The sequence below is a fragment of the Eurosta solidaginis genome, chromosome 3 (assembly GCF_040869045.1).
Source record: "Eurosta solidaginis isolate ZX-2024a chromosome 3, ASM4086904v1, whole genome shotgun sequence".
Lineage (NCBI taxonomy): Eukaryota > Metazoa > Arthropoda > Insecta > Diptera > Tephritidae > Eurosta > Eurosta solidaginis.
In genome coordinates, this window is record NC_090321.1 from 261,217,252 (window position 1) to 261,462,707 (window position 245,456).

General features: G+C 37.2%; 1 protein-coding gene across 7 annotated transcripts; it reads right to left on the reverse strand.

Moving 5' to 3' along the window:
• Window positions 1-26,889: 26,889 nt before the first annotated feature.
• LOC137245466 (uro-adherence factor A) lies at window positions 26,890-216,347 on the reverse strand. Of its 7 annotated transcripts, none has more exons than XM_067776176.1 (9): window positions 215,768-216,347; window positions 211,107-211,629; window positions 139,856-140,015; window positions 110,496-110,564; window positions 48,248-48,300; window positions 32,820-32,889; window positions 31,957-32,517; window positions 30,974-31,897; window positions 26,890-30,910 (listed from the first exon to the last, which is right to left on the reverse strand). In XM_067776176.1, exons 2-9 carry the CDS (start codon window positions 211,139-211,141, stop codon window positions 30,662-30,664), a joined length of 2,121 nt encoding a protein of 706 aa, XP_067632277.1. In that variant the 5' UTR covers window positions 211,142-211,629; window positions 215,768-216,347; the 3' UTR covers window positions 26,890-30,661. The 7 variants fall into 7 exon arrangements, with proteins under 7 accessions (XP_067632277.1, XP_067632276.1, XP_067632275.1 ...); XM_067776175.1 differs by having other exon boundaries at window positions 211,107-211,577; window positions 215,631-216,347; XM_067776174.1 differs by having other exon boundaries at window positions 211,107-211,612; window positions 215,631-216,347.
• Window positions 216,348-245,456: the final 29,109 nt, after the last annotated feature.

Sequence of the window (245,456 nt, forward strand, 5' to 3'; positions counted from 1 at the left end):
AAATTTGAAATGGGTAATTCCAGCCTATAGTATCTTCATGCGCCGAATTATTAATTTCAAAACATTTTTTAGTTATACACTATGAAAGTCTCACAATTTTATTACATTCGAAAAACTTGTAAATTTCACGAATGACAACTATCAGTTATGACAACTATCAGTTAGTTTAATTAAATGTCAACATACTTCCCTAAGCGCCATCTGTTGGTAAGTAGTTAAATTATTAGATGTCGTTTTCAAATTGAACATATGCCTGTAGTGTTCAACGGTAGAAAATTACCTTGGTAATCTGTGAGAAATTTCAATTATTCATTTCATATTTGCCAAAAATATGCATTTAAATATATTTTGCTAGAATTTGCCACGGTGCCTTGATATTGCATTTCAATTTTATTAGCGTGTATGAAATTTAGAAAATTAAGTCGAATCATGTGTTAGATTTTTTTACGAAGATTTTTAACTTTAATGCTCTCCTTTAAAGCTTTAATAGAGTATGAGTAAGTAGAGTACTATTTCGTCTAACTACCACAACCCTAAATGGTAACCCTACTCAAAATATCCCTATTGTAACGCGGAGCGAAATACCTTTCGTTTGATACCCATATCGGCATATGAAATTTTTTTTAATTTCGTATAGGTGGCAACCCTAAATGGCAACCCTACTCAAAAATGATCCCATTGTAATGCCTTTCGTTTGATACCCATATCGGCATATCTCATGCAATTTTTTTTATTTCGAATAGGTGGCAACCCTAAATGGCAACCCCACTAAAAAATGTCCCTATTGTAATGCGGAGTGAAATACATTTCGGTTGATACCCATATCGGCATAACATGCAATTTTTTTTAATTTCCAGTAGGTGGCAACCCTAAATGGCAACCCTACTCAAAAATGTCCCTATTGTAATGCGGAGTGAAATACCTTTCGTTTGATACCCATATCGGCATATCTCATGAAATTTTTTTTAATTTCGAATAGGTGGCAACCCTAAATGGCAGCCCTACTCAAAAATGATCCTATTGTAATGCCTTTCGTTTGATACCCATATCGGCATATCTCATGCAATTTTTTTTTATTTCGAATAGGTGGCAACCCTAAATGGCAACCCCACTCAAAAATGTGCCTATTGTAATGCGGAGTGAAATACCTTTCGTTTGATACCCATATCGGCATATCATGCAATTTTTTTTTAATTTCCAGTAGGTGGCAACCCTAAATGGCAACCCTACTCAAAAATGATCCCATTGTAATGCCTTTCGTTTGATACCCATATCGGCATATCTCATGCAATTTTTTTTAATTTCGAATAGGTCGCAACCCTGCTCAAAAATGTCCCTATTGTAATGCGGAGTGAAATACCTTTCGTTTGATACCAATATCGGTATCTCTCATGAAATTTTTTTTAATTTCGAATAGGTGGCAACCCTAAATGGCAACCCTACTCAAAAATGTCCCTATTGTAATGCGGAGTGAAATACCTTTAGTTTGATACCCATATCGGCATATCTCATGCAATTTTTTTTTAATTTCGAATAGGTGGTTATCTTGTGAAACATTCTGAGTAGAAACACCTAGGTAGAAAGTCTTAGAAAGTGATACAATATACCTGTGCCAAATTTCATTTAAACCGGTTGAGCCGTTCCCGAGATCGTTCGGCTATACAAACAAACAAGAATTGCTCGTTTAAAGTTATATTCAGATTCAACTACATTACCCCCTGCCTATCTCTCTTCTTCTTCTCTGATATTTTTTGACCCACCATTCGCAAACCATGTTAGGCGAATGAAAGATGATGCTCCGGCAAGAAGGTATTCTTATCCAAGAATATATAATAGAGTTCCGTCTCCTTCAAAATTTTATCGAAGTTCGTTAATCCTTTACTCATCGACAAAGGTGGCACAAGTTAAACATATCCAAAAGAGGGCGTATAAAAACTAGTTCAGCAAAAATGAGAAAACCCATATGAAAGTTATATGGTGTCTCGTTTTTACTGACATTTTTTTACATGCGCTTTTAGGGATATTTTTTTTGTTCACTCTTAGTTTAAATCCCTCTCACTATAGCGCCCGACTATGAGGGGCTGAGTGGTTTAGGGCGTCCTGCATCTGCGCCCTATCGCTGCGCAGGAGGACGGTGGGATGTCTGTGACCAAGAACTGCCAATCTCCTAATATTTGGTGTTATATGACTAACGTGAACTCAAAAATTTCAAAACAAAGTAAGAATGAGAAGGAAAAGGCCATGGCGTCCCAAATCGGAGAAGAGGATATCGCTATCAGCGATGATTCGGACGCGAGTAGCGATGATGGTGTGCAGTCAGTGCGCTCGATAAATGAGCGGTCCAAGATCAGGAGCTTAAGAGGACCTTCTGACAGGGTCCAATCAATGACGAGAGCGATCGCTTGGAATAAGCCCGAGAAACAGTGGAAGAGTTTCGAAGACAGTTCACTGACAAAGACTTTGCAAGGAGCTGAAACTAGTTTCCGAAAATTCTCAACACAAATTTTATGGAAGCACATATCTTCTTAAAAACTATCGCTAATAGAAATCTTACGTAGTAAGCTATTGAAAAGTTAAGGGCCGCTTTCTCATGTGAACTTTAAGGTTTATCCGTTCGGTAAAAACAATTTAGGAGAGCAAAACTTGTGTTTATAAAACATATAAATTTTAAAGCAAATATAAGAAAACGGCCCTACGTTGTCTCTCGACGACCCAAAATATACCCACTTTAGGTCCTTAAACATACCTGTCTTGATACGTGGAACAGAAGCATGGACGTGGTAAGTTAAGATGACTCTTAAAGAAAAAACTTGAGTCCAAGGAGTCATGAACCTGTCACCTCTGCATTGCCTGAGCATTAGTGGAAAATCAACGGCTGCAGGTATTGTAGACTGGGTCCGTCCATATATGAGAAAAAAAGTTGTAAGAGTCCACCGAATGTTATCCATGCCTTAAAATGGTAAGGGTGGCCCAACCCTTAATTGTTTTTTTAAGAAACATTTTTTTTTGTTTTTATTATTTTATGGAATGGCATTCAAAAACACACACAACCCTCTGGGACCGAGACTGGGAATAAGGGATGGAGAAAAATAAAAATAGATGGAGAGAAGAAAAACGAGGGAAGGAGAAACATACTAGGACAGAGATAGAGTAAGACGAAGATAGAGAAATGAAGAGAAAAAATAAGTGACTGAAAAGAAGGAGAGGGAGAAAGAGACACAGAGAGAGGAGTGAATAAGGGAATAAAGAAAAGGCGGAGAGAGAGTAAGAGGTAAAAACATTTTAAAAGTTATGCAACAATACAAAAGTTAGGGTGCAACAACGTCTGCCGGCTCTACTACACCTTTTTCAGTTTTAGTTCAGAAAGTTACAATTGAGTTTCAGAATTTTCAATTTAAGTTCAAAAAATTACAGTTGAAGTTCAGAATTTCTATTTGCAGTGCAGAAAATTACAATTGAAGCTCAGACAATTATAATAGAAGCTCAACTGAAAACTCTAAACTTCAATTGTAGTTTTCTGAAATTCCATTGTAATTTTCTGAACTTCAATTACAACTTTCTGAACCTAAACTGAAGAAGGTGTAGTACATATGTACAAAAATTTAATATATGGTACGATATGAAAATTTTAAATCAAGAGTAATTCCGCTATCTATAATTTTGAATAAAATCGCTCGATTTTCATTTCCAATTTCATTTAAGTCCAATTCTGAAAATTGATAATTTTCGTTTCACTATTTGGAAGTTTTCAGTATCAAAGCCTGTAGATCTCAGACCAAAAAGTACTTACATTTGAAAAAAGCTTCATTTGATTAAAGAAAAGTTTCATTCCATCTAAAAATATTTCATTTATTTGGAAAAAAGAGTTTCATTCGATTTGAAAAAAATTGACTCGAAGATAAATTTTCATTTGATTTGAAAAAAGTTTCCTTTGATTAAAAAAAGATTCATTTGACTAGCAGAAAACTTTCATTCGATTTAAAAAAGTTTCCTTTGATTTGAAAAAATGTTCATTTCGATTTAAAAAAAGTTTCATTTGATTTGAAAAAAGTTTCATTTGATTTAACAGCAAGTTTAATTTGATTGGAAAAAAGTTTCTTTTGATTTTAAAAAAGTTTCACTTGATTAAAAAAATTGATTGATTCGAAAAATTGATTTAAAACAAAGTTTAATTTGATTTGAAAGTTTTATCTGGATTGAAAAAAGTTTAATTTGAATCAATGAATTAAAAAAGCTCTTTTGGTTTGAAAAACGTTTCACTTGATTTAAAAAAGTTTCATTTGTTTTAAAAAATTTTCATTTGATTAAAGAAAAGTTTATTTCGATCTGAAAAATTTCATTTGACTCGCACAAAAACCTTCATTAGATTTGAAAAAAGTTTCCTTTGATTTGAAAAGAGTTTCATTTGATTTAAAAAAGGTTCGTTTGATTCGAAAAAAATGGAATATGACTTCAAAAATTTTTGACTTGACTTGAAAATGTTATATACATATACATATAAAGCCTTTCAAAACCAAAAAAAAATCTTTTTTTAGATCGGATGTGAAATAACCAAGTTAAAGTATAACAAGTAAGGAAGTTAAGTTCGGGTGTAACCGAACATTACATACTCAGTTGAGAGCTATGGTCACAACATAAGGGAAAATAACCATTTAGGAAAATGAACCTAGGGTAACCCTGGAATGTGTTTGTATGACATGTGTATCAAATGAAAAAAGGTATTAAAGAATATTTTATGAGGGAGTGGGACGCCATTTAGGATATCACCATAAAGGTGGACTAGGCCTGACTCTAGAATTTGGACCAGGGTGACCCAGAACATCATCTGTTGGATACCGCTTATTTATTTATATATGTAATACCACGAACAGTATTCCTGTCAAGATTTCAAGGGTTTTTTATTTCGCCCTGCAGAACTTTTTCATTTTCTTCTACTTAATATGGTAGGTGTCACACCCATTTTACAAAGTTTTTTTCTAAAGTTATATTTTGGGTCAATAAACCAATCCAATTACCATGTTTCATCCCTTTTTTCGTATTTGGTATAGAATTATGGCATTTTTCTTATTTTTCGTAATTTTCGATATCAAAAAAATGGGCGTGGTCATAGTTGGATTTCGGCAATTTTTATACCAATACAAAGTGAGTTCAGATAAGTACGTAAACTGAGTTTAGTAAAGATATATCGATTTTTGCTCAAGTTATCGTGTTAACGGCCGAGCGGAAGGACAGACGGTCGACTGTGTATAAAAACTGGGCGTGGCCTCAACCGATTTCGCCCTTTTTCACAGAAATAAGTTATCGTCCTAGAATCTAAGCCCCTACCAAATTTCACAAGGATTGGTAAATTTTTGTTCGACATGGCATTAAAAGTATTCTAGATAAATTAAATGAAAAAGGGTGGAGCCACGCCCATTTTGAAATTTTCTTTTATTTTTGTATTTTGTTGCACCATATCATTACTGGAGTTGAATGTTGACATAATTTACTTATATACTGTAAAGATATTACATTTTTTGTTAAAATTTGACTTTAAAAAAATTTTTTTTTAAAGTGGGCGTGGTCGTTCTCCGATTTTGCTAATTTTTATTAAGCATACATATAGTAATAGGAGTAACGTTCCTGCCAAATTTCATCATGATATTTCAACGACTGCCAAATTACAGCTTGCAAATCTTCTAAATTACCTTCTTTTAAAAGTGGGCGGTGCCACGCCCATTGTCCAAAATTTTACTAGTTTTCTATTCTGCGTCATAAGTTCAACTCACCTACCAAGTTTCATCGCTTAATCCGTATTTTGTAATGAATTATCGCACTTTTTCAATTTTTCGAAATTTTCGATATCGAAAAAGTGGGCGTGGTTATTGTCCGATATCGTTCATTTTAAACAGCGATCTGAGATGAGTGCCCAGGAACCTACATACCAAATTTCATCAAGATACCTCAAAATTTACTCAAGTTATCGTGTTAACGGACGGACGGACCGACATGGCTCAATCCAATTTTTTTTCGATCCTGATGATTTTGATATATGGAAGCCTATATCTATCTCGATCCTTTATACCTGTACAACAAACCGTTATCCAATCAAATTTAATATACTCTGTGAGCTCTGCTCAACTGAGTATAAAAACACTATCGACGATCGACCATAGAATAACAAAAATATGGGTTGTATCGGGACCATCTACATGAAAATGAGTGTTAAGCTCTTATTAATTTTTCACAATGTAGTCAATTCAATGGAAGCTAAATATAAAGTAAACACATTTCTCTTTTTCGGTATTATATATTTTATATTTCATCTCTCTTTTTTTCCTGTATATGTATTTTGCTTTTATTCCTGAACAAATGCTTATATAATAATTTTATATGTATATAAATAAATATTTTGTTTGTTCTTTATTAGAAAAAATATTTAAAGAGTCATGAAAAAATAGTTATGACAATTAGAAAACGAGTGTTTAAGGTATGTAGTTTTAGTAACTAGTTACACTGAAAAAAAACACGCACAAAACTTATAAGTTTAAATATGAAACATTTTATTAGTAGAATATGTACTAAATCTATGATCTTTAATGTCTTCACTACACTAAAGTATATATACTGATTAATTCTAATTTAATTATACTTAATTGATAGTAGTTACAGATCGATAGAAATTCTAGGCTGGTAGTGTATTCTGTATTTAATCTTATTCAAATACACATAAGTGGTAATTATAATATTAGTGATTTTGTTTAACATTTTGTACTGACTAAATACGTTACTGAGAAACAAGGAAGAAAATTTGAGAAAGTTATGTTACATACAAAAAGGGAACTAAGTGAGGTAAAATTAATTAAATGAACTAAATTAAATTAATTTTTATAGCCCTACAATTTATGTTCTCATTACTGTGATATTCTAAGGGCGGTCCTTATAAATCAAATAAACAAATTTTCCAGTTTCTACCCTTCAAACGTTAAGATCAATCATTATATTATCCATAATATTATAGTTAAGTCGTGTTGCAAAGATATTCAAGTTCAGATTGCTCTATAAAGACTTAATATTCTACACTGAGCTTTAACCACTATACAACACCCCTTAAACGTCTCCAACCTAAACCAAATTTTATATGTGATATTTTTGACATTTGTATATATCGCTGAAAAAGTTGAGACTGATAAAAAATCATATATACTTTTTTTTGTTTTATTGAGAATAAAATTTGATTTTATTTACAATAAAAGAACAACCCTAATGGATATACTTGTCAAATAAGTTTTCTTCAGCAGTTCAGTATTTTGTGCAAATGGCCTAGCATCATTGTATGGCAAACTTGATTGAAGTATTTTTGCAATACACGCATGCTATGCGTTTGCACGCCATTGCAATTTTGCAATATATCATAGCAAATCTGTAACTGTCAATACAAAACAAAATATGAAAAGACAAACTTTAAAATCAAGCTTATCGTAGCTTATATTTGCTATGGAATAAATTTCCTACATACACAAATTCCCAAAACTCTGAACTCCCTTAATAAAGTGGTTAATATATTTTGTGTATTATAAATGTGTTAAACAATATATAGTACTTGTGTTGTTATTGTAATAGGATAATATTGTAATTGGTTCATAAGTAGGAAACTTTTCTTTAATATTTTTTTTTTATTGTAAATGTACAAAAACGCAACGATTTTTAGTTTATGGCAGTTTTGAGTAGAAGAGTCCAGTTCCTTTTTAATGTAGTTTATCAAAAAAATAAGATCCATTTATCAAGAGAGAGTTCAGGGGTAACTAGTAGACAGGATCTATCCCCGTAGGAACAAAATTGTAAAAGACGACTTATGTTGAGATGACTTGGGTAAAATTTTTTGATCCTTCCAAGAATCGGTGAAACTGGTTTTCTTTTATTAAAATTTGCCTGGCAAGCGACCGAGATAATTCAATTGGGTTGCATAGTTTTTCCGTTCGCGCAGCTAATGCCACATGGGAATGGACCCACATGAGAGCTGAGCTCCAAATTTATCTAACGCCGCTTCTTTTGTTCATTGATTGGGATATTAATGGGCCAACGCATAGGGATCGCAACGAATATTTTTTGTCGGAAATGCAGGGGCCAGCAGAAGATACGAATTGTTGAAATCTTCATATCTAATTTCCTGCTATGTACAGGATACGTATGGAGTGTCTGGACATGCATTATGTCGTCTATATAGCGGGTTCTGTCTTTTCATAAACAAGGATGTTCTGCATTACATCAGGCGGAAAAATCGGTAAATCTTTTTGCATTTATAAATAAGGAGAATTTCAGATCATTAATTAGTATCACAACAGGTCAGGGAGTAGAATCCTGGGCATCCCAAGAGATATTTGATTGAAAAGTATCCGCCTCCCAGCTACTTAAGAAGTCATCTCCGTAAGCACTATGAAGAAATGCGGCTCTCAAGAAGTCAGCCGTATGAAGCAAATGATCTCAAAGAGGCACTGAGAAGCAATCATAAAAAGTCGTCGAATGTTTTTGCCACCGATTGCTCGGCGCACCACGATCTCAAAGACGAATACCCCGAGCTCGCAGTTGAGAAGAGCAATCTCCCCAGGAAGACGCGCATAACTCTAGCTCAAATTGATCGGCAATATGTCAAACTCCTACTAATCCAGAATCAACCTTGACGTACTCAATATATGTCTTGCTTGTGACGTGTCCGCAAGTGACACCAAATATCTTTTCAATTGCAATGTGGAAAAAATAACTCTAACTCACTTATATCTTTGGCACAACCTTACTGGAACAGCAAGTTTCCTCGTACTTCCGTTGAGAGGGAGGACAGTTTGTGAGTTATCGCACTTATTGGATGGGAGGCGAAGTACTGCTACAAGAACAACAAACGGGATTGGCATTAATGCTGAAAAATCTTAACAAATGACCAGACAATTGAAAACTGTGAACTCGACTGGTGGCGACTCACCCAAGTGTTGCTTTTTTGTGCACAAATAACTGTGCTCGTTTACTACTTAAATTATTGTTATTTTCTTTTTTCTTTCGTTTTATTATCATTCTGTACGTAAAAGTTTTGTGAAGGTGTACCGCTAACAATTATTCTGGAATATAGTTATGTATGTATATTTGCTACTGCTAGAAACCGTTAGAACTACTCATATGCGAAAATATTTTTTTCAACTTCGTATTATCTTTTATTTTTATACATTTCTCGTTATTATAAAAATTATAAAAAAATTTTTATTTTGGAAATTTTTATATCATTTTTATTTTACAACAATTTTGTGAGTGAATATATTATTTGTTATATAGAAGGCGTATAGAAAGATTTCGGCATTCGGTTCGAAAAATCGTGGAATGCGATTTGTATAATAATAAATTTTTAAATCGCAATAATTCTGAAATAATGAATCGAATTAGGAAAATATGTGTTATAGTGGATAGCAGGGGCCGTATCGTATGGTACGATAACGTATCGAAAACCATTTTTACTCCATAAAAATGAAACTGTCAAACTATTTATACAAATTTTATTTTTAATTTTTATTTATTTATAAAAGCTTTTACAATGTTAATTAATATATGTACGACCTAAAACATGCAGCGGTAGCATCAGAGTTTATAAAAATTATCATGGCTCAACTATGTATATGATTGGCTCATCCCATCAGCTGATTTTATATTTTTCATTTCACTGTAGTAGGGATTGTCAAAAGGAGATGGCAAACTCAAAATAAAACCAAAACATTGACAACAGTAACATTTCAATGAGGCGTGAACCAGATACGTATAGAAATTTAACATGCAAATGCAACAACAACGTTATGATCCTGATATTTATCTGGTTCAATTTCAGATCCGTATAGCAGTTCTGTTCGTTTCGTTTTCTGTGGTAGATTTTTGAACAGCTAACCACTTTTAAGTTGGTAGCACTCATTGCTCAACTATATGGTTGGCTCATCTCTACCGCAACAGCATACCTTTGTTCAGATTGTCAAAATCAGCGTTTTGATGTTAGGCGAATGTAATGCAATGAAAACGTAAAACTTGGCTGCTTTTGTGTGTAGTAAAAAAATGTTGCCAATGTGTTGGTTTCATTTTGAGTTTGCCATCTTTTTCTGATGTAATGCGCGATAACCTCCGAAGAGATTTTAGGCCGAGCTTCTCTTCCAGTTGACGTCGTGCTCCTCTTGATTTTTCCTACAAATTGGCCGGACGGGACCTACATGTTTTATGCCGACTCCGAACGGCATCTGCAAAGCAGATGAGTTTGCGCTGAGAGCTTTTCATGCAGAAATACACTCGGAGCGCTTGCCAAACACTGCCGAGAGGCGACCCGCTTAGAAAAATTTTCTTCTAATTGAAAAACCGAATTCTAAAATTTTGATGTTGCTTTGCCCGGGGTGTGAACCCAGGGCATTCGGTGTGGCAGGCGGAGCACGCTACCATCACACCACGGTGGCCGCCGCATGAATACATAACATACTATAATTTTTACGAATGACAGATTCCTCTTTTGAGTGAAATTGCTCTTCGACGCGTGATCGTATAACACGATACGGCCCCAGAATTTGTTTGAAAAATGGCTCAACTGAGTTTTTTTTTAATTAGGCCGTCTCAGATTTTGTTTGAAGAGCACACTTTCTAAAATTTGGGATCAAGAATGTTTTAGTTCACAAAATAAAGGTTAAAAAACATTATTACCATTATGAATTCATACAAGTGGCGAAAGTCTGAAAAATCGTCAATCACCTGTTAAATCGCTGTTCGATTACTCATTTGCTCAATAGTTTTGCTTTAAACGACTAGTATATATTTATACATTTTAAAATGCTTGCTTGACTGGCTACTCATATTTACTCTACTAACTAGATTTTATAAATGAATATGCGGTCTGATTTTCTAAAGATATATTTAGAAGAAAAGTTAGTTTGTGAAACATATGGACAATTCATGGCAATGCAATTTATTTATCATGAGCAAACAAACAAACCTTTCTTCCATTCTCTGGCCATCCGTGACAGCCATTCTCCCTGTTAGCCTTATTTGACAGGTAAGTGTGGCAATGAAGGAATAGAAAGATTCTTCACTTATAGTAATTCATAATGCTCAAAATTAATTTCCAAAAAAAAACTTTATAAATAAAAACATTATTTTGTGTTGAGGGAAAATTTTTGAAATAAATTCCAATACAGGCGATTAAAACAATATAAAAAAACTTAGTTTCATAGTCAGGACGCTTTCGAACTGTCAGCCGAGGTTGCGTCATTCTTTACACCATCGTAACTATATATTTTGTTTTTCGATTATTTTTTTTATTACTTTGTGCGGAAGACTACATAACTTTAATAGTTTACAGCACCGAGAAGCAAAATAGCAGTGGCAATTTTTATAAAATTTCCTCAAATAATTTTCTTTCTTTTCTTTTCGGTATTTTAATAAAACACTTTTATTAAATTTGTAACTCAAATTATGCAAACCAATCTCAAAACCGTTTTCGAAAAAATTCGAAAATTTGGGTAAATTTTACAATAACTACGAACATTTAATTAAGAGCTTTTTGAATGTTTTTTGAGCATCCAGTTTTGTATTCCAATTAATTTTAGTCTAAGTATAAACTTTTAGAGCGCTATAAAAACTCGCATTAATTTTTGACCTTATTTAATCTACCTTATAAAAAAAGATTCTTATACTTTGAATGGAGGAAAATACCTCATCAGAAAAATATTTCAAATATCAGTGGGAGTTTCGAGCGACCTAAAACTTGTACTTTGTTAGTTTAAAAGCTACAAAACTGCGTACTCAAACAAGTTCAGAGAGCTCCAATTAGAATGTTCGAAATTACTGCAAAATTTTCGAATATTTTCAAAAACATTTTTGAGATGTGTTTTGCATAGTTATATTTCCAAAATAAATAAACGTTTTCTCCTTAAAATATCGCAAAAATAAACAAACATTTATTGATGAAAAAAATCCACTGCTATTTTTCTGCTCGCTGCTGTATCTTACGATACTTTATATTTTTATTATTCGTTCAGCTACATTCTTACAATTTCATATAGTTAATTTTTGAGTAACTTTATACCTATTTTATTAATATTTTTTTTAACAGATTAACAACACTCTTTTGCCTCATGCACCTGACTTTACGTTTTAATATTTTACACATTTTATAATAGTTTTTCATAAAGATTTTTTCTTTCATATTGTATATGAGAAACAAAAAACGATTGAAGAGCTTTAACAAAAATAAATAAACATTTATACCCAAATTATCCATAGCTGTTCAAACTTGTTTCTTTAATAATAAATAAAGTTTATATAATTATTTTGATGCAATGTAATATTTCGAAATCCCTAAAAAAGTCAGATTATAGCTTATAGTTTTATATTAACTTATAGCTTACAAACATTTAAGTTTAAAGTATTTAAACTGTTTTTTGTTATAATAAGGATCGAATACGTATATCGAGTGTTATCTTGGGTGTTTCCAAGCATACCCATACTCACGGCTGACTTTACTTCAAAGATTTCGCTTGCCTTGGAATCAGCAACGATTTTTTTCTTTTCAGTTCTTTGAAAAATTTTTTTTAATGATTTTGTTTTGTAATAACTTAATAAAAATTATCCGACTTTTCTCTGGAAAAAAAAAACTATGCAAATAATTAGGGAAGTTCAGGGATTTGTATAGTATATTTATAATACACTAACAAAATATGCAAATACTCAACATCAAAAAGTGTAGAAAATTATTTTTCGATATTGAATAGACAATTAGCATCTGCCAAAAGAAAACGAAATGTGCAAATCATGATTCAATTACTAGAGGTTTGTTCTCCAATGATGACAGATCTTTGACACTCCCAAATTGAAAAATCTGGACGGGTTGCTTTTACGAAGTAAGGAAACGGGGAATAATTCAATCCCCTTCAGTGAAAATTGTAGTAGAAAGGTATCTTTGGTAGTATATTAGTAGTGATAATAAATTTGTAAATGCCAAAAGTTTTTGGGGAAATAATTCATTTTCTGCTAAATATTTCGTGAATTGACAAATTTGTTGGTTTGGTCATTCTCTCAGAAATTGTTTTAAGAATGCCGTACGTTACGATTTTACTCAAAAATGCACTATCTCAAAATGTGTTTCAAAAACTCTATATGAGCATAAGTTTAATGCATTTTGACATAAGAGGGAGTTAATGAAAAGCATTCTGAGATGAAGCGTTCTTTAATCTAACTCTAATATAGGACGGTTTTGTGACAAATCCAGAATTGGGAAATTTTTGAAAAATATTTTGAGATAGCACGATTTTGAACAGGCAGCCGATATGTGGTGGTACTCTACTCAGCAGCCGCAATGAACTGACAAAAATAAAAATAAAAGAAAATGGCTTATTCTCTTGGAACTTTATATTCCTACCTTGACTTTGACAGAAGAGTTAAGCTTTTGGGCGGCTCTGCTACACAGGTCGTATTCACCTTTTTATTCTGAAATTTCGGAAAGCTCTTTTCCGTTAAGTATTAAGTGGAAGCGTTTCGGAGAAACCGTTAATTTAGAATATTCGGAATACGTTCATTTGATACTACCTCGAGAGGTCCGAATATTCGAAATAAGTATATACATGATATTCCAAATGTAAAACGATTCCACAAATTCTTAAATAGAGACGTATGTTCCGAACATACGGAATGAATAAGTTAACGTGCTCAATTACTAATGACATTTTTACGCGAATCGGTTTACTAGTCGAGTTTTTGACGTTGAACGATGAATTATGATTTGGTTTAGGTTTCGTATGTTCATAGGTTTACGAAAGTGCACGATTCCTTGGTGTCCGTAATTTTCATAAAACCTATGTTCACCCACACTAATAGATCACGGCATAGTTAATAAATTCATAAGAAAATTTATAAATGTTTAAAAGAATTATGCAGTTCAGTACTTATCGGGTATATGTAACCTGATTGCTTCCTATTTCTACTACTAATATTTTTCGAAAATTCGCAAAGAAACAACACAGTTAACGAATGTAAATTCGATTTGGGAGCAAAATGGCTGAAATTGTCAAAAAATATGTCTGTCGAGCAAACCTCTTGTGATTGAATCATGTGTGCAAATAAAAAAATGAAAATGGAAAAGTTCACGAGCCATAGTTTATATTTGCAATAGCATAGTCTCCAACGTCAAATGCCCAAAACTCTGAGCTCCCTTAGTATAGATATTTCAAGGTTAAAGAAACTCAAAACGTGGATTTTGTAATATTTATTCGCCTTGATTTTCTATTAATGTTATGAAAAATAGTAATAACATGGGTTCGGGTGATTCAATTAGGTCGAGCAAACTTCTGGTGAGGCAGCTATTCAGTAAAATTGATCGCCATATGGTTAATTCAACGGTGCCCCCCATAAATTCAGGAAACAGAAATTCAGAAACACACTTTTTCAGAAAACTTTAGTCAGAACCCTTTTTTCAGAAAGACAAAATTCTGAAGTTAAAACTCAGAAGTCAAATTTCAGAAATCAATATTCAGAAGTGAAGTTTCAGAAGTCAAAATTAAGAAGTCAAATTTCAGAAGACAAATTTCAGAAGCCAAATTTCAGAAGTCAAAATTCGGAAGTCAAAATTCAGAAAGTAATCAGAATACAGAAAAAACATTAAATTTTTCTCTAAATTCAGAAAAGTTTATATATTTGGAAGGTATTAATTATTATGTAAATGAATTTACAATACTAAACAAACGCTGATCGAAGTCTTTGTATTTTTTCTTGCGTTTTCGATATGGCTCACCTCCAACTGAAAATTGCTGTAGTTTTGTGTCTGTTATTGCCTGTTCGTTTTTTATTTAATTTATGAAATTAAATATTTTAGGGTGTTTCCCAAATGCATTTCGAATGGCATTGTGCAACCCTTCGATAGAATTATTTGTTTGGGCTTCACCCAAACGACTTCTTCCGACGTTGCTGTGTTCCAGGAAGTGGCAATCCAACATAAGTTACCCCGAAATAATTTAATAAGTTTTGTATTTCGGAATTGTATTCCTTTTCTTCGTTATCCACATAAAATTCCAGTTCAGATATTAATCCGAATGCATCGATCACCATTTCCTCTGGAAACAAATGCAAGTGCTAATAAATATTTGAAATTATTCGTGAAAATTGAAACATTTTTACAACTATTTTGCAGCCCAAATGATTGGATATGTCTCCAAATGTTTTTGGAAAAGTGGAAAAAACTTCTATGAATTAATGCTTCGGGAAACGAGTTTTTTACTGAATTAATTTCCGCCTTCTCGAAATCCAACATCACATATTTAGGTTAAAATGAGTTTCTTTGTTCTAATAAAGTCTTCATTATGATATTATATGTTTCTTGTTTTTTGTTACATACTAGTACATATACCAAGGGAACTATTAAACCATTTACACCTCCTGCAAATAAAAGAATTTCAATAGAATCGAGAACTGTATACAAATATATACATATAAAGGAAACACTTGCCATGCAATGTATATAATTGGGGAAAAAGTGGAGAAACAACAGAAAATATGCCGTCCGTATGAATCGAGGAGCAACTTGCTAAAAATTTAAAATTTTCTTCTGTGGAAAAAATGATTAGCCTTTGATAATTTGGCCCACTATCATATAGCAAAAATTGTTTTCCATCTATTGTTTTGATAAACTCATTACGATTTTTCGGAACGAAATTTAAAGCACGTGTTCGCCTGACGGTGCGCATCATTTGATCGACTAAAGGGAGAATCGGTCTAACAGCTATATTTGCATTTGATATAATCTGTCCTACAATATCTCTCGAGGTACGACGCTCTTCAGTAGCCTTTTGTTTTTAGTCTTTTGCCAATCGATAACATTCCACTTTTCTTGCATCTGGTGCATGTAATTGTATGCCTGTTATCTTCATGCTGTCATTATGTTCACCTGGTTCCACGTTGTTATATCGAATTAATCTGGCACCACAATTCCATTCACTTTTTTTACTAAAACATATTCACGAAAGTGAAATTAGGTTCTTACTTTCTACAGAAAAAATAATCTGTTTCATCATACGACCTATCGATTGTATATTCAAATCCATCTAAGAAAATTTACAATAACATGAAAAAGTGATGATAAAATATAAAGTCAGTGATTATACATTAAAAATGGATTAGTAGTTTATACTTTAAATATATCAAAATTGAAAAACAAACATTTAAGTGATCAGAAATTAAAATTTGGAAAATAACCAGATGGCTGCAAAAAAATTCAGAAGTCAAATTTCAGAAGTCAAAATTCAGAAAGTAATCAGACAGCAAAAAAACATAAAATTTTGCGCAAAATTTTATGTTTTTTTGCTGTCTGATTACTTTCTGAATGTTGACTTCTGAATATTGACTTCTGAATTTTGACTTCTGAAATTTGACTTCTGAAATTTGACTTCTGCAATTTGTCTTCTGAAAATTGACTTCTGCAATTTTGATTTCTGAATTTTTGTTTCTGAGTTTTGACTTCTGAATTTTTGCTTTCTGAAAAAAGACTTCTGACTAATGTTTTCTGAAAAAATGTGTTTCTGAATTTTTGTTTTCTGAATTAATGGGGGGAACCAATTCAACAGAGTTCTTTGTCGAAAGGCAAAACTACCATCAATATCATAGTATAAATATTACAAGGTAAAACCGTTGAGAGCAGAAATGACGTTTAAAAAATTTTAAAATTCTCACTGCTCTCACATTTTTAACACGCTTTTATTAGCTTGGCCTGTATGTAACGGAATCTTTGAACTTAATTTTCACCGGTTTCTAGAAGTCTGATTAATTCGAAACTTTGCATATGTATCAAGGACCGATGACAATGCATTATTGTGATGGTGTGGTGACATAAGGTCAACGGCCATAAGGTCAATTGGCCTTATTACCACTTTGAATGGCCATAAGTTTGATTGAAACTTTGCAAACGTATCACGGCTCGATGACAATGCATTATTGTGATGGTGTGGTGACATAAGGTCAACGGCTATAAGGTCAATTGGCCTTATTACCACTTTTGAATGGCCATAAGTTTGATTCAAACTTTGCACACGTATCAAGGCTCGATGACAATGCATTAATGTGATGGTGTGGTGACATAAGGTCAATGGCCATAAGGTCAATTGGCCTTATTACCACTTTGAATGGCCATAAGTTTGATTAAAACTTTGCACATGTATCAAGGCTCGATGACAATGCATTAATGTGATGGTGTAGTGACATAAGGTCAACGGCCATAAGGTCAATTGGCCTTATTACCACTACGAATAGCCATACGTTTGATTGAAACTTTGCCCACGTATCAAGGCTCGATGACAATGCAATAATGTGATGGTGGGGTCACATAAGGTTAACGGACATAAGGTCAATTGAACTTGTGACCACCCCAAATGGCCATAGATTTGAAACCTTGCACATAATGCGAAAAACGCGTTCCTTTATTAATGATAAAAGTGGATGCATGGGACATCTACGAAAGAGCATACTGGAGCCCTTTTTAACACGCTTTTATTAGCTTGGCCTGTATGTAACGGAATCTTTGAGCTTAATTTTCACCGCTTTCTAGAAGTCTGATTAATTTGAAACTTTGCATACGTATCAATGACCGATGACAATGCGTTAATGTGATGGTGTGTTGACATAAGGGCAACTGCCATAAGGTCAATTGGCCTTATTACCACTTTGAATGGCCATAAGTTTGATTGAAACTTTGCCACGTATCAAGGCTCGATGACAATGCAATAATGTGATGGTGGGGTCACATAAGGATAACGGACATAAGGTCAATTGAACTTGTGACCACCCCAAATGGCCATAGATTTGAAACCTTGCACATAATGCGAAAACGCATTCATTTATTAATGATAGAAGTGCATGCATGGCACATCTACAAAAGAGCATACTGGAGCCCTTTTTAACACGCTTTTATTAGCTTGGCCTGTATTTTTCTATGTATCTATGTATCCATATATGTATGTAACGGAATCTGGAGTGGAGCCGAGAGCCCCTGTAATGCAGAGCTCCGAACTCCGTTGCACCTTTTGAAGCATTTTAAGATAGGTACTTTTAGCTCGTGCAGGCCACCAGACCAAGGCACCATAAAGAAGAATCGGGCGCACAATTGCTGTGTAAATACAGTAGGTCACCTTAGGGGAAAATCCCCAGGAGGTGCCAATTGCCCTCTTGCAGGTGAACAGCTCTGCTGCTGCCTTCTTAGATTGCACCACTATATGGTCACTCCATAATAGCTTCCTATCCAGAATGACTCCCAATTACTTGACTTGATCGCTAAACGCTAAGAACGTACCCCCAATTCTTGGCGATGTAAGATTTGGTACTTTGTACCTCCTCGTGAAGAGAACAAGCTCGGTTTTATCCGGGTTGACTTCCAAACCTGTGGCTGGTTGTACTCCTGGAGCGGCTCCAGGATGCCAGCTGGGTCCGTTGGCGTCACTTGAACCCAGGCTCTAGCCCTTGGTCGTGAGGGGATATCACGCGCCTCCACTACCTTGAGGCGCGCACCCGGATATACCACCCCTATCAGGGTGACGGCGGCCCTATAGAAGTTGACCGACCTGGCGTCGTCACAGGCAATTAGCTTGACATTGCCCTGGAACCACCCTGCATCGGTGTAAAATGGCGGTGGACCAGGGTTGTCTTTTTAACCTTAATGGCCACCGTAGCGAGCGCGGCCTCGATCCACTTCCACTGTTATTTCGGGATCCTGCCATCTTCGCTGCTCTCATCTATAAGGCCAATGATCTGCCGACCCTTGGCAATTTCGGCGAAAGACCGCGTCCAGCCTCCCTGGGTCTTGGCCCTTTTCGGTGCCGTGGGGTTGGATTCATCCATGGACCGCTAGTGTTTCGAGGTTTCATCACTCTCGACTAAAACTATTAAAATTACTTGAACTAAAAAATTAAAAATAAATAACAGTTTAAAAAAACTAAAAAAACACGCTTTTATAGAAAACCGAACTAAAAAATAGAAAATAAATTTCAATTAAAAAGAGTTTATATAACAGTAGTAGAAGGTCAAACAATCGTTTATAGTTAATCACCTCAAAATAAAATTATAATGAAATTTAAGTCATTAACAGAATAATTTAATTCACAGTAAAAAGCGTATGCGCCTTGGCAACCACGCTACTGTTGGCAGCCATAATTTCGAAATAGTAAAAGTAAAGTCCTCTCTCGGCGAACGAAAATCATACTCTACAAGTCACTTATCGTACCCGTCCTGCTATATGGGGCAGAAGCATGGACCATGACAACAGCAGATGAAGCGGCTTTGGGAGTGTTCGAGAGAAAAGTTCTTCGAAAGATTTATGGACCTTTACGCGTTGGAGATGGCGAGTACCGAAGAAGATTTAATGATGAGCTGTACGAGCTATACGCAGACATCAACATAGTCCAGCGAATTAAAACGCAGCGGCTGCGCTGGCTAGGCCATGTTATGCGAATGAAAGATGATGCTCCGGCCAAGAAATTGTTTCTATCGGAACCCGCCTATGGAAGCAGAGGTAGAGGGCGGCCCCACTCCGTTGGAAGGACCAGGTGGAAATCGATTTAAACTCCCTTGGTGTGACCAATTGGCGCCGGTTGGCGGAGTGAAGGAGCGACTGGCGCACCTTGTTGGGCGGCCATAACCGTTTAGACGGTTAAGCTCCAATTAAGTAAGTAAGTTGCTATAAAAGCGTGTTTTTTTAGTTTTTTTAAACTATTATTTATTATTTTTTTATTTTGGTTTTGTTTTCATAGAAATATAATAAACTGTAATATATGTATTTGGTAATTCTATACGACAGCATGACACTCTTAATACACGTCCTAAAATATCAAGACGGGTATCAAATGACGCGTTTTGGATCCGAGATCGCGAATCCGAAAGCGGAGGTAAAAAATTTTGGGTCTGTCAAGAGAAATTTTGCAAAAGGAATTTTGAAAATTTTTATGTGGTTGTGTTATTTTGATGATTTTGTGGTACCCACAAAAAAAAAATTGTGAACATAAGTGTTTTGCGCGGATATAGTTTTGGTCTCCAAACCGGTGTTGGACCCATCCAAGGTAAATTTTTATAATCGTGTATTCGTTTTTCTACGAACTGGCTCACCTACATACATATTTTGTGCCGACTCAAAAATGTATCTGCTAAGGCGGACGAACTTTTGGTGCCAAGGTAATGCCGAGGGACAATCAATACCATTAATACAAAATTTCTTAAATATTTTTGAGGGATAGGCCAACACACTGGGTTTTTTCTGGCTTGGGCAAGTTATGGGAAGATCTCCACTGGGTTCGGAGAAGCAGGTAGGGGAAGACTTTGATCTCTCTTGGTGCCCGCTGTTGGCTTCAGTTATCGCGAAACAGCATTAGCTGGAGTGACTTCTTACGCAACGGCCAGCATCTCCTAAGCGGTTAAACGTCAATTAAAAAATTTATCTTCCAAGCGCGAGGAAAAGGGCCAAAACAAACCAAAGAATACCTCCAAAATCATTTTTTCCGTAGTGAAGACACTTGAGGCTGCTGATCTCTTATAAAGTGAAGTTTCAGCGTATTTAAGGGTTAAACACGTATCAACCAAATGAAGAAGGATGAATAAAAAATAAATAGGGGTTGACTCCAACATTCGCTTCTTAATTAGAAGAGGTTAAGTAGTAAGGTCTTTTCTTTTGTCCCTTTGCAAAAATAGGACGTGTTGAGGCATCCATTATATTGGTAACTAATTTTTTTGCCACATACTTACATAAAAACCGATTTCAAAACTTTTCGAAATATTTTTTCACTTATTTCATAAGCATTTTATTTTTTTGGGATTTAAAAAAAGTGAAAAATGTCAAACCAACAATTTTCTTGTGTTTACTTTAGTTTGGCATTTCCACAAAGTTAAAGGGAGTGATTTTAAAATTTTTTTAAAAATCCAAAAACCATTATGGCCGCTAAGAAGAGTAAATTGTTTTACCTGATAATGATCAAGATCAAGCAAGATCAAAATCTTTAGAAAAAAAGTTTTTAGTTTGTATTTTTTTTTTAACAGAACTGTGGTTTACATTTACTGTGAACTTTTTTTTTTTTAATTTGCCTTTTAAAACTGCCAATTCAGAATCAACAATTTGTGCAATGTTGATTCAATAGCTATTTGCCAAGGATAAAAATTTACGGAAATATCGTTTCAATTGGCTCGTAATTCGGTTGATTTTACCCGTTTTGGCAGTGTAGCGCCAAAAAACCAAAATTTTTTCAATTTTTTCAAATCTCTTTGCGTTCATCGCGTATTATCTTTACTCCAGAAATAACGGGGAAGTCCATACCTTTCACCTTTCTACATCTTATATTTCTACCAAGATAAATCTTGGTATGAGATGGGATGAGTGATAAGGGCTGAAAGATAATTTTGAGCATCGATTTTTCGAAAAAGTTGTATGAAACTAAAAAAAAAAATATTTAACATTTTATGCCTTGGCTTGTATCACCTTTACTTTATAGAAATTAACTTTCTCTCGCGAATTTGCCCAGAGTCGTATCGTCTGAAGTTTTCAGTATACTGGCTTTTAATACGTAATGTCAGCTCGGGTACTCTTTGATTGATCGCGGCATGCTCTTTGCACTCGTTCACCACTAGCTAGTTGGTGTGAGCACAACTTATGGCGGGGTTATTGCAACCAGCACGCATATGTCCTTCACAATTCTCACTAAGCCGAAGATGTTTGGTAGCTGTGAAATACTATTTTTCTTAAGGCTAGGCTTACCTTTAATTAGTTAGTTTAGTTTAAATGTCGAGAGAGGTGTTGATTTACCTTTATCTTTACGACAGAGATATTCTCAGCGAACCCTGCATACATGTCAACAGCCAAGAAATAAGTTGAGTATGTATGAACTTCCCGATAACACTATAGACTCATTCAGTCTTTGTGAGGTCCTCTCGGACTGGCCAGTTCAACCTAACCTAACCATGCATTTCCTGTCTTTAACCAACTCGTAAATGCCTTTTTAATGAAAATGAATGCTATTCTACTACTTCTGCATAATTTGGAGATCATTTGGTAGCAGTTCGAAACCATTTTGGCATCATCTCTATATTAGCTAAGACTCACCTAAAATTTATTTCATGATATCGTATCATCTGCGTACGATTTAGATATGCTGGAATTATTTGAAAGGTTATTTTAGCTTCGTATTGGAACTCTTCTAGTCCCACATAAATGTTACCCCTCGATAATCAGTAATTATGAACAAATTCTAGAGATGCGGATTTTTTTTTCATAGAAGAAGTTCCATCTCTAGAGTATAATCTCTAATTGGAAGCACAAAATAAAGGAGAAACGTAAAAATTTGCCAGAAAATAATCTCGTTCCCAGGGATGGAACATATGTAAACGCGTAGACTATCTATTGACGATTTATTGTAGATTAAGGCATGTGTAAACGTGGTCTTACATAGGATTCATTTCATACCTAGATTATTCCCGAATTATCTTAAGGCTTCGGGATAATATTGGGACTAATTTGAGACAATCTCGGGATTTCTCCGGAGCATTTAATTTTCAAAATTACTTTGAGATAATTTCAGTATTATTTTGGTCTAGATTCGGAACCAGTGCGATACCTTTTCGTTATTATTTTGGCATTATTTCGAAAGGATTTCATAATTGTGTATTATCGGAATTATTCTCACGATTATTTCGGAATTATTGGATTATTATGGAATCACTTTTATAACAGTTTATATAATAATTTCCGGAACTATTTCTAAGGTAAGCATTTTGTAAGAGATTATTTCGGAATTGGGACAGAATTTTTCAAATCAGCATAAAATATTTTTTTGTCATATATTTTGATGACTTGCATCTCTATCGTTAGCTCTACGTGAAATAAATTAGTCCCGAAAATATTTTTGCAAAATTTAAATTTTTGCGAAAGTTATTCGCAAAATAAGTTTGTAATAATTATTAAAACTTCGTTTTTTAAAAAATCGTTATAATTCAACGGTTTAGCCAAATCGAATGCAATGGATGGCATATGAAAAGCAATTGTGGATATTTTGATATACTTTTGAAAAATTTTACTAAAAGCGATTTTTTAAATTTTTTGGTGTATCCTTTTTAAGGATAATTGGTTTTTATCAATGTTCTCAGCCTAGGAAAAATTGGAAAAAAACACAGTAGGTTCACTGAAACCTTGCAAACTGAATTCCGTCGAAAAAACGATGGTGACTCTTTACGTTGAGCCATAAAAGCAAATAATTGCTGCACTCCCAACGTCACTATAATACATATTTCCACCTTTTAAAGTACTTTTATTCGATAATTGTTTTTGATTTATATTTCTTTGGGAACAGGAAGTAAGCAGACAATTTTCAGTAAGTCAGCAAGCTATTTTTATTAACACTAAATATATTATAATTGGAAATTTCCGTAATCATGCCAGCACCAAATTGCTAAGCCTTTGTTAAAAAAAGCACAACCATGTTCGGCTTGTATTAAGATTAGTGAGTGATAATTGGGGGATTCATTATAAACCGATAATCGGAAAGTATTTGTGTACTACGTGTCGGTTAGAAATAAGTAAAAGAAAAGCAGAACTTCCAAAAACAGGCGAAACGAGCGAATCCGAAGATGACGTACCTAACTTATATAGTGATGACTCAGAAGGTATGATAGATTATACCAGGGATGCACCTTAACGTTAAGCTAATCGTTTATCAAAAAATTTCCACCGTTTCCGTTGAAACACTTCGAAATATTATCGATAAAGAAATTATCAAGATAAATTGTATCTCGTTTTTAACCGAAACGAAAAGCTTTCGTTAACGTTAAAAACGTTAACAAAAACGTGATACTTTATGTTTGAATTTTGCTGGCAATGCTATAGCCATGGTGAAGCCGTAAGGTGGCGACAACGAGCGCTCATACACACACAAACTCTATGTAATTTGTTTGTGTAATTCGTTGGTGGTAATGTCAAAAATACTCTGAGAAATGTTCGTACTGTCAAAATTCATGAGAAAAGTTGCAATCAGCTTGGCTAATGCTTTCACCTTTAATGACTCCGCCATCAATCAGCTTTGCCAGCATAGTTTGAAATTAATAATCAACATAAACGATTTGATTTCGTTTTGATATGGCAGAAAACGAAACGAAATCATTTCGTTAATTTGACGATCTTAACGTTAATAAACGAAACGAAATGACTTCGTTTCGTTTATTAACGTTGATTATCGTAACGAAATGATATCGTTTCGTTGGTTAAGCATGCCTGGATTATACTATCAAACAGTTCATGGTCATTATACACACCTATTTACATACTTGTATAATTCTCATATAATAGAGGAATACTTCTTCGTATCTCGTATGGAAAGCAAGGAGTCAGGACCAGAAGACACTCTTTCAGACGGAAAAGTACCGCTGAAATGAAAGTCGCTCTGTCTAAGCTTACTAATAGGCAAGAAAAAATGCATCAACTTACATGTGCTCCGGTTGAGTGGTCAGCAGCATAATTAAGTAGTAAGCTGGGAGCAACGCGGAAGATGGCAGAGACTGCTTTAAATTAACGAAACTCAGTTGGATTTTGCTCTATTCCAAAGGCAAAACAGGGTCATTCTTTACCCAGGAGTGTGGTGGACAAAGTAACGCAGTTTTCTTTATTGGACGAGTGTAGCAGGGTAATGCCTGGTAAAAAAGACTGCATTACCATAAAACAAAATGGATTGAAGCAGCGTGTAAAAAAAAAACAACTTTTATTGGGTGATATAAAAGAACTACACACTAAATTTCTAACGAAAAACACAAGATTAAAAATAAATCTCTCGTGTTTCACTAAGCTGCGGCCCCAGTATTGCATTGTTGTGGGATGTAGTGGGAGCCATAATGTATGTGTGTGCAAAATCCACCAGATCATGAAACTTAAAATTCAAGGTTTAAACGACGCAATTAAAGTTGCAGGATGCAGTGAAAGGTTTTCTCTCGGTGATATGGTGATGAAGATAGTTTGCTCTACAGAAAGTGAACTATGTAACCTGCAAAGCTGCAGACGTTGACCAGGACTAGACGATTATATTTTAAACGGGCTAGAAAATGAACTTGAAAACACAAATATACGGTACAAACAATGGACTTGCACGGACAGGTAAGCAACATTTACAACCTCTCAGAGTTTTGAAATCAAATGTGTATATAAAAATCTTCCTTTATTCAGATGTGAACTAATTGAAAAAGAACAATCGATCACGACATTTTTAGATGACCTTAAAAAGGGTATGCGTCCATATATAAAGCATGATTTCGTTGCCAAAACACAGAGCGAGTTCTTCTCGAAGGCAAAGGAAAATTTGAAGAGTGGCGAGTTCCCTGTCACGTTAGATTTCGCGGAGAATTATAGTTTTGTAGTTCAGGATGCGGTTCAGTCATACCACTGCTTTTACGGCTCAACGTAAAGAGTCACCATCAATATATAATATCCTACTCTTGCAGAAGAAGCAAGCACACTACCAAGGGAGACATGAGTCAATCTGGTCCAACTTCGTTCTGGAAACTGTAACATGTTAAACTCGTACTTGTCCAGAATCAACCCCGGAGTACGTAATGTATGTCCTGCGTGCGATGTGTCCCCACATTACACCAGCAATCTTTTCAAGAGAGCTAGTGCCCATTGAATGGGGCGAAGCACTGTTAACATGTCAACAACAACCTAGTTATTCATACCGAATGCTTAAGTATAATATCTCAATCAGCCTTCATTCTGCTCAAGGTGGAACCATACTGGTGCCGGAAATTCATTGATTGGTATTTTTTTATTTGATTTGACATTTCAGCTTCTAGCGCACTATGACGTCGACATAAAATTATAGAATTGCAAAAACAAAATACCTGGAATGCGTATGTTTGTTTGTATGTATTTTGCCGTGCTGCCGCCTCAGTGATGTGAAGTCAGTAACTGGTGATACAAATTTCTGGTTCGAGAGTAGGCCTAAAACACTAAACATGTACTATGTAGTTGGTTAGTAGTTTCTCAAGGTTTAAAATCGACAGTTTGGTTTTTTATATTTTTATATTTAATATATATTTGAGAAATAGGCCACCAACAAAAAAACTGCGACCAGCTTTAAGGAGCTTCGACTAGGAAGGAGTACGCTATTTTTCCCAGCAACATGTAGATTTTCGGTCCCGTTCGGAGCCAACGAAATTGAATCCAGAAAAGAACTAGATCTAAGCTGTAAATTTTCACACTAGTGCGGAACTGTCTTAATAGGAAAAGCGCCAATAAAGAACTATGTAGTTCTTAAGTGGATATTTTTATCTAGTTCGGAACTAGAGAAAAGGTAATACAGCGGACACAATTTTCACCGCCTAGGGCATCGCCATGTTACATTCGCCGGTTGAAAGCATGTAAAAGAGAAAGATGGCGAACTAGTAGTGGTTCGGAATGCACTAGAAACACGCTAGTTTTGAACTAGAGATTTTCCATACAGGGCTTGCATGATTCCGCCATTCTTCTGTCCAAGCAAATGTTAACGCTGTGACACTACATAATTATAGAATTTCGGAAAGTGCGTAATTTGCTAGCTTGCTAACTTTTTAATCACACAAATCGCACTAAAATTTGTGTTATAAGATATAATAATGCCAGTAAAGAAAAGTCGGGGTCTTAGTTCTCAAAAAAAAAAAAAAAAAAAAAAAAAAGCAACTGGTTGCCTTACTTACGAATACCTTTGAATATAGCGGTAAGTGAACAATTGCCTACTGATTGGCAGAATTTTCTTTGCCTGAAAGAAGATGATCTGATTTTAAATAATCAATGCACAAAGGAGCAACGCAAAATACTCTCATTTTAAAAGATATGAACCCAGTTTAGTTTCGTTTCACAATATAAAAAACCAACACTTTCATATATAACACTCGATTGTGTATGTATTTACATTAAACCATTACAATACAAACAATTTAAAGTATCTTAATTTTAATGTTAGATCTTAATTAAGTTCTATGTAGATAGAATATAATATTGTAATTTCGAATCGAAATATACCAAACGTGTCACATCAACTCAACATAGCATCATATAACAAGCTATTTTAGTGATTTTTCGAAAGTTTTCGAAAAAGCTTGATAAGTTTGCATGACGTATGTATGTATGAGTTGAAATTATTTATTAAACCACATTGGCTTTCGCTATTCTGCAACCAAATGTGAGCACTCTCCACTTATAGATGGGAGAGTGTGGTGAAAATAGTAGAAATTACTTATGTTTTTTTTTTTTTTTTAATAACAATAAATATGTTAAGAGTTTACATAAGTTAATATACTTATTTATATGTTAATTGTAAGCTGATTTGTCAAATCAAAATCAAAAAAAAAATTTACAAGTACTTAAATATGCATTAATGCATAACTCGCTACAGACAATTAGTAGTCAGTGTAAATTTATATTTTACTCTATTTTATTAGGTATTTTTTTCAGTGTGTAAAACTAATTTTTTTCGTATCTAAATATTAATTACAAAATATGGAAAATTTTGTGGTTCGTCGTTATCTAAAGGCTACTAATTATTTTTTTTTTTTTGTATTTAGTTAAATCTCTAATTTTGTGTTCGTAGCATAGGCAGTTATTGTTCTGGTGTTACATTAGATTTTTTTTTTTTTTCTACAATTTTATGCAAAAATCCTGATTTTTTTTAAGACTATTTACTTAAGGTTTTACGTTTTAAATATTTGATTTTAATTTTTTTGTTAGGTATTTTAGGTTTTTAAGATTTGAATTTGAAGTTTAAAGCTTTCAATTTTAATTTTTACATTTAAAATTTTATGAACATATGTTGTACTAAAAATTAATATTTATTTTTTTGAATAAAGAAAAAGATTTTATATATTTGTTATTTTTAGAATTTCTAAAATGTTCTGTAATTACTACTAAAAAAGTGGTACAATTAAAAATTACCAATTCAAAATGCTGATTACCGCAAAAAAATTTATTTGAAAATTTAAAAATAAATGTTTTTATTGTTTCTTTTGTAGTTATTCGATAAGCAACAATCATATGTTCCTGAAGATGACTTCAAACTGAGGTCGAAATATCGACAACAATAAATATTGTAAATGCAAAATATAAATATGTTTTTGAAATTTTGATATATATGACCCGGCCTATGAAAAGGTGGCTTATGACTCAAAAAAAAGAAAACTACTAAGAAACCGAAGAAATGCATTGCTTATCTTTAACAGCTGTTTCTCGCAATTTCTTTTTTGAGTCATAAGCCACCTTTTCATAGGCCGGGTCACATATACATTTGTGTGCCTTAGAGCTCGAATAAAAATTTTTAATAAGTAAATTTTTTTATCTTTAATTAAAAATAAATTTTTTTATATTTCAAAAGAGATTTTGGATTTAGTTTTTTCCGAAACCAAATATTTTTTTTTGTTGATGAAAAAAATGAAATTGTTTAATTTTTTTTATTAACTAGACAAAATAATTTTCTTCGGACCTATTTTTTGGCTCATATTGTTGTACAGTAAAAAAATTATTTAACAAAATCTTTTTTTGCAATAATCAGAAGAAACAAGTATATAGGTATTAACGACACAAAATTTTTATTTAATTATTTCCGAAACCACTTTTGTTTAAAATTTTTTTTTTTTTTGGTAAACAACGAAACGCAGCTTGTTCTTAACTTTTTTCTTTGTTCAGTTAAAAGTATTTGGTGTAAAAATAATGTGCAAATTTTGTCGTGATTCTCGAATTTGTATTCTTGTGCAATTTTTTTTGTAAGCAACTCATTTTTTTTAATATTTAATTTTTTTAGTACAATAAAGCGATTTTTGTGTGAACAATTTTTTTTTTCAAATATGAAAATAATTTAAACAACAAAAACAATTGTTTTGGACTAAAACGTAACAACATACCAAAGAATTTAGTACGTGAAATGTAAATATTAACGAAAGAAAATTGTTTATGTTCTTGCAAACAAAACCAAAATTTTTTAAGAAAGCTATTTTTTTGTAAACAAATTTAATATTTTGAACATAAAATACATAAATTGCATAGAAAGAAACAAACAAAATAATAATAGTGTCAAAAAAAAAAAACATTAAAAATTTGCGCTTTTTTGACAATAAACTACTGACGAAATTTTGTTTTCTAATTTAGTTGAAAATAATTTGTTGAACAAAATTTTTGTAACCAAATAAGTGTTTTTAAATATAAAAACATATATATGCAGCACAAATAAAAGCGGTTTAAGAAAAAGAAAAATGAAATTTTAAATTTAGGTTTGTTTGCAAGCAAATATTAACGGAACGAAATTGTTTTTTTTTGTGGTTTCGATACTAGTTTTTGACATTTTTCTAATTGGATCTTTATAATTAAATAAAATTAGGTTTTTTTAATAAAATGGAATTTTTCAAATATAAAAAGAGATATATAAAAGAAACGAAATTTTTTGTTTTATTTTATCGTAATTTAGAAAACTTTTTGGTTTTTCTTATGGTAATAACCACACGGTTTTTTATATTTAATGGTTTTTTTTGTAAGTTAGCGAAACGAGATTTTATTCACTGAAATTATTGCAGAATTATAAGCTTTAAACTTCAAATTCAAATAATAAAAAGTAATAAAGATTTTAAATTTATAATTTCATTTAAATAACACTGTGTGAATGAGTAAAATATATTTAAGCTCAAGTCGTCGTTCCATTGCAACATACAAAGTCTGCATACCCAGAATTTTGAGCACGCCCATAAAATTTCCTCTTAGAGTGAAAAAGCTCATGATTCATTGGTTGAATCATATGTCGACCCCTTTAGTTATTTTTTGTGTAGGTATGCAGATTTTGTTTGCTGGATTATATCGGTAACTCGTGTGAGTCTCGCAGAAAATGTTTTACATGGACATGCGATTAATCAATTAATCGAACATGTAGAGTAAGCGAAATTCGACTAATAAATTAATCAAAATATAATCTTTTTTTGCATATGCGACTTACTAATTAACTTAAGAAAACATTGATTAATCAAAGGTGTATTAATAAATTAATCAGAAAATAATGTTTGCTAATTGTTAAAAAATTACAAATTAATCACACTTAGATTTATTAATCGAATTAATTTGATATTGAAATTTTTCGATTAGTCAAACAATGTACTTGTCGCTTTTATATTTTGTTTCGCTTCTATTGAAGCTGATTAATCAGATTGGTATTAGACAATATTACCGATTAATCAGAAAATTAATTAAAATTGATTTTTTCATGCGATTAGTCGCACATCCCTAGTTTTTCTAATTTAGTTACACAGTGCATTTGGAGTTTATTAATACCTTTTTAAACCAATTTTTAAGTTATACTTTAGTTTAAATCTTACTTTTTTAAATTTATCGTCTTAATTTTGTGTTTTTTTGTTTCATAATTTTTGCTGATTTTAATTTTATTTTGATCTTTATTTTTGTTGTTACTTTTGTTTTAGTTTTTTTTTATTTACATCTACCTGCCGTCTCTTTCATCGCTCAAATATCACATATAAGTCTTTTATTTAAATAACTTCGCTTAAATTAATTAACTTTTTCGTTTCATTTTAACCGTAACGGTATTCATCATTTTTTTTTGCATTTACACTTAAATTTTTCTCTTCTTAGTTTTGTAGTTTTTTGTTGTAGATTTTAATTTTAGCTCGCATAAGAACGTCGCACTGGAACTGGCGGAGGAATTTTTGATTTTCGTATTGGTTGTTGTTGTTGTTGATGTTGCGGTGACTGTGGTGACTGCGGTTGCACTTCACCAAATTGTATTGGCGCGCTTTGGTTTTGTTTGGGTGACGGCGGCGACTGTTGCTGCACGCTAGTTGGAATACGCGTTGGCGGCAGTTTTGGCGTCGTCACGGTGATGCCATTGCGCACAAACTCCGTTTTCACTTCCTAAAAAGAGAAGATACATCATTAAAAAAAAAATTTTTAATCGCCACAAAAGCGCGATCTCACCTTTTGCGGTGACAACGGTGTTGTAGGCGAGCTGGTTGGCGTTGTTACCCGCTTCCAACCACTGCTCTTTCTCCACGAATTCGTTGGCCGCTGCTGTAGACGTTCTTGCAATTTGTGCGCGCTTGGTGAGCCGCGACTAAAACCGTTACCGGCACTACATGCGCTGCCCCTGCTACTACCACCACTACCATTAATGACTGCATCATTAACGCTTTCGCTGCGCATGAAGCGCGGCGGTCGTTGCAACTCGTTACCGTTAAACGCACCGCTCTTCCGCACCAATCCATTCAACCCGTTCAGCTCGTTTTCGCTTTTATGCATCATCGATTTCGATTTGACCATCGCATGCGATGGTGCAGCGGAAGTGGTGTTGGTAGTGGTAGCGCTGCCAGCGGTGATGGTAGTAGGTCTGCGCAGTTCTGTACGTATGATCGCCTCAATGCATTCTTGTTCGTTCAACTTTTGCAGCACATCCGGCTCAAGTTGTATGTCCTCGATTTCAATATCACTGCTACTTTCTTGACCGCACAATTGCGTATCCATTTCTTCCTCAATGCTGTCTTGAACGGCCGCGCTGCCACTGCCACTACCACTGCCGTTCAGTTCATGTTGTGTTGTCGTACAACGTGATTGCTCATCAGATTCACTCGACGAACAGCTAGTCACTTGTGCACGGCCTGCCTCGCTTGGTGTCGGGCTAGTCGTTTTCAGTTGATTGCCATTCAACGCCGTTTTGTTGCGTAGACGCACACGTTGCCCTGACAAACTGGAAGCTCCGTCCTCGTCATCGTCATCCTCATCGTCCGTTTCACCTTCGATGTAAGAGAAAAGACTGCGCGCTGATGCGGTACGTATATCGACCAGTTTGTAGAATTCATTAGTGAATTCTGTGCGCGCTATGTCTTCATCCTCAGAATAAACGATCTGTGAATAAAAAAATGTATGAAAAACCACTAAGTTACCTACAAGGCTCCATCACTTACCTTTTGTTGTAACAATTGCGAAATCGCTTCCGATTCAGAATCCGTTTCCGCTGTTGTTGAGGTAAGAAAATCATTCGAATTCCATATCCAATCATTTTCGCCATTTGGTCTGCGCAGGTTCGTAGTCAGTCGCATGTCACCACGCAACTGTTGTTGCTCATTACTCAAGACCACAATTGGCAGCTCCTCTTGCGACATGCTCCAATCTTCCATTTCCGTAGAACACGGTTCGGCTGGCAGTAGCCATTGCTCAGGTTCTTCAGGTAAATCTTCCAAATGCCCATTTGAAGGTTGTGGTTGTCCACTACTCATTGTACAATAGCCTTCATCGCGCCCCTTGGCTGGACTGGCTGATAGCGCTGCATTTTGCGCTTCTAAATCACGCACTCGATTCTTAAGGATAGTAACTTCTTCGCGTAGTATATCTTCGGCGACAATCGCATCCACTACTTTACGCATTACATCGTCCAGGCAACGCTCGTAATGTCGTATGCTACGTTTGAGTGTATAATTCTCTTGTTGCATGGTGCGTAGGAGCGTTTCTTGATGAGTTAATCGGGTCTGAAAGAAGACGATGATATGTTATTCCTAGAGAAGCGTTAGCGGTAGAGGTTGGGCCGGAGGTGGAGGTCAAGTAGAGGTAATGATGACGGATGAGGGAGAGTACAGGTAGAGGAGGAGGTTAAAGTAGCGGGAGCGGTAGAGGTAGGGATAGAGAAAGCAGCAAGAAGGTAGGGGTAGATGTGGTGAATATAGAGATAGAAAGAGGTAGATACTGTCGTGGGAATCAGACCACCTCTGCCGGGTCCACAAGCGCTGTAAAATATTTTACTTATTAATATTTGTAGCAGGTAAAAGCGTACCTGAAGGGTTTTGTGTCCCGGACATGTTATCTTTTGCTTACGCTCTTTTGATTTGATCACACGATTCATGCTGAAAAAAAATATAAATCAACATTTAGTTTACAAAAATTTAATTATAATTATTATAATCAAGAGAATCAACCAGGACGTCTATAGAAACTTTAATGGAGGAGTATCCGAGTGCAAAGATTTATAGTTAAGGTAATGCAATGCGACCTATGCCTAAGTTTGATGACCTAAGCCTCTTTCAGTTTATTCAAATAAGTCAATCTCCTTCAAAACTCAATTAGGGTATTCGGCTTTTTTTCATATTTAACGTCTTTGAAGGAATCTTACAAGTACGGTCCTGATTTAATTCCCACTTGCTTTCCTAAAAAATGTGCTGTATACATTTATCAGCCCCTAACTGATTTATTCAACCTGTCCCTAAAACGTGGAATTTTTCCTTCTGCTTGGAAGGTATCTTTTCTCATACCCCTCCACAAAAGTGGCAGTGGGTCGTGTGTAGAAAACTACCCAGGAATTGCAAAGTTGTCGGCCGTCCCAAAGTTGTTTGAAGCTATAGTTACCAACCAGCTAACTTTTTCCATTTCTACTTTGATTGTAGAACAGCAACATGGATTCTAGGCAAATCTACCATTACTAATCTACTTGAATTCACAACTCATGTTTCAAATGGATTTAGAGAAAATCTTCACACCGATGTTATTTATACCGATATCAGTAAAGCATTTGACAAAGTATCCCACTTCTTACTTATCTACAAGCTTAATCGGCTTGGTTTCCAACCTGGTCTCACCCAGTGGATCTCGTCGTATCTCTGAGGTCGAACGCAAAAAGTTATTTTTAAAAATACTCTTTCTAATGTCATTGATGTTTCGTCTGGCGTCCCACCGGGCAGTCATCTAGGTCCAATTCTGTTCTTGCTATTTATTAATGATATTTGTACCACAATAAAATATTCCAAAATCCTAATGTATGCCGATGATGTAAAACTGTTTAGGTCGTATGCGTCTATCCAAGAACGCCCCTTGCTTCAAGCGGATTTAAACTGCCTAGTTACCTGGTGCAACGTGAACTCAATGCTGCTTAATCTCAATAAATGTAAATTCATGTCCTTCTCTCGGAGATCTTTGCCAGCAGCCTCTTATGTAATTAATAATTTTTGTCTTTTATCAGTAAACTATTTTGTGGACTTGGGAGTCACGATAGATACTAAACTTAGTTTCAACCTTCATATTAATGGTACTGTGAATAAGGCTAGAGGTGTTCTTTCATTCGTGAAACGGCGGTCAAAGGAATTTATGTAACTAAAGCACTTTTCACTACTTTAGTTGGACCAATATTAGAATACGGATCAATAGTCTGGAATCCTAAATATCGAGTTCATGCAGGTCGACTTGAATCAGTACAAAAGCAATTTTTACTTTTCTCTTTACGAAATTTTCAGTGGGACTCTGCGTATAATCTTCCCCTTTATACTAGTCGGTTGAAGCTTATCAATCTTCCAACTCTTGCAAGTCGTAGAGAAATGCTAGGCGTAATATTTATGGCTAAGCTACTGAATGGATTGATTTCTAGCCCAATTCTCTTAAACGAAGTAAACTTTAACGTCCCGTCACGAGTGTCAAGACATTACAAACCTCTTATTTTGAGGCAGTGCAGAACTAATTTCGAATAAATGAACCTTTGCGGTGTTTGTGTCATGATTTCAACACTCAATATAGTTCATTTGATATAACGGATTCACTTTTTACCATAAAGAAAACTGTCCTATCCTATCTTAACTCGTAACAAAAATAAATAAATAAAATAAAAAATTTACGTACTAAAAAGTTCACTTACTTAACAATGTAGTATATGCATAATTTCTAACTGTTATTTATAATACTCAGCTGATGATTTTTGTTCTGTAGCTGAGCAGTTTTACATCTCAACGCTTAACAAACCTCCGCCTATCAACAACTCGCCAAAAGCAAAAACAAATCCGCGCGTCATGCGGATGCGCCCCTCGCGTCGGTTGGGCGGGCTTTGGAGGGTATTAATCCGTTGGGTATTATTATTATTATTATTATTATTATGGGCTATACATATGTGCTTATTTTCATGACTCAGTACGTCGAAGATCATTTGTAGTCTTCATGTCATACCATCGCATTCGAGGATGGTTTGCTCTGTAAACCATTTGCCCAGTTAGTGCAAGTTCGCAGTCTGTAGTAACCCTGATATGACTCTCAGACAGGTTTTTATTCATGGCTTTTTAGTGCATTATATTATCCGTTTGCCTATTACAATCGTCTGGCTTGGAGCAAATGCAATTCGTTCAGGCGCATCACGGTATCGTCAGTAGTTTAAATGCGAAATGTGGTAACCAACCAACGTGAGACCTAGGCTTGCGCTAAAAAGAGAAAGGGCCTCCACTCTACTTAAACACTACGTGAATCATTTTTTTTTTTTTGAAAGCGACTAGTCTTAAGGAAGAAGTTCATCTACAGAGGAAGTCGTGCTGCAGCGTCTCGCCTCGATCCGCATAAAGGAGAATTTCTTCTATAGAGCACTAATATACATGTTCGCGCCGAAGATAAAGAGGGCTACATATATAAGGATACCTTTTAAGATGAACTAGAAAAAACCTGGTAAACAAGTGAAAAGATGAATCGTGCCTACTGGGCCAAGCTAAACACGCCAATAGCCCAGTTCGGTGCATGGAAGCTGTATAGTAAGAAGTGAAGGAAAGGTAAGAGACATACAAATTAATGATTGATCTACGGAGAGGATGTGTCTCACTTCTAATTATCAAACAGAATATCTCTTGAACGACAGTTAAACAGATATACATACTATGATCGCGTAAGAGATTTTCGTATATACGATATAAGAAAACAAACTGCTCTGAGAGATAGCACAATATTAAGCTTTAATTTTTACCATTGCAACAACAGCTGAAGTGCCTAGTTAGCAGAAACAAGCGTAGGGCCGACAGACGTGCGGGTAGAAGCTTGAGATTTTGGCTGAGAGAACTAATACCAAAAAGGTCTAAAAGCGGATAAGGGGAGATTTCAAGTTCGTGGTAAATTACTGCAGGATCGATAATGTAGACCAGGTAGCCAACCTACAGGACCGAATTCAATAGCACAGTCGCTGGCCGCGGAAAATATGTGGCACCACCTGACAATGATGATAGAGAGAGGCTCAACATTTCGTCTTAAATATATAAGATCCAGAAAATAACGGATTGGTAGCTAAGACTTTCCAGTACAAAAAAGCAAAGGATTTGTATTCCATATAAGGAATTAACTAGAGTATTGAGCAAAGAACAGGTGCGAAGTCTGAATTTGAATGCACTGCCTGGATTAAGCAGCTGGTTTCACGGATAAGAATGAACGAGCAACAGAAACAAGGGCACAAAATAGACAATAAAATTGAGACTTCTACCAGCATCACCTAACCACAAAAAAAAAAAAAATATATATATAAATATGCGTGTTGCTCCTTTAATTTTTTCTAAATTTTAATAAATGTTTTATGCCGTTTCCGAACAGCAACCTTAGATACATTTCACTTAGAAGCTTTGAACCAGCTCAGAACGAATACTGGCACTGAAGATAGCACCATGTCGAAATCAGTTTATCAAAAAAAAATTAAGGAAGGTTAAGTTCGGGTGTAAACGAACATTACATAATCAGTTGAGAGCTATGGTGACAACATAAGGGAAAATAACCATGTAGGAAAATGAACCACGGGAAACCCTGGAATGTGTTTGTATGACATGTCTATGAAATGAAAGGCACTAAAGAGTATTTTATGAGGGAGTGGGCCAGGTATTAATGAGGGTTTTAAAATGGAGTGGTGGTAGTTGTATAGGTGATCGCTTTTTCGAGATATCGCCATAAAGGTGGACCAGGGGTGACTCTAGAATGCGTTTGTACGATATGGGTATCAAATGAAAGGTGTTAATGAGTATTTTAAAAGAGCGTGGGGCTTAGTTCTATAGGTGGACGCCGTTTCGAGATATCGCCATAAAGGTGGACCAGGAGTGACCCTAGAATTTGTTTGTACGATATGGGTATCAAATTAAAGGTATTAATGAGGGTTTTAAAATGGAGTGGTGGTAGTTGTATAAGTGATCGCTTTTTCGAGATATCGCCATAAAGGTGGACCAGGGGTGCCTCTAGAATGCGTTTGTACAATATGGGTATCAAACGAAAGGTGTTAATGAGTATTTTAAAGGGGATTGGGCCTTAGTTCTATAGGGGGACGCCGTTTCGAAATATCGCCATAAAGGTGGACCAGGGGTGACTCTAGACTTTGTTTGTACGATATGGGTATCAAATGAAAGGTGTTAATGAGTATTTTTAAAAGGGAGGGGGCCTTCGTTCTATAGGTGGTCGCCTTTTCGAGATATCGCCATAAAGGTGGACCAGGGGTGACTCTAGAATATGTTTGTATGATATGGGTTTCAAATGAAAGGTGTTAATGAGTATTTTAAAAGAGCGTGGGGCTTAGTTCTATAGATGGATGCCTTTTCGAGATATCGCCATAAAGGTGGACCAGGGGTGACTCTAGAATGTGTTTGTACGATATTGGTATCAAATTAAAGGTATTAATGCGAGTTTTAAAAGGGAGTGGTGGTAGTTGTATATGTGAAGGCGTTTTCCAGATATCGACCAAAATGTGGACCAGGGTGACTCAGAACATCATCCGTTGGATACCGCTAATTTATTTATATATGTAATACCTGCCAAGATTTCAAGGGTTGTTTATTTCGCCCTGCAGAACTTTTTCATTTTCTTCTACTTAATATGGTAGGTGTCACAACCATTTTACAAAGTTTTTTCCAAAGTTATATTTCGCGTCAATAAACCAATCCAATTACCATGTTTCATCCCTTTTTTCGTATTTGGTATAGAATTATGACATTTTTTTCATTTTTCGTAATTTTCGATATCGAAAAGTGGGCGTGGCCATAGTCGGATTTCGTTCATTTTTTATACCAAGATAAAGTGCGCTCAGATAAGTACGTGAATTAAGGTCAGTAAAGATATGTCGATTTTTGCTCAAGATATCGTGTTAGCGGCCGAGCGGAAGGACAGACGGAGGACTTCACAGAAAACAGCTAACTTCATAAGATCTATGACCCTACCAAATTTCAAAAGGATTGGTAAATTTTTGTTCGACTTATGGCATTAAAAGTATCCTAGACAAATTAAATGAAAAAGGGCGGAGCCACGCCCATTTTGAAATTTTCTTTAATTTTTGTATTTTGTTGCACCATATCATTACTGGAGTTGAATGTTGACATAATTTACTTATATACTGCAAAAATATTAAATTTTTTGTTAAAATTTGACTTTAAAAAAATTTTTTTTTTAAAAGTGGGCGCGGTCCTTCTCTGATTTTGCTAATTTTTATTAAGCGTACATATAGTAATAAGAGTAACGTTCCTGCCAAATTTCATCATGATATCTTCAACGACTGCCAAATTACAGCTTGCAAAACTTCTAAATTACCTTCTTTTAAAAGTGGGCGGTGCCACGCTCATTGCCCAAAATTTTACTAGTTTTCTATTCTGCGTCATAAGTTCAACTCACCTACCAAGATTAATCGCTTTATCCGTATTTGGTAATGAATTATCGCACTTTTTCAATTTTTCGAAATTTTCGATATCGAAAAAGTGGGCGTGGTTATTGTCCGATATCGTTCATTTTAAACAGCGATCTGAGATGAGTGCCCAGGACCCTACATACCAAATTTCATCAAGATACTTCAAAATTTACTCAAGTTATCGTGTTAACGGACGCACGGACATGGCTCAATCGAATTTTTTTTCGATACTGATGATTTTGATATATGGAAGTCTATATCTATCTCGATTCCTTTATACCTGTACAACCAACCGTTATCCAATCAAACTTAATATACTCTGTGAGCTCTGCTCAACTGAGTATAATAAAATGTGGTTAGAAATTGCGGGAAATCAGCTTAACAAAATTAATAAAGAAAATACCTCTATGCGATAGTCAAAACCAACTGAAGTTTCGGACAAAAAGGCCCCCGGATTCAGGTGTTATGAAGGGCAACCCGTTCAAGGGGTTGCCCAATTGTCAACGTCACCTACCCGTGGCGAGACTCTGGCCATTCCAAGCTCCTCACGGTTGCATGACCTAGGAAGTTAAACGTGCGCATATCAAATCGCTTTCAAGATGGTCGGGCTGGCATTTTAATGATGTTATTTTCCGCAATAACACGGCAGCAATATTAGGCAAAGCACCACCAACAATTTCCAAAAATCTTCGTCAGGCTCCTTATCGCTACACGGAGAAGAAAAAGAAGAAGACAATGCTCCCTATGGCACAATTTTTTTTACTAGATGCTGGATAAGACAAAAATATAGGTTAAATGAAATTTTCCGTGTTTGTGTCATTATTTTAACTCTAATTCAAATTCATTTGATATAACGGACTTACTTTTTACTATAAGGAAGAAAACTGTCCTATCCCATCTTAACTCGTAACAAAATAAAAAAAAAAAAATCTTTATATGCTAAAAGCGTTAACTTATTTAACAATTTTCAACTGTTATGTATATAATAGTCAGCTGATGATTTTTATTCTGTAGCTGAGCAGTTTTAGACCTAAAGCTTAACAAACCTCCGCCTATCAACAACTCGGCAAAAACAAAATCCATGCGTCATGCGGATGCGCCCCTCGTGTTGGTTGGTCGGGCTTTGAAAGGTATTATTCCGTTGGGTTTATTATTATAACTCTTTACAATATGTAATTTGCCAATACATAAATTTTATTTATTAAAGTAGATAAATCGGATATGCATCATGTATCATTGTCTATAACATTACAATTCGTTGGTTTTGTACCTAAGAACGACGCAAATCAAGGTATTCGCCTCTTTAACTTCAGGGATGCGAATTTTGCATCTCTAAAATCGAGTATCTCTGAAATTGACTGGGAGTCTATTTTCATTGGAAAATATGGCTCCGAAACTCTCATTGCTGCCTGGTAAAATCCATAAACTATCTGGTACACTAAAAGCTTAAAAAAGTTTGAGTTATATGAGACAGTTCAATGTACTTGACAAGTTTCTGTATGACAAATATATTTCTCTTTTCTTGGTGGAACTAAAGGAAATCCCAAGTCTTTCTGGAACTACGACCGATCGAAAAAAGGCTCATCTAATATTCCAACCTGCATCAAATTTAATGGTATTAGTGCAAATAGTTTAGCCGAGACAGTGAATCTTTTTGCCGATTTCTTCAACTTCAATTTTGTGATTGATTTTGATATAACTGATAATAGGTATGGCTTTGACACACCCAAATCCTTAGACTTTGGGTTCTTGTCGGTAGCTGAAGCAGGTATTATTAACGGTATGTCCTCCTTACAAGCCTCTATGAAAAATGATATTGATGGATTGTCCCCCTTTGTCTTTAAAAAATGCAGTAGTTCTCTGTGCGTTATGCTCTGTCTTATTTTCGATATCTCGCTCTCTTCGGGAACTTTCATTGATCGATGGAAATTGGGCTCTATCACTCCAATATTTAAGTCGGGAAATAAAAACGAAGTCACCAACTATAGGCCAATCTCTAAATTGTCAACTTGCTCCAAACTTTTCAAGAAAGTTGCTAAGGACAAGTTAGCTTTTTCTATAAAGGTGATAATCGATCCTTCCCAGCATGGGTTTGTTACAGGTCGTTCAACTATTAAAAATCTTGCTGTTTTTTTTCGCAGTTCTGTGTTTCTGCTTTCAAGGAAGGGTATCAAGTGATTACCATATATATCGACTTTTCCAAGGCTTTTGATACAGTTTCCCACAAATTACTTCTTTTAAAACTTAAAAATATAGGTTTCCATTCAACATTTCTGTCTTGGCTGGAAATATACCTGTCAAATAGAACCTCTTTTGTTGAAATTGAAAATATGAAGTCATATGGGTTTTTAACAACATCCGGAGTGCCACAAGGTAGCATCGTCGGCACAATCCTTTTTAGAGTCTTCATCAATGACGTTGGTTTATGTCTAAAACACTCAAAATACTTACTTTATGCAAATGACTTAAAACTGTATAGAAGGATGATTTAAATTCTCTTAATTTCTGGGCTCTCCATAATAATCTGCGTCTTAATATAAGTAAATGTTGCCATATGACGTTTTCTGAATCTATAAATGCGCCTGCGGCAACATACTATATTTCAAGTATAGATCTTGTTTCGGTTAACGAATTTTGTGATTTCGGTATAATTTTTGACTCTTCTTTCACTTTTGTTAACCATTTTAACTATATCATACCGCAGGCTTATGCTAATTTAGCTTTTTTAAGGCGGTACGCGAAGGACTTTAAGGACTCATATACCAGACAAATTTTGTATAGTTCTTTAGTGCAATCTAAGTTAGAGTATGGATCTGTCATTTGGAATCCAATTTGCTCCACACGCTCGGCGAGAATCGAAAGGGTTCAACGCAAATTCATTCGGTTCACTCTTCAACCTCTCTATTTTGATAATCCGCTGCCCCCATATAATGCTAGGTGCATGCTTATCAGCATTTAGCCGCTCGAAGCCAGATGTTCTGTTCAAAATTTAATGTTTATCTTCGACATTATCGCTGTTACAATTGACTGCCCAGCTCTTCTTGGACAAACTTGTTGTAAAGTTCTCGATAGAATTCTCCATTCTTATAATATATTTTCCATTGAAGTTCTGAGATGTAATTATCTTAATTTTGCACCTCTCGTCAGAGGGCTTGAAGAGTTTAATCGGATATCTAGAAGTCTGTATCTTGACTTTACGATGTCAAGACCTTTGTTTAAGTTACTGATTGAGTCTTACTACCGAACAAATCCAACTATTCCTTGAACTCATTGTTAATTAGTTTTAAGTTAATTTATGGTAATATTGTATATCTAGTCAGTAAGGTCTTGTGCCATTGACTTAATAAAGATACGAATATGAATAAATATGCCAAAGTTGATTGAAAGGCCTAAGTGTCTATTAAATTTTGGGAAATTATAAGCTTCAAATACATCTACAAATAAGTCTAACATATATGAACGGCATAAAAAGTCCAAATTCCATAGAGCTTAAAAGATAGAGTTGATAATTTGGCTTGTAGGCATACCTTTACAATTAGGTTTTCAAATATACATGCATACGTACATATTAATGTGTTGATGTGAGTACGTGGGAACATCAATTTAACTGCAAAACCTGCTACTGTAACTACGATTTAGGCGTACCAAATATTTTAAATTACCCTGAGGAGGGTAGTTAGAGATATATGTTTGTACATAAATATACGTGTAAAGAGTGAATAGATATTTTACCACGTTTTATACACCAGAAGAGTAAGTAATAGGGCAATTTCTAAAATTTTGCGGTTGCCAAAAGTGTAGTGGGCGCACATGTTTCACTATATCTGCTACAATGGCGAGCAAAATAAATCGTGATTTTTGGAATAATACGCCAATTTCTCGCACCCCGACTATGCGGTGTGAACTTGAAACAAGGGTAGAAAAGCTTACAGAGGTGAGTCTATTGATCTAACAGTGCGACTGTAAGCGGACGTAAGTTTTGTATCAATCGGCTTCCCACCGATTATGTAGGTGGGTAGTCAGCTCCGCGAGAACATGACTCTACAGAACTAAGGATGAAAACTCTCTTCTGGTGAAGAATATAGAAAATGTTGTAAGAACTGCGAATTTAGGGCATTAACCTACAGAGTATCCGAAACCTTATAAGGTGGGCACGCGTACCATCTTCCAGGAAATGATATGGACGAGGCAGGATATGAAAACAATCGAATATACTTTAAATGTATGAAAACTACCTACGATTTGACTTTATTTCACTTGAAAAGGCAGCTTGGTCGATTAGACTATTGGTATAGCCAGTCTCCGCTGACTTCGGTACCGTTTTGTTACCTCAGCTCTTGTAGCTATCAGTCAACAATGTGGTGGGGAAACTTACGAATGTTTAAAAAATCAATAAGAGCCCCATTCCAATACATCAATCACATTGAGTTTAAATATTTGAGAAGCTATTAAGACCTAACAAGAAGTTCCATTATATTTCGAAAGTGCGCTGAAGAGTCAACAGTAGGTGCTCCTACGTTCACTTTGCCTCTGGAAGATTGCAGCTGCGGCTAGGTAAATTAGGCTCATGCCTCTTTAAGCCTCTTTGGTGCGGGATGCGCCCCTTGATGAGTCAAAAGGCAAGGACCTTCTTCGCTTGTGCAATATCGAGAGCCTATTTACATTGCTCTTAGTTATTAGTCCAAATCAAAGGAATGTACAGTCGACACATAAAGTTCATTGCCAACTCTGTCCATCTGCCCTACCAGACTTGATTCGAGAGCCCGAAGAGCTTCCTTGCTTTCGAAAAAGACCTACCCTGTCACAATATACTTTCTCTGTTCAGTGATGTTTTACCAGTATGCTGGAGGGCCAAATTCTCGGAGTGAAACACACTCGCTGAATTCGGAAGATGGTTGTAGCGAGGATAGTGTCATTCTGCAAGCAATTTAACTGAGCTCGCCATTCTTCCAATACTTGATATTAGACAAGAAGATCTCATAGTTTGTATCGCGAGGCACATACGTAGTTCATTCCAGTATATAAGCTGTTTTAAGAGAACTTACTCTTTAGGCCTAAGAAGCATCCTGGCATGCAGGCTACTTGATAAATCGGTCGGTAACACAGTGGCAGATCGTTAAACTATGCCATGTATCTTTTCAATACATTTGTTCTCGACTGCCCTCCACTACACTGCTACTACATTTGTTTTTATGTTCGGTCGAATAACCGCATTGTGATTTCTGGCCTCAGATGCAATTTTTACCTAGCGTAGGCCCGTGATACGCAATATTCTGTGTTTAGCCTCTGAGTAGGCATATATGTCAGAAGAACTCTTTCGCATTTAACATTATCAGATAAGTTTATCGCTTGACCACTTAGAAGAGGTTAGTTCAAACTTGGATCTCTCGTCCTAATGGTAAAAAGCAACAGATCTGGGCTTCGAGGGACTCAGCAAAGCCATGCTATCTCTGTCCCTCTGCCCAGTTCTTCAATGTTACTTTAATAGCCCCGCTTTCGTGAGACCGACCCGATACTGGTCCATCACCGGGCTATCAGTTTAGTAACATTGCAGAAGTATAATGTCGAGCCAGGGCACTTGCCCGCCCTACCCGAGGTGAATCCTGTTACAAATATGATTGTATTACACACGTATTTAGTAGGCGAGGCTCTGGCTACTTCAAGTTCCTCATGAAATTAGGGGATGAGAGGCGAGATGGCCTAGAAAGTTCAATATGGCCATGCTAAATTGTTTCGGAACGTACCGGATCAATACCCGGCAAAGGACCATCAACATCGGCAATACTCTCGAAAATCTTCGGCGATTGTCTTTACCACTACAACATCAAAAAGAACAAGCACTTGCAGTTTGAAGTTCACCTCCACAGATCTGCATTGACCTTACTAGATCTTAAATTAGTTCTAATCATTTTCATCTAAAAGAAGGGATAGAAGGCATCCGTATTTAATATGCAATATTAATTTTACAAACGCCACTGTAGTTGAAAGTATACGAGCAAGCACAAACCACTTATATGATGAATTTTCTCATGTAATTACGTTGTAGTTATGAGTTTGTGGAGCGCGTGTATGTATGTGCACTTGATGGCTGTAAATGGGTTACGCCAACTTACGACAACCCTAAAGGATTCTTCTCTCTTCGCAAGTGTTGAATTCACATAAAAAACTATGAGACCAAATACAGTCCTGAGGGCGTAAGCAACACTGAACTAATCCACAAGAAGAGTTGCGCAAATTATTATGGTTGTACATGGAATTTATATGTGTATGTATCTGTGAGATAGGTCAAATAGGCAATTTGAATAAACTTTTTTTTTATGCAAACACTAAAAATGAGCTCGAAAGTATGTTAGGAGAAATTTTTGATTATGGTTGGTTTTGAGGAAAAAAGTTTGACTTGATAATAGGTTTATTAAGCTTGGTAGCAAACGTTGTTGCGTAGTTAATTCGAAAAGCTTGTGAAAATTTTATGCGTTGCCAACAGTTTTGGCTAGCGAAAGAATTACGCCTTAAAGGATGATCCTTTTTAAAGGAAATGAACAATTTTACACTAAGCTATAATTTTACTCCGAAGGAAGAATGTAAATTTTAGCTAACACTATTAAGGAACAATTTTAGTTTACTTAATTCTAGGTTAGCTTTCAAATTGCGGCCTGTGTAGTGCTGACTCACTTTGCATAGAAGGCCGAGCGTGATACCATTGCTGTGAGAATCGATCACCCGAGGAAGAGAATTTCCAATAAAGTTTTGTATGAAAAATGTAAAATTTCACGAATAGATTCTTTTTTAATTAAATTCTCAGATAGATTTGTTGAAAGAATGACATACTTAGAAAACGAGTTGATCAGTAAATATTTGTTAAAGCAAACAGAAATATCTTTACCCTTGACAGAAAGATACTTATCTCCAATATATTTAAAAATATTAAAAAACAATTCTCTACTACATAAAAATAACAAAACAATTTACTATCATAGACGTTACAAAACCTATAATACCAACGCAGAAAATGTAGTTTATAGTACAGACCAATATATAATGAAGTAGCTTTAAGTTACATACTTAGGTATCTAAAAACATTTTATATACACACATATCCAGATAAAATATTAGCATATCTTCTTTTAAGCCCTTTTTGGAGGAAAATTAAAAATTCTTAAATAATTCTTGCCAAAGACAAATGTATAAAAAGAAATAACCATAATCTATAGTATATAGAAAGTAACAGAACAAATTTTAAACGCTTAGATAAATACAAATGTATGTTAGGATAACACTAAATAACTAAATTTTTAACATAAAAAAAAAAAAAAAAACATAAGTACGTAAAATATGTATGTTAATGTGATTTTTTGGGCAATAAATAAAATAAAATAAAAAAATCGATCACCCGCCATTCTCTGATGTTCCTTCCTCGCCATGGTTTGGCTGTAGCGTACTCGCCTATCCTACCACAGATCTTACATTTTAAAAACACTTCGCTTGTATAACTGCCAGGAAAAGCTCCTCAGCGAATATATGTATCTGCTTGCAAATGACGTTCGGAGTCAGAGTAAAACATAAAGGTCCCAACCCACCAACTTGGAAGACAAATTAAAAACAAGGTAGAACCACACAAGTTGGAAGAGGGACTCGGTCTAAATCTCCATGGAGGTATATGGCGTATTGTATTTATTTTATATTATTTTTATACTCAACGTGCTTTGTATACAGAGAGGATATTAACTTTGGCAATATAACGGTTGACCGTAACGGCATAAACGAATCGAGCTAAATATAGACCATATATCAAAATGCGCATGCTATGCCCATCCGTCCGTCTGTCTGTGCAAACGATAACTTGAGTAAATAGTGAGATATTTATTGGAATTTGGTATATGGGCTCCTTGACACTCATCTCCCAACGCTATTTAAAATGAGCGAAGTCGGATGATAACCACGCCCACTTTTTATATATATAACATTTTGGAAAAAAAAAAAAACAAAAAACCGGATTATTTAGTAAATAATACACCTAGAATGTTGAATTTTGATGATTGTACTGATATTGAGAATCTTGATAAATTTTTTTTTTTAAATGGACGTGGCACCGCCCACTTGTGATAAAATCAATTTTACCAATATTATTAATCATAAATCTAAAACCATTAAACCTATCATAAAAAAATTCGACAAAGAGATTTCCTTCACTCTAAAGAATGCTTCTAAGAAAAGTTAACGAAATGGGTGCAGGACCACGCCCACATTTATATCAAAGACTTTTAAAAGGGTCGTGGAAGAATAAAATAAGCTATACCTTTGCAAAAAAGAGCTTTATATCAATGGTATTTTACTTTCTAAATGAAATTATAACAAAAAGTTAGAAAATATTAAAATTTTTGAAAATGGGCGTGGCACTGCCCCTTTTGTGACTAAGCAATTTTCTATGTTTCGGAAAGCAAGACTCGAAGAAAAATCGACATATCGTAATAAAATTTCCTTATAGCAGAAAATATTTCTAGTAAAAATGTACGGAATCGGCTAAGGACCACGCCCACTTTTACATAAAACATGTTTAAAAGGGTAGTAGACCAGAAAAATAAGCTATATTTCAACGAAAAATAGTTTTGTACCAATGACATTTCACTTACCAAGACCAATCAAGACCAACTTGTAAGAGGAAATGAGTAGATTTTTTTTTTTAATTGGCGGTGTCATGTCCGACTAAAGTAAACTGTACAGTTGAAACTCACGCTGAGTATATAATGTTCGGTGACATCTGAACTTAGACACCCTTACTTGTTAGACCTGCGGATGCCCACACAGTTGCATAGGACAAACAGGACGGCAAATAAGAACGAGCTTCAGAGAACACATTAGAGATTACACAAAAAAAAACAAAAAACGCGGAATCCAAACATTATACAAGAATCTAACTTCGCATCGTATCACAAATGAATATTCCCCAGCAAACATCAATAATACAGTTAGGGTCTTTCATACACAAGCAACACAGCCCACGTCTCAACGTACTCGAAAACATGGAAATCTACAAATAGAAAACATTCGACGGTAGAATCATAAACGAACAGATGAACGCAATTTCTGACACAATATTTAAGCCTTTAAAACTTAACGTCAAACGACTAGAATCACTGACTACCTGCCTCAGTCAGCCACACAAATCGATCAGCAAAAACCTCCTTCGGTTCTAAATGAACGTACAGCAATGCACAAATCGATCAGTAAAAACCATCTTCGGTTCTGAATAAACAGACAGCAATGTACAAGCCTCAATTTTGACAATACCTGCTTATGTACATACCTACCAACTATAAATACAAGACAAATGACAACAGATCAGAATGAAAATCGACACTGATGATGGCACAACGCCGAAACAGGTTTGTCTCGAAACCAAATTTGACAAGGGATGACGGAAAATCGTTCAAATATACATTACTTGTTAGATTTGACTCTGTTACATATATTTTACTAAAGAGGTATTTGGGCTACATCTATCACATTGGATGCATATCTCCAACACGATTTTATGTATTAAAGTAACAACTAACCGATGTCTGTCTTGGACCCTAAATTGCACGAGCAAAAATTTTCACAGCCTCGAAATTGACTTCCAGAAGATCAGGATTTCCGGCCCGGAGATCTTTTTCTCATATAATTTTATATAGAATCTGAAACAAAAAATATACCCGTCCTAGGGTGGCTATGTGTCTACGTGTAGTTCAAAAAAAAAAAAAAAAAAAACTTCGAAAGAACATGCAAGAATAAATGTGTGCATTTAATAATATTTATAATTTTTCAGAGAAGCTATAAAAACTTACTTATCCAATTGCTCTCGTAGCTCCTTCTCGAACGTTGGCGATACGCAATGACTCTGTAATGAGAAAATATGAAAATTTTATGAGTTTTCTATTGTTATCTATAAGAATTTACAGTTAAATTAGAAATAATCGTAAAATGTGACAGATTGATTGTTAAGCAATAAAAATTTTAACGTTGTAAATTGTTGCGTTGTAAATATTGTAATTACTTACATATTTACGCAAGAGTAAGTTCTAAGGCGAACTTTATGGGTTATTATTTACATTAACATATCAAACTGCTAACATACTGAATATAACTATGTTGATTAATTATAATCTTATAAGTGTTATAAAAAATTGTAAAAATGAATGAAACTATTAAATTGATTGACATTTATGAGGTTCCAAAAAAATTATAGACAAAAAAATAAAAAAATTACAATAAATAAAAATGAATAATGTATGTATGTATAATGAAATTTGTGTTTAAAATAAAAATTTTACCATTTGGTTAATAGCTTCATATATATTAATAGCTAATGTCCGCCACTTTCGTATGTGAGGAATTCCAAATAAAGTCTCATCATTTTTATTTTTGCAGATAAAGTTGAGAACTAAATACTAGGGCTCGGACTATCCGCATACTCGAATATCCGGATATCCGTTGACACGGATAAAATCCGGGCGGCATGGATCTCCGGTTAATATTCGTTTGTGAAACTATCCGGATATCCGGATTTATGAAAATCCGGTTAATAATCGTATTTTTGGATATCTAGTGAAAGCAACAAATTGATGTACCATAGATGTTTATTTAACATTAATAACAATAAATTCGTGGAGCATTTAAATCAATTAACAGCGTTTTTTCACAATATAAACAAATGGCACTGTTCTTATTTTCACTTGTTTTTAAAATTGTAGCTTTTAATTTTTGACGTTAATTTAATAATCTACAAACATATTTTGTGAATAATTTTTCAATGTTTGCTTCGTTCAATTCTGATATGCAGATATTCAACTTTTATATTCCAGTATCCGGACATACGGATATCCGGATTTTCCGTTTACGTATCCGGATATCCGGATAGCCGGATTTTTTGCTTAGCTATCCGGTTATTCGAATATCCGGTTTTTCCGGATAGTTGAAACATCAGGATGCAGTTCACAGCCCTACTAAATACCAATAAAAAGATTTCGCCACTACAGACGAAAAAATTATAAAAACATAGTCTCATCGGAGCCTTAAAACTACCCCGAGAGCAGCATTGCATGCCATTCTACAATCCCGCCTGCAGACCTAACGGCCAAAAACATCGCGTTAGCAACGGCAACAAGGCTTAAGGCCTCGGGGCAGCCTGAGTGTAGGCCTTATGGCCACAGCAGTATAGCGCCATTTAATATCGGGCAAACGGAATATATGGTCCCATGCCTGAGCTTCGCAAGAGATATTGAGGCCACAATTGCGCCGGAGAGTTGGTGCCGGGGTGCAGAAATGGCAGACCATACTATACACGTGCATACAGATGGTTCCAAATTAATGGAAGTGGTTGGGTATGCTGTTTACTTTGTCGACCCAGATATAAGTAGATCAGTAGACAAGCTGCCAGATTACTGCAGCGTTTTTCAGACAGAAATTATAGCAATTAAGAAAGCAGCAGAAATTCTGGAGGAAGTGTGTTTAAGCTGTAGTTAATTTATATATTGGTAGTCAGGCTACGATTAAGGCAATAATCTCACACAGTAATTCACCAAGAAGTGTTCTGGAATGCAAAGAAGCATTGGAAAAACTTCGCTCAGTCCGGACCATACATAATTACTGGGTTCCCGGTCATAAAGGGGAAAAAGGTAACGAAAAGACCGAAGAGTTGGTAAAGGAGGGTTCAACACTCACTGAGTCGACGATAGATGCCCCAATCCGTTTGGGAGAAATCGAAAGGAGACAGGATTTGCATATGATCCATCTAGCAGGAAAGGTGTGGACAAAAGCGCAGGGCTATAAAATTTCTAAAATCATGTGTAAAGCCTACGATATTAGACTCACAAAATGGCTCATATCTCTGAAGAGAGAAGACTTAAGGCTCACGATGACCATACTGACTGGACACTGCCTTCTGGCGTCACATGCTTATAATTTAGCCCTCTTCAGTAACAGCAAGTGCGAGCTGCAGGAAGAAACGGTTGAGCACTTTCTGTGTTCATGTCCTGCGCTCGCCAGGTCAAGGCTCCAGCTATTAGGGGCCGCAGAGTTGCCAGATCTCGAGGCAGAACTTAAGCTAGGTCCTAGAAAACTGCTAGTATTTGCCAAGAGGACAGAGTTATTCTTTAACATATATCCTGGCACCTGATAGGAGTTCTTCCGTTTGGTCGTCAAACTAATTCTTGTAACACTAAGGAAACACTCAGTCTATGTGAGGTGTTTATTGAGCGACCAGCTCTACCTAACCTATAGTCGCATCATTGGGAAGGAAGAAATCTCACATAATGTAAAAAGTTTTATTAATTAGAACATTGCACTGAAAACAACACCAATGCAAAAGCATTTCCCATGACTTTCGTCTGATGCCCATATTGTGAAAATACATCCTAGGCCCACCTTTATTATTATTCATATCTTTATCTTTATTAAGTCAATGGGAAAAGACCTTATGGACTAGATTTACAATATTATTATGGCTTAACTTAAAACTAATTAACAATAAGTTCAAGGAACAGTTGTACTTGCTCGGTAATATGACGCAATCAGTGACTTAAACAAAAGTCAAGATCCAGACTTCTAGAGAACCGATTAAGCTCTTCAAGCCCTTTAACGAGAGTTGCCAAATTAAGATAATTAGATCTCCGAACTTCCATGTAAAATATATTATAAGAACGGAGAGTTCTTTATGGGACCATTGAAACAAAATTATCCAAGAAGAGCTGGGCAGTCAATTATACCAGCGCTAATATCGAAGATGAACATTAAGTTTTGAACAGAACATCTGGCTTCGAGCAGCAAAATGTTGATACGCATGCACCTAGCAATATATGGAGGCAGCGGATCATCAAAATAGAGAGGTTGAAGAGCGAATCCAATGAATTTGCGTTGAAACCTTTCAATTCTCGCCGAGCGTGTGGAGCAAATTGGATTCCAAATGACAGATCCATACTCTAAATTCGATTGCGCTAAAGAACCATACAAAATTTTCCTAGTATATGGGTACTTAAAGTCCTTCGAGTACTGCCTTAAAAAAGTTAAATTAGCACAAGCCTTCGGTATGATATTGTAATAAATTTTGGGAAATTCCTGATAATTATGCACCTTCTGCTAACGTTCGAATCGCTGAACTATCGGATAAATAACTCCAGTATTCAGTATTCCAAAATGGTCCTTATTTAGACTACTTAGGGAGTAGTACAATTATACTTCACTATCACGAACTTCACAAAAGTGTGTTTACATCAAACTGATTAGTTATTAAGCAGCTAGCGCTGCTTTTATACTCTATGTTGCCTCGTTCGCATATTTCTCCTAAGGTCTAAACTTTTCACGAACATGGAACAGTTGTATCTCATACTTGGCTATTTAGCTATATGCGTGTGTATGTGTGAGTAACAACTTCTGAGCTGATGACTACATATGTGTATGTGAGATAATCTTCGATGTACATGTGTAAATGGATAACTTTGATATGTTCATGTAGGCTGCTTGCTTTATTGTTGTTGCGCATTTATTTACTAACAGCATAGTGATGCTAACATTCGCCACAATATATTTAACATGATTAACAAAAGTGAAGGAAAAGTTCGAGAACTTCATATGGCAACATATCATATTAAAGCGCATTATTATGGCGAGCTCAGGAAGTAAGAGAATATTAGATATCATGACTTAATACCCCCGTCAATACCTTTTTTGATAACTATTTAGTGAAAATACACCCAGATCTACCCCTGACATCGAAATCAGAGTAACACTGTTTTAAGCCTTCGTAAGGAGCTTTCATTTAATATCCATATTGTGCAAACACATTCTAGGGTTATCCGGTTCAATATTTTAGGGTCTAGACCCTAGTGACTTGCCGGATTAAAATGTATCCTAAAATTTAAGTTAGAGCTCTAGTTTCAAAACGGTGAAAGTTGCATTAAATTCTATGCGTTGGTTTTGAGTGATGCCCGGTCAAACATACAGACAAACAGACAGACAGACAAAATTTTAAAAACTTTTGTTTTCGACTCTGTTGCTCTAATTGTGACCCCTAGCATGATTCTTTCTTTTATATCTTCAATGTACAAGCATCGGCCAATTACAATTTTATAATATGCTGAGATGACAATTTTGACAAGTAACCCGAATGATGAAGTCAAAGTTGACAACTGTTATAGGTATTTAAGATTTGTACAATCACAAAACTGTTTGAGATACATATAAATAAAACATATAACATTTCGAGACACCTTTTGTGAAACTTGAAACTTTAAGCAGCTCGTGAGCACAAAAAGACACAAAACAAGTACAAACTTCTAAGTGATTATTGCCAAAAGTGGCACAGCTTAATTATCACCGAAAGCGTGGGTGTCGCAAAACTGAAAACACAATGTAAAAAGGCAAAAATTTACCAATTTTCTGTGCGCTGAATTACCGACCTAATCGTATCATTCGCGGCCGCAGTGATGTGATGGTAGCGTGCTCCGCCTATCACATCGCAGATCCTGGGTTCACTTCCCGGGCAAAGCAACGTCAAAATTTAAGAAACAAGTTTTTTCAATTAGAAGAAAAATTTTCTAAGCGGGTTCGTACCTCAGCACTGTTTGGCAAGCACTCCGAGTGTATTTGTGCCATGAAAAGCTTCTCAGGGAAAATTCATCTGCATTGCAGATGCCGTTCGGAGTCGGCATAAAGACATGTAGATCCCATCCCGCCAATTTGTAGGGGAAATTAAAAAAGAAGCACGGTGCAAATTGGAAGAGAAGCTTGGCCTAAAGTCTCTTTGGAGGTTATCGCGCCTTACATTTATTTATTTATTTAATTTTAATCATATCATTCGAAATGAATCGCTTGTGTAGGACATTAACACTCCATTAATGCGATATTCCTATTACTCTTTTAAAATAAGAAATATGCCAGAGCAAAAAAAGATAAGTGACACACCTTATTTGCCTAATTCATATTTCTACCCAGAGCTTTTTACTACCTTTATGTTGGGTCTCTCTCTGCCCTGTCCGTTTCCAGTTTGGGTTTTTGAAATATTGGCGAAAACAGTTCCTGTAGATGGCGTACAGATCGAGATATTTGGAAGACAATGAGTCAAATGATGACTGATGACTAGTTGGGCACAGTGCACTAAATTATAAATTCCACTACAATTAAAATTTTAATGGTGCCCAATTACGGTTGGCATATGCCGTTACAGAGTTCGAATAAAACATGCAGATCCGCCACTAAATGTTTAGTGTTAAGTGGAACTGAAAATTTAGTGCACTGTGCCCAATTATGGTTTACCTCCACAAAACCACACAACCACTTCTAGCGTGTTATAATAATATTGCCTTTGGGACTTCTCTTTCTGAGACGCAGCTAAAAGTTGTATGTGCCTAAAGCTTCATGTACAACACACCCTCCGCCTATACATTTATTTGGAGGACAAATTGCTGACTAAACTCCTGTTTGTATGTTTTGGTTCTGGTGTTGAAGAAGGAGCCAGGAATTCTTCCATTACTCATATGGATTCCTTATCTTGGTCTTGGTTGAGGTGGTTAAGTTGGTTTTTCCCCTACATTCTAGTTAAGAAGCTCACTTTATACAGATCATCTCTACCTGTCGGTAGACATCTGCCCAAAGGATTACCACCATCAATTGGCTCCAGAGTATGCGAATATTTCGCCACGCCATACATCAGTGACACCCTAAATCGCAGAGTTACCTCATTTATGGTAGTCTCCTTTCAGCGTTTTACCCCCTTCATCTTTCCTTTCTGTTGCTGGCATTCAATACTACCTCCCATAGAATTTATAAAGTCGCCTCGTCATGTGAGAAGGCTGCCTTACTATCTCTGCTTCTTACTTTACTTAACTAGTCTCCTCTACTCGTACTCTCACGACGTTCCTTCTCCGGGCTCATTGACGTTTCGCAACTGTGAGAGATAAGCTAATACATAAATTGTAGCGTTAAGTTGAACTATGTAAACATGCCATTAGGTTGAGTTCTTGTATATGCCGATGTGGCAATGCTATAACAAATGTCAAATAAAGAAACAAAAAGAGCGCTCTCTTCCGGGTTGCAATTTATACGAAAACGAAGTTTGTCCTCTTTCATTTTAATATATCTTAATATATCACAGTGGCGACGAGCAGAAAACAATTCAAACTGATTTATAAACGCGTAGCAAGTGCTTGGTGATCAGCGGCTAATAATATTTTGGCAAAATGGCAACCAACAATTTTAATATTCCATTTTTTGACCACGAAAAAAACTCATGGTTTGTCTTTGAGAAGCAGTTGTTGCAATTCTTCATTGCTGCTAACATTGAGGAGGTAAAAAAGAAGGCAATATTGTTAACTTCGTTATCCGAAAGTGCGTATACTCTGTTGGACAACTTAGTACGTCCGGAGGCGTTGGAAGATAACAGCGTAACTTTGGAAAAGTGTCTCGATTGTCTGCGAAGCCATTATAGGCCAACAACATCTGCGTTTGTGGAGCGTTACAAATTTTACAATGCTACAAAAACAGCGTCAGAATCAATAAATGATTGGGCAGCTAGAGTGAGAGCGTTAGCTGTAAAGTGTGAGTTTGGCCAAAGTTTAAATATGGCGCTAAGGGACAAATTTGTAATGGGTCTGGAAAAGGGTCCAGCCAGGGACAAAATTTTTTTGGAAAATGTAGGCGCAACTTTCGAGAAAGTGGTAGCGATAGCAAATACAGCAGAGTACATTAAGCAACAACAAGAGGATATTATACAAGTAAAACAGGAAGAGCTAAATTTTTTGAAGAAAAATCAGAAGTCGCAAGCAGAGCAAAAGAAACAGCAAAATTGGAAAAACAAGTCAAATCAAGGCCAGCCGAAACAGCAACCATGGGAAGTGTGCGGCTACACTAACCATAGCAAAAGTGAATGTAAGTTTAAGAATTATAAATGTAATAATTGTAAAAAAAAGGGGGCACCTAAAAGAAATGTGCAAAGAGAAAAGTTTAAATTTTTTGAATAATGCAGACGAGTTAAGTTTATTCTCACTTAATAGTGCGAAAGATAAACCGATTGTTGTAACCATTTTTGTTGAAGGCAAGGCTATTGATATGCAGCTCGACACAGGGTCAGAAAACAATGTGATGTCGGAAGAGACATACAAAAGCCATTTTAGAAAAAATAAACTAAATGAGATATCAATTTTGTTGAAGACATACAACGGTGGCAGTATTGTGCCGCTTGGTGAGTTTGAGGTGGATGTACACTTTAAAGAGCAACGCAAATGCATTTCATTTTTGGTTATTAAGGCCGGCGGTCCGCCGTTGATAGGTCGAAAATTCTTAAACAGTTTTGGTATTGAATTATCTAGCTTACATTTTTCTAAACAAATCAGATGCGACGTCAATGTCTTACAAAAATTTTCCAAACTATTTGATGGGTCTTTGGGATTATTTAAGAAGAGTAAAGCCCATTTACATGTAAAGGAAGGCACCGAACCGAAATTTTTTAGGCCTCGACCATTACCTTTAGCGATTAAAGAAAAAGTTGAAAAGGAGATAGACAAGTTAGTAGAACTGAAAGTTTTGGAACCAGTGGATTATTGCGAGTGGGGGACACCGATTGTTCCAGTGCAAAAAAAGATGAGGGAATTCGCATATGCGGTGATTTTAAAGTGACCTTAAACCCACATCTGCATGTGGAAAAGTATCCCTTACCACGTATTGAAGAGATTTTTGCCAAGATGCACGGCGGGGTGAAGTTTGTAAAACTGGATTTAAGTACAGCGTACCAGCAAATCGAATTGGATGAACAATCTCGCAAATTCACAACAATTTCGACGTCAAAAGGCCTTTTTCAGTATACAAGACTAATATACGGGTTGGCATCCGCACCCGCCATTTTTCAAAAAATTATGGACACACTATTAGTAGGCATTGAGGGCGTGGTAGTATTTCTCGACGATATACTAATAACAGCAACCAACGTCAGACTTCTTACTCGAAGACTTGAAAAATTGTTAGCCCTGTTAAGTGAGGCAGGGTTAAAGTTGTCTAAATCGAAGTGTGAGTTTTTTGTTGACGAAATTAAATATTTAGGGCATATTATAAACAAAGAGGGCTTGCATATGGATCCTGATAAAGTGAAAGATATTAGAGGCGCTAAAGAGCCATCAAACGTAAAAGAGCTTCAATCTTTGTTAGGGGTGATAAATTTCTATAGAAGATTTTTACCTAATTTATCTACTTTGCTTCACCCACTTTATCAGTTGTTGCAGGCGAATACAAAATTCGAATGGTCAAAAGAATGTTCGGAAACATTTTCAAAACTTAAAGACTTATTTGCGTCAGAGAAATGCCTAGCCCATTTTTGTCCCGAAAAAAGAATTAAATTAACGGTGGATGCTAGTCCCACGGGAGTAGGTGCGGTTCTAACGCAAGTAGAGACTGGTGAAATAGAGAAACCAATAGAGTTTGCTTCAAGAACATTGTCGGATACTGAAAAAAGGTATTCGCAACTTGACCGAGAAGCATTGGCTATACTGTTTGGTGTAAAAAAGTTTCATCAGTATATTTTCGGTAGGCATTTCACCTTGGTTACTGACAATAAGCCGTTACAACACATTTTTAGTGCGAAAAAAGGAATTCCAGAAATGGCGTCAAATAGATTGCAGCGTATTGCTCTAACGCTATCAGGTTATCGTTTCGACATTGAATACGTCAAGTCTAAAAACAATATAGCAGATTATTTCTCGCGAAACCCCGACAGCAGTGCCGAGGATCAATGCGTTTTGCCTGATGATGTTTATGTAAATTATTTTCAAGAGCTTGGTGGACGAAGCGAAATGATTAACATAGAAAGCATTAAAACTGAAACTGCACAGGATAATACGCTACAACGAGTAAAGAAATTTCACCATGAGGGATGGCCAGAGAAATGTCGGGATCCAGAGTTGTTACCATATTTTAATAAAAGATTGGAATTGGGCGAAGAATCAGGTTGCTTATTTTGGGGGTTTCGGGTTGTGGTTCCAAAAGCATTGCAAAATAAAGTTGTCGAATTTTTACATGCGACACACATGGGAATTGTGAAAATGAAATGCATGGCTCGTGAGTGTTGTTGGTGGCCGAACCAGGGAAAAGATTTGGAGAAGGTAGTAAAAAGTTGCGAGCCCTGTTTACTTAATCGTCCGAACCCACCAAAGCAAGAGCTTCTCCCATGGAAGAGACCCCAGGAAGTATGGTCGAGAATCCATTTAGATTTCTTTGGACCTTTTAAAAACCGCTGGTGCTTAATCGTTGTAGACAGCACAAGTAAATGGGTGGAATGCATAGACATGGGAACGAATATAACTAGCCGAGCTCTTATAGCAGTGTTGAGAGAAATATTTGCACGTTTTGGGTTACCAAAATGCGTGGTTTCGGACAATGGTACGTCATTCACATCGAATGAGTTTACCAATTTTTTGAAACAGAATGGAATTACACATGTAACATCTCCTGTAGGTCACCCACCCACTAATGGTCAGGCGGAAAATGCGGTTAAAATAGTTAAGACCGCCTTAAAACGGAATTTACTTAATACACCGTTGTCTGACTTCAACAAAGTTCTGAGTAATTTTTTGTTAGATTATCGAAATACTGTACATGCTAGTATGGGCGTATCTCCAGCCTACATTATGTTTAATAAAAGGAAATTAAGATGTCGATTAGACTTACTCAATGGAAAGCGAAATGTTGTTAATATAACCAATACTGAAATCACAGCATTTGTTGAAAAAAAGAAAAATGAACAAAAGAGATATTTTAAAGGAAAGCAAAACAACAACTTTAACGTGTATGACGCGGTGATAATTAAAGATTATTCGGTTCCAGGGAAAGTAAAATGGACAAAAGCTGTGATTTCCAAAAGAATTGGAAAGCAAATGTATATTGTAAAAACTTACCATAATAAATCTTGGAAAAGACACGCAAATCAAATTATCTTATCGCAAAAAGAATCATCGCACTCATCACTAGATGATCCACTACAACCTTTAACAAATTTAAGTAATGAAAATCAAAACATATTAACTAATAATTGTGGTCCCGATGATACAAGTACAGACAAAAATACAAAAACAACTACACATACAAGTAATAACGTACCCAACGATATTATTTGTAATGAGAAAACGAAGTCACGGGAACCCACTACTCATTATAAATTAAGACCGAGAAAATAACAATTTCTTGTCAAACAAATTTATGTATCCTAAGCGCGAAAGTCTGTATTAAAATCATGTATATGTTACCAATTAAGAAGGGGGTATTGTGAGAGATAAGCTAATACATAAATTGTAGCGTTAAGTTGAACTATGTAAACATGCCATTAGGTTGAGTTCTTGTATATGCCGATGTGGCAATGCTATAACAAATGTCAAATAAAGAAACAAAAAAAGCGCTCTCTTCCGGGTTGCAATTTATACGAAAACGAAGTTTGTCCTCTTTCATTTTAATATATCTTAATATATCACAGCAACCTACACTTTTCACAACAAGATGGGCTCAGCGGTTTATTATTAAATGTTGTAGTAAGGCCGTTCTAACTTCCCGAGGCGAACTGATGTCGGTAGGGTGCCGATCAAATACAGCCCAGTATACCCCCTATTCAACACTATGGACTCTTTCAGTCTATATGAATTCTTCACGGACCGGTTCAACCAACCCTCTATCTACAAATCTTACAATAGGTCAGTTCTTGATCACCGACATTCCACCTGCCTCCCATGAGTCAGAACAACGTAGATACAAGTCTCTAAACTGTTTACCCTAGTGACGATATAAGCCGATAAGGATGAGACAAATATACCAAAATAAAACCTTTTTATTTGAAAGTCGAGGAGAAAAAATTTGCCGAATTCTGATGCAGTTAGCATCCCTGAAAAGAATAGCAACAAACTGTACCCTCTTTAACACACTCATACTAGCTTCTCTTGTACTTTGTGCTTATGGCAGTACGATGCAACCGACTCCTCTAACCCATTTGAAAGTCAGATTTAATTTGAGCTTTGTAGCTTGCCTTGCAGATGCTGTACGGAGTCGGCAGTGGGGGACAAACGTCAAATAATTCGATAAGTTGAAGCGCCCAGAACTTAGGACCGACGAAAATCCAATATTTTAATTGATTCATGGGTGTACCTGAAGGGTTGAAGGAAGGGAATTTCCTACTTTATATGGTAAGATATAATTTAAACATTGAAGCTGAGATAACACAATATTTTTTACGAGCCTGGCCCGTGCGCATCTTGCGCAACCAATATAAAAGTCTCTTATCAAATATCAACAGAAATCAGCTGTTCTATTAACTTACAGCTTGCGTTGCCATCTAGCATACAATAGCAACTGCCGGTAATGCAGTGGAAATATTCACAATAGGGCCATAATACAAATAGTCAAAATCGTTTATTTTTAACAAATTATTTGAATAAAATATAGCTAAACAAAAGCACTACCACCAAAATTGCCCTAAGCTCGCTAATAGCCCGAATCTCCATCTTTACAACCAAAACTTTATTTATAGATTTGGATTCCCAATAAGAGCGAAAAAGGGACCGATACATAAAAACAGCAATTAGAAATAATATATATGATGATAAGTTCATGAGCGTAGTTAGAGTATGTTATGAGGAGGAGACCTCATTTCGCAAAAATTAATTAAAATTAAGGTATACTTAAAAACGTTCGACAAAAATACAATAATGTGATGAGTTCATGGAGCGGGGATGGGAGGAGTGCGAAGGGGGTGAGGGGCCCATTCATTAAATAAAGCATTCGATCTTTCAAGCATAAAGAAGCGTAAAGGAGGCCATGATTGCTCCTCCAAATCAGCTATTTCCCTCTAAGTACGATCATAATTTATCTCACGAAATTTCAGTATTTAAATTAAATTTCCTAGTAGGAATATGATCCTATCGCTGCTGCCGTTTCGAAAACGCCTTATCTCATAAAATGTTTAATTAACGCCACATTTCAAAACTTGTTTTAAAAACGCCCGGTTGAGAAACACCTTAAATCAGAACTTTTTTCATAGCTAATGTCAAAATGTATTGAATTTGAGCTCAGATATGGCGTTTTTGAAACAAAATCTGTAATAGGGCATTTTTCAACCGAATTCTGAGATAGGGGATTTTTGAAAAAAGTTCTAAAATAGGGCGTTATTCAAACGTTTTCTGAGATATGGCGTTTTCGAAACGGCAGCCGAGATAAGGTGATATTTCACTCAGCAGTCGATATAGAGTTTAAATAGTGCACAAGCATTTCCGTTGTTGTAGCGATAAAAACACTCCCTGAAGGTTTTCGGAGTCCATTGCCGGATATAGATCCGGTACATTCTGGTATCGCTCCAGCCTCGCCTCCTTAGGAAACAGGATTCCCCACGGGTGGGTTAGGTTGACAACTCGGTTGGAGAAGCTATAAATAGCCCTGGCGACCGCTTGAATCATTTGGGTGTTTTTGGTGCTTTTTACGGCAGACATACTGCAGGCGAGTATATTTTAAGCCCCCTATTCCGATGGGGTGGACGCAGTAGTTATTTGCAGTCCTATGTAATAATGTAAATGTGTCACAGCTTGCTGTCAAGCCAACTATTGTCATTGATATCTATTTATGCACGCATGTAAGTGAGTAAATTTACTTAGTCAAGCGGAAGCAAAGTATTATATAAAATAAATTACTTTATATGCACAAACGCACACATGCACATATACCTTTTGCATAAAAATACACTTTCACACACACACACACACATACATAGCCATTGATAAGCGAAAAGTCAACACTCATCGCGTAAAAATCCATACAATCAATTGTCCATGCAGGAAAAAAATCATCAATCGCCATAAAGGAAACCAATCAAAAGTTGTTGCGAGATTCTCTGTAGACTGGCTGCCGTCGTTGAGTGTTTTAGACTTCTGAGTTCAACATTTTATTTATGCATATTAAGTATAGTTTTCACATTGTTAAATGGAAGTTTGCTTTATTTTTGCTCTGTTTTTATTGTTGGTGTTGTTGCTGTATCTACTTGTAATAGGCGCCAACGTTTAGTTAGTGGTTTGGGGCAGGGATGCACCTTAACGTTAAGCTAATCGTTTATCAAAAAATTTCCACCGTTTCCGTTGAAACACTTCGAAATATTATCGATAAAGAAATTATCAAGATAAATTGTATCTCGTTTTTAACCGAAACGAAAAGCTTTCGTTAACGCTAAAAACGTTAACGAAAACGTGATACTTTATGTTTGAATTGTGCTGGCAATGCTATAGCCATGGTGAAGCCGTAAGGTGGCAACAACGAGCGCACATACACACACAAACTCTATGTAATTTGTTTGTGTAATTCGTTGGTGGTAATGTCAAAAATACTCTGAGAAATGTTCGTACTGTCAAAATTCATGAGAAAAGTTCCAATCAGCTTGGCTAATGCTTTCACCTTTAATGACTCCGCCATCAATCAGCTTTGCCAGCATAGTTTGAAATTAATAATCAACATAAACGATTTGATTTCGTTTTGATATGGCAGAAAACGAAACGAAATCATTTCGTTAATTTGACGATCTTAACGTTAATAAACGAAACCAAATGACTTCGTTTCGTTTATTAACGTTGATTATCGTAACGAAATGATATCGTTTCGTTGGTTAAGCATGCCTGGTTTGGGGCAGCATTGGTGGCGCCACGTATTGGGTGTGGGCGGTGTAGTCACGAGATTAAATATACAAGACAGTAGCTAAGCAAATTACATTTTGTTGTTTGACATGACATGACAGCCAACTTAGAAGGCGGAAAGGCTAGAAGTTGACAGAGCTACTGTAAACTTGTAGCTAAATGTAAATGCTTGGCTTTTTGGTCGCGAACGCATGCTGCGCTGGTTATGATTACAAACTTAAAGATTCTCATATTAATTTTTATAATTTGTTCTCATATGAAATATTAACTCTAGCTACCAAAACTTGATCTGAAAAGAGGTAAATAATAAAAAGTTTCAAAATTTGTGAAGGAGAACTGTCTGTGAGTATCGAATTCAGACTAGAACAATCGTACTTACTAAGTCACGTCATACGAATGGAAGATTGTAAAACGAACGTCTAAATATTTCCATCAGAGGCTTTTGGGGCATCTGGGAAGAGTTGAGCTTGCTGCGTGTCTACCTCATATACGTATCTAGAAATCTCAAGCATTTGTTGTTCTTGTTGTTGTTTTTGTTGTAGGGATAAAGGCACTCCCCGATGATTTTGGGGGGTGTTATCGATGCTGGTGGACCTTTGCCGGATATAGATCCGGTACGTTCCAGTAACAAGCACCATCAAGTTGTAAGCCCGAATACCTCGGGATCGATTTAATATGCCCACATTGAATCTTCTAAGCCATCCATGAGGAACCTGGGGTCGCCAAAATCTCAGCTGTTACTCCATTATAATCTGATTGCTAAGTGCTCTGGCCTCCTTCCCTTGATCGAAGAGTGCTTATTTTGATTTTTCGTATTCAGTAAAGCTAAACTCGAGTGTGGGCTCACAAGTAGACAAGGAAGGGTATATGTCTATTGCCAATTGACGGATTGCGGTACATCTTTAGCCTTTTCTTGACAGAAAGTTGAATTAAAATACAGCGGCTACGTTGACTATGCTAAGTTATCCGAAAGAAAGGAGATGATACGACGATGAAGGAATTCTTGTCTATAAAAGGAAGCAAAGGAAGACGGAGACTCTCACTCTGTTCGAATTACAAGGGTGACTACGCTCCACTGGTGTTTTTAATCGGCTTCAGGTCGCACTGCAAAGTAGGGATTGGCTCGCTTTGTTGAACGGCAAAATCCGTTAAGGCATTAAATAGCCTATTAAACTCCTTTTAATGATGGTGGCTTACTAAAGTGGATGTCCTTATATGTTTTGATAAAGAATCTAAAACATTAAGGGCAGTTTGCAGCATTTAGCTGAGAATTTATTAATTTCTTATTAATGAAGTGAAAAATGAAATGAAAATGAAAATTATCGTGGTTTCTGATAAGGCCTACGAATTGACTTGACAATCAGTGCCTCAGAAGTATTGCACTTACAGTGAGATTCCACGTAAGATTATATATCACATTCCGTTGAGAAATTCATCTAGCACCATACAATCCAGCTAACTCCATATCACATGCTTAAAGTTAAGGATCCTGCTCCAAAGTGCAACAATGCCCATTCTATCTCGTCGGTATGGGGAAATTAATAAGCCTCTCTAGAGTTTTGGGAGAACAAAATTGAGGTGAATAGGGCAAAAGAACTTTGTGTTAAGGTGGTGAAACCTACTATTTCTGAAACCTGCTATTTTCAATATCGTCTTAGGGTATCCCAAAAAACATTTATTTGAAGTTTGACTCGCTATTTTTAACGAGAAATGAGATTTCGGAGTTCCACTATTGTGGCTTCGTATATCTCTTGTTTTTCAATGATTGGTTATAATGCAATCTTTCCAGTCATTTTGTTTTGCGAAACTTGGCTCTATTAACGACCTAGTCCACCATTCATGACATCGACGACATAAATGCTGGAAATATTTTTAGCGAGCATGCTGCCGAATGTGTGCCCAAAGTTTATAGTCGTAACAAAATCTTCACGTACCTCGCGGGCGGTACTAGAGACAAAGATGAAGGAACACTCATAGCTACCTATAAAGCAATTGGGCAGTCACTTGTGTGCTACGCGTCTTAGATTTAGTCGCCGAGCTTAAAATAAGCACACTGGAGGAAGCTACGGGCCTGTCAAATCAGCGCACTCAGAACTACCACCGGTTGCTGTTTTATGTCGCCAGAACAATTTCTACACAGTGAAAGGGGAAAAACTCCCCATAAAATAGAGAGTCGAAGTGCTGAATAAACAGTTTGTGCTAAATTCTGTCAAACCTGGGCATCCGAAACGATATCTGATTCAATAGGACCCGCCTCTTAGAGACGCAAGAATGGTAAGGAAATCCGGCACAAAAAAAATTCAGCCATTTGAACTGGGTTAGCATAAACAGGCCCTCAACCTCAGTCGTGATGAGTCGGAAAAGTCGTATGCGGATATAGGCCCGTCCAAAATCGTTCCGAGTGTGCAACATCCGAAACTCGCAAAAGGGGAAAGCAGACTTTCCAATAAGACGCACGTCATTCTGCTCGTCTTCGATACGGATACTGGAATAGGTTAAACTCTTACTTATACCGAATAGACTAGGCAGCAGTTGTGAGGACCAAATATAATACATTAATTTGGCCCACACAAAACCACCACCCCATAACACAGGAGCAGTACTACAGACAACACGAGACACAAACAAGTCTCTGAAACATCATAAAAACACGATTAGCAACATTGCCAACACAACACGGGACACAAACAAGTGTCAGAAACATCACTAGCGCAACAAGTTGCCGCAACACGCCACAGCAACACCGTAACCATGGCAACGCAATGAACTATGCTAGCAACATCAAGAGCATTGGCTATAAAAAGGGCAACACGAGAAGACAGGAGTCAGTCAGCACGCGGTTGTGGTTGCGACCGGAGCTACTATTGGAGCGCTCTGAAAGGCATATCGGTTTTGACCATTGCAAGCCAGTGCGTTTCATATGAGAAAGTCGTGGACTGAAGATTGTGGGTAAGCAGGTTTTGACCGCTCTACAACGCTTTAGATCACGCTTGCTCCCTCGTAAGCAAACGTCCTCCACATCATCGTGATCCCGCGCTCAGCCAAACGTCATCCGCGGCAGAAGTACGTCGGCAACCGCAGTAGGAGTGAGTCGAGGTGAAACGCAACAACGTGACTGTACCGCGGCTAACGGATCTCACCTAACGGGGCGCAAAGTTGCGACTGTCACCTGAGCAGCAATTGAAGGGCATCTGAAAGGCGTATCGGTTTTGACCATCGCAAGACAGTTCCCGCCATAGGAGAGAGCCGTGGGTTGAGGATTGTGGGTAAGCTGGTTTTGGCCGCTCTACAACGCCTTAAACTACGCTCGCTCCCCGCTAAGCGAAGGCCCACAACGTCACGAGCCCGCGCGCCATCGCCATAAGCCTCGGCGGCAGAGTCACGCATACACACGACGTTGGCCACAGCAGAGTCACGCTTACATACGACGTTGGCCGCAGCAGAGCGACGCAAATATACGACGTTGGCCACAGCAGAGTCACGCATACACACGACGCCAGCAGAGTTACGCACACACGACGTTGGCCACAGCAGAGTCACGCTTACATACGATGTTGGCCGCAGCAGAGCTACGCAAATATACTACGTTGGCCACAGCAGAGTCACGCATACACACGACGTTGGCAGCAGAGCCACCCATAAATACGACGCTAGTAGAGCCACGAATACGCACGACGTTGGCTGCAACAGAGCTACGCGTACATACGACGTTGGTCGCAGCAGAGATACGCGGGCATACGACGCTGGCCGCAGCGGGCTTAGCACTGCCACTAACCATAATAGGAACACGCCGGCGCAAGGCGTCACCGAGACACATTCACACTACCTAGACGGCGACCAGTACGGCGCCCTAACAGAACGCTCCTAACGGGACACGAGGGACCGCTAGCCCATCACGAATTATAAAGCAAGCAATGAAATTAAGTGAATTATAGATACACATTTTATACATTTTATATTATAGTTTAGGGAATTTACCAATAAAGTGAATTTATATGAAAACGATTTGCAAGGTGCCCCGAAATACAAATTCATTGTAAACGAACCTTGGACACGGCGAGTATACCCCAGCAGTTACTGAAGAAGCACCGGGGCAAGGAAAAGCTTCGTTACACAGTCTTTCGACGACGCGCTTTTTTTGCTAGATATTCAGGCTAGGTTAAGAGGGCGTGCGTGAGTATTACGCGCACTTCCACTCGGAGACATTTTCGTCCATTGTGAGTGCCCTAAGTAAGTGCAGGGTGGCGGCTAACTCGTCTAACCCTATTACCTCCTAGTGGTCCTCAACGAACCACTTGCTTTCTCTGATGAACCCAGGTTTTGGATGAAAGATTTAACGTTGTGTCGTTTAGCCTCGGTAAGTTAAAGGAGGGTACCTTTGTCTTTCTCATGAACAGGACAAGTTCGGTTTTTGTTCTGTTTACACCAGCCCATCGGGAAATGTCACAGAGTGCCATTTCCATGAGATCGCTGATCGTGGGCAAGAATTTGCCTGTGATCAGAATCACTAAGTCGTCGGCGTACACTCCTACCTTGCTTCCTTTTCTCCTGAAGATTTCTAGAATTCCTTTTGCCAATAGAACCAGTTCCTAAAGTTGCATATAGTCGATCCATACAATTATAGAGATATGGGTTCCCTATCCTGTAAGAGCTTGGCAGATGGCCTTCGTCTGCACCTTGTTGAAAACGCCCTCATAGTCGGGGAAAGCTGCTAACGTATACTCCTTGCAATTCAGTGAGTTCTCGATGACACTGACTGCCTCATGAAGGGCAATTTCAACTGACTTGCCTTTTCGGTATGCGGTATGCGTGCTGCGTTCATCCTTCAGAGATTGGCATTGCTTCTAATATGTAGAACGATAAATCACTCAAGTGTTTTAAGGATAAAGGAAAGTCCTTGGCTTCCGAGTAGTTAAGTTTTCCTGCTTTGGAAATGAAAGCCTTCAGCCTAAGTAGGCACTATTTCCTTTAAAGGTGGCCCTACTGTGCTCTCTAGTGGAAGAAATCCTGAAAATTTGAATAAGTTAGAGCAAATAAGCGGTCTTTTCTTTAATTTATTCAAAAAGCAGTCACAAGTAGCTTTGGTAAATTTTTAGGTATGTGAGGCCCTTCTGAAGTAGTAGTCACTTCATTTGAATATTTTGAATTACGAGCTTAAATGTAAAATATTTCGCAATATCATTTATCATAATGAACAAACAAACATACACTCATATGCACATTGAAGCAAATACGTAAGTACATACGCATAATTGAAATATTTTGAGGGGTAGAAATTCAAATGTGTAGCCTCCCAATCGACTCCCAACGTTGGTGTGTAAATATGCAACCAGCCACAACCTCAAGCACACTCAACGCTCTTCTTCTTCTGCTGCTATACTTTCTTTAAGTTAATCCTGTTGGTCACACGCAGGGGCATTTGTCCAAACAACAGAGATTTTGGCAAATTTTACATTGCCACTTGTTAAAATGAGCTTGAGCTGTCATGTGGATGTGGATGCTTGATGCCACAATTAGCATAAATGAATTGTACGAGTTATTTACACTTACTGCGTTGCCGTATTGAATGCCAAAATCATAAGCGGAATAATTTGTATGCATAAAAAACAAGTAAGGAAGGCTAAGTTCGGGTGTAACCGAACATTACATACTCAGTTGAGAGCTATGGTGACAACATAAGGGAAATCACCATGTTGTAAAAAGAACCTAGGGTAACCCTGGAATGTGTTTGTATGACATGTGTATCAAATGGAAGGTATTAAAGAGTATTTTAAGAGGAAGTGGGCCATAGTTCTATAGATGGACGCCATTTAGGGATATCGCCATAAAGGTGGACCAGGCCTGACTCTAGAATTTGTTTGTACGATATGGGTATCAAATGAAATGTGTTAATGATAATTTTAAAAGGGAGGGGCCTAAGTTCTATAGGTGGACGCCTTTTCGAGATATCGCCATAAAGGTGGACCAGGGGTGACTCTAGAATTTATTTTGTACGATATGGGTATCAAATGTAAGGTATTAATAAGTATTTTAAAAGGGCGTGGGCCTAAGTTCTATAGATGGACGCCTTTTCGGAATATAGTTTTAAAAGTGGACCAGGGTTGACTCTAGAATGCGTTTGTACAATATGGGTATCAAACGAAAGGTGTTAATAAGTGTTTTAAAAGGGAGTGGGCCTTAGTTCTATGGGTGGATGCCTTTTCGGGATATCGCCATAAAAGGGGACCAGGGTTGACTCTAGAATGCGTTTGTACAATATGGGTATCAAATGAAAGGTGTTAATGAGTATTTTAAAAGGGCGTGGGCCTTAGTTCTATAGGTGGACGCCTTTTCGAGATATCGCCATAAAGGTGGACCAAGGGTGACTCTAGAATTTGTTTGTACGATATGGGTATCAAATGAAAGGTGCTAATGAGTATTTTAAAAAGAAGTGAGCCTTAGTTCTATATGTGGACGCCTTTTCGAGATATCGCCATAAACGTGGACCAGGGGTGCCTCTAGAATGTGTTTGTATGATATGGGTATCAAATTAAAGGTATTAATGAGGGTTTTAAAAGGGAGTGGCCCTTAGTTGTATATGTATGTGAAGGCGTTTTCGAGATATCGACCAAAATGTGGACCAGGGTGATCTAGAACATCATCTGTCGGGTACCTTTAATTTATTTATATATGTAATACCACGAACAGTATTCCCTCCAAGATTCCAAGGGCTTTTGATTTCGCCCTGCAAAACTTTTTCATTTTCTTCTACTTAATATGGTAGGTGTCACACCCATTTTACCAAGTTTTTTTCTAAAGTTATATTTTACGTCAATAGACCAATACAATTACCATGTTTCATCCCTTTTTTCGTATTTGGTATATAATTATGGCATTTTTTTAATTTTTCGTAATTTTCGATATCGAAAAAGTGGGCGTGGTCATAGTCGGATTTCGGCCATTTATAACACCAATACAAAGTGAGTTCAGATAAGTACGTGAACTGAGTTTAGTAAAGATATATCGATTTTTGCTCAAGTTATCGTGTTAACGGCCGAGCGGAAGGACAGACGGTCGACTGTGTATAAAACTGGGCGTGGCTTCAACCGATTTCGCCATTTTTCACAGAAAACAGTTATCGTCCTAGAATCTAAGCCTCTACCAAATTTCACAAGGATTGGTAAATTTTTGTTCGACTTATGGCATTAAAAGTATCCTAGACAAATTAAATGAAAAAGGGCGGAGCCACGCCCATTTTGAAATTTTCTTTTATTTTTGTATTTTGTTGCAACATATCATAACTGGAGTTGAAAGTTAACATAATTTACTTATATACTGTAAAGATATTAACTTTTCTTTTAAAATTTGAATTAAAAAAATTTTTTTTTTAAAAAGTGGGCGTGGTCGTTCTTCGATTTTGCTAATTTTTATTAGGCAGACATATAGTAATAAGAGTAACGTTCCTGCCTAATTTCATCATGATATCTTCAATGACTGCCAAATTACAGCTTGCAAATCTTCTAAATTACCTTCTTTTAAAAGTGGGCGGTGCCACGCCCATTGTCCAAAATTTTACTAGTTTTTTATTCTGCGTCATAAGTTCAACTCACCTACCAAGTTTCATCGCTTAATCCGTATTTTGTAATGAATTATCGCACTGTTTCGATTTTTCGAAATTTTCGATATCGAAAATGTGGGCGTGGTTATTGTCCGATATCGTTCATTTGACATGGCTCAATCGAATTCTTTTTCGATACTGATGATTTTGATATATGAAAGTCTATATCTATCTCGATTCCTTTATACCTGTACAACCAACCGTTATCCAATCAAAGTTAATATACTCTGTGAGCTCTCTCAACTGAGTATAAAAAAGCAAAAAAATAGAAATACAAAGCAATAACAGTCTAACAAAAATATGCACTCACGCATAGAACAAATATTAAAATAAATTACAAGTGGCAGCTGAGCATATCTTGCGGACAGCGAAGGAGTCGGGCAGAGAGGCGTCAGTCTGTCGACGTTAAGTGGACAAAACGGATGGCCGCAGTTGACGTGAGCTCATGCATCGATAGCGTATGATGAGTGGAGCGTGCGTCTGCATAAATATCAATTTGATGACTATTCAAATCGTCGCCAATAAGCATTTTTAAAGGCGCACCGCTACTAAACCTATAGGGTGTTACAAAAAGGATTAATTTAGCAAAGATGCTCTGACTGGTCACGACTAAATAAAAATTTCATTAACTTAATTAAGTCTTGCTGGAAGAAATGTAAATAAAGAGACTGGGCAAATATAAGGCTTTTCAACGTAAGCGGGTCTACAATCGATAGAAACCTGTCCCGAATACCTACATATATTGACCACGATGTGCGTTATCAATATTTATTTGTAACTCAAGCAACGTAGATATCCATTGCATTTGTTGTAGATGGTCTACAGGTTTCCCTACAGGCGAAGATCCTTCCTTCTTCTTCTTACAGTGGTAAAGGCAATCCTCGTAGGTTTTGGCGAGTGTTATCGATGTTGATCCTGCGCCGGATATGGATCTACTACGTTCCGGTAAGTATAACCATTTGGACCATCTGGAGAACGATTTAGTATGACCACATTGAATCTTCTAGGCTATCCCACCCTCATTCTCAAGTTTTATGAACCATTTGGACTTCCCTCTCCTGCTAAATATGTGTATACCACATTCAATGTTTCATTCAAATGTAGTTGGATTCCTCTCGGGTAGGTGAGGTTGACAATTGGGTTGGGGAAGTTGAAAAGCTATACAGCTTTGTATTTCGCTTTTGCTTTTATCGCAACTGATCGATACTCGGTTGAAACCATTTGGTTCGGTCAATTGATTGCTGTTATCATTTAAGGAACATCTTGGAACTTTCTAAGGTTCCTTTTGATTGATGTAAGTAGATTATGCATGTCGACCGTTTCCCCAGCGTCCACAAAAGTCCCTATTCTTGCCAATGCTGACTAGAGTTTCCACAGCCAGACTCACGAAGTCAGCCGAATCAGTTCAGTTTAACGTATATGAAGGTCCAGAGGTAACTGGTTAAATAGCACGTTTATTTTGTCGGTTAGATACGACCTTAGTTCTTCTCTTTCCCCTTCGAAGGCTGATCGCAGTACTCTATCCACCTTTTTGATATTGTACTGCTTGTCCATGGCTGGCTACAATACTATTATTCCATAGGTTGGTGTGAGTCTAATGAGGTCTGAGTTTGGGTTTTCCAACTCATTTTCCACCGACGACTCTTTCACTTGAGTAATATGCTGTATAGATGTTTTTCACCTTCCATTAGATTGATTTAATTGGTTATATAAGAGCTGAATCTTTTAAAAAATTCAGGTGTAAAGTTGCTACAGTGGTACTTCCACCTCCGTGGTTAGCTCTGAATACCCCATTCACAGGGCGAGAGCTTTTGTCTGGGATCTGTGTCGAAGTGTTGTCTACTGTAATGTCAGAGGTTGCGCTAGAACAGTATGAATTTTCTCTTTAGCTTCAATTGTGCTATCTAATACTGCCCATTTCGTCTCGCTGTGTGAAGAGGTCATTATAAGGAGAGATCCCATAGCTGTTTTTGGTGTGGCGTCCGATCAGGTCTGAAACTCCCTCCCGTTTTTATCACTTAAATGTGCCGACCATGTGTGGCTGTCTTGTATATTGCTTGGAGATTTTGTTGCGTCATGAAAACTTATATGTTTAAAGGTCTGATTACGGTGCCCGAGCAGACCTACATCTTCTACAAGTTGATGTCTTTCAAACGTGGCGACCGTATGCGATTAAGTCCCCTCAACTCCTGCGAAAGTGCTACCAGCAAAACGATTTGAATATTTTATTGGGGTTTCTGTTCTTTCTTAGCAAGATTTTGGTAACAATTGTTAATGTATGATGTGGATGCCAAATTTATGTGTTATATGGACCATAAGGATAAGGATGATGATGGCGACTATAATGATGAAGGGTAGGCAAGGTCGAAAATCCGAGAGTGTACCTTAAGTCGCCTTACAGTCACAGTTATGGTTTCATTTTAGGGTTACGTCAGTAGCAGCTACAGTAGTTTAAGCTTAAATATGCGCTTTCAATAGAAGGTAGTTATGGGAACTGTTATTGGTTTATGGCTATGGTTATTTTTACGGTTACGGTTATAGTCGAGGTCACAGTTACGCAAACAGTTACGTTATGTATAATGGTTACAAATATTTCGACAGTTGCCGTGGCAATAAGGATTACTACTTCAGTTAAGCCTACTGTTTCAGTAACGCTTTCGGTTACGCTTTCAAAGTAAACCCAAAACATATTTGAAATAAATTCTGAAACAGAGCGTTCTTCGACCATGTCTTGAGATGGGTCTTTTTCGAAGCGGCATTTTAGGTAGGGCGATCTACAGACCAGCCAGACCAAATCGTGGTTCACAGATAGTAGTTTTACCCTCGAGTTTCCCACTACGCCGAAGAAACATCAATGGCTTTTACATCAGCTTGTTCAACGAATAAAGCAACAGGGAATGCCATGCAGTCATTTGCTGATACTATAACAGTACAATAAAAAACATGAAATAAAAAAAAAAAACTTAAAAAAGGAAAGAAATTTGAATGCCCTCGACCGAGTAAGGGTTGTTGTCAATTTCAAACAGTTGCACGAATGTACAAAACAAATCCTAGCAACATGTTGCATTGGTGCGAACATAATGTCATGTTTTGACAAACCCCAAGCCTAACGGACTCAAGCGGAAAAAATAGGCTTAGCAGAGGAGAGGTGAGTAGAAATAGCAAATCCTCCAAAGAGCCAAGTTGGCTTGACTGAATTTGGCAAACACTGGTAAGAGACATCAGGGACGGAGACGGCGCCAGCATACGCTAACGTGCGGCAGCTGCACGTGCTGCTGCAATTGCACTGAGTGTGGGGTGCGGGGTGGTTAGTTCTTTTTTGGTAGTGAATTTCATGTGAGCTGAGGTGGTTGGTTGCTTGGTTCGTTGAGCTAAATCAAAACGGAAGGGCTTAAATTTTATTATTGTTGTTATTGTATATAGTCGCCGTTCAGCTTCAGTAGATTTGCATACTCATGTGCTTATATTTATTTATGTAGATATACATATTTATGAAAAACTGAGGAAGAGATTTTCCGAAAATATGAACATGCGTAATATTTAATTAACATTAAGCATTAAAATCAGTGGGTGGTGACTGTGAATTCCACGATTACAACAGCTGATGAATGAAATGAAAAATGTTGTTTTGAAGTATCCATACAACGGGGGTGTATATGGCATTACGAACGATTGTTTGGATTTTTGAAAATGAATAATGGATATGATAAATCTTTATTGTTGTTGTCTAGCTTGTGGAGAATAGCAAGAGTTTTGGATGGACTGAGATAACTGTCAAAGCGTCGATGATGATGATTTGATTGCTTATTGTTTTAAAATGACAGATGATAGAGTACAGTTGATGAAGAGAGATTGAACACGTCATTTTGGAGATCACAGTTTTCCAAGTATTTTTAAATTTTAGCGAGAAATATTTTCTTCATATCGATTAGCTTTATGAAGTTCCGAGCGTTTCTGGGGAAAAATGAAAAATCTATACCCATAACGATAGCAAAGTGCTGACAAGAACATTGTGATTGGATTTAGGCCACGAAGTACTCAATAGGACTCTGTAAAATTCTTCCCAGCAATAAGACCGATAGAACCTTTGTGAGAGGCCTTTCCTGGCTACCTCATTGACGCTCCCTTTTTTGCAGTGCTGCGGGTAGGTGGCGCAAAGATCAAATACGGCACACCAGGAAGCTTTTCTATCATAATATACACTGCTCGCTTTATTCACACCCTTCTTTGGGCCGCTAGGAAGAAAACAAGAGTGGTTTAATTCCCAAAGTCGGGAGAACAGAGTCTTTCAAGGCCCAAAGATTTCAGGCCAATAGTTTCGTGTTATCCGTTGCAAAAACATACAAGAGATTACTAAACATGTCTTCTTTACTGGCCGCAGCAGCATTCATGAAGTGGAAATTTACAGGGGCCATGCTACGCGAGGTGGGACTTGTGGTGAATGAGGACAAGATTAAGTACTTGGTGTCAAAAAGAATCGGCGCACTCATGCCTTGGCAGTCACGTCACTATTGACGGATATAAATTGGAGATTGTGAAAGATTTCATCTATTTGGGAACCAGCATTAACAGCAAAAACAATGTCAGCTTAGAAAACAAACAGAGAACAACTCTTGCCAACAAGTGCTAGTTTGGACTGAGTAGGCAGTTGAAAATTAAAAAAGTCCTCTCTCGACGAACAGAAATTATGCTCTACGCTCATCATACCTGTCCAGATGTAAGGCTCGGAAACATGGACGGTGTAGTGATGAGATGGTTATTCGAGTAAAGCTCTGCGGAAGGTTTATAGAGAGGACCGTGATGTCGACGACGCGTATCGAATGAAATATAATGATGAGCTGTATGGGCTTTACAAGTTATGACAATAAGCAGACAGGTTACTCTAACAAAATATATATATATATATATATATATATGTAAATGTTATACTTCTTCATATAAAAAACGTTTTTCAAATAGCGATGTCCAAGAGCGTAATCACATATTCCTGCTCAGAGTACTCTATACAACGGGAAAGAACTTAAAAGAAAAATACCAAAAATTACTTCAAGGAGTGTGCACAAGCAAAGCGAGATCTTGAGAAGATAATCTATAGTTTTCTGTTCCCAGTGATATAAGGGACATATTCTTATTATTATTATTAAAACTAGAAGCACTGCGACCTTTGTGTAAATCTATTGTACATGATCTTTCAACTTAATTTTGTATGTGTAGGCTTTTAATGTATCTAAGTACCTCTTCAGGCTTTTTACTCCATATCACATAGCGATTAAGAGTCACAACACCCAGATGTGAGAGTCTCTGCCTTGCCAGAGCGACGCATTCGCAGAGAATGTGAACCGGCATTTTATACTCCAGCTCACAGAAACAACAAATTTGAGTATCGGATAGATTTAACTTACTTAGGTGATATCGTAGACCACAGTGTCCTGTATAGTACACAGTGAGAGTGCGTACGTAGGTCCTCCCTGCTTAGATTAATGATCTTGGCTGATACTTTCGTACGAGAAGAAGAAGTATATGAAAAATATGGAATATATCCTCTCAATTATTTCAGCATTGATATACTAAAAAGTCTTCGTGGAATTTGCAAATTTTACTATAGAAACATCTTGAAAGCCATAGTAACACTAGCAGCACACGGAAGTTTGAGCGATAACAATACCTCTCGGAATAAGTGCTTCAAATAATTTCAGTAAATTTGATAAATATAACCTTAAAATTAAATAAACTCACCACATTGCAACCGAATCTCGAATATTTCGATGGTTTGTGCACAAAACGTGGAACACAATACATAACAACTTGCTAAAATTTAATTGTCACTAAAGCGAACAAGTTTTATTCTAAATTTTTATTTTATTGAACGAGTTATTTATTTATTTTTCCCACTTTTGCATGCTTGCAAAACTTTTCATATAACATCCAATTTTATTTCGTTGTATGAAATATAGCGCGCACATAAATAAATCTTTGTATATATAATAACAACAATAAAATAAAAAGTCAAAAATCAACAAACAGCCATGCCGTTATAAATAAATAGTAGTTTAGCGCACTACTCGTACTTTAGAAAAAAGCTGACGGAATACTGAGAAAGAAGAAAAAATTAATCAAGCGAATCTTGCAATAGGCGACCTAAAACTACATTCATAGATGAAACAACCCTCGTTTTTGTGTGGAGGTCGCTGATGTCGTTTTGCCAACCGGCCGGCATTTCCTGACCATTCTGTTATTCAGCCGTGCTCTGACAGTCAGCGTGGCGATGAACTGTTTTTCAGCTGTTCATGACATTGAAAATTTATTGTTGTTGCATTTGGGTGGGAAGAGCGTGAATTTGGGTGTGTAGTTTCACCAAATTATTTTTATACCTTTCATGAAAATGAAATAGTATATTAACTTTGGCACGAATCTCAAAATTGTAAGTCCTTAAAGGAAAATAGATAGACCTACCATTAAGTATACCGAAATAATCAAGATGAAGTGCTGAGTTGATTTAGCCATGTCCGTCTGTCCGCCTGTCTGTATTGAAACTAGTCCCTCAATTTTTGAGGTATCTTGATAAATTTGGTTAGCGGGTGTATTTAGGTGTCTGATTAGACATTTGTCGGAACCGGCCGGTTCGGACCACTATAGCATATATCCTCCATACAACCCATTTTTCAGAAAGAGAGGATTTTTGTCATATCTTCCTCAATTTGTCAAATTTAAGCTTCAAACATCACCATATGCTTTCGTATATTGCACATATTGTTGTCTGAAAAAATGGATGAGATCGGTCTATATATCCCCCACAACCGATTGTTCAGATAAGAAACTTTTCGTAATTACTATCCCATTTTAAGAGCTAGAGGCTTCAAATTTCAACGAATGCTTACGTATATAGCATATATTGTTTTCGCGGCGGCCGCCGTGGTGTGATGGTAGCGTATTCCGCCGAGCACACCGAAGACCTTGGGTTCACGCCCCGAGAAAAAAAAAAAAAAAAAAAAAAAAGCAACATCAAAATTTTAGAAACAAGTTTTTTCATTCAGAAGAACATTTTTCGAAGCGGGGTCGCCCTCGGCATTGTCTGGCAAGCACTCCGAGGGTATTTCTGCCATGAAAAGCTCTTAGTGAAAACTCATCTGCGTGGCAGATGCTGTTCGGAGTCGGCATAAAACAAGTAGGTCCCGTCGCGCCAATTTGTAGGAAAAATTCAAAGGAGCACAACGCAAATTGGAAGAGAAGCTCGGCCTTAAATCTCTTCGGAGGTTATCGCGCCTTTCATTTATTTATTTTTTTTATATATTCTTGTCTGAAAAAATCATAGAGATCGGTGGTACATATAGTATATATCTCATACAACCGATTGTTCAGATAAGAAACTTTTCACAATATCTGCCCCATTTTAACAGCTATAAGCTTCAAGTTTCACCAGTTGCTTACGTATATAGCATGTATTGTTGTCTGAAAAAATCATAGAGGTCGGTGGTATATATATTATATACCCCATATAAACTGTCATTTTTGCCTCTTTTTTACGACGAGAGGCTTCAAATTTCATCAAGTACTTACGTTTAAGTCATATATTGTTGAAATACGTGATTCGTAGTCTTAGTTTTTACATGCAGACCTCAAAAAGCGCATCCTCACACAAAGTACCTACCTATTTTTAAACGGTTTTTTTTTAGCTTGAGTTGACAGCCTGGCTGGCACGAATTTTGTAATTGAAATTGAGGTAACTTCCCGATAAGCTACAAGCTTGAAACTTGGAATATAGTTTAGAACCCGATGACAATGCAATAATAAGAAAAAAATCGCCCCTAGGTGGCGCAAGGATCGAGATATCACAATAATCGTATTTGTGGACCGATTTGGCTAATATTTGGAAAACATAATACATACAAGAGTAGAAAGCGACATATGAAAAAAATCGCCGCTAGGTGGCGCAAGGATCGAGATATTCACAAAAATTGTATTTGTGGTCCGATTTGGGTCATATTTGGAACAAATATTACATACAGTCCGGTATAAGTGACATCAAAATATTTTGTAGTTAGAGGAGGAACAAGCATACGTGACGCAGAGTCGAGTAAAGTCTTTGAAAGGATTATGTATTGAGGACTTAGATTGCAACAAATTGTCAGAAAAGAGTCCTTGTAATAATGAGTCACTAAATGAACTAAATAGAATGAGAAATAATAGGCAATTAAATAAAGACTTAATACTTGAAAATAAAATAACTAAAAAAAAATATTTAAGTTAAACGGTTTTATTGAAAACAATACTTACATGAAGTAATAATAATACTAAAAGCTAGAAAATAATTAGGTTAGGTCCTAGGTACTAGTCACCACACTCTTCATCAATCTAGGGCGTTGATGAGACAATTAAATAAAAGCGTTGGACGCGTCATATTTCTATTGATAGTCATAAGTAAAACCAACTGAACCTTAATCAGGTGATGCTACGCCTCACATTTTTAGAAATTTCACACGCCCAACGCATTTATTTAATTGTCTGATCAACGCCCTAGATTGATGAAGAGTGTGGTGACTAGTACCTAGGACCTAACCTAATTATTTTATAGCTTTTAGTATTACTATTACTTCATGTAAGTATTGCTTTCAATAAAACCGTTTAACTAATTTTTTTTTTATTATTTTATTTATTTTATATTTATCTTAAAAATCATTTAGGTATGTACATCTGTTCACTATATATTTCTTATCTTATACAGCCGATTATTTGGAGATTACGAATGGGATAAGATTATTGCTCAGCCCCATTCATGAAAGGTATGAAGTCTTCGGCACAGCCGAAGAAAGTCCCGTCCTTACTTGTTTTTATTTGTTTCCGAATAAAAGAGGAAATGGTATGAACAGTGGGATGTATGTGGTAGGAACACCTATTGTACTAGACTGGCATGACTTTACTGAATCCAGAACTATAAATTTTTACTGATCTGGAATTTTAAAATCCCGTTGCCGAGTTGTTAAAAATTAAAAAAAAATGTTTTTATAAAACTTAATTTTGTTTCCAAAAGTCACGAACTCAGTGTACCTTCATTACGCTTCAAGGGATTTTTAAGTTTGGATGAATCCATAATACGTATGGCGTTTCGCCTATAAGTTATAAACGAAGTATGTACTAGACGGATTTATTATTGAAATCCATTTTATGAAAAAAATAACAATACTTCAAACCTCCGACTACAATTCGAACGAAATAAACACTTTCGCAGTTCAAATGCACATATTTCCAGCTAACGTGCGAATAATAGATAACCAACAGGCATTGGGAGAGTGTTGATTATCACACCTCCCCCGACCAACTCTGGTTCCAATGTGAATCTAATAGTTGACACTTTACAAGGCTGGTAATACAGAAGGCCTCCTACGGACTTCCGACTATACTCTTTACCAGTATTTTATGCGACTCATTGCGTTGTGAAGGTAGCACGAAAAGCATGTATAAAAAAGAGGCGTGAGTACTAAGATTCCATGAAGATCGATGTGTAATGAAACAAGATGTGCGTCTAGAAACTCAGTATTTTTGAATTAACTAGAGCTCGCCCAAAGGTTGAAGTTAAACAACAACAGAAGTAAATTTGTCAGAAAAAATCGGGCTTTATGAAAAAAGCTCCGACAAACGAGATAACCCTCCAACAAAAAATCGATAACTCATCATTATCACTTTTGTTATCGATATCGAATTTATAACACTTCGATTATAAATCGATAACTCGTCTATACCCCGTCGATAGCACAGCTATAACAAAACTTCTTTTCTTACATTTACTTTCCTGTTCTTTGCTTTCCCTACTGTTTTTAGCAATTGATAGATTTTTTTCTGTGGCAAAGTGATATGGGGACTTTAAGAGGTCTCGGGTAAAGATTATAGCATGTAGGAACTATTTATGACTGTCCGTTAAAACAAATACTGTCCCTATCCCCAATCTCCATGTAATAGCAGCTTATTTGAAACGACGCCAGCCTCCGCTTCCCAAGGCAGCCGGTTCTATGTAGCGGAGCGTCTCGCGATTTTTCCGACCAAGGGCTGTCACTTCAGTGTAACCCCATTTAATTTGTTGCGTCCCTCCCACAACGCACAGTCTGTTAAATCCTCACAGGGAAGCCCCATGAACTAAGCTGCTTTAAAAGCTAACTTGTTATAACCAACAGACCAACGTAAATTTCGGTCAGTTTGTCAGTTAAACTACGCTTAAACTCATTCTGCAGTTTTCAGTCTACTTTAACTGAAGTTTAAGCTGAGCTTAAGCGGCCGATCTTGCAGAGTTAAACTTTAGTTAACCTATCGGTGATTTGCGTTCGTTCGAAATGGCGTCGAATATACCCAAGAAGCATTTAGGTTCGAGTACCATTAGAGCTCTTGTTCATAACTAGGCATACTTCTAAAATTTGAAGAGTTCTTTCGGAACAGTGGTTCTACTCGAGAATCATAGCGTACTCAGCAAAAGAGGGAATTTTTTACAAAGCCAAAAATTCTATTACTAAAGTTGAAAAAATTTAATTCCCAGCTTGTGGTTCTCTAACTGGACTAACATGTACTATTCCGTACTACAGTATTTTCACGAAAAAAAAAAAAAATAAAATATACATAATTTGACTAGAGTTTAAGTTTAGCGCAACCAACTAATGAAAAACCGGGCCTTACAGTTGTAGCTAAACTTAAAAAAATATCTTATGGCCGATATCAGATTATTTTTAAAAACACATATAATTTCTTCTCTTTTATCTTAAAACTTATATGTATAAAAATAAAAAAAATTGCCGTTATTTGAACATAGTAAAAGGAGACTGAATGAAAGCCATCACAAATAGACAGTATAAAGTAATCAGAAATCTAGACGGAGGCATAGGCCGAAAACGTCACAAAAACCTATTCGCATTGTACGACTGTAAATAGAATATTATGTGATTTTATGGTATAACGTGACCAAAAGTTAAAAAAAGAAACGAAAAAGACAAATAATATATAATCTGAAAATAAATGCTTCGTAGTTTTTTTTTTTTTGTGAAATCCGATTCTCACCTTGGCTTAATTTAATGTTTTGGAACAAAATAGCAGTGTAATATGAATACTTAAAAAAACACGCTTTGCGTGTATAATATCAGTTTACGTTATTAAATTCAAACACGTACGTAAACATATGTGAACATTAGGATGGTACGAAAAAGTTCACGATATCAAAACATCTAACAAAATTTAAAGAAATAAATTGATTATTAGGAAAGTGAGCTTAAATTCTAAAGATCGAGAATCGAGAATATATCCATGGGTTTTCTTCCCAGACCATATGTGTATAATGAAGGTTCTAATGACTTTTGCATGTAATTTAACAATTAAAGAGTACATTTTTGTGTAAAGGCAACGACTTACTGGTTTTGTTGGAATCGATCAAAATCGCTTAAATGATTTGAAACAGTAGACTAAAGCTTTTAGATTTTTAAATCTAGTTTCAGTTATGCGAATGGTTCTGTTATTGGTATCACAATTATCACTGTGTACAAAACAAATGTGATATCATATCCGTTAACTGCCTAACGGGATGTTTGAGATGGTTACTTTTTAGTGTTTTTGGCAGCGGATGGAACAGGATGTTCAGCATTACGGCGCATACGGCCGCCGGCTATTTTGAGCGGGTGATAGAAGGAGACGTAGGATGAGACCACGTTACTATTTTTAAACAAGTAAGGAAGGTTAAGTTCGGGTGTAACCGAACATTGCATACTCAGTTGAGAGCTATGGTGACAACATAAGGGAAAATAACCATGTAGGAAAATGAACCGAGGGTAACCCTGGAATATGTTTTTATGACATGTGTATCAAACGAAAGGTATTAAAGAGTATTTTATGAGGGAGTGGGCCATAGTTCTGTAGGTGGACGCCATTTAGGGATATCGTCATAAAGTTGGATCAGGGTTGACTCTAGAATTTGTTTGTACGATATGGATATCAAATGAAAGGTGTTAATGAGGCTTTTAAAAGGGAGTGTATATGTGAAGGCGTTTTCCAGATATCTACCAAAATGTGGACCAGGGTGACCCAGAACATCATCTGTTGGATACCGCTAATTTATTTATATGTATAATACCACGAAAAGTATTCCTGCCAAGATTTCAAGGGTTTTTTATTTCGCCATGTAGAACTTTTTCATTTCATTCTACTTAATATGGTAGGTGTCACACCCATTTTACAAAGTTTTTTTCTAAAGTTATATTTTGCGTCAATAAACCGATCCAATTACCATGTTTCATCCCTTTTTTCGTATTTGGTATAGAATTATGGCATTTTTTTCATTTTTCGTAATTTTCGATATCGAAAAAGTGGGCGTGGTCATAGTCGGATTTTGGCCATTTTGTACACCAATACAAAGTGAGTTCAGATAAGTACGTGAACTGAGTTTAGTAAAGATATATCGATTTTTGCTTAAATTATCGTGTTAACGGCCGAGCGGAAGGACAGGCGGTCGACTGTGTATAAAAACTGGGCGCGGCTTCAACCGATTTCGCTCTTTTTCACAGAAATAAGTTATCGTCCCAGAATCTAAGCCCCTACCAAATTTCACAAGGATTGGTAAATGTTTGTACTTATGGCATTAAAAGTATCCTAGACAAATTAAATGAAAAAGGGCGGAGCCACGTCCATTTTGAAATTTTCTTTTACTTTTGCATTTTGTTGCACCATATCATTACTGGAGTTGAATGTTGACATAATTTACTTATATATTGTAAAGATATAAAATTTTTTGTTAAAATTTGACTTAAAAAATTTTTTTTTAAAAGTGGGCGTGGTCGTTCTCCGATTTTGCTAATTTTTATTAAGCATACATATAGTAATAGGGGTAACGTTCCTGCCAAATTTCAACATGATATCTTGAACGGCTGCCAAATTACAACTTGCAAAATTTTTAAATTACCTTCTTTTAAAAGTGGGCGGTGCCACGCCCATTGTCCAAAATTTTACTAATTTTCTATTCTGCATCATAAGTTCAACTCACCTACCGAGTTTCATCGCTTTATCCGTCTTTGGTAATGAATTATCGCACTTTTTCGGTTTTTCGAAATTTTCGATATCGAAAAAGTGGGCGTGGTTATAGTCCGATATTGTTTATTTTAAATAGAGATCTGAGATGAGTGCTCAGGAACCCACATACCAAATTTCATCAAGATACCTCAAAATTTACTTAAATTATCGTGTTAACGGACGGACGGACATGGCTCAATCAAATTTTTTTTCGATCCTGATGATTTTGATATACGGAAGTCTATATCTATCTCGATTCCTTTATACCTGTACAACCAACCGTTATCCAATCAATGTTAATATACTCTGTGAGCTCTGCTCAACTGAGTATAAAAAAGGGCGATCGTGTCTACTTGTTATTGCTTAAGATATCACTCTATTTTTATCCACGGTAACTATTATCATGCATTTATTGATAAAATATCTGGCATACGTGTCTTTTTTCTTTTGCTTAATTTCGATTCCAAAGCATTGAAGTTTGAATTTTCGTCGTCTGTATTTAGTTTGAGTTGCCGAATCTTAAAATCGCTCAACATTGCCAAGTCCTCGCTGTTCGTTTGTTTATGATTTATTATTAATACACGCAAATTATGTTTACAAAAGCGACCGCCGTGGTGTGATGGGCAAAGTAACATAAAAATTTTAGAAACAAGTTTTTTCAAATTTTTTATTTCATAAGACATTCAGTTTAGCTTATTAAAAAAAAAAAATCAGCAACATAATTTTTTACAAGAGAAATTGAGTACAACCATGATGAAATGAATATTCAGGTGTTCTCATCCCTTTGACGTTTTCCCTTATTCTGACAAGTTCGGCATGCATATTTTAGAGGGTTTGAGTTCTACTACGATCGGAGTAGATTTTAATGTACGTTTAGAAATATTATAACTATATAAGCCGCTACTAGAATTGTTTAGCCAAAAAGATTAACGTTACTTTGTGTTTGTGTTTGTGTGAAACTAATTTTTTGGGGAATTTTTACGAAAAATGGAGCAATCAAAATTTAATACCTTTGTAATACAAGTAAATAATGGAAAATAGAGCTACCGAAAATGTGCGGTTACATCACCTTAATTATTACATCATGGAGCACAACAAAAATTGTCTTATCACAGTATATTTTTTAATTTTTAGAAGCAGATCTTTTCAAAAAACATTCACTAACCATTCTAAGAAAAAAATCATGCACTCTAATGCAATAACTATACTTAAATTAATTTGATATCGTTGGTAAGAAGTCGGAATATATTACTTATGTAAACATACTTTTCATTCAATCCACCGACATATTACACTGGTCAACAGTGATTTTGTGCAGCTCTACTTGTAACCAAATTTGGTAGTACTCGGTACCCTGATAAAAACTGTATACTTACTTTTTTAATGCTACGTACAGTTTTCTAGATAGGGTCAAGAACCCCTTTTTAAGAGGTTAAGGCATGTATGGCCCCATAACTTTGTTTCTGTTTATTCTATCAACAAAGTTTTGATGTCGTTGAAAAGAGTACATTTCGCCGCTTGTATCAGTATATAAGTTGTTAAAATATCTTTATAAATGTCAGAGAAATTGGAATTAAAATTTTTTGTTAAATTTTTTCATTTTTAATCACGATTTTCTCGAACAATTTGATTTCCCAGAAAGTTCTTAGTACCTTCAACAAACGAATTCCACACAAGCAGTTCCAAACTGGTCATTGAATTTGAAAAATCAGTATCTTTTATCAACATTCTTATCTGTGGGCCATCAAAAATACCCACTTTTATTTTTTCTATGCTTAGCCTAGGAAATTTTCTCGTTATGTAAAGGAAACATTGTCCATTTTTATTTTGGGTTATTCCTGTCAATTTTAATAAATTTTAATATTTTGTTTTTAAGCTATTTGACCTATTGTGGGTTCCAGTAGGAAATAAAAAGATGGTGATTATTCCACTGTTGCGGCCGTACGTTTCGCTAGCCGTCCTAGCTTATTCAGGGGCGGTCTATTTTTTTTTTTTTTTTTTTGTTTGTTTTTGAAACAATAAAACATAAGAAATAATTACATTAGTTTTTGGTCACAATTTTTTTAATTATTTACATCAACAACAATAAGGTGTCACAAAACAACAATTTTAGCTAAGCTAATACTAATTGAGGTCAATTTTTATCTAACGCCTTCACAAATTGTTTCATTAGACCCAGTTTAATGTGTAAGGGTGGCAAAATAATTGAATCTCTTTTTCCAACATCTCACGTACAGGCCAGTCCCTTTCTGTCCAGTGTTGGTGCTTGGCACGACTATCCCGCAGGCAATAAAAACATGGGTATTTGGTGTATCCACTTTGTTGTCCTAACAAAAAGTTAACCATCTTTAGATCTACACAAATACTTCAATTATATTCGTCATACTTGATTTTGTCTAAAACAAGTGCAATATTTTGATATTCTTCCTTTAATTTAGTTGAATGAGCAATGGGAATTGAACCATATTGGTTGCCATTGTGTAAAAGAACACACTTAAAGCTTCGTTTAGAGCTGTCTATGAAGAGACGCCATTCATTTGGGTGGTATTCTGAAAGACCCATTTTGAGAGGGAGGCCCTGCATGAACAAAAAACTATATCATTTTCCGAATTAAAAAATGGCAGCAAGTCTTGCTCTCTTGTACGGTAGAGAGTCACTTTCGCACCTGTAGCCAACAAGTTTTTTTTCTTTTAATCTAGAAGCCAACACCTCTGCAGATTCCTTAGATAAATCAAGATCCCTTATTAGATCGTTTAATTCTACTTTGGTAAAAGTTGTTGGCTCAGTAGACGATATCGCTATCGCTAGACACTTCACTATTCGATGATTCACGGGTAGAATAAAATGTTGGAACAGGTGCTTCCTCTGAATATGGTAAATGTCTCTGAGCGGATTGAACGTTTGGATATATAATTTTTTTAAAATTAACACCACGCAAATCGACACAGCAGAAGTAACAGTCATCGAAGTGATTTGTTTGTTCTCTCCATTGCATAGGCACCCCGAAACTCATATGGCTTCTTTTACCATTGACTCACTGTCTCAAGTGTTTACAGCTCATTTTGCAAACTATTCGAGGTATCCACGGCTTATTTTGTCTACAACTTGCAATTTAAAGTACAAAAAATAAGCACTTTTTATAAAATCTGTTATACTTTTCCTAAATTTTTGGACTGTGTATTCCCCACAAATGTAGCAAAACACATTTGGGTCATTGACACAACTACCTCGTGATAAAGACATGATACTGAATTTTTTTTTATTTATTTATAGAAAGGCACTAATACTTGAAACCGCGCTCCCGAAAGTACTAATTACAGAAAATTTAAAAAATAAAGGGGAAGGAAACAGTTTTTTTAAAATAAAATTTTTTTTTTCACAGTAGAAATGTACTAAAGTAGAAAATCCCAGGAAGATCTACGCGGATATAAAAAGTTAAATGTCTTTGAAAACAGAATTAATAGGAGATTGTTTTAAAATAATTTACATATGCACTGGTTGACAAATTATTCAAGAAAACCGTGATTTTTCACATTATTTTGGCAATTTCTCTGACGTTTTTGAAGACATATTAACAGCTTGTATACTGATAGAAGCGGCGAAATGTACTCTTCTCAACGACATCAAAACTGTGTTGATGGAATAAGCAGAAACAAAGTTATGGGGCCATATATGCCTTAACCTTTTCAAAAGGGGTTCTTGACCCTATCTAGAAAACTGTACGTAGCATTTAAAAAGTAAGTATACAGTTTTTATCAGGGTACCGAGTACAACCATATTTGGTTACAAATAGAGCTGCACCACACCAAAACTCTTATTTTGTTGACCTGTGTTATTTATGCAAAAGCAAGTGCGAAAGTTCTAATTATAAAATTTACAGCTATAAATTAAAATTAGGGTGTCGGGTAACTAATTGACGTAAGGTAATACAATCCCTTCGAAGAGAAAGATCCAGATACAGAAAGACCGAGTTAATTTACACGAAGAAGATTTGTTTCTAAAATTTCCGAGCTCAATTATAACGAAATATCTTAATTAAATATATTTGGTTTTGAAGTTATGATATATGAATGGATTGATTAGCTAGCGAAATTTTATCTAAGGAAGTTTAGAATTATTTTTTATTAAATGCTCGATAAAGCATAACCGTTATTCTTTTTTAACGTGAAAGCAGAATATGAAGTAAATTTTCTAAACTTCCCCTTTACCATTCTAATTGCTACCCTAAGCACCCCTTTCGTTAAGGGGCGTAACACTCAAAATCAATAATATCTTATCTCGTATCGTAGAGTGGGTGTCATGTAGTTTGTTGTCATGCCTATCTTAAATTTACGCATTTAATTTTAACGCACATTAACAATTTTATTGGTATGGGAATAAAACCAGAAAATAAGTTAGAAGGGCACTGGCCAAAGCAACAACAACTATATTTTATATACTTGTTTTGTATAACATAAAATAATGCAACCACATTATGAAACAAGAGGGAACTCTTCAAGGGTAGTTTTTATCTTTTTTTGGTATTCAAACATTAGAGGGTTGTTACGAAAATGACAGCAGACGGTAATGCGATGAATCATAAGTGCAAATAAAACGCGAAAAAAATGCACGTAAACTATGAATTTGAAATGAATTTTATGGAACTGAAGTTGAAATTCAAATATATATGACGACAATTAACCCTTCCCCAACAAACATTTAGGTTAAAAAACGGTTAGAAGTCGAATCGAATTCTAATGTATTTCTCTAAGAGAGACGATTAGAGAATGATTTGCGAAACTGTCGCGAATTATAGCACTCTTCTTCGTTCTCGATATCGAGAAAAGGGTTAGTATTCTAATCGAATTCTAACGTCAAATTCATAGAGTTTCTAATGAGAATTTTGAAGTGATGAGCAACGAAGTTCATTTATTTAAAATCAGCGAAAATTTAATTGTTTCATTATATCAAATACTTTTATTTGACTATAAGCTTATGTATTAAGAACGAACATATTTCAAAAGCTTTTCTATTATAATAAATTAAAACCGTATTTAAATATTGAACTCAGAGTTGGTTTGAGGTACGGATGAGGAAGCGTTTTCTTCATTCCATTCAAATAGCACTTCAATAATCTGCTCGCTTTCTTTTATTAACTTGTTTTGATTAATTTTCACTTGTTAGTATTTAGTATTATAAATAAGAAAGAATTTCGCAACTTATAATATTTCCACACAAGTTTTCACTATTTTTATTTTGTTTGTATAACACTAAGGATAAGTTATCATGTCGTGCAAAAATCGATAACTGTGACAATAATCATAATATCGCATTTCAAGTGTTATTCGAATCGTTTCAAAGTCGTCGAAATGCATTAGAGAACTACATTAGAATTCTAATGTAAACTTACAATATTCCCTACGTTAGAAACTGTGTTGGCTGGGTCTGTTACGTTAAGAAAAACTTGCACACGTCACGGTAAAAAAAAAACTTTTATAATTTCTGATGCGGTTGGAAACATTTATTGGTTTAATTGATTATATATCGGTATTCTTTCTATAGGGTGGACGTGGTATATACGTAGGATGCCGGCCTACCATACCGAAGGTGCTTAGTTCAGCCAGTGGAAGCGTTAAAATCAAAACGCTTTGAAAAATGTTCTTTAAGCGGGGTCGCCTCTTGGAAGTGATCTGGCATATCTTCCGAGTGTATTCTGCAATAAAAAGCTTTCCATATTATAATACGACTCCTTAAGCAGTTATCATTTGAAATCGGCATAGAAAACATAGGTCTTCATAAATATTTAGGAAAAAAACATCCCCATATCACTAATTGAAAAAAAACTCCGCCAAAATATTCTAAAAGATCTATGGTATCCAACTATTATAATTTTTATTATTTTTTATTCGATAATTTCTTTTTATGCTCAGAACAAGAGCTCTGGTCACTGAATGAAATTATGGTGCTCTCACGTAAGTTTGTTTATTATCAGTTATTGGAATAGGCTAAATCTTGCTTTTTAGAGTTTTAGAAGGAGTTTCGCTTAATACAGTAAGTCATGAAAGGAAATTCCAACATTTTTCTCACATCAAGAGATATCAGAAAAAAAAGCACAAAAGGTCACCAACTGACCTTAACGTAACACAAGGGTTAATATGGTTCGGAAATGAACGAGGTTATTTGGACTTAAGCAGAACGCTTTGCACTTAATGGAATGATTTGTAGAGCTCACGAAAATGGTAACGGAATGGCGAATATAGCGGAGGGAAAACTTTTTATTAAATTTTTTGTTTAAGAACCTCAATATTTCACTTCCTAACTTCGATGATTTAGCAGTTGGTCACTGTAAGTACCCAAAAAAAAAAAAATTTGATAGTCACGCAAACGAAAAGTGCGCACTACAATTTCCATTACGTATGACATCACAATGTTTAAAGTGTCGATTCAAAGCACTGCAAGAGGACAGAAATAGAACTAGTTCCGCGCTACCTCGGAACAAGTGCGATTTGCATGCCATTACTACGTTGAAAACAGCGTAAAGTTGGTATACCTGTCCGTTGGGGTGGTCATCTAGGGCTAATGTTGTCATGGTGCACCAAAAATCTTTAACATCGATAACACCCCACAGGGCCTTCGGGGAGTGTCCCTATCGCTAAAATAACAACAAAAACAACAATATGAAAGTTCGAGGGGGGGGGGGGTAATGCCATACAATATATTTTTTATTACGCTACTGTCTCATTTTGTTTTTAAAGAAAATAAATAAAAAATTCAAATAAGCCAAGGGTGTCGACATGCTTAATTAGCGTCTAAAACTCCTATTATGTACGTCCGTCCCAACCTAACAACTAACGATTCTATGTGGGTTGTCAAGTAACATCCCTGCCACATTCTAATTAGCCAAGCTGTAAATTTTAATTAGAGGTAAAATCTTAAAGTACACACTCCTATGTGGCATGTGTCCTTCTATAAAGAATGATAAACCAACTCCCATTCGACTAACGACCGCCTGCTGTTATAAGCATTTAAGAGTACGAAAAGAGTCACTCAAATGTTGGCAAATGAATGCGTGAATTTTTCTGGGACATTAAACTGAACAGATACTTGAAATTGAGAGAAATAAATGGGCGGAAAGTAAAAGATTGAAAGAAATGTTAAATAAAAAGAAAACAAAAAAATTTAAAGGAGAATAAATGTCAAAAATGAAAAAAAAATTTAAAACAAAAAACAAACTTTAACAATACCGAATATCAGCTGAAAAGAAAAACAATGGAAGAGAAAAAAAAAAATAAAAAGTTAAAAAGCACCGAATGCATTCGCATCTTCGGCATTCAGACAGACTGAATGACGCTAAATTAGCTTTCGCTTTCAAGTGGCAGCGGCATGTGTTTGTTCAAATACAACTGCACGCCTGAAAAAAATAAAATAAATAAAAAAAAAAATCAGAAAAATATCTTTGAAAAAACAAAAAAAAAACAAACATTAAGTAGCTTGCTTTAAGTGGCGAGTATGAGTACTCGGTACATCAGTGAATACAATACTGCATAATGTACTCGAATATACTCAAGAGTGTATTACTTATTACGAGCGTGACGCGGAATCGAGCACAAGTTCGTCAACAAGCTTATCACCATTAAAGAACATAAACTTACAAACACATACAAAATCACAGTTTATTTTGTAGAAAAATGATTTTATACCCAGTTGTGGTAGGTGTTTTTGTTCATTTCAAATTACGCCTAAATGTATGCTATAACTGAGCACAGCAAGCATATAAACTCGAACCAATAGCAAGGGAATATCAGATCGACCTGTTTCATTGAATAAGCAAAGTAAACATTTTACTTCGCTGTCGGGTTATGTTTTTTCATTTAAAGGTGATATCAGAGCAGCCAACTCAGTAATGCCGATTGAATCGGTTTCCATTGCTTTAGCTGCTCTGTTGTTCCCGCTGCCATGTACCGAAACCAAAATTGACACCGTGAAAGTATCTCCGATAGGATCCGCTTTCCCATCCATCGTACACCGATACGATATACCACCGATCTCTTTCCATTTCCCACTCCATTGGTAAGTGCATTTTCTCAACACTGTCTGTTAAAAGTCAAATGGAATGATTGGGTACAACCTTAGCCTTGGCGCAGTTCACCTCATAGCTTTAAAATTAAGCTGCTTCGAACAACTCCAAGACAATACCCGAGATGTTGGGTCGGGCTATTATGAATCGAAGAAACGGCGAAGTATTGAGAATCAATTTTGTTGTGGGAGTTTAAAAAGAGTTAGACGACTGGTAAGTGATTCGTTTGATGAGTTGTTTTTCGGCTGTAGGAGGTTCCATCCTTTAAAAGAAGGAGAGAAAGTTGAGGTGGTATACAATTACCTGCAACGAACCATATGTGGTCCACATGTTAGAGCACGACGAATTCGCAGCATCGATAGCTGGAGGACGACGCCAGCGTCATGGCTGAGATATATTGTATGAGAGGTAGTGAACAGAAGCACTCAAACCTCGGTGATTAATCACGAAAGATAGTATCAAACCGAGGCAGCCACTTGGGTACCGACCGAACGATGGGTAAAACCTTGATAATGTTGCCAAAAGGAAATTTTGGAAGAGTAGTCCACTGACTGAACATATAACTCAAGTATGTGATTGCAGCTGAATGTCTTGTTTAGAACATGGATGAAAAGTTTAGTTTAATCTCACACTAAGAATGTTCGAAGTGACTATAGTTAATGGTCAGGTGCACCGGATGTTAAGTTTATAGAGCTATGAGTTGTCATGTTGTTCGTAAAATATAACGTGCCTTCTTCGTAACTTGTTCCCACAAAATGTGTGGCACACTATTTCTACCGAGGCGATGTGGGTCTTGTTGGGGCATATTTTGGAAACTGCATTGTTGGTTGCGCCTTCCCACGACTTTTGACAGATCACGTCACCTGCACGAGGGGAGTCCTGTTATAAATATGAATGTAGCATACACATATTTAGCAGGCGAAGCTCTGGCAACCCCAAGTTCGTCATGGAGCAAGGTGGTGGCGAGGGCGGGATGGCCCATAAGGTTTAATGTGGTTATATTAATCGTTACCTAGATGGTCGGACTAGTGCCTTAATGGTGCTATGTTAGCGGAACGTACCGGATCTATATCCGGCAATGGACCATCAGCATCGATAAGACGCCCCAAAACTTCCGGGGAGTGTCATTATCGTTAATACAATAACGACAACAAGAATATTTGGAAAACAAGAGTATCTGAGTACTATTTTTTTGCTAATAAGTCATGATCATCTTTGGGAGACAAGCGAGACTGGCGGTATATTTAACGTGAGCGGTAAATTCCCAAGTAATCGAAATATCACATGTGGGACGTATAAGATTTAGAGGCGTTTAGACGGTAAAAAAACGGTGGCGTATATTTTCAACCTCATGAGTAATAGGAGATCTTAGAATATTTTTGGAAAATGACCTTTTGGAATGGGTGATTCAGAATTTCCGTGGTGGCAGACAATGGTTGCCACAGAAGCAGTTTGTTGAATAGTACAAGATATGTGCAAATCAGCATCAACATAAACAACAAAATCTGTTTAAAAATCCAGCGAAGAATCATTCTTGCCAACCAATGATACTTGAGAATGAGTAGGAAATTGAAAAGTAAAATCCTCTCTTGCAAACGAAGTTCATGCTGAAGAAGTCACTTATCGTAACCGCCCCGATACATGGACAGTTTCAGATGAGGCGGCTTTGCGAGTGTTCGAGAGGAAAGTTCTTTAAAAGATTTAAAGGCCTCAACCCTTTGGCGACGGCGAGTATCTAAGAAGATTTAATGATGAGCTGTAGCAGCTTTATGCAGTTACCAAGCCACCAACATACTACAACGAATGGAAACGCAGCGGCTTCGTTGGCTAAGAGATGTTATGCGAATTAAAGACGATGCACTGGCCAAAATGTACCCTTATCGGAATCTGCCTATCAAAATAGTGAAAAAGGGCATCCCCCACTCCTCTGGAGGGACCATCTGGAAAACGATTTCAATTTCCTTGGTGTGACCAATCGGAGCCAATTAACCCAACGAAGAAGCGAATGACGCGCTTTGTTGAACGGCCGTAAACGCTGAAACGGTTAAGCGTCAGTAAAGTAAGTAGTTAATGTGCATATGATCGGTTCCACAGTCTGCGTCTCTTGGAGTTGCTTTATTTACTTCTTCCTTAACTTAGTAAAAATGTCTGCTTTCAGAATTTCTTTGTGTCTACGTTACAAACCAACATCTGGGTATATATTTTCTATGTTCAAAAGGCTTGCTTAATAGGCCGTCCATATTTGTGTGTCGCCGGGGTAGTGCAGTATTTTCGATGATACAGGAGGAAGCTGTTCCCCCGGGCTAATTGGTGACCTTATAACCTTTTATGAAGAGCTTTTCTAACGCTCTTACATATTCATGTTGGTTTGTATGTATGTGGTCGCACTTTTGTTGTTCGACCGCTACTCTCTCAATTTGACATGCTTACATATAATTTTCATGTTGTGCAATGCCTTAAGGACTTTATATACATACATTATTCATCATTGCTATTAACAGGCAGGTGCTGCTACAACGCATCAATTCAAAGTTCCTTCCATTTATTCATTCATTCTTTCCTACTACAACATTCTGTCTGTGTTTAATGGAGCCGTTAAGAAGTGCAGTGTAGCCACCCTTAGGTGAGTGCTTATAGCGGCTTTAGAATAATGTTATATTTTCTGCGTACAATCATATTGAATGACTATTTTATAATGGTTTCACTTCAAGTACAACTCCCCGTCCACATCTAATTCCGTTCCAACCCCAACTCTAACTCTACTCATACTTTAGCTACACCTCAAATACTCGCGCTCCAAGTTCGACTAAGTAAAATTATGACAAGTTCTAATAGCGCAGTCTAAACAACGAGCTGGCTTATTGTGTGCTTAGCTTTTGTTTGGTGGTTTTTAAGGAGTTTTTTGGGGTTGGAAAACTAAAAAACGAGTTTGAAATAATATCGTTTGTATGTCGGGTTTTATGACAGTATCCGTAGTGACATTTCATTAAATATGTCGTTTATGGGTAAATGGGTGGAAATTGTGGGTTAATGGCGGTAAAAGTGGAATACCTTGGTTTAATATTGGTAGTAGAAATAGTAGCGTTATTCTGTTACCGAGTTCCAAAAGACCACATAGTTGTTGTTGTTGTATTAACAGTGCTTTGCCACATTTAATGGGCACGACCACTCACAAATTGTCATCAAAGTCCTCTAACGAGAGTCCAAGGAAACTTGCTGTTTCCACTGGGTCGGACCATAGTGAGATATGTGTTAGAGGCGTAGGTTCCACATTAGAATTGAAAAGATGGTTGGTGTGGTATGGGGACACATCGCATGCAGGGCATACATAACATATGTCGGGGTTGATTCTGGACAAGTAAGAGTTTAAACTGCTACACTATCCACAACGAAGTTGGGCCAGGGAGATTCGTGTCTCCCTTGGTAGAATGCTTTCTTCTTCTGTAAGGGAGGGATATTGCAAATTAATAACGTGCTTCACCGGGGGCGTCCTGGCAAAGGCGTTACCGATTCTGTGGGGATTTGCCCTAGGGCCTTCTTATGCTTGTCTGGATCAAGCGGCTATGCTGGTAGGTGCCAAATCTCGGCATAGCACTTATGGATATGTTCCCTTAATCCCCGTGGAGGTGGTGCTAGATCAAGCAGTTGTTTGCTAGAATGTCCTGGTTTGTGACAATTCAGCAAAAATTGTCTGTTCAACATTTCGTTGCGCTCTTTAATATTAAGCTATTTGGACTCACTATGTAGGTGGTGTTCGGAGGTCATAATCAGACATACGGTGGTAGTTCTGATTGCGGCATTTTGACAGGCCTGTAGCCTTCCGCTTCCCTCGGCAACCGGTTCTATGTACCGGAGCGACTCGGGATTTTTTTCCGACCAAGAGCTGTCATTTCAGTGTAACCCCATTAATTTGTTGCGTCCCTCTCACAAATTGTCATCCTCGGAGCAGCTCATTGCAGCTGGACTGCTCCATACCCTCCGGGAAGTTATTGAATCTAACCCCAGCCCCAGGCTGTGGTTCTGCTGCATACGTCGCAAAAGGATTTATCTCAGACGGTCATACAATTGCCAGTGTGTTACGTGTAAAATATGGTTACATCGTTCGGGATGTTCTAAGTTGGAACCCAACGTTCGTCGCCTCCGAAATTTCTATAAAACCTTTGTGGCTCCCTGCTGTTCACGTTCAAGGACGTCCTGTGTTTCACTCTCAAGAACACTTGGTAAAATACGGCAATATTAGTAAAACAGCAACACTAACTCGCGGATCTGGGTAGATGGGGTAGAGTGAGGCGCAAAGGATATTTTGTAGGCACTAGGGACGATTTATATTGCGCTCATGTTGGAGCCCCTCAGGTAGCTATGACTGGCACTTCGAATAATTAATAAAAACACCCTGCATCACCTCTAGCTTGAGTGGTAGCTTCGATTACGAGTTTTTTATTGACAAAAAGTGATTCCCAAAATTTACAAAATACGCTCTGTACTACGAACGTTGACTTCAGGGGTACGTAGTCGAGGATGGGGATAAATAAAATGGAAGGTGCGATATACCTCAAAGGAGATTTTAGCCGAGCTTCACTTTCAACTCGCGTTGTGCTACTTTTTATTTTTTTAATAAATTGACGGGGTGTTTGACAAGCCACTACCCGGGCGCGACATCTTTTAGGTTTTTTTGCTAGTTAAAAAATGTTTGATGTTGCTTTTTACGCACATTGAACCCAGGTGTGGTAGGCGTAGTAATATACAACAATATAGTAATACAACTGGACTACAACTGCACAGTTCAGAGGAGACCATTGTCAACACGTTAGGGACTATTTTCAACGAAATGGAAAGAAATGTCCTGGTGTAGTGAGATATGTTCCCATCTCGAGGGTGTTGAAAAGTTTGCTGGGAAGTTGCTTTGGTATATGGGTGTCAGTGATTTGACACTACTTAACAACGCTGGCTTCTTACCGTATTTACATGCTCCTACAAAGAAAATAATATTCGCTATATCTTCATTTGTACCAGCTATCTCATATTAGACACAGAAGTGGGTTAGTGTGAGAGGGCATAGTAATGGGAAGAGAAATAAAAAGGGGAAAGATTGAGAGAAAAGGGACGGGGCAGAGCAAAGACGAGAGAAGAGTATAAGGGTAAGGGGAAGGGAAAAATCGAAAGATCGCATGGCGATAGAGTGTTAGAGGAAAAAGAAGAAATAAGCAGCAGAGTCAATTCTAGGAAAGGAAGATTTTTCAAAGAGCTATGAAGGTTTCGCATGTTCCATTATTTCGTCGGTCGGCAAGCCGATCTTATGTTCTCTGACTTTGAACACATTGCGGAATAATGTTCTAAGTTGGTCGTTGACGCCATAATTAAGGCTGTACAAACACTCCATGCCACCATATCGAAAAAACTGATACAATAAAGGTAAAGTATAAGATCCTTAGGTATGGTGGTATGCCTCCTCTGCTGCGTAAGGGTTTGTTCGGGCCTTAGCTGTCACAAAATGTTGATACGAACCAATATTAGGCGCTGAAAAAGTACAAAGAACGCTGGAGAAATGTCTGCTGTTTATCATGGTGTAATCGATTTGTTTACTCATTCTTGTGCTGTATCTTGGTACTACCGATTACTTTATTTTGAGTCACGACAAAAGAAAGTGAATTCTCCTGAACCATGTGAGTTAGCGGAAACTCAACCGTCAGCCTATGAGCTCTAAATCTTTTTTTTGCGTTGGACTCATCAAGCACCTTTTTGAAATCGATGCAGCGGTAGCGTAAATATTCGTTTTCTAATCTCATAGAAGAAGTACTTAAAAGCATCGCGAAACATTCCCCACATTCAGAACAGTTACCCAAACTTTCGAGATTATGAGATTACAACAACAATATCATAATCGCTGTTCTCTTCGCCTTCTAGGCGTCAATCAGTCTCCTAGCCCTGCTAACGAAATAAATTAAAGAACTAACTTCTTTAATTAACGAAGCTTTGTATTGCGATACATTAAACCCAAACTAATCGCAAATGGATTATCCTTTAAGAAATTTTGCATTTCTCTTGTATTCCTTATCATTTCGCTTAACTTTCTGCACTGAATTAATCGATTTATATAAACTTTTGTTTCGGAGGCTATTTTTCAGCGTCTGTAATTAAAAGGATTTCAGCTCAGTGATTATTAAATTGTGTCAACGGACAATGGCAGAACCAGAGAACCGACTTATGGTACATAATAGAGTAGATGCGAAAATGAACATCCGCATTGCTGATGAAAGCTTACCAGCGAAAAAACTCGGACAATTGGTTCAGTATATTACAGGAGATGAAAATAAATTAAAAATGGAACGACTTCCGTTGAACATTTGGCCAAAATGGGGAAAAGTCCCAAAAAAAATTCTAGCAATAACCGTTATTTACAGGCAGATAAAGGCCGTTACGGATTGGCAAGCGTTGAAATGAGCAACGCACACAATCAAATTACCGGCACACATATACACACACACTTACACACTTACATCACTTACCACAAACAAAACTTAACTTCAAATCCACGCGCGCGTAGTTGCATGACTGGGCAGGGTTTGGGGTTTGATCCACATGGCAAGGAGCCAAATTGATAAAACAGCAGGGAGCTCTGCCAAGTAGTGACAAGAAAAAAAGTATAGGAAATTTGTTAAAAAAGAAACAAGTAAGGATGGCTAAGTTCGGATGTAGCAGAACATTACATACTCAGCTGAGAGCTTTGGGGACAATAAGGGAAAATCACCATGTAGGAAAATGAACCTAGGGTAACCCTGGAATGTTGTTGTCTGACATGGGTATCAATTGGAAGGTATTAGAGAGTATTTTAGAAGGGAGTGGGCCATAGTTCTATAGCGCCTTTACGGGTATCAAATTAAAGGTATTCATGAGGGTTTTAAAAGGAAGTGGTGGTAGTTGTATATGTGAAGGCGTTTTCGAGATATCGACCAAAATGTGGACCATGGTGACCCAGAACATCATCTCTCGGGTATCGCTAATTTATTTATATACGTAATACCCCGAACAGTATTCCTGTCATGATTCCAAGGGCTTTTGATTTCGCCCTGCAGTACTTTTTCATTTTCTTCTATTTAATATGGTAGGTGTCACACCTAGTTTACAAAGTTATATTTTGCGTCAAAAAACCAATCCAATCACCATGTTTCATCCCTTTTTCGTATTTGGTATAGAATTATGGCATTTTTTTCATTATTCGAAATTTTCGATATCGAAAAAGTGGGCGTGGTAATAGTCGGATTTCTCCCATTTTAAATACCAAGATAAATTGAGTTCAGATAAGTACGTGAACTAAGTTTAGTAAAGATATATCGATTTTTACTCAAGTTATCGTGTTAACGGCCAAGAGAAAGGACAGACGGTCGCCTGTGTATAAAAACTGGGCATGGCTTCAACCGATTTCGCCTATTTTCACAGAACCGTTATCGTCACAGAATCTATGCCACTACAAAATTTCACAAGGATTGGTGCATTTTTATTGGACTTATGGCATTAAAAGTATTCTAGACAAATTAAATGCAAAATGGCGGAGCCACACCCATTTTGAAATTTTTTTTTATTTTTGTATTTTGTTGCACCATATCATTACTGGAGTTGAATGTTGACATAATTTACTTATATACTGTAAAAATATTGAATTTTTTGTTAAAATTTGACTTTTATAATTTTTTGATTAAAAAGTGGGCGTGTTCGTCATCCGACTTTGCTAATGTTTATTCAGAACACATATAGTAATACTCAGGGGTAACGCTCTGTCAAATTTCATCATGATATCTTCAACGACTGTCAAATTACAGCTTGCAAAACTTTTAAATTATCTTCTTTTCAAGTGGGCGGTGCCACGCCAATTGTACAAAATATTACAAGTTTTCTGTTCTGCGTCATAAGATCAATCCACCTACCAAGTTTCATCGCTTTATCCGTCTTTGGTAATGAATTATCGCGCTTTTTCGGTTTTTCGAAATTTTCGATATCGAAAAAGTGGGCGTAGTTATAGTCCGATTTCGTTCATTTTAAATAGCGCTCTGAGATGAGTGCCCAGGAATTTACGTACCAAATTTCATCAAGATACCTCAAAATTTACTCAAGTTATCGTGTTAACGGGCAGACGGACGGACGGACGGACGGACGGACATGGCTCAATCAAATTTTTTTTCGATACTGCTGATTTTGATATATGGAAGTCTATATCTATCTCTCTTCCTTTATACCTGTACAACCAACCCTTATCCAATCAAAGTTAATATACTCTGTGAGCTCTTCTCAAGTGAGTATAAAAATACAAAAGAATGAAGAAGAAAAGAAGTTGATTCACTTTGCAAAAATCGATAAGCAAAGTCCATGGCCCGTAAAATACAATAAATTTCCGCTCAAGTAGCCCCACCTTGCAACTGCCAATCTCCCGACTCAGTCACTAATACGCTCAGTCATTCACCCATACGCTTTTGGTTTGCTCTTTGCTCTTGTTGCTGAGGAATTCGCCAACTATTTAGCCTATCAGTCGTACGACCAAGCGACCACCCACTCTATGACAAATCTCATTTGGCGCCAATGACACCATAAGCGCGCGTGTCTTAGACGTCTTTTTGGCACTCCTTCGCTGCCGAAAATCATTAGAAACTTTTTACGCCGCCCTTACTAACATTGAGTGACAAAAATGTAGCAACTGGCAAGTGAAAAAATAGACTTAACTTTGTTGTTGTTGGCAATGGAGTGCAAGAAAAAGTTATCCGGTTTGTTATTGCTTAAGTTTGATACGTATACACGAGGGCTAGAAGATAAATAAGTAGGTTTTCAAGAATGAAATGTTAACAGCAAAGCTTCCTCACGTTTCTCATTTTACGGAGAGAGCTTGCTGAAAAGCAGAATGATTTTGATCGACGGAACAGCTGGATCTGATGCAATTTAATATGGGCTCTGGTGTAACAAGGGCTTTTGAGATTTATTTCATCTAACATCTCACTGAAATCTGTTTTTACTAGGGAGATTTACCGCCGAAGAAACGCGAGGTTGATAACTTGCCGTCTAACTTTAAACCGTATCTATGTTGCGGATCTCCCTGCCACGGCTAGCAGTTCATCTAAACATAAGCTTGTTATATTTTTAGCTGAAATGTGACGTTATTCGAATATAGGGCGTTTTTAAAATAGACCGTTTTACAAATAAGGGATAAAGCGAAAAAGCTGGTGTTTTTGCGAAATGGAAAAATATTAGGTGAGCTTGGCGTGGTGGGGCGATATTAATGAGTCTGTCTTAAGGCATCTTCTTCTTTGGGATTTGGAAAGTGTTATGGATGTTAATGTCTTTTGCCGGATATGTATTAGGTACATTCCCGAAACGAGAGCTGCTAAAGCCCGACCATGGCGGGACGATACCCATTGAACTTTTAGAAACCCTCCTTTCGTGAGAAACTTTGGGTCAACAGAGCCTCGTCTGTAAAATATGTGCATGTGGATACATTGGAATTTGTAACAGTATTCCCCTGGAGTAAGTGAGGTTGACATTTGGGGTGAAGTGCGTTATGTCGAACATTCAGCCAATCCAAAGTGGAGTTGAGATTCCAAACTAATGACCATGCATTGAAACAAACACACCGTTACAAAGAGCGCTTATTCTATTTGAGATGAGAGGTCGATTAGCAGCAGATTACTAAGTGACCGGTTAGAGGTAAGGCGATAAGTGGGTGGGAAATGGTGAAGCCGTTATGTAAAGTTTTTGAAAAGTGAGCCTGTGCGTGATGCCTAAAACCATCCGGAGCAACGGGGAATGTTGAAACGGTAAGCAGTTGTTTGCTGTCTAAAACGACCCAAGGCAGTCGATTCTACGCTTTCCAAGGCAGCCGGTTCTATGTACCGGAGCGACTCGGGATTTTTGCCGACCAAGGACTGTCATTTCAGTGTAACCCACCGCTACAACAACAACAACAGCAACGCTAGATGGTAAACACTTGAGTGTTGTTTGATGAATAGTGAACCGCTGACAGGTGGATAGCTAATGGCGGTAGACGGTGGAGAGTGGAACGAAGAGTAGTTCATTTGTGCTAAAGATTACCAATAGATGTAGAACGGCAGAACAGCCAAACAATGCACCAGTGGATGATTGATAATAAGCGGCATATGATCTACCGATGAATGGTGAAATGCGTGGTGGTTATCCGTGAAGGGAGATCGGTTACGGACGCCAAAGTAACTAGTTGATCGGTGAGGCGATATCAGATAAAGTGGTAAATGGATGAAAGTAGAACCAAAGCTAACTCGGTGATCTGGCCTCGGATATGCGGTGAGAGTGGACTCACTAGTGACCTGAAGACAAGGAAATTGAGAACTGTAAGGTTGTGACCACTCCAAGTCCTTCGACGCACCAAAACAGTTGAAAACCTAAAGTGCCTGATAGCTCTGTCACTATAAGATCGAGCGCTGTCAGGAATTGCTCGACTAAACTTGCAATCGCATCAAACTCATTTTTGATAAAGCTTTTTTGGATGCCAGAAACATATACCTGGCAACTTTTACGCTCATTTAATGGCAGGTGCAGGCACTTGCGAAGTGAACGCAGCTGCCAGTAGAGACTTTGGAATTTTGCTGACCACCTTGCGCTCTGCTTATGGACAAATGAGCATACAGTCAGCTTAGAAAGCGCTGCACAAATCACCTTTTGCTAGGTATCGAGGCTGTTGTTGTAACCTCAAAAGCACGTCCGGGGTATGCATCCGTTACGTACCCATATTAGCCATAAACTCGAAAGCCACAGTACAATTTTTTGATGCTTCGAACCTGTGGCTATCCAGTTGACGAGAAAATTTTGGCCAGTTCTTGACTTCATGCGTGCTGGCCTAATAACGAATAGTTCTCGAATCAAGTTACTGGAGGACTTAGATCGACTGAATACTTAAGAAATTTTTTCTTAAACGGGGTCCACTCTCGGCAAGCCCGTCGAGTGTATTTCTGCCGATTAGCCTCAGCTTTCCTAAATATTGGAGGACGGGGGTATGGAATAATTCAGTCATCAAGAAAATTTCAAAAAACCATCGACTTATCAAATAGCCCTCGTCAATATTTGTATCTACAAGTGTATTCATATTTAGCCATATTCTTTTAAGTGTTCTAACTGAATTGACGATTTGTGTGCTTTTTCACATCATAAATTTTGCTCATAATAGGATTTACGCATAAAATACGTAGCCAATTTTGGTAATTGTGGGTGGCTAAATATTTATAACGAGTACGTACTCCTACTCTTGAAAAGACAAGAGGCAAACAGTTAGTTTATTTTCGTTTTGCTTGAATGATTGCTGAGGCTTTCAACCATCGCTACTGCGCCACTTTGTTATTTTCAATTCATTTCAATTATCGAGTGGAAAGTCGCTTAACATCGATGAGATTGTGGAGTGCCATTGGAGGCTGGTTGGGTATCAGCCTGGTTAGCTGCTTGGTTAACTTGGCTTTTGTTTGTTTTCAAATATTTGGAATGTGCGAGTAATTTCGCATTTCGTTTGGTTAAAATGTATGGAATGGCTTTGAGTTGGCGTTGAACGTTTTACTAACGTGCCTCCAGGCGTTTTGAAATCCTGGCAATAAGTGGTGGTAATCGCATTTGGTTAAAGGAATTAGACAATTAAAAGGAATTTTGCATAAAACGAAGACATGTGAGCTCTTATTGAGAGCTTACCCAGTAAAATTTGCTTTGTAGTAAATTTTTTTTGAACTGTAGAATAAATAACTCAAATATTCAGTATAATAAAACGTTCTTTATTTAGACTACTTTGGGAGTAGTATTTTACAATTACAATTATCGCGTACTTCGCTACAGCGTGTTAAAATCAACCTGATTTATTATTCCAAAGGGTGTTGGATTTCAGGATGTGTTGGATGTTGATGATATAGATTTTATTGGGCTGAACAAACACGCTGTGCCTTCTCGGGGTAAGATAAAGAAGCAAAATAAGTGGTTCTTGCGGTAAACAAGGACAAGACGAAGTACCTACTGTCATGCAAGAAAGAATTGGCGCATTCGTACCTTAGCAGCCACGTCACTGTTGACGAATATGAATTTGATTAATGTGAAAGATTTCGTCTTTTCGAGAACCTTTATTAACCGCAACGAAATCAAAAGTAGAACAACTCTTGCCAACAAGTGCTACTTTGGACTGAATAAGCAATTGAAAATTAAAGTCCTTTCTCGACGAACAAAAATCACGCCTTACAAGTCGCTCATCATATTTGTCGTCATGTATGGCTCGGACTCATGAGCGATATCGGGAGAAGATAGAATGAATGGCTTTTGGATTGTTCGAGGGAAAAGTTCTCCGGATAATTTATGGTCCCATCCGTAATGCCGACGGCGAGTGTCGAAGGAGATATAATAATGAGCTGTCTGAGCTTTACGCAGATATGACGATAGCACAGCGAATAAAAACCCAAAGGCTTCGCTGGCTAGGTCACGTTATGCGAATGGACTGTGAGTGAATGGAAGTGCATACAAGAAGAAAGTATTTCAGTCGACAACGTAATTTGGAAGCAGAAGAAGGGGAGACCTCCACTGAGTTGGGGAGGCAGGTGGAGAAAGAATTGACCCCCTTGGTGCTTCCAAATAGCGTCAGTTATCGCGAAATAGGGATAGCTAAACAGCTGTTGAGGTTTGAATTAAGTTTCGTCAGTCATCGCTTCTCATCTAAGAATCCGAAATTGTGGTATCATTGCATGTGCGAATTTGCAATCACTTCGATTTCTTTTTTTGGCGACCGATGCTTTAAATGGTTAAACTACACGGTTTAACACAAGCCGACTTTCTGTTTCTTCTACGCTGAAATAAGGAGCCTTTAGAAAAGACTTCTGGCGGTATAGATCATTCATAGTGGCCGGTATGCCGAAGGCCAGTTTGACTCTTTACCCTTGCCAATTAAAACTAGTTGTTGATTTTTCCATGTGTCGGGAAATAGTCCGTTTCTTGGGGATGTTTCCATTTTTTTAAAGGGGCACGCTTGGGTGCGATCTATTGGTAATTGATTACAGCCAAATAAGGCGCATTCCTATTCTGAGCTCTACACCTTCATGTAATCATAAATCTGACAAAGGATGCCGAGAGTATCTACTGCACTGTATCTACATACGCAGGTACATATAGTTACATAAGCAGATATCTGTGTAAGCTTCAGCAAAGTTTTTCAATAAACACAATCACTTATCAAAAGATTCTTACACATTTAACATCATTAAAACTTTGTTTAAGTAACTTTTGATAGACATAAAATTACAGAGAAATATATTTGAGTATGAGTATTTGTAAGCTTAAATTGACTCGCATCTACACAAAGGCTCATATCAAGTTATATTAATTCTATTGAAGTAAGCCATAAAACCCGGAATTGAATGTTCCCAGAATATCGTATTTGTGCGATTACATTAGCGTTAGTGAGTTTTGAGGAAGCGCTTCATTATGTTCTCGATTCCGTCAGTGGTCAGACATTTAATTCCTCATGTGAGACGTTAATTCGCAACAAAACATGCGTATAAACAATTGACAAATGGCATGGAATGGTCAAAATGGACAAAGAAACGAGCACTAAACACCACTAACTAGAAATGTAGGTATTCGTACTTCCATATGAGCTCTATCTTCAGTAAATGGGCGTATTTAAACGAATAGTAAATACTTGAGTTGACAACATCAACAACAAATGCAACAAACAATGTAAATTGAAGAAGATGTTTAAGAAGAGGAAGCATCAAATGGTTTAGTAACCGAATACCAAAAGCCATTAATCGAGTAAGCAGAAATAAGCTGGGAGATTAAAACAATAAGGTACACACAAAAAGAAAACCCAATTCAAATCTCAACTCAAAGGAGTTATTAGCCCTCTTACCACTGAGGGAAAGTCCCTCGCCAACATGAGCATCCCAGATTGTTAGGTCCTGACATCCCTGCATCAATCAGATCTAAAGCTATTTCGATGACCTGACTGGGTGATGATTCGAGATCCAATTTGACGTAACTGGTGGTGGCCTATAAGGCTCTAGTATATATTATTGTTATAACAATCCCTACTGGTGTTTGAATGTCCGATTAATGGCTATTCCAACCAATTCCTTACTCGAAGCTGGTAATGCGTTGAAAATCTTTTGCATAGAAAATCATTACTTACCATATTGGAAGTCTATGTAGGACTCCACGTATATAATCAACTTAGTGACCGCAGTGCAGACAGCCGCCAGCATTATACATGAAGTGTAATCAAATAATGTGTCTACAGCCACCCATCATATCCAGGAAGCGTGATATGTTGCAAAGCCAACGATTAGCGAGGATAATACCTCCGAAGATTCGATTTTATTTAGATGTAAACATTCCTTGATTTTTCAAAAGCTGGGCACTTAGCCATATGCTATTCTCCTAAAATAGCTTCATGGCCACCCTTACATGCCAACCTAATATAAACGCACGCAAGTCATTTTCTGTCAAAAATGTCTCATGCACATACAACTTGTATGAGATCAACCCAAATTAAATTTGCTGCCTGAAAACCTAACTCGATTTCCAATTTTTGTTCTGCGTGACATTTAGATTTGACGTTTGCACACATGCTTTACATTGTCGCAACGCATGCTTATTTGGGTTAGAGTAAAAACGCCGGTTGTTTGCGTGCGCTAAAAAAACGCGGTGCGGTTTTATTAGGTTGGCATGTTAGTGCGCTGTTTTTGTTGTTGTTGTTGTCTCCGAAGGATATGAACAGTACTTTTATAGATATGAAACCGATGTGCTTCGATACTATCTCTTTCTAGTACCAGCCCGAATGCCGCGGCAACGATTTTTCACCCCTCGAACCTTCAGGCCAGTGGATTTCAGTCGCCTCTTACGACAGACATGTCTACTGCGGGAATGTCCTAACCTTTTAATCCGCTGTTATGCAGCGCCTGCCAAAGGCTTCACCGGAGCAGTAAAATGCAATGAGCCAATTAAGGGTGGTCTGAATTCAGGGATGTTATACTTTTTTGGTTGGCAACTGAAAAACAAAATCCTCTCTCAACGAAAAATTGCACTCTATCATTCGCTCATCATACCTGTGCTGATGTACGGCTTTGAATTATGAACGGTGTAGAGAGAAGATGATATGTATCATGGCTGTCGACGATCGCAGGAGTTATGAACTTTACTCAGATATGAAGATAGTACAACGAAAAGAAGACAAAAGCTTTAATTAGCTCATGTCATGCGAATGCACAAAGACGCTCCGGGCAAGAAAATATTTCAATCTACACTCGCATTTGGAAGTAGAGAAAGGTTGAGACCTCAACAGTGTTAGGAGAGGTGGGTAGAGGAAGACATGCCTTCCTTGTGAAAACCACTAACTAGGGTAAGAATTATTGCACCCCCAGAAAAAGAGAGCATACTTAGGTCAGTCGACCCATTGGCAGTCAGAGTGCAGATATCGGTGTTCTCGGTATTCTGGAAAATCATTCAGTAAGGTACCTAAAAATCTTTCCTGACAAGAATTGCCAAGGCAGAGGTCATCTCTTGAAAGCAGCTTTATTCATGATCCTGTGTAGGATGAAAACTGAACACAGGTCACCTCTATTCAGATATGGAAGTTCGCAAAGCATCTGCGAGTACATCGTCAAATGCAGTTTTAAGCAAACTTAACTAATAAACCTTTGCCCCTAATGCGTTCTTCCTAACTTACGCTTTCTAGACCTTCCCTACAGCAAAAGCTTTTGGCAAGTGGGGGAGGCAGACCAAAGTTTGGATCCTCATATTTTGTTTTTGGTATACTTATAGTGCAGACTTCTTGCCTTTGACGTTTAGGACACCGATTTCCTTGCACGAATTTCGGCAATAATTAAAAAGTTGGCACACTTTCGCTACCCCCTAATACTCTACAAATGAGTGTAAGAGTCCAATCCAACATTCAATAATAATATCTATATGAGAAGACCACAAATACATATGTATAAAAGTACATGTGCCTTTTATGTGTGGCAAAATAGAAACTACGGGATAAGAAGCCTGATGGGTACATTCGGGGGAAGGAAATTGCGTTTGTGGTATTCTATCAGGCATATTGGATACATTTCCTGCATCACAGCAAAAATTACCAACCCACAAGGCTTAGGGGGTGGCTGTCAATGGGACGGAGTTGATAACAGGGCGGGGCAATAGAAATATTGTTTAGCAAACGTAAAAGCCATAATTTACAAAATAACTCTACATACAAGTTTATTTGACGCTGATGGAAAGTCTTTGTTTTGTTTGTTACTTGAAATTGCCAAGTTTAGATGCACAAGTGCATTGTCGTTTATTGGCTACAAAATATCTAGAGCTATAGAAATCAAATCTACACTTTTAGGCTCAGCCACTATGAGAGTATGCAGTGTGAGCTTATTTATGAGTGTGTTTGTGTAGTGGAATGTCATCGAAGAGTAATGTCCGTTTCAAAAAATTAAGTTGCCACTTCAGCTTGGCGCACTTATAGTCATATAATCGTTAGATACATCTGTAATACTGCATGACGGTTCAATGATGTAACTGAATGGCTGAATGTCTGCTGGTTATTACCTAACTGTGATATCTGGCACAGAGAATCGGCTACTACGGTTTAAGGGAGATCCGGATATTTTGCGAAGGTTCACTTCTTGTTGAACTGAGATTTCGTCTTTTACTTAGTTGACGTGAGGCCTATCTGCTCGATTGCAATCATTAATTGTGCCTAATAGCTTTTTATTTCTGCTGCTATATATAGCTCGGAGCCACCGTGGCGGATATTTTTGAGGAAAAAAGCTTCGGTACTTCCGCCCGTAAAAATAAGATTGTGTATATGCTATGAACCTATTGAGTATGCTTCTTACTCAACTGGAGTGCAGTTTGTGAAGATGTAAAGAGTCAAAGCGCTGCTATGAGGCAGGAGAACAAAGCTTCACTGACATCACGGAACGCCCTATGTTGCATCATTACCATCATAAATCGGCGCTTAAGCTTCTAAACGAGTTTTGCTATGGCGAGACAAGTCAACTGGAAGCAGCAATAACCAATGCTAATTGAGAGCAGCAAGGGAGCTTAAGTCTTTCTCTTCCTGCCTCCCCCAACTCACTGGAGGTCTGCTCTTTCTCCCTCCCCTGAGCGCCTTCTCGAATACTTCAAGGCTATCCCTTCGACACCATCCATGATTCCGTGCCATACATCAGGACAGTTATGATGAGAGACTCAAAGATCTTGCGTTTTGTTTGGCGTCCGATAGATATCTGATTTCTTCTTTCCAAACACCGATTTTCAAGCGTAGGTACCACCTAAGGCTTTCCTTCCCACGATGCACACCTCAAAAATTTTATTTGAAATCGTTTGTGCGTACCGTTTAATCTTGACAGGTTCAATGTAGGTAGTTTGTGAAGAGCAAAAGCTTTGACATGCCCGAATATAACCTACGGTTACTTTATCGAGCCCACCAACATAGTTTTAAAAAATTCTACAAAATGATTTCAAACATAAAATAATCTAAGAGATTAGAGCAGCTATCGGGATCGCCAGTGTACTCCTTGGTCTTAACCATACTTGCGTTAAATTTTGTTGGCTTGGAATTTTTAGTAGTAAGTAGAGGTGAGCTTGAGCTGGCCAGTCCATAGGCTAAATGTGTCCAGCTTGTTGTATTCATATTCATAAAAAAAACATGGACGAAAATTCAATTCGTTATTGGTCCCTTAACCTGCTCTACCGAGGGTACCAGGTCAATATAATATTGAAAATAGTTCCCTGCACATCGAGTTAATTTGTTTTCGCAGGAGCGAATGCTCCACTATTGGCCCTGCTTCTGGTAGTGCGATATCCATGGGAATCTCTCCGAAGTACGCTTGCTGCTCCGTAAAAAAGAGGGAGCTATCGAAAAGTTCACTTATGTATATCTCTTTAAATATCCTATTTTGACATCAGCTTTGCGGGATATGAACATGGTATGCTCTGGTGATAGCTTGAGTATCTCCTAATTACCATAGATTCGTTGGACCCTTAGAACCGCATAGTCATTTCAGTTGAAGCAGTTAAGGCCAAATTAAACTTCCTTAACCCTAACGCCATAGTCATAACTATCCCATATGCATATCCATCTCCAATGTGATCGATTAATGGTGCCTTAACCTAAAAATCCTGAATATTTCATAAAAATTAAGAAAACGCAAAAAATTACAAACATATTCCACAAAAAATAAGTCTCTTAATCAAAACGTATCCAAAATAATAAATAAAATATACAAAAAGTTAATAAATTCACCAACTCAAATATTTATAGGTTATGGATATGGCGAAAAACCAAAAACCATTTGGTTGGCTATGGTATGGTTACGGCGTTAGCATTATGGTATGGCACCATTAATCGATTACATTGATTTCCTTAAGGTAGGTTGGATCAGCTGTTTTATCTGGTTATGGTTTTATGGTTATAAGCCACCATTAATTAGCCCTTTAAACACAAACGTTAACAACAATAAAACGTTTACAGTTTTTAGTGCCGCCTGACATGAGGGTATGTTGGAACTCTTTGGGTTTATTCTCTTATTTTAAAATATTTTAGAATCGGAAACTATCGGTCCCTTGAAGAACCCAGTAGTCTTGGTATAATTCGTTGGTTCTAAGCATCACTATTGCCTACAGTTCGCATACGTGTGTTTGTACGAGTATGTGTGATGGGCTTATGAGTTTTTATTTTCATTTTAATTCAATTCAAGATCTGTTGTATTATAAACAAGTCTCCTCACTGTCATTAAAAACATTACCCTACAAAAAATGCGATTAGTCTAGGATGAACCCGGGACGAGTCACAAAGGAGTATGCGATCAATGCCGGTGTTGATCTCTTTGTATGGGTTGAACTGTTCCCTTTGTTTGAGCATGTCCTATTAAGAGATTAATTGTACCCATTTATACCTTAAAGGTATCGATAGCACTTTTTTACCCATATGGGAACATAAGAAGACTAGTATTTTTTCGGTTCTATAAGGACTCAAATTGGGCCCAAACGCATTTTTCATGACAGAACACAATCGAAGGGTTTGCCAAGCCACAAAATCTATCTATTTGAGGGGGCGGAACTGCTTTTCTAAATGGAATAAGAAATATTATCTCAAAATTTAACCCTAACTCCAGCGTAGTCCTTAAGTCCTAGTAATTTTGGTTCGGTATAGGGCTCCGCATTTTTCTTAAATAATTCGATTCAATCCCCTGTAATCTTTTTTATTTTATTTCGTTACTATTTTTTTTTTTATCTTTCTTAAAGTGGGCTTCATAGATATCAAACTGACTAATCCCAACTGTACCCGAAAGGCACCATAGGGGATCCATTATGCCCAAATGTAGATAAAAGAGATCAATCGGAGACCAAGCTCTCTAGGGATAAATCGCACGATTTTTGGGAGGGTATTCTATGAATACATTCACACACACATATGTACATATCCAATGTACACCATCATCCGTTGTCATTCATCGCCTTTGTTCACTTGTATTGGCACTTTGACGTTGGCGGCGTTTCTAAACAAGCTCATAGCAGTTGCATGGATTCTAATGCAAAATACTCAGAGGAATTGACCGCTTGACCCTTTACATATGTACTTGCGTGTTTTTATTTTATTCATTATCAATGATTTCATGTGTGTGTTAAATAACTGTTTGCCCTACAACAATGTTTCTACTACTAACAACAAAAACTACGATACTCACATTATTAACTCTTTCCTGCAAACGGGAAAGCGCTTCTTCAAGTTCGATAATCCGATTTTCCAGTACTTCCTGCGAAGAGAGCAAGAAAAGAGAGTGCGAAAGATAGCAAAATAATAATCGGTGAATTTAAAAAGAGAAACAAAACAGCAAAATTTTGCTAAACAAATTATGATATTTAACTTTTAAGCTTTAAGTTGTTTTGTTTAACACATTGACCGCCATGTGTCATGTTGAAAATTTCTTTGTGGGAACAGAGTTTTTATGTGTTTAAGCATATATGTATGGTTATGTGTTTGAGAATTTCTTGAAGCTGCTAGTCGCCATATTTAGAAATTGAATTTTTGTTCAAAACGTTAGCTGGCAGTCAATGTGTTAATTACTCTACACTGTTTAAGCTGGTAGTAGTTATTTGCTGTGTGAAAGTGGCCAATTATAACTTATTTTTATTTAATGCGCCCAATTATTTTATTTAAGTTAAGCCGATTGAACATAAACTGTACAGTTTTTAATATGAGTGTGCGTATGTGTGCCAAAATTAGGTGGAGAATCAAGTGAAGTGTGTGATGGGATTTACTAATGTGAAGCTAAATGGCAATCATGATCTATTATGAACAAGTACAAAAAGCCGATGAAGGAATATCTATATACATAGGTGATAGCATATATGTATATACATATGTATTTGTATGCATGATTGTGTGTGTATGTTTGTGAAAATATCTAAGGACGGGTTTTTCATTCGAATTCAACTCCCAGTTAAAGCTGACTAGAATTTAGTCTTGACACTTTGTGTGGTTACATTGAAATTGTCTGCTCATCTGGGAAAAGCGACCTAAGTGGCAGGGTTAAACTCTAGGCAACTTCAACTCGAGTTTAACTTGCACTGAAACACCTAACCAAAGTAATGTATGCTGAAATTTGTTCCAGAACAAACATTTGTATAGACCAATTGGCAATAGTAGAGTTTATAGGTTTCTAGAGGGATGCTACAGTAAATGTGTACTTTTTATGAGAGGAGGGTATATAAAATATGTATATGATAGACAAAATTTACAACCTACTTCTTCGGCTAAAATACTTCTAAATTTATACTTCTATTCCTTTCAACGGAAGTCAAGTTTAAATAGTTTCCAAGCAGAGCTTATGCAGCTGTTGCATAACCAAATAACCAAGCCGAAAGAAATTAAGCTAGTAAAGTCAACGAATGAGATTTGTTCTTCTTAAATTAACAGGTATTCTTCAAAACCGCGGGCATTAAGATTGAATCAACTATGTGTTTTGTCAAGAGAACACATTTTTTTTTAGTAATTTCGACAAAATAACAAGTGCTGGTCTTAAGTTAACAATATTCTGTAAAAATTCCAGATTCTCTATTAATCTAACTGATTTTTCTGTCAAAAGATTTGATTTCATTGCTTATTTCAACAATTAACAACTTTCAATATTATCAGCTAATTTCAAAGAGAAACTTACGATCATGGCGCTCACTACTTGAGTCTTATGGTTGAGGCGCTGCATTAATATCTGTCATATTAACAGTTTCACTGTTATTTTAAAGTTGATGAAAATCTGTTATTTTGAAGATCTCTTTGGTAATAGTGAGAGCACTTACGGACATCATCTTATAATGCTTTCACACAGAAACTTAATGATCTCATTTCACCTTCTAATGAAATCGTAAATTTTTTGCTTTCACACAGAAGTGACTGCTCGATTACTATGAAGGATGAAATGTCAAGCGAATAAAATGACAATGCTATATGACAGACAATCATGGCGGAACGATACAAGGTGGCAGCATGGTGACATGCCTACTTACATAAATAAGAAATCCTTGCACTTTGTTTTTGTTAATTCGATGGACAAATGTCAAAATCGTACCGCGCCGGAAGTTGATGTCTCAAATCAAATAAAACAAGTAAGGAAGGTTAAGTTCGGGTGTAACCGAACATTACATACTCAGTTGAGAGCTATGGTGACAACATAAGGGAAAATAACCATGTAGGAAAATGAACCGAGGTAACCCTGAAATGTGTTTGTATGACATGTGTATCAAATGAAAGGCATTAAAGAGTATTTTATGAGGGAGTGGGCCATAGTTGTATAGGTGGACGCCATTTAGGCATATCGCCATAAAGGTGGATCAGGGTTGACTCTAGAATGCGTTTGTACGATATGGGTATCAAATGAAAGGCGTTAATGAGTATTTTAAAAGGGAGTAATCCTTAATTCCATAGGTGGACGCCGTTTCGAGATATCGCCATAAAGGTGGACCAGGGGTTACCCTAGAATTTGTTTGTACGATATGGGTATCAAATGAAAGGTGCTAATGAGTATTTTAAAAGGGAGTAACCCTTAGTTCCATAGCTGGACGCCGTTTCGAGATATCGCCATAAAGGTGGACCAGGGGTGACCCTAGAATTTGTTTGTACGATATGGGTATCAAATGAAAGGCGTTAATGAGTATTTTAAAAGGGAGTAATCCTTAATTCCATAGGTGGACGCCGTTTCGAGATATCGCCATAAAGGTGGACCAGGGGTGACCCTAGAATTTGTTTGTACGATATGGGTATCAAATGAAAGGTGTTAATGAGTATTTTAAAAGGGAGTAATCCTTAGTTCCATAGGTGGACGCCGTTTCGAGATATCGCCATAAAGGTGGACCAGGGGTGACCCTAGAATTTGTTTGTACGATATGGGTATCAAATGAAAGGCGTTAATGAGTATTTTAAAAGGGAGTAATCCTTAATTCCATAGGTGGACGCCGTTTCGAGATATCGCCATAAAGGTGGACCAGGGGTGACCCTAGAATTTGTTTGTACGATATGGGTATCAAATGAAAGGTGTTAATGAGTATTTTAAAAGGGAGTAATCCTTAGTGCCATAGCTGGACGCCGTTTCGAGATATCGCCATAAAGGTGGACCAGGGGTGACCCTAGAATTTGTTTGTACAATATGGGTATCAAATGAAAGGTGTTAATGAGCATTTTTAAAAGGGAGTTGGTCTTAGTATCCATAGGTGGACGCCGTTTCGAGATATCTCCATAAAGGTGGGCCAGGGGTGACTCTAGAATTCGTTTGTACAATATGGGTATCAAACGAAAGGAGTTAATGAGTATTTTAAAAGGGAGTGGGCCTTAGTTCTATAGGTGGACGCCGTTTCGAGATATCGCCATAAAGGTGGGCCAGGGGTGACCCTAGAATTTGTTTGTACAATATGGGTATCAAATGAAAGGTGTTAATGAGCATTTTTAAAAGGGAGTTGGTCTTAGTTCCATAGGTGGACGCCGTTTCGAGATATCTCCATAAAGGTGGGCCAGGGGTGACTCTAGAATTCGTTTGTACAATATGGGTATCAAACGAAAGGAGTTAATGAGTATTTTAAAAGGGAGTGGGCCTTAGTTCTATAGGTGGACGCCTTTTCGAGGTATCGCAATAAAGGTGGACCAGGGTGACTCTAGACTTTGTTTGTACGATATGGGTATCAAATGAAAGGTGTTAATGAGTATTTTTAAAAGGGAGTGGGCCTTCGTTCTATAGGTGTTCGCCTTTTCGAGACATCGCCATAAAGGTGGACTAGGGGTGACTTTAGAATATGTTTGTACGATATGGGTATCAAATGAAAGGTGTTAATGAGTATTTTAAAAGGGCGAGGGGCTTAGTTCTATAGGTGGACGCCTTTTCGAGATATCGCCATAAAGGTGGACCAGGGGTGACTCTAGAATGAGTTTGTACGATATGGGTATCAAATTAAAGGTATTAATGAGAGTTTTAAAAGGGAGAGGTGGTTGTTGTATATGTGAAAGCGTTTACCAGATATCGACCAAAATGTGGACCAGGGTGACCCAGAACATCATCTGTTGGATACCGCTAATTTATTTATATATGTAATACCTGCCAAGATTTTAAGGGTTTTTTATTTCGCCCTGCAGAAGTTTTTCATTTTCTTCTACTTAATATGGTACGTGTCACAACAATTTTATAAAGTTTTTTCTAAAGTTATATTTCGCGTCAATAAAACAATCCAAGTACCTTACCATGTTTCATCCCTTTTTTCGTATTTGGTATAGAATTATGGCATTTTTTTCATATTTCGTAATTTTCGATATGGAAAAAGTGGGCGTGGTCATAGTCGGATTTCGTTCATTTTTCATACCAAGATAAAGTGAGTTCAAGTAAGCACGTGAACTAAGTTCATTAAAGATATGTCGATTTTTGCTCAAGTTATCGTGTTAACGGCCATGCGGAAGGACAGACGGACGACTGTGTATAAAAACTGGGCGTGGAATCAACCGATTTCGCCCATTTTCACAGAAAACAGTTAACGTCATAAAATCTATGCACCTACCAAATTTTAAAAGGATTGGTTAATTTTTGTTCGACTTATGGCGTTAAAAGTATCCTAGACAAATTAAATGAAAAAGGGCGGAGCCACGCCCATTTTGAAATTTTCTTTATTTTTGTATTTTGTTGCACCATATCATTACTGGAGTTGAATGTTGGCATAATTTACTTATATACTGTAAAGATATTAAATTTTTTGTTAAAATTTTACTTTAAAAAAATTTTTTTTTTAAAAGTGGGCGTGGTCCTTCTCCGATTTTGCTAATTTTTATTAAGCGTACATTTAGTAATAGGGATAACGTTCCTGCCAAATTTCATCATGATATCTTCAACGACTGCCAAATTACAGCTTGCAAAATTTTAAATTACCTTCTTTTAAAAGTGGGCGGCGCCACGCCCATTGTCCAAAATTTTACAAATTTTCTATTCTGCGTCATAAGCTCAACTCATCTACCAAGTTTCGTCGCTGTATCTGTCTTTTGGAATGAATTATCGCATTTTTTCGGTTTTTCGAAATTTTCGATATCGAAAAAGTGGGCGTGGTTATAGTCCGATATCGTTCATTTTAAATAGCGATCTGAGATGAGTGCTCAGGAACCTACATAGCAAATTTCATCAAGATACCTCAAAATTTACTCAAGTTATCGTGTTAACGGACGGACGGACGGACGGACGGACGGACATGGCTCAATCAAATTTTTTTTCGATCCTGATTATTTTGATATATGGAAGTCTATATCTATCTCGATTCCTATATATATGTACAACCAACCGTTATCCAATCAAACTTAATATACTCTGTGAGCTCTGCTCAACTGAGTATAAAAAGGTTATAATGAGCTGTTCGATGCGGCCACCTTGTATCGTTCCGCCATGCAGACAATGACATTTACTTTGACAATTGACATTTTTAAGCATTGAACACACCAAAAACTAAGAAACTGAACGCTCCCAACAGAGTTGCATTGTGCTTTTGACTTCATTAGGCATTCGATTAGCTACTAATGAAATAATTATAGATTCGAATTTTGTAGGGAAGATTGAGCTCAATAAGCGTCTTAATGTAGAAAACTGCCTTTATTATTCAATAAGCCGTCTGTGTGAAAACAGTATTATATTTCTTGTAGCAGTGCTTCGCCCCATCCAATAGTTGCAATCACTCACAAATTTTCATGGATATTCTTTAACAGAAATCCAAGGAAACTTGCGGTTTCAATATGGTTGGACCAAAGAGATATGAGTGTTAGAGGCTTTGTTTCCACATTGCAATTGAAAATAAAACTGGTATCATGTGGCAGAATATTACGTGCCGTAGCGACGCGCGTCTCCTAGATAGTCTGCTTCCTTATACTGCGAGTTGCTATTGAACTCTGAGAATGGAAACAGCTAAATTTCAGTGTGTGGGATCTGTTCGTTTTGCTTGCGGAGATGAACCTGGGAGGCGGAGCCACAGCAACCAGTTGTCTGTTAGGATGCCCAGGTTTTGGGGAATTCAACAGAAACTATTCAGAATTTTGTTTCTCTCTCTTTCTGTGGACTATTTTTGTGCCATTGTGAATTAGATGTGCTGGCGTCATAAGACGACATCCCCTGATAATTCTGAGCGCGAAGGTTTGACAGGCCTTCAGCTACTTCCAGTATGTTTCTTTTATGCACGTCGACCAAATCAAAGATGCGCAACACACAAGGTGATAAACATTTGCTTTATAAGTAGCTTTCAGAGTTGTTTTGTCTTCGTAACATGTGCTGCCGGCGAGGGCCTTGATGATTTTGTTGCGGCTCTGAACTTTGGGCGTGCAATTGCAACTGCATGCTCATGGAAATCTAGGTCATTATTGAACATTACACCCAGTATTTTCGGACGCCGGACAGTTGGCAGCTCAGTACCATCGGTATGGATTTCTTATGGACCTTTCGCAGGTCACTGTGCTACTGCACGGAGGCTATGATGATGAGGAATAACAACAAACTTCCTCTTCAGAAGCTGTCAGGATGAGGAGGAGGCGACTTTTACTTTCTTTACTGATGTCCAGAGCTGCATATAGGACGTCTTAGACTTCCTTTGGCTCCCACTTATATTCATATGGGATAAAATGTTGTTTTTTGAAGCGTTATAAGGAAGTCTCTTATTGGAGAAACGTGCCCCCACTCGCCACATAATGATGGCATTGACAATGGACAAACATGCATACGAGTGGATGTGTGGGCAGCCTCATGCGGTCCCTCTCAACGTAAACGAACCTAGTCTTATCAGCGTTTGTTTCCCATCTTTTGGTAGACTAGAGAATAACTGTCATTCATTCGCCTTTTCCATGTATGTAATATACAACAATAATTTTATAAAACAAACTAAACTTGGTCAAAAGAAGTATTAAGATGTAAGTATTTGCACAAATCATACATATTTATCAGCTTTTGTACAATCTACCAATACAATAGTTATAGGAATAAAGTTCTTAGCTGCCTTTTTACGTGCTCACAAATCGCGCTGCGCATGCGCGCACAAGCGGTCGATCGCTCACATGCACTGGTCGCAACAAAGGCACTAATAACAACAACGAAAACCATAATAACAACATCACAGAAAAAAAAAAGAGTAAAACAGCAACAATAAGAAAATATATGGCTCACGTCACGCACTACTACATATGAGCCATACGCGTCGAGTTTTATGCGTCTAAAGTGCAATGAACTTCCATTTCCACGCAATCAAAAAGCGACGCAAAGTGCGTCATTCGCGTACTGTGTGGGGTAAAATACAAAAGTTGCATGCTACATACTAAGTCAACTCCATTCAAGTTCAATTGCAATATGTTGAATGCTTATATGTATATTTCGAGTAAAAAGAACAACAAATCGCAGTGGGCATTAAACCAATGGGAATTACAAAGTGGAGTAGTAAATGTGGTTGACTTCTTCTTTTTTGTCGTCTTCTTCTACTTCAACTACTCATTTAACGTGCAGAGAACGTGACCAAGCATTGGACGTTTGCGCCGGCGCAATGTGTAATTTTCATTGTCGCAAATTTTTGCGCGATTTTTCGCCTTTGTGTAAATAGTTTGTTGCTTTGCTTTTTCGTTTTTTGGTTAATGTAAGTGCTGGTAGCATTTAACTAAACACAATGAATTCCCTCAACTTGTTAGTGCGACTGACAAATGCGCTGCAGTGAGCTATTAGCGAAATTATAGGGATCAAAGAGTCAACAAGCGCAAGGAAAAATACATAAAGCCTGTAGGCAAATATTTAAGGCACTTAGCGCCAACAAGTAAATTAAATTAAACAGGGTGGCTGATGAAAAGTGTTGCTGAAAAAGCGAAAGTTTATTCAAGTTAGGCAGCACAATCCTTGATTTTTGAAAGGCTTATGAAATGGTTTATGGTCACAAGTTTCTTCCATTGCAAAAGAACATAAAAACATAATATTACAAGCCGATGATCCGCTCAATACCAGGAATTACCAGCACCGGGCCTAGCTCTTCAGCTTAAGGTACAGGATGATTTCATCCAAACAATTTCATTCGCATATAAGCTTCCCTAGATCTCTTGGGTCGAGCGGCGGTTTTTAAGAGGAAAACATAGTAAGAGGTTGGAGCATTACAAACTGCTGGAAAATGGAAAAGGGAACTGAAGCTGGATTGCAGTCTACAGGCAAATTAGTCGTACCGACTTCCTGTCTAATTCAGTGTGTTCCAAGTAGAGGTTTATGCTTTGAAGAGAGATCCTGACTTCTGCAGACCACTACGGTATCGGACACATATCTTTGTTAGCCTGGCTGTCAGCCTTAAAGGCATTAGAATCCAATGTGATAAAGTCAGATAAAGATGCAGAGGGTTCAGCTTCGCTGGCGTTCAGAAGACATCTCAATATTTCCCTTTGCTGGACACTTAGATACAGCGAAATTGAAGGGAATGAATTTGCAAAGATGGCTAGGAAAATTTCGGAATGGACATAAGACGTACAGCTTCGTACGACCACCTCTGAGTTAACTCCTGAGGAAAATTGAGGAATATAAGATTAAGGCAGCGGACCAACCTTGTCCAGCCTATATGGCTTAGAAGTATCAAAGTCCTTATGGCCATGTTCAGATACGAAAGAAACTAGTTACCGTCTTAAAATAAACAACTACAACGGTCTCGCATGCTTCATCTCCAGAAACTTTCAAGGTAGGGAGGAAGAGAAGTTGCTCCATAACTTCCTCTGCCTCTTGCCTCGGCGTCCAGGGTGGCAAAGAAGACTACTCATACTTTTGGACGCACAGGTTTTCGTTAGTCTAGCAGAGGAGGAAGGTGGATCTTTCGCTCCTACTTGAGTTCATCAGAGAAAGCAAGCAGCTCGTTGAGAATTACTAGTATCACGATGGCATATCTACTTACGTTTGTCAGAGTTCCGAATAATTAATTAGACGCACGCTAGTTTATTTAATGTTAAATGAAGAAAGTATTATTATTAGAAATAATGAATATACACTTTAATGTAATTTAAGTGAATTATGATTTTGTTAAATACGACGTTTCGTTCTGAAGGTTCGAGACAGACTGCTTCGTCTCGCTCATTTCATTTCTCTCCTCAAATCGTCTTTTACTTAGTTAGAGTTGCCATGTCGGCTGACAATTCGGCCTTTCCTGACTCCAAATCGACCTCGATTTGATCAGGGTCGTCGTCGTCGTCGTCGTATTCGTCGAGCTCGGGTGCACTGTGACACCAGGGCTTTATTTTGTCGGTACTAAATATTGAGCAGAATTTGCGATTTGTTATTTTTATACCACGAATATCTTCTATGAGGTATCGGTCGTTTCCCAAGCTTCGGGTAATAACGTATGGACCGCGAAACTTGGGTTCCAGCTTTCTCGATTCGCCAGTTGCTGCTGGCTCGTTCTCAATAACAACGAGGTTACCTTCAGTGTATGTTGTCGGAGTACGGTGCTTATCGTCGAACCTACGTTTCCATTTTTCTCGTTCGTGGTTAATATTTTCAAGGGCTTGTTGCCGTTTTTCGTCGATTGGTAGCGGATTCGGATTATCGGTTGTATCGTGAATAGCTGCAATTAGCTTATTTTGTACGATATCGCGGAGACGAAAATTAAAAATTAGTTCGTTCGGCGACTAACCTGACGTATCGTTGCGCTGTGAGTTGACTGACCATTGCACGTTTCGTAGATGACAATCCCACTCTTTCGGTTTATCGGTCGATGTTCGAAGATAATTTAATATGGTTTGGTTAGCTCGCTCAACCTGGCCGTTGGCGCGAGGTGTACGTACGGCGTTTTTAATATGTTGGATCGAATTTTTTTCACAAAACTGTTCGAATTGCTTCGAGGTAAAACATGTACCTCTATCGGTGATGATTTTGACAGGCAGTCCAAAGTAGCTTGTCATATCGTTTAGTGCGTTGATTACCGCGGTGGTTTTCGTATTGCGTACTGGCTTCACTACCAGGTATTTGGAAAAACTATCGGATATTGCCAGAACGTAGCAATTTCCACGATTACTTTTGACGAAAGGTCCTAAGTGATCGACGTGAAGGATCCGAAATGGCATGGGATCAGGTTCACTATAATGCAGCCTACCTTCAGCCACACCGTGACGAGATTTGTTGTAGCAACAATCTGGACATGCTGCTAAATAATCTTTAACGTATTTGCGGATTTTAGGAAACCAAAAATGTGTCGAAATTCGTTGGATCGTTTTGTCGAGTGCAAAATGTCCCATTTCGTCATGGCAAGAATGCACTACTCTCCAACGAACTGATTTTGGTACAACGAATCGTAACCCATCTTTCGTACGGCGATATAATCGATGATCCTTAATTTCGTAGTCTTGTCGAATTTGGGCGTCTTGATCTGTTTTCTTCTCTTGCTTAAGTACTGATACTATCGATGATAACGTTGGGTCTTGCAACTGCATTGTCAAGAGCCAGTCTTCGGATGAAGTATTAACTTTCATTACCAACCCAGCCGGTTCTACGTCGTTTGGTGGCTGATCTGGTGCGCGACTCAAAGCATCGACATGAGCCATACGTGTGCCTTGGCGATGAATTATATCGAAATCAAATTCTAAAAGTTTCATCCACCAACGCGCGATACGAGATTTTAATTCTTTATTAGTTTTAACTTTAGCTATGGCAGAACAGTCCGTTACTAGTCGAAAATGCTTGCCTAGTACATACATTCGAAAGCGTTCGAGGGATTCGACTACGGCGAGTACCTCGAGTTCGTACGCATGATAATTACTTTCTGCACTCGTGCAATGCCTACTAAAATAAAATACTGGTTTCCACGTTTTATTGTCGTTTGACTGAAGTAGCACACCGGCAAGGCCAACACTACATGCGTCGGTGTGTACTTCATGCTCGGCCATCCTATCGTACAACGCGAGAATTGGAGCGTTGCTTAAACGTTCGATCAAGGTTTCGAATGCTTCTTGTTGTTCACGACCCCATACAAAAGATTCGTTTGATTTCGCGAGAAGTTTCGTTATTGGTTTCGAAATTAGCGCGTATTCCGGTACGAATTTCCGGAAGAACCCAGTTAAACCCAAAAATCGTCTAGTTTCCGTTATACTAGATGGTACTTTAAAGTTTTTGATAGCGATTATTTTCTTTTCTCCCGGTTTTATACCATTTTTATTTATTACGTGGCCTAAATAATGTATTTCTTCAGCCAGAAAATTACATTTTGAAAAACGTAGTGTTAAACCATTTTCTCGTAAGATATTTAAGAATTTTGTAAGACGTGATAAACCTTCTTTAACCGTTTTACTTGGAATTATGACGTCATCCAAGTATACGAGTATTTCACCCGCTCTCATTTTCGCAATTATTTTATTCATTACTTGTTGGAATACAGAAGGCGCATTTACCAGACCAAATGGCATTCTATTGTATTCATAGTGACCATCCGTAGTCACGAAAGCAGTAAACTTTTTCGCACACTCTTCGATTTCTATTTGGTGATATCCCATCCGTAAGTCCAATGTCGTAAAATAACTATTTCCCGATAGTTGTGCGAAATGTTCGTCGATTATTGGCATGGGATATGGGTGTTTCACCGTAATTTTATTTAGCGCTCTATAGTCCACGCATAATCGCGATTCCCCATTGGCTTTTTCAACTAACACGACCGGTGACGCGTAAGGTGATTCCGAATGACGAATTATTCGATTTGTTAATAGTTCAGATACAATATCAGATACTATTTTACGTTTAGCGAACGGCACTCTATATGGCTTTAAAGTTATTGGCTTATCGTTGGTTAATTCGATATTCATTTTCGAGACTGTGCATATTCCTAGGTCGGATACAGACTCAGAAAATATATCGCGGTTTGCTTCAATAATAGCTTTCAATTCCGATCGTTCATTCGTTGAGATATTCGACACGTTCTCTAATTTCTCGAAACTACACTTGTTGTTTTCTATAACCAGCCTATTTTTGTTATTACAAAACACATCTCTTCCGAGGAGTACATCTTCATCAATGTGATCATCGTTAACCACTAATAATACGGCTTGGTTATGATTTTTGTCAATTTCAAGTACAACTGAAATGTTTGCTTTACACATATATTCGCCTCCTGCGAATCCTCTTAAGACGCGTTTACATTCTACAAGTTTGCCCACTTTTTCGGCTATAGAATGACGGATTAGCGAACACGTACTACCAGAGTCGATGATAGCTTTTGTTTCGAAATCGTTTACTTTTATTACTTTTGTCAAGTTTGTATCTTGAATTACATCATTTATTTTATTCACCGTCGTATTTGGTTTAGGTTTTGCTTTCGCTTGTTTACAGTTTATTGCTTTATGACCTGTACGTTTACAAGTCTCACATCTTTCGACACGTTGTGGTTCTGAACAATTTATTGAAATATGTCCCGTTTTTAAACAATTATAGCATTTAACCGATTTAGGTGTTTCGCGTTCACCTACTTTAGCGTTTGCTGGTATTTCACGTTCACCAACATTTTTCGTTTGGCTTTTGGACGTAGCCGTATATTCGTCGATTTTCTGTTTATAGTTCAGCGGTTCGTATTTTATGTTATTGTACACCGAATAATTTTGAATATCGCGTAGCAACTTATTGCAATTTTCGTAATCGTTCGAGATCTTTTTACGGAGATCATGGTCGTTAATGCCGTTTATTATGTACCGCGCGATAGCAAATTTAGGAATTCCTCCTTTTGTACCCATCGACAACATTTTGTAATAATAGTCTTGCGGAGATTCGTTACGTTGGCGACGCGTTCGTCCCAATTTTATGTGTATATCCGCGACGTTTTCAACGGTTGCAAAATCAATACAAAATTTCGCGACGAATTCCGACCACGATTTAAAAATATTTTGACAATCAACCCAATATTTCGCATGCCCTTTTAATTTTTGCTGTACGGCGAATAATAACACTTGGTCACTCCACTGATATGCAGTACGTAGCATTTCGATTCTTCTTATAAATTGATTTGCACTTAGTGATGTTTCATTTGACGGGTCGAATTCGGGTAGAAGTGCTATCACTTCATTCACATTACTATACGGATTTTGTCGTATATTTACATTTGAAAATGGATGATTTTGTTGCATATGAGCATGAACACTATTCGACTGCATATTGCTTCTTATATTCGGTTCATTATAAAATCGCGTTTGCGTGAAATTTTCGTCATAACACAACTGAGCATGCCCATTATAAACAGACATGGGTGGCATATAATTTAGATTGTGAATATTCTCACTATTCCAATAAGAATGCTCGTTGACTTGCATATACGGGTGCACGTCATTTGCTATTGATATATACGGTGGTTGAATATTTGTACTCATTCGCGATGAATGTGCGTGTGTATATGATACACTAGTTGGCGGCACTCACGTAAGCGGTACCGAAACAAACGAATTTATGCAACTTGTAATTTGTTCGGACTGTGGTGACGAACCAACCGACGGACGAAATTCAGATACTACTTGAGTGCTTTTGCTTTGCGTTGGCATTTCACACTCACGTTGCGTTACACTCACTTGCAAATCGGTAATTGTTTTTTCTAATTCATTTATTCTTTGCATTAGCATCGTTTCATTTGCACTCATAAATGTATCATTTGCGTTCGCGTTCGCGGTTTTGTTTACATTTTCATATTCTTCGAGTCGTTCGATTAAAGTGTGTTTGTTTCCCGTCTTTGCAATTCCGCGCTCGCGACATCTGTTGCGCAGATCATTAACTGTCATACTACGAAAGTTCATGTTTTTGTCTAATTAGAAATTGAAAATGCGAGTTCAGCTTTTACGAGTTGAGAAGTTTTGCGATGTTTTAAATGGTTGAAACGACGCTCTTGCATACAACATAAACACATATATGTTTTAGTATAGGAATATTTTCGCTATCCCTTTCGTTTTTATGATGAAACTCTAAAGTCGTAGAATTTTCAATTTAACCGACCGTTCGTTGCAAACTCGACGCGTTGCACGTTCGTATGTACATATAGACGCATGTACATTTATGTGTGTATGTATGCTACCGTTTCTTTTATTTTTTTCGTGTTTTGCAATTTCACAATTTCGACGCAATTTTTCTACTTCGTTGTACGTTTTTCGACACGGTTGGACTTTTTTCCTCGTACATATGTACATATATGACTATTTACTATGCACGCTTTCGTTTTTCAATGCATTTTATCATTAACACAACACTTCTTTTTATTGTTGCAAAGATTTTTCACATTTGTTATAATATGCTCGAATTATTATTAACGCGACAATCCTTATGTGGCATAGGTTTCGCACACTTCTGATATTATCACGATGGCATATCTACTTACGTTTGTCAGAGTTCCGAATAATTAATTAGACGCACGCTAGTTTATTTAATGTTAAATGAAGAAAGTATTATTATTAGAAATAATGAATATACACTTTAATGTAATTTAAGTGAATTATGATTTTGTTAAATACGACGTTTCGTTCTGAAGGTTCGAGACAGACTGCTTCGTCTCGCTCATTTCATTTCTCTCCTCAAATCGTCTTTTACTTAGTTAGAGTTGCCATGTCGGCTGACACTAGGAAGTAATTTGGTTGTACTAATGTGCCACCACCCGGCACTCACTGGACAATAATGTGCTCGAGTGGAAGTTGTGCATGCTTATTCTAACCTAACTTAACCTTGGGTCGATTGACGCAACTGTCCTGTCACATAAGGCTAAGAAAAACCGTATAATTAGCGATTTTGAGTTCTATTGAACCAAAAAATCAGCTGGAATGCCAATTTCAAGAGCGATCGAATATAAATTAGGTCTGCCTAGATTCTAAGAAAATTTTTGGGTACTTCTTCATAGGTTTAACTGGGCGGAGAAAGACCATAGATAGAATATACCCATAGTTTTGAACTTCTTGGTACAAAGTACAGCTAATTGAGCCCATGTTTTTCGGCCGTGGCTGTCCTAATATTTTGAAACACAAGAATAAAGGAGATAAACGGATGTCGAATCCAAATTATGATCAAACGAAATTAAAGATATGACCCCTTCTAGTCTAGCTCGTCCATACGATGCAAAATGTTGGAATTTGAAATGCACCTATACATAGTTTATAAGGCTATGAAGGCAGGCAGTTTCGCCACTACGCTACAGTACAGTCGCTACTGGTACTAGCTCCACTGTCGCGGGAACGACTGGCATTCCTATCGCGGGAGCTTTTAAAGTGCTTTAACCTACTGGGATCATGAAGACCAGACGTCACAAAGAATTGCGAAGTATAGTCGTCGGAGCGAAATTTTGGGACAGGTGGTATCTTAAGTGATCCGAACTTAAGTGTTCGGGATATATAACTGGAATTCCAAAATATATCATTTTTTATATCTTCCCAACGAGAGAAGACTCAATATTCAATTCATGAAAATATGATTTTGGGGAGGGTTGGGGCAGTAAAAAGCTATAACTATTCTTTCTCAAAATATATATGATACAGCTAGTAGGGGTATTATTCTGATTCCTCTTTTTCCTCTGTTATGCTTCTTTCCCCTCTTCCTCTTCGAAAGGCGGAATACAAAGAACGGGATATGAAGAAGAATAAGGTTGCAATCAGAGCATAAGTAAACAGTACGTTTTAGATCTGTAAAGTTTTTAAATGATAGGAAATATGTCTTTTAAGAAAAAGTATTTCAATCGATGGGAACTTTCGGTATTGAGCTCGGGCGCTGTAGGAAATAGACAGTAAGGGCATGCACTTTATTTGATTTTCGATATGGTAAAAATTTTCCGTCACCCTTTATGTTTGTGTGCACTTTTAAGCCCATTATTTGCGGCTGCTGTAACAAATGTGCCACTCTATAATTGTGCAATAGAATGCAGCATTCGACTAGGCAGAAACCACAGCTTCAATGGCTATAAATACATGTTTACATTCGGCTGGTTGACTTTGCCCCTAAATCTGTGCTTGTGCGCATGCGCGAACACCCCACTGCACACATAACTTTCGACCTATACACAAGCAATATTGGTTGACGCCCTGGCATTTGTAACATCGTCTGGACTTTACCTAATGCGGATTGACGTTGCAACGAGTGAAATCACATCGCATACTTTATTTTCTTTACAATCGCTGGCTTATTGGTAATCTGCTATGATTATATTATACACACAAAAATGGCTGGGATGCCTGACTAACTATGGCTTGTGGTTGCTGCGACCGTCATTACAATTTTCTTACCAGTCATTGCTGGCGATAAGTTTTACCATTGCTGCTGCTGGTAGCTGTATTAATAAGCTTTAAAAATATGTGCTTGTTAAGCGATATCAGAGATATGCAGAAGTACGTCACAATTCGTAAATGCAATGCATACGAAATCCTGCACCGTGTTCCAAAACAGGAATGAGGTTCTGGTTGAGCCTATCCTTTTGAATATATGGCAAAGAGTACCAGCGTTTTACGATAAGTACTAAAGACAGCGCCCGAAGTGTTTGGCGTGAAAACATCTTTAGCTATAGAATGTTAGCCTAAGTATAGCAACTAATATTGGAACAACCTAGGGATGGTATGAGCGAAAACAAACAAATCAGTTAATGGAAATTAATGGAGGCAAAGAAACAAATCAATGATATATGAAGGACAAAGTGATTCAACAAAGTAGAAGAAGTAATATAAATTAGATGAAACACCAGACGAGGTAGAGAAATAACAATGTCGATAATGATGTGGATGACAATAACGATGCTTATGGTTATCGTCACGGATGCGAAGCCAAGGCATGACAAGAAAGGGTACAGAATGTAGGGAAAAGAAGAATAGAAGGTGAGAATGAAAGAAATTTTGTGATTCAAAACCCAAGCCGATGTCATACGCCGATGGTGTGTTATCAATTTGTTATCGAAGGGACGATGGTTTGTTGTCGATGGATTATCTGTCTTTTATTGATGGGATATGTACGTGCAGTCCAATTGCTATCGAACTGTTATAAGCTTGCTAACGTTAAGAATGATCATCGATTATTTTAAAGACGGGTTGTCGATTCTTCATGGGAAAGTTCTCGATTTATCAACGAAAAGTTGCCGATTGTTCATCGAACTACTATCGGTATATTATCAAAAATTTATCGATTTGTTATGGGAGTGTTATTAATTTGTTATGAAAAAATGTAGGCATTTATGTTAACAAAAATTAATCAAAAAAGTTATTGTTATGATTAACAAGTAAAGGTGTCTAAGTTCGGATGTAACCGAACATTATATACTCAGCGTGAGCTTCAGTTGTATATTTCATTTCAGATAAATTACTTTTCTACATAACACGCGGCACCGCTCGTTTAAAAAAAAAATTTCTCCACATTTCCTCTTACAATAAAACTTGATAAGTGAAATATCGTTTATTCAAAACTATTTTTTGCTAAGTTATGGCCTATTATTCTAGCCTACGACCCTTTTAAACTTGTTTTATATATAAGTTGCCGTGGTCTTAAACCGATCATGCCTATTTTAATAGAAATATTTCCTGCTATAGGGAAAATTTGTGTACCCAATTTTATTACGATCCGTCAATTTTTCTTTGAGTTATGGCCGAAACATAGAAAAATGCTTAGTCATAAAAAGGGCGGTGCCACGCCCATTTTTTAATTTTGAAGTTTTTCCTATTTGTTGTTATAAATCCACTGGGCAAATGAAATAACATTGATATAAAGCTGTTATTTACAAAGATATAGCTTATTTTATTCGTCCACGACCCTTTTAAAAATCTTTTATATAAAAGTGGGCGTGATCCTTAACCGATTTCGTTGATTTTTCTTCAAAGCTTTTCATATGGTAAAGGCAACCTCTCTGTCGAATTTTGTTACGATAAGTTTAACGATTTTTGACTTATGATTAATAATCTTTGTAAATTTTATGTTATCACAAGTGGGCCGTGCCACGCCCATTTTAAAAATTGTTTCAAAATTTTTATTAAAAGTCTCAATATAAGTCCACACTTCGAATTTCAACATTCTAGGTGTATTATTTACTATATTATCAGGTTTTTAGTGTTTTCCAAAATTTTATATATATATAAAGTGGGCGTGGTTATCATCCGATTTCGCTCATTTTCAATGCCAGTCTGGTCTGTGTCCAGATAAGCTAGTGTACCAAATTTGGTGAAGATATCTCAATATTTACTCAAGTTATCGTGCTAACGGGAATTTTTTTTCGATACTGATGATTTTGATATATGGAAGTCTATATCTGTCTCGATTCTTTTATACCTGCACAACCAACAGTTATCCAATAAAAGTTAACATACTCTGTGTGCATAGCACGCTGAGTATAAAAAATATCGCTAGGCTGTCGAAAATTTATCGACTTGTATCGATACGTTTTGGATATATCGATTTGGTATCGAAGAGCTGCCGTTTTTTTTATCCTTGCGTCTTGTTATCGGTTTGCTATTAGTTTGTTATCGGTGACTATCAGTTCGCTCTGAAATAGAAACCGATTAAAATTCACAGTAAAATCAATAACACATCTGTAACCCGTCGAATAAGAAAACAAGATATCTTCGCGATAACAAACGGATACCGAACCGATAATTTGAGAATAACTTCAGTTTCAATAATAAGTAATAGTAAAACAATACCTAGTCGTTATCAGCTGTTACCAAAAATAAGCCGATGAAGATCTTCTCCAATGGCCTTGATTTGTTTCTAGCAAAGTTACCTCTATTGTGGTTTAACTTCAATCCCTAGACGACTTGTAATCAATTCAAGAACATTAGTTTTTTAGACGTACGACTTTATATTTACACGAGTAGATACTTGGTTCTTTATTTGATTTAAAATTTTGGTGTGCTCCCGATTTGGTATTATAAGTCAGGAATGATTTGTTATGACCACTTTGAAACTTTTAGGCGATTTTTTCTCAGAAGCCGTCTCCCAAACGATTTCCTGTATAGTTTACATATATTGGAACAATTTGTCAAATTGCCGTCTCTTGATAAATTTGGTTTTGGAGGCAAAATAGTTTCGGCGTTGGGTCATCTTCAGTGTCATTTGTTTTTCTCACACTGAAGATCAAACCAAGTTTGGTGGCCGGTTCATTCTTGCTCGGATTCCCTGTGCTTACTTAAGGACTTCACCTAGAAGTTTTCAACCTGCCCAAGGTCACACATTTTCCAAATTCGCCTAAGTTAGATTAAGTCTACAACCAAACACTACATGAGAGGAGAGATTAAATCACGCTCAGTAACTAAATTAAGCTGCTAACCTCCATATTATATTTGTTTCGTTTGTCCATTGCTATCGTGATCCATGCTCTGTCTAATATCTAAATTATGTACCCGTGCAGCCCTCTGATTAGTGGAAAGAAATCGCGTGTCTATCACAATCAGCTCATTGCCAGTTCCCTGCTTGTTAAGTCGTTACGTGCATATTTATGCGCTCTCAATTGTTTGGATAAATTCTTTTGTATGCAATTGTTGGTATGTCAGAGTTGTTAGTTGTTTGCTTCTGATTACTAAATAGGAGTAGTTAACGCGTCTCAGGTGACTTGTTTTGTAATTGCAATCGACTGCACTACATGCCAGGTTGTTAAGCGGAGTTTTGAATAGAGGCTTGCCGCATAGCATTGCACATATTTGTTGTATTTGTTTAAATAAGTTTGATGAGCATTTAAACAATTTTTGGTTATTCATAACACGATTTTTATGAAATTATATAATGTATACGATTCGATAGAAAACTGGCTTGGCAATACGCATAGTTAGCACTTGTATTTGCGAAAGGGGACTTTAAAAACTTCTCCTCCACCCGACTGTGACGAACTGAAAACGGCAATATATCGCCAAAAGAATAACAGGCACAGAGTAACGACGGACTAACAGCGGAGCTGTCCAGGCATGGAGACGAAGAGTCGGTCTATAGCATGCGAACGGAAAGCTTAAAAGCTTCTCTCGCTAGTTCATATTATACGAATGGACGAAGACGCTCCGGCCAAGAAAGTATTTCAATCGGTATCTCCATTTAGAACCAGCGGAAACCTCAAATGAGACGGAAGAAGCAGGGGAAAGAAGATTGGAATTGAACATTTTTTTAGGAATGGAGTGTTCAAAAGTTTTATGGATGTTTTAAGATAAGACCACTTTGTCAAGTTCTGGGGTCACCTCATAACCAGCAAATATTATTGAAATTATTGCAGCAGATTTTTTTCTTCTTGACTCTGAAGACGTGCTTCATGATCAGAAACCAGGTATAGCTCGAACAGGTATTCGGCAATCGTATCCAAGGAAAGAAGTTCAGTGGTAACTTCTCTTAGCTGTTGGAAGCAATAGGGAATAGGAGCAAAAAGCTTAGTTCATTATCAGTGCAAAAATTTCTGCCGGTTCTGCCGCCCTCGAAATGAATAGCGACTGGCTGATCAATTCTGGTGTTATAAGAATTAAAGTATGCTCGAATCTGTTCAAATAACCAATTTTCTTGGACTTCCGTTAGAATAATGTGGTAACAGTTCATGAAAGGTGTCGCTTATTGGATAAGGAAACGCACAGTTTATATAACAACAAGAACAATTTCCGCAACTAGTATTTTTGATAAATTTGTTAGACAGTCTATGTGAGGTCCTCATGGACCGAACAGTTCAACCTAGGATCCTTTTTGCGATAAATAATTTTTAAAGGATAAATTCTGGATTACAATCGAGAAACTTTCTGGATCTTTTTGGGATCATTTCATAACTGTTTCTAGATAAGACTGGAACCATTACAAAATCGTTTACGAGTTATTTTAGCGACAGTTTCAGGATAATTTCAAAATTTTTGCGGGATTGTTACAGAGTGATTTTGAAATCAATTCGAGGGATCTGTTTCGGAATTTTGTTCAGGGTTATTCCCGGCGTTGATCATGCTTTGTGGTATATGTTATGGGCTCTTTGACTTCGGGCACTCCAGCATTTGAACCATCTTCGGCTTTGTTCCAGACAAGAAGATTATAGCGTAGCGGTATTCAACACTGTTATTCCTGTCAAGATAATAATGGGGAGAGGGACCCAAGACCAACAATGGACTGCTTAACTAACCCGCGGATGAGTCGAAATTGGGAGAGAAGTTTGGTTCGTAGTTTTCTGCCAGTAAATTTATGTATACAGAAAATTTCAAGTTAGCCGCAGACTGTAGCTTCTTCCCAACGGAAGTCGCTTTTGTTTAAGGATGCGTTGGAAAGGATGATGTTCAGTGCTTTTCAGCCAATCTGCAACAAAAGCTCTGACCTCGAGTGTGCTTGCGGTTAATTTAATACTAGGATCACATTGATTTCGAGGCATAGCAATATCCCGAACAACTCTCACACGGATTCTCTGGCCTAGTGGGTTGTTGAAACTTTATATATGGGGAATTCCAATTTCTGCTGAACACATGCAGTATGCTATTTTACAGATGATCCTGCAATTAGCTACGTAAATGCTGAGAGCAGCGACCTTTTATAGGGTGCAGATATATTTCTAGCCCCAATTTGATGGCAGGCGGCTTCCGTAATAATTGAGTTCACTACAGCTCATTTATCCTTGGTACTTGAATTTCTTATGGGTTCGCTGAGACGTATCATCATCGTCGTTAGTTGGCGCTTAACTCCTTAAGTGATTTTGGCCCTTTCGTAAAAAGTTACGCCAGCTATTCCAGTTTCGCTATAATTTGGAGCACCAAGTGAGGCCAAGTCTTCCTTCACCTGCCTCTTCCTCTGCTTCCAAACTGCGGTATAGCCGGAACGACTTCGTCCGTTCGCATAACATGACCTCGCCAGCGAAGTCTTTGGGTTTTGCACTATTGTAATATCTGCATAAAGCTCATACAGTTCATTATTATACCTCTTCCGATACTCGCTGTCGTCATCACGGACAGGCCCCCAAATAATCCGAAGAACTTTTCTCTCGAACACTCCATCTCTTTTTATATCGACACCATTCATAAATCCGAGCCATACATCAGGACAGGTATTCTGAGCGAGTTGCACTAGCCTTATTTTTGTATGTCGAGAGAGGACTTTACTCAGTCCAACGTAGCAAATGTTGGCAAGATTTATTCTCCATTTGATTTCAAAGCTGAAGTTGTTTTTGCTTTGAATGCTGTTTCCCAAATTGACGAAATCCTTCACAGTCTCGAATTAATATACGTCAACAATGACGTGGCTGCCAAGGCGTATTGCGATTCTCTTACCGGGATACCTACCACACAGCCGAACCGCACCCTATATACATCCGACTCAAGCGGACGGAGAGCTGATGTTTCTAATTGATCTCTGCCAACCATCAAGCGATGCTCAAGTTCAAAAGTTCACATGGAAGTAAAGGAACTCAAATTTTCGAACTGCATTTAAAGCTGAAAACAAAGTCAATGTTATATTATTAAAGCACGTAAACAAGCCCCGATACTTATGACTATGATGTATTGGGCAACTTTCAAGTTATTATCGGCAAACTGACATCAAACAGCATGCGAGCGCAGTCAGAGGTCCAAACAAATAAACAACAACGTTTGCTTAAAGCTTAAGCATAGAATGAGCAAGAAGTTCACATATCAAAATCTCAATACACTGAAAGAAATGGTGCTAGTAAAATCAACAAATCGGTTCTGTTGTTCTTGACTTAACGGAGATTCGGTGAAATTGATCGAATTATGGTTAATTCGACCGAGTTCTTTGTCAAGCGAACAATTTAGTTTAGTCATTTCAACAGAAGAGAAACTGTCGCTCTTAAGTTAACAAAATTCTGTAAAATTGACAGGTTCCTAATCAATCTAACTGATTTTTTTGTTAACCCAACTGATCTCACTGGTCATTTCAACAGCGATCAACAGTCAATACATGAGCAAAATTCAAAGAGAATTTTACGTTCACTGCGCTCTCTACTTTGTACTTATGTATGCCGTGTAATATATGTATGCTCATATTTACGTATGCATATGGCGGCCGCCGTGGTGTGATGGTAGCGTGCCCTGCCACACCGAAGACCATGGGTACACACCCCGGGCAAAGCAACATACAAATTTTAGAAATAAGGTTTTTCAATTAGAAGAACATTTTCCTAAGCGGGGTCGCCCCTCGGCACTGTTCGGCAAGCACTCCGAGTGTATTTCTGCCATGAAAAGATCTCAGTGAAAACTCATCTGCTTCGCAAATGCTGCAACATAGGCACTTTCGCACGAAGCTTTCGCAACAACTTTTTTTGTTCATTTGACTACTAACACGGTTAATTACGAATCAACGATTTGTGTGCAGTTGATTCAACATCTTGTTGCGATGGATAAAAATTGACAGAAATTTCGATTGAATTGACCAATATTTCGGTTTATTTTACCAGTCTTTTTCATTCAGTGTAGAAATACCTAACGATCAAAAAAGCACTCTGATATGCATGCAACCAAAAATACTTTAAGCGTGTAGGCGTGCACTTTAATGCACACACCGACACACACATATATATGTGTACCTTAAAACACTTTTACATGTTTGCATTTGTGTGGTTATAAGCATTATTCTCAAATCAAAGTGAAACACAGGTGTTGCCTCAAGTTGCATGTCATGCCCACGAAACATAAAATTTCGCCTCGTTCTAATTACAGTTGTTGCTTATACTGCCATACGAATGTGGTGTTTGTTAACGTTGTTGTTGTTATTGTTGCTAACTATTACAGCTTCAAATGCCGGTTGCAATTGAGATAATGTTTTTCCTTTGCGGTGTTAATGTTTTATTTTTAAAAATATTTTTTTTCTTTCCAACTTAACACGCTGCTCACGCCCTCTTTTTCCGATGTAGATTATAATTACGTTTTTCAGTTTTCCTTTTCCACTGCGCATGAAATTTTTACAACAAATTGTTTTTGTGATGAATGATGTGTGTGGTTTTGTTTTTTTTTATAAAGATATGTTTTTTATTACTGTTAGAATGCAACGATAGGTAAACAAGCCTGCACTCGGTTGTTATCAAGCATTGTATACCCAGATGTGGGTATTAAAAAAGAGCAAAACTGCAAATACTAGAAAGCAAAAGCTATTATTCAAATCGGCCGGAATGAGGAATAATGAAGAAACACTGCAAGAAATGTAATAAAACAAAAACTAAAGAAAACCTGAAAATTGTGTTTTGAGTTTTTCCCACGAATAGGAATTGAATTTATTTTGCAATCTATCATTATAAATCATTGAATGACTCTTATTTACAAAAGGCCGTTATAAAAGTCATAACTGAAGTTACGTGTGTTGTTGTTTTTTGAGCAATGAAGACACTCCCCGAAGGTTTTGTGTACTGTTATTGCTGTTTATGATCTTTGGACGGACACAGATCCGATAAGCTCCGGTAACTAGCCCCATTAAGTTACAAGCCAGACCATCTCGATTTGATTTGGTCACGTTGAATCTTCCAGGCCATATCACCCACCCACCCTCTAGTTTTGTCGAACTACAGTTCTGATTTCTGATCTCGAATTCGATTCATGTTCCGCTTCAACAATTCTAGTTCCTACATCAGTACCAGTTGAGGTTTCAGCTTCAGTTTTTGTATTAGTGAGAGTTGTCATTCGTGCATCAGTTTTTTTTTTCGGTTTCATTTTTGAAGTCAGTTCCAGCTTTTGCGTTAGCTCCAGTTTTAGAAAGAGGTTCCAGTTCAGGTGTCGGCTTAAGTTTCTTTTTAAGTTAAATATTGGTTTAAGTTCCAGTTTTTGTGGCATTTGCAGTTTTTAAGTCAGTTCTGTTTCTAACTAGTTCCTGTGCTTCTATCAGTTCCTATGTCAGTTTTAGTTCTGCGTTAGTTCCAGCTTTTGCGTACGTTTTTATTCAAGTTTCTGATTTAGTTCCACATAATATGTGGCTTCCGATTTCTGTTTCAGTTCCAGTTTCTGTGCTAGTTCCAGTTTTAGTTCCATGTTCAATGGAAGTTTCAGTTTTACATCAGTTCCAGTTTCTGTGTCAGTTCCTATGGCAGTTCCAGTTTTACACCAGTTCCAGTTTCTATGGCAGTTCCAGTTTTCGTGCCGGTTTTAGTTTTTGCGTCAATTCCAGTTCTAGTTTCTGAATAAGTTTCAGTTTCTATGGCAGTTCCAGTTTCTGTGTCAGTTTCAGTTTCTATGGCAGTTCCAGTTTTGCATCAGTCCCAGTTTCTGTGTCAGTTCCAGTGTCTATGGCACTTCCAATTTTTGCGCCAATTCCGTGTTCTGTTGCAGTTCTCTTTCTTTGCCAATTCCAGTTTCCATTGCAGTCTTTGCATAAGTTACAGTTTCTTCGGAAGTTCTAGTTTCTATTGGAGTTCCAGTTTCTATGGTATTTTTAGTTTCTCTGCCAATAACAGTTTCCATGGCAGTTTTTGGTAAGTTCCAATGTCTTCATCTATTCAAATTTCCGTATTAGTTCCAGTTTCCATAGCAATTTTGGCGTAAGTTCCAGTGCCTTCTTTTATTAGTTCCAATGTTTGTGTTGGTCAAAGTTTCGATTCTTGTTTCAGTTTCTGGTTCTGTGTCAGTTAAAGTTTTGATTCCAGGTACAATTTTAAATCACTACTCTAAGGTCACTACTTTGTTTTCAGTTAAGTTTCAGTTTTGTTTGTTGCTTTTTTCTAGTTCACGCTTCGTTTTCGTGTCAGTTTATTTTTCATTTATAATTTTGTCTGGTTCCGGTTTTTTTTTTTTTTAATTTTCACTTTTGTTCCGGTTTCTTTATCAGTTCCATTTCCAGTTTTATTTTATTTTACTGTTTCAGCACCCCTTTTAATTTCTACATTTGTACCGATCTCGTTATCATTTTTATTTCTATTTTTACTTTTGTTCCGATTCCGGTTTCAGTTGCTTTTCTATTTTTAGTATTCGTTCGATTCTGCTTTCAGTTTCTTTTTGTCTCATAATTTTGTTCCAATTTAGTTTTTGTTTCCGCTGCAATTCCGGTTTTAGTTTCTCTTTTATTTATGATGATTGAGGATTTTCGAATTTCTCTTTCTTTTTCATTTCATGAGATTTCATTTTCTTTTTCTTTCATTAGTTAGTTCCAATTCCGGTTTATTTTGAATTTTGTTTCACAATTTTGTTAAGTTAGTTTCTTTTCAATTTATGGCTTTGGTCCGATTTCAGTCTTTATTCAATTTATAGCTTTGACCGTTTTTTTTCATTTATAGGTTTGGTCCGATTTCAGTTCCTCTTCCATTTCAGCTTCTTTTTGCTTTGCCCCGTTTCAATAACTATTTCGGTTATAAATTTTTTCACGTTTATAGTTTTTGTCTTATATTTCCTACCACATTGAAGATCCTGTGTCCGATTTCCGGGCAAAGCAACATAAAACATTTAAAAACAAGTTTTTATCAATTTAGAAAAAGTTTTTCTAATCGAGGTCACCCTCGGCAGTGATTTTTCAAACACTCCGGGTGTATTTCTGCCATAAAAAGCTTCTCAGTGAAAACTCATCTGCATTGCAGATGCCGTTCGGAGTCCGCGTAAAACATGTAGGTCCCGGCCGTACGATTTGTAGGAAAAGTTGAAAGGAGAGCGATGCAAATGGGAAGAGCAGTTCGGCTTAAAATCTCTTCAGAGGTTATCGCGCCTTGTATTTATTTATTATTTTAAGTTGAAGTTTAAAAAATTTTCTAGTCCAAGTTGAAATATTCTTCATACGTACGGACAGGCAGATGGATGCAGCACGGTGTCGACTTTCCTGTAAAGATCGGTTGTTTTATGTCACTTTAATCAAATACTTTGCGTCACGTACAATTGGGTATAAAAAGGTGTGCAAGCACTTTCCTATTATAAGCCTTTTGTTTATGCTTCTAGCACTTTACTATGGTAAAAATAAGTAACTTCACAACAGCAAGAAAGTCAAGTCACTCATTATATTGAGCATATATCTAATTAACCCAGTTTTGTATATGTAATCTTGAAATTACATTGAAGGTTAACAAATGAAGTGAAATGTCGAACGTGACACTCGCATTTGTTGGTTCGAGTAAAAAATAGGTTATGTAGAAGAGTTGCTTGTGAGTAGTAGAAGAAAATTGGTATGATTTAAATAGAAAACTAATTTTAAAATTTTTATAACTTTAAGCTACAATATGTTGTAAACAGGAAAAAGATAACGCTTTAGAAAGTTAATTAATAGCTCTAGAGATTTATGTGTTCAATGCATTTGATTTGTCATTTCAGCTGATTGGTTTTCATGTTTGCTGATGGAAACATACAGTTTATTATTATTCAAGAACTTATAGCTAAATACTTTTTTTTCTAAATAGCTTTATTAATAAATATGTTTATCAAAGAACCTATAGTTATGCAAGACCTCTATATATATTTGAGATATACCATTCCAGAATATGATCCAGAAACTTTCTACATTAACTGAAAACATATATTGAATTTATTTTGAGATAGGCTGTTGTGATAATCAAAGTCTGATGTTGGACTTTTATCAATGAAGTTATAAAATGGGAAATTTTTAAAAATATTTATACAGTTTCAGTTTCTTTGTCATTAACAAATTTATAGTTTTGTTTGATATCAATTTCAGAAGAAGTATTATGTCAAATTTCATTAAAATGAAAGTTATTGCAAAAATGCCTTCGGACGGATTGGCGGACGGAAGGGCGAATGAATGAAAGATGATGAATAGATTTTTTGGTTGATTTAAATCAGAGGAGGCGTTGAAAAAAATGGTTTAGAATATTGCCAAAATCGGAAGACGCTAATAAAACTAATGGTAGATTGAGTTCGATCTAGATAATCCAACAAATTTAACCATTAATTGTTCATCTTGCATTATATTCGGTTCAAAAAGTCACAAACTATCTTTTCAAATATTCAACGAAGCAAGCTGGTAGTCTAGTCCATGGATTTCTGAATCACTTCAACAGCATGCCACAAGTCATATTCTAACTCGAAAACTAATTATTTTCAAACACTTTTATTTGCAACTTAAACCGAAAAACATGAAAAAATTTTAAGACTTGTTTAAGACGAAACTCATGTTAGTAAATAATCACAACAACAAAAGCAGCAAGCAGCCACACTCATATATAAGTACACATTAAAGCAAGCAGCCACACTTACATAAAACAACCAGCAGTTCAAAGTAAAGAGATTATCTCACATACACATCATCAGCTAAGAGCAGAAGATTTTATTCACACATACACATGCATATAGCTAAATAACCAATTATGCTATACAACTGTTCCATCTTCGTGAAAAGTATAGACCCTAGGAGAAATATGCGAACGAAGTACTACTCCCAAAGTAGTCTAATAAAGACCAATTTGCAATACTGAATATTGGTGTTATTTATTCGATAGTTCAGCAATTCGGACATTAGTAGAAGGTGCAGAATTGTCAGAAAATCCCCAAAAATTCCTTTCAAATGAAGACTTTTATAAATAAAAGTACCAAAAAATTATTTTTGAAACTCAAACAAAATAAAATTTTATAAAAATAAATTCGGATGGCTTAAAAGATTGTAATTGGCTAAATAATAACGACATTTTTTTTTTTTTTTTTGTAATTTTTTTGAAACTCGAATATCAAATAATTATTATTTTGGGTGTCTGGCAAAACTTATAAAATTTGTATGATACATTGTATAATAATTTAAGCTGAACCCGTATATGGAAGCCAAATGGCAGAAAAAGACTAAATTTGTCTAAAAATCACCAAAATTGCATAATTGATACCACTTTTAAATTATAGTGAAACAGTTAGGAGATGCGAGAGAAATTAATCCATTTTCACGATTTCGAGATAAATGTCCTATGATAGAGATGACACGCTTTCCGGGACCGTAGAAAGATAATAGTTTGCGAAGTATTTAATAAACAATCTCTTTGTATAACTGAATGAATATGACGATGAAATAAATTAGTTCAAAAACTTTCTCAGCAATGTATAGAGATAAATTACGTAATGCATTTGTTAACAAATTAAAAAAAAAAATGACTTTTTCGCCCAGATAAGCGTTTTTCCAAGCGAATGAATAAATATATGTGACCCGGTCTATGAAAAGGCTTATGACTCAAAAAAAAAAAAAAAAGAAAAGCACAAACGTCCTGATGAAATACATTGTTTATCTTTAGTAGCTGTTTCTCGCAATTTCTTTTTTGAGTCATAAGCCACCTTTTCATAGACCGGGTCACATATATATAACTAAATTATGGTAATTACAAATATAAATTTATGCCGGTTTTGTACACATCTACATATAAATATAAGCAATAAATTACATATTATTAACTAAAATTGCATATTATGTTAAGTTGAATATAATTACAACAATTGCTAATTATACCATTTTAGCCCAAATCCAAAATAATTTACCGCTACTACCAAAATATTTTATTAAATCGAATTAAGCAATTTCAAGTGTGTTGGTATAATGTAGGTAAAATATTAGTATTTTTTTACTTTTTTTACTTATTGTTATTATTATCTCAAATTGTTGTTTATAAATGTATTTAAATTTTTTTACTAGAAACGGTACGGTCATTGCCCCTTCAAATCTGCCATCACCATTTATGTGTGTTTAAGTTAATCGAAAAAAAATAAAAAATTCAGTTTCATCAAACTCACCCGCTCTTTTCGACTTTTCGTATCGGAGATATCACTCTCCTGCGAACGTTGTTGGTGTACCAGTTGGATTTTTCCTTCAGATATTGTTATGTAATTTGTTGGCGGTGTAAATGCTTGTATATCATCTTTATCATCATCTTCCTCTTTTATATCGAGCGTTCTAAAAAAAAGAAGAGAAATGAAAACATTTACGTGAAATTGATCCAGTTTTGAGAAAATCCAGCATTGATATGCACAATTATGGATCTAGTATCTGTGAGTGAAATATGTATTAGCCCTAAGTAGTTGAAAATCGAAACTTTCAGAAAATGCCTTATTGAAAAGCTTTCACTACCATACTACAAAATAGCCGTTGCAAATACACAACATAAGTTATCAGTGCCTTATGATAAGGAGGGCTATCTATATGCCAAGATTCAGGCAAATCGGTACACAAATTTTTACGACCTTCTTTAAACATATATACATATAGAGTTTAAATATAGTACACAAACCATCTTCTGCAGTGAAGAGGAGTGGTACAATACGAATAACAAAAAGCACGCCTAAATTAATGTAAAGACAGAATGTCTCAAATTGTGCGAGAGCGTGAAAATGGAGTAAAACTGAAATTAGCCAAGAAAGCAAATACAACACAACAGCCCAATGTTTAGGCGATTGTGATTTCAGCAGTTTTACCGCGGTTCGATTTCCGGTGAAACCTGTTGAAATAAATAAACATTACGAAATTGCCTGACGATGATGACGTGGCGATTTTCGAAATGGTACCATCGCAATGTGCAAGTAAATGTTTCCTTCTTTTCAGTTTTTCCCAATAAAACCAAAATAAAGTTTGCTCGTACAGTTCACAGCGAACATACACACGAACTGCATTTTCAATTTAATTTTTTGTATTACAACGTGTTTATTTTGTGTTACATCTTAAAATTTCACTCTCATAATTTTTTCATAACGCCTAAAGAGTTATAACTTCAAAACATTTTGAACAAAACGGAATGACCTTGGAAAATAAGATTTTGTCCTGGGATAATGTGTTCCACTGGTTTTCTTACATTCCATGTCCATTTTTGTACACCAACGTTAGAATATGTTCCATTTTGTGGGCAGAACAATAAGATATGGGATATATAATCCCACATTAGTTATAAAAACGTGTATTTAAACTCGTAAATGGATGCCCACTTAAATAACACAGTCACATTGCAAAAAAAAAAGCTAGAAAAAAAAAAACAGTTAAAATGTAAAGGCTCAAAGGAACCTATGGAACGCTTTCTTATTCACTTGGGGCGTAAATTGCATTTTTGACAATTTTTTGAAATTCTAATGGAATTCATAATCCAAATGGTAGTGAAAGGGTTAAGCGTCGAATCCGTGATTTCTGCTGTATCTAATTTTTGAGTACTATAAATTATTTTTACTTTCATCTCTAAGTCCAGAATTTACTTTGATATATCTCCGTAAAACGATGTAAGGCATGCTATGGTGGAAACATTGCCTCCATCTTTAAAAAAAATGCATTGAGCTCATTGTTCGCTCCACTTTTGTGGAACTAAAAAAACTTAAAATGATTATCTACTTAAGCAAACAATTGCTAAGTGTATCTACTTCTTTGTATATCCCCATTCGATACTCATTAGAATGCCTACATTTACCCACATGAACATGTATGTATGTTAGACCGACCAATTTGATATAGAAAAAAAAAGTGATCATTAGTGTTGCAGCAGGCAGACTACCTAGCCTGGCAGCATCCAATGGTGCAGAGAAATTTTATGGACTCACAAGAGTACACACTAAGCAAACAATAAGTAACTGGGAAACGATGCAGTTCAAACAATACTACATTTAATGCCCTGCGCAAGGATAGGCCAAATTATTTATACTCTAAGCAACGAGAGTATCAGCCAAACTCATTAGTCTAAGCGGAGAGGACCTACGAGCTCTCACTGATTACTTTACGGGACACTGTGCTCTACGATACCACTTCTTACACTAAAAAACACTGAACATGCATCCGCAATAGTACCTAATATGCAGAGACGTCACAAAATATAAAGAGACGCTCATTACCACTTACAAAGTAATTGGCCGCCCGCTTACATGCTACGCTTCTACACTGGAAGAAAATACAGGCCTGCCAAAACACTGCTCTCTGAATCGTTACGTGCTGTCGTTTTCTGTCCCCCCAGAGCGCCGCCTACACAGTGAGGCGGGAGAGAAAGGGAGAGAAATGAAATGCTGAACAAACAGTCTCGGCTGAATACATAGAAACCTGGACATCACAACAGACATCTGATTGAAGAGGCCCGCCTGCCAGGAGCTTAAGAAGAAGACTAATAACTTGAACTCTCAGAAGAGGAGAGCAATCCTTATTGGGAGACGCGTGTCTCTGTAGCGTAACTTCAATCTTGATACTGTAATAGGTTAAACTCATACTTATCAACCTCGATATACATAGTGTATGTCTTGCTTGCAACGTGGTACAACAACAACAACATGTCATTTCGTGAGCTCGATGAGGAAACACCAGTTCATATTCTCCCCGAATGCGTCACTGTGGTAAGGTAGAGATTCTTCCACCTAGGTGACGTGATTCTTAGTTCTTTCGTGGTATGGAGTAAAAAGCTTGGGGAGGTACTTAAATACATAAAAAGCTTTTACATATAGTAATAGGCTGAAAAGTCAAGCCCTATTGGTCTAGATAACGGTCGCGTCGCATCGAGTCCTAATAATAATAATAATGGTGGTGCACCAACTTCAATTTTATGTAGGCCTAATAGACCAGGGATTTAAATTCTCAATAGTTTACCAAATGTTTTCGAGGTCGTTGAAAATGATGTTGCCATGTGGAGTTTGACCTCTATTATACAAGTCATATGTGATTAACAAAAAGCAAAGCAAAGTTTCACAAATCATACAAGTCTTGTAATACAAGGACAGTTCTTTTAAGAAGAAACATTTTTGATGAACAAATTCATTTGTATTATCAGGCTTGTATTTATGTTAAACGGGCCCAGAGTAACACAAATTTAAAATACTTGGGTCGGTCTAATGTATACATGTACTATGTTGACATTTTCTTGAATAAATGTTTAATTTGTCTAAAAGCCAAGCTAAGCTGAAATTTAAGCTGCATTGAGAACAATTGCAGCTGTTCTTGTCTGCAGGGTCGTGCGGATTAGCGCATTATCGATTGTTTCTTATTGTCGAACAGAAAATTTAACTTAAATAGATTAATTGGAATCGGTAAGTATGTACACACTTATATACATACGATGATAACAGTAACATTAACGTATTTATTTACATATATTAGATTGTTTCATTTTGAGGTGGGGTGAGGTTTCATTGTCCTATTGCTTCTATATAAATATTTTGTAGCAAATCATAGCGTACAATCCCGAAATTGAAAAAAATTTCGATTTGTCCTATAAATAAGCTATTATAATGTATTTATGTGCAGCGCAAATACAGTGCTAAAAAACGTTATAAAGTTTAATCGTTTAGTCTGACAATAAAACAAGTAAGGAAGGCTAAGTTCGGGTGTAACCGAACATTACATACTCTGCTGAGAGCTTTGGAGACAAAATAAAAGAAAATCACCATTTAGGAAAATGAACCTAGGGTAACCCTGGAATGTGTTTGTATGTCATGGGTATCAAATGGTATTAAAGAGCATTTTAAAAGGGAGTGGGCTATAGTTCTATAGGTGGACGCCCTTTCGGGATATCGCCATAAAGGTGGACCAGGGGGGACTCTAGAATGTGTTTGTACGTTATGGGTATCAAATTAAAGGTATTAATGAGGGTTCTAAAAGGGAGTGGGAGTTGTATGTGTGAAGGCGTTTTCGAGATATCGACTAAAATGTGGTTCAGGGTGACCCAGAACATCATCTGTTGGGTCCGCTAATTTATTTATATATGTAATACCACGACAGTATTCCTGCCAAGGTTCCAAGGCCTTTTGATTTCGCCCTGCAGAACTTTTTCATTTTCATCTACTTAATATGGTAGGTGTCACACCCATTTTACAAAGCTTTTTCTAAAGTTATATTTTGCGTCAATAAACCAATCCAATTACCATGTTTCATCCCTTTATTCATATTTGATATAGAATTATGGCATTTTCTTTTCATTTTTCGTAATTTTCGATATCGAAAAAGTGGGCATGGTAATAGTCCGATTTTGGCTATTTTTTGTACCAAGATAAAGTGAGTTCAGATAAGTACGTGAACTAAGTTTAGTAAAGATATATCGATTTTTGCTCAAGTTATCATGTTAAGGGCCAAGCGGAAGGACAGGGGGTCGACTGTAAATAAAAACTGGGCGTGGCTTCAACCGATTTCGACCATTTTCACAGAAAACAGTTACCGGCATAGGAGCTATGCCCTTACCAAATTTCACAAGGATTGGTAAATTTTTGTTCGACTTATGGTACTAAAAGTATTCTAGACGAATTAAATGAAAAAGGGCGGAGCCACGCCCATTTTGAAATTTTTTTCTTTTTTTTTTGCATTTTGTTGCACCATATCATTACTGGCGTCGAATGATGACATAATTTACTGTAAAGATATTAAATTTTTTGTTAAAATTTTACTTAAAATTTTGTTTCTTTTAAAAGGTGGGCGAGTTTGTCATCCGATTTTGATAATTTTTATTTAGCACACAAATAAGAATAAGAGTAACGTTTCTGCCAAATTTCATCATGAAATCTTCAACGACTCCCAAATTACAGCTTGCGAAACTTTTAATTACATCGCTTTATCCGTCTTTGGTAATGAATTACCGAACTTTTTCTGTTTTTCGAAATTTTCGATATCGAAAAAGTTTGCGTGGTTGCAGTCCGATTTCGTTCATTTTAAATAGCGGTCTGAGATGAGCGCCCAGGAACGTACATACCAAATTTCATCAAGATACCTCCAAATTTACTCAAGTTATCGTGTTTATGGATGGACGGACGGACGGACGGACATGGCTAAATGAATTTCTTTTTGCGCCCAGATCATTTTGATATATAGTAGTCTATATCTATTTCAATTAGTTTATGCCGTTACGGACTACCTTTATGCGAACAAAGTTAATATATTCTGTGAGCTCTGCTCAGCTCAGTATAAAAAGTAGAGTTAGAGTAAAAGGGAAAAGGAGATGGAAAAGAAAGCTGAAGGGAGATATAAAGGGAGATCTTGGTGCTGTTGCTGTTGCCTTGGGGAGTGTTATCGATGTTGATGTTCCTTTGCCGGATACAGATCCGGTACGTTCAGGTAACAAACACCCGTCCACCTCGGGAAGGATTTGGTATGACCACATGAAACCTTCTAGCCATACTGCCCTCCCACTCCCAGAGTTCAGGGTCGCCAGAGCCAATGTTGTTAATGAACCAGGATTCGCCAGGGGTACATGTGGGTGACAATTTGGTCGGAGAAGTTATATGTTGCGCTGGAAACCTCTTGAGAGGGCTGCGCTACACAACCCCTTGAATCAGTTTGGTGTTTTCTTACGACAGGCAATAGGCAAGTACTTAATTTGTAGAAAATGATACCCATTTTTTTATTCAGTGGGGAATAGTTTCGAAGGCATCACACACACTTACGAGAGAGCTGAGCAGAATCAACAGGGCGACAATATTTTCAGAAAAGAAAACGCCATAAAAACAATACGTACTTGTTATTGTAGTGATGTGTGTATCGGAGGAAAACAAAGTATGTTAATAATTCGTCTTTTTCGTTATATGACAAATCCCTTCAAAAAATGCGATTAGTATAGGATGATTCTGGGACGAGCCGCAGTTTTGATACCGTTGTATGAGTTGCACTGTTCCCTTTTGTTTGAGCGTGTCCTATGAAGAGACTAATTGTACCCATTTATACACCCAAGGGATCGACAGGACCAATCCCCTTTGTACCCATATGGGAACATATGAAAACTAGTCCCTTTTCGATTCAATAAGAGGATCTGTATATCTTTCTAAAATTTAAAATAAGTTTTGTATAAAAATGAAGTACGTTGCGTTAGTAGAAGTAGGGGGTGATTTTATTTTTTTTAATTAAAGGATCTTTAATAAAACAAAAATACCTGATTTTCCTCAAAGGAAAAATTAGTACAGTCTTACAATTATGTACAAATTTAGAAGAACATGAAATATATATGTACATATGTTAAACCGCAATCAGCCAAGTTGACTGTATGCACCTGTATATCATTCCAAAATAATAATAAAGTTTTTTCGCGGTATATATCAGGGGAGATTAAGCCCGCTTCTCTTCCAATATGTGTTGTGCTCTTTTTAATTTTTCCCATTGGTTGATCATCCTAAACGTTTTTGGTCGACTCCGAACGCATCTACTAAGGCAGATGACTTTTTTGTTAAGTCCTAGTAATTTAGATTCGATATAGGGCTCCAAATTTCTCCTAAATAACTCGATTCAGTCACCTGTAATCTTTTATATTTTTAATATTTCTTAGAAAAGGGTACATAGGTTTCAAACTGACTAGTCTCAGCTGAACACGAAAGGGACTGGAGGGGGTCAATTATGCCCAAATGTAGACCAAGATCAATTTTTTTTAGGGATATCACAGATTAACGTATTTGGTATGATACCAATAGATTCTACAATTTGTTTAAGCTACTTAGAAGTGTAAATATTTGTCAACTTTTTAGTTTCGACACTCATGTTTGAAATCTCCAATAGAACACTCCCAACAAAAATGGTTGTCAGTAAAGTATTTGCGAGACATGTACCGGTTACGTCAACAACAGGGACAAAATATAAAAAGTTTTCGGGAAAGACCGACCACACACCCCCCCCCCCCCCCCCCTTTGGATTCGCCCTTGATATTTTCAATGTGACTCGTTATTTAATCTTCCAGCGTACACTAATCAATTAAAGCTTATCAATCTTCCAACTCTGGACAGGCCATTTCTTTTGAACCAAGTAAACCTTAGGGTTGCCTCTCGAACTACGAGATACTACAAACCGCTTCTTTACCGCAAAAAAAAACAAAAAAACAATGTAGAACAAGTTTTGAACTTAACGAACATTTCCGGTATTTGCGCCACGATTATAACTCTCACTCAAACGAATTTGATAGGTCGGAATCTCTTTTTTCTATAAAAAAGACTGTCTAATAGTTAATGCTTTATATGTTTGTTTCTATTCTACTAAATTAGTTTTAGACCCTGTCTTCTGTAGCTGCGCAGTTTTAGATCTCGACGCTTGACTAACCACCCATCAATGACACGGCAGAAAAGAAAAATAATAATAATAATTAAATAACATAAAAAATAATGAACAGGATAAGCCTGGTTTCATTGGGTCACTTGAGAGCTATGCGCTGCCACAACTGCCAATTATTATTGTTGTTAAAAAAAGATAGTCATCTTGTTCGACAATTGAGCCAGCGTGATGCGCAGCTGCAGAAGCAGCGCACTGAATTACGTCAGTTATACATGATTAAAGAGAACCCTTTATACTTCATATTTAGTTGTTCTTTTTTTCTAAAAATAATGGTATTTCCTTTGATGCATATAAAGTCCATAATAGTGAATCAGCTGTATATACATATGCACTTAAAATTTAAATGGCCACAACTTTATCAAGACTTAAGAAATTGTTGCGCATGAAATTAGCACTAAAAAGTATGTGTCTCCAGCAATCTCCACTTTCAAATTTGGTATTGCGTTTTGCGTCATAAAACCAATCCACCTGCCAAATTTCATTAACCTAGCAGTATTCGTTTTTGAATTATCTAATTTTTTTTTAATTTTTCTAAATTTTCGATATCAAAAAAGTGGGCGTGGTTATAGACCAATTTTGCTCATTTTCAATACCAATCTATTCTGGTCCAGATAAGCTCGTATACCGAATTTGGTGAAGATATCTCAATATATGCTCAAGCTTTCGTGTTAACGGAGGGACAGACGTATAGACGGACATGGCTTAGTCGAATTTTTTTTCGATACTAACGATTTTGATATGGAAGTCTATATCTTAATCGATTCTTTAATACCTGTACAACCAACGCAGTTATAATGCCCGACTCTTTAATATTTTTGAGCCGAGCACTTATTCCCAAATAAAATAAATTTGATAGCCCATAAAAGCGGCAGAAGAAGAACTGATCACTCCGAAACATGTATAACAAAATATGTTTTAATTTTTCGTATGTTAATTTTTTTTTAATTATCTGCCAATGTCAAGAGAAATACATTTGTATAATTATGGGCATTGGCGGAATAAAAAAATAGCACTTTTGTTTAAAGAAAACTACAATACAACTACAAATATAAGCGATTTTGCAGAATTTGTATTGTAATTAGCATATTGCGTTATAAGTGGAGGGATCAAGTTCGCTGCTTAAGTCTTTCGTAATGTTCTTGTATAGCCGAAATATGTGATGAACTAATTGCGTTGATGTTTATGTACGGCAAAACAAATATTCATGGGTAGGTGTATACACAGGTTTGTAGTATTCGATTGCTTTATTTATTTTTTATGCTAACTAATAGCCTTCTAAGGAACTGAATCTCATAAAATTTTCACTTTAGATAGCTCATATTTGATTTAAAATTTTGTAAATTAAAATTGTTTAAATTTAGAAACAGAATGCACACCCACACTTTTTTTTTAATGCAAAAACTTGTTTTTGTAGAAAAATTTCATTCATTAAAAATTTGTTGCTGTGTTAATTTAAGTGCTGAGAGATGACAGAGACTTTGGTTTACATATAAAGGCAGTCGTGTTAGTGAGAGTAGCGAATTCATTTATGGTGCCAGATGTTGCTATTTTCTACTGTGGTGGCTAATGAAAGTTTACATTAGCAAAAGAAGGATAAATATTTCTGGATCAATTACTTTGGTACTGCGTCGAGATACTGCTCACAACAGGGATATGATGACTTACCCACTTGACTTTCACAGTTACACACTGAAAGAAATTTTGAAGTGTCGATGTAATCCATCAATAGGATCACATTTCTCACTCATTACATACCAACGTTGCGTTTACAGCAGGTTTGCAGCGAGCCCAGAAAAGGACACCGCAGATGTCAGATTCCATACGACTGTATACGTACTGAACAATCACTGCATGAGAGTGAAACCGTTACCTTGTATCGAAACTAAAAAAACATACTACCAAAAGCACTGCTCTCAGAACTACTTTGCGTTGTCTTATTATGTCCTCAGAACACCAGCTTCAAAGTGAGGCTGTACTCCCCATAAAGGAGAAAAATGAAATGCTGAATAAACAGTTTCTGCTGAATACTCAGAAACCTGAGCATCCCGAAAGAAATTTCATCGTAGAGGCCCCGTCTTCCAGGGACTTAAATAATCATCTCCGCTAGCATTTTGGAAAAATACGGCACCTGAGAAACAAATGGAAAAGCACAAAGAGGTCCTCTTTGTTAACCACAAAAAGGCGTCGAACTTCTATGCCAGGAATAGGCCGGCGAGTCCCGTTACTCTGAACGCAGTAGAGAACACTAACGATGCGCGTCACTATAGCTTAACTTCAATCTGGAGACTGTAATAGGTTAAACTTTTACCTATCCAGAATTAGCCCCGATATATATTTTGTATGTTCCGTTTGTAATGTGTGCCCACATAATACCAACCATCGCTGGATAGGTTATATTGGGTCAAAGTATTCCCATCGACCTCTATATTTAGCATCAGTGGAAGGGGAGGCTTCCATCCTTTGCAACGACCAAAGTCGCATAGGCAGATGGGCGCCAAATAATCGTCATGGGGATGAGTGGGTAAGGTTATGAAAACCGTGTGGAGGAAGGAGAGTCAGAGGTGAATGAGGAGTAAAGAGCACATAAATAATGACAGATTAAAAAGGGTGATTTTTTATTGAAAATGTTACTGTTATGACTTGAGAACCTGGCTTGTAAAACCTTAAGCGTAAACATCAAAAGAAATATCCCGAAACTATGCAAAAATAGTAAAAAACAACCAGAGGGTAGGTTAGTTTGAACTGGCCAGTGCAGGAGAACCTCACATAGACTGAATGAGTCCGTAGTGTTACCAGAAGGTTATTTTAACGACCAAGCTGAAATACCCTATCAAAAACCAGGACCCATATTATAAAATAACTCCGTCCTCTTTTCAAATACTGAAAGCTTTCTAGAACTTAAGCCACTTGCTGCTTCTAGATCTGACAGCTGTGTCACTCCTAATAGCTGGAGTCTAAGCCTGGCAGGGCAAGAGCACAAAACGTTTCCTCCTCCACCCCGCACTGCCTAGCAATTAGAGATTAAGAAAAAAACGAGCAAAATTAAGCATTTTATTTGCTTTGACCTGTCTATTTTGCGATAATTTTACATTATAACTTTTCAAACTTCGTTTGAACCCAAACCGATTTCGCCACTGGGCCATCTTCAGTGCAACTTTTCATTACCAAATCAAAAAGAATCATATGATCAATAATTTAACATTTTGTTTTCTTGATTTCAGCACTTAATATTCAAATCCAATTTTGTAGTTTTTGGTCACAAAACAAGTTTTGTTGGCACAGCGACCACTACAGCCATGCAAGCAGCCATTAAGTCTGGCTTGACTGCGCGCACAAAACGTATGAATGAATGATGTGGACTCTGATTACTATTTTGAGCTTCTGAGTGTGTGTGTGTGTGTGCATGCCTACAAAATTGGTAGCCGTCTACATGAATCACCATATACATAAATATATGACATATAAATTGACGAACACTAAATAGCAACAGCTAGATGTTGCAGCCAAATAGTTGCTTGCTAAAGATAAATAAAAATTGCTACTAGCAGGATGTTTATATTTCACAGTCAATCTGTCAGTCTGTTGCGCTGTCAGCTTTGGTGTCAGTTTGTATGTTGTTTACTTTATTTGCTTTCGCATTGATTTATAGTTGGTAAAACGTGTTATAAATCTGTTTAAGTTTGGTTGATGCTTTTATTATCTTTTTATACTCAGTTGAGGAGAGCTCACAGAGTATATTAACTTTGATAAGATAACGGTTGGTTCTACAGGTATAAAGGAATCGAGATAGATATAGATTTCCATATATCAAAATCATCAGTATCGAAAAAAAAATTCGATTGAGCAATGTCCATCCGTCCGTCCGTTGGTCCGCCCGTTAAATCGATAACTTGAGTAAATTTTGAGGTCTCTTGATGAAATTTGGTATGTAGGTTTCTGGGCACTCATCTCAGATCGCTATTTAAAATGAAGGATATCGGACTATAACCACGCCCACTTTTTCGATATCGAAAATTTTGAAAAATCGAAAAAGTGCGATAATTCATTACCAAATACGGATGCGATGAAACTTGGTAGGTGAGTTGAACTTATGACGCAGAATAGAAAACTAGTAAAATTTTGGACAATGGGCGTGGCACCGCCCACTTTTAAAAGAAGGTAATTTAGAAGTTTTGCAAGTTGTAATTTGGCAGTCGTTGAAGATATTATAATGAAATTTGGCAGGAACGTTACTCCTATTACTATATGTGTGCTAAATAAAAATTAGCAAAATGAGATGATGAACACGCCCACTTTAAAAAAAAAATATTTTAAAGTCTAATTTTAAAAGAAAAGTTAATATCTTTACAGTATATAAGTAAATTATGTCAACATTCAAATCCAGTAATGGTATGGTGCAACAAAATACAAAAATAAAAGAAAATTTCAAAATGGGCGTTGCTCCGCCCTTTTTCATTTAATTTGTCTAGGATACTTTTAATGCCATATGTCGAACAAAACATTAGCAATCCTTGTGAAATTTGGTAGAGGCTTAGATTGTAGTACGATAACTGTTTTCTGTGAAAAAGGGCGAAATCGGTTGAAGCCGCGCCCAGTTTTTATACACAGTCGACCGTCTGTCCTTCCGCTCGGCCTTTAACACGATAACTTGGGCAAAAATCAACATATATTTACTGAACTTAGTTCACGTACTTACCTGAACTCACTTTATATTGGTGTGAAAAATGGCCGAAATCTGACTATGACCACGCCCACTTCTTCGCTATCGAAAATTACTAGAAATGAAAAGGATGCCATAATAATATACCAAATATGAAAAAAGGTATGAAACATGGTAATTGGATTGTTTTACTGACGCAAAATATAACTTTAGAAAAAAATTTTGTAAAATGGTTGTGACACCTACCATATTAAGTAGAAGAAAATGAAAAAGCTTTGCAGGGCGAAATCAAAATCCATTGTATTTTGGAAGGATAGCTGTTCGTGGTATTACATATATAAATAAATTAGCGGTACCCGACAGATGATGTTCTGGGTCACCCTGGTCCACATTTTGGTCGATATCTCGAAAACGCCTTCACATATACAACTACCACCACTCCCTTTTAAAACCCTCATTAATACCTTTAATTTGATACCCATATCGTACAAACAAATTCTAGGGTCAGCCCTGGTCCACCGTTATGGCGATATCCCTAAATGGCGTCCATCTATAGAACTATGGCCCACTCCCTCTTAAAATACCCTTTAATACCTTCCATTTGATACACATGTCATACAACCACATTCCAGGGTTACCCTAAGTTCATTTTACTACGAGGTGATTTTCCCTTATTTTGTCTCCATAGTTCTCAACTGAGTATGTAATGTTCGGTTACACCCGAACTTAGCCTTCCTTACTTGTTTATTATTTACATACACACGTATTAACGATAAATTTATAGCGACCGGATCGCCAACGCAAGTGGTAAAAATGAAGGATAAGAAAAAAGATATTTAAATATACTCTGTGAGTTGTGCTCAGCTGAGTATAAAAAAGCAAAAAAAAAAAACTGAAAGAAGCCAAAGAGCGGCAGAAAATGTTTATTGAATGAAAAGTGTAATTCTTCGCTTTTAGCAGACCCGACTTTTTGTTGTTGATGCCCACTCGCAGCCTACCTGTGTTGCGGTGTGCGGATGTACTTCTCCTACAGCTCCTACATCATCGAAGATAGAGCACTCCCAGCTTTCTGTATGTCTGCCAAAAAACAGAGCCTAGTAAGGACTGCTCCAAGGGTGGAATTCTATCCCTTATTAGGATATAAACGTGGCAGAACTCCATTTTCGCCCTAAGCAAACTTAGATGTTCGACAGCCTGAAACTCGTAGACATCTATCGTTAGCTTGACATTAGATGTACGCTTTTAGAATTAGTTTGCATGTGACAAATGTTATATATATAATCACGAAGAATCTGCTTCGTCTGTTTGAAATTTCCCTCAATGTTCATGTGTCTGGGTCCTATGTGAGGTTGTTGAGCCATATTCTGAAAAGATCGGCGACATTTTAGTGTTAGTTCGGAATTGAATGAGTAAGAGCCAAGGAATTAAATTGCCGCTTGTCAGTGGGAAAAGATAAAGATTTCACTACCGACAGAGCGTTTTCCTATTCAAACCACATCTTCCATGATGGCTGAAGCTTCTACGTCTTACGTCAAGAGTTTCGATTCTAGTGCAGATGTTTCTCCGCGTAGTTCCCTTCGATTGCCTCAAAGCTTTTTTGTAGAGCCTAAGTTTATTTTTGTATTATAGCTGTTTTGGCTCACTGCAGGGGCTTTTGGCTCTTGAACACTTCACAACAGGTTTAATGAAGTGAGTCGAAGTTATAGGACAAATAGTGGAGATTCTCGCTTACATAGTGCTGAAATTATCTACCCTGGTTTCTTGGATGACAACCAATTCAACGTTGTCTTTAAAAAGGCACTAAAGGGAGCGCTCCACAACATGACTTGGTCCAGACTCGCTTGCCATCACCAAATTTTGATGGAATATATTTTTTTTGCTTCCATGCTTGTGTCCATCGAAACAACCGAAAGTGATGCGCGCTATGCCACGGCACGATATAAGTAAGCTACAACCTCGCCGACACACGGCAGGGCAAAGAAAACTTCCCAACGAGGTTCTACTACGTCCTCGACTAGAATTACAATCAATTACTGCGCCGGGAAAGCTGTATTTATGACTTGCAGCATCCTGAGAATTCTCTCAAGTTCTGCAGGAGCCACAGGAACCAATGACCTAGCCCTAGGTTGAGCCGGAAAGTCTTTCCAATCGACGATGTCGATCTTCATCCCACAATAGACAATAGCAATCTAGCAACCGCTGCCTTATATAGAGCAAAAGTTATTGCGTCTTCGCCAGCATGTGCCTTGATTTGACTCTGGCCCCATCCTGCGTCTTTACCAAGCGGCAGATAACACGGAAGACTTTGGCCACTTCGGCGAAGCCGGATTTTTCCTACCTCATGGTGGTCCTGATGCCTCTTCGGGGGAGGTTTGATGTCTTCGTCCGGCCACTGACATTCGTGTGGGACTATGCCTTCCACCTTGTACTTAAGCTATGAATCAATATAAATGTATCTCCCTTATTCTATTAGTTAAAATAAAATTTCAAGCAGTTCTTAATTCCTTCGATACTAGTTCACAATGAAGGCGGGTTCTTCAAGCAACTCTATTATTTGTATGCTCGTATTTACATTTTCAGTTTCTTCAGCTATTCAACATTTTTAGTGAATGATGCAAATGCATTTCATCAGTTGGGTAGGTACAAGCGATTTTTGGGATTGTCTGTAGTGAAAGCGAAAATTTAGCGTGGGAATTTATAATTATCAATCATTGGTGAACAAAGAGTGAAAACAATTAAATCACCGCTTATTAACTGTGAATTCAACTTTCGGCTTTGTGCTTTTAGTTATGCATTTGTTTTAAAAATTACCGACAAATATTTTTTTTGTTTATTAAAGACTAACTGAAAGCACAGGCGGGATGAAGTTGCGGTGTATGAAAAATTGAAATTTCGAGTTATGCAGATTTTCCTTAAGTGTAAATGAAAATAGCGGTTCTTGACCCCAGGAAACTTTGATGTTGGAAGTCACTCCTTCAGATATGCTTGAATATATTGTAGCCAATTTTAGGAAATTCCTGATAATCGTAAATCTTCTGCTAACGTTGGAATTGCTGAACTGTTGAATAAATAACTGCAATATTCAGTATTGCAAAATGGTATTTATTTAGATTACGTTGAGAGTAGTACTTCACTACTAATAATTCACTAATTGCATGTTTATATCAAACTGATCACCGATTCCTCAGTTTGCGTTGCTTTTATACTCTCGGTTACCTCGTTCACCCATTTCTCCTAAGGTCTAAACGTTTCACCTTCTAGAACAGTTATGAGATACAACTTGGTTATTTATCTATATACATGTATCTCTGTAGTTTATGTTTTTCTTCTAGCCATATGCGTATATATGTGTGAGTAACAATTTGTTGCCTTGTATATAAGTGTGGCTGCTTGCCTTAATGTGTACATATACATAAGTGAGGCTGCTTGCTGTTTTTGTTGTTGTGATTATTTACTAACAGCATAGTGAAGCTAATATTCGCCACAATATATGGGTGATGTTATCGGATACTTCACATCACTATGCCAGTTTTAAATACCAAAACTAAGGACGCAAAAAATACATAAAAATAAAGATGTAGCAGTGGTGACAGTAATATGAGGTAAGATGAGTGAGCGATAAATAGACGACTGGTGAGGAAGTTCATGACATGCCTGATTGTAGAAGGGAAATGAGTTAGAAAGTGAGTAGCTCAATGTATACTGTAGAAGGGAATGAGCTAGAAAGTGAGTAGCCCAGTGGGATTAAAATATTTTCGCCGTAGGCATGTATGGTGAGGGCCGACTACAGTCAATCCACATACCCAAAAATTCTGACGCGGTCATCAACTTTAAGCTAATAATTTAAGCAAGTTTTTGTTTAGTATCGGGTAAGCAGCGAAGGAAGATGTTTGACATTGAATAAAACATGTATAATGAAACAAGCGTGGCCGGTCCAATGAGTAGGTATGGTAATGCATTGAACGGTGGGTTTGGCGTTTAAAAAGATTATCGGCCTACCGAAAAGAAAGTACAATGTTTTTTACAAACTTAGAGAAGGTAAGCCAAGGACGTGTATTCCCGTAAATAATACGTTTAATAAATTCTTTTTACCTAATTTTCGTAACTACGACGTCGCAGTGGAGCGGTTGAAGCTTAACGAAATAAAACCGCCGCACTGAAATCGAAAAGGAAAATCTTAGTCTATTCAACAGATTATTCAGCGGTAGACTCTCTAGAAACAAGACATCTATTTAATCTTCAGATAATCTGAGGGGCAAAGTAAAGTCTCTGGAATATAATTTCAGATTGTGTACAAAGTTGCCAGTCCAATCTCAAGGGGCAAGAATACCTTCCCTCTAACGTGATAAATACCTCAGGAGGTTTTAAATGAAAGCCATGCAAACGATGACATTTAGGAGTATGAAATCGCCATGAGAGCAATAAGCAGTGTAAGAAAAAACTTGGCGAACATATTACGAATCTATCGAGCCACGAAGGACTCTGCAAGCCTGGGTAATATTCTAATCAAAAATCATTCAAATAATATCTTTTGGAAACGCGCTGATGGAAAATTTTCAGCAGCAGCAGCGTAAACACTGGACATCGCTATAGATGCCCAGTTTCTGAATGGTCCCTGAGAGATAACGGAAACAAAATACTTGATATTAAAAACAGATTACTTGATATTCACATAAGATAACTATTTGACGGTTTTCCCTTTCTCACAGCACAACATGTGTATCTAAGCGGAAAATACTCAGAGACAGTCCTACGTGACGTGCTGCGAATATTGGAGAAATCCCCCCTGCATAAACAATTTATTCTGGTTGCCTTTGTTGATGTGGAAAGCGCTTTCCACAAATTGCCTTGGGTATGACGGAGGTGGAGGAACCAATAAGGAATTGGACTTTTTTATTTGGTATACTTTTATCTTTACGACAATAAGCAAATGATATATGAATTGGATAGTGTCTTCTTTTCTTCTCAACCGTGAGATATCAGTTGATATGTAGGCGCACACCACAAGGTGGAGTAAATGATGTAGAAGCAAAACTTTATGTGAAAATACGTACACTGACTTCCCGATCTTGATCTCTGGTTTATTCCATGCCGTGATGAGTGAGATCAGAAAGTTGGCAAAATTGGACTTGGGTTAGGTTAAGTTAGGTTTAACTGGTCGGTCCATGAGGAGCTCACATAGACTGATTGAGTCCGTAGTGGTATCAGAAGTTTGTTTTAACGACCAAACTGAAAAACCCTATCAAAAACCAGGACCTATGTTATAAAATAACTCCGTCCTCTTGGCAAATACTTGGGCTAAGTACAGAGAAAATGGGTATGCTTTGTACGCAAGCATCTGCAGAAAACAACTGGTAGTTTATGTTATAGTGGTCCAATTACATCGTTTAAGCTATCACCAAATTCAACAAAATTCATTAAGATATCTCAATCAATCGAGGGACTCGTTTATGTTCAAACAGATGTATAGATAGAATAATTGTTATACCCTTTCACATTGATGAAAGGTTATATAAATCCGGAAAATTTGTTTTCAATTGTACAGAACTGAGTATAAGGGTTACTGAGTTTTTTTAGACGCATAGAGATTGCTTTTGAGAAAATGTTTAGTCTCGAGAGTTAAACAACATCGAAAATTAGATCATGAATTGGGTTAGATGGATGCTGCCGTAGTAGGGAAAGCTCTCTTGGCGAGCGTGCACGCTTTTAGTGATACCACATAAAATAACTGTAACGTAGCTAAAGCTACTTGGAAAGTCGTTGCGTAGCAACGATATAGTTTCTTATGAGAACAATTTCAACCTTGGATAGATGAATAAATCCACCGGAGATACAAATGATTCGAGACCGAAATAATTTCGCCTAGTTATGGCGAAAGCTGGGCAATCAAGCATAAATAGACTTGATGATTTCAGCTCATCATCCTCCATAAAGCTGCAGCCGAATGGGATTCCCAGTAAACTGACACGTACCACATGGGCTCCCATCAGACAGTGCCCTGTTAAAACCAAAATGACCGTTGATAGATGAGCCTTAGTGAACTTAATAATTTCGGCAGGCCTCCTGCCATCCACTTTCGGCCATAAGGATCTTGCTACTCTGCCAACGATTGCTGATCTGACTAGAGGCCCATTTATGCAGAAGCAGACCACATGTTGCCAGCGCAGTTTCTAAATCCTTACAGCCGTCTTTATCCGGATAAATTGTACCGATGCGGGCCTAAGAGATCCGCTTGCCAGTTGCCGGGATATCCATCGCATTTATCTGATAGGAACTTTGAAAAAGTAACAATAACTGACGAAGACTTTCATGTAAACCAAAACATGCAAATAAGGCACCCTGCAGTTTAATGTTTTATACGCCACTTTGTTATGTAACTGCTTTTTGGACCCACATGCATACATTTGCCAACTATCCAAATATTGATTGCTTCGATAGCAATGCTTAGCACGGTGAATTCTGGCATATTGATTTTTGCTTCTTTTACATTTTACAGCTGGCTAAAGCGAATCAAACGTAAGCAATTGTCCAAACACTCAAATAATCACCACCATAACATGAGTACTTGAAATGGCCATTGAGGTGGTACGTATTTGCTGTGTGAGGCTGTTGAGAGGTTGGTTTCAGCCGGATATGTGCCGTATGCATGCATGTAAATATTTTTGTTGCACTCTTTAATCGGCTACTTGCAACATGCCACGGCATTTATATGAGTGTTTGTGGAAAAACTGCTACAACAAAAATAATAACTTTGTACTGCTATTTGACTTTTGCAACCAAGTGCGCGCTCAAACAAGTTGACAGTAAGTGGGCTTTTAGATGGGTAGAAAAAAAATTAACAAAATAAAAACAAAATCAAAAGATATGTAAATAAAAATGTATATATATATATGTACACTTTTAAACCTTTACGGTTTGTGAGGTTGTAGACATTAAAGTTTTCTATGTTGATTTAGTCCATGGGGCTCTGAAAGCGACATTCAGGTGGTTAATAGATATAAAAATAATTCTCAAATCTTATAGTTTTAAAGTTGCCATTATTAGGCGCTTAGCCGCCTAAGTAATTTTGGGCGTTTCGTAACAAATCACGCCAGGTATCCCTTCTTCGCGATAGCTGCGCCAATTGATGGTGAAGGTCTCCCCCTTGGGAACGGAGGCCTTTCCCCACTTCCTCTACTACCAAATAAGCACATCAGTTCAAATACTTTCTTGGCCGGCGCGTCTTCGCTCATTCGCATAATATAACCTGCCCAGCACTTTAAGCGTGATTTTTGATCGCCGCGAGAGGCCTTTACTGTTCAACTGGCTTCTCAGTTCAAAGTGGCACTTGTTGGTAAGAATTATTCTCTGCTTGACAATTATACGCGTCCTGCTGTAACAAGCGATCAGCAAGAAAATAAAGAGTAAGGGCAATTGCCAACCTCGGAGGCCTTGAAATTTCCAAACGTTTTAAAGTGTATTAGATCTGTCTAATTCTTCATTTCCGTCTCAATATCCACCTCTTCCTCCATCTCCATATTTATCTGTATCCATATCTGTACCAGTCTTCATCTCCATATAAACTCCATCTTCATGTCTATTTCTATTTCCATCTTCATCTTAATTATCACCTTCATCTTCATATTAATTTTATTTATTATCTTTATGTTCACCTTTATACTCATGTTCATGTTCAGTTTCATCTTCATCTTCATCGCCATCTCCAACTCAATCCATTTCTATTTTCAACTCCGTCTTTATTTCCATCTTCATCCTCATTTCCATTTTCAACTCCATATCTTTTCCCTCTCCATTTCGATCTTCATCTCCATATCCAATCTCAGTTTCTATTTCATTAACGTTCATGTTCATATTTATCTTCATGTTCATATTTATCTTCATCGCTATCCATCTCCATCTACATTTTCATCTGCATCTCCAGCCATATCTCCATCTCCTTCTGCTTTTCCATTTCCATCTCAATTTTAAGCTTTAAATTACCTCCGTCTCCATTTCCATCTTCTTCTTCATCTCCACTTTCATTTTTAACTCCATGTAGCCTCTCTCTCCATTTCCATCTTCATCTTAATCTCCATCTCCATTTCTATGTCCATCACCATTTCCCCCTCACTTTCCATCTCTATCGCTATCTCCATTTCCATCTCCATCTCAATCCCTGTATTCATATCCATCTCCATTTCAGCTTACATCTACATCTCCATCCCCATCTTCATCCCCTTCCAAATCCCCATTTCTATCTCCATTTCAATCTCCATCTCCATATCCATTGCCACCTCCATCCCCATCTTCACCTCCATCTCCATTTCCATCTCAATCCCATCCCCATCTTCGTCCCAATCTCTTTCCCATCTCTGTTCGTTTCTCCTTCTCAATCCCCGTCTCCACCTCCACCCTATCTCCATCTCCATCTCAATCCCCGTTGCCAACCCCCAGCTTTTCCGTCGCGGTTTCCGCTGAAGTCTCCATTATCGTCTTCGTCTTTGTCGCTGTTCCGCCTTACCCGTTGCGTTTACGTCTCCATCGCAATTTCCGTCTTCTTCCTCATTATCATAACTAGTGCCTCCGCTTTCATATCACAGTGACATCATTACTCTCATTATATTTCTCTTTCTTCCTTTATTTCTATTCCATCTCCCTTTTAATTTTCCCTTACATTTTCTACTTCACCTCTCTGTTCCCTTATTTCCTTGATTTTCTTATTTTAGCAAAGATGCTTCGGCATCAAACGGACTAATTTTCCAAATAATTAGGGGGGGGGGGGTGGTAATGGACCTGATGAATGCATATGAATACTTAATTGCCTTTGACTTCGAAGAGAGAGGTCGCGATCTTCTTATCTTTTGTCATATCACTTTCTCCCGTTTTCTCAAAGAAGTTCAACCACAGGAAAGCCTACTTTACTCTTCGTTCCATCCTGAAAAGGAATTTGCTGTTGCCTTGCACTGACAGGCATGGTCCACCCGTTAGGGTACTATGAAAGACGTTTTAGTTCCTGCATGACTTTACAAGTTCTCGCCTTGAGAAATTTTTGTTTATATCATATAATATCCCGGAATAACGTCTTAACAATCATTTGAAACTACGCCCGAAATTATTAACCTTTGAACTGTTTTGTACGGCATCATAATTTCATTAATCGAGATGTCATAAATTATCCACATTATTATCGCTAAGTAAAGTGGTGTTCATACAGAACGCGCTGCCCATATAATCACCCGAGTAATTCAATTAAATGCGCCAACAGTGAGTAATCAACAATTTGAACAAAAAAATTGAGAAAAAGACGAAAATAAAACTAAATAGTCGCAACTGATTGCAAATTAAAATAATACTTAGTCAAAGTCGACAACTCAATGAACTTTGCCCTGTAAAACAACAAACACGAAATGTACTGAACTAACGCAAACTGTGGCCGGCTTACTAATCAATTTATTTTTTGCTACCAAATACAATTAAATAGCTTACATACTAATTTTCTTTGGTTTTTTTCGCTCTGCCGCAAATTAGCATAAAAATCACAAAAAAGTAAAAACAAAAACAAGTAAGGAAGGTTAAGTTCGGGTGTAACCGAATATTACATACTCAGCTGAGAGCTTTGGAGACGAAATAAGGGAAAATGACCATTTAGCAAAATGAACCTAGGGTAACCCTGGAAAGGTAATTGGTGAGGGTTTTAAAAGGGAGTGGCCCTTAGTTGTATATGTGAAGGCGTTTTCGAGATATAGACCAAAATGTGGATCAGGGTAACCCAGAACATCATCTGTCGGGTACCGCTAATTTATTTATATATATAATACCACGAACAGTATTTCTGCCAAGATTCCAAGGGCTTTTGATTTCGCCCTGCAGAACTTTTTCATTTTCTTCTACTTAATATGGTAGGTGTCGCACCCATTTTACAAAGTTTTTTCCAAAGTTATATTTTGCGTCAATAAACCAATCCAATTGCCATGTTTCATCCCTTTTTTCGTTATTGGTATAGAATTATGGCATTTTTTTCATTTTTCGTAATTTTCGATATCGAAAAAGTGGGCGTGGTCATAGTCGGATTTCGGCAATTTTTTTACCAAGATAAAGTGAGTTCGGGTAAGTACGTGAACTGAGTTTAGTAAAGATATATCAATTTTTGCTCAAGTTATCGTGTTACAGGCCAAGAGGAAGGACAGACCGTCGACTGTGTATAAAAACTGGGCGTGGCTTCATCCGATTTCGCCCATTTTCACAGAAAACTGTTATCGTTATAGAATCTGTGCCCCTAACAAATTTCACCAGAATTCGTAAATTTTTGTTCTACTTATGGCATTAAAAGTATTCTAGACGAATTAAATGAAAAGGGGCGGAGCCACGCCCATTTGGAATTTTCTTTTATTTTTGTATTTTGTTGCACCATATCATTACTGGAGTTGAATGTTGACATAATTTACTTATATAATGTAAAGATATAAAATTTTTTGTTAAAATTTGACTTAAAAAAAAATTTTTTTTAATGTGGGTGTGTTCGTCATCCGATTTTACAAATTTTTATTTAGCACAAATATAGTAATAGGAGTAACGTGCCTGCCAAATTTTATCATGATATCTTCAACTAGTGCCAAATTACAGCTTGCAAAACTTTTAAATTACCTTCTTTTAAAAGTGGGCGTTGCCATGCCCGTTGTCCCAAATTTTACTAATTTTCTATTTTGCGTCATAAGGTCAACGCTCCTACCAAGCTTCATCGCTTTAGCCATCGTTGGTAATGAATTATCGCACTTTTTCGGTTTTTTGAAATTTTCGATATCGAAAAAGTGGTCGTGGTTGTAGTCCAAACTGGAAAAAGAAGCAGTAAAGATGGGTTTAATGGTGAATGAGGACAAAACGAAGTACCTGCTGTCATCGAGCAAAGAGTCAGCGCATATGCGCCTTGGCAACCACGCTACTGTTGGCAGCCATAATTTCGAAATAGTAAAAATAAAAAAATAAAATAAATGTAAGGTGCGATAACCTCCGAAGAGATCTAAGGCCGAGCTTCTCTTCCAATTTGCGTCGTGCTCCTCTTGATTTTCCCTACAAATTGGCCGGACGGGACTTACATGTTTTATGCCGACTCCGAACGGCATCTGCAAGGCAGATGAGTTTTCACTGAGAGCTATTCATGGCAGAAATACACCCGGAGCGCTTGCCAAACACTGCCGAGGGGCGACCCCGCTTAGAAAATTTTTCTTCTAATTGAAAAACCTTATTTCTAAAATTTTGATGTTGCTTTGCACGGGAGTTGAACCCAGGGCATACGGTGTGATAGACGGAGCACGCTACCATCACAACACGGTGGCCGCCATGGCGGGGGACCATAACAACAGCAGAAGAAGCGGCTTTGGGAGTGTTCGAGAGAAAAGATCTTCCAAAGATTTATGGACCTCTACGCGTTGGCGATGGCGAGTACCGAAGAAGATTTAATGATGAGCTGTACGAGCTATACGCAGATATCAACATAGTACAGCGAATTAAAGGCAGCGGCTGTGCTGGCTAGGCCATGTTATGCGAATGAAAGATGATGCTCCGGCCAAGAAAGTGTTTCTATCGGAACCCGCCTATGGAAGCAGAGGTAGAGGGCGGCCCCCACTCCGTTGGAAGGACCAGGTGAAAAACGATTTAAACTCCCTTGTTGTGACCAATTGGCGCCGGTTGGCGGAGCGAAGGAGAGACTGGCGCACCTAGTTGGACGGCCATAACCGTTGAAACGGTTAAGCGCCAATTAAGTAAGTAAGTAAGTAAGGTTGTAGTCCCATTTCGTTCATTTTAAATAGCGATCTGAGATGAGCGCCCAGGAACCTGCGTACCAAATTTCATCAAGATACCGCAAAATTTAATCAAGTAATCGTGTTTACGGACGTATAGACGTCTATACCTATCTCGATTAGTTTATGCCGTTACGGAATACGGTTATGCGAACAAAATTAATATACTCTGTGAGCTCTGCTCAGCTGAGTATAACAAAAAGAACAAGCACTATAAAGAAAGCATTCATGTTGCACTAATGGTGGTAGGCAAAAACAAAAATTACGCATAGCCAAACACGGCAACCCGCGACGAAAGGCGATGAGCACCGGTGACGGCAGCGCAGTGACTGTTTCGAATTTATTAACGCTACAATAAAAAAACAATAAAGGAAACCGACAATGTCGCTGCTCTTTTGCACTTTGCAATTCAATTGCCACTAATCATTGCCGGGTTGCAAGGGGCATACGTACGTCGTTATCGTGAAGCAATCACCACCAGAGAGGGCCAAGTCAAAGATGTAGAGGATAGAGGAACCTATGTAACTTTGTTGCTGCTTTCGGTGCGCTTATGCAGCGAAACATTGTTGAGTATTTATTATGCATGCATTTGTTAGACAATTTACATTTGTGAGTCATGGCGTGATAATCGTCGCATTAGATTTGCATTGGATGTCAAACGTTTGGTTGGAACTTGTGCGCTTGAACTGTGTGGTGGCATGCAACAGACGAATAAAAAAAAGGCCAATAGCGGCAAGCAATAGAAGCGAGTGTGATTAGTGTTGGCAGCGTGAAAGTTTGCAATAAATGTTATAATTGGATGACAATGAAAGCGTTAATGATGACGATGTTTGATGATTCGAAGAGCTCGAATAAAAGTTATGATAAAATAGGAATCAGCAAAGAACAAAAAAAAAAAGAAAATTAAAAAAACAAATTTCAGCATCCGGTAGATTTTCTCTTGCCCTAAAATTGAGCCTCGCCTCCCTTCTTCACTTTCAAGTCCATTTTCTTCTACTTTATCTTCCACTTATCCTTCGTAATCCTGTCCTACTACCACTCATTCACGTATTCCCACTACCACTCGCACTACCACTTTCATTTCTAATCCACTCCCACTCCTACTCTCCCTCTCACTTTCACTTAAACTCCTACTCCCAACATGATTCCCATTCCCACTCCCACTCTTATTCCCATACCTACTGTTACTTACTTACTTAATTGGCGCTTAGCCGTTTAAACAAGGCACGCCAGTCGCTCCTTCTCTCTGCCAACCGGCGCCAATTGGTCACACTAAGGGAGTTTAAATCGTTTTCCACTTGGTCCTTCCAGCGGAGTGGGGGCCACCCTCTACTTCTGCTTCCATAGGCCGGTTCCGATAGAAACACTTTCTTCTTGGCCGGAGCGTCATCTTTCATTCGCAAAACATGGCCTAGCCAGCGCAGCCGCTGCGTTTTAATTCGCTAGACTATGTTGATGTCTGCGTAGAGCTCTTCTTCGGTACTCGCCATCACCAACGCGTAGAGGTCCATAAATATTTCGAAGAACTTTTCTCTACTACCTACTCTTACTCCCATTAATTATATGTCCTTGCGTATATCATTATATACCAGACGTTTTCCATTACGTCCACATCCTCCCAAATTTGGCTGATATCTTTGAAGTTAGTTTACAAGGGATTGTAGAGGCCTATGTTTCCTTCTCGCTGGTTCAATAGGTATTGCCCTGAAGTCTTCATTAACGGCGTGAATTTCAAAGCTATCACGCTCATTTGAGTTCCTGACTACTGTAGGAATGATGTTGAGAAAGCTCCTGCACATAATGCGATTGCGTTAGATCCTACTGAGGTTACCGCGGTCCATCATCCTCCCAAATCAATCAGATTTCTAGTAGACAAGGCGTATGACATTCTTTTTCCGTATTTATTTTGTTGTTGCCACTTTTACCCACGATATTTCGAGGTTGTTACTCCCTCGCTATTGGGGGCTCTCATTCCTACAGCTTTGGACCCACATATTTTGTCGTTTGGCCACACAGCCCTGGAACTAAGTTCTTTTTGTCACTTGAAAGCAGAGTTCACACCATCAGTCTTTTCATTCGGTCCAAAGTTTATATCTCCTTAAATTGGTTCCAGTACCGAGAGTACCTCGTAACCAAGCTCGTGTCAGCAAATTGTCATTGATCTACGTGTGCGGCCTTACGAAGTTATGTCAAGCTCTCACTCCCCCAGTCTCTTGCGCTAGAAAATTTTTAATGCTACACGGTACTCTACGAAGACACCCTTACTTTCTCTGCTCAGTACCTTTCTCCACTCTTCTTCTTGACATTCCGATGTTTTCTCTCCCCACAAACACCTCATAACTTGTAGCGCTTTCATCATCCCTGGATTCCATCTCCGCTTTATCTAGATGAGATTACCGGTTAAGTTGGGGGATGAAAAACCATAGGCCAAAGTAGTGTCATTTAATGTGCTAGGGCCATCGTTATTTCCCGAGAGGTCCCCAACATCAGACCACCCTCTTATGAGGTGGAGCGATGTATGTAGATTCAAGCCCCTAAATCAGTTCGGCTGAGACCGCACACCGTCGACAAGATGCCTTCATGTGTCGACCGCTCAGTTCAAATCTAGGCCAATGCTCGTATCCGGAAAGGGATCTCGTCACTGGGCTACCATTGAGGTCATGCAGAGTCTATGAATCCCTCGTTTGATGCACCTTTGGCATAATCGGGCAGCACGGATAATGAACGAAGTTTTAAGAAGTTCCTCCAGTATCTATCGCCTCGTTAGCTCTGTACAGACAAAAAATGACTGCTCTCCAGTAATATTGGATGATATTGCTATCGCAATGCAGTTAGTACAGTACACCAGGTATGAGGTGCTCTTTTGGCACCTCATCAAGTCGCTTAAGAAAGTTTGGCACAGAAACTATGTGAGTTGTAGCCTAAGCTGTAACCTTCTCGGGTGCACTCGTCTTACTAGGATTGATTTCTCTGATCCTTTGTCATGTCGCTGAAATATACACATAAAAGCTTGCTCCAGTTTCCTCAAAAAGCTTAACCTCATGAAAGCCAACTGATACGTTAGCTTATGACTCGCATTTTTCCCACTTTACCTTCCCAACACTACTGGACCCCGATTTTCCTAGGAAACGACCGATGTGTTTTAATAGAAACCGGTACATCGTTAGGAATATGGTTTAGCCAGCGGAGTTGCTGAATTTTCATTCAGTTCATTATGTCCCTGTCTGTTTAAAATTCGTGCAGTTCACACGGGTTTCAAAACTTTCTCGGAGTTTTACTATTGAATACTCCAAGTACCATTAAACCTTATGGCTAATTGGCTTACTTAATATTTTGTAATAATTCTTGAACTCATAATCTTTGGTGTAGTAGGCGGAGCACGGGGCGGGGAATTTTGGAAATACTCCGAGTGTATTTCTGCCTTGAAAAGCTTCTCAGTGAAAAATCATCTGTCTTACAGGTGCCGTTCGAAGTCGCCGTAAAGCAGGTAGGTCTTGTTCCTCCTAAAAAGAGCACGACCTAAATCCATTCGAAGGTATATTGTGCCTTGTATCTATTTATTTCAGGCTTTTAGGTTTCCAAATGTCTATCTCTCAAGAGTGACATGGCTGGCGGAATTGAAATGCACTAATGACTAGGTTGGTGATAGCAGTACTGGTTCATGAAGTATTCAAGGTAAACGTTAGGGATGCCGAATATCATATAAAGTAAAATAGCTCCTCCGCCAGTTTGAGATTTATGCACACAGCAATATATATCAGGGGATATAAGTTTCGATAGTCTGAAATCTAAGCGGTATTATTTGAGATAATTTAGATTATCGCTTCAGAAAATATTTTTTATATTCCTAATAGCAGATTATAGGCAAGAATAAAGAAATATGATTAACAAAATATGACGAAAGGATATCTAATCCCATGTTTACTACACAATCTCCAGTATCATTTTCCGATAAAGTGATAGTTTTATGGGTGGTCTTAGCTCATTGAATTGCTGACGCTAGCGTTGTGTTATGAAATGCAACCGACTAGTGCTAATTAATACTTTACGGTGTGAATGGGTATTAAAATTGTATTTTATATTTGCCGTTTATCCGTCGTAAGCAATTGTAATAAATACATCGAATTGTATATTTGCGACGAACTTAATTGAAGTATAACGATGAAGCCGCCACATTGCAGTGCATTTAATTACGAATGTATTTGCACTTTCAAACACACATTAACAATGCAAAATATACGTACATGTATGTGCTTGCATGGTTTATACAAATCATAAACTATCTAAATGCACTGAGCCATTGCGCTCATTTAATGAATAGTTTGAATGATTGAATGGAGTCAATAGCGACGAACTCTTACTTTCACTCGACGTTGAAATGACAGGCCTTTCTAAATGAGCAAACGAAATAGTATATATGCACGTAAGTATTTGCAAAAGTAATGGTAGTAATGACAGGAATTGTGATTCAAGCTTACATATGATAAATTTTTAAACGAATTATAATATTGTAACGAATATTAGCAGCACTAAGGGATACTATCATCTCTAAGCCGATGCTAAGCAGTGACTTGCATGCACATCAATAATTCAATCATTATGTCTACACATATGTACATAAACGCAGCGGAGAAGAAACGCACAACCACATGCATAAATATTCCGAAAGTATGCAATGGTTGTGCAAGTATCGCTCACACATACAAAAACATGCAGATATCTTATGTGAGATGCTCACAAAAGTATGCAATTATAATTGTATTCACACATACACGCGCATATGAGAAGCTAAAAACGTAGTAATTTTATAGGTGATGGCCAATTAGTAGATTCTGGAAATGGAAGCGCCTAGAAGATGCGAACGAGAAATCACAGAGTATAAAAAGGCAGCAACAGTGGAGGCGCGACAATCAGTTTCATTTAAGCAAGCAATTGGTTGTGAAGTACCAGTGTTATTGTGAAGTACTTTAATAAAGGCCATTTTGCATTATTAAATATTGGAGTTATTTATTCAACAGTTTAGTGATTCGAACTTAGCAGAAGGTTGCAAATAAGAGGATTTGCAGTAAATTCGTTACAATACATAATTTTGCAGGTGATATTCACATCACCTTTACATATCACATGATCATATTTTGCGGAATCTGAAATTTGTAGGATATTTCAGCAATGTTAAAAAAGGGTGAAATTTACGTTTTTCAGTTATAATTTACACAAAATATATACATATATGTATAAGGTAAGTATAAGCATAGTATCTGGAAGCAATATGCTGTATGTGGGTATTGAAAATGTAGACGTAAGTGTATTCACCACACTATAAGGTAATGTGGGAACAATGTGCGTGGTAAAGTTGATAAGAGCGAGCTCTGACAGCAAATCAGCCAATGGAAATTGACGAAGGCAGAAAAACAAATCGTCGATATCTAAAGAAGAAAGTGAAATGACAAAGAAAAGAAGTAAATGTAAAAAGATGAAATTGAAGAATAGGAAGAAGAAAAATAGCAGTATAAAAACAATGTCGATAATATAGTGATTGATAATTGGAATGTTTATGGTTATTATCGGTATCGAAGCCAAGGATGGAAAAGGTAAGAAAAGGAAAAGGGGGAAAGGATGGAGAGAAAGGACAGATTAGAAGTTAAAGAAGTTTTCATTTTGATATAGAAGTATCAACGGTTTGCTATCTATGAGTTTCGGTTTGTAATCGACAGGATATCGGCATGGTATCCAGTTGTTATTGACGAGTTATCGGTTTGCTATCGCTGTAGTATCGAATAGGTAAAGACGAATTATCGATATTTAATCGAAGAATTACAAACTCTATTTATTAAAAAGAAGGAGCTTACGATTTTTACCAGGAAATTTTATAAATTTAATATTGAAAATTTGTCGAATCAAACTGTTATCGATATGTTACCAGAAGGTAATCGTTTTTGTGTGTGCAAAATTATCGATTTGCTATCGGCGACGGTTGTCGATTTGTTATCAAAAAGTTGTGAGAAATTATCGATATGTTATCAGTATGTTATCGATTTGTTATCGGAGTGTTATCAAGTTGTTATCGGCATGTTATCGATCGTAAGTATGATTTATCTAATATCTTATTTATCAAAAAATTATTGCAAAGTAATCGATTTGTAATCGAAAAGGGTATTAAATTACAACAGGGGTCGACTGCTAATACGCGTCCTAAATATCTGGAGATGTGTCAAACGACGCGCCTTGACTTCATTATTATTAATCCGAAGGCAAGAAACCAAAACAAGTTTTGAGTTGTTCAAAAGATATTAACCAAAAACCGTAAAATGTTCCTGTGTCTTTTTAAAAGATTACGCTGATCAACGCTGTGGGATCAAAATTAAATCCATGCAAAATCCCTTTGTACACAAAGTTTTTTCCTATACACACAACCATTTCTCTGGACAGAGATACAATTTTTGTTTTCCGCCTTCCCATTAATACTCAGGCCAAGACTCGTCGTTTGACACCTCTCCAGATATTTTGGACGCGTATTAGCAATCGACCCCTCTTGTAAATTATTACCTCGAAAGGTTATAGATTTTTAAGCAAAAGCTATCGATTTTGTATAAAAAAACTATCGAAAAGTCATCAATATGTTATCGGAGTGTTACCAATTTGTTATTGGCGTATTATCGATGATTTATCGGTTTGTTATGAAACAGATACCGATAAAACTTCATAATAAAATGTATGACACGCCGATAAAAATCCGATAAGAAACAAATTAGAAGCCGATGACGCGGCGATAAGAAGTCGATTACACAAAGATTATCACATTTACGATAATAAACCGATAACAAAACAGTAACTTGTCGGTACGTGCTGTTACCGATAAGAGGCTAGAAAAGCTCTTGTAAAACTGACGACCACTTGATACTCACGCGGTTTATTATACCCAGCTGTGCTTGTTCACAGGGTATTATAACTGTGATTGGATAAGGGTTGGTTGTACAGGGATAAAAGCATCGAAATAGATAAAGACTTCCATATATCAAAATCATCAGTAACGAAAAAAATTGATTAAACAATGTCCGTTCGTCTGTCCATCCGTTAACACGATACCTTGAGCAAATATTGCGATATCTTCAGCAAATTTGTGGCACCACCCACAGTTAGAAGAAGAAAATTTGTAAGTTTAACAAGCCGTAAATCAAAATCCGTTATAGATATTGCATTGAAATTTGGCAGAGACACTATCCTTACCAAATTATATAGACTGAAGGAAGATAATCAAAATCGGTTAAAGACCACGCCCACTTTTCTTAAGGTCTAACCTTAAAAAGTTTGCAATAACTCTATGGTATTCAACTACATTTGACTGATATTCTACCCCAGTAGTGGTATAGTTGAGCTAAGAACAAAACGTAAACAAATTTTGAAAATCGGCGTGACGTGCCCTTTTTCTTGTTACTCTTTCCAAAATAATTTTAGTGCCGTAAGTCCGAAAATCTCACAATCCGAAAAAGATTTGGCATAAATATATATATTTATTTATTAACTTTGTTCGCATAACGGTAATCCGTAACGGCATAAACTAATCGAGATAGATATAGACTTCTATATATCAAAATTATCTGGGCGAAAAAAGGAATTCATTTAGCCATGTCCATCCGTCTGTAAACACGATAACTTGAGTAAGTTTTGAGGTATCTTGATGAAGTTTGGTATGTAGATTCCTGGGCGCTCATCTCAGATCGCTATTTAAAATGAACGAAATCTGACTATAACCACGACCACTTTTTCGATATCGAAAATTTCGAAAAACCGAAAAAGTGCGATAATTCATTACCAATAAAGCGATGAAACTTGGTAGGTGGGTTTACCTTATGACGCAAAATAGAAAATTAGAAAAGTTTTGGACAATGGGCGTGGCACCGTCCACTTTTAAAAGAAGGTAATTTAAAAGTTTTGCAAGCTGTAATTTGGCAGTCGTTGAAGATAAAAAAAAAAATAATAAAAAAATATTATTACGAACACGCCATTTAAAATTTTTTTTTTTTTTAAAGTCAAATTTTAACAAAAAATTTATTATCGTTACAGTATAAAAGTAAATTATGTCAACATTCGACTCCAGTAATGATATGGTGCAACAAAATACAAAGATAAAAGAAAATTTCAAAATGGGCGTAACTCCGCCCTTTTTCATTTAATTCGTCTAGAATACTTTTAATGCCATAAGTCGAACAAAAATTTGCCAATCCTTGTGAAATTTTGTAGGGTCATAGACTCTATGACAATAACTGTTTTCTGTGAAAATTGGCGAAATCGGTTGAAGCCACGCCCAGTTTTTATACACAGTCGACCGTCTGTCATTCCGCTCGGCCGTTAACACGATAACTTGCGCAAAAAATGATATATCTTAACTAAACTTAGTTCACGTACATATCTGAAGTCAATTTATCTTGGTATAAAATATGGCAGAAATCCGATCATGACCACGCCCACTTTTCCGATATCGAAAATTACGAAAAATGAAAAAAATGTCATAATTCTGTACCAAATATGAAAAAAGAGATGAAACATGGTAATTGGATTAGTTTATTGACGCAAAATATAACTTTAGAAAAAACTTTGTAAAATGGGTGTGACACCTACCATATTAAGTAGAAGAAAATGAAAAAGTTCTGCAGGGCGAAATCAAAAGCCCTTGGAATCTTGTCAGGAATACTCTTCGTAGTATGACATATATAAATAAATTAGCGGTACCCGACAGAAGATGTTCTGGGTCACCCTGGTCCACATTTTGGTCGAAATCTCGAAAACGCCTTCACATATACAACTAAGGGCTACTCCATTTTAAAACCCTCATTAACACCTTTCATTTATGTCATACAAACACATTCCAGGGTTACCCTAGGTTCATTTTGCTAAATGATGACTTTCCCTCATTTTGTATCCAAAGCTCTCAGCTGAGTATGTAATGCTAGGTTTCACCCGAACTTAGATTTTCTTACTTCTGTTCCTTAGAAGGCAGGGATTATCAGAGTGTTTAAGAAAACGGGACTAAGAATTGAGTTTTCTGAAATATTAGAATTACATATAAATTTAAAACCGAACGGTTTAACTTTATAGCAAGCAACCTCTTATAGTAAATACAAAGATTAAACCTCATGCAACACCCACTTCACTCATTTCCGTTCTAAGAACAACGGAAACACAAATTTCAACATATATTTGTATGTCTCCATGGCGTATGAGTAACCTTAAGTTAAATTTAAAAAAAACTTTTAAAGCCACTAAAGCATAAAATCAATGCAATACAGACTTGAAAACAAAAACAAAAACTCTAATCAGTTTAATTTTACTGTATGTATGTGTAATGATTTACAGCTTTAGCACCCACATAACTGCAGAAACAAAAAAAAACACTACTTCGGCAGACATAAGCAGTTCATTGATCGAAATAAACGATAATTTCGCAATGGATAAAATAATAAAAAATAAAATAAAATAAAAAACAAAATTGCAAATTCATAAAAGTACATAATAATATTATAAATGCAATTGTAAATAAGTTTAATTCATTCATTTCAATGCAAAAAAGCGTATTGTAATTTGTCCGACTGTCACGCTGCGAAAATTACGCTCTGCTTAATACTTTCAATTAGACGTGCCATTTTTGAGTGGGCGTCACCAAAAAGGGCTGACGCGCCATAAAGCATTAGTCGATTTGCATTTAATATACATTTTGTTTTATAACAATAATAAATTGTTAAACCGCGCCCAAAAAAAACTATTATTAGCAAATAAAAACAAGTAAGAAAGTCTAATTTCGTATGAAGCCGAGCATTATATACCCAGCTGTGCACTTGAAACGCCGTTGTTCTTTACTCTGTGTGGTTAGTAGTGTAATAAGACTGCGCAATAATACATATATGTTTTTCTATTCTGAACTCATTTTCCTTCAGAAGAAGCAACAATGATACAAAGGCTACCGTTAATGAACTTGAGCGGGTATAAATGCAGTTCAACAGTGGTGGCTATGAAAAAAATGTTGATGCCAAATTTCGTTCGGGTTGGGCGATTTTTGTTCGAATTATGGCATGAAAAGTATTTATTCAGAAAGAGTAACAAAATAAATAGTTAAATCTATGGTATTTAACTTTATTATTATTGCAAACTTAGTTAAAGTTAGACCTTTAGAAAAATGTGCGTGGCCTTTAACCGATTTCGATTATCTTCACTCAGTCTATATAATTTGGCAAGGATAGTGTATCTGCCATATTTCAATGTACTATCTTTAACGTCCTTTGATTTACATCCTGTTAAACTTCCAAATTTTCTTCTTCTAAATGTTCATATTCCAAAATTTTGTGGAATTTGAGTTTTGCGTCATAAAAGCAATTCACATACCAAATTTCATTAGCTTAGCGGTAATCGTTTTTCTCCTCATTTTTTCCATTTTTCCAAATTTTCGATATCGAAAAAGTGGGTGTGGATATCGTCCGATTTCGCCCATTCTCAATGCCTATTCTGGGTCCAAATAAGCCCGTATACCGAATTTGGTGAAGATATCTTAATATTTGCTCAAGTTATCGTGTTAGCGGACGTACAGATGGGCGGACGGACAGACATGGCTTTATTAAATTATTTTTTCTATACTGATGATTTTGATATATGAAAGTGGGGAAACGGTCAAAATTCTGAAGTCAAAATTCCGGAATCAAAATTCTGTGTCGACAAAATTCTGGAAGCCAAAACTCCGGAATCATGGCATGGCGTGGCCGGTGTTGGATCGGCTAAGGGTTATTTTTTAAAGTGCGGCCGAAGGCCGCCTACGCAGAATTACTGTGCATGGCGCAGCCGGTGTTGGATCGGATTTTTCCAGAATATTGGCTTCCATAATATTGATTTCCGGTGTTTCGACTTCCGGAATTATGAATGCAGAATTCCCAAAAAAGCAAAATTTTGACCCCAACCCATGAAAGTCTAAATTTTTGTCTGTCTGCCTGTATATTTGTACTCGCATCACTTAACAGCCACTGCATAGAAATGAGTGAAACTTTGACTGTTGCATCAGCCGAGGTTTTTCTTGAATATAAGGATACATTTTAACCGCCTAGATCTCTAGGATCTTGAGACGCAAAACATAGTCCTGGGTTAATTTTAAATGTATTTGTACAATATGGAAATCAAATAAAAACTGCTAAAGAGGGCTTTAATACAAAGGTAAACATTTTGCGATATCTCAGCTTGTTTACGAGTTATAAGCCAAAGTGTGGCTTAAGGTATTTTTATAAATAAAACTATAAATGAGGTCGATGCATTAGGACCTCCAAAACATGTTTTACGCCGGCTCCGAAAGGCAGCCGCAAAGCAGATGAGTTTTTACTGAGAAGATTCTCATGGCAGAAGTACACACGGAATGCTTGCCAAATACCCTGCCTAGGGGCGCTCACGCTTAGAAAAACTTTTTTCTAATGGAGAGAACTTGATTCCAAATTTTTAATGTTGCCTTGGACGTGGTTTGAACTTAGGATCTTCGGTGTGGTAGGTGGAGCACGCTATCACCACATCACGGCGGACGCGAGTAATAGACAAAAGTTAATGTAATAGTTCATGGTCCTATTCGTGTTGAAAAATCACACGAAAGTTGCTAGATTAGCTTGAGTTCATTTTGCTGTCAATTATTAAATATAAGAGGTGAATATCAAAATATCTTCCAAATTCTAGTCTACGAAGTATTCAAACGCTAGCTAGTTTGAATACGCTCACAAAATTCTAATCAATGAACTACATAAAATGTTTGCTGAGCAGTTTGGCTTTTGACTGCAGGTTAATAGCAACACAGAGCTATAATACCTTCAATTCGTTTCCGTTTTGGGGTAGGTAAGTACCTTATTCTGCTTACTAATTGGCAACCCTTTAAAATAGCTACTTAAAATTTTGCTCGTTGTATAAGCGTGAAAAATGCTTTGAGCATAACTCAGAAATTCTAATACAGACAAAAAAGGAACAAGAAAAACAACTGAAATACAAAAAAATTAACAAATCGTGTGCTAACAATATTTAGCGATACTAATTGCTTTAATTGAAAGCAATCAATTGGTCTCATATACCCCGTTTAACTGCTTACTATGTTCAGTTAATGGTAAATGGAGCACGACATGTTAGCGATAAGCACTCAAAGTGCTACACAAATATTAGGACTTAAATCAATATGCAAGTGTGAACACTGATTGTTGTTGTTGCTGTATAATGCTTTGATGAATTGCATGCAGAAATATTTATGTATGTTTGTTTAATGATGTGTTCAGTTTATACTTATATTTAAGAATTCATGAGCTTAACACCGGCTTATAATAATTGAATTTCAATTATTATGTTTTCTAAGAAAAACTGAAGAGAAAACAAGTAAGAACGGGACTGTCTTCGGCTGTGCCGAAGACTTCATACCTTTCATGAATGGGGCTGAACAATAATCTTATCCCGTTCGTAATCTCCGAATAATCGGATGTATGAGATAAGAAATATATAGTGAACAGATCTGCATACCTTAACGATTTTTAAGATAAATATAAAATAAAAAACAGGTAGGTACTTTGTGTGAGGATGCAAAGTTTCTGGTTTTTGTGGTCTGCGTGTAAAAACTATGACTGCGAATCACGTATTTCAACAATATATGACGTAAACGTAACTATTTGATGAAATTTGATGAATTTTGAAGCTTCTAGCCGTAAAAAGGGGGCAAAAATTGAGTTTATATGGGGTATATAATATATATATCACCGATCTCTATGATTTTTTCAGACAACAATATATGCTATACACGTGAGCATTTGGTGAAAGTTGAACATATCTAAACGATTTTTAAGATAAATATAAAATAAAAAATAGGTAGGTAATCTGTGTGAGGATGCAAAGCTTCACGTTTTTTGTGGTCTGCATGTAAAAACTATGACTACGAATCACGTATTTCAAAAATATATGACGTAAACGTAACTATTTGATGAAATTTGATGAATTTTGAAGCTTCTAGCTGTAAAAAAGGGGCAAAAATGAGAGTTTATATGAAGTATATAATATATATACCACCGATCTCTATGATTTTTTCAGACAACAATATATGCTATATACGTAAGCATTTTGTGAAATTTGAAGCTTCTAGCTGTTAAAACGGGGCAGAAATTGCGCAAAGTTTCTTATCTGAACAATCGGTTGTATGAGATATATGCTATATATACAACCGATCTCTATGATTTTTTCAGACAACAATATATGCTATATACGTAAGCAATCGGTGAAATTTGAAGCTTATAGCTGTTAAAATGGGGTAGAAATTGCGAAAAGTTTCTTATCTGAACAATCGGTTGTATGAGATATATACTATATATACAACCGATCTCTATGATTTTTTCAGACAACAATATATGCTATATACGTAAGCAATCGGTGAAATTTGAAGCTTATAGCTGTTAAAATGGGGTAGAAATTGCGAAAAGTTTCTTATCTGAACAATCGGTTGTATGAGATATATACTATATATACAACCGATCTCTATGATTTTTTCAGACAACAATATATGCTATATACGTAAGTATTCGATGAAATTTGAAGCTTCTAGCTGTTAAAATGGGGCTAAAATTTGCGAAAATATATATATATATATACTATATATATATACTATATATACCACCATATATATACTATATATACCACCGATCTTTATGATTTTTTCAGACAAAAATATATGCTATATACCTAAGCATTCGTTGAAATTTGAAGCCTCTAGCTCTTAAAATGGGGCAGTAATTACGAAAAGTTCCTTATCTGAACAATCGGTTGTGGGGGATATATACTATATATACGACCGATCTCATCAATTTTTTCAGGCAACAATATGTGCAATATACGAAAGTATATGGTGAAGTTTGAAGCTTTAATCTGATAAACTGAGGAAGATATGACAAAAAACCTCTTTTTCTGAAAAATCGGTTGTATGGAGGATATATGCTATAGTGGTCCGATCCGGTCGGTTCCGACAAATGTCTAATCGGACACCCAAATACACCCGCTCACTAAATTTTATCAAGATATCTCAAAAATTGAGGGACTAGTTTGCATACAAACAGACAGACGGACAGACGGACATGGCTAAATCAACTCAGCTCTTCAACCTGATTATTTCGGTATACTTAATGATGGGTCTATCTATTTTCCTTTAAGGACTTACAATTTTCGGTTTCGTGATGAAATTAATATACCATTTCATTTTCATGAAAGGTATAAAAATATTTACTGGCATGTTGCGATGTACCCATTTCGAAAACCGCCAACGTAATCATCATCAGGAAATTTTTGTAATGTTATCAAAGGTTTCACCGGGATTCGAACCGTGAATCACATGGTGAAACTGCAGTAGCTTTTAACCACTAGGCCATCCTGCTGGTATTTGTTTTCATGCTTAATTCAGTTTTTCTCATTTCTACACTAACAACACAAGACATTTTGTCTATATATTAATTTGTGTGCCATGTAGATTTGTTTTTGTAAAGTTTCTCTTAGAAAACGTAATAATTGAAATTCAATTATTATATGCCGGTGTTAAGCTCATGAATTCTTAAATATAAGTGATTATAATTTGTTACTTTTCAGTAGCGGCGATTTTTTCAGTGACTGATTTAGATTACGTTTCACAATAAAGCTGAACAATAATCGCAAGGGCAAGTCCAATCATATCTCTCGTCATGGCAGATCTTTGTAACTGTGACAAAATAAATAAATAAGTTTGTGATTTATGCTAGCAGTAACTAGCAATAAAGAAATGTAAGCGCCTGCAACCTCCGAAGAGATTTTAGCCCAAGCTCTTCTAGCTGTTAATATGTGGCAGAAATTACGAAAAGTTTCTTATCTGAACAATCGGCTGTAGGAGACTTTTGCTATATGTACGAACGATATCTTCGAATTATTCAGACAACAATATTTGCTATTGTAACGAATTCTGGGAATTTCTGATATTTATGCAACTTCTGCTAACGTTTGAATCGCTAAACTGTTGAATAAATCACTCAAATATTTATTATTGCAAACCGGTCTTTATTTACAATACTTTGGGAGTGGTACCTCACAACGAATAGCGTGCTTAAATCAAAACTGATTCGATATTACTCAACTTGCGCTGCTTTTATACACTCGATTTCCTCGTTCACCCATTTCTCCCAAGGTCTAGTAATTTCGCGAACAGTTGTATCCCAAACGTAGTTAGTTACCAGCTATGTACATGTATATCTGTATTCCACGCCTCTCCCATAGTTATATGCGTGTGTATGTGTGAGCAACTACTTCGGATGATGATTACATTTTTGTGTGTGTGAGATACCTCTTCGTTGCCTTCTACATAAGAGTGGCTGCTTTATTGTTGTTTTGCATTTATTTAGTAGCAGTTTAATGATGCTAATATTCGTCACACTATATACGAAAGCATTTGGTGAAATTTGAAGGTTTTAGCTGTTAAAATGAGACAGTAACTACGACAAGCTTCTTATCTGAACAATCAGTTGTGGGGGATATATGCTACCGATCCCGACCGATCTCATCCTGTTTTACCAGACAATAATATGTGCAAGCTTCACTCTGGTAAATTGAGGAAGATATGACAAAAATCCTCTTTTTCTGAAAAATCGGTTGTATGGAGGATATATGCAATAGTGGCTGAATCCGGCCGGTTCCGAAAAATGTCCAATCGGACACCCGCTCACCAAATTTTATCAAGATATCTCATAAATTGAGGGACTAGTTTGCATACAAACAGACAGACGGACATGGCTAAATCAACTCAGCTCTTCATCCTGATTATTTCTGTATACTTAATGGTGGGTCCATCTATTTTCCTTTAAGGACTTACAATTTTGAGATTCGTGCCAAAGTTAATATACAATTTGATTTTCATGAAAGGTATTAAAATAGGTAAGTACTTTGTGTGAGGATGCAAAGTTTCACGTTTTTTGTGGTCTGCATGTAAGAACTATGACTACGAATCACGTATTTGAAAAATATATGACGTAAGCGTAAGTATTTGATGAAATTTGATGAAATTCGAAGCTTCTAGCCGTAAAAAAGGGGCAAAGATGACAGTTTATATGGGGTATATAATATATATATCACCGATCTCTATGATTTTTTCAGACAACAATATATGCAATATACGTATGCATTTGGTGAAATTTGAAGCTTCAAGCTCTTAAAATGGGGCAGTAATTACGAAAAGTTTCTTATCTGAACAATCGGTTGTGGGGGATATATACTATATATAGACCGATCTCATCCATTTTTCAGACAACAATATGTGCAATATAGGAAAGTATATGGTGAAGTTTGAAGCTTTAATCTGATAAATTGAGGAAGATATGACAAAAATCTTATTTTCTGAAAAATCTGTTGTATGACGGATATATGCTGTAGTGGTCCGATCCGTCCGGTTCCGACAAATGTCTAATCGGACACCTAAATGCACCCGCTCACCAAATTTTATCAAGAAATCTCAAAAATTGAAGACTAGTTTGCATAAAAACATACAGACGGACAGACGGACATGGCTAAATCAACTCAGTTCCTCATCCTGATTAATTCGGTATACTTATTGATGGGGCTATCTATTTTCCTTTAAGGTATTACAATTTTGAGATTCGTGACAAAGTTAATATACCATCTCGTTTTCATGAAAAATATGAAAATAGCTTACTCATAACTCACCCATAACGAAATCTGAAATTTAACCCCTGTTCGACCCATACCTAAACATTGTAACAGACTAGTATTCTAGAATCTAGATGATTTCGCCTTTGATTCTACCTTCAATGCTACGTTAGTGGTGAAGTTACCATATGAATTAGTTAACTCTAGTAGCATGACATTCAAAATCAGATTATATATATTATAGGATCAGCTACCCAAAGCAATCCTCTGCACGTTTTACAAACAACTCTTTCATTTTTTCAATTTTAATTTCATTCTTATAACAAAACACGCCAGATATTCTTAATTGGGATATTAGCCGAGTCTTTGTGCCGGAGTGCCTCGATGTTTTTTACCATGTACCCTATTAAAGACTGTCATTACAATAGAATTCCGCTTAATTCCTCCTGCATTGCTTAGAAGTTTTCATACTTGGAGCATCTTCAAGGAGGAGGAATGCTTTTCAGTATCTTAGTTCAGAAAGGAGTTGAACCTAGCCAAAGACATAGAGATTGGTACCTATGCTGCGTATGACTCAATGCTGTGTACGCCCTCGAGCGTCCTGTGGTTCACATCCTGTCCCTGGAACACCAACAAACTATCCCGTTTTTTGGCCTGCTTTATCGACCTAACGCACTCTCATCGCCTTATTTATATATGTTCGACAATGAGAGCGCGAATTGATCAAGATCATCGACTCGACATCAGCCCGCTTCATTCCAATACTACACCAGAAAATATACCGAATCTGCTAGCTGAAGCTGCAGCCATGGCTAGAGAACTTAGAATTTGTGCGACGACTAATCTCACAAGAAGTCGAAATAGAGGAGCTAAAACCGATATTAGAGAGCGCGAAATCAAATAAAATTGCGTCATAGGAATTTGAAGCAGGGACGGAAAATAATTAAAATTTTTTTTTTTTTTTGGAGTCGAAAAAGTCCGGGTCAAAAAATTGTCCTAGGTGAAAATGTTTGAGTTCTCAGGTATCCCTATAGCAATATCATGTCGAATCAAAATTTTTTTTATTTCGGATAAGCCGTTTCTTTGTTATCAAGCCGGACTTATATTTTGGCCTTAAAAAATAAAAGTCCGGATTTAACTTTTATTTCCGGACTTTTATTTTTAAAAGTCCGAGTTTAACTAGTTCTATTGGACTCAGGTAATAAACCCGGAAAATAATTTTTATCTTGATTCAAATATGTATATTAAAAGTCCAAAATTAATAGTTTTGCAAGGAATTATATTATAAAAGTTTCCGTCCCTGATTTGAATACAATTTCTCGGGTGACCGGGCCTATTGAGCGGAGCGAAGCATTGCTAGAACAACAACAAGAGCTTTGAGTATCTTATGTTCAACTTTTGTGGATTACATAGTTTTAAACCTTCTTGTTACTGAGGGGGAACAGTTATTCCTACTTAATATGGTTAATACGCTTTTAAATCTTTTAAATACTTTTCGAAGTTGTTCTGCGTTTCCTAAGAACCAAAACCACTTCCACTTTGTCATATGACACCGTCTACCGTCGGCTTATGAACGGAAGTCATGTTAACACTTTGTGCCTAACTCAATCCAAAACAATACCAAGAAACTAAAGTTTTTATCTGTAAGCCCTTGGGTGTGTAGGTCAGTGGTGCACAACGCCGGCAGAGCTTCGAACAGAAACGCAGCCCTTTTTGTAGTTATATGTGTTTACATGAAGAATTTTTGGGCCTTAGAGTTCACATAACCTAAAACTGATTAACTGCTTGCTTTCTCGAATCTCTGTCGCGGTGCTTACACACTGTGTAGTTGAATGCTGTATAGTTTTCCCAAGCTCTTGAGTGCATCACTGGTGTAGGTACATACCTGGATTGCCGTACGCCTGTTGGTCTCCCATAAGCCATTCTTATGGTTATGTACTCGCTTTATTGCTTTGTATTTTACTTTGCAAACTTATTTTGATTTTTTTAAATTCTTTTTACATCTGGTTTGCTTTCAAATCAACAGGAAGCCTTACAGGTGCAATGTGGTAAAATCGTTAGTTATCGGTTGACATTTTGGCCACAAACCATTATAATGCATTGAGCGGCAAAAAAGTGGTAAAAGGGATAACAAAGAAAACTTATGTAAACAGAGTAATATTTTTGAAAAGTATAAAAGTGAGTAAAAAAGAAATGTTGTTTAACAATAATAGCACACGCATACTACTTACATATGTACATTTCCGCTGCGGGGTTTTATGAATGAAAACATTGTGAGTGTGTAGAAATTTATATAACAATGGTAAAAACATATTAATTAAATAAATTTAAGAAAATTATGCTAATGACTAATGTAACTAGTCGGTTTCATCTGACGGAAATTAAAGTACATTTTTAATTCATTCTACTAGCCCTAACACTGTTGGCTTAATTACCCAGACGAGTCAAACACATTCAAAAAATACTTAGGTGTTGCTTATACTACCTTTCACATATGGATCAAAGTTGTGAAGTCGCTTCGAGTAAGAAGTCAAGTCAGTCTATATATAGAACAAGCGTTTCAATATGAACGCTTACTATACCTGTCCTGGTGTATGGCTCGGGATCATGAAAGGTGTCGAGAAAAGGTGAGGTGGCTTTTGGAGTTCTCGAGATACGAGTTCTGCAGCAGATTTATGGTCCGGTCCGTGTTGCCGACAGCGAGTATCGAAGGAGGTTTTATGATAAGCTGTATGTGCTTTACGCCGATATGAAAATGGTGCTTCGAGTGAAAGCTCAAAGGCTTCGCTGGCTAGGGCGAAGATGATACAGCCAAACAAGTCTTTCAGTCGATATTTAAAAGCAGAGGAAGAGGAATACCTCCACTGAGTTGGGGAAGGTAAGTGAAGGATGACTAAGTGGCCTTCAGTGCTTCGAATTCGCATCAGTTATCGTGAAATTATCTTCCTTAAATATATGTACAAGTTAAGTACAAGTACAAATTGTATTTTATAAAATGTTAGTTGCTTTATTTAAGATCCCAAATATGAGAAGGCACCAAGTTTGATTTGTTCTTTTAAAACTACTTTCATTTCAAAGACACTCCCCGAAGGTTTTGGGATGTGCTATCGATGTTGATGGTGCTTTGCCGCATATAAATCCGTTAGATTCTGCTTACAAGTACAATTAAGGTATTAGCCCGACTGTCTGGGGTACGATTTAATATAGCCACATTGAATCTTCTAGACCATTACGCCCCTAACCCCACCCTCTAGTTCCATGAGGAGCTTGGTGTTGCCAGGGCCTCGCTTGCTAAATATATGTATGATATATTCATATTTGTAACAGGATTCGCCTCACGTATGTGATGTTGACTATTGGGTTGCGGAAGCTATTGTAATGAATTTTGGGAAACTCCTAATTATTTTGCACCTTCTGCTAACGTTCGAATGTCTGAACTGTCGAATATATTACACCAATATTCAGTATTGCAAAACGGACTTTAGTTAGACCACTTTGGGAGTAGTATGGCAAAATTTTACTTCACTAGTAGCTTCTTTAAATCAAACTGATTTCTCACTCCTACTCTCTGTTGCCTGTCGCATATTTATCCTAAAGTCTAGACTTTTACAAACATGGCTTCTGGAACAGTTACATCTCATACTTGGTTATTTAGCCATATGCGTATGTATGTGTGAGTAACAACTTCTGCGCTTTGCTGATAGTAACGTGATGTGCGATTATTTCTCTTTCTTCTTCACTTTTATCTGCTGACTACATATGGGTATGTGAAATAATCTTTCTGCTTGTGTATGGAATATTCTTCGTTGCCTTGTACATATGTGTGGCTGTTTGCTTTAATGTGTACATGTACATAAGTGTGGCTGCTTGATTTTTGGTTTTGTGATTATTTACTAACAGCATAGTGATGTTAGAAATGCCAATATTCGCCACGCTATGAATTTGCGCTAACCAACCTCTAGAATCCCTGGTGATGTCTATCTGGTACCTCAATACTTTTAATACTGCCTAGACTCCTAGAAGCAAGTTGTTTTAGTTAAAGTATATTTTTTGAATCTAAAACAAACAAGGAAACTGGGGTAAAACATTTTAGTAGGCATTTGAGTATCCTGTATTCGATATCTTAAAAATTCGATGACCTCCGCCCTTGTTATTATATTTGTGATTATATCACACAAAAAATCGTGTCGCAAAATTTAGCAAATGGGTGTGAGGATAAGGAAATTATTACAAGAACATTACTTTGAAACTAGAAATGATTTTGTTTACAATATGTGTTGACTACGTATTGGAATTACGGAACTACCAACAACTGTTTGTGGTTAAAGTGAATAGTAAGTTACAAGTTTAGTAAGTGTGGAATGACGAAAGCATGCTTAAAAAAAAAAAAAACAATTATAAATATTATTTATCTACATTTTTGTATACAAATGAGTCCAAATAGCGCATATATTTAAATTTACATATTACACGCATGTCTCTATTTGGCATGGCAAATAGCATTTGTAATTGTAATTTGGGTAAAAAGGAATGAGAAACTCAAAAAGGTACATATGTACAAGCAAGTGAATGTGAGAAGTGTATGACACACTTCTATTGAAACATATTTTCCTGTAGCGTATTGGTGTGAGTTTTCAGTTTGAACTAGTTACGGAACTAGTACCAACAGCTAAGTATGCTTCATGTAGGGAAATCGATCAACACCTTCTTAGATATCGATGTACAGTTTCGAAGACGATAATAGCATAGACAATTTAAATTTCATCAATTTCAAGAATTTCTTAACTGAAACTATACAAACCAATATCAAAAACGTTTTCTAAGATTCGAGAACTTTTTTCAGAATATTTTCGAGTATGCTGTTTCGTAGCCCAACCAATTTGAGTCTAACACAATACAATTTATAAGTCTCTCAAAATTCGCATTGATTTTTTGCTATTTTTTTTGAAGGTTGTCTTAAGATTTTCTTCGAGATAAAAAATAAAGCTATGCGCCCTTTGTAAGGAGGAAAATCTAAAACATAAAAAAAAATTACCAAAAAACGATGCGAATTTCGAGAGAGCTATAACTGTTACTTTGTGAGACTATTTGGTTTGTATACGAAACTATATACTCAAATAAATTCTGAAAACTCTAAATAAAAAGTACGAAAGTTTCGCTAAATTTTCTTGAATTTTGGAAAATTTTTTTTCAGATTGGTTTGCATAATACAGATACAAAGCTCATAAAAGTCTCTTCTTAAATTTCATAAAATAAAAAATGAATTTATTTGAGCAAATTTGGTATACATTTCTACTGTTATTTACGTGTTCGCAGCTGTACATCTAGTTTTTAGTAGATAAATTAAATAAAAGTTGTGTCCTTTTAAGACAGGGACGGCTTAGTAGTCTAATTAACGACCGAATTCACTTGTACGTGTAGGCGGGAAAAGGTAAATCACATCAGTCGAAAGTATAGAAATTACTTGTACTTTATAGCAGTTCCGACTAGTTACGTACTAGTTCTTTACATTGTTGGGTTTATTCAAAATGTCTGTTTGTACTTCATTGACTTTTATTTGTTATTTTATTAGTGTTTTCTCATTACATTTTTTTTTTTAGTTTTATGTATATGTTTTTGGGTAGGTTAGGGTCACACATTATGAGCGTTGACGAATAAATTTATTTCTTTAGTGAATAAAATTACACGTTTCACCTGGGTCACGTACGTGCGTAGCAACAATAATATAATAAATACAATAGGGACGCGGCACACATGCCAGTAAAATTAACAGGAGAATATGTACAACTATATAGAGTACATAGATATTCAGATATATATATACACATATACAGGGTATTTTAAAATATATTTTGTTTACGTTTTTGGTGGGGATTTGAGTTCTTTCCCGTAAAGCTTATTGATATGCTTTGCATTATCAGCTTGACACACTGATGCCCTATTTGCTGTAGTTGAGGTTTTTCTCTTATTCTCTTTACTTCGTATATTTAACGTATATTCATGGTTTTCACATTTACTTGTAAGCATTGTAAGAAAATTAGAAGGCACTTTTCATGACATAGAACAAAGCTAGATACGTGTGACGTAAATGTGTCTTCCAAAACTATACAAATTCTTAAAAGCATTGAAAGCAAAAACCATTCTTGTAATGAGAACCAAATCGAATTATTTTTTTCGATATCACATTCCTAACTATATAAGATCCTATCTAGACTGCCAGTTCTAAAATGCGCTATCTTAGAATTTGTTTAAAGGAAATTTTATTACAGTTATTTTTTATAAAGATGAGGAATCTCCCATCTCGGAATTTGTTTCAGAATCGCTCAAATTAAATAACGATCGGTTGGTTCTGTTTGATGCACCCTGTTATACTCATATATCTATGGCATACATAAATGGGGTTGTCTACAGAAAGCCATTCTACATTGCAACACCGCTTTAGCTTAATTTTGACATTTTTTTAAAGGCCTCTAGATTTTTTAAAATACTTTTTTTTTGGCCAAGCGGGAGACATGCATTTTTGGAAAATATTTTTATTCGCCAGGAAGTAATGGGCATGGGCCTTTTCAAAATTTCGTGATCTTTAATAACTTTTTTTTATTATTTTTTCGACTTTGATATTTTTTCAAATTATTGGATTTTATATTTTTTGAATAAAAAAAAATGGACTAAGAAATAACTCTTATATTAGGTTTAACCAGCATTTCTGTACGAGAATAGGCTTACAATTTTAGTTTTAAGGTATACCACTTTTTGAGAACTAGTCTCGGAGATACCGATGCATTATATTTTTTTTAGTTTTGCAATAAATTATAACATTTGTCGTTCTTTTTAATAGGTTGGACTAGGCAGAAAATACAGGGCCGAAAAAGGGGCCATTGTGATGTCTCTCACTATGGCCACTATCGTGAATAGAACCGCTTCTTGGAACCAATATAAATACATATGTAGGTGTCGCTTTGATTTCGAGTTTGGATACTTCCGCAAGGTCTTTGGAAGATGGTAGACTGATAAAAGCTTACCGGCATTCTATAAAGTAGCTGACTTCACAAAGTTGATGATGAATGACTCGTCTAAAGCAAATTAACCCTATTTATAATGCTTAGTGCTTGATTTTCATCACCTCAAAATGCCTGGAACCAAAAACTGCCTTAAACTGACTCGAAGTCGCACCTAGTTGTTCATATGAAGTTGTTTCCAAAAACAATTCGAATTTTTCAGCAACTCATCTATCCTGATCGGCTGAAAGAGGAACTTTGAAACACAATCTGGAAAGCCTTTTTCGCAACTTACCAAAAGTTGTCCAAATTTCAGCGAAATAGGCGTGCATCGGTAGAATGATTTTACATGGAATGCCCCATAAGTACACACAATCTTTTATTGAGGTGCTTACAGCAATGAACTGCGAACAAATGTTTAAACAAAAATTTTGTTTCTTTACTCAACTGACATTTCAATTGTTCAATCACAGCGTTAGCGCCTTTTTATTTGTATGTGTTTGCGTTGGCACACTCCCAGTTTACATTTACGCAAAAAAATTAATTTTATATGAAGGCACGCAGGGAGAACGCTCCTGGAAACAAGGAAATAAGTTGCGATTGATAATGGAAAAAAATTACAAAACTATTCACAGCGAAGGATGCCAGGACATGTTTTCGAATAAGAAGATTCCTCATCAATCAACCTTTCGGGGTATTAGGATGCAGCACTTGGTACCTACAGTCACAAGGGTGTAGAAGCCGGTACTTTATTAATCAGGGTTGTAGTGTAGCAATTCTACAGGTAGCTGCATTTGACATTTTCTTTTTCACCAACACAGGGTGGCTAACACTCAGGTAAATCGATAATTGCGAATGTTTTGTAGTAAAAATCGCAGCAATTTATTTTGAGTACACAAAACGAAAGAAAACAGCTGATTTTTGTGTATACTTTAGGCATGCCTCAGCATGGCAAAATCGAGGATTTGAATAACCTTTAGATAAATAACTAACTGAAGAGGGTAAAAACGGTAGTCAGCACCATAACTGTTCCGCTGTGTTAAAATTTTCATATAAGGAAAGCAAAAAGTGTAGGGAATAACTTCAGGCGCGTTCTATGGAACTGTTGCCATTTTAGTGTGGTATAACAGCAATTTAATTCAAAATACTTTAGAAAAGCTAATGCTGCACACGTGATACAATATTAAAGAGAAAGTGGTGCAGCACCATTATGAAGCCAAGAGGTTTTATAATGTTTCCAAATGCATATCCTCTGAAAGTGTTTTAGTACCGCAAGGTAATAACTATTTTTCCAAACTTCCAATTTATTGATTTTAATGGTTATTTTTGTATTTTTAAAATCCACAAACAAAAGATTTTATAATGCTATTTGTTTTTTATTTTTTATTGCATCCAATTTTTTGTTCATTCTTTTGTATATTTCGGTTATTGTGTTTGGGATGAATTGCACTTTCTCATTAATTGCAGTTTTACTTGGCCCGATTCTTTTTTGATTTGTTTACTTTCGTCAATTTTTCTTCCTTCTTTAGTTACTGCATCAATTAATCTTAATTTTTACGCTCGTTTTTATTCTCAGTTGAGCAGAGCTCACAGAGTATATTAAGTTTGATTGGATAACGGTTGGTTGTACATATATAAAGGAAAGGTCCATATATCAAAATAATCAGGATCAAAAAAAAATTTGATTGAGCCATGTCCGTCCGTCCGTCCGTCCGTCCGTTAACACGATAACTTGAGTAAATTTTGAGGTATCTTGATGAAATTTGGTATGTAGGTTCCTGAGCACTCATCTCAGATCGCTATTTAAAATGAACGATATCGGACTATAACCACGCCCACTTTTTCGATATCGAAAATTTCGAAAAATCGAAAAAGTGCGATAATTCATTACAAAAGACAGATAAAGCGACGAAACTTGGTAGATGAGTTGAACTTATGACGCAAAATATAAAATTAGTAAAATTTTAGACAATGGGCGTGGCACCGCCCACTTTTTAAAGAAGGTAATTTAAAACTTTTGCAAGCTGTAATTTGGCAGTCGTTGAAGATATCATGATGTAATTTGGCAGGAACGTTACCCTTATTACTGTATGTACGCTTAATAAAAATTAGCAAAATCGGAGAAGGACCACGCACACTTTAAAAAAAAAAATTTTTTTAAAGTAAAATTTTAACAAAAAATTTAATATCTTTACAGTATATAAGTAAATTATGTCAAGATTCAACTCCAGTAATGATATGGTGCAACAAAATACAAAAATAAAAGAAAATTTAAAAATGGGCGTGGCTCCGCCCTTTTTCATTTAATTTGTCTAGGATACTTTTAATGCCATAAATCGAACAAAAATTAACCAATCCTTTTGAAATTTGGTATGGGCATAGATTTTATGGCTCTAACTGTTTTCTGTGAAAATGGGCGAAATCGGTTGATGCCACGCCCAGTTTTTATACACAGTCGTCCGTCTGTCCTTCCGCATGGCCGTTAACACGATAACTTGAGCAAAAATCGATATATCTTTACTAAACTCAGTTAACGTACTTATCTGAACCCACTTTACCTTGGTATGAAAAATGAACGATATGGGACTATGACCACGCCCAGTTTTCGATATCGAAAATTGCGAAAAATGAAAAAAATGCCATAATTCTATACCAAATACGAAAAAAGGGGTGAAACATGGTAAGGTAATTGGATTGTTTTATTGACGCGAAATATAACTTTAGAAAAAACTTTATAAAATGGTTGTGACACCTACCATATTAAGTAGAAGAAAATGAAAAAGTTCTGCAGGGCGAAATAAAACACCCTTAAAATCTTGCCAGGTATTACATATATAAATAAATTAGCGGTATCCAACCGATAATGTTCTGGGTCACCCTAGTCCACATTTTGGTCGATATCTGGAAAACGCCTTCACATATACAACTACCACCACTCCCTTTTAAAACTCTCATTAATACCTTTATTTGATACCCATATCGTACAAACTCATTCTAGAGTCACCCCTGGTCCACCTTTATGGCGATATCTCGAAAAGGCGTCCACCTATAGAACTATGCCCTACACCCTTTTAAAATACTCATTAACACCTTTCTTTTGATACCCATATTGTACAAACAAATTCTAGGGTCACCCCTGCTCCACCTTTATGGCGATATCTCGAAACGGCGTCCACCTATGGAACTAAGGAATACTCCCTTTTAAAATACTCATTATCACCTTTCTTTTGATGCCCATATTGTACAAACAAATTCTAGGGTCACCCCTGGTCCACCTTTATGGCGATATCTCGAAACGGCGTCCACCTATGGAACTAAGGATTACTCCCTTTAAAAACCCTCATTAATACCTTTAATTTGATACCCATATCGTACAAACACATTCTAGAGTCACCCCTGGTCCACCTTTGTGGCGATATTCCGAAAAGGTGTCCACCTATAGAACTAAGCCCCACACCTTTTTAAAATACTCATTAACACCTTTCTTTTGATACCCATATTGTACAAACAAATTCTAGGGTCACCCCTGGTCCACCTTTATGGCGATATCTCGAAACGGCGTCCACCTATGGAACTAAGGATTACTCCCTTTTAAAATACTCATTAACACCTTTCTTTTGATACCCATATTGTACAAACAAATTCTAGGGTCACCCCTGGTCCACCTTTATGGCGATATCTCGAAACGGCGTCCACCTATGGAACTAAGGATTACTCCCTTTAAAAACCCTCATTAATACCTTTAATTTGATACCCATATCGTACAAACACATTCTAGAGTCACCCCTGGTCCACCTTTGTGGCGATATTCCGAAAAGGTGTCCACCTATAGAACTAAGCCCCACACCCTTTTAAAATACTCATTAACACCTTTCTTTTGATACCCATATTGTACAAACAAATTCTAGGGTCACCCCTGGTCCACTTTTATGGCGATATTTCGAAACGGCATCCACCTATAGAACTAAGGCCGACTCCCTTTTAAAATACTCATTAACACCTTTCTTTTGATACCCATATTGTACAAACAAATTCTAGGGTCACCCCTGGTCCACCTTTATGGCGATATCTCGAAACGGCGTCCACCTATGGAAATAAGGATTACTCCCTTTTAAAATACTCATTAACACCTTTCATTTGATACCCATATCATACAAACGCATTCTAGAGTCACCCCTGGTCCACCTTTATGACGATATCTCGAAACGGCGTCCACCTATAGAACTACGGCCCACTCCCTTTTAAAATACTCATTAACACCTTTCGTTTGATGCCCATATTGTGCAAACGCATTCTAGAGTCACCCCTGGTCCATCTTTACGGCGATATCTCGAAAAGGCGTCCATCTATAGAACTTAGGTCCACGCCATTTTAAAATACTCATTAATACCTTTCATTTGATACACATGTCATACAAACACATTCCAGGGTTTCCCTCGGTTCATTTTCCTACATGGTTATTTTCCCTTATGTTGTCACCATAGCTCTCAACTGAGTATGTAATGTTCGGTTACACCCGAACTTAACCTTCCTTACTTGTTGTGTAATAATTTTGTTTGACTATTTCTTTCGTTTATTCGAGTTATACTACTTTGAATTTTCTATGAAGTCATAAAAGCTCATTAGGCATAATAGTTTTTTTCTTTTTAATTTTGTATATATGTTTGAAGTATCTATATGTGTACTATTATGTAATATCAATTAATAATTATGCACAATTAAATTGTGCTTAAGAACTGCTCATTAGTTAAATGAAAAGCTACTTTATTGAGACTTCAATCTTGATTGGTCGTATAGCTGTTGATTGCGAGCTTTATGACCACTTGATGGTGTTGAAGCTCTTATCAGATAGAAACAATGTGGAGCTCATTCATACAGTTTGTAAAATATTACACTTTACGTTGTCGAAACTAATATGCAATAGTTATTAATGAGATTTGATTGTTCTTGCCTTAGCGTATTAATCTCAACCGTTCATATTATGTGCCAACATCCTTCTTATGCAATTTAAAATAGCTTCGATTGGTTTATGAAATTTATAGTGGATGTGTTGTAACATTAGAATAGCAATAACCAGATTGAAAAACAACAAGGCCGTGGGCGCTGATGGATTGCCTGCGGAGCTATTCAAGTGCGGCCGCGAGGAGTTGGTAAGGCGCATGCAGCAGCTTCTTAGCAAAATATGAGCGGACGAGCGCATGCCCGACGGTTGGAATTTAAGTGTTCTTTGCCCAGTCCACAAGAAGGGGGATACTGCAAAATGCACCGACTACCGTGGAATCAGCCTTCTTAATATCGCATATAAGGTCCTTTCAAGTGTATTGTGCGAAAGATTGAAGCCCACCGTGAACCGGCTGATTGGACCTTATCAGTGCGGCTTCAGACCTGGTAAATCTACCATCGACCAGATTTTCAAAACGCGCCAAATCTTGGAAAAAATCCGCGAAAAAAGAATCGACACACATCAACTCTTCGTCGACTTTAAAGCCGCCTTCGACAGCACGAAAAGGAGCTGCCTATATGCCGCTATGTCTGAATTTGGTTTCCCCGCAAAACTTATACGAATGTGCAAAATGACGTTGAGCAACACCATCAGCTCAGTCAGAATTGGGAAGGACTTCTCCGAGCCGTTCGAAACTAAACGAGTTTTCATACAGGGTGACCCCCTATCGTGCGATTTCTTTAATTTGATACTGGAGAAAATTATACTAGCTGCAGAACTTAACCGCACTGGAACAATATACTATAAAAGCGTGCAATTACTGGCATATGCTGATGACATTGATATTGTTACGAATATTAGCAAAACTGAGGAGTGCTGCCATCTCCAGGCCGATGCTAAGCAGTGACGTGAATTCACATCAATAATTCAATCATTATGTATCTACATAAACGAATCAATAATTGCGTCTACACATATGTACACATTCCGACGAGCAACATTTACATACAAGGCAGCGAGAGATGAGATGTCACACACCGATGAATTTACTTATACGCTTATGTGTGTGCGGGAGACTGTAAACTACAAACACATGCATATATCTTATCTGAGTTGTCACAAGAGAGAGCAAAAATTTGTGCATGTAGTTGTGGCTGGCGATTTTGTAACCGAAACTAACTAGTAACTTCTGGAAATAGAAGAGCCTAGATGTATGCAGCGTAAACTATAAAAGTGGCGCAGGCGAGTAAGAAGTAATTCAGTTTGATTTGAGATTTGGATTAAGCGATATCCAGCGAGCTATAGCAGTATTATTTTGAATAGTAGAGTTTCATTTGAGCTGTCAATCAGTTTGGTTATTAAGTAAGCTGTTCGTTGCAAAGTACAAGTGTTATTGTGAAGTACTTGAATAAAGGCCATTTTGCATTATTACATATTGGAGTTATTTATTCAACAGTTTAGTGATTCGAACTTAGCAGAGGATTGCAAATAAGAGGATTTGCAAGTAAATTCGTTACAATATCATCGGCCTAAACACCCGCGCTGTTAGTTCTGCTTACACCAAACTGGAAAAAGAAGCGGCAAAGATTGGTTTGATGGTGAATGAGGACAAAACGAAGTACCTGCTGTCATCGAGCAAAGAGTCAGCGCATACGCGCCTTGACAACCACGCTACTGTTGGCAGCCATAATTTCGAAATAGTAAAAGACTTCGTTTATTTGGGAACCAGCATCAATACTAGCAACAACATCAGCACTGAAATCCAGCGAAGAATCAATCTTGCCAATAAATGCTACTTTGGACTACGTAGGCAATTGAAAAGTAAAGTCCTCTCTCGGCGAACGAAAATCATACTCTACAAGTCACTTATCGTACCCGTCCTGCTATATGGGGCAGAAGCATGGACCCTGACAACAGCAGATGAAGCGGCTTTGGGAGTGTTCGGGAGAAAAGTTCTTCGAAAGATTTATGGACCCATACGCGTTGGCGATGGCGAGTACCGAAGAAGATTTAATGATGAGCTGTACGAGCTATACGCAGACATCAACATAGTGCAGTGAATTAAAACGCAGCGGCTGCGCTGGATAGGCCATGTTATGCAAATGAAAGATGATGCTCCGGCCAAGAAAGTGTTTCTATCGGAACCCGCCTATGGAAGCAGAGGTAGAGGGCGGCCCCCACTCCGTTGGAAGGACCAGGTGGAAAACGATTTAAACAATCTTGGTGTGACCAATTGGCGCCGGTTGGCGGAGCGACTGGCGCGCCTTGTTGGACGGCCATAACTGTTAAATGGTTAAGCGCCAATTAAGTAAGTAAGTAAGTGTTGTAACATTTCAAAAGAACACAAATCCTACAGACTGTTGATATTGTCTCACTTAATTTTATAGGTTAGTGTTCAGGAAACTCTAAAACCTGTTTAAATCTCTCATATCTTTGGATAAGGTAATGATCACCCGATCTTTGTGGTCGGTTCAAAAACCGTTATTATGGAGCGTGAAACAAATTGTTATAGTTCATGAAAATAGGCGACTTCACCGGTGCCTAAATCAATATCATATCCAGCTTCCGGACCAAACAAAAAAATATTCATCAAGCCACATGAGCATGATTAAATTTCGTTAAGTCAATCGTGCCGCCACCGAGGAAAAACTTGGAATTGGAATTGGGATAGAAATCAAAACAAGGACGCTGTAAACTTACCGCTTTATGATCTAAGTAATGAGAAGAGAAAAAATACACGCAGGAGACGTAGATTCAAAGAGCTTATGTCTACAGAGTGCTTACATTATGGGATGAACAATTAAATGGAGGCAGCAATGTGCAAAATATAGGAACGAGCTCTCCGAGCCGTTCGAAACCAAAAGAGGATTAAGAGAGATTGATCGAAAAGAAGAGTCTCAGCGGAAAGAATCCAGCTCAAAACTTCGCTATGCAGCTTTAGACTAAACAGGCAAGTGAGCAATAAAGCATTGTCTTCGCCAACGAAAATCTGTCTCAACAAGCAACTCTTCGTTTCTGTCCTGCTGCAAGGTGCAGAAGTATATGAACTGACTAAGTTAGATAAAGAAACTTTGGAAATATTACAAAGAAATGATTTTCCAAGTTTTTGTGGAAGTTTGGGCATGGGCGATAGGGCGTACCGAAGAACGCTAGTGAAGAGCTTTACGTGCTTTATGGAGATATCAATATAGTCCAGCACTGTCAGCAGACGCTCCTACCCAGACATAATTCTCAGGGACAATTGCCTTTGAGAACAGAAGAGGGAAGCTGAATGTAGCATTGAACTTCTAAGATAATTTTTTAAGCAATCTAAAGAGACGAATTAGAATTTGCATCCAATATTTGAAGGAATTCACATTTACAAGCTTAACTTTTCAAAATAACTTTTTATTTTATAGAATCAAATTTAAATAAAACCTAAGGATCTTAATCAAAGATATATAGAGATTATTAAATAACTAACACATACAAAAATACTCTCACGAGTCTTTGAATCAGTGCTCGCTGAGGCATAAGCTAAACTTAATTGATTAATAAAATCAACACTTAAAAATAAATTTAAAAAAATTTCTGAAATAATTTAAGAATTGTTTAGCAGCATTTGTATTTTAAACAAAAACAAAACCACACATAAATGCCACAGTCAGAATTCATAACCCGCAACGAATTAAGTTGATGATGCAGAGAAATTAATTTAATTTCGATTTTTTTTATTTTCATGAAACATAAAAACAAACAAATGAAATATATGGTATATACTGAAATATGTACACGTAATATATCTATATGTGTTAAAAAGCACATTCATCAGTTCGACACTTGGCAGCCGCCAATAGATCATAATCGGATTTAATTATTTATTGATCAATGAAGTGAGAGCATGAATAAACGAAAACACATAACTAAATTTACATATACAGCCTTGCTTAATATTTTTTAAGCATTTGCATATACATTAGGGTCGGCTAATCTGCATGGAGCTTTTGTTTCGACTTAGACTCTTGAAGATTCGTAGTAAGATTAACCTATATTATTTTCTGGGTGCGATTGAGAAATTTTCAAATCTTTTCGAAAACTTCACATACTTCATAAACGGGTTTACCTTTGTAGTGTTTTTATCATGATTAGTATCTAAAACGTAGGATATCGCTCAGAAAATAGACCCGACCAAATGTGCGGCAACAGACACAAAAATAGCAGTCGCAAATTTAATCATATTGTGACGAATATTAGCATCACTTTGCTATTAGTAAATAATTACAACAACAAAAACAGGAAGCAGCCACACTTAAGTACATGTACCCACACTTATGTAGAAGGCAACGAAGAATATTCCATACACGTAGCCAGCAAGGGTATAAAAGCAGCGCAAGCTCAGGGATAACTAATCAGTTTTGATTTAAACACTATATTAGGTGTAAAGTATAATTGTGAAGTACTGCTCCCAAAGGAGTCTAAATAAAGACCATTTTGCAATAATGAATATTTTAGGTTTTTTTCGACAGTTCAGCGATTCGAACGTTAGAAGAAGGTGTAGTATTATCAGGCATTTCCCAAAATTGTTTCAATATTTTGTCGATTAAATTCTTCTTTGTTATTTTCGGAAGTTTAAGAAATAACCTTCATGTAATTGAAACTGTGCAAACAAAAACTTATTCGAAAAAGTTCGGGAAATCGAGGAAATTTTCCGCAAATTTCGAATTTTTATTTAGAAATGTCTGAATTTTGTTAAGTATGCAGTTTTGTAGCCCGATCAACTTTAGTCCCACAATATAGAAGCTATACGAAATTAAATATCTTTTCCAAAGGGTGCATTATTTTTTTCAATTTAAAGGTCGCATGCATGGCTTTATTTTTTATATAGAACAAACTGTGAAACAATTGGGCTACAAAACTGTATACTCCAAAAAATTCCAAAAACTCGAAACAAAATGTTGGAAATATTCGTAAAATTTTTCAAATTTTGGCATTTGTTCGAAAACGTTTTTTAAAATGTTTTAATAATTTCAATTACAAAATTTATGGAAGTTTTTTCTTAAGTTATCGAAAATGAGTAATCGAACTTAATTCATCAATTTTGATTAAAATTGTCACTGCTATTTTCGTAAACGCAGCTGTATATGTATGTAAACATTGCAGTCTGCATACTTGTTTATTGGTTTTAACTGTTAGTTGATAGCAAAATTCACTTGTTTTAGTTGCAAATTACAAAATTAATTGCCAACTAAAAAAGGGAAACCTTATAGCTGCAATGGATCGTAAATTAAATCGTTAATTCGTGAAATTGGTCAACAATGACTGCATCAGACAATAATTACATGATGACTGACAACTCAAGAGAGGAGATGAAACTATTTTTATACTCAGTTGAGCAGAGCTCACAGAGCATATTAACTTTGATTGGATAACGGTTGGTTGTTCAGGTATAAAGGAATCGAGATAGATATAGACTTCCATATATCAAAATTATCAGGATCGAAAAAAAATTTGATCGAGCCATGTCCGTCCGTCCGTCCGTCCGTTAACACGATAACTTGAGTAAATTTTGAGGTATCTTGATGAAATTTGGTATGTAGGTTCTTGAGCACTCATCTCAGATCGCTATTTAAAATGAACAATATCGGACTATAACCAAGTCCACTTTTTCGATATCGAAAATTTCGAAAAACCGAAAAAGTGCGATAATTCATTACCAAAGACGAATAAAGCAATGAAACTTGGTAGGTGAGTTAAACTTATGACGCAGAATAGAAAATTAGTAAAATTTTGGACAATGGGCGTGGCACCGCCCACTTTTAAAAGAAGGTAATTTAAAATTTTACAAGCTGTAATTTGGTAGTCGTTGAAGAAAATTTGGCAGGAACGTTACTCCTATTATTATATATGTTTAATAAAAATTAGCAAAATCGGAGAACGACCACGCCCACTTTTAAAAAAAAATTGTTTTAAGTCATATTTTAACAAAAAATTTAATATCTTTACAGTATATAAGTAAATTATGTCAACATTCAACTCCAGTAATGATATAAATTGCCAAAAATCTTTCTATCTGAACGATCGGTTGTATGGGATATATACTATATATAGCTCCGATCAAAGTGATTTTTTCAGAAAATCTTCTGTGATATATTAAAATATATATCACCTAGTTTTATCTGTTTGTTATAGTGGTCCGATCCTACCGGATCCGACAAATGTCTAATATAATACAAAAATACATCCTTGTGCCAAATTTCATTGAGATATCTCAAAATTTGAGGGACTAGTTTGCGTTCAAACAGACAGACGGACGGACAGACGGACATGGCTATATCAACTCAGTTCGTCGCCCTGAACAATTCGGTATACTTAATGGTGAGTCTATCTTCTATATTTCTCAACGTTACAAACATCGGACCAAAGGTAATATACCATATCATGTTCATGAAAGGTATAAAAAGTATTATAGGTGGCTTATTGTTTAACAGTATTTCCCGTTTATAAGCATTTTCCGATTATAAGCATTATAGGTAGGTAGGTTGAACTGGCCGGTCCATGAGGACCTCACATAGACTGATTGAGTCCGTAGTGTTACCAGAAGTTTGTTTTAACGACCAAACTGAAAAACCCTATCAAAAACCAGGACCTATGTTATAAAATAACTCCGTCCTCTTGGCAAATACTAGAAGCTTCCTAGGACTTAAGCCACTTGCTGCTTCTAGATCTGACAGCTGTATCACTCCTAATAGCTGGAGCCTTAGCCTGGCAAGTGCAGGGCACGAGCACAGAACGTGCTCGATCGTTTCCTCATCCAACCCACACTTCCTACACCTGCTATCACTGACCAAGCCTAATTTAAAGGCATGTGACGCCAGAAGGCAGTGTCCAGTCAGAATACCCGTCATGAGTCTACAGTCCTCTCTTTTTAATGATAGAAGCAACTGTGTTAGTCTAAGGTTGTAAGACCTACACATAATCTTCGACACTTTACAGCCCCGCGCTTGAACCCACGCCTTTTCTGCTTGGTCGATCATGTGCACCTCTCGCCTTCGCTTAATCTCGCCCAATCTAATTGGGACGTCTACGGAGCAAGCTTCAAGGGATGCGCCCTTTTTAGCTAATTCGTCCGCTTTTTCATTCCCATCTATTCCCATATGCCCTGGGACCCAATATAGATGTATGCTTCTCCCTGTCCCGATTCTCTCCAGAGACTGCTTACACTCTAACACGCATTTAGATGCTGTGCTATGCGAGATTATTGCCTTAATTGCTGCTTGACTGTCAATATAAAAGTTAACACGGTTGCAGCTTAAGCTATTCTCTTCCAGGGTTTCTACTGCTTTGGTTACGGCTAATATTTCCGCTTGGAAAACGCTACAGTAATCCGGCAGCCTGTAGGATCTGCTTAATTCCGGATCAGCGCAGTATACCGCAGACCCTACTCCTTCCACTATTTTGGAACCATCGGTGTACACATGTATCGCCTCGTCCGCCATTTGCGCACCCTTGCGCCAACCGTCCACCTCTATTGTGGCCTTAAGGTCTCCCTCAAAGTGCAGGTAGGGAATCATGTAGTCTGTTCGTCTTGTGACTGAGGACGCTATACTACTATGGCCATATGGTCGGCGCTCAAGCTGCCCCGAAGCATCGAGCCTGGTTGCGGTCGTTAACGCTTTGTTCTTTGCTACCAGGTCTACAGGTGGAATGTGCAGAATGGCATACAGTGCAGCCGTCGGGGTTGTTTTCAGGGCTCCCGTAATGCAAAGCATCGATAGTCTGCATACCCCCTCTAATTTTTTGAGGTATGTTGTTTTTTGTGTGGCTTTCCACCAAACAAGAACTCCATAGTATAGAATAGGGCTTACAATCGCTGTAAAAACCCAATGAGAAAGAGAGGGCGATAGGCCCCACGTACACCCCAGCATTCTTTTACATGCATAGAGTGCCGTTGAGGCCTTCTTGACCCTCTCCTCCACGTTGAGCTTCCATGACAGCTTACTGTCTAGGATGATTCCTAGATATTTTGTGCAAGGTTTCTCCTGTAAGGTCACCGCTCCTAACTTAGGCCTGGTCCAATTTGGGACCTTGTACCTCTTTGTAAACAAGACCATATCCGTCTTCTCCGCATTGACTTTCAGCCCGACATTAGATGCCCAGGTATGAATATCCCGAAGCGCCCGATCCATCAAAGAACTAATCGTTGGAAGGCATTTTCCACTTATGACAATTGCAACGTCATCTGCGTAAGCCGTAAGTTTTACGGGTCCCTCATCGAATTGCCTGAGCAGTTGGTTGATGACCAGTGTCCACAGCAGAGGTGATAGCACCCCTCCCTGCGGCGTGCCCCTGTCCACTGATTTCGTGGCCTCGTACAATCCCCATTGTGATGTAATCTTCCTGCAATTTAACATGCAGCCGATCCATCTGATTAAGGCAGGATGTACTTTAATGTAATTAAGACCATCCATAATCGCCCATTTTGCAACATTATTGAAAGCCCCGGCAATGTCCAAGAAGACTCCTAGAGCATACTCCTTATATTCCAGGGATTTCTCTATGCTTATTACCACCCTATGCAATGCGGTGTCTACCGACTTGCCTTTGGTGTACGCATGCTGTGTTGTGGAGAGCAGCTTTTCATCCACGTTGGACTTTATGTACACATCTATCAGCCTCTCAAAGGTTTTGAGCAGAAATGATGTTAAGCTAATGGGTCTATAGTCTTTGGGATACACGTGACCGATCTTCCCCGCCTTTGGTAGAAAAGCTACACGAGCAGTTCTCCAACAGTGCGGTACATGATTCAGTCTTATGCACCCATCGAATATTATTTGAAGCCATTCCACGACCGCCCTACTTGAGACTTGTAGCATGGCCGGGAATATACCATCTGGGCCCGGCGATTTAAACTTAGAAAACGTCTTCACTGCCCACTCGATCTTGGTATCGGTCACCAAGCCCGGCACCACTAGCTCCGTGATCGAAGTGTGAGTGATGTCTGCTGGTTCTTCTAAACCGTCTCCCGATGGGAAATGTGTATCGAGAAGCACCTTAAGGGATTCCTCACTATCACGTGACCATTCCCCGTTCTCTTTCTTTATTAGTCCCTGGACTATGTTTCCCTTTGCTAGGACTTTTTTCAACCGTGCTGTTTCACTGGAGCACTCTATGTCCGTACAGAAACTTTTCCATGAGTTTCTCTTCGCCCTGGTAATTTCACGCTTGTAGATCCTCAGTAGATCCCTGTACTCGTCCCGACACGCTTCGCTTTCCGCGGTCTTTGCGAGTTTAAACATTTCTTTTACCTGTCTTCTTAGAAGACTCAGCTCATTGCTCCACCATGGCGGCTTTGCTTTTCCTCTGAATCTTCTTAGAGGGCAAGCTTTGTGATACGCAGTCATAAGCGTCCTTGTTAGGAATTCATTCGACTCCTCCAGTTCCTCTACATTAGCAACCTCTTTGGGTTGTCCCAGTTTCGTTTCTACATGTTTCTGGAATTTAGTCCAATTCGTTGCCCTAGGGTTTCTAAAGGTTCCTCCCTTCTCTACCCTCTTTAGTGGGATGCTGAAGCTTATATACGCATGGTCGGAGAAGGATGGTCTATCGAGAACCATCCAATCATACCTTGATATATCACGCTCGGAGCTCAATGTAATATCCAGAACATTGCTGGATGTTGGACCAATGTATGTAGGAACATTTCCCCTGTTGGCTATCTGCAAATTGGTTTGCAGGATGTAACAAAATAGAGATTCGCCTCTCTCGTTCGTATCTGCTCCTCCCCACGCATTGTGGTGCGCATTTGCATCTGCGCCTATGACCAACCGCCCTTTGCGCCCTTCCTCCTGTACTAGCCTTTTGCACTCCATCGGTGGAACCTCCGCAGCATGGGCCATGTAGCAGGACGCCAGGATAAATGCCTGCTTATTCTTTTGCTCAACGGCCACCGCTACGAGATCCTCGGTGGTGTAATTAGGCAGCATATATGAATGCAGCTGTTTCCTTACCATTACTACAGCTCGCACCCGTCCTTCCGTTTGTGCGTAGTAAACGCCAAACCCGCGCGCGCTAAGTCCAGAAACCTTTCCTCCCGATGAGAGCCATGGCTCCTGGATCAGCGCCACGTCAAACGAACCCTCCTCAAGGGTTAGGAGGAGTTCGCTCGACGCCACTTTACTGTGTTGGAGGTTTATCTGTAGGACTCGCAGCACCATTGGGCTGTTTGTCCCCCTCCAGCACCTTCGTCTTGACGTCGTCGTCCTCCTCTTGCCCTTTTGGTTTAGAGTATTCGAGGCGCCCTTCAGCCCCTCGTGAATGTTGTGCCGTGTGTTCCTCTGTGCGAGTCACAGCACCATTTAGCGTTTGGTCCTCTTCTAGCACGTTCGTGGTGACGTCGGGGACCTCCACCTGTCTTTTTTCCCTTAGGCTTCTGAGGTCCTTTTCGACTTCGCCCACTTCCAGCGTGTTAGGATTTTTATCCTCGGGACTTCTTTTCCTGAGTCGCATGTAAATTTTGCCAGTGCCAAAGGACATTTTGCCAAGCTGCGTGTACAAAATATCCTCCGCCTGCTTGTTTATTTGGAAGATGTAGAACTGACCATCCTCGGTAGGCCGAGATACAGTAAGTACCTTCCAATCCTGTGTCGGTATGTTCGGGTTCTGATTCTGCAGAAGTCGCAGTGTATCCTCCGACTTCATCACGCATGGTATCCATACCTTAACTTTTGGTACCGTGGGGATTTGCGCTTTATCCACCACCTCAAACCGCGCGTTCGTGCCTTGCCTTTGGAGGTTTGGAACGACTTCCTCCAGCCACCGCAAGCTCGCGATGTTGTCGCACGCTATCATCTTCACACCATTATACCATCCCCCCGAATCAAAGGTTGGAAGGGGCTTACTTGGTTGTTCCCGCATCATCTTAAGCATTAAGCTAATAAGCTCCCTTTCCACAGATCTCCACCTTTCAGTAGTCATTTGTCCGAACGGACTGCTACGATCAACCAGCGCCACAGTCAGTGACTGCTTTGCCACATCACTCATCTTCTCGGGAAAAGCAGGAGTCTTAGTGTTATCTCCCTTTGGAACCTCCAAGAACACCGGAGTCTTCGCGTTAACTCCCTTTAGCGCCTCCGAGAAAGCCGGAGTCTTAGCGTTATCTCCCTTTGGCTTATCTCCTACTTCCGTAGTTGGAACTTCCCTCTGACTGGCAGCTTTCGAGGTAGTTGCTACCTCGCTATTGGAACCCATCTGTCTTACAGCTTTGGGCCTACTTGTCTTGTCTATGCGACTGCCCTGCCTCGCGGCTCTAGGACTGGGTCCTTTCTGCCTCTTGAAAGCAGGCTTGTCGCCTTCTGCCGAACGTTGCCTCTTCATTCTGCCATTCGACGCTTCTTCCTCCTCGTACCGGTTGCAGAACCGAGGGTTTCTCGCAGCAAACCTTTTGAACTGCCTCCGACCTACTTCTACCGCTTCATGGGCCCATTCCAAGCGCTCGATCTCCACTTCTGTTGGGTCGACCACTGCTCCCAAGCGTTGTACAATTCTTAGTGCTGCACGGTACTGCGAGAGAGCTCTTTTACTTCCTCTGCTCCGTACCCTTCTCCACTCTTCTACTCCGTTTTCATTTGTGTGCTTCTCCAACACGGAGTTCATTGAATCAGCACTACTCTCGCTCCCCGAGTCCGACGCATCGCTTAATTCGTATTTGTCGTCCCTGGATTGCGACTCAGTCCTCCTCTTTACATCCTCCTTATTACGTTCAGGTAATGAGTTGTTCATCTTGGTCGTACGACCACCTGCCCGACAAGGCGGGCTCAGCGGTCCAGTATTATATACGGGGAAAGAACCGTCCGCCACAGCAGCGCCCCTTACTGCGGTAAGGCCATAAATACTTCCCGAGATGGCCCGGTATCGGGAAGGCTCCGTTCGAATACAGCCGAATTTATCCCCTGGCTGCAAATCGTCCAATAGGCACGGTCCGCATAACACCCTGGATTAGGGGTTGGCAGTTCTTGGTCACCGGCATCCCGCCGCCCTCCTATGAGGCGAAACGGCGTAGATGTCAGTCCTAAACAGCTCCGCCTCATAGTCGGGCGCTATGGAGTTCGGCTAAGCCCTCACACCAACGACAAGGTGCCTACCCTAGTGAGGGTATAAGCATTATAAAAATTGCAAAAAGATGTTCCCTTGTTTCAATGTACACAAAAAATCACGGTACGAGCACCTCGCTTATAAGCATTTCCCGCTTAAAAGCACCGATTTTTTCTAAAGTTTTGTAATTTTCCCGCTTATAAGCATTGAATAAAAAAATTATATTTGAAATCTTCTCATAAACGAATTTATTTGCCTTCTAACTAAATTTACTGTATTAACCATATTACTATTCATTTATCGATTCTGTGCATTCTTGCCTGCTACGGAGAATTTACTGACGAACATATAATCGCAGAAGCCTAGGAGAAAATTCAATAATAGAAGAATCGTCCGATGACGAGCCTCCTAATAGTGTTGCAGATAGTATTCCAAGCCATGCCTTCAAATAAATTTATGCTCGAGATAGATAAAATTGAGCAATACTATTTCGAATTCGCTAAATTGAACATTCAGTCGAAAAAACAGACTTTTTTAAAAATAATTAACGAATTTGTTCATGCATCATATGCAGTACTTATATGTAAGTACATATTGTAACGAATTTAGTGCAATTCCTCTTATTTGCAACCCTCTACTAACGTTCGAATCACTAAACTGTTGAATAAGTAACTCCACTATTCAATAATGCAAAATGGCCTTTATTAGACTATTTTCAAAATAACACTTCTATTGCTCGCCAGATAGCGTCTTAAATCAATCTGATTGTCGTGTCTCTACTGTTGCTGCCTTTTATACTGTCTGGATTCCTCGTTGCATATTTCTAGGCTTTTCTATTCTAGAATTTACTAGTTAGTTATCAGCTATAAAATTACCAGCTATAACTCCGTTTATAGCTTCTCACATGCGGGTGTATATATGGGTGATACTTGCACAAATTATTGCCTTCTTTTGTGAGCATCTCAGATAAGATATATGCATGTGCTTGTGCGTCTCTTCTCCGCTGCTCTTATGGACATGTGGGTAGACATAATGATTTATTTATTGATGTGCATACAAGTCACTGCTTAGCATCGGCTTAGAGATGATGTTATCCTTTAGTGTTGCGTATTAATGAACACCAAAAAGACGCAGCAAACAAAAAAACGAACACCGGTTTAGCTCATCACTTAACAAAGAGCAACCATATAGCGGACTTCTCAACTGTCGAAATATTAGATATTGAAAGAAGAGAAAAAACGGGAATATCTCTAGAAAGCATAAGAATACAACAACAAATACACAACACACTAAACTTTAAAGAAGACTTTGGCAACATCAACAGCGTCTACTCAGCTATTATTCAGAGATGCAAATCGAAGTAAACAAAAAAATGCAAGTGCCAAGTCTTTATGTTTGTTTAAAATAAAGTGCAATTTATAATTTAATTGAAATATAATTAATGTAAGTAAAAAGAAAAAATTTGTGTGAAGTGTTAGTTTCATGTTTATTGTTAGAAAAAAGTATCAAATGTTAATATGTATATTATTTTTACATATTTAGCATTAAAGAAATCCCAAGAAGATGACGTGAGAAAAAAGAACGTCGAAACGCGTCGGGAAAACAACAACAACTGTGAATTAAGTGTAGTGTTTTGACACTTTTTTGAGTTATATCAACATTAATTTTGGTGTATTTTCACATTTAGCACCAAAATAGTGCAATGTGAAAAAGTGTAGTGACATTTTGCTCTTTTAAAATTTTTGGAGCTAGTGAGCAATGTTCTATGAACGTCCTGGGTTCAAGTTCCGATCGAATCAAGATCTAAATTTTTCATTTTTATTATTATTAAAATTTAAATTCTATTTCTAAAATAGTTAGCAGTTCTTGAGGATGTAATTCCACTGCGTTGGATTTTATTTAAGCAGAACAACACCACAAAGTGCAGTTTTGACACCAAAATTTTTTTATGTGTATTATTCAATTCTTTCTCCCTGCATGTTATGGGGTTTAAAACGTTCCCGCAGAAGACATGCCTGACGTAAGAGGCGACTAAAAACCCATGGGCGAAGGTTTGAGAGGCAAAAAAAAAATCTCTTCTGGGGCAGTCGGTAAGTGTTTCTGTAATTGCAACAACAACAGAATTTATCAACTGTGGAGCTTTCGCTTTCAGAACACTCTTTCACACATATTTCCGATCCACTCAACGGTTTATATTTTACGTCAAATTACTTGGAATGAGTAAAATTTATATTGACGTATGAAATACAATTAAGAAGTATAAAATATAATTATAATTATATCACTAGATAATTAGCAGACCGTTCATAAAACATAATTTAGTCATATAAAGTTTGCCGCACCGAATATTGTTTTGGGAACAAAATTCATCTTGATAAAGGACCAAAACTGCAATATAAGGGCAAACCAACTTGGAAGCAATGGTTGAAGAAGTGTTTGGTATAGGAAAAAAAATTCAAGGCACGATAACTTCTGGAGAGATCTTAAGCCGAGCTTTTCTTTTAATATGCATTGTGCTCCTTTTTAAGTTTTCTTACAAATTGGTAAGTTTTCTCTGAGAAGCTTTTCATGGCAGAAGTACATTCGGAGTACTTGCCCAATCACTGCCGAGGAGCGAGCCTGCTTCGTTAAAATTTTTTTGTTATAATTGAAAAACTTGTTTCTAAATATTTGATGTTACTTTGCCTGGAACTTGAGCCCAGGGATATTGGAATGTTTAAGTGTTGTTCCAATGTCGACTATTGAAGAAAATCTTGCGCTCTCTCGGTTTCACTATCGAAAAGGAAAAATTAAGATATCTGTTCTTTTGCAAGTAAAAAGAGTTGTTTGATTATAATCGGTCTTAGTCAGAGTTGTTTAGGAATACATTCCATTTGGAATAATTACTCCTTTGATTGCAGCATCAGAGGATTGCAAAATTTTTTTATTAGTCCGGAATAACGAATAAAAAATTTTAGTCTATATTCATTTTTGCACTCTGGACTAATTATTCCTTTTTTATTCCTCTTTTTTATTGGATTGTATTCATTGGACTACAACACTCGGAGTAACACATTCCCCAAACATCTGCATTCCGTTTGCTTTTCAATGTTATTATTCACTTGCGGAATGCTTTTGAATTTTTGATATTCCATAAGAGCAATGCTTAAACATTTCTTAATTCCACATTAGGAATACAAAAAGGAATAGTTAGTCCGGACTAACAAAAAGGAATAATGACTAAACAAATTTATTCATTATTCCAAAGAAAGGAATAAAAGCTCCAAAAGTGTTAAACCAGGAATGAGAATGTATGGACTGTATTTCGGAGTGATTGCTTTCCTTTGCAAATTGTAAGTAAATACAATTTTAGTATTATACTTCTACGCTACTTCTAAGGACCTAACCAGAAGAAGTGGAAGCCTAGATTACCAAACTAATCACTAATCAGTTATGTGTTCTGAATTTGCCTTATTCAACTGACCTCGTTCTTGCTAATTTTGTAGTGTCAGTAAAAAGCATTCTAAACGCTCTCTTATTATAACTTTCGATTTCGAGAAAATAATGTCAAGGAAAAACAGCCTTAACAGCTTATCAACAAACCATTCTTGCATAAATTTTCTGCAAACTTGCTTTATTGACATTGAAAATGGTTTATTACCAAAATAACCTTTAATTCGTATCAGTTCTTAGATTTATTGACGTCAATTAAACACATTTATGTCGCTTTTTATTTTCAATAATTAAAAAAAAAAAAAAAACCAAATATAGCAAAGGTGTGCTTATTTTTTTAATCAGTAAACGAACATGTATTTAAATTTAAAGTTGATTAAAAAAAAAAAGGCAAATAGTAAATTTGCATATCACACGCAATAGGTTTTGTTTTTGTTGGGCTTGTCTTTGTCACAGCTGCTACTAAATTACTTGCCAACTTCTTTAATTAAGTTTACTTAGAGTTGACGTAGTTTGTGTTTTATTTGTGTGGAACAAGTTTTTCATTTATTAAGCTTATTTGACGTGCGTGTTAAACCGCTATGAACTTTTCATGTTTTTAAATAGTTTTTAAACTTTTTTGGTTTATTTCTGCTAATTTATTCTATTGGAATCTTAGTAGAGCCTATTAGATAGTGGTGTGGTGTCGGAGGGTATTAAAATTTTGTTTAAATGAACTTAAGTTGGCACAATCAAATTTGCATTCTTAATTCAAGCTGAGAAACAGCCAAGCAGGCAGCTGTCAAGCAGAACATTTTTGTATGTGTGCGAGTGTATAAAGTTGTATAAAGTGTATATTGGAACGGTTTTCCGTCATACCTTTTCAAATTTGGTTTCGAGACAAACCGGTTTCGACGTTGTGCCATCATCAGTGTCAATTTTCTGTCCCTTGAATAAAGTTGTTCCTTAATTTAAAAAATATCCCTCAGATATTTTTTAAAGCAAAACAAGTAGGGGCGGATCTGTCTTCGATTGTAAGGAATACCTCATACTTTTCATGAATGGAGCTGAATAATAATCTAATGAAATATTCGTAATATCTTTATAAGATATATGCCAGCTATTTAAATGGGATGTTGGCCCAATTGGTAGCCCATCCACTTAATTTCAGGGTTCTATAAATCTAAAACGAGCTTTATGACGATGAACATTTTATCTGAACAATCTATTGTATGAAATAAGCTACCTTTTACCTGCTCGAAGAAAATATAACACAAACTCATTGTGATAAAGCTCCGATATGAGCCTGGAAATAGTTATAAATCAGTTCAGAAACTCCCAATCCCAAAATGAAACAGTGATAATCCTGCAATAGTGCCAAGATGAATCCATAAATATTGGCGCAACGAAGAGGAAACATAAGGCGAAACCTACTTCGAAATAGTCTCGAAGCGATATGGCTCCAAATAGTCTAAAGAAAGCTCTAAAATGACCCGGAAATTGTACCGATATGATCCGATCCAAAACGGCCAAAATAATCTCAAAAATCATACCGAAATTACAAATAAAAAAATATGTGTGAGGCGCGATAACCATCGAAGAGATTTTAAGCTGAGCTTCTCCAATTTGCGTCGTTCTCCTTTTTAAATTTCCTACAAATTGGCGGAACAAGACCTACTCGTTTTATGCCGACTCCAAACGGCATCTGCAATGCATGATATTCCGTGTGGTAGGCGGAGCACACTACACCACGGCGGCCAACATTCAGAAATTATGCGGGGATAATCCCGAAACAGTCATGAAAAAGTCTCCGCGATATTATTACAAAAACAACGAAGAAACTAATCTGGAACAGTCCCGAAAAACCCCAATCACAAATCCTTATCGATCCTGAATTCGACCCAGCAAATCTTGAAATAGCCCTGAAAAAGTCCTTAAAATGTCGCCGAAACAGTCCTGGAATAACTTCGAAATCGCAGCGAAACGATTCGGAACACAAACCCGATATATTACTGAAATTGTTTGGCAATAGTTCCGAAATGATTTCGAGCACAGTCCCGAAACGACCCTGAAAAATATCGAGTTTATCTCGATAATTTTATCCAAATATGTAATACCGATATGATTCCAAAACATTCCGAAAACTTTCTTGAAATGCCCGAAAAGTGATCAACAGTGATTCAGAAATATCCGAAAAACGACCCCAAAGCAACCCGTAGCCTGTCATGTCATGAAATTATCCGCAGAAACCTTTGATATAATCTGAAAATGATCCAGGAATGATCCCAAAATTCACGTATTATAAATGTAAGCATTGAGATGTTTGCATATCTGGATATTTCGATGTCGGGATGAGCAGTTGTTCCCTTTGTGACTTAATAATACCAGAACAACTAAACTAATTTCCTTGAATCTTAGCTCACAGATAGATTACTTAAAAGGATCTTCTGGGCATATTTTTTTTAAGGCGGGAATGTCCTGAAGGTGCACCGAAAGAGCCCCGAAAATTTTCCCGAAAATAATCCCATAATAGTCCGGAAATAGCCCCGAAGTAATCGAAATCATCTTCAAATAATCCTGAATCGAGCCATGAAACAATCCGCAATGATGACGAAAACAATCACGAAATTAATATGAAATAGTTGCAAAACGATTCCGAGAGCAATCCCCAGCTGCACAACTGATTAGGCCGGTCTCAATTTAAGCGATAGGTCCCAGCTACTGCTGAGTATTTGTTTTGATATAGTAATTGGCAATGTATGTTTTCTCTAAAGTTTTTTCAAGGTTGGCTTTCCAATCAAGCCTACTAAACGATACCATTCCTCCGGCTCCGCTTCTAATATGCGTTCCATCGCCTCTCTGCCGCTACTAGTTCACCCGATCCTCAACGGCTGGCGCTCGTTGCCAAACCGCCACATGGCTGTTGCGGCCCGATACTCCTGGCTGCTGCTCCAACCATTGGACGCCCGCTATCATACTGCTCTCCAACTGTCTGTCCTTCGGTCATCCCGCTGCTTGATACGTTCCTTGGTTGCTTCAGTTTTTAGGTTACTTCCGCGATTGTTTGCCCAACTGCTGCCGACCGTCGAACAACCAACCGTAGAAGTAATAACTGTCACTGTTTAGTCTCCATGACTCCGGCAGTCACAGCTGCCAACATATTCGCATATAACCTTATCTTTCCCGCTCATTTACTTGACTCTGAATTGACTGAGTGCTACCTCAGCCTTCAACAAAACCCAAAATAATTTTATAATTACAAAATTTAATATACACATTTTTCTTGGCTTTACGGTCCGTGACTTATTACAGATATTTTTTAGTTGTAATTGGAAAGCGTAAAAGAATAAACCGAATGCTTGCTAGGGAGCCCAATAATTTTCACAAAATTTCGCATGGATTTCAAACAAAAATAAAATCTAATTATTGGAAGTTAATAAGTGCATAATTTCTGTGTAATCTGTTTAGCAGAATATTGTATGAGCAAAATTGGGTACTTACTTGCGCGCTAAACGCTTCCTTATGCCGGCCAACATCGTGCCTTTGCTGTTTGCTGCTCTCCTGCCGTCTGAGCACTATTGCTAATGTTGCTATTCGGGGCTCAGTGCCTGCCTAATTTTCCGGTCAGCCGTTTTTGCCAATTATATGCGCTGCTGCCAATTTCAATTCTACCAATTTCCCGGTATTTTCTTTTTATCTTAATTCTATTTCATTTTCTATATTTCTTTTCGTTTTCGAAAATGCGCGCACGATCGATTAGTGAAAAAAATAATTTTTCTTTTAAATTTCTACCACGTCTAATTGCACGTCGTAGGACTAGCGTTGTGTATGACCAATAATTGCTAGTATTGCTTTTTGTTGTTGTTGTGCTCGTTGTTTTTTTGCTGCTTACTGCCCCGATTACTATTTCGGCTGCTCATAATCACAAAGCGAATCACGAAACAATTTCAATTCACTATAACCACTGATGGTCTAAATATGTTTGTAAGGAATTAGATTTTCGTATGCTTTTTGTAAGTGAGAACTAATAGACGTATTCCGCAATAACAAGAGAAACAAGTAAGGAAGGCTAAGTTCGGGTGTAACCGAACATAACATACTCAGTTGAGAGCTATGGAGACAAAATAAGGAAAATCAATCTGGGGTAACCCTGGAATGTGGTTGTATAACATGTGTATCAAATGAAAGGTATTAAAGAGTATTTTAAGAGAGAATAGGCCATAGTTCTATGGATGAACGCCATTTAGGGATATCGCCATAAAGGTAGACCAGGGCTGACTCTAGAATTTGTTTGTACGATATGGGTATCAAATGAAAGGTGTTACTGAGCATTTTAAGAGGGAGTGGGCCTTAGGTCTACCGGTGGACGCCTTTTCGAGATGTCCCCATTAAGGTGGACCAGGGGTGATTCTATAATGTGTTTGTACGATATGGGTATCAAATGAAAGCTGTTAATGAGTATTTTGAAAAGGAGTGATCCTTAGTTCCATAGGTGGACGCCGTTTCGAGATATCGCCATAAAGGTGGACCAGGGGTGTCTCTAGAATGTGTTTGTACGATATGGGAATCAAATGAAAGGTGTTACTGAGCATTTTAAGAGGGAGTGGGCATTAGGTCTATAGGTGGACGCCTTTTCGAGATATCGCCATTAGGGTGGGCCAGGGGTGACTCTAGAATGTTTGTACGGTATGGGTATCAAACGAAAGGTGTTACTGAGCATTTTAAGAGGGAGTGGGCATGAGGTCTATAGGTGGACGCCTTTTCGAGATATCGTCATTAGGGTGGGCCAGGGGTGACTCTAGAATGTGTTTGTACGATATGTGCATCAAACGAAAGGTGTTACTGAGCATTTTAAGAGGGAGTGGGCATTAGGTCTATAGGTGGACGCCCTTTCGAGATATCGCCATTAGGGTGGGCCAGGGGTGACTCTAGAATGTTTGTACGATATGGGTATCAAACGAAAGGTGTTACTGAGCATTTTAAGAGGGAGTGGGCATTAGGTCTATAGGTGGACGCCTTTTCGAGATATCGCCATTAGGGTGGGCCAGGGGTGACTCTAGAATGTGTTTGTACGATATGGGTATCAAATGAAAGGTGGTAAGGAGTATTTTAAAAGGGAGTAATCCTTAGTTCTATAGGTGGACGCCTTTTCGAGATATCGCCATAAAGGTGGACCAAGGGTGACTCTAGAATGTTTGTACGATATGGGTATCAAACGAAAGGTGTTACTGAGCATTTTAAGAGGGAGTAGGCATTAGGTCTATAGGTGGACGCCTTTTCGAGATATGGCCATTAGGGTGGGTCAGGGTGACTCTAGAATGTGTTTGTACGATATGGGTATCAAATGAAAGGTGGTAATGAGTATTTTAAAAGGGAGTAATCCTTAGTTCTATAGGTGGACGCCTTTTCGAGATGTCGCCATAAAGCTGGACCAAGGGTGACTCTAGAATGTTTGTACGGTATGGGTATCAAACGAAAGGTGTTACTGAGCATTTTAAGAGGGAGTGGGCATTAGGTCTATAGGTGGACGCCTTTTCGAGATATCGCCATTAGGGTGGGCCAGGGTGACTCTAGAATGTGTTTGTACGATATGGGTATCAAATGAAAGGTGGTAATGAGTATTTTAAAAGGGAGTAATCCTTAGTTCTATAGGTGGACGCCTTTTCGAGATATCGCCATTAGGGTGGGCCAGGTGTGACTCTAGAATGTTTGTACGATATGGGTATCAAACGAAAGGTGTTACTGAGCATTTTAAGAGGGAGTGGGCATTAGGTCTATAGGTGGACGCCTTTTCGAGGTATCGCCATTAGGGTGGGACAGGGGTGACTCTAGAATGTTTGTACGATATGGGTATCAAACGAAAGGTGTTACTGAGCATTTTAAGAGGGAGTGTACATTAGGTCTATAGGTGGACGCCTTTTCGAGATATCGCCATTAGGGTGGGCCAGGGGTGACTCTAGAATGTTTGTAGGATATGGGTATCAAACGAAAGGTGTTACTGAGCATTTTAAGAGGGAGTGGACATTAGGTCTATAGGTGGACGCCTTTTCGAGATATCGCCATTAGGGTGGGCCAGGGTGACTCTAGAATGTGTTTGTACGATATGGGTATCAAATGAAAGGTGGTAATGAGTATTTTAAAAGGGAGTAATCCTTAGTTCTATAGGTGGATACCTTTTCGAAATATCGCCATTAGGGTGGGCCAGGTGTGACTCTAGAATGTTTGTACGATATGGGTATCAAACGAAAGCTGTTACTGAGCATTTTAAGAGGGAGTGGGCATTAGGTGTATAGGTGGACGCCTTTTCGAGATATTGCCATTAGGGTGGGCCAGGGGTGACTCTAGAATGTTTGTACGATATGGGTATCAAACGAAAGGTGTTACTGAGCATTTTAAGAGGGAGTGGACACTAGGTCTATAGGTGGACGCTTTTTCGAGATATCGCCATTAGGGTGGGCCAGGGGTTACTCTAGAATGTTTGTACGATATGGGTATCAAACGAAAGGTGTTACTAGCATTTTAAGAGAGAGGGGGCATTAGTTCTATAGGTGGACGCCTTTTAGAGATATCGCCATTAGGGTGGGACAGGGGTGACTCTGGTATGTTTTTGTACGATATGGATATCAAATTAAAGGTATTAATGAGGGTTTTAAAAGCGAGTGGCCCTTAGATGTATATGTGAAGGCGTTCTCGTGATATCCACCAAAATGTGGACCAGGTGATCCAGAAAATCATCTGTCGGGTACTGCTAATTTATTTATATATGCAATACCACTAACAGTATTCCTGCCAAGATTCCAAGGGCTGTTGATTTCGCCTTGTAGAACTTTTTCATTTTCTTCTACTTAATATGGTAGGTGTCACACCCATTTTACAAAGATTTTTCCAAAGTTATATTTTGCGTCAACAAACCAATCCAGTTACCATGTTTCATCCCTTTTTTCGTATTTGGTATAGAATTATGGCATTTTTTTCATTTTTCGTAATTTTCGATATCGATAAAGTGGGCGTGGTTATGGCCAGATTTCGCCCATTTTTTATACCAAGAAAAAGTGAGCTCAGGTAAGTACGTGGGCTAAGTTTAGTAAAGATATATCGGATTTTGCTCAAGTTATTGTGTTAATGGCCGAGCGGAAGGACAGACGGTGGACTGTGTATAAAAACTGGGCGTGGCTTCCACCGATTTCGCCCATTTTCACAGAGAACAGTTACCGTCATAGAATCTATGCTCCTACCAAATTTGAGAAGGATTGGTAAATTTTTGTTCGACTTATGGCAATAAAAGTATTCTAGACAAACTAAATGAAAATGGGCGGAGCCACGCCCATTTTGAAATTTTCTTTTATTTTTGTATTTTGTTGCATCATATCATTACTGGAGTTGAATTTTGACTTAATTTACTTATATACAGTAAAGATATTAAATTTTTTGTTAAAATTTGAATTTAAAAAAATTTTTTTTTAAAAAGCGGGCGTGTTCTTAATCCAATTATGCTAATTTTTATTTAGCACATATAGAGTAATAGTAGTAACGTTTCTGCCAAATTTCATCATGATATCTTCAACGACTGCCAAATTACAGCTTGCAAAACTTTTAAATTACCTTCTTGTAAAAGTGGGCGGGGCCACGCCCATTGTGCAAAATCTTACTAATTTTCTATTCTGCGTCATAACGTCAACCCATCTACCAAGTTTCGTCGCTTTATCTGTCTTTTGTAATGAGTTATCGCACTTTTTCGGTTTTTCGAAATTTTCGATATCGAAAAAGTGGGCGTGGTTATAGTCCGATATCGTTCATTTTAAATAGCGATCTGAGATGAGTGCTCAGGAACCTACATACCAAATTTCATCAAGATACCTCAAAATTTACTCAAGTTATCGTGTTAACGGACGGACGGACGGACGGACGGACGGACGGACGGACGGACGGACGGACATGGCTCAATCAAATTTTTTTTCGATCCTGATTATTTTGATATATGGAAGTCTATATCTATCTCGATTCCTTTATATATGTACAACCAACCGTTATCCAATCAAACTTAATATACTCTGTGAGCTCTGCTCAACTGAGTATAAAAAACGTTTTTCGCGCGCATAATAGGCACGAATTCAATTTCACGGATTTCACTCGCGCCGCGTCGGTTTTCAAGTACAAATTACTTTAGTTGATTTTTATAGGTTTTTGCATAATCAACACCCATTGGCTTCCGACGATACACAGAACTATAAGATTTTAGCCCACTCGTTGTCTGCCTGCTGCTCAGATGTATTGGAACTTTTCGAGTTCACGCATACTCGCGCGCGTTGGCCAGCCAACAAAGGGTTCTACGAGATTTTTTCGATATCAAAATATCAAATTCAGCAATAACCAGCTGTGAAGTTGAAAATTTTTCGCGTTTCATTTATTGCGTCTCCACCGTAGACTCCACCAACAGCAGCGTCAGCAGCAGATGTTCCTCCATTAGATTTATTTGCTTTTCATGATTTTTGCTTCAATAATTTTTATTTGCTTTGCCAGGTTTCACAGTTTTCCTTCTTCTTCTTCCTCTTACACTCTTTAGCCCTCCAGTGACTTCTCGTATTTCTTGCTTTCTTTGGCTGCAATCTAAAAAAAAAACTTGTGCATTTGTTGAGATCAGTCGCACGTCGTCCCCTTTACTCTTTCATCGCTTCCACCGCTTAAGTATATCGTTTGCTGGTGCTGGGCAGTGAGTATGCGGTCGCCTTTACATAGTGTTTTGCCTCTGAAAATAGAAAGAGAAACCACAGAATTCACACATCATTTTTCTTTTCAACTAACTGAAATTAATGCTGTAAAAAGGCGAAATGAATGTAGAAAGAAATATAGTCAGAGGATGTCAGTGGAGATGTTGAGGGCTTTATACCATTCATGATTGCAAAATAATGGAATATATCCTTAACCTATATAACAATATATATAATACGCATTTAATTTCATAACAACAACCGTTACCATTGCCATAACCACCTCTGTCACCGTAGCCATAACCGTAGCTGTAGACAAAGCCCCACCCCTACATAACCTGTTCGTAGTTATACCCACCCTAATAGTAAATGTACAACAAACCATAAAGACAACATGAATCGTAACGGTATCCACACTGAACCCGTGAGCAACGGTGACAGCAACTGGCTGTTGGCCCCTGGCACTTTAACCATAACCGTAGCTAATGTAGTTACTTTAACAGTTCACTTGCCACCGTAACAGTTCACTGATTATCATAACAATAATCCTGACCCCAAATTTACCATAAATCTCACCACAGAAATGCCAAAATCCTAGCCATAACCGTAAGAGTCGACGTTACAGTAACCATAACTTACTATGTTCGTAAAAGTTACCGTAGATTTGATCATGAGCAAAGTGGGAATGGAAGTGGTGGTTTCCCATCTTGCGGTGATGTCTTCAATGCTGAACTTTGATTTAAAGCGGTTTTCTTCTATCTGGATAAATAAGAGATAAGCATTGTGTGCTTGGGACGGCCCAGGGTTGGTTGGTTAATTGCTGTGTTGCCGGTTATTAACTTAGGTAAGTGGACGATGTATCGTAACTGTTTTAGTGATGTTTAACTATGCCTCCGTTTCTAGTTTAGTAGCTATTAGTGGGACCAGGAATCCAGAGGAGAGTGATGATCGCTTATAACGGTTTGCGATGGCCTTAGAGGACGTATGTTGTGAATCCAATATTATAAGCACTGCTTGGCTGTATGAGTATACGCCTACCTCACGATCAATCACAGAATTTTCTACGAAGAAACTGGCTTTAGTACTTTCCCTGGGAAAATACCAGCTGAAATTGGGTGGTAGGTGGAGGGTGCGATTTTCGGCTGTGAGAAGAGCCCTTCACCCGCTACGTAGTGAATAATTTTGACCCAAGTGCGTGGAATGTGATAAAGGCATCACTACATTGTTAATCATGTTACCAATCCACTCTCGAAGGAAACCTTAGCTTAATGTTAAAGGTAGTTCATGGGGTATTTCTTATTGTGAGTTGTCATGCCCCTTACTGAGATTACACAATTGTGTTGTCCCTATGCAGTGGAATCTAGAGCACCTCATCACTTTGCAGGCAATGGTTTCATTTCATTTGGGGTTGAGTTAATCTTCTAGAAGACGATTGCAGATTGCTAGAGCAATAAGATTGAAGCATGAGTTTCTTGCTGATCATATAATTTAGTTCGTTCACTGTTGATTAGTTGATAGAGGATCTTGATGTCGAGTAGTAAGCAGACTTTCGTTATCTTAATGAGTAGTTTGCATTTCGGACTTGGTTGCTTATGTGATGCCTTTCATTGAAGAAAGAATAAATATTAAGCAAGGTTATACCGAAATGATCGTATCTTGATAAGAGAGGACCTTGTTCAGTCCTGTAAGAACGCTGGCAATAGAACCATCATTAAGGGAGGATGTCTCAATTATAGATATTTGCTGAGTGCGTATGGCGCCAAGTGCTTTCCCGAATAAATATTGGTGTCAAATAGTTCTGAGGTAAAATACGGAATCTATACAGCACCAAGTACAACGCTGGAGACACGAGGAAAAGTGTAACTTTGACTTAATTTTTTGAGGAATACCATGGCTCTGTCTTTGGCCGAGATCATTAAGGTGGAAAGTGATCACTGCCAGCTAGGTCCTCTATGACTCTCTATCCAGCAGCGGCTGAAACTAATATTATATCGGGGATCGAGTATCCAAAGCCCGGCTGTCGGTATGTTGGGGTCATGCTAGTATTGGGCTGCGTCAGACCAAGCCTGGCTGCCATCCCCAAGACTAACCTTCAACGGGAGTTTGTCTGCGGCATTTCCCATACAGCGTCCCTTGAGTTAAAGTCTCCCGCCAGAACTAAGTTACCAGTTAGACACTTCAGGTGATCTTCAATAAGTTCAAGCTTGTCTCTGAATGTTTGAATGGGGTCATTCGGGGACAAGTGGCATTGTGGTATTTGCAGCTACGCGGACGTAGCCTTCTCCGTCCACAAGGTTGACGGTTTAGGTTACTTGGTATAAAACTAATCACTATTAAGATGGAAGTTTGGTATTTTCAACAATGAGCGCCGCTTTGAAAATGCTGCATGTTCCTGATCCAGGGACATGGTCGAGCTTATGTGAAATACACACGTATCATTTTGGGTTTTCAGTGCAAGCCAATGCTTTATGGCAGTCTTGGCCATAGCTCTAGCAGGCGCCACTCCTTTCTGTACCCTTGCAGTCAGACTTCTAAAGCCCATAGCCGATGCACCGTAAACAGCGTTGCACTTCTGCTCGTTGTCTGCTACGCCACTATATCCAGCCGTTAGAAATTTTACACTTTTTCAGTAGGAAGTTGCCAATATTCTCGTCTCCTTTTTTTACCACCATTTTCTTCTCTCTTTGGTTTGATGCGAACATGGAGACGTCGAATAACTCTAACTACAACCGATTGAAAAGTTTTCGTGCTGAAGGCCGACTGTTCGTTGCAGTCCGCTGTTTTTATGTGTACGTTACCAGATTATAGCATAACATAACATTACATGACATAACGTAACTTAACACAACACAACATAGCATAACAAAACTTAACATAAGCAAGGTAGCATAAGACAAAACATATCAACTTCACTTTCATGGAAGGTATGAAAAGTCGGCAGCATTCGACAATGCATTTGCCAACATCACAGGGATTCTTCCCCCCTTTCAACAACCCTCTTACAATGACTTCAAAAATGCGCTTTGTGATTTATTGTGAGAAATTTGATATTTTTCACTAAGTATTCAAACACACACCCAAATTAGTGTAGTGTAAGTTATATGCGTTTAATGTAAATGAAGTGTTTATGCCAATACAAACACCACAACACACCACCGCATACAATGATGATGTGCAAATTTCTTGAGCATTCAAATTAATTATGAAGAATTCATTCACTCACATTTTTCATATCATTTTTATTCATTGCCCACAGTAATTTTGTGAAATTCTTTACATACAACATTTCAATTATTTTTAGTTTAAGATTTCATAACTTCGTTGGTGCTGGGGTGCAGTGAAAAGCTGCAATCTTTCTCATAATGAACCTTACTTATTTGTGCTCGGTTGTTTCGGATGATGAGGGGATATGAAGATTTTTTGTCATTATTTTGAAATATTGCCTTGCTTTTGAAGTTTCATATGTATGTATGTGTAAATGTCGCCTTATTCCTCTTTCAGTAATTTTCGCCTGTCATAACTTTGTCACAATTTTGAGTGATATTTGATCTTTTGTGGTAAAAGTACTCAAGTCAATGCTTTTCAGATGGTCGTTTGTATTGAGAAATAAAAGAAATGGCACAGCTGCTTTGTACTTAATTGATCAAATAAGCTTTGTTCATGAAGTTACGAAAGGAAGGGGATGTATTTTTGGCAATATATAAAGATCGACAAATAAAAATTTTTTTTAATGAAAATTTGTTTAGGGTGAGAGGCCGTACTTCTACCTTGCTTACGTAGGTACATGCTTTCTTTAACAATCAGTTCCATATACCGGAATGAGACTCTTATTTTTTAAACAATTTTGTTTAGCTTGACTTGAAAGGCCGTTGTGAACGAATTTTGTAATTAAAATTTAAGTGACTTCCCAATAAGCTACAAGCTTCAAGCTTGGAATATAGTTCAGAACCCGATGACAATGCAATAATAAGAAAAAAACTCCGATACGTGGCGCATGGAACGAAATATTTCAATAAGTCTTATTTGTGGTCCGATTTGGCTCGTATTTGGAACACATAATACATACATGAATAGACGGCGACCTATGAAAAAAATCGCCGCTAGGTGACGCAAGGATCGAGATATTCAAAAAAAGGTGTATTTGTGGTCCTATTAGGCTCATATTTGGAACAAATATTTCATACAGTCTGACAGAATTGACATCAAAATACTTTGGAGTTCGAGGAGGGACAAGCATACGTGGCGCCGAGTCGAGTAAATTCTTTGGAAGGATTATGTGTTGAGGACTTAGATTGTAACAAATTGTCAGGAAAGAGTCCTTGTAATAATGAGTCACTAAATGAACTAAATGGAATGAGAAATAATAGGCAATAAAATAAAGACTAAAAACTTGAAAATAAAATAATTAAAAAAAAAAAAATGTTTAAGTTAAAAGGTTTTATTGAAAATAATACTTAAATTAAGTAATAATAATACTGAAAGCTAGAAAATAATTAGGTAGGTTCTAGGTACTAGTCATCGTACTTCTCATCAATCTAGGGCATTGATCAGATAATTAAATAAAAGCGTTGGAAGTATCAAATTTTTATTGATAGTCATAAGAAAGACCAAATGAACCTTAACCAGGTTATGCTACGCCTCAAATTTTTAGAAATTTCAATTTTTTTTTTTTTTAAATAGAAAAAGCAATACCTCAGTGCGTTAACGATATTGGTTAGCTTGCCACTTTCTCGAGAGCTTCGTTCAACTGGAAGTCTTTTACAATACTTCCATATACCAGAACATATTCAATACGAAATGCACATCGGTTATATGCATAGTAAGGAACGGAATCTCGATTGATATAAAAAATATGCAGTTACCAGAGCCTCCTTCAGGTCGAAAAAACCCTCAATTCCCTTATTGCATCCAATAGATCTCCCGAAATATCTGCTAGAAATCTGTAGAGACTGCCTGAAAGCGGTATCTAATAAACGAAACCACTTACGCTAAAATAAAGGTAAAGATAAAAGACGCATAAGACTTGGGTTCAGTCACGCCAGCGGGTTAGGGGGCTTAGAATATACCAGCGGCAGGCATGCCTGTCGTAAGAAGCCACTAAAATACCCAATTGATTCAAGGAGTTGTGTAGCGCAACCCTTTCAAGAGGATGCCACGCAATTTACAGCTTCTCCAACTGAATTGTCAACCTCACCTACACGTGGTGAATCCTGTTTCTTTATCAGTCGAGGCTCTGATCTCAATGGTGCTTGTTACCGAAACGTACCGGATCTCTATCCGGAAAAATACCATCTACATCGATAAACTCCCAAAAACCTTCGGGGAGTGTCTTCATCGCTACAAAACCAACAACAACCTGAGTTTGGTACTAGATTCCGAACCCTGAAATATTGCTTACGACAGTCTTATTCAGTTTAACTCTTCAGAAAGCACCTTCTTCGGTTCCTTTGAAGTCGAGGCTGCTGCCGTTATATATGTATTAGGCTAAGAGCTGACACAGCGCAATCTAAACCAGGTCATGCGCGGGGTAAATATATGGACGGCTGATCCCTTTCTTCAGCAATGATGGGGATCGTCATCCTTACTAGCAGGAACTAATAAAAACACGCACCTCAACGGAGGATCTGAGGTTTAGACTCAACAGTAAGTCCAGCTTCTTAAAGAATATTTCAGATTCGTTCGAAAGGGCCCTTACACTTTAGCGGTTTTGAGTAGATTAATGAGAAGCACAAACTTTACCGGATTCAGTGAAACACCGGAAGTATTGACTGGCATCACCGCAGCCCAACAGATCAGAACGAAAAATTACACTGCAGATGGCACAGCGCCGAAACCGATTTATATCCAAACCAAATTTGACAAGAGACGACGGAAAATCGTTCCAATATACATCAATTATCTACCCTGTCGGAAAATCAACAAAACAAAATTGATCCTTAAATAAATGTTGTCAAGAAATGAAGGCCCAATATGTCTGAAGTCACAGTGCACCCAACTTTGTTCTATTTCAGCTAGTAGGCTGGAAAAAGAGTTTATACATCCTACATTATGTTTGTTTAGGAATGCATCAAAATTCCTGGGAGAAGAAAGTTGCTAGCTCTGAAGTACTTTTCTGAGCTCGTTGGGAACAGAATATCTCGCTAAGGTTATCACTGGCCACTTTATTTATTTACGACGTGGGGGTCCCCCAGCGGATTAGAGAGAGAATATACCCGCGGCAGGTATGCCAGTCATAAGAGGCGACTTAAATACCAAATTGATTCAAGGGGTTGTGTAGCGCAACATATTCCAGGTGTTTCCAGCGTAAAATATAGCTCCAATCCAATTGCATCCAATAGATCTCCCGAACTATCTGCTAGAAATCTGTAGAGACTGCCTGAAAGCGGTATCTAATAAATGAAACCACTTACGCTAAAATAAAGGTAAAGATAAAGACGCATAAGACTTGGGTTCAGTCACGCCAGCGGGTAAGGGGCTTAGAATATACCAGCGGCAGGCATGCCTGTCATAGGAAGCCACTGAAATATCCAATTGATTCAAGGAGTTGTGTAGCGCAACCCTTTCAAGAGGATGCCGCGCAATTTACAGTTTCTCCAACTGAATTGTCAAACTCACCTACCCTGGCGAATCCTGTTACTTTAACAGCCGATGCTCTGGCGACCCCCAGTTCCTCATGGATCAAGGGGGCGGGATGGCCTTGAAAGTTTCATGTGGTCATACTAAATCGTTCCCGATATGGTCGGGCTGGTGCCTTAATGGTGTTTGTTTCCGAAACATACCGGGCCTGCATCCGGAAAATTACCATCATTGTCGACAACACTCCCCAAGGCCTTCGAGGAGTGTCCCTATCGCTACAACAACAACAACGACGTGGGTGTATTGAGTAAGGTTGAGTATTTCTACAGTTAAAACCAGAGAAGTATGCGATTTTAGGGAAGATATCGAAGATTAAACAGAACTCTTGGACCGACGCGTCGATTTTTTGCTGCCTGAAATGGCAACTTTTCCCTCCTTGAAATTTTTTTCTTGATATTGATAATTTTATTATTGCTGGCCTAAACGAAAGCACTTAAATTATTTATTTATTTAGGTCGACCGAGACCTATTCAACAAATAATTTACTATGCATCCATTGTAAGCAGCGCTCCCTAATTCAAGCTTTCGCAGCAAAAAGTTTGCTGCAAAAATTTAAGAACAATTTTTCTGCATAATATAAAATGCCATGCGCTGCTAGAATTAGTATCTATCTCTAATGACTACTCTGGTTCCGCGAAATGCCATAATTGAAGAGACAACTTAAAAAAAATGTATGAACAAATGTAACAGTCCTCAATTCCATGTCTAACTCGAATGCCAAGTGTAGCGTTTCCTGATAAATGTTTTTTCTCAGCTCTATGCCATTTCAGTTTGTTAGACTCCAGCAATGAGGCAGCACCACCCACTCGCGTTGCCCCAACACACATTCAACTGACTTTCTATGCAAGCCAACGTTCCCAAAGTTGTGCAAACCAGATTTTAATGGACACCTCAGCATTTCAATCTCGGCAGCTATAATTTCATAAACATGCCGCGGAAGAGTTGCTTTATGTAGGAATACAGAAGAATTGTAATTTATGTAGCCACAGAATCGCGATAACGAACGCAACAAAGCGAACAAACACAAAAAGCCGCTTTAAATGTTATTGGAATGACAGTTGGAGCACTTGGAGCTGTGGAGCTGAGGAGCTGCCGGTGCTGTTTCTATGGCGCGATGTGGGTAAATGGGTTTGGGAAAAAAAACAAGACACATTTGTATCGCCACTGAGCTAAAGGCATTACCAGTAACGGAGTACAAATGTGAGAACTTTAGTAAGCTACCTATGCATCTTTTTGTAACTATGTAACCACGTACGTCTTGTACTAATGTATGTTAGCTGACCGTGCACTTGGCGCAAAAAGCATAATTCCTCATCCATGCACTGAGGTACAAATAGCAGCAAGACAAAATCAAATGAAAACTTCGCAGAGGCGCTTATAAAGCGCGCCGAGCATAAGCAAAAGGAAATAGCCGAGCAATGGTAGCACAGTGGAGTATTTCCCAATGCCGCAAGATTTATTTTCATGAAGTTTTGGAAAACGTAGGGATTCGAGTTCTAGGAGCCAAGTAGGGATAAAAAGACTCTCTAAGTTATAACCCCACTTCCGCTAGAAAAAGTTGAAGGGAACGATAAGAAAAAAAAAAAGCAAAGGAAATTAAAGGAAAGTAAAGATAAAGCTAATAATAGGTGTAATATCGACGAAGTATTGACGAGTTATCGATTTGTTATGAACGTGTTGTAAATTTGCGATCGATAACACAAGGCATAAATAAGTAATGGATTTTTATAGACGAGCTATCAGTTTTCTACCGAAAAGTTATCGATTTATAATCAACGGCTTATCTATTATCTATCGCTAAGCTATCAATATGTTGCCAAAAAGATAAATATTTGTTATTAAAAAATAATCGATTTGCTATCGCAGTGTGACGGAATTATTATCAGAGTTATAGAGGAATTATCAATTTTGTGTTGAAATGCTATTAAGTTTCTATCGGTAACAAACGTTATAGATGAGCTATTGATTTTTTATCTACGAATTATCGGTATGTTACTAGGAAGGTATGGAATATTTATGGACAGGTTATCGATGTTTTCATCGAAAGGTAGTCGATTAATTAAAGGAAAGTAATCGGCTACTATTTCCGAGTTCGATGATTTCAAAAATATATCGATTGTTATTAAAATAATATCGATTTATAACAGAAAATGTATCGATTGATCGTTGAAAAGTTAAGTTATAGATTTTTTACCGAAAATTTATAGATTTGTTATCGGACTGTTACGGATTTGTTATCGGAGGCATCGACAAGCTATCGATTTGTTATCGAAGTGTTATAAATTTTCTATCGTAAGCAAAGATTAATGATGAGTTATCGATTTTTTATCTATGAGTTATCGATTACCAAGGTCTTGGGTTCAACTCCCGGGTAAAGTAACATAAAAAGTTTAGAAAAAATTTTTTCAATTAGAATAAGGTTTTTCTTTTTGGCAAACACTTCAAGTGAATTTCTGTCATGAAAAGTTTCTCAGTGGAATTTCATCTGCCTTGCGGATGCCGTGCGGAGTCGACAAAAGTATGTAGGACCTATGTAGGTCCCTCAAATTTTAAGAGAAAATTAAAAAGGAGCGCGACTCAAATTGGTAGAGAAGCTCAGCCTAGATCTCTTTGGAGATAAATCGCGCCAAGTATTTATTTTTCAACTATCGATATGTTATCGAAAAGTTATCGATTTGTTATCGGAGTTTTATCAATTTCAATCGGTGTTACCAGTTATAAGCCGACAAAGGTCTTCTCAAACAGTCCGAAAATATTTGATTCTAGTAAAGTAATCTATTTTGCCAAATATTGAATATTAGTGGTTTCTATTAGTCGCTATGCTGCTTGTATATAAATGCCCAAAAGGAGCGAAGTAAGCAGCCACACACATGTAAACACCAAAGCTAAGAACGATGAAGAAAGAGAAAGCAGACACACATACATATATACAGCAAGAAACGGGGCATCTTATTCAGCCATATAAACACATATGCATAGAAGGCAACAGTGAGAGGTCATAAGAGCTCAGACGTTAATAAAAATACGTGTAGACAACAGGGAAAAGTCAGAAATTATTACTTACACATCTACATGAGTATAGTAAGAAGAAGAACGTGATTATAAGCACAGAAATGACAAATGAATAAGCAACTGTTCGAGAAGGGTATTCGTGAAAAGTCTAGACCCTGGGAGAAGTAGGCGAACGAGGCAAGAGAGGTTATAAGAGCAGCGCAAGCTGAGGAAGAATCAATCAGTTTGATTTTAACACGCTATAAGTGAAGTACGCGGGTATTGTAATTGTGAAGTACTACTACTACAGCAGAGTTATAAAGAAAGGGCATTTGGGTATAGTAAATATTTGAGTTATTTATTCGACAGTTCAGAGATTCGAACGTTAACAGAAGTTGCAAAATAATTAGAAATTTCCCAATATTCGTTGCACTATGTTGTGGTATAGCTTCAGCTTCAGGTCGAGCTCTACTTTAAAAACTTAAGTTTTCAAGAGGTACACCTGTATGTCTGTGCGTTGAGCTTCAGGAGTTCTTGACACTTACGCCTTTTTACCTCGAGTTGCCTTGTCATCAGCTTCTAAAGTGTGCTTTAAGTATCAAAACTCTAGCTCAACGATAATTTACCCAAAATACGGTTACAATAATACCTAAGTTTGCGCTGGAATTTCACGAATTTCGCGACTTAATATGAGAAGGTTGTAGAAATGGCCCACTGTCCCCAGTTGTTCATTGCACTCAACCCGAAAATCGTGCTAAGCCTACTACTAACTCTTCAGTTTCCTGAGCTGGCTGTTTATCTGTTTGTTTGATTATTGTTTGTTGGCATTCTTATTTTAACTTCAACTTCAACTTCGTTTGTTGCTTCTGTTCTTTGTGCTGATGCCACTTTTTCTTTTCTCCATATCCTTTGCTCATTGTTTTTGTCGTTCCGCATTTGGTTTTAAATGCTACTTTTAGCTTTTGTTTTGTTTGGCATCATTCGCTTAACGGAACAACATGCAACAATATTCGATATGCCCCACCTCGCATGCAATTATGCAGCGTCAAGGGAAAACACAATAAACGTTTATTTACAAATGTATCTATGTATGTATGTTTGAACATATTACACTTACAACATAAATAAATGCACGAGCCAATTGCATGTATGTGGATATCTGTATGTAGAGAACATCTGTAGTATGTTTAAGTATGTTGCTGCAACAGTAGATAAGACTACTTGAACAAATGTAGGTACTATTGCGAGCAAAATAATTGCAGTTCTCTGAATTAAACACTGAGCTCATGGTAAATTATGGAATCAAATTTGAGTTTGCTTTTTGCTATTTGAATCTCAGCTCTGTGAGAAGGCAATCTCACCTCAGATACTTTGATTATAATGAGGTTCTGCCTTGCCCGTTTATCAGGGCATATGAGTAACATACATATGTTCAAATAAATACCGAGAAAAAATCATGGCTGAATTTACCGAATGCGGCTAGTTAGTCGAGACAATGGAAAAGGTTCGACGGGGTGAAAAAAATTGTTTGTGCAACAGTTACGGGACTCAAATCTGACTAAGGAGAACCTTTTGTAAGGACGACCGTTAAGAAAAAGAAAAAGGTTCTTCGCATTAATTTGAACGCAATTGAAAAACAACTAATTTATTCCGTTTTCTTTGTACAATAAAATTCGACTGCCAAATATTTAAAAACATTTTAATAATTTCATATTTTCTTGAATCGTCGTTCATTGGCTACTTTGTCGTGAATTCAAAAGTGAGAGTAAAGTAAAGTAGCACAAAGTGGTTTTCTGGATTGCCTTACACTTTAGTTTATAAAATCCTCCTCATAGACTGAGGCAGCAGCTTTTTATATCAATAGAGTACGAATAGAAAGAGACACGTACTTTCGGTAACCAGTATGCAACGGACGGAATAATTTTGAGCGAACTGTATCTTAGAATATTTCTATGGTGAGGTCTGGGCGGCAAATATTTGAGCACCAGTACATGATATGAGAAACCGCAAGGTAACTGCGAGCGGCCGCGGATCGAAGTAGGGAAGCGTAACAATTGTGGAGCTACATGTAAGGAAAAATAACACAGTCGGTATCAACGGAACAGGATTATATAGAAAGGAGGATTAACTTCCATGAACGCTAGCAGATACTACTGTTGTTTTTGTAGCGATAAGGAGACTCCCCGAAGGCCTTGGGGGAGTGCTATCGATGTTGATGATCCGTTGCCGGATACAGATCCGGTACGTTCCGGAACCAAGCCCGACCATCTCGGGACCACATGCGACCTTCTAGGCCATTACCGCCCTCCCACCCCCTAGATCCATGAGGATTTCGGGGTCACCAGAGCCTCGGCTGTTAATGAAACAGGATTCGCCACGGATAGGTGAGGTTGACAATTGGGTTTGGATAAGCTGTATATTGCGCTGGCAACCTGAAAGGGTTACGCTACACAACCCCTGGAATCTGGTAGTATAGACGCTTTTTACGACAAGCATACCTACCGCGGGTATATTCTAACCCCCTAACCCGCTGGGGGTAACAGATACTACTCCTCCTCTCCTATAACAAGACTACCGAGACTTGGTGAAAATGATGGCCTTATATTACTTTATAACAAATCCATCATCTTAACTAAGTGATGGTTGTAGTATTGTGTCTATCAAGGGGAGTCCGATCAGCGAGGAAGAGGTGCCGTAATAATAGTCTTTCAACTTGGCATAATCTCACATTTCAAGCCGACTTTTTTCTACTGTGCGAAGTGTTTATAGGACAATAATAACACAGTTGCTAGCCGTTAGTATTGGTGCGCCATTATATCAAAACTGGAACTTTGTATCGTAGCGGTTACCACCGTATCAATTAAATTGAGCAGATCCCTCGGTTTTTGAGAAATAACCTGACCAAATCAGACGTTTATCAGAGACTGTGACTGAACTGTGATCTTAAAAATATTTCACAATTACGCTTACCAGAAGTTAAGCTCCCAGTGAGGGCATTTACATAGTCGCTTATGTAGCATTTAACTGCAACACCTGGTTCTATTTAGGCGCAGCATAGGTCACAAGCTTATCGGTTCCTACCATCGCAGCTAATTGCATGTTTTGCGAGAGCATTTATTAGGCGTGTTCGCAAACGGTATCCAGAAGCCATCACAGTCGCTCAGTGAAGGCGATTTATTTTAAAATGTGGTTGTGATCTTTCAGTTGCCGTGACAAAATATCAGGATCAGGAAAGGTTTGCAACTCTAGTAGCGGGTAGAAAGACTGAATAGAGAGGTAGATAAGCTGGGTAGTGAAACCAATTGCCGCAAATGCAATCAATTTCCTAACTTGTAAAGTTCTTGTGAGTTCCTTTCCCTGTTGTGGTGGACAAGTACGTGTGCCATACGTCCTTATAAACATACTAGCAGAGAGAAATTCCTGTTTCGTAGGTATTGTATTACTAGCCAATGCAGGAGCTTCGAAAAAACGGGTTTGTTTTTTGTTTGTAGATATGTTTGCTTTTGTTTGTTTGTTCGCTATTTGTTCAGTGGCTTTGCACACAAAACTCTTTCACCAGCTCCACTTGCAATTGTAGCGCTTCCTGCATTCGTTATTATCATTATTTTTTCAAGTACAAGCTTTCGAACATAGTTAGAACGAAGTTCAAAAAATTAAAATGAAAATTTACATTACAGCGTGTCACCAAAAAAAAAAAATGCTGAGGAGCTTTTGTGACAACATCATGTAACTGTGGTAGTGAAGACGAAATACAGATGGCCGTTGGATGGATTTTCGATGTTTAAAACCCAAGGTGTCGATCAAGGTGTTGTTTATCAAAATCAAAGGCATCAAACTGCAATTAGAGTCGCACCAAATGATTGTTAAACTAGAGCATATAGCTCCACCCCATCACACCCCTTCCTTTCAACCCAGCCTTATCTCTCCTAGGGAAGGGCAAGAGACCCTATTTGTTTCAGTGGGTCCCCACAATATCGACATACATTGAAGAATTTCTCTGCTTGTCTTACTTTTATTTTTCAGAACAATCAGTGTCCATTACTCTCTTTCCTCTTCTGCTCTCTTACTCTTAAATCATTTCCGACCTGTCAAAACACCGCCTCAGAACTGCCACAGGATGTCTGTTTACGTTGCAAGAACATCATCTATACAGTCTTGCGGAAATACTCCCCAAAGAGGAGAGAAACAAAATACTGAACAAACAGTTTCTGTTAGGTACTCAGATACCTGGGCATCTTAACACACATCTGATTGCAGAGGCTTCACTTTCCAGGTGCATAAGAAGTCATCGCCCTAAGCAGCATTAAAATATCTGGCATAGAAGAGTCCAGCCTTTTGAGTCAAAAGAGCAAAAAACACACTCAGAGTCATTAGAATCACCCACAAAGTGTCGGCAAATTTGTATATCGAAAAACGGTCGAACACGGTTCTCAATGTCATAAACCTTGTACTCGCAATTGAGCAAAGCATACTTCCCAGGGAGACGCGTGTCACTTTACCACAACTTCGTTCTGGATACTGTTATAGGTTTGACACTTACTCATCTCAAATCAACCCCAATCACATGTAACTGACGCCTCTAACACCCATGTCGCTTTGGTCCAACCCTGTTGAAACTGATTATTTCTTTGGACTTCCGATTAAGGGTATCGATGAAAATTTGTGAGAGATGGAGTGATGCACTGCTGCTAGAAGACATTTATCCCTGCTCTTTCACAGATCCACCTATAACGGCCAAGGTATACAGATTTTCCTGCAAGTCGATGAGCAACAAACGAGTTTACATTGTTTTTGTTTTTTTTTTAATAAATTTTATATCCATTACTTTTAGTTTTTGCAATGGAAGCCGTGGATAGTCAGTGATAAATAAATTAGATGTGCATTGGTATAAATTACATTTTTGCATCTTTGCAAGAGCACAAAAAAAAAAAGCTGAGCGCCATTGTCTGGTCGCTTGTAAGCGCCTTTACTTAGGCAAAGCTAATAAATGTAGATTTTTGCAAGCACCGAGAACCGACCAACTAAATGAATGTTTATTGTCATTCTGCAATAGATAGTTGAGTGAAATTTCATATGTAAATAATAGTATGAATCTAATATAATGAAGGTATTTGCGTAGATAAAACTACAATTGGAATAGCCGAACAATAAGTAATTTAAATTTGCTACCGACTGCTAAATGTGCTGTGAATGAGTATTTTAGTTATAGATATATTGGGGCTAGGGCATTAATAAAGTCTGTCAATGCATGTAAAGCAACAAAACATGCATGAAATACAGCGTTGCGAAAAAAGGGAGGAAATTCTCGAATATGAGTGCACTTTCGAAAATGCAAAATTTACAACATGAAAGCAATTTTTAGGTGCTACATACTCTACGTGCTATACTGAGAGAAAAAAAAGCTGCTAAAATCAACCGAATTGCGCTTCAATTCAACCGAAATTTTTTGGAAATTTGTATTCATCGTAAATAGCTGTTGAATCAAATTATTGATTGTGACTTGACCGTTTCAACATTCAACACAAAAAAAAAAAAAAAACAAGTAAAGATGGGTCCGTCTTGCTGCTGTGCCGAGGACCTAATCCCTTTCATGAATGTAGCTGAGCAATAGTGCGTTGAAATTTCAAAAATTCATCGAAGCTTAACAATCAGTTGTATGGGATATATATTATATATAAGACCGAACTTAACGATTTTTTCAGACAACAATGAATGCCTTATACGTAAGCATCCTCTGAAATTCCAAGTTTCTAGCTGGCAAAATGAGGAAGAAATTACGTTAAACCTTTTATCTGAACAATCGGTTGTATGAGATAAACATGACCGATTTTATAAACTTTTTTACGACAACAATAAATGCCTTATATATAAATATTCTGTGGAATTTCAAGCTTCTAGCAGCTAAAATGAGGACTAAATGGCAAAAATCCACTTTTTCGAAAAATCGGTTGTATGGAGGATATATGCTAGAGTGGCCCGATCCGGTCGGTTCCAACAAATTATTAGTGGAACACCCAAATCTAACAGCTCACAAAATTTCATCATGATATCTCAAAAATTTAAGAACTTATTTGCGTTCAAAGAGACAGACAAACCGACCGATAGATGGACCGAAACACAGACAGACGGACATGGCTCAGCCAACTCAGCATACTGTTACGAATATTAGCAAAACTAAGGGGTGCTGCTATCTCTAAACCGATGCTAAACAGTGATATCATGCACATCCATAGATCAATCATTATGTATCTACATAAACGAAACAATAATTGCGTCTACACATATGTACCATGTACGTATACGAGCAGCGGAGAATCAATGCACAAACTCATGCATATATCTGAGATACTCCTGAAAGTATGCAATGAGAGAAGCTATAAAATCGTGCAATTGTAGTTACAGCTGAGAAATTTGAGAGCTGATGGCAACTAGTAGATTCTGCAAATGGAAGCGCCTAGAAGATGCGAGCGTTGAAATCAGAGAGTATAAAAGGCAGCAAATGTAGAGGCGCTGGAATTCAGTTTAATTTGAGCTATCAAGTAGTTATTGATTAAGCACGCAATCTGTCGGGCAATAGCAGAGTTTCATTTGAGCTATCAATCAGTTTGGTTGTTGAGCAAGCTAGTTGCAAAGAATAAGTGTTAATGTGAAGTTCTTTAATAAAGGCCATTTTTCCATTATTCAATATTGGAGTTATTTATTCAACTTTGTAGTGATTCGAACTTAGCAGAAGGGCAAATAAGAGGATTTGCAAGTAAATTCGTTACAGTACAAATTGCATCATACGTAAGCCGTGTCTCTGTTAACTTAAGAATAATTACTGTCACCCTAAGAATAGCATAGAATACTGTTAATATAACAAATGTTTGTCAACACTAAAATAACTGTGAAGGCTGTTCATTTGACAGTGATTTCGATATTTCAGAAATGTCACAAGAACAAAGTAGTAAGCGCCGTGAGCGAAGGTTTTTCTTTAAAAAAAGCTAATGTTTTAGCATAATATTCACAGTTGATAACTATTGAAATATCCAATGAAGTTAGTTCTTTTAACAGCAATATATGTCAGGTTGTAATTTTTACAGAATATTGTTAGCTTGAGGCCAAATATTTTCGTGCTGTTGAATTGACATTTGTACTCTTGACAAAAAATTCGATTGCATTAACCACAATGCGATGAATTTTACCAAATATCTGTTAATTCATTAAATTCAAATCCTAATTGTTCATTTTATCACCATAATTTCTTTCGGTGTACATATGCTTTTTATACGCTTTTAGTATATATTTGAATAAAACAGCAAAAACAAAGCAAACAATCAAGCATTTTTCACAAACATTTAGTACGAACAATAGAAATGTCTAAACAATAAAGGAGAGGAGTCTAATGATATATCCAAAAAATTTAATAGAACTGCATCAAAGGAAAACTGGTAACTGGTTCAAGGATGAAATTGAAAAGGATATTATAAACTTGCGAAAGCTATAGTACTTATGTACCGTTGAGAAGTTACGACGTTAAGACATCAAGCACAATATAGTCTCACGCTATCCATAAGTTTGGTTCTAAGTGCTATTCAGGATCCTTTTGATGACAAATCAAAACGAAACTACTAAGAGAGGCTAAGATTGAACTATATAAATGGAAAGTTCAGACCCTTAGCTACGAAGGATATCCCTGCTGTTAGTTGAGGGTCTTATCAATAAGTACTTAGTGGAGGCCACCGTCATTCCAAGTAATTTTACTTTGATCTTGTTAGATATATCTATTACAGAGGCAAAGTCTATACAGGATAATTAGGCAGCCGTTAGGTTGCGGTATCTTGGTAAGCAGCCATTGGATTTTTGTTGATTGAGAATAAGAAACCGAAATGGTAATCTGCTGAGCTTATTCTAATTAGTTTTACCAATCTTTAATCTAACGATTCAAAAAGTATCACAGAAGTGATTTGCATAATCCCACCTCCAGCTCGAATATATTGCTACTAATAGGAGGGGTAACCAATCAAAAAAGTGCAGCACTTATCTTAGTCGAATGAATGGCCGAAATATGATGTTTGTGCAGCATTAGAGACCATTGTTTGTTCTTCCTTAGTCAGCAAGATCGTTGGTTTAGTCTTAGTACCGGCGATTAAGTAGGCATTACTTCGCATGCGCATTTCTCTGCTCTCCCTATCAGCATGTGTCAACTGCGTCATAACTATAAAGGCCATCTTGCTCACAGCAGTCCAACAATCTATTTGTCTGCACATTCGGGGAAATAAATTCCTAATGGAAGGCTCCTCTCCAAAAACTCTGTGTACAAAGAGATTTTCGGCGTGAAAACGAGGGTAGTTAAACATTACGTGAAGAAAGGATGCTCCTTTATCTCACGCTTATATAGATACTTCTTGAAGCCGCCGTGCCCGCTCAATATATGTGTGAGCTGGTAATTTAGTTCGCCGAGTTTTCGCTCCTACCATTCGACTACATTCCGAACTAGCATAAAGTTCCAACGCCTTTTTCTCGATTCTTTGCACCGTTCTTGCCACCTAACTATTTTTCGTGACCTTGATTTTTAGCATCTTCATATGGTCGGCTGATTCCCATACCATACAGATCGGCAATTTCGCCTGAGAGTAGATCTACTGGGATTTTCCTGGATAAAACATGAATCACGTCGTCGGACACCGTCCGATAAGCACATGCTATTCGTATAGCAGTAATACGGATTGGTGCACCACTTTAGATCCATGCCATACTGGTCCTACATATAATAATATCGAGTTGGTTACGTTGAATAATAGCTGCGGGTAGCTTCGCCTGGGCCACCGATGTTGGGCATTATTCGCGTTACGGCTCCACTAACTCTAGAAACTTTCTCCCCACGGCCCTGAAGTGCTTCTTAAAAGATAGTTTTGAGTCAGTTTTTATTCCTAGATATTTCAAGAAAGTCTTTGAATTTATTTTGTAATCTTTTACGGCTAGGACTAACTCTTCCACAGTTCGCTTTGAGCTCACCAAAACCACTTCTGTCTTATTGCTAGCCATCCCTAGCCTCATGTTCGCCAGCCATTCCTTTATTCTTCTCACGGCGTCATTACATGATGCTTAGAGCAGATCCTGTTTATTGGCCACTGCTACTACGACAATGTCATGAGCATAGACGACAATTTCTGTGCTTTCGGGAAGATCGATCTGTAGGAGTGCGAGCCCCGCTAATAAGAGTTCTGAAGATCGCCTTCGACGATTCGACAATTCTCATTTACATATCTGACATATCTTTATATACATACCTACATCAACCTTAATGCAAACTAGCTTCTTTCTGTATAGTGAAATAATACATTTTTTGCAAATACTATCTCCTTTTGTTTTAGCAAACTTTTCGTTGAGCCATAGCTTACTTCATTTCATCAACGGTTTATTTTCTTTTATGCTTTATTGACTTCCTAACAATAGGAACTTTCAGTAACTAGAGTGTGTAACGAACGGAACAGCAGCCATAAGCTGCACTATTGTGCCTATCACTAACGCATATCCTCCCCTCCTCCTTAACACATGAAGTATTATTGTGTATGCCATAAGCCATCGCACTGACTCGAAAAATGAAGTTGAAGAAGTTGAACTAAGTACGATGAGTCCACAAAAAAAGCCTTGAATGTTAGCTGTGAGTTTGGGGAAGGGTGGGTGGTGGGAGGGGGGTAGTGGTGCGTTAAGCCAACATGACGAAAGAAGGGCAAAACACAAAAGACAAAAGGCGAAGAAAGATTTTCTAAAGTGTAAAATATTTAGTTACACTGTAAAAAAGGCGAAATTGTAGAAAAAATAGTAGCAGCTGATAAAACAACAACTAATCCCCCTGCCAGAGGTATCAATAACGCGAAAACAAATACCAACAATTGAACGCAAACAAAACAAAAACTAACATCTGTATCAATTTCTTAGTCAGACAGCAAAAGTAAATCTTAAAATTCCAATAAGTTTACGTCTTGCCAAAGAAAGGTTTGTAATGGAATATCCAAAGTGTGTTCTTAATTTAAGTTATAAACCAAAAACAAAAAAAACCAGCGAAGTAGTTTAGTACTAAAAATAAAACAAATATACAAAAGTAAATTTATTTTAGTTAAACATTTTTGTTTCAATATTTTGCTGTAATCCATGGATTTAAAAGAAAGTTAATGGAGTTTGAAATTTGTAGTGACAACTGCAACAGCAGCTCCGCAGCCAAAGAAAGGCATTACCGTTGGCTGATGTGCAATTTTGAAGTTGCTGGTGTAAATGATAGTGAATAAAAACTTAATTTAAAGTTTCAATTTTTTATGAGATTTTGAAGTGAGCAGTTTTGGAGTTAAAGATAATTTATGTGGAAGCGCTTTTTGTTCATACGGCCAAGCTTCTAGAAAAGCACTTTGGCATCTCAACACGTATATTGCAAGGGAGGGTCGCTGGAAATAGCTTTTCATTCGGTGCCAATTTGTAAGAAGGGAATCAGAAGAGAACAAAGAATATTTTTGGTGAGTGCTTTATCTGACATAGAACGAGCTTTCAGTAATGTCCTTCCAGCAACAACACTGAGAGTTGACTCTGGTAGAATTCATCAGAGGATTGTTGAGTTAGGTTAAGTTGAAATGGCCGGCTAATAAAGGCACCTGGATCTAGACTAGACGGGAGGGTTAAATAAAAATAAATGTAAGGCGCGATAACCTCCGAAGAGATCTAAGGCCGAGCTTCTCATCCAATTTTCCTCGTGCTTCTCTTGATTTTCCCTACAAATTGGCCGGACGGGACCTACGTGTTTTATGCCGACTCCGAACGGCATCTGCAAGGCAGATGAGATTTTCACTGAGAGCTTTTCATGGCAGAAATACACCCGGAGCGCTTCCCAAACACTGCCGGGGGGCGACCCCGCTTAGAAAAATTTTCTTCTAATTGAAAAACCTTATTTCTAAAATTTTGATGTTGCTTTGCCCGGGGTGTGAACCCAGGGCATATGGTGTGGTAAGCGGAGCACACTACCATCAGATCACGGTGGCCGCCAGACGGGAGGGTTGGTGTAGAGTATTCTACCATGAGATGAAAGTGTAGACTGCCGAAACACTGCAGCGTCTTCCAGCGGAGGTAACCGCTATATAGATGCAGTAAATGGGTAACTATGCACCGCTGTAACTGCTAGGAAGTATAACATCTATTCAGATAAACAGGCGGCTATCAAAGGGCTAAACCCTTCCACCCTGAGATCAAAGGCTGTGATGCCTGTGATGCTAAAACGTAACGATATCCCTTTTATCTGTACGGCTGATTTCTGCTTTCTCCTCAACCCTAGGTTGTAGTAGCGAACGAGCCCCTAGTGTAGCTAGAAGCCAGTCGATGTCAACTGGTTTCCTACACGAATGGCCTGGCAATCCTTAATATCTGGACACGGTGACTAGGGGAAATAAATCCTGTGGACTTGCAAACAAAACTGGTTGTTTTACGAGGCGATATAATATCCCCCGCTCTCAGAACTCCCCCGATTGGGAGTGTATTTTGAACAGAAAACTGTCCTCTAGGCCCAATGTGCATATTAGGGCTAAGAAGACCTCGGTTCTATTATACTGATATAAAGGGCCCATCGGAAAGAGCTTGGGGACTTTCACAGAGATGTAAGTTGATAGTGACGTCGATCCTGCTCTATATGGCGATGGTCTATTGGAACGCTCTGAACGCGGCTAGCATTACAAAAATTGTAGTTGCAGTTCAAACGGACTGCGCTGGTTGGTCTCAGCGAGGCTACTAAAATAACACATACATAGGTATTGAACGCCATGCTGAACATAGATGCGGTTGATATTTCGGCCAGGGCGCCTGCGGCCCGGTCGATGATTAGTCTTGGTTATATAACCTAAGAGCTTTCTAACCTTGGACGCTAAAGCAATCCCACTAACTTGGACTTTATGCCCGACAAGAAAGACTATTGTGTGCCGACAATTGTCTTCTGTGTGATCTTCAGTTCAGTCATTCCATAGAGAGAGGTATGGAAACTAATCTGGGGCAGTGTACTGTTAACTGCTTTACGGATGTTTCGAAGTATGGGAGAAAGGTTTGGGAAAGTAGGGCTGAGCTTTCTGTCATAAGCTTGATGAGAACCTCAAGCTTAAGTCACTCAATCACTTAAGTGGCTTTCAAGCCTTTTTAACAAGGGTGCTATGATCTCTGAGTTAAACTGTGGTGTGGTCAATGTGTGGGGTTTGGGAGTACCAGACTTCGCCTAAATAAGTAAGTTCTTCCATATTCATCAGATCATAGCTTTCCGGACAATTGTCACATGCATCTACTAACTCGCAAAACTGAACTAAATGTTGATTGCTGTAGGGAAGTTGGAGTTCCCATTCTTGTTCTTTTTCTGCTTGTAGCGATTAAGAGACTATCTGGAAAGAAGTTTTTTGAGAAGGCCTGTTGCCAGGTGGGCCAGGTTAATTGAGTCCCAAGGTACGCCCCTACAACACAAAAAAGAAACGTAATTGATTCCACAACTCACGGAAATTTACGCAATGTGAAGAGATAACCAGTCCTCTTATTTTAAGAATCCAATCATAATGTGCTAAAAAATCCTCTAATAAGAAAACTTTGACTAAGAAGAACCCTTTAACATCTGTCCATTAAATAAATATTCTAAAACTAATTTACTGCACACAAATAATTTCGCAGCAAATCTCTTTGAGGTCGAATAATTTTGTTGATTCAAAAAGAACGTGCAACATGATGACTGCTGCAATTTCTTTGCGAATATTTTTGCATTTCTAAATATAAAAATCTATATAAATATTGTTGTTTCTTTTGTGCGATCTATTTTTGTGTAATTTTCGTGCTGTTTTTCATTCAGGAACGATATGAAACGCAGCCAAACCAAGTAACCTCGAGTGCGAATGAAAATCAACCAAACCAAAAAAAAAAAAACCAACCACGAGTATTTTTATTTGCATTTGGCCATTATGAATATTTTTACTTTCTAATTAGTGACGTGCGACTTTGAACGAAAAATTGCAATTCTATGCAAATATGAATTGCACTGATTTTTGACAAAATAGCTAAACTTTAGCTCGCTAGAAATTGAGGCGTGCGCGTGAGGTTGCGATGATGAGACTGCGGTTGGAGCAGTTGTGATGATTTTGCGTCGCAGCGATATCGTGATGACAACGCACGTTTTGTGCCACTTGATGGTGTACATCAAAAACGACCGCGCACAGCAAGCACCGCAAGGGAGGTGCATGAAGGGTGGTAGTTTAGAGTGGAGTGTAGGATTGGAGGTAATGGCAGAAAATCAGTGAAGCAATTCTTAATTTTTTTGTGAAGACATTTGCAAAACAACACTGGGTGGTCACGTAAATCATTCGCTTTTATGCTGGCTGCGCAGCGATCTGCCGAAATGCCGATACGCCATCGCAACAATTTATGACTTGTTTATTTTAAATTAAATACGCCAACGACCGTAGCCATGCAAAATATTTGAGTAGTTGGTGGCATGTGGCAAATTGGGCATGTGTCGCCCAATTTATTTGTTTACTTTTTGTCTTTGTTTATCTTGCGTGTATTTTGTTTTTCATTTGCGATGTATGCGACATATATTTTTATTCGTTATATTGAATTTTTCGATGATTTTGCAAAACTAAGACATAGATTTTGATATTGATTGATTATTGAAATAATTGATTAATTAATTATGTGTAACGTAATTAACCAATTAATTATAAAGTAATCAAATAAATAATCAGAAATAGTGATGAATGTCATGAATCAATCATAACTAATCAAAACTCAAAATTATTATTTGCGACTATGAAATGATCAAACTAACTGAAAAAACAAAAGCTACCAAATACTTCAAAATTGTCTGATGATGAAAATAAACAAACAATCAAATAACAATTTTTACTATCTAAATAGTTTTTTGTTGTTGACGCTCTTAATTATAAGGTAGTCAAAAATAATCAAAAACAATGATGAATAACTAATCAAATAAAACTACTCAAAATTCAAAATGATAATTTATAACTATAAAATAACCAAATTAATCAATAACAAAAAGATGCCAAATAATTCAAAATAGTCAGTTGATTAAAAATAATCAAACAATTTAATGTGATTATTTTACTATTTTTAGTTGTTCACGCTCTTGAATTCTTATTCTTTTTTTATTGATTGCCCGAGATTTATTCAGCAATTATATTGTATTGAAGATCAAAATGTGATTGACAGGAATAATAATCATATTAGTAATAACCTGACATTTTAGTCGATAAAGTTGTGATTATATTAAGTAATTATTCGAAATGAAATATTAATTAATTTTTCGAGCATACCTTCTTAATTTATCAGGTGCTTATAAATTTTAAAATATAGAAAGTAGTAATAATAGATTAACGAAAATAATGATTGATATCTAGTCAATCATAAATAATCACAATTAAAAATAATTATTTGCAACTATAAAATATTTATATTAATTAAAAACTTACAAATATATCAAAATTGGTCAGATGATTAAAAATAAAAACACATAAATATATAAATTTATTTATTTTACCAAGCCAGTATTTTTATTTATCTACGCTTTTAATTGTATTGTAAGTATCTTGATAATTTCCAAATTGTAGATTCTGTAGTTTTTTCCCAGATTTTCTTGGAATAAGTGCAAAACTGTTTCGGGTCAATTCGTGATAATTTTGGGATTATTTAGAAATTTTTTTCCAGATACTTCTGAAATAATTCTGGATTATTTCAGAGTTGTGTTCGTTATCATTACAGACTTGTTTTCAAAATCTTTTCAACTTCTTCTCTTAAGCAATACAATATCAAATGAGGACTAGTTCAGAATCATTTAGAGATAGTTTTTGAGAACTTATTTCGGCAAATTAAGGGACAAATTATGTATAACGCAACAAGTCATTTTTTCTCGTGTAAACCAAAATCCTACCATAGAAGAGTAAATGAATACTCTTCAGGGAGGGACAGTAAACCTGAATGCCTTTCAGGAATTTTTGTTATTATGAGGGGTGGCTGTGAATGTGAGTGACTGCGGCGCAAAGTATCACGGCGTCCTACATAATCTGACCCTTAGTGTTGCTTTTTTTTGTTCGTTTGACCGTCAGTATAAACTACGATTTGTTGTTCTTTTTCCAACGCACTTATTTAGTCACCCTCTTCAATGCACAAATGTTGTTCTATAACATTGTTAGTATGAGACGAGGTACTATGGAGCATCTGCACTTTACCCAATTTCTTTATTCCCCTTTTTGATCTGGCAAATAAGTATGTTTTGCAATTACAATTTTCAATTTTGATTAAATTGCCCGCAGCCAAAGCAATAACGCCAAGAATAACCGCAATATAAAGAATTTAAATTATTGCTTCATTTATAATTAAAAATTCTGAGTTTTGAAGCACTTCAATGCAGCAGCAAGCTGCGGGAATACTCTTTTGGCTTTGGTGGCCTGAACGATTGAAGTTCATTTTGATTGGCTTTCCCTACATTTTTGTTTATTTTTGTGCATAAACTCCACTTGCTCCCCTTTTTAGTGTATTAACGAACAATTTGTTTTTATGGGATTTTTGCAATGTTTATTTAGATTTTTATTTAAGTCTGCAATATGATTTGATTATTTATGAGATTTTACCATTTTAATGTTCGTCGATACTTCATTTGTTTACGTACCTACATACATATATGTATATGTAAAAGGAAGTCGAAAAGGATGTACAAGATTTATGGGAAAACAAGAGGGGTTTATTTGGGATAGTGATTTTCGATATATTAATGCATATTGTGACGAATATTACCATCTTTAAGCTGTTACTAAGTAAATGCACAAGAACCGAAACATTAAAGCAAGCTATATAAATGTATTAATCATCATTTACCCACATACATACAAGGCAACGGAGAGATACTCATAAACCCATGTAATCATCAGCCGAAATAGTACTCACATTTACACACGCATATGCCTATGCGAGAGGATATAAACTAAAAAAACACACGCCTATAGCTGGTAACCAAATAGAAAATTGTAGACGAAGAAACGTCTAGACATTTGGAGTAATATGCGGACAAGGCAACAGAGAGGATAAAAGCAGAGCAAGCCTAGTAATCAGTAAGCAGTTTGATTTAAGCACGCGAAGTATAAGTGTTATTGTGAAGTAGAAGTAGTAGTAGTAGTAGCCTAATAAAAACCATTTTGCATTATTGAATTGGAGTTATTTATTCAACAATTTTGCGAACCGAGCGTTAGTAGAAGGTGTAAAATAAGCGGAGTTTCCCGAAATTCGTTACAATATTATTAATGCAAAAAAGGTCATGAAAGTCAACCGCGTGGTAGCATACACTAGGTATACGTTTTTTTAAAAAAAAGAATGACATTCATTCCCCCTGGGATACGTAACTATATCTTTGTTTTAATCCTTATACCTTTAAGTTTAACAACCGTAATCAATTATACCGAGAATATGAGGCCATATCGTTCGCGGTCTAACCAATTGGGCAGGGATCACCTGGTGACTTCTTTGGTATACATATTTCCGAGATTGTTTTCGGGATAATTAAATAACAGTTTTGGGATAGTTTGGGGATTAATTCGAAACGTGTTTGGAATCATTTGGAAACAGAATTTTTTTTGGAGTTTTTTGGATAATTTCAGGACTCCGAATCGTTTCGAAGTTGTATTTGGAATTACTTCAAAATTATCTCCAATGATTTCTAAAATGTGCACGACAATAATTTGGGAGCATTACAAGAAAATTTCGGGTATCGTGTTTTTATCGGGATAGTTCCGGTACTATCTCTAGATTATTACCTGATTTTTTGAAGTATCTCCGCCATCAATTTGGGAGTATTTTCGAAGCTATTTTCAAGATTATCTCCGAATTTGTTTGAAATTGTTTTCGAGGTAATTTATTTTTTTGGGGCTTTGTAAGTATTGAATATAAAAAGTCACATGAATGAGGACCGATCTCCTAATCGTTTTTTGAATATTTCTCTACAATTTTGGAACCATTTTGGAATAATTCCGAAACTAACTCCGGATGATTTAGAAATGGTTTAGAAATAATTTTGAGAGCATTTTAAGATTATTTCGGGAGTATATCGTGCCTTTTCGGTATAATCTACATATTAATATATAATTTCTGAATCGTTTGGGGTATCATACCAAGATTAGAATAATTTCGGGATGACTTCGGAATAATCTGCGCATAATTTTGTGATTATTTTCGGAATAACTTCGATACTATGTCCGGACCATTTCGGATAATTTTGTTATTGTTTTCGGGACCATGTGCATATTTCTGGATTATTCCGAAACTATGATAGCATTATTGCGGACTACAGGAGATATTTGAGGATGATATCTGGATTATTGGGGATTGTTAAAGGTTGCATTGCGGGATTATTTTAGTGATAATTTCGGGACTGTATCTGGTTAATTTTGAGGTTCTGCTCGTGTTAATTTACGACTATCTCAGAGTTAGTTGGATAGCCTTCGGGAATATTTAGTTTAGTTCATATCATAACTGTATTTCGGGATCACCTTTAGTATATATTTTTGGATTATTTCGAAACTATTTTAGAACTGTTTCAGACTATAGAAACTATTTTAGTATGCTTTCCGAATATTTCGAATGGTTTTCGGGTTCATTGCGTAATTTATTTATTTTTAGTTTCGACACTGTTTCAGGATCATTTCAGGATTGTGTTTGTGATAGTTTTGGGATAATCTCCGGGTCATTTCACATTTGAACTCTGTTAGGTGCATTTTGGGATAGTCTTCGTGTTCATTTCGAGAATATTTCCGGGTCATTTCGGGGAACGTTTCAGAATTGTTTTCACTTTTATTGCTGAATTATTCAAACCAAATTTCGAGAGTGTAACGAAATAATTTCGTGATTATTATATGGCCTATATAAAAACTATTTCGGGGTTTTCGCAATCTTTTTTCTTCCTGCCGAGAACACTTCTATTTCCAAGCACTAACAAAATTTTAGCTGGACAGCTTTCACCCTGGCTCAAGCTGTAGATATTTTATGCGATACAGCGAACTTATTTCACAGACAGGGGTACTAATCGAGTGCACAGCACGAAGAAGCTTGTGTTAGGCAGGTGAAATTATCTCTTAATAGGAAGTCTTTATCTAAGTACAACGGAGTTTTTGCTATCTTCCACTTGCAGCAAAATTTTGTTTGGCTTCAAAATCGCCAATTTATTGCTCAACATCCATCTGCCGTTTAAAGCGAACCTGCCTCAACATCACGGGTGACGTGCATTGACACACATCTCGAATGCACGCGCACTTACACACGAACCCTCTCCCTGCCACTACACGACACATGAACACACATACACATTCAAGCACCTGCCATCTTAATGATGTTGTGTGCAAAAATTTTGAATTAATTTTCACAAACTGGCACCTGGACTACTGTCTCGTGTTCCTCATGGAGATGCTGTTGTTGTTAATGGTACTTGCGGTACGTTTGCCTCGATATCTCCACCTGTGTATCTCTCCTTTAAGTGACTTTCGTATATAAAGGCCTTAGGTATTATTTAACACCATAAATTATGCTATTCTTTAGTTTAAGCTCTTTTAATACTTTCCTGCCGGTTTTCGATGAAGTGTCCTTCCGCGCACCGCACTTCATTCACACATCATCTCCTTAACTCCTATGGCCAAACTGGCGGTCAAATGATACAAAATCTGCTTGTTTTAAAATGTCAGCTGTATAGCAAATGTCAGTGGGTTTTAGACTGAAGTGATGACTTTCTTATGGAGTTGGGCAATTTGTTAAATTTAAATATTTATTTGGTGTTTGGGCGCTTTTGCGCAAAACTAAATAAATAAAATATCTAAAAGTGCAACGAAAGCAAAAAAATTTAAATAAAAGTAAAAACTGCTGAGAAATAATTTATTAAAATTGCTTTTTAATGCAATTTTATGGTGAAAATCTAGCACGATATGTGCTTTGGGTTAATTTCATGGAATATTTATTTAAATTTAAGGTTGGTTTGCGTGAAAGTCAAGGTGGTTGCTCAGTTTAGCGTGAAGTGTGGTTTCCTTAGAGAAAATATTTGAGAAAAAACTTTATTGAATTAATCTTTTTGCTTTTCGTTTCAATCTTCGAAAAATAGTTACAAATCTATACAGGGTTATGAATAAGATCAAACATTAAATTAGAACTCCGTGAAAGAACGTTTTGAGCGGAAAAACAGAAAAGACCTAGAATGTCGTTTTAAGTGTACCGTGTGATGATTTACTGAAAGAAAAAACGGATTTATTGTAGGGGTTTGTGAGCGAGTGTCAACTAAGCTTACACAGGATGGCGTTACATTGATGGCGTAATTAGCCGCCTTGAAGGATTCTATGTGAATTGGTAATTGAGAGGTCTAGTACTGGAACGTGGCGCGTCAACTGGGACTAAATTCAGAGCAGAACCATGGTTTTTAAACCGCAAATTCGAAATTTAAAAATGAAGAAATATTATGAGAAGACAGATGAGTATTAAACTAAGT

Coding starts and splice junctions, on each gene's coding strand:
- LOC137245466 (XM_067776176.1), bottom strand. CDS start 211,141: ATGTTGGCCGGCATAAGGAAGCGTTTAGCGCGCAA. Junction 110,565..139,855: donor CGAAAAGTCGAAAAGAGCGG/GTGAGTTTGATG, acceptor CTCTCTTCGCAG/GAAGTACTGGAAAATCGGAT. Junction 32,518..32,819: donor CGGGACACAAAACCCTTCAG/GTACGCTTTTAC, acceptor GTCTTCTTTCAG/ACCCGATTAACTCATCAAGA.